This window comes from Pseudopodoces humilis, chromosome 1 (assembly GCF_049639895.1).
Source record: "Pseudopodoces humilis isolate 2021_Gansu_Grassland_sample_001 chromosome 1, ASM4963989v1, whole genome shotgun sequence".
Classification (NCBI taxonomy): Eukaryota; Metazoa; Chordata; class Aves; order Passeriformes; family Paridae; genus Pseudopodoces; species Pseudopodoces humilis.
The window spans coordinates 113,704,885-113,921,641 of record NC_142200.1 but is presented as its reverse complement, the minus strand read 5'-3'; the positions used below and the strand labels follow the sequence as shown (position 1 = coordinate 113,921,641).

The window sequence follows — 216,757 nt, the reverse complement described above, 5'->3', positions numbered from 1 at the left end:
AGGATAAAACACTAAAGAATAAAACTGAAAAAAAAAATACTGTTTGGTTAAGACAAGCCTTTGGATTTAAGAGAGGTAGAGAAAAAACATGATAGGAGGGGCGAAGATCTGGTTTTTTTCCAGCTTCATTTCCTACTTTAGAGTGTGCACTCTTTTAGGAGATAAGCTTCTCCAGGAAATGGTGTATCTACTGGTATTTTTTAAAAACATGCACCAAAAAAAGTTGAACAAAATTATGACTGCCAGCTGTCAGCACTGGAAAAAATAACAGCACAAAAATGCTAAAAATTTTTTTTTTTTTTTTCCTTTTTCCTTTTTTGTGGCATGTTTTCTCTGGTGCCTTGTTTGCACATGGCTTTCCTTGCTGCCACAAAGTCTGAGTCCCTGTGAATAGTGCTACAAGGCACAGGGGTTCCAGGGCCTGGGAGGTCCTTGGAAAGAGCTCTTTTCAGCTCTTGCTGAATTGCTCTGGATGGGCCACAAGCAATTCTTCCCTGTTTGGCTGCAAGAGCCTTACCACAGCAAATGGTGGGGGCAGGAAAGACATTTCCCAGCAAAAACATGATTCTGTTCCCCACTGTCCCAAGCTCTGGGGATGGCAGCGTGAAGCTGTGCTTGGTGGTGGGAAATTTGCTGGGCTCTGAGTCCGCGGTGCAGGCCTGAGTGTGAGTGTGCCCACAGCAGCAGCCTGGCCCGTCCTCACTGCACCAGGAAATGGTGGATGTCACAAGGGAAACAGAGCTATGAGTGTTCCTGTGTGAAAGTGTAAATTGATGAGGGTGTGGGCAGCCAGAACCTCCTGTTCTGGCTCATGACCCAGGGGCCGTGCTGGGCGGGAGGGAATCCGCGTTTGCAGCTCAACCGCAGAGCGCTTTGATTACAGAAACAGTTCCTACAAGGAAGTAATTGGCACTTCCTCTTCTTTGATGAGTACAGCGAGCAGCTGCAAGAGCCTTCATCAGTGAATGCCGCCTTCTTTTTTCCCCCTTTTAATTTACTTTTTGTTTTATTTAAAGTGGAAGTTTGGAGTGGGGAGGGAGGAACATGCAGGTATGAGGAGAGCCTGGAGGCAGCCGGCCCTGGCAGCTGACTGAGCTGCAGTGGGCAGCTTGTGGAAAGCACTGTCCAGGCTGTGCTTGCTGGGCAGGAGAGCTGGTCAAGGACACGGCACATCAGCAGCGACACAGGAGCTGAGCAGGTGTGTGTGGAGGCCGAGAGGCTGCACATGCCTGGTTATTTGGAGCAAAAATACCCATTCACACCGACAAACCTTTCCTCCGCGCAGACACTGCTCTGCCACACCAGGTTCCTTCACAGAGCAGTTTATACCTGCTGTAAATGCACACCCTAATTGTTTGTGAATGCACAGCTTGCACAGACACGGGGCTGAGCTGGTCTGTCTCCTGCCTGGCCTGAATTCCCACGGCGGGATTTGCTCCCCTGCACTGCGCCCCAGGGCTGCCTTTGCCTCTGGCTGGAGGGGGATCCTCAGGGGATTACTTGTGAAATAACATGCTTAAAACTTGATGGAGGGGTTAATCCTCTCAAAGGGCCTTTCTATCTGCCCCCTGCCCCCCTCCCTCAGTTTAAGAAGGTTGTAACTCAAATTCCACACGGCATCGAGTGCCGCTTGTAAGATGGTACAAGGAAGGAAAACAACAATGTGGCAGCAGCCCACCTGGCCCAGGAGCTGCAGCTCAAAATGAAGCACATCTAGAGAGGCCTGCTGCTGGATTGCTGCTGTACAACAGCTCCTCTTCATCGTGTGTGGTGCTCCATAGGCCTCGTGCAGGCAGCCCTGGTTTAGCTGCAGTGGTAATGCTGTATAAAATGAGGCTGATGCTAGTGCTCTCTTGTATGCCACTTTGGCAGGTTCAGTTGCCAGCACACAGCTGAAGGTTGTCTCTGACCTAGGCTGGAGACTGACTTGGTTCTTGCCTAGTCCCAGAATATGAGAGGATCTTGAGGAGAACCTCAAGTATCCTTTGGTCCCCTTTTCTCTCTGCTCAGGCAGAAGCCCAAGGAGGCAACCAAGACCTGTGCACATCCTGATAGCAGACTTCTGTTTCTGCACAACATTTTGGATAGAGAAAACACATGGGTAGATGGTGGGCAACCTAACATGCACCTGGTTTCCCAGTGGCAGACGGCAAAAATTACTTAACAATTTAACAGTGTTGCACTTCCACGGTGTCTAAACTAGCACCCCTCAGGCTGGCTTGTGGTGCAGAGCTCAGTCAGTGCTGCATGAAGGATTTTTTTCTTTTCACCTTCTTATCCTTGCCCAATAGGAACCTCTCCAGCCTTGTCTCATGCTGCTTAACATGTGTGTGGCTTGGCAGCCCTATTTCCTACTGTGCAGTGTGCCTTTGCCCTCTGTGTGCCCATGCACAGGCTTCCCCTTGTTGAGAGTTTGACACGGGGCCAAACTGACCCCCTGCACACACACCTGCAGGGGCACATCTGTCCTGTTAGTGCCTTTATGAGAGTTATGAGCAAAACTGCCAGGTTAATGCATCACGAAATGAATGCTGGTTCTTATACTTCACAAGGAGAATTCAGTCATGTTTTCCATAATTTGTGGAATTCATGGAAAGCTGCCAGATGGAAAATGTCCTGGGGGCAGGGTGGTTGACAGCCATCTGAACACAAGACAGCAGTGTGCCCAGGTGGCCGAGAAGGCCAGTGGCATCCTGGCCTGTATCAGCAATGGTGTGGCCAGCAGGACCAGGGCAGTGACTGTCCCCCTGCACTGGTGAGGCCACACCTCAAATCCTGTGTTCAGTTTTGGGTCCCTCACTGCAAGAGGGACACTGAGATGCTGGAGTGGGTCCAGAGAATGACAATAAAGCTGGTGAAGGGTCTGGAGCACAAATCTGATGAAGAGAAACCTGGGGAGCTGGGTTTGCTCAGCCTGGAGGAAAGGAGGCTCAGGGGAGACCTTGTCACTCTCTGCAGATACCTGACAGGACGGTGTAGCCTAGTGGGGGTTGGTCTCTTCTCCCATGTAACAACAGGACAAGAGGAAATGGCCTCAAGTTGTGCCAGAGGAGGTTTAGATTGGATATTAGGAAAAATTTCTTCACTGAAAGGGTGTTCAGGCTGCCCAGGGAAGTGGTAGAATCATAATTTCTGAAAGTGTTCAAAAAACATGTCGATGTGACACCTGGGGACATGGTTTAGTGGTGGACTTGGCAGTGTTGGACTTGATGATCTTGGAGGTCTTTTCCAACACAAATGATTCTTTGAGTCTATAATTATTTACAATCATTTGCCCTGTGCCTCACAGAAGCTCTGTGCTACAATGCCAACATATCAGGAAGCCCAGTACTACCACTCAATGGCTGCTTGTTTTTAATACATCTGCATGCAGCAAATGCTGTGATAATCCTGGGCACAAAAGTACCATTTTTCATATGCTTCACCCGTGGAGAGGTCCTTCCATTGTTTTCTGAGGCAAAGTGGGGTGTCACTTCTTAACTTCACACATCACTTTTTAACTTCACCATAAAAAGGCCTTTCTTGGTAGCTAAATTCATGCGAGCTCTGCACAGGGCTGTTCTTGCACAGGATCCTCGCTTGAGCATAGGTGGGCTGAATTAAAGCACTGCTGCAAATAGCTAGGGGGATTGCCTGCCAGCAATACCAGGAATTAACTTACACCTGCAGCCAAAATTCCTTGGCATGAATGAGCAGGCTGTGGGCTCAGCCTTTGCTGCTTTGTAGGAGTCAGCCTCCCCTAGCTGCCCCAGGCACCACAGCTTCTGATCCACACTCAGACTGAAAATCTGGCTCTGAGAAACCTCCTAATGCACTGAAGCCAAGACAAGAGTGTGCCTCGTTTGGGGGGGTTGGAGGAGATGACAAACATGGGATGGGCCAGGATAATAAGGCTTGGTGACTGCATTCACAGCTAATAATTATTTTCAAATCATGGAGAAGGTCCCTATGTTTGCCTCTTCCCACCCGCCAGGTGTCTGCTGGTCTGTAACCAGGTCAGGATCTTTAAAAATAGTTCTGGGCCTGAAGAGCAAAGTGCTTGCTGGCTCTGATGTCCATACTGTGCTTGTCTGTGTGAGGAGGCTTTCCAGTTGTGGCTTGGCCTTCAAACAGGCTCAGCACAACCCCTGGATGGCAGCTGTGGTATTTGCTTTGCCCCTTCACCCATCTTAGCCCCCAAAATGGCCAGAAACAGTTACAACAGAGTTAATTTTGCCTTAATGCCACAAATTTCCTTGTTTAGCCCCATCACTTCATTAGAAATAAGAGAAATAAAACTGTAAGACCCTCAGAACCAGAACAGAGCTTTGTGTGCCTATTCACATACGTCTGCAGACATGCTTACATACCCTCACTGTCATGTTGTTACTGATCACAGAATCACAGAATCACAGAATCATAGAATGGTTTGGGTTGGAAGGCACCTTAAAGATCACCTCAATGCATGGGCAAAGATGCCTTTCACTAGAACAGGTTACTCAAAGCCCCATCCAACCTGGCCTTGTACACTTCTAGAGATGGAGCACCCACGACTTCCAGGGCTGGGACATCCTGTTCCAGTGCCTCACCACCCTCACAGTAAAGAATTTCTTCCTAACATTCAATCTAAACCTGCCCTCTTTCAACTTAAAGACATTAACCCTTGTCCTATCACAACACACCCTTGTGAAAAATCCCTCTCCAGCTCTCCTGTAGGCTCCCTCTAAGTACTGGAAGGCTGCTGTAAGGTCTCCCCAGAGTCTTCTCTTCCCCATCCCCAACTGTCTCAGCCTGTCTTCTCAGGAGAGGTGCTCTAGCCACCTTTGTGGCCCTCCTCTGGACTCACTTCAACAGGTTTATGTCTTGGATGTAGTACTCCAGCGGGGTTCTCATGAGTGCAGAGCAGAAGGAGAGAATCTCCTCCCTTGACCTGTTGGCCATGATGCTTTTGATGCAGCCCTGGTGCAGTGACTGCCTCTTGGCTCACAAACTGGCACAGTTTAGGCTCAGTAGCTAGTTCAGCCCAGTGACCCAACCACAGTACTTTGCACTGCACAAATCACCTGATGTCTGCCAGCTGCTGAGGTTTCCACAGAGGGGAGATCAGCTTCAGCCTCGTCCTGCTGGGGTGCAGCCATATTTCTGTGCCGGTTCTCTCCCAGCACAGCACGTGTGCATTCCTGCGTGCTCCTGAGGCTGGCTCAGGGACAGGAAGGTGCCCTCAGTCAGGAGTGTGCATCCCTTGGGAGCGTGCATCCCTCAGGACTGCGCATCCCCATCTGAGGCAGCAGCGTCAGTGCCTCAGAGCCTGCAGTGCTGCTCTGTCTGGCCAGCCTGGCAGTGGAAGAACCTGAATGAAGGCAACTGCATGGCTGTGGGTCATATTCCTGGTGTTACTGCAGCTATGGCTTCAAATGATAAACTGGCACGGTGAAGGCAAGGCCTAGAGAGGAGCAGCTTTAGTCCCTAGTCTGTCCTTTACTCCCTGTGTGCTCTTGGACACGTCGTGTTCCCTCGCTCTGCCTGAGCTTCCCCGGCTGCATAGCACAGTGCTTACCATGTCAGGATACCATGGCCTCCCATCCCATAATGATGGGACAGCTCTGACAGAAGCCTACATCTTTCCCAAAGTGCTGAGGAGCTGACATGCATTAGCAAGGGACCTTCCCGCCCTGAAACTTAAACATGCAGCTGCCAGGGGAGGCTTTGTCTTCTTTGGAGTGTCTTAAAATATACAAGATACAAGACACAAGAAAGAGCAAGACTCCAGGGGCTTGTTAATACAAGAGGACTTTATTGAAGTCTAAAAGGAGTGCCTTGAAGGAAAATGGTGTTTCTTATATTAATAAAGTTTAATAGCAATAAGAAGAGTATTTGAAATGGATTGCATAATTTCATTACATTTCCCTTAAACCTGGTGTTACAGTTTCAGACTAACCATATGTGTTCCTGCCTCCCTGGAATGAAGTGTGGACAGTATGTTTCCTTCACATTTCTCTTGATGCAGGTATGACCACAGCCTCCTCTGTGCTAAGAAGAGCTTTAATGTGAAGGTCTGTCTTAGTCTCTGTGTTCTGGCTTCAAATGGACAAATGTTTTCAGCACAAGCACTCCAGAGAGACCTGTATGCACTGAGCTGCTGGGGTCAATTCACAGTTCAAACCATATTTCAAGGTCTAAGTCATTTTGTTGCTACGAAAAACAAACCATTTGTGACATTAGAGAGTGGTGATAAGGTAAGCACTATTCAGCCCCCCAAAAAGGCAGGTTAATAAAGTATCATATTCCTCTGTTCCACTCACCTCTCCACCCAGCAGTATCCACCCTGTGTCTCCCCCAGAAAACACTGGGATGCAATGGCTGGCTGTGCCACCCCACTTTTGCACAAAGGCCAGCAGCTCTCTCAAAATCCTTCTTTACCAATCCCTTTAAACTGAGCTGCCAGATTTTGGTCCACTGCAGCCAGAGACCAGAGACAAGGCCCCTGAACCCTTCCATTCATGCCACCTTGCTGATCCAAAAGGTGTAACAATCACAGAATCATAGAATCATTAAGGCTGGAAAAGATCTTTAAGGTTAGAGGTTCAACCATTGACCTAACCCTGCCAGGTCCACCATTAAACCACGTCCCCAGGTGCCATATACACAGTTTTGTGAGCATATCTGGGATGCTGATTCTACCACTTCCCTGGGCTTTCTGGTCAAATGCCAGATCACACTTTCAGCAGAGGAATTTTTCCTAATATCCAGTCTAAACCTCCTCTGGTGCTACTTGAGGCCACGCCCTCTTGCTCTTGCAAGAAGAGTCTAATTCCCACCTGTCTACAACTTCCTTTCAGGCAACAAGGTCCCCCTCGAGCCTCTTTTCCCCCAGTGATGCTGCAAGAGGGGCTGTTCCCTCTGTAAGGGACTGGACTGGCCAGCTGAGAGCAGTCTTAAACCACAGAGTGAAATTTGTCAGCGCCTGCCCAAGCCCAAAGCCTTGACCTAACAGAAGCCACCTGCTTGGGGTGGAATCAGCTACTGCAAAGGGAAAAAATGCTGTCCTGCAGGAAGGGTCACCTCCTCATGCACAGCCTGAGCATGCAGGAGAAGAAATCTGTCCCCAGCCCAACACCATTGCAGACCCTTACTCTGAGCTCTTAGCTGGAAGGATCAAAGTGCAAGTTTGAAAGGGACAAAAAGAAGCACCCGAAGGAGAGAGAAGCGAAAAATCCAGTGGATAAAAGGCATTCCCTCAGCCTAGGAAGGTACTCCAGAAAACATCACTTCCTTACACATCATTTACAGCAGCATCCTTTTAGTTAATCTCATTTAAATACCTGAATTTTAACCTGTGGCTAGACCCTGAGCCGCAGTCCTGCCTGGCTGTGCTTCTTTCCCTAAAGGGAGCTGTGTTATTCCTCAGTATTTCTGGAAGGGGGCACTCTGTCTCCAGGATTGCAGCCCAGCACGCTGCTCTCTGCTGCTGGTTGTTGCTCAGCCCAAAAGGGACACTGTTAGGAAAAAATAAACAGTTCATATACAGCTTTGAGACAGAGACATTAGAAAGAGAGGGATAAACTGCTGCTCTAGGGACAAAGATAATGTAGAAGAGAATTTATTGAAATGTCAGGGAAAATGGGAATGACATAACCAAATAATCAAAAGGGGGAAAGAAAAGAAAGTATCTGAGATGATAAAAAATTAAAATGGCAAACACAGCATGACAAAGAGCAATTATCCTGGGCTGGAAGCAAAGAAAATGTACAGCACAGAGATATACAGAGAGTAGTGGTAGAGCGCAGCTCAAAATGAAAACAATAAAACAAAAATATAATTAAGAACAATTCAAGCCACCCAGATGCATTTGTAGTTCAGCTCAGATGCCAAATTCAGTTAATAACTGCTTCCAGCTGCTCAGCAATGCACAGCCATTTCTCACTGCAGCCTCTGCATCTGAGCTGGGCAGAGCATCAGCCCCACAAGCAGGCACAAGCCCTGGAACACAGCAAGGCAGCAGGAGGGAATTAGGGGACGGGAAGAGCCCCAAATCACTGCTGAGCATAACTGGGATGCAGTGTGGTCTACTGAACTCCTCTTGTGGGCATTTGGTGAGGGGAAGCGGGAGGTGTTGCAGCACTGGAGCTGGAGCATCAAAGTGATGTCTCTGTAGGGTCTCTGCCTTTGCCTGTGGTTCCTGCCCCACATCTCCCCTCTTGGCTACTGTTTTTCTGGTGAAAGATAGGGGCTGATGTTGAGTCCTGTTCTGTACAGGGCTGCTTGCTCTTAAGGATCACTCCCACATCTCTGCTTCCTCTGGGACCTGGAAATAATAATACCAGACACCTTTACCTTTTCTCCTTTTCAGTTACTGGTTTTGTTTTTTTTTAATTTTCCTTTTCCTGATTTGCTTTTTTTTTATTCCCAAACCCAGGAGGGCACACAAGTTAGCTTTCTCCTGTTTAAACACAGAGATTCCACCTGGCCAGCCACTGAGTGCTCCCGCGCACACATATACACACACACACACACACACACACAAATACAAACCCTCATGTGTGCACATGCACACACAAACACAGTTCCAGCACCTGGGATTTGATGGAGACCCTCAGCTGCAGGCATGCAGGCATGGACTTGCAGCATGAGCACCTCCTAAGTTTCCCAGGGGATGATGTTTTTGTTGTGCAAGACAAAACAGTCCTCATATAATCAAATAACCTTTAAATCACTTCTGGGAGACATGGAGACCGCCAGCAAAACTGAGAACAAAACAAAGAGGCACAAGGGGGAGCTGGAAAGCATTTTTTTCCCTCTCCATCCCCTTTTTTAATTACCATCAAGCCTAGTCTGTGGTGCTTGAAATGCCTGTGTTTGTTAATCACAGCTCATTTGGTTGTGTAGGAAGGTATAAATAGAGTTTCATGTGTGACTGATGGGAGCTGTGAGCCAGCCCCCTGGGTTGTTTGCACTGCTACCATGAATAGCAGCTCTTAATGTGTTTATATGCCAAGCCCCAACTCCAGAGGATTCTTCTGGAGTCTGCTGTGGTTGGGCTTCAGCTGAGAGAAAGGAATCCATCTCTGCTGTGCTTCTTCTCAGGTGCCATCTCCAGCAAAACCTCCTGTCCCTGCCAGATGAGGTAACATCAAGGTTTACGTTGTGTCTTCTACAGCTCACTTTGTTCCTGCTCTGCCACTTGCTGGCCAGGGAGCAGAGACCCCTGCTCTGATCTTCTAGCACCTCCAGCCACACAGATCCCCTCCTTTTCTGAGACCCCTCCTCACCTCTAGTAGCCAGCTGACAGGTGTGCATCCAGCTTCAGACTCCCTCCCACGTCCTGCTGCGTCCTGCCTGCCTTTTGGGGCTGCCTTCTTCAGTTCAGCTTGCCTGACTCAGGGCTGTTGGAGCTTCCCTGCTCTCACTGACACTTCCCCGCTTGTTGATGATCCTCTCCCCTTCCCCTCCTTAATGAAAGTGTTCCCTTGCAGCCTCTCCCACCCCACCACCCCATGACACCGTCAAGAATTGGCCACAAAGACGGCTTTGCACTGAGAGCCTGTTTTGTGCCTGGGAAGCCTAGGAGCGATCAATAGCATTTTATTAAAGACAGAGTGATCAAGAAGGAGAAAAGAATCAAGGGGTCATCTGCCATAAGACCAGAAAAATGGGTACCATGCACTGAACAGCATATGACTGACAGCTCAGTAATGCCAGAGACGCAGCTGTGTCAGCCACAGCTTTCAAGCTATTTAAGCTGTCAAACATTTGAAGTATTTTGGTTTCTCTACCTATTGACTCAACACCAGGCTACTGTACCAGAGATCTCAAAGATTATCTGTTCAGGTGGGAGGGCAAGAACCCAGCTCTGCTCCATTTAACTCCTGCCAAGACAGCAACTCTGAGCCATGGCAGGCTTTTAGAAAAAGGTTGTAAGTGCATTATCAGGACCAGTCTTGCATTTAAAATCTTCAGACTACATTGGTCTTTAGCTGTGAGGAAACCCAGGTCCTTTTCTTCCTTGTTTACTTATAACCCTGATTCAGCTTTGAGATGAACAGTAAGTGCATAGGTAAGTCTGTCCCTCAGACACTCTGTGTGTCCCTGCTAAACTACTTGCACCACTTTGCTGCTGGTGGTGAGTGAGCCACGATAATGGCATTTTCATCATCTCTCATCTAAAGATGGAGAAGGAACTGAATAGACCCTGGCTGTAAATTTCTATTTCTCTGTCTCTGTCATATCTGAGCCCACAAGAAAGATACTTGGCTGCTGTGGGAGAGTTGGGGAGCAGCCACTGAACGACGGACAGGTTATGAATTTAATGACACACAAGGCAGCCTTTGCTGAGAACTTTATTGGTTGCACCCTTCCCTTCTGGCATGGGATCTCCAGGCTGCACTGTTGTGTCCTTGTGGCTGCAGAAGCCTCCGTGGTCTCTTGGAGCCTGGCTGCTGCTGTGTGGCCAGGGGGACAGCATCCCACAGTGAGGAGTGTGAGCTGTTATCTACGGTCAAAAAGGGGGCTAGTTAAATTCAGCCTCATTGCATGATTGTAGATGAGTATAAGAAATCCACCAAGGGTTTGCAGCTTACGTGTTCTCCATCTGCACTTTGCTGATTGACAATATCTTACCCTAATCCTGTGCCTGACAGAGGCTTTACACCAACAGGAAGGATTTTTTTCCTCCATCATGCCAAAACTATTGTGGACTACCTCAGATATTTCAACGCCCTCAGTGATAAATGTCCAAGTCATGGAGATGCTCAGCTATTTAGCAATATGTGTATGTGGCAATAAAGTGGTACAAGGCTAAGAATTCCTGCCATGTGCTTTTCATCAGTGTAATATGAAGAATTATGTAGTCAATCAAGACTAATAGTGATTATGCATCTAATTTTTGTTCAGCCAAAACAACATCAAGGACAAGTTTTTCAAGAGCTCTTGACTATGGCAAAGAAGTGCCAGCTCCTTTTTTTTTTTTTTATTTTTGGCTGCTACTCTCATTAATTAACATGATTTGTGCTTGCATTGTGATGAGAAGCACTTCAGAAAGATGCCAAATATAAATATAAAAATTAACAGCAAAGTGAGATCAAACTAGAAGGCACTGGTTGAGGGAGACACAGCTAGGTTTCCCCACACCATTTTTTATTTAGTTGACCCTTCTCTAGAGTCATAAATCCCTCAGAGAAGAGTAAGCCTTACTGCTGAAGCTGCTATTGTGCATGAAGGTTGCTGAATTATCCCTCAGCCTCCTTCCTTATCTGCAGAATATGTAGAACACTTTGAGGGCTGGGGTAGACTATGAAAAACAGAAAATGCATCTGACAGTTTGGTTTTAAGCCTCTTCAAAGGTAATCTGTTTCTCTGAACTTTCTGAAACAACAGAACTGTGCAGGAATAATATTAAAACATGGTTCAAAAGTATCCAAATCCCTCTTCAGACTCCAAAGGCCTCTCCAGACTACTGCTTGCATGCCACATACCCCTGAAAACCACTACATAGCTGCACAGGATCACATGCCCCTTGGCATATCCTGCAGCTCATAGTTTGAACCTTTGGAGCTGTAGCTCATCCATGAAGCAGTCTTTTTTCTAAGCCTTCCTGGCAGCCCTTCTGTGTGGCACCCCTGAGTAATGTAAACAACCCTCATTATCTTTATCAAGAAATAATATATGTTAAAAAATTAACAAATTTTACTGATTTTATTAATTAAAATTTAATAATAAAATTTTAAAAATTAAAAATTAAAAATTAAATTTAGTTTAAATTTAAAGAATTAAAATATCTTGTTAATATCCTTTTCCTGTTCTCATTCTCTTCCCCCTCAGAAGCTCATATCTTCGTCTTTTCAGTCCAGCAGCCTTAGAATAGTTGTGTGTGTACATTTTTTCAGACCTTATTCATTGCTGCTAAAGAGCATATTTTGTATTTGATAATAAGAACATAACAAGGGTGCAAAAACTGTTGAGAATGTTGGTAATAATTAGCTGTGACTCCACGGAATCTTGAAATTATGCACTTCCACAATGTGGGCATTCATCCTCTTTCTCACTTTTTTCTCTCTGTCCCACATGGAGCCTTTTCTGTGGAATAAGCACCGAGCTTGTCTTTTGCCATAGTAAGGGGAACAGGACCTCTCCTTTAACCTGAGGCCTCTTATCCAGCACTCTTGAGATTTCAGTTCCTCGAGAAAACATCAAGAGTCAAAATTTACTGATGAGAGGGAAGGGTAAAATCAGTGGGGGTACATAAAAACAGAGAGAGAGAGAGAGAATGAAAGCATGTTTACAGGCATCTTAAGAAACTGGAATTTAAAGAAATAGTGTCGATATGTTTCCTTGTCCTTCTTCATTTATTCATGATGCCTCCATCATATTCCTGGTGTTTTCAGGGAATTAATTTTGCTGTCCCTTTCTGGACACTAGTAGAAATCAGAGAATGACTCTGGGCTGACACACACCCAATTCCCATCAACACTCCACCTGTCATATTTTTGCCTTCCACCATCTCCATGTGCTATGTCTCACATCAGGCATGAAGATGCCAGTCTCTTAAGGAGGCTAATCTTTTCCTGAGGTAAAACCTGTGACCACAATTTACCCAGGCTCCTGAATGTTTGAACAATAAACTTGTTCTTGGACTGAAATGGAGAGGTTATCCTTCCAGCACTCTCAGACTTCAATTACTGCAATGAGATCCTGAACCTACAACTCATAAGTATTTCTTCCTCAGTGTTAATTCATATCCATTAATGCAACGGCCAAAGAAATCACAGACAAAATATCAGTGGAATTTATGTTACATGACCTGTGGAAGAAAATACCAAGTGTAGCAGAGCAGGAGCAAGCTTTCTGTCCCAGATGGCTCACTTCCATGTCCTACCTGCCAGGAGGATACTGAGAAGGCAGAATTGGAGGGATTCAAGACACTTCTGTCTGCCACAGACATAAAAAAGTGAATGGAGAATGAGGACCAGGCTGTTCTTTGTCTGGAAACCAGCAGGTTTTTTACTTCATTGCTTTTGCTCCTCTGTCAGAACATTACTCCCACTTGCAAAATACCTGTTCTTGGCAGAAGGAAAGGTCTTGCCTGCCCTGGGATTCTTTTCACTCTGTTCAATTAATTTTATTAAGATCCTATAGACTCAGTCCTCAGGACTTCAGGTGAAAATGTTTCATCATTACAAGTGTTTCACAATAAGAGCCACACAAAACCTACCAGTGTTGTGTGTGTGTTACTATTAATTACGCTGTCAGAAAGCCTAGGAAGGCTTGATAAAATGAACTGCATTAAATCCAACATCCAGAGGCATTCATTCAAACAAGCAAAAGTGACTCAGGAATTGCCAGCAGTGTTGTATACAAAGGGTGACATTCAATGTGACATGTATGGAAGAGATCAGACTGTCCTGCACTGCTCTAAAAGGTGTAAATATGACTCTAATTATTGTGCTATTTCTATATCATCAGTGCTCTAGGAAGGCAGAGTTATGTTATTTCCTTTTTGCAATTTAGCTCAACACCTATGCCCGAGATCACACGGAGGATCCTGGGCTAAGGTGGTGGGAATGTACTTTGGATCTCCTGAGCTTCAGTTCCATCTTCATCAACCCCTTTCTTGTCTCAATGGTGAGCAGGGTCTTTACCCAAATGGCAACTATAGTGCACCACATAACCCAAGCCAGAAGTCAGAACAAGATGAGGGACAAGTGGCTAAGAGGTGACACAGGCTTTAGCCCTGAGTGTGCCTCCAGAAATGCAGGCAGAGAAGCTGGAGCTTTGGGAACAGACTTCACTTGGGCTGGTTGAGTCCCAGGAACTGAATGAGATGCACATGAAGAAATCCCTATCCAAGGAACCTCCCACTGAACTACACTTCTAGATTCCCATTTACAAACCATATATTTGAGACAGAACAAATATCCCTGTCCTCCCCCTTCAGCGCTCATTTTGTGACAAGCAGGTAAGCAGGGAAATGAGCAAGGTCAGCTTGGGAAGTGCAGTGCTGTGGGGAGAATACCTGATACAGGATGCAGTAATGAACATGTACTAAGCACACAATGTGCTGTAAGACCCAAGTGCTCAGCTGATGTTCAAAATCTTTGTGGTGTAGGACTCTAAATTTTCATAACTCTCTACTACTAAAAAGTACCAGAGAGATACCAAAAATGTCATGGGAAAAAATTCTCTATTTAATCTAGCAAACCTTGTGAAATCAGAGGGATAAATATGAAGAAGTAATTTCTGAAACCTGTTCACCATATAGTCTGGCAAGTTCCTTAGCTTAGAGTTTGGAGTAATTTAGATTAGCTTGAGCCCTGAAGATCCAAAGAAAACAACATAAAAACTCTATGAGCTTCTCAGAGCATTTCTGGAGTCCTCAGAGGGACAACTGCAGGCTTCATCCTACAGCCCCTGCCTAGAGACTGTCATTTTTCTCCTTGTTACATCTTGGCTGAGTAACAAGATTTCCAAGATGAGTCAGTAAAATACACAGAGCATTTTGAAGCAGGGCAATCAATCTGTTGAGAAGAATGTAACCAACATTTGTGTCACGAATACTGATGTTAGGCTGACAGGGAGATGCTGATACCATCAGTCCTGGAACAGATACCAACATGGTGATGATGGGATGCTCAATTTGTCCATCCTGGGTGTTCTCGTGCTGGCAACTGAATGCACACTGAGCCTCCTGGAAACAAGTTAGACATGCAAGGTATGATCCCAACAGCAGGCTTGGCTAATTGTCCTGCTTCAGGCTGTAGTGATAAAGGGCAGGTACCCATGGACAGCTGTGCTTACGTCATTATCATCTATTAGGCCTTTTCCCATGTTTCAATCCTCCTTTCTCCACCCTAGTCTCCTCCCAAATAAACAAGAAAACCCTAATTACTTTTTCCTTTTTAATCATAATCTGGCTGGATCCATATCCAAATTATGTACTTCTGATAATGATATGTAGATATTCTTAATCTTGCATGTCTCACCTTGAGTCATGTGTGCAGTTTTGGGCACTACAACATAAAAAAGATATTAAGCTAATAGGGAACATACAAAGTAGGGCCACAAAGATGGTGAAGGGCCTGGGGAGGAGGTCTTATGAGGAGTGGCTAAGGCCACTTGGTTTGTTCAGCCTGGAGGAGACTGAGGGGAGACCTCATTGTGGTTTTCAGCATCCTCATGAGGGGAAGTGGAGGGGCAGATACAGATCTCCTCACTCCCTGACAATGCCTGTCATGCCTGGCCTTTGCTCATGTCATGCCCAGTGGTTTCTGATGACCTGCTCAGTCACTTCAAAGGCAGGTAAGAGCAGAGTCATCTGCCTGCAGATTTAGAAAACACTACGTGGTTTTCAGGCAGCCCATGATGTCCACACCAGCTTGTGTGCTGCAAGAAACACGGACCAGTATGAAACAATCTGGACAGAATTGGACTGATATCACTCTGGACTTACAGAAGTTCTGACAGGAGACCAGGTGTGCTAGGACTCATAGCCAGGCTGTATTTCAAAGCAGAGGGACTTTAGGTTACAAATGGTTCCCCGCATCAATGTATTGGTATGTCTGTCACAAAAGCTATTGTTTGTGCTGCACAGGTGCACAAAAACACTCCCAGCTCAGTGAACTGACCATTTGATGGAGAAGGACATTCTGAATCATGGAGGTGCAAATGTTCTGCCCCACAGCTGCCATGGTCTGATTAAGCACCCAGACTTCTAGTCACAAATCACACCTTTGAGACAAGGGCAAAGTTGGGCTTTCCAAGCATCCACACTTCCCCTTCCTTTGCCTTTTCTGTAAAAGCAACAGACAAACTTTACCTGATGAAGAACACATAATTTCTGCAGTTGCAGTACTTTTACAGCAAGGATGGATCCAGGAAAGACATCAATAAAAGCAAGTCCAGAGGAGGGCCACCAAGATGATTATAGGTGTGGAGCATCTCTGCTGTGGGCATCATCTAAGTCTCCTTTGAAGCTCACAGAAAAAAAAAGATGTTTTCTTTACTTTATCACTAAAATCAGGGGAATTGCAACACTAGTCCTGAAATAGCCCTTTAAAAGTGCAGCACTGCAGTTGCTGGCTCATAAAAACAATTCTGAAACCTGTATTATTAGTCCAGCCTCTTCTCCTGGCCTAGACACCTATCTTGTCTTGACATCTCCAGGTTAAAATCCTTATTACTGACTTCTTTCCCACAAAAAAAGAAAACATGGGGAATATTGCTAGCATGTTCTAGAGCTGAAAACACTGTCATCATGACCAGTTCAGCAAGAACCACACTCATGGGAAAGATGGAGTGCAGGTGCTGTCTGAAGCCAAGGCTAGAGGCAAATCTGATCAGATCAGCACAGCTAGAAATGTGACAAGCTATCATTAGCATTAGGTGACCCCCTAGTTTCATTACTGATTTCTTTAACAGAACTTGAAATAAAAATGAAATTAAGGAGAATCCCACACCTCACACCCCAAGTGGGCTCTGTGTCCTTTTCTGCCCTGGGTTCAGACCAGCAGCCAAGCCCTGGTGCTGGAGCTGGAGCTGGAGTGCAGTTCCAGCAGCTCCAGGCTCACAGGGCTGTGTGCCTGGCAGCTGCTCGAGGCACGTGCTGATTTCACCATGGGTGCTCCCAGCCCGGTGTGTTCCCTTGCTCTCAGCACAGGGCAGCCCGGGACTTGATGCCATCCTTGGCTCCCAAAATGGAACTGGCCCAGAGGACCTTTGATTTAAAGGGCAATGAGGAAAGCCTGGGGGATGCTAGCTACTGCTGGTCAAACCACCAGTGGGTCATTAGCTGCCCACTGTGTCCCTCTTCTGTCTGCTCTTCAAAATGTCCCAAGCCTCACAACACTTTCTGATGTCCCAGGCTGCCCTTAGAGTCAGCAGAGTTAAGTGTGGGATGGGACTAACTGCTGTAAAACCTGATATACACAATCCAAGTGCAGGCTGTAGTTCTTTCCCCACACTTTTGCCAGCCATTTCAAGTGCCTTTTTGCTGCACGGTGGTCTGGCAGACTTGCTCTGACACATTCTGGAAGCCCCTGCAGACGTCCTTATGCTATTTTTAAAAAAACACAGACTTCACCGCTACAAATGGAAGCTGAAAATGTTATACCCAGAGCACTGGCATCTGTGGGAGCAGAACTATTTCTTCACATCCAGTAAACAAGTTTTTACACACCAGATTAATTCCTCACTCCAGAGCTGCTCTCTCGGTGCAAACCCAGCAGAGGTTTCCCCACGCGGGCGCCTGAACTGGAGAGATCGAAGGGATTCCATTTAAGGCACAGCAGGGATTTCACGCTTTCCCTCTGGCTCCTCACATACAGCTCCTGCCTTTGAAGGCAGCCCCTCTTCCCACAGGCCACGGGGGGAACAAACCCTGGAGGTGCTGCCACAGCACTCCCCAGGGACAGGAAGGCCGGTGTCAGGAATGTGCTCCCAGGGGTGCAGACAGAGGGAGCTGAGGGAGCTCAGCATCCCTCGGGAAGCTGCCAGCACCTCCTGTGGAAGGGGACCAGGAGCAGGAGCTGGCAGCCAGCCAGGAAATGCCTGTGGGAATCACCGTGAAACAAGAGCCCAAAACAGGTTTGCCATCTGGGACAGGCCAAGAAATTGTTTTGGCTCCAAGCAATAGGCCTGGCTTTATTTCCTGACGAAAATGGAAGGACTGGAGAATGATTCAAAATTGCAAAGGAATATGGGAACAGAGATAACATCTGAATGAGGAGACCTTTTCCAATAGGTAGTGCATCATGAAACACATTTGGCAATGCAGGAAGTCTTTTTCTACTTGAACTCTTTTGTATTACCCTTACCCAATCCTTCTGTAAAGGTTTTAATTAAGAATATATTTCTCATATATAAATACCTCTTCATCCAAGACTGCATTTAAAGGTAGCCTGATGCACTTAATTTTCAGCTTAATTTCACTAAGTAGCTTTCCTTCAATACTTGCCTCTTGAGAGATGGCAAGTGCACAATTCACATGCCTTTTGGAGCTGCTGGGTCTTCACTTTCAGGGACAATTATGTGCATTCACCGTGCTGCGATGATGAAGCACTTTTGACAACACCAGCAAGTGGCTCAGAAGTTTCTCCTGTTTAAAAATGTAAGGTGTGATAGATCATTATGCACTTAGGATGATTCAGGCCAACAAGGATCTGAACAGATTATGTCTGTGAAGGTGCCAGACAGAAACCTCCAGCTGTGTGTCACAGAGGTAACTTTCAATTAAGATTGAATAAACATTTACACTGACACTCTTAAGATCTATTAATCTGCCCTTCCAGTTGCCTCATCCTGGATATATCTTGGGAAAATACTGGAGTTACATTTCCTACAGTGCCCTTCTCTAGCCCTTCCAGTCCAATTGCCTGCCATTTACACAACTCTCCCATTGAAGCTGCTGTCTCTGAATGGTCCACGACACACCCACCAAGCGCATCCTGAGTTCAGGGATCTTTTGAACAGCAATGCCCAGTGCACATGTTTTTTGGTAACACACTGTAAATTGGTCTCTTTTCACTCCAAAGAAGTACCTCCCAGCTCTGACACTATTTTGTCCACACAAGAACCCTGCAGCACACACTTATAAATGAAAACAAGCCAAAAAAAAAAAAAAATAGAGTTTTGATCATATTTGCAATCTGTAAACAACTAGAGTGTTTGTTGGGAGCTTTCTAGAAAGGCTTGGATGGGCCAACATATAGTTACCAAATAATCTCTGTTTAAGCCATCCTCCAGAAAGGAACTGATGAATGTATTGCTGATTGAGATTTCCTCTAAACTACTGCAGTCTGAGAATTTTAGCTGCAGGCCACATCTGTTTTTCTAAATAGGTCTTCTGAATCTTTTACTTTGTAACAGCTGTTGATTACATAAATGCTAGTCGCACCACTGAACAATAGTTGTCTCTATTGAACTCCTCAGTAGATAATGAAAATAGACTGGAGATCTAAGAAACCCCATCTTCAAAATCTTCTGTTCTGCTAGGCATCTCCATTCAAAAGGTCTATCCTTTACTGACATTAATGTACCCTTTTTATGATAATAAGTGAAAATTGCTTCATGATTACTTCAAAAGCAGTAATTATGTTGTAGAAACAATGCCTAATTTCTACTTAGACTTGTTTACTTTTGTCTGGAGCCGTTTTCATTATGGAAACAGCATTGTCAGTCTCTGGCAGACCTCTGAAATAAAATGAGAAGGCTCATTTCTGTTACTATCAACCTTGGATTTCACATCCAAGTGTTTCACCATCTTCAGCAGTACATAGTGGAAATTCTCCAAGGAAAAAAGTTAGAATTTAATGAATAGCAACATTTTTAGGGCAGTAAAAAAGTTGTATTGCAATCAGAAGGACAAGTATATTGTGTAGAATTTTCAAATATAAATACAGGTTAATAAAAGGTACTTAACAAAACATGGGATGACAGAATCATAGAAGAATTTAGATTGCAAGGGACCTCTAAAGATCACCTAGTCCCACTCTCTGCTGTGGGCAGGGACATATTTCAAACTAGATAAGCCTCTCATGCATTGAGAAGGGAAACAGCAGTTATTTATGTGGACCCAGTCCTTGGAAGGGCTATATTCTATATTTTTTGTTTCTTCAGCTCAAAATCACTGCTGTTGTCTGCATAGCTTTTACAATGGTGTAAATTAATTTATTTTGTTTAACTTATTCTTGATTTACATAAAAAAGTTGGGATTCATTTTCCTTCTGTCAAGTTTCTGTGGGAACACATTTCATTAATCCAGTGTAAGGATCCCCCTTTGAAATACATGATGATACCATAAAGAGGGACAATCTCTTAAGTCTTCAATATGAAAAATGATGAGCAAATTAATTAATTAAAGCCTCTGCTTTAGCTCCTGATGTCACAGAAAGCCAAAACAGCATTTCAGTTTCTCTTCTTTCCCCTGCTCTCCTTTCTGTCCCCCTGCTCATTCTTCCTAACTCCTCCAAACTTGTACCAGCCTCCTCCTAAACACAAAAAGCCCCACAGGCTTGGGGAAGAAAAAGGTTCTGCTAATTGTTACAGAACAAGTGCCCAGCACAGTAAGGGTTTTATGATACCGTGCCATTACCTTCATCCATACACCTCCCAAACCTTCCACTGTTTTTTACCCCAACAATTGGGCATATCCCCCCCAAACAGTCAATACTTCCAGCTCAAGTGACTCTCTACTGTAAGCCGATTTTTTTTCTCTAAGAAGATGGTGCTATATTGTATCTGTATTCTGGAACTCAAGCTACACGCTGTTGTATATATATATATATATGTATATAAAACAGATGTATATATATGTATAGCACCTCCGTGGACTGTATGGAGTGCTTTTAAGTCAGAAACTTTCTTTTCCCAGCTGAGCAACGAGCTGGATCTGGAATGTCCTGTCCAATGTTAATCACCTGCTTTTGTTGCTCCCATGATCAAATTCTTTGGATTATGACTGGAATGAAAGCATTTCTGTGGATCTTTGGAACAGGAATTAGTAACACAGTCCTTTGTAGAAAAAGATACACAGATTTTTACTACTTTCGGTTATTCACCAGTTTAGTGTAAATAGGTAAGTAAAAGATAAATAAACCTTCTCATCTATTTATGGATGAAATTCAAAATAAGAAAATACATGCATTTATTACATAGATCAGAAACTGTTGTTTCTTCTACAAAACTTTCTTCTACAAAATTTATTATTAATGTTTTAGTATATGCTTGTCTAAGTTCAGGAAAAAGCTAGAATGCCACAGATATATCCTCATCACATGGCACTGTTTATATCTATATCTATATCAATATATCTGTATCAATATATCTATATCAATATATCTATATCTATATCTATATATCTGTATATATATACACACCCATTAACAACATTGATACTGTGAGTAATTCAGTAGTAACATGTATAATGTTATTTTATATAGATATATATGTATGTATGTATGTATGTATGTATGTATGTGGAGTGAAGAGAGAAACATAGACAACAAAATGTATATTTGCACTTCACTTTTTCTGGACTCCTCCATGGAATGTATATCTTTAAATTATCCATTCTGGATGCACACAGAAACCTGGATGCTGGAGGCACAGTGCAGTGCAACAAAGACCAAGAATATCAGTGACAATGCTCTGTGTCCACATTGGCATCATATGAGTTAAAGGAAATCCTACAGCCTAAAACTGCTGAAGCTGAAAGTTCTCCAATGACAGTTTGATGCACTGGATTTTTGTGGGACCCAGTGCCAGATTTGTATTATTTTAGCTGCAGGTGCAGACCAGCAATCACAACAATTGTCACTTGGTGGAGCCAGATTTCTCTGCAAAGGGAAAACACAAGTGGAAAAGCTCTCCAAGTCAGGATTTTTAAACAACAGATTGGAGAAAGAAAGATGGGAATCAGAGGACTTAAATGTTTTGAGAAGTCAAAATTGTTACAATTCTACTCTTAGTTACTCTGTCATAGCCTTGCCAGCTGAGGAAACAGTCACTACTACGCATTGAAATAGGACAGAAATGAAGTTGAGATACATTTGGGAATTTATGTGCAAACATGTAAGATGCAGCCAAAAGCTGTCACTTTTTGGTTTTGTACAGTTTAAACAAGTTCAGAATGTTGATGTTAAACTGTTGCTAAACTGATACTAAACTGATGAAATCCTGCTAGGTTTTTAAAATACATCTACGATTCTTTCCCATTTCTCTCTTAATTTCTCTTAATACAAGTAAGAAAGGACAGAAGGCATTTTTAGTATAACAGACAGAACAACCTAAGAGGAAAAAATGAGAGGATGCTAAACTATAAACATCTTCTCTACACTGTGCTCACATTAGCATGTTTCTTTTCTTGACCACATGTATGGGACATTTTAATTAAAGAGGTGTGATTAAGCAAAAGCTTCTCTGGCTTCTGATTTTCTGTTATATTTGTTGTAATTTCTGTAACAGAGCTCAGGGAACTTGCATTACTCTCTGCCATCTTGCTTTTCAATGATCAGGAGATCATTTTATGATCTTTACCAAAAATGGCCTGGGTTGAATGGGTCCTTAAAGATCCAACCCCCTTGCTGGGGGCAGAGACACCTTTCACTAGACCAGGTTGCTCAGAGCCCCATCCAACCTGGCCTTGAACACTTCCAAGGGTGGGGCAGCCACAATTTCTTTGGGTAAACTGTTCCAGAGTATATGTTCTCTCTAGCATGTTTGTATCTTCTCATTACATAATTTTTCTCTGTACTGAATTGCTCCAAACCAGTGAGATAAGGATAGATGACAGGTCTGCTTTTGTGGGCTTGTCCTGACTGGCACATAAACAAAGTCTTACCTGTTTTTCCATCCCTTTTTCAGACCTGTCAGATCCCACACATTGGGAACAGACTATCAGTTGGCTCCAGCCTGCTGGTTTTCTTCAAAATATATTAAAAATATATTGAAAGAATAAAATAGAGATCTTGGTAAGTGACCTTACCTGCCAGAAAAGGCTGGCTCAGTCTGCCCATGGGTGTATCTTACAAGCAGCACAGAGAAGAGAGGTCAGGGTCCCCCATCAGAGCACTGGGGACTGTGGTTTGGTGCTGACTTGGAAAGCCATCTGTTCCATGACACACTGGAGAAAATGATGGTCATGATTTTCAGACATTGGCCAGCCTGGCACACAGTCTGGTTGTAACAGGTGCTATTCTGTCCTACAAAAAGGTGAGAAAGAACAAGAATTGCTTGTGTTACAGATATTAAATTTCAAGTATACAAGCATACTGGACATTATTAAGTCCTACCTTTGCTTTCCTAGGTAGTTAATTTACTCAATTATTTCAAAATAAGTCCCACTCTTTCAAGCTGGATGAGCACGTGATCATAAAAACAAATTATATGTGATGAGAAATTTAATTTATTACTATGGGTAGCAACAGGACTTCTATGAAGAATTAAAAACTACTGTGTTGCCTTTGTCAAGGAAACCAAATAGAACAAGTGAAAGTTAAACAACACACCACATTTTATAGAAAAGCAGAATTGAGTTAGAGATGAAAATTAGCAAAGATCAAAAAATGTGACTATGTGAAATAAAGGTGTGACTTTTCCATGCACAGAAGGGCAGCATCGTCTCTCTTAATGCTGGAAGGTGGAGTAGAGTTAAGATGAAAATGGATCATTGGTTCTGCATACCTGAAATAGCTGGAAAGGTGCCCTGTGATGGCACAAGGTAGGAATTAGTATTTTCAACCAGCAAGCTGATGGTTTTACTCTCCCATCACGTGTGGCTGGAGCTGACAACAGGGTGGGGATCTGTGCCTTGGATAGGAGGAACAGTCCCACAATTGGCCATAGAGGCCAGGGAGCCTCACAGAGTCACCATTCAAGTTGGAGAGGTCTCCTATTTGTGCTAGGCCTGTTTGGGCTCCCCCACAATTTGGGGAATGTATTTCTGCCTTGGTGGCATTTTCAGAATTGAATTTGTTGAAGATGGAATTGATGAACAATATTCCTGTGTGGTCCCACGGAGCTGACCACGCCAGGATCTGGTGCAGGAACTCCAGATTGTCTCTGTCTCTTAGGTGCAGTGATGGAACGGGGTCAGTGGTGTCAGGTCATGCAGCACATTGAGTTTGGGCTTCAAGTGGGCTCATCTGTTGGACCTGATGATCTTGGAGGCCTTTTCCAACCTCAGAATTCTGTGATTCTATGTCACTCTCTTCTCCCAGCTAACAAGCAACAGGACAATAGGAGATGGCTTTGAGTTGCACCAGGGGAGGTTTGGACTGGACATTAGGTAAAATTCCTTCACTGAAGAGGTGGTCAGGCACTGGAACAAGCTGCCAAGGAAAGCAGTAGAATCACCATTCTTGTGGTCAAAAGACATGTAGAGATGGCATTTTGGGATGGGTTTAATGATGGCTTTGGCAGGGTTAACAGCTGGACTTGATGGTCTTAGAGGTCTTTTGCAACCTTAATGATTCTAAGATCCCAAGAGCTGGAGACCTAGGAATGGTTGTGTGTCCCAGCCTTCAACCTGGCTTTGGAAGGTTTCTAAAACCCAGAAAACAATGATGTGTGGCAGTCACTCCTTTCCCAACTCTCCTGCTGCTCCTGCTGCCCCTGCCCATTTCGGTCATCTTGACCAAGTTGGCCAAGTGCAAACATTCTTGGCCACGGGGAGGGGTCGAACGTGTTGCTCCTTTCAATGCCAGATCCTTGCCTGCAGGCTGTGCAAGAACATAGTAGGAGCCTTTGTTCCTGGAAACCAGAGCCCGCATGCTGAGCCTCAGCCAGCCTCCTGCTGTGTGGGGCTGGGTGAAGAGCTCAGGGCTGCCCACCACAAACCCCTCAGCTTGGCCTGAGGGATGAGCAGGGAGGAGGCAGCAAAGACCGAGGCTGTGACAGGTACTTGAAGTCTATTCCCATGTCTGGAGGGTCTGTTTAATATTCAGAATTCAGTAAATGGACATTTTCTGGCCTTTTGGGAACAATTTTGCCATTCCTTTTCAAGCTTTAGAGGTCATATGCAACTCAGTATTCCATGGAGTTCCTTAGCTTTTGAAGCCTTAAACACTTTTCCTAGGGTTTTTGCATAGTTACGTAATTTTAGATTTCTCCTCCCAAAGTGCAAAATAAGACTTTCAGCTGGACTACTTCTCCTCTTTTCTTTTTTTTAAATTTCTTTAAATGGATCTCACATTCTCCTTTCTGAACATTCATCATTCTTATTGCCCTCAAGTCAATATTTAGTGTTTTCCAATCAGTGAATCCTCTTTAAACTGAACATTCAGGATTCCTGTGGTGTAGAAGCTTCCTGTTTTTCACTTTAGGCTCTCCGGTACTTTTTGCTACTGGTTTGGGCAAAGCTCCTGTATTTAATCTACAATCTCCCTAGCAAAACTTGTGAAATAAAACGACTGAGGGGAGGAGGCAGAAAGGTAAATATAAGTCAGTAATTTGTGTAACCTGTTCATCAGTCTGGCAAGCTCCTTGACTGGAGGTTTGCTATAGTTTAGATTAGCTGGATTTTTCTTCTTTCTCTGACTTTTGCAGTTTTGGCAAAGCACTTTGAGAAAGAAAATTGTCGAAAGAGAAGCTTAATTTGGTCTGCCAAAGTTAATCAGGAATGGCAGAGATGCTTTCTGAAAGCACGTGCTATGGATTCTGTCTCTCCATTCTCCTGCAGGGGAGGGGTCTTCAGAGTTTGGAGCTCATTACACATTGGCATTGTGCATAGAGGCCAGGTGATAAGGAATGAGAGGCAGCCTGGCTAGGGAGATAAGCTTTAGAAGATCCTATGGCTACATTTCCAAAGGCAGGTTCGTTTTGTTCCAGCTGAAGGTGTTAGTTTCTGAGGTTTCACACCCATGCTGAAGTCCCAGGATGAACTGCAATCCTATATTTGAAGAATACCTGAACTGCAGAATCAATGAAGTTGATGGAAAGAAGAATGCTTTTACAAAACATCTAATTTAGTTGGAAAACCAGCTTTGTCTCTAAACCGGTTTGAAATGCAGTCTTCCAAACAGCCCAGTGTGCATTCACAAGTGAAGATCCAAAGGAAACAACCACCTGTGCTTTCAATGCACTTCTCTGCCCAGACTCCTCAAAGGGACGAGCTCAGCCTGTCTTCATGGACCGGTTACAAAAAGTGTAAATGATGCTGGTGTTGTGAATAGGATATGATTTTCAGGCAGAAGAATTTCCTCCCTCCCTCACGCATGTGCTCACCAGCTGTGTGCTGTAAGAACCATGGAGCAGCTCAAAGAAGAGTGTGCAGAATCAGACCAAAACCACCCTGGTGCTTACAAAGGCTCTGACAGCAATCCTGGTCCCTCCAGACTGACAGCCAGGGGATATTTCTCAGCAGAGACATTTTAGATGACAAACGGCTCCCTGAAACTATTCATCAGCTTGTCTGTCACACAAGCTACCACTTATTGTCTAGCTGCAAAATCAACATTGACAGCATAATGCACCACCTTTTCCATGTGGGAAGAGTCCTGACATTTTAAACAACAGAGGCACCAACACTCTGCCCTGCTTCACAGCTGGCAGGGTTTGACCAGGCACTCAGTGTGCTAGGCTGCTGTCACAAAATCAGGGCTCAGGAAAAAGCACTTTATTTTGTAGCTTCATTTGTGTATGTGCATTGAACCTATGGTTGGAATGTGGTGTTTCAAGCTGGGTTAGCTAGAAAGTTTGCTTTCCAACCAAATGAGATGCTTTGCAAAGCCCAGTTCCTTTGGGGTTTTCCCCCGTTACACAGGTTCTGAGCAGAGTAAAACTGGCAAAAAAAGCCAAAGTTCCCTCACTTTTTGTTAGAAAAGTGTACCACTTCTCAATGTCACTTTAGGGAAAAAAAAATAGATGTTTTATTCAGAAAGATTATTACTAAAATATATTTGGGGATCACTAACTTACATGCAGTATTTCTTTCTATATCCACTTGATCTCTGAACAGTTTTAACAGCTTTTGGGTCTGAAGCCAAACACATCATCATCAGTTAGCTCTTTAAATAAAACAAACCTTAAGCTATTCCTTCTCTCTCTGCTTGCTTGTAGTAGGCTACAGTTGTCATCTGTTGGTTACCCCATTTGCACTTAAAAATCATACTGATGCTCCAATGCAGAAGCAGTAGGAAATATTTCTGTATTGGACAAGGCATTTTACACAGAGATTTATACAGAGAAGAGAAATAGAGGGGTTTTCTTCAAGAAGTGGAATTTCAAAAGCAGCTTTAAGTCTTGGGTCTTATTAGTCATCAGTTTGCGTTGTGCAAAAATTATTCCATCCAGTGGGTCTGAAGTGACAGAGTGAAAAAAGAAGGGGAAAACTCGGTACAGACTAGTCAGCACCCATTTCAGGAACATGATGGATGCTTAGAGGGAAGGCAACAGATTTCTAAATACAATGATACTAGGCCAACTTCTAAAACAAGTGCCAAGTGAATTAAAGCTCAGAATATGTTCTTATGGTCAGCACTAGACCACTCCAAATATGGTCCAAGAATAATGCAGTCCTGAGCTATCTCACAGCTTGTAAAAGAACAGCAAGGTTTTCATAACTGACCCTTAACTCATGCAACAGGAAAAATCTGCACCCTCTCACAAAGAATATAAGCCTTTGCAGTACTTTTAGAGTGATGGCATTTCCAATCTACAGAGAGCACTGGCAGGCAGCCAGAGCAACTCTCCTTCTTACAAGCCCTTGGCATCTGACCTCTGATCCAAGGGCAGCAGCTACTACGGCACACGGGAAAGGAAAATGCCCAGGAGTCAGCGTGTGCACGTGGGTGACATGTAGGAACGACCATCAAATGGCCAGTGCAGACAAGTATTCCCTCTTGATCAACCTCTCTGCTTAAAATATACTTTGAATAGGAAGATAACTTCATCTGCAGCAGAGATAAATGTCAACAGCTGAGAGGGGCTCCTTTGACATTGAAAAAGTCAAGCATCTTGGCTCTGAGGAAGGCAAACATCTCCTAAGTCTCTTCTGGAGACTTCTGGAGGCCCAGAAGAAGGGAAATAAGCCTTACTTCCTTGTTGAAAATTAAAATCTTACTGGGGTCAATCTTCTGGAGCTGTGGATAGATAAAAGTGCAGCATCACAAGTTATACAAACGATTTTGAAGCCTGGCTTATTAGTCCAGCCTCTTCTCCTGGCCTAGACACCTATCTTGTCTTGACATCTCTTGTGTAAAATCTTTATAAACATTTTCCACCATTAAAAAGGAATGGATATTGCAAAGTTTATTTTGAAATTGAAAACACTGTCATCATGCCCAGTTAAGGAAGAAACTTGTGTGGTAATAATGGAGTGTAGGTGCATTCAACTGCCTGAAGCCAAGGCTAGAGGCAAATCTGATCAGATCAGCACAGCTAGAAATGTGACAAGCTATCATTAGCATTAGGTGACCCCCTAGTTTCATTACTGATTTCTTTAACAGAACTTGAAATAAAAATGAAATTAAGGAGAATCCCACACCTCACACCCCAAGTGGGCTCTGTGTCCTTTTCTGCCCTGGGTTCAGACCAGCAGCCAAGCCCTGGTGCTGGAGCTGGAGCTGGAGTGCAGTTCCAGCAGCTCCAGGCTCACAGGGCTGTGTGCCTGGCAGCTGCTCGAGGCACGTGCTGATTTCACCATGGGTGCTCCCAGCCCGGTGTGTTCCCTTGCTCTCAGCACAGGGCAGCCCGGGACTTGATGCCATCCTTGGCTCCCAAAATGGAACTGGCCCAGAGGACCTTTGATTTAAAGGGCAATGAGCACCTCCTTTTCAACACAGGGCTTTAGGGATATAGCTAGGAAATGGCTTGGCCTTGTTTTGCTTTTTAGCCCTGTGTTGAGTGCAAAGTTGAGCATATGCACAGAATCACAGTCTGCAGGGAGCTCAACCCCCTGTGTTTCTGGATGGAAGAACTTCCTTCCCTCATAATCTCAGTTTTCCCTTGGGCCCTGGCAGCAATGCAAACTTATAACTCCAGTGACAGGATACTTCTGATGGAAACAAACAAGTGAATATTGGGATTTTAGAACCAACAGATGCCTATTTTATCACTACAGAGTTCTGTCAAAGAGTACTCTGCTCCTGAGCTTTGCAACAGGCTTTGGAGGCCACAGATCTGTCCCTGTTGTCACCACCCATTTCCTCCAGGCAGACCTTTGTGACCATCACTCCATCTCTGTAGCTCAGTACCTGGTGAGTAGAAGTCTGTTCTGGTGTCATTCATCCCATGTCTGGTGTCTGCAGGACTTCCAGAGGCGTCTCATGCCTCTGGGGTACATTCCTTCTCCACACATGCTGCTCTGGAATGCTGGATGGATGCCAGGACCTGCCTTCACAGGCCATTAGTGGGAGCTCTGGGAGAGCTCTCTGCTCTCTCTGGAAGAGAATAGTGTCTAGGACTGAGGTGATCAACACATGATAGACAAAGCAGGCACTGACTGAATGGAAGAGTGCCTTGTTCACTGTCCAGGCAGTCACAAAGGCAGGCTTCACCTCCAAGGGTTCCAGCTGAGCCAGCTCAGAGCGTGCTCAGCTATTTCATTCCACGTGGGAGTCTCAGGGCTAGAGCCAGGATTGTGGGCACAGAGAGCAAGGAGCTCACTTTGGCAAGAGGGAGAGGTCAGCAGTTTTGGTGTGTGCTCTGGAATTCAGGAGAAAAACTTACCCTGCTTGCCCCACCATTTTTTGGGAAGTCTGAAAAATTTCCCACCACAGTCACAGAGCAGCCAGGCAAAGCCACCACACTTGTTCCCTAGGCAGGAGGGGAGCACAGCAGTGGGAGGGCAAGAAGACATCCAGGTTATCCCACCTCATCATGGAGTCTTTAAGGCACTGGTACCTAATGTCTGTCAGACCCCTCTGAGTCTGGATTTCCTGCCCAGAAGAAATAAAGGAACTCCTGGCAACACAGTCACATTGAGTTAGATGTTTCCAACTCCTCCCTGACTCAGTCCTCTGGAAGGTTCATGGTTATGCATCTTGCAGGCTCTCTGCTCCTCACAGTCATGGGTTCTGACCCACTTCACCAAGAAGGGCTGGTTTTAACGTGTGGGTTATGTTTCTGTCTCAGGTGCCAAACACTTTCTTGTGCCTTTTGTGAAAGCAACAGACAATACCTGTGAACCCTCCTTCACTTTACTAGAGCAAGGAACAACTTCACTAAACCACCGCCTGGATTTCACCTTCTGTCATTATCTGACTCCCTCCCTCCCTCCCTCCCTCCCTCCCTCCCTCTCTCCCTCCCTCCCTCCCTCCCTCCCTCCCTCCCTCCCTCCCTCCCTCCCTCCCTCCCTCCCTCCCTCCCTCCCTCCCTTCATTCCTTCCCCTCCCTCCCTCCCTCCCTCCCTCCCTCCCTCCCTCCCTCCCTCCCTCCCTCCCTCCCTCCCTCCCTCCCTCCCTCCCTTCATTCCTTCCCCTCCCTCCCTCCCTCCCTCTCTCTCTCTGAGATTTTACCTGGGACATGTTTTCAGCCCTAACCAACTCCTGTTGCAACTTTATATGCACACAAAGACATGACCCAGCTTTCCTTTCCATTTTAAACATTACATCAGGCAGTGAAGCTCTCTGCCTTTATGGTTATCCCAGCAAAGACTTCTTCCCCTTTTTGTTCCTATCTCTGAGCAAGGAAATACCAGAGACCTTGCAGCCACATATAACACATTTTTTCCCCTTTAAATATGGCTTGTGTTTGGATTTTGCAAAACTTCTTTTATTTCTTGTAACTAGAATATTTCTGTTCAGAGAAACACTGCTTGAAGCTACCCCCATACTCACTCAAACAGCCTTTTGCAAATTCAAATTCCAATGAAATTCAGAAAAGGACTCATTCTGGGTTTTCTTTTGATTTGCTGATGTCCTTCTCTACTTTTTTACACTGTGTTTTCCAAATACAATCCACTAAGGATTATCTTGTTTTCCCTGTAGGTTCTACTCCAGCTCTGCACAGCAGGGTACAGAGGTCAAACCACTTTTCCAAGTTTGTAATTTTTCAAGACACCACAAGGTCAGGATGACCCAGGAGACATTTCATTTCTCCCTTAGGGACCTCTGACTCAGAGACCCCACAAACCTTTCATTATTCCTTGACATTAGCAGTCTCAAAGCTCTCTCAAATGACACAAAGGAGCTTCCTCTGGTTTTTTTCTAGTTTTTCCAAGGGACATCAGGCATATCATTGTGCGTACTGAGGTAGCTTGTGGCAGCACCTGCAGGGTCAGTGCTTTCACCAGGCATAGGCATGAGGGGAGAGATGCTCTGTGATTCAGTCTGGAAAGGAGTTTTCTCTACCTGGTGAACAGTAAGGAGGGCTGCAATACGATAAAACAGAATGGAGGGACTTTTGTACATACCCTTTTACTTACTTCAAAGGCGATGTGTTTGCAGTCATTTTTAATATGCAAATTTTCATTTTGGAACTACTGATGCTACCACACAGCACACGTGACCATGAGTATGACACACATTTGTTTGTTGTTAGACTCCCAAGTTCACAGAGAAAATCCTTCAGACATGGCTCAGTTTTCAAAGACAGAAAACCCTCACGCACTGTCACCAAGTGGGCAAACAAACTGCACATGTGTTCACCAGCAGGCTCAAGGTGCAAGAGGCAGCCCACAGGGCAAAAACACACTCCTGCTTTAGCCAGAGCTCCAGGGGAAGAGCTACCATCTCTTGTGTTGTTCTCTGCAGTGATAAACAGTGATAAAGATGTACTGAAGCAAATTTGTGGCTCTCAGAATCCACAGATAACACACTACTTTTTGAAAAACAGATTTCACCACTACAAATGAAGCTGAAAATATTATACCCAGAGCACTGGCATCTGTGGGAGCAGAACTATTTCTTCACATCCAGTAAACAAGTTTTTACACACCAGATTAATTCCTCACTCCAGAGCTGCTCTCTCGGTGCAAACCCAGCAGAGGTTTCCCCACGCGGGCGCCTGAACTGGAGAGATCGAAGGGATTCCATTTAAGGCACAGCAGGGATTTCACGCTTTCCCTCTGGCTCCTCACATACAGCTCCTGCCTTTGAAGGCAGCCCCTCTTCCCACAGGCCACGGGGGGAACAAACCCTGGAGGTGCTGCCACAGCACTCCCCAGGGACAGGAAGGCCGGTGTCAGGAATGTGCTCCCAGGGGTGCAGACAGAGGGAGCTGAGGGAGCTCAGCATCCCTCGGGAAGCTGCCAGCACCTCCTGTGGAAGGGGACCAGGAGCAGGAGCTGGCAGCCAGCCAGGAAATGCCTGTGGGAATCACCGTGAAACAAGAGCCCAAAACAGGTTTGCCATCTGGGACAGGCCAAGAAATTGTTTTGGCTCCAGGCAATAGGTCTGTCTTCTTCCAGGAGGGAGTGAAAGAACTGGAGGAGAAATCAGAACTGCAATGGAAAGTAAGACTAGAGAAAATATCTGAATGAGATCTTCTCCAATAGGTAGGAGACCAAGGTACGGAAAGTATGAAAAGATGGGAAACTTATTGCTCCTGTCACACCATCCCTGTTTAGACTGGGAGTGGAGAAGGAAAGAAAGGGCGTTCCCTTAAAAAATATAATTGAGTGAGACATAAATCAAGAGTTGGTTCACTGGAGTAAATTAAGGTTGGCTGCTCTGAAGAGTGAGGAAGTGAAAACCTTTGGTTGGCTGCCCAAGGGAACGGAGGAGAGGAGATAAGATATGAGGCAGATGATGAAAGGGATGCAGAAGCACAGAAATGTGAACAGGTTAGAGCTGATAAAACATTGTGCTCTAGGTCTTACTTTTCCCATTCCAGTGGCTTGGAAGTGTGAGACAGAGCTGACAAAGGATCCTGCAACAAAGAGACAGAGACACCAGGACCACTTTTCAGTTATAAGCTTTTTCTTTTTTAGAATTCAAGCTTACACAGTTATCTATGCCCACTATATTCATAATTACATTTTAATATCTGCATACAAAAGCTATGTAAAAATTATTTTCTTCCCCAAATATACAAATTTTCTCTTTAGATAGTTTAAAACATTTGTGATCACAGATTTTTTTTTTTTAATATATTTTAGGCTGAAAAAATATTACCAATCTAGCATAACTCTTAACACTGTTTGCAAAAAAATACATCATCCAAGGTACTTTGTTTTTTACTGTACGGTGTAATGTTTGCCTTACCCTCAGGGCATGAAACTGATATAAAAAAAGAAAACAAATAAGCAAAACCCACAAACCTCACAGACAAAGTAGAAAGTCGTCCCAACCAATTTCATAAAAACAAATAAACAACCCAAACCACCCTCCTCTTTAAAAAAAATATGAATGACTAATTTGATGTATTTATGAGCAAACTGAAATTGTAGAGTGCTAAGGAAGTAGAAAAAGAGAAAAAGAAATTACAGTATGTCAGCTAGTTCATGCCCTGATACTATCTTTACCAACATTAAATGTGTAATTAAATAAAGTGTCTTTTAATGTTTTACATTGTGCTCAGTAATTTACATAAATTTAATCCACACCTGGGTGCTGATGTAGATTTACATTTGATTGTCTTGTGCATAAACAAGGTTAGCTTTTAAAGAAGGTAAACTGTGCAATGGACAGTCACAAACAACTTATTACCTGCACAATATTGCTTTTTGAAGGCGACATCAGTCAATGTGGATACACACAAATAATGCATACTCTTTGCATTTGCTAACATCTATACTAAAACTTTGTGATAAGGCCAAACCTTTTTTTGTTTTGTTTTTAATTTTAAAGCAAAAATATACCATAGTAAAAAAAAACAAAACCAAAAATGTTCTCACACCATTTTGAGTCTTAAGTGGAAAATAAATCTCTATCACACTAGAATAAAATTCTCTCTATAAAATTCAAATACAGATCACTTCATTACTATATCAAAAGGAAACGTCTGGCAATCATTTCCAGATGATCACAATAACAAGACACATTAAGAGGTTCTGTTGCCTCTTCCTTTGTGAAAAGATAAATGTTGAACACTTTCAATTGCTCTCACAGTGAGAGGAAAACCTTCCTTGGTTGTGGATTTTGATTCTGTCAATGAAAAAGGTTTAGCCTTAGGAATGCTGGCTACATCTCAAAACCATAAGACTGATTTTTAAAATTTATGATTCATGCAGCAAGAAGTCAATATGACACATACAGATTAGAGTTCCATAGCATAAAAATACATCACTAGCAATGACATGCTCTGCTTGTGATTAACAGCCCTCTCTTGGCAGATTTCTGATATAAATTGTCTTTCTGGACAGTTTTTTTCTCTTTCTAATACCTGCCTCTGAAGAAGCAAGCAGTCTGCTCAAGGATGATTTTGGACCTGGGAGGTCTAACTCTAATGTCTACATTTTGGCAGAATGTAAACAAAAATCATTAGCACGCACTATATATGTTATAATAAATATCACAACTTAACTGAGATTACACATGAAATGAGTATCTAAATGCACATGTTACTCAGGGCAATACCATGAATGGTGACAATCAGGTTTGACAGAAAAAACCTTCTGTGTAAGACCCACATGTGGACCACAAAGCAAACACAAAAGAGCCATGTGGCACCAGCAGAAACAAGACTCTGGACTGCACTGGAAAGCACAAGTTTGTTATTTCACTCAGGAGTTACTACAAAGGGTGCTGCCTGTGGCACTGGTGTCTGCCACTGAGGTGGTCCCTCAATGGCTTGAGACCACTGATATTTAGAAGTACATCTTTGCAGAGCTAAGGTCAGTTAGTTTTGCTCTCACGATCACATAACTCAGCAGTTCGTACTGAGGAAGTAAAGGAAGTGACACAAAGTAAGACTGGTAGGAGATCAGAGGCCATTAGATGTCAGTACATCAGATCTGTTCAACTACGAGCTTGGCCTTAATTTTCAGATAGGGAATACTACTAACTCAGTCTGTTAGTAACTACTAGACTCCAACTTAACCTGAAAAGCTAGAAAAACATATTGATGTATGTCCTTTCTGCTTAGAGCACTGCCAGAACTGTCTAAGTCGGTTGCCTGAATTTAGGCACTTCAGTCCATCTGCAATCACCTAAGGAAGGAGGCCTGATTTTCTGAACCCTGACTAAGCACAGCTCCAATCTGCATTGGTATTTTGGAACAAGAAGAGATGTGATGCTTCCTCTTCTGGGTCTCATCTGCAACACAGTCAAAAGCTTGAATGCCTACTCAAGCTCACATTAAGCAAACAGGTGAGGTACTTGCACTGGCTACAGAAGGAATTTCATGCTCAGATCCATGGCAGAACAGAGCTTCAAAAGACACACACATTTCTCTTTTCTTTGCAAGTCACTGTGGGCACAGGCACTGATGCCTAAGCTTTTCATATATTTGTCATAGATTTGTAGCTTTGTAGATTTCTAATACATGGCTGTAGCTCCCAGTACTTTTCCTGTCCCTTTTCCCCTACATTTTAGACCAATAAGATAACCTTCTAAGACATATTATGCTACATTCCTGAAATATTATTTAGTCTTGACTCTTTAGCCAAGGATTAAAAAGTATTAAGCCAAGGATTAAATGGAGTCTTATTTCCTTTTACCATGTATCCTAGACATAATAAATACGGGGCTAGAAACTCAGAGTGGCTCCAAACCACTTGGTTTGGTTGGGCAGAACCAAAAAGGGGGGATTACTTAAATAAATGCTCTTCGAATTGGACATTATTGTTAAAAATGCTAATTTGTTAAACTTACAAAAATTGTAGAATTTGTAAAACTTATAAAATTGTAGAAGTCCCATATCATGTGTACATGTTGCCATATTCACACCTGGAGGCCTCTAATTCTGCTTTTATATTCCTTGCTATATTAATATTGTCTCAAAAGTATGTTGTTTTGTTTCTAGATTGTGAAGACATCAGTGTAAGTACGGGATTGGCTGCTTTTCTGAGTTCTCTATTACATGCTTTAAGTCCTCCATCAAGTCACCCCAAATCACCTATCCAAAAAGCCAGTTTCTGACTCTTTGTCCCCAGGACAGTGCTCTACAAGGAATTTGAATAGAGATGTTGTTTAGACACATGCTTTAAGATGGAGCCAACACAGCCAATAAAAGAGGTTCTACACCAAATATTTAAGAATTAATCTCCAATGGTGTGTCTTCACAGCTAGCTGCAAAAGCACTCCTAAGCACCCCAATGTGTTTCATGTTCTGACAAAAAAACCCCTAAGTGATAACATTAGTGCTCATAGCACATCACAGGTGCATATGATATCAAACAACAGGGACAACAAGATTCCACATCCGTAAAAACATGCCCAGTATCACTCTAAATGCTTTATCAATGATGTAGAGAAAGAAGGGTAGAAAGAATTTAACTCCTGACACACATAAATCGTGTCCCATCTACAAGTTTTCCTGAGTATCCTGTTTTTATGAGGGGATAAACACATAAGATATGGGTTCAGATATGGGCCATGAGCTTTGAAAGCCAACACATCCAGTCTAACAATGCCCACAATTTGCCAGACAAATGGGTCAATAAATGGCAGAGAAAGAAACTGGTACAAATCAATGCACAACATGAAAGAATATAGGGTATGAGGCAGTGCAAAAAACATGAACTAAGTCTCTGGTGCCCAGGAAGAACAGAAAGATGTTTTAGATGTGTCATACAAATTCAGAGGATGGTTTAATATCAAGTGTATAAAACCCAGGGACAGCATCCCTGAATGGAGATGGTGACAGAGAGGAACCTCTACCTACAATGTCCTCATCACTGGCCTCCAAACATTTCAGGACTGTGAGAACTGGCTTGCAGACTTCGGCAGCAGGACATTTTGTCATTGCTCAGTTTGGTTCCTGCTAGTGCAGTTAGTGGAAATAAATTAAAAGAATCAAGAGAGCATCTAGCCTAATGAAACACATACAGACACACCTGTAGGAAGGGAGAACTCAGCTGATTCACGCACACACACACAGGGCAGAGTCAGAGAAAAAGAGAGAGAGAAAATAAAAATATGGAAATATGTTTAAGACATCTGCTGAAGATTTGTAATTATATATATATATAAAATTATATATATATGTGCATATAAACTTTATATATATATATATATATATATATATATATATATATATATATAAAACAAAGAATTACTGCTGAGCAACACTATCTGTATTACTGGGATAAAGCTCTACAGTCTTGAGTGTTGTTAATAACATAGTTGGTTTCTGTCCCATCTGAAGATCACCCTGTATGTTTCATTCTCCTTATCCTCTTTCTATAGGAGCCCTCATATCCCTGAATAACTCTGAGACACTGCCTGCTATCCTGATAGAGAGCCTTCTCCCTCAGAGTGATGGATTTTCCACACACCTCAGAAAAAACAGACCCCTCCACTATCAAGAGAAGCACCTCAGATCAGATTTCCTTCCTCACTCCAACAAACCTTCCAGTGAAGTTTACCTGGAGTCCAAATTTAGTAACTGAAGATGTTAATATCTTATACACATGGAAAAAAACCCACTCAGTCCCTTCTAACACTCTGCATTATTTTAAGTACTTGATTTATGGGGCACAGTTAAACTCATCTGCAACTGCATCAGAGAATGATGGGAACATGATGATGATGAAGATCCTAAATCATAGTGGTAATTGTTACAATAGAAACAATCACAAAGACCAGAAATTTCATATTATGATTTGGTCAGTTGTACCCTGCAAAAGGAGGTAATACAAGACAGAAATGTCAGTGTCAAATTAACAGCTGTTTTATCGTGAAGGCAAGTTTATTTTTCTGCCACTTCAATCTCTCTCCCCTGTTTTCCAGGCAATAATGGGTGTGAGCTGGTGACCACACAAATGCTGGTGAATGAGATTGGTCTGTTCCTATTTTCACTGTTAAGCTGTCAAAGCACTCACATCAAAAGACTGAAGAACAAATTGCAATAGTCACAAGTACCCGCATTAAAGGGATGTTTTCATCCATGTGTATACAATTGCCCCCCAGTAACCCCAAAAGAAACCCCAAACAAAACCCCAGCCCCGTCTCAAGAAACAGAAGACCACGAAAGAAGAAGAACAAACAGGTGAGAAGAGCTGGGCAACGGGATGAAATGACAGCCAGTAGTGCGACGGGGGTGTATAGAACCACTTCAGTCTCTCTAATCCTCAAACACTTCCAGGAACAACGGAGGGAACAGTTCTGTGGGGCACTCCACCTTCATGTGCAGGAAGCGGCTGGCATGGCAGGCTCCGATCATTCGCAGGTCTGTCACTTTCATCAGCAGTTTTGGCCAAAAGTGTGCAACATGGTGTTTTCTGTAATTAATGTAGTGTTCGAACGCCAGGAGGAAACCCTCTTGACACTTTTCTATTCTCTCGACACAAACAAGGCCTGGGCGATCTGTAGATACAAAGCAGCAGAATTATCATTTTTATTTGCTTTAGCAAATGCCTGATTATAAATCAGGAAAAATAGGATGATTCTGATGCTAGGAAAGAAAGGAGAGAGACAGGGGGCATTTGTGGCTCTGCCAAAAATTTCTTTCACCCCAGTCAACTCACTTGTTAGTTCAATCCCTGTTAAAAGAACAAGATAATCCTTCCTTTCTTCATCTTTTGCCTGCTTTCCTCACTTAGAGTGTAGCTGTTTGGGAAGTGTTTCCTTACAGTGACTAGAGCATCAGATCCCTGATTTCAGCTAAGGCTTCTATCTACGTTTTTCTGTAAAACAACTAATAAAGAAACAAAAAAATATTTCCTTGTCAGATATCTAAATTACAGTTACTTTCTATCTGTTTTCCTACAATCCGACCAATGGTTTGATCATGATTTGATGCCAGGTGAGCTGTTATGGAGCATCAAGGAACAACAAAGGCCAAAAATCTGGCTGTCTAAACTGGCACCCAGACAGGGACTGGGAAAGCCCCTTTCAAAAGCCACTTCTCAGGAGACACTTCTGGGAAAGCAGGTCCTTTTTGAACTGCCTTCTGAAAGCCCTGCTCCTGTATCACTGTGTAGGGACCTAAAAATAAATCAAAATATTTTGATGGGGAAGATGAAGTGCTGTGTTATGATTAATGTGGAAACCTGTTTATCTCAGATGCAGTTAATGTTGTAAATTACTGATAGCGTATTGTTATTCAGTGCCCAATGTTCAAAGCCATCTTAAAATAAAATCTTGCCAAATCTGCCACTGCCCAAGAATGGAATTTCCTCTTTGGGCTGGCACAATCACTGGAAGAATATTTAAAAACATACTCAAGTTGAGAAGGTTAGAAACTCTTTGGAAATCATAGGAAGTTGTCTGTGCTGCTTTTGTATCATGACCAGTTGCAAATGGTCCCATCACAGGGAAACAGCACAACTCGTAAATGCCCATTAGGAAGTAATGGTGCTGTTAAATCGGAAAACAAGAGGGCAAGTCAAACTAAACATATGAGACTGGTGGAAATGTGTATGAACGCTCAGTGCATGACATTACTCAGGGGAAGAGGGAACTTATCATAAGGACCAATGTTGCCAAATTATCCATTCCACATTTAAGGCAAACTGGCTCAGAATCAGAACTGATTTTTTTCTTGATGATCATCCCTGGCTCATTCCTAAGTACCAAATTAAGCAAGGTGTGTTACCAAAATCACTTTTATGTCCATCTCTCCGAACACCCTGAATTTTTTTCCTAGTATTCACCAAAATGAGGGGTTTTGAGAGAAAATTTCTCCCACATTACTCTAGTCAGCACTACAAGATTTAACCTACCTTATTTCTTCTACAAAAACACTTGTGACAAAGACCAAAGAGTTTCAAAATTGTTTGGATCTCAGTATATTTCTGTTCTCACCTGATGACATGAGCAGAACAGCCTGAAGAAGGGCAACCTCGGTGTCATCCAGGTTAAATGAAGAAAGAGACATGCCCAGGTCAAAAATGGCATCAGACACTACGCCAAGACCCCCATTTTTCAGCTGGCCCCTTGTCACTGCCATCTCCCCATTTAGTGTTAAAGTCTCACTCTCGGGGTCATAGCGAACTGCTGCTCGGAGGGACATGATCTCCATACAGCAGCCTTTCAGAAGGATGATCTGGTCTTCACATGGCAGCTGCAGAAATTATAAACAGCAAAGAAAAATGCATGTTTGTCAAACTGAGTGGCTTTTACAACTACAGTAAATCCACAAGCATGAAGTTGCAGTTCACAGCCCAGGACACTGCCCCACAAAGCACAGCTACCCTCCAAACATGCTGTTCTGCACAAACCACCAGGATCTTTGTTCCTGCCCTCAGGAACTACCAGCAGGTTAACATTCCCTGGTTAGCATCCCCACACACCCTTAGGAAATCTAGCAATAACACAGCTATTGGCTCCCTCAGCTTACAACTTACCACAGCAGAAAAAACTATAATTGGGGGTGGTGCAGACACAATGGTTGGTGCCATCCCAGTTAAGTTTACTACCAGCCATAGTTATTTCTTACCTGACCAGAGGAAAAGAAAAACTTTTGGGAGGGTCTTTAAGAATGGACTGTGTTTTAAATAAAAGGAATTAAATACAGGTTTATATCTAGAGGATATACCTAAATCAGTGAAGCAGTAATTCTCACTGCCCATTTTAACAACAGAGAATTTATTAATCCATTCATAATCTAGTAAGGCTGTTCTCCCTGAGCTCCCTACATTATTGCTGGACAGACAGAAAATCTGTGGTATAGCTACAGCTTTTATGCTGGTGTATAAGCTGTGATCTTCAGGACACGTGTCATTTCCATGCCATTTAACAAAGGCAAGCTGTCCAAATTGTTAGATGTAGGTTCTGTATTTACAGAGTATAACCAGGATGATGACACATGAGCAGAACGTGTTCTATAAAGCATGTCTTTATGTTTTCATAGGTTATTCAATGATAACAAAACACACCAAGACAATTTTGAGACTGTTCACATACATGAACAGCAAGGGTCCCACATATGAAAGGGTAACACAGTTCTGCTTGGCTTGAAAGGAGGCAAAAAGCCATTTAGTTTTGATTTATACAGAATTATTATACTTACCTGTTTTGCAATTCAAAATGAAAACCCCCATGAACTATAGGTTTACATGGCAACAGTGTACTTGCAAAGCAAGTGCATTGATTTGGTGGGAAATGATGCAGAGCTATTTATTCAGCACTCACATAAAGTGTGTGCACCTTTTCCGAGTTAAGTAACGGTGGCCCGTCCACCGTAGTCGCAAATCGGTAATTGCGCCAACTTAGGATAAGGATGTTACATGGACGCGATAGAACACGCCATGCGGCACCGGATGGCAAGAGACCCACAAGGGGGCGAGCATAGCTCTTCTCAAGCCCGGGACAACTGCACACTACCAGTGACGTGGCCCTGTACAGCACAAATGCGTCCCATTCCACCTCTGCTGGCGTACAGTCCCCCAGAGGCCTGGCTTTACCCAGGACACCACCTCAGCGACGCCCTCAGTGCATATGACTTGAAATGTGGCAGTCCTAGGATCACCGGTTATCTCCCATCCTACCAACTTTAGCATTGGATTAAGCGGTATGGTACACGGAATGGGGTTATGCCCTGCTGCACAGTTGTCTATAAAGCAAGAGCTGCTGGGATCAGTTCCTTGCCTACAAACTGGCCCTGCCCTGGTGGAACCACCCTAACCTGCCCAGTGTCACCACCACAGCTGGGAGGAAGGGCTTGGGGTTGACGGTATGACCAACGACTCCGACTGTGAAGATGTTTGCTCTTAGCCTGCAGACGAGGAATAACGTTACCACAAACGTTACCCTGTACATCGTGCGTGCAAGTGGAAAGCAGTTCCCTGTTAGAGAAGAGTTTTAAGCAGAAAGCTAGCCATGGTCAGGAAAATGAATTGAGTCACGCAGCTACTTTTCCAGCAATGCCAGCTTCAGGTGTGAATTGTTTAATACACAAGAAAATTGACTCATCCTGTTGAGGACAAATCAGTTTCCCTACAGACGACCCTCAGCTCAGCAGCAGTGTGGGGAAGACTGCACAGGCACAGCGGCAGTCTTGCTACCCAATGACAATTCCACTATTTGGCAGCAGAGACTGAAGCAGGGAAATAAACAGAGTTTTAAAAAAACTGAAACGAGAACAGATATGTGAGAGGAACCATGAAGAGATACTGGAATAAGCAATGGCAGTGAAAGAAAGGACATGAAAGAAAGGAAGTGAAAAGGGATAAGAAAAGAGAAATTAAAAAAACACAAAGCCTATAAATAGAAGGATAAATAGTAGAAAAGAAACAGATAATAGTAGAGAAGATATTTTGTGATGTTTCACCCGTTTTGCTAGTAAGCCACAAAACTAATGAGGATTTCTCTTTCTACTTGATCCTTCTTGAAACTTCTTTGTGGTAGTGGTGGTCTGACTATGCCTGTCCTTCACCTGCTTTTCTAATTCTGAAGGATGCATAGGACAACTGTTTCACAGATGCCAGGTCTCATGTCTTATCTGCCAGTAGCAGGAGTTACCAGAGACAGAAGGCTTGAACATCAGCTCTACTCCCAACTGTGCAGATTTTAATGCTACCTACACTCATTACTTGACTGTTGCTACCAGAGCATCTTCCAATAGCTGGATCAACAAATGTGACTGAAACTCTGCCCTGTGTTGTCCTTTCTTCTTTCTCTGCAGGGAGAAAAAGCACAAGGCAGGAATCTGAGGTGCTCACCCCTGCAGGACACATGTGCAGTGCAGCACCATGGAACTGAGCTGAGCTGAGTGACCTCACAGAGTATTTACACAGCTTCACTCACTGTGGGACCACTGATGTCTTGACATTTAAAACTCACATCAAACTTAATTACATTCTCCTCAATCTTCATCTTCTAAGTAGAAAGAAAAGCAGGAAGGAAACAACAGAGGAAATGCTGAAAAGCAAATGAAGTTTTCCTTATAGGTTGATTACTCTGGGATTGGATACTTGTTTTGAGGTAGGGGTCAGTGGGTGCACACACACTAAGCTGGGCACTCACAGTGCTTTGCTGGCTTCTACATGTGTCCAAAGATGTGAAAAAAAAAGGAAAAGTAGCCATGAAAATGTAAGTGACCATGGATGTTCCCTGTCATGTTTCTCTTTCATAGAGATTTACTTCCTTGTCAGACAGCTTCTGGAATTAGGAACTGAATTAATGCTCTGCAGGTCCTATGGAAAAAAGGAGTGTTTTTTTCTTGCAAAAAATCTACAGCCCACACAGCTTTGCATCTAAGAAAAAGATATGGGTTAAAAATCATAATGGAAACAAAGTCAACAGGAGGATGCCCCTTCAAAAAGGAGCAAACATTTGTCATTTTCTTCATGTTACAGCAAATGCTATATGACAATTCAGAGGACAGCTGTCCTATTCCTTTGTGTTCATGAGGAGTTGTCCCTCACCCTGCCATCAGATCTTGCTGTATATGGGCAGGTGTCAGATTTACACAGTGGCTCAGCTGCAAACAAAGCCTGTCCAGCTGAGCCACGTAACATACAGAGGTCATGCTCAATGATGCCTTGAATTCTTCATCCTTGATTCCTTCCTAGCTCTGACACAAGTGGGCCCATAGTAGTCAGGAGGGGTAGGAGATGTCAGATGGGCACTGAAGTCTGTGTGTGACTGGCAGAGCTTTCTAAATTAAAAAGACTACCTTGGTATGTCACTGCAATTTCTCACCAACAAATGCCAGATCAGAGGAGACAGATTCCCTCAGATGCTAAATGCTGCGGGGGCCTCATGATCTATGGACATATTCCTCATATTTTAAAATCTTCATGCTTGACTACTATTTCATGCTTCCTTGACTGATGGTGCCAATGCAGAGGCTGGCCAGGGTGAGATATTTACACACTGACAACTATTGATATTTACCTCTTCTCATTCTGTACTTGCCAGAGGACATATATAGCTCTCCCTGACTGACTTTAAAGAAAAGTTGCCAGCCACAGGAGAGTAAAATGTTATGGCTGCCACACCCTTCCTTCCTAGTAGGGTGTTGACCTCAAAGGGTGCAATGAAAGGTGCTCCTGCCAAGGGTAGGATGTTGGAACCAGATGATCTTTAAGTTCCCTTCCAACCCAAACCATTCTATGATTCTATGAAAATTATTTATATTATTAAGACTGAAATATTATTTCAGGCTGCAGTAGTGACACCATTTATTAAACTGGAGAAAAAAGAAAATCAGCCACTGCACCTGGTCTTTCAATGAAAATGATACCTTGGTACAAATGAGATCAGCATAAGGCCTCTGTATCCTATGTGCAACCAAGCCTTTGAGTCTATTTACTGTATATTTACATGTGATTATCTACCTGGAATGACAATCCGTTTTCATAGACTCTTTAATGCAAACATCCCCATTCAGAAAAACCAAGCCTAGGGAACCCAATGAGGTAAATGCCACTCCTGGACCAGGGGTACTTTCCTGAATTTGAAGAATTTCTTACTGCACAGACCCAACTTAACGATACTGTATCTGCCAAGGAACCAAAAGATACATAGGGAACCATGTGCTGGAAGATTTTATTAAACATATCAGCAATGCTTCTAAACAGTGTATTTTTGTTCACTTGCTTGGTTCAAGGCCACCTCCAAAGTCATATCTGAGTCTCTAATAAACCACAATGACTTCCAGATTAACAAACTCAGGGTTTCAGTAATCACAGGAAAAACAAAAGTCATGAAAATCCAGGTTATTCTAGTCCCATCGATTTTGAGTGTCTTTAACTTTTTAATTTTAGACACACTGAATTTTTAAGTTTCATGCCAGAGTATTTTGACTAGTTTTTAACAACGGGCATATAAATTGAGGAGTGCAAGAAAGTCTTCTTACCTCACAAAACATAGGCAACTTTTTGGCAAAATCCACCACTCTTGTAATCGCTGGTGTGATAATTTTTGTAAACTGGCTGAAGGCTTCTAAATCCACTTTCCCACCTTCTGGGGCATTAACTATTGGTGCCTGCCCAATATCTTCTGGCTAAGGATATAAACAAAGATATTTAAAGGAGCAGTCTGTCTTAGAGCAACTATTTTATACTCTAAAAAGTCTTGCTTGGTGATGGAAGATACACTAAAATAAAAAGCAACACTATTTGCTTTATAAGTTAAGTCCATTTACATCACAAAATGTGAATTTATTTGTAAGGCATTTGTGAAAGAGGTGACTGCACAGAGAAATGGGTGACTGGTATGCTTCTGCCCATTCTTCATGGACAGCTGGACTGTTGTGCACACAATTTCTTCCTTGTGTCTCTATTTTATGGATGCAGCATATGCATCTTTTGCTTAAAAAACACAGGCACATTTTTCCTTACAGGAGCTGAAAGCTTCCCTAAAAGCAAAGAGAATTGGAGAGACATGTTATCCCTGAGAAGATGCTGCAAGCTTTTCAGAATTAGGCTCTTTCACCTACTCAAAGCTTGGGAAGTCTCCCCAGAACAGATTGCCAGGTATTACAGGGCCCTCCCAGGTAATTGCCAAGGCCAATTTCCGAAAGGCTAAACCAACTTATGTGCAAAGCTAAAACAACTTATGAGCAAGAACAGGCTAACCTAAAGGTGTTGTGAATAATGCAAATAGAATTTGAACTCATCTGGGTAAAATTTTAATTGAAAATTGCCTGTTGGATGATTTCAGCTCAAGGGTTCTCCAAATGAGAAACAAATCATATTTTGAGGATTTCAATAGGGATATAAAATGAAATAGTTTGAAGCAGTATCTGTAATGAGTGGGTTTTTTTATTCCAACTGCACTTGAACTTGTTTACCTGGTTTTTATGCAGCTGGTCAATGTTACCATGTATTTTAAAAACAGGCACATCAAAGCTGTTTTGTTTGTTACGTGTGGCTTTGCAATTACAAAACACCTGCCAGACACCATAGAGAGTTTTCATTCTGTTCCCATTAAGGTCAAAAACTAGATAAAATCCAGAGAAGTAGACATTTAAGACCAATGGGCCCCACAACATTTATATAAGACACTTATACAGGGGAGGTGTGGAAAGTGCTGTCTGTAATGAGAACCTGTGTTCAACCACTTTTTTGAAGAAACATATCATAAAAGATCCTTCCACAGCTCTGTAACCAATCTGAATCCAAATCTAACTTCTTATAAGAAAAAACTCAGCAATGTGCTAATAAAGCAAGCACCAATTGTAAAGGAACAATGAAGAAGACTGGGCTCAATTATCTGATGGTTTCTACTAAAAAAAACTCAAATAAACTAATTCCTAGGCTTTCTCCCTCCCTGAATCTTGGGTAACTAAACCGCATTGTCTGTGTGCTCATGATAAACAACCTTCATCATCCAAGCAAAAAGACCAAATGCTTAAACCCACATGAACCATTGGTATGGAGAAAAAGAAAGAGCACAGCATTTTCTCAGGAAAGGCAAAGCCAGTCAGGAGAGCCAGCTAAAGCTAACACACTGGAGAGGAGCCCTTTCCACCTACCTCAACAGGAGAAGAGGTGTGGACCCCAATGAAGTCCCTGTTATCAAAGAACCAGCCCCAGCCACATAAGGACAAATACATAGCTCCTGGGGCACTGTCAGCTTCTCCTGCTCTTCAACAGCTCATGTGCAGCCCCAACCTTGAGCTCCCTAGGTTTTATCCCAAACCAGCTAACACCCAAAGAACAGCACTACTGTCTAAGCAACCAAAGTACTACTGCAGCTGCTTCTTGATCTGCTCACATCTTGCTCCGCAACACCCCTGGAAAGTGCTCTCTTGCTTCTTGCAGTGATGACTGGCTGTGGTTTCCTGACTGCAGAGTACTATGAATATGAGCCATTCATATAGAAATTAAGATGGTGTCACTAGAATTAAAAAAACCCCAACATTATAAAAGAGATCAGCTGATCTGAATACATATTTTCTTTTAGCACTTCAACAGTGAGTTGAAATTCCCATGGTGAATTACGCAGTAGGAGCCTAGGCTTGCAAAAAGATGAGTGTACTCTATCTGATTTGGTATACACTGACTGTTAAAGACCCTTGTGCATTTCTGAAATGCAAAATGCTGTACAAGCACTTTGCATTCTGCACTTATTTCCCTTAAAAATCAATGTAGAAAATTCAAGTAAATCCTTTTTTAAGGTTGAACATCACAAATTACCAGTTATTTTCTGACCCAGAGTTATGGGATGAAAATTTAAGTTGTTTTGTAGGCCGCAATCCCAGTGGTATAGTGTATGTATCATCCTGTTATCACTGAAATTAATTTTCTTTGCCTAATTTATTTTCATTAATGTATCCACCATTAACCAAAAGAGGCAAAATCCCTGAGTTATTAATAAAAAATACCAGCTTTTATCTAGAACTTTATATTGTTTTAACATTTAACTTTCAATATGTTTTATGATAGTCCCTAATAAAGACAGCTTTCCCTAGATAGAATATATTTAAAAATACAGTATGCATTATATACTGCTTCTGTTCTCCATCAGGAGTGAAACGATTTTTCTACTCTTTCTTATCATGGCACAATAAAAGTATCCAGCTGAGTAAGCCTTAACACAGCAACACACTGTTTATCTTTTGAAATACATGGTCTGATCAAACACTGAGGTTCAGGCACGAAAAATGAAGTAATAACTATGCAAAATCATCCTTTTTTCACAAACATCAGTAAACTGACAATAAAATCTCTTTGGGGTTGCAATGCTGGGTAGGAGCTGCTGGCTCTAAGAGCAGTGTACAAGGCTACAGCCCTTACCAGAAATTTCCTTTTCTGCTTCCAGTGGCTTCCTTGTGCATTGGTGGCCACATGGGCTTCAGTAACAATTTTGATGAGCTCCCATTCCTCATCTGTTGGCTCTGGTTTGTGCCCAATGGTTTTCTGCAGCTCTTCCCGACGTCTCTTCTCTCGATTTTCTTCTATCAGCTTCCTCTTTGCCAACCTCTTGCTGTCATCCAACACCACTAGCAGGGGAAAAAACATACAAAAATAGCAGGAAGCTCTTAAGACTGTCAGAACTTTGGTCTTTTCTGTGCCTGAGGTACCAGTTGCGTACAAACACCTTAACTAATCGGTAAGGAAGTACCTTGGCAAGATCCACAGCTGAGACAGTTCTCTTATTTCTCCCTTCAAACTTCTTTTTTTCAGAAGCCTGAATAGCAAGGAATGACTTATCCTCCTGGTAATGCTTTGTATACTGCCCTTGCCCTCAAGGGGTTATTCCATCAATAAAACTAATTTTTTTTTAATAAAAATAAAATTTATTAAAAATAAAATAAAATATGCAAAAGCTTTGTGAGGTGTCCAAGTGCTCCTACAATGGATTTGGAGTAATCCATATTGGGAAAGATGCACTTCTGTTTCCTTTAAAGTCTTATCAGCATGCTTACACTCACTGCTCTGAAGTGTAAAACATGTTATTGGGTGCTAGCAGAAGGTAACATGGACTGAAGAAAGGGAGCACTTATTCACAGAAGGCTCATCTACCTGAAGCATGACACAATCAGATCAACATGTCTTTCCTTAATCCCCACAAGTGGTATTCCTGCAGACCCACTACTTCCAGTGGCTCCAGATACAGAGGCCCCAGAGCTGCTCTGCTCACCACTTCACTGGTATCCAGCCCCTCTCCTGAAGTTATATCTGGCCACAGTGAAATAGTCTCCTTTATTCTATTTCCCTCTAGACAGAGGGCACTGTTAAACATTACATTAACAATGAAAATAGTAAGTTAGACTATTTTTCTGTTGTTTACTGGGCCTGTTTGCCTGTCAGTTCTTCTGCAAATGATTATAATGGCAACAACCATGAAGGCACAAAGGGGATTTATATGACTTCTGGGGGTTTTATGTGACTTCCTCCTATTTGTAGTAATTGAAGTTATTGGTGTAAATCCCTGTGGAATGGCAGGAAAAGAAGACCCCTAAGGGTTAATCTTACAGCCATATTTTCTACTTCTTTAGAATGAGAGTCGAAATCTTTGCAGCAGATAACTTCTTCAAGGCTAAAAATAAAACAAACAACTGCAGGATGACTCATACAATGACATTCAATTTCACATCCTCCAGAATTTTCTAAACAAGATGTTTTTATCTCAAGCAAAGTGTCCATCCAGATGCATTTCTCCCTCCTCTCCTCCAAAGAGTGAACATTCCTACTGTTATTCAGCTTGGTAAGGCCAGGAGAAGGTGCAGCCTGATGAAGGATAAACAAAAAATTACAGTCCTGTGAAAGTGTCTTAATGCAATGAGTGCAATTCCCTGGTACAAATTATTAAAACCAGAAAAGGGCTGGCAGCTCTACTTGACTTTAACAAGCTTCATCAATCAACATACGTTAAGCAAACACAGACATTGAAAAAAAAATAAAAATAAAGAAAACCAGGAAAATATACTTACAATCTGTTGCCATGCCAACAAAGATACATTTTTTGAAGCGACATTCCTGGCACTGATTTCTTGTTACTTTGTCTATCACACATTTTCCTTCATATTTACAGGAATAGGTTGGATGGAGGTTCTTCTGAATGGTTCTTCTAAAAAAACCCTAGGTTCAAGAAATAAATACATTGGAAAGCATTAGCACTGAGCAATTTTTAAAAATTGGGAGCTACTTGGTTTGTTAGGCATGTACCTAAGTATGCAAGATAACACACTTCATTCCCTGAAATTCTCAAAGCTTTCAATCCAGTTTTATAGTGTTTGGCATTTCTCTTGATTTTCTGTAATGATTAAAAACATAGAGACATTTTAGATAAATAAAAGTGCAAGTAATGCTATCTTGTGGCACAAATACAGATGTCCTTCTTGTGTACATGCCTTCTTGTAGTCTTATGCTTTACTATGCTAAATTTTTTTTGCATATGAAGTATTTAATTTTGAGCCTCTTATCACTCTGTAATAATTTTGAAGGATATTAAAAGGCATATACATAGTTTTAATTAAAAAGCAGCTTCTGCAAATAGTAACAATGGTGGTGTGTTTGTGCTATTAAAGGCTTGAGGGCAAATAGTTCCACTCATTTCTTTCCATAAAAGCCAAATAACCAACCAATGAACCAACCAAATCTGGGCAAGACAAAGATTTTGCAAATACACAAACTACACAAACCTTTGAGATTTGTTCTAAACTCAAAGGATCCCTAATTTATAAATTATTTGCATTCCTGAGAAGCAGATTTAATTTGTATTTACCACAGAATTTCAAAAGCCCCATCACCACCAAAGATTCATGTATGTATGTATGTATGTATATATGTATGTATCTATCTATCTATCTATCTATCTGTCTATCTATCATAATACCGATCTATATGGCGAATTTAAACAGATCCTAACACCATATGAACTAATGCAATCCCACTGAATTCACTCATTTAAATACCTCATAAAACCTCCCTGTAGGTAACGAAGTCAGATAAAATTTATCTCTGAACATTATGGACAAAATCCTGGTATTAATTTCAACACGATTTTTCTCACTGACTTTTGCAAGGGCTGGATAGACTCACCAAGACTGCAAGAAATGAATAAGACAGGCTGTAAAGCAGGAAATTTAGACTTCACTTTAATTTCAAGTTTCATTATTTGAGACTGTCTAAATTCAGCAATGCAGCTCAGGATTGACGCAGAGAGCACACTAACACCCTGGTCCTGTTTGACTGAGAATGGCTTTAGTTTTAGTCAAAACAATGGCAAAATTCAAGTGAGATTTTACCTTATGAATAGTCTCTTCAGCTTGGATTTTGTCTAATGAATAGTCTCTTCAGTAGGCAAAAGGTCTGTTTTTAAATCATGTTAAATAACACCCAGTAAAATCTTACAGCAGTGCACAATTTCTTTTAACACAGAATGTTGAATTAAAATGTACAGATAAGTCTGTCTTTCAGCTTGTACTAACTCCTGTGAAGACAATGAAGAGCCTTGTCCTCATTAGAGTTTTATCTTACAAGGTTCAGCTTGAGCTAAGAGTACAACTCTTCCTTCTTTAATTACTTTAAGACCTGAAATGTTAATTAAACTGAGTGGCACAAAGCTTGTGTGTGAGCCTTTGCAAGACTGGGATGAGTTGTGTTGAGATAAAATCCAGGAAATCACAGGCAAGATATCCTTATGTGGGGTTTGGAATAAGTCTCATACTCTCATCGTCTGAGCAACCGGTTTTGTTTCGTTCTCAACTCTGTGATGAATTCCTAGAGTCAGAATCTGCTCCTCCCCTTCCTGAGGACCTAAGACAGCTGTGGACAACCAGGGTGACAGGGTTATCAGTAGTTATGGCAAGAGATGGAAAATCTCTTCTGGATGGAAAATCTACTGAATCTCAGTGAGTGAGTTTCTGCTTTCCAAACCTTGCACGAGATTTAATGTAGCTGTAGCTTTACGATGGCAAGGGTCTCCATCACCTCTGTTGGGACAGCCCATCTCACCTTCTCATTTCTTTGCATTTCTCTGAAATATTTTGCAAAACCCTTCTTTGTTTATCTCTAGGTACATGTTAAGGAAGCTGCTCTCTCTATCTTCACCACAGAAGTGTTACTCTCATCAATAAAAGAAAGCACATTGTATTGTAGGCAGTAACTCTTCCTAAACTCCTTTACTATGTACCTATATAGCAGTATAAGCAAAGGATAAAGTCTGAAAAAACATTTTGGTGATGTCAGAACTCATTTTTATTTGTGTTTAAATTCTTCACAATTTACTCTTCAGAAATCAGGTGTGAGGATGAAAGCGTTGATTATGCTTGTTACAAAACTAAAGTGACTTTGAGTGGAAGCAACTAGTAAACCTCAAATTAATCGAAAATTGATTATGTATATATTGTGTATTGATAAAACATATAACTTAGTTGATATATCATACAACTTGAAATGTGTATGCAGATCCTCCAAGAATTTAATTACTTTTTGCAAATTGTTATCTCAGTTCCTTGTGTACATAAGCATTATTTTAAACTGTGCATCAGACAGAAGAACTGTATGTGAAGATAAAAGCAGATTTTTATGTTGTGTCTCTAAAATAGCTGGTAGGCATAAAAAGAACTACTTGAGTTGAAGTAACAAAAACCTTAGCAGGAAAGCTGGCAAGAGATACAGCTGTTCAGCTGGGAGCTAAGTATTCTTCATAGTGCCACAGTGCTGCTTACTTTGCATTATATCTAAATTAAGTTGCATCCACACATGTTATGTATTGTTATCATCTGGTATTCAGGATGCAAATGCGTAAGAATCACTTGCACAGCTCCACAGTTCTTTTTTAAAGATATATATAACTTTTTTCAGACATTGTATGTAAGTATATGTATAAAACCATTATATAGGTTACCATGAATCTGCTACACATAGGATATTTAGGTCTCTGTGCATTTCATAAATATAACATAGGGGAATGATGTACAACTAAAGGAACTACTTCAACACAACAAAAACACAAGAGTTATTGTGATGAGGAGCTCTAAAGCCAATCCAAACCCAAAATCTCAGATCCAAATGTTCCAGACTTTGCAGATGAACAGAATGAGACTTTCGTGGCTTAGACTCATGACACTAGTCCAAGACATGTGTGGTCCCATTTGTTTAGAAAAACAATATTTTTTTTTTTATTTTCTGCAAGAAAGAATAGCTTTCTTACAGAATCTCAAGCTATTCAGGCAAATTCATGGCAGGGAAATCATGTAAGATATGCCTTATTCTGTTACTCAATTTTTTTATTTACTTGCCCAAAGCAATCTCTTTTTAAATTTAATTTTGCATGTAGTCTTGGAGATGCATTTTAGGCCTGAAAGCATATTTCAATATGCTTAAGTTAAAGAAATCAAAATCTTTTTGAAACTATTTTAATTGTCAATGTTTCTCAAATTGATGTATGTTACTTTAGTATGAGCATGCGGAAAGGATTTTGATTTTTGCTTCTTCACCAGGATAGTGAGAGGCACTGGAACACTGTTAATCACTACAGACCCTTCATGGCCATAAGCAGAATCTCAGCTATTGCATAAACAGCTTCAGTGGAGTAGCTGGGAACATGCTGATGTACTCTGGCTGAGAACATGGCTACAGAAACATTAAAAAATGGAAATTCAAAAGCTAACTGTTTAACAGCAGCAATGACAATCTAAATTTCTTGTTTTCTTTTCAGAAGCTAACATGGCAAAAACCAACTATATTCCTTATGCATATAAAGAACAGCAGCATGGCCAGATAGGGCTTATCATCAGTACTGGATGTTCTTATTAGCTTCTAATCTGTCTTCATTTGATTTGACAGCACAGTTCAGGAAGTCTGTATAATGGAGGAGCTGGAGAGCTATTTCTGATTCCCACTTTCCCACCATGCCATTTACCTTGCAACCTTCGCAAGTGATGCAGCGATAATGATATCCGGTGGCTTTGTCCCCACATACTACACATAGCTCATCCTTGTCTAAGTAGCTGGGTATATACCCTGCAAAGAAAAAGAGGATGTGGCATGTAAACTCCATACAAAATTATATGATTTGATATAAAAAGATTGTATTAAAAACAACCACAGGTCTTGTCTACCAGTGCCATACTTCTGAACTCACTGAATTTCCTGGATAAAAGTTTGTACTATGTTACAGAGTATTCATACTGTCTATAATATTTTATATTATAATTACAATATAAATTACATTTATTTATATAAATAGAAATTATTATATAATGTATATATTTTAATAAATTTGTATTATAATTATAATATTTAATATTTACAGTCTGTAATATTTGCTGTTCTTCAGACTGATTCAGTGTCTACTGGTCAAGAGGGAAAAGTTGGAACATGATTTCTTCTGAGTGAAATACTGCTTCAGAAAATATTCATTACTTCAAAAGATTTGATGTAAAATAATAAAATAGCAGTGAAAGCATACAATATATTTCTGTTCTATATATCAGAAAAACCCCAGGTTTCAGTGTGCCTGGGGAACTTGGTAGTAAGAAATATTTACTGACAGATGGTTTGTTTCAAAGCAGTGAGGTACTGGCAATATATATTCCAAGCTGTATTGATCATGCCTGACCTGGACACGTTCCTCAGAGTAGTTAACATAGCCTGAATTTAAAGTAAAATACATGGACATTCAAATATGTGTGTGTGTGTGTGTACATGTATGCATTAGAATGAAATTTTCTCTTCTGAAGTGGTTCACCAGATCCAGCCAGTGAAAATATTCCCGCTGTGAAAAAAATTGGCAATGCTTGGTTCTTTTCCCACAATGACATTTGTTTTGAAAACACAAACATATTTTCAATTTGAGCAAAAACCCAAAACAATTCTGATGGCAAGCAAAAAGTAATCGTAACTACAACTTTTAAACAGGGTAAAATACAAACCTTTCAAATCAATGTTTCCATGACAAATAACTAAAGGAGTTAAGGTTCATAACTTTACCTTCTGAAAAATCTCGCTGTGAAGATAGAGATCTCAGATTTCCTTTGAGGAAAGTGCAACTATATGTATAACTGTGTAAGATTGTGGAGTGTAGTGGAGTGTAGTAAACAGAATCCCACAACGGCTGAGGTTGGAAGTCACTTTTGGAGGTCAGCTGCTCCAACACCCCTGCTCAACACAGGCCCACCTAAAGCCAGCTGTCCAGGCCCATGTCCAGACAGCTTTTGGGGATCTCCAGGAATACCCAAAATACTCTACAACCTTTCTGGGCAATCTGTGCAAGCGTTCTGCTTTGCCACCTAGTGAAAAGAAAATACTATTTTATTATTCTCAGAAGGAATTCCCTGTACTTCTATTTGTGCTCATTGCCTCTTGTTCTGTCTCTCGGAACAGCGAGGAGTCTGGCCCTGTCTTCTACAGTACGGGGGATCAGGTATTCACACACACTGATATGCCCTCTTGAGCCTTCTCTGCTCCAAACTGAAGAGTCCCAGCTTTCCCAGTTCCTCCTCGTAGAAGAGATGCTTCATCATCTCTGTGGCCCTTTGCTGGGCTTACTCCAGGATTTGTGTGCCTTTATTCTACTGGGGAACCCAGAACTGGACCCAACACTGCAGATGTGTTTCACTAGATTGGAACAGAAGGGAAAGATCACATCCCTCAAGCTGCTGGTGATGATTTTCCTAAAGCAGACCAGATGCCATTTACCTCCCTTGCTCCAAGGACACACTGCTGGCCTATATGCAACTTGCTGCCCACCAGGACCCCTCAAGTACTTCAGTGCAAAGCAGTTTCCTGCCAGCTGGGCCTGCAATGCTGCATTTATTTCTCCTTCCATGGTGCAGAATGTGGCCTTTCCCTTTGATGGACTTCAAGAGATTCCTGTCATCCCATTTTTCTAGCCTTTATGGAAGCTGGTGAGTAAATCAGGAGAAAATAAAGAAGGCATAAAGTATTTGTATGGCCTAGTTTGAGTATAATCATGAGAACCTCAAATGATAGAAGAACACATATCCCTCTTCTCTGAAACAAGGAAGCAGTAATGCTGTGAAGCCATTCCTGGATACAGGCATCTCAGGTCTACCAATATTCCTACTGACATCTGAAAGGGCAGTGGGGGAACAATCTGAAATCTTAATGTTGTATCAAGCCAGTCTACAAGACAGCAAAAGACCAGTTATACTCAGGCTCCATTTCTCCATGATGAACAAGTTATGCTTGGATAGACTAGTGGCCATGTGACATTGAGGGATGGGACACAGCAGGGTTTCAATTCTAATTACATCACTGACTCCTAATAGACACTATGCTAGCAAGGGATTAGCAGAGGCTATTATCTTTATCCTGCCCCCACTCTACTCACACCTGCCTCTGCAACACATACACAACAGAAAGCTGACAGAGTGGGCAGAAGATGCAGCAAAGGGATATAGAATTTTCCCCTAAATTTATCATGAAGATCAATGGCTTCTTGTTATTGCTGGTAACTGGTATTCATGAAATAAAGTCTTTGCATAACATAAATAACATCCTCAAAAATTCAGTATCCCTGGTTAGCTTCCTCAAGAATTGCTTCTGAATTAAATGTCTTGATGTTTGATTAGTTATACAAGCTAGTTAGTGCTGTTTATGTAATGGCAGCTTGTTCTACTGGAGGACCAGGATGCCACTTGTCTAAACCGCTTCCTTAAATATATACAGTAGGTCCTGCATGTGACCACTGCTGTCTACCTCCTTCCTGGAGTTTTGTGACTTTATCCAATACAATAAACAATTTCCAGTCTGGCAGAACACACAATCTCCTAGGGGCACTCCTAGTCAGAAATTAAAAATGGTGTCTTTACATTGACAATTTTATTGCATCAGATGCATTAAGTGCCACCCACCTAAACTACGTAAATATCATGTTCAGTACTTCTGCAGATCGAGTCCATGTCACAAGGGAAGTACACACATGGAACTCTTCTAGTGATTGAACAGGAAACATGAATAGAAAAATCTGATTCCAAGAAATCACTGGCAACAAAAGTGTGTAATACACATATCTTTTCTATTACAGTTTTCTATATTTTTAACACTTCCAACAGCTAATAGGGTCAGAAGCAGCTAGACTGGGAAGATTGGATCTTCAGTAGTATTTTTAGCAGATATAATTCAGACAGACATCGCTGCAAAAGGAGTAAGTGGATTTACATTCAGTTCTTACAAACACTAATGTCCATTCTAAGTAATTTCTAGTAGTTGCAAATATCCTGTATGACCTCTGTATAAATTCAATACAATTTCATTTGAAAGACGTGCAGCTAAACAGACTCAGTACATTTTTTCTGCTTCTCAGAGTTAGAAACAGCATTAGCAGGAAAAAATTCAACACTGTTTTTCTAAACATGGTACCAACATGGAAGAAATTAATAGTGCAGTGGAGATTCTTGGGGAAGCCACGGATGGCAGCAGAGTTCTCTGTTGGATGTTTTGAGGAGGGGAAGAACAACAGACTTGTCTCACTCTGAAGCAAAGATAAAAATGCCTGTGTGCAAAAGCAGATGCTCTCTGGACAGAGTAACCTTGCTGCTCTCTTACTAAAGAAGAATGTCTGGTAAATCTCAAGAGAACTTCAGGTAGGTACCTATTTCAGGTGGTCATAATTTATCTTTTATTTCTTGGTCAAAACCTTTTAAGTAAATAGCTAAGAGGAACTGTTCAAGAGCAACACCAACCTCACTGAATTGTACAAAAACCACCAATATTGTCCCTTGCTGTTTCAAGTCTGTCTGCTGTATTCAGCATCCTCATGGATTGTCATTTGTTGCATCCCACATGATCCTCCAAGTTAATTATCTGTCAAGAATGACCTAACATTGTTTATCCCAATGCCCACCTTGGATCTTTGTTCTGAGTGGAGAATAATGGTGAATGACTTTGATCCACCATGTCTGGTGTTTCCCCTGTAGCCTAAAGTAACTCCTATGGTCCCCAGACTCCCACCTGCTAGTCTGCCTAATCTTACTGTCTTGGCAAGGCTAAGCACACAGCAGGACCAGTTGCCCCTCTCTAGTATGCCATATAATCCATTATAGCCAGTCTTGAGAGCGATTTAAATCACAACTGTAGCTTTGTAGAGGCATGGCAGAAAACAATTCCCTTCAACAGGAAAATGAACAATGCGTCTGCCCCAAGCAGCCATAAGGACGGAAGGAGATCTGCTAACCTATGCAGTCATCTGAGGTACTCCTCCATTAATACTGTATGTATGCACTCTTGAATTACCATTTGCAGGAATGATGCCTTAGAGCACCATATATGACCCTCCACAGTGTAATGGGATGAAGAGAGACAAAGAAGACACTCAGTGGTTATTCCTCCATGCAACAAGGAAAAGAAAAACTATTTCAATTATAACAAACTCCAAAAAGTTATAGTGTTTCTTTTTCCTCTGTACCTGGTACACAGTAACAACAACAACAACTAAAAGCATATTTTGAGAAAAGCAAAAGAACCGATTTCAGTTTTGTTAAAGTATCATTGCACATACTTTATATCTCCAGGTCTGTACAGATAATGAGATATTTGCCTAGGGAATTAAACCACACATTAAAAAAATTGTAAAACCAAATGGTATTTGACTACCAAACAGGGATATGAGTAACACCGATGCAAACAAATTATGCCTGTCTGCCAGATGTTCATTATTAGCTTGCTCCTAATCCAACGCAGATTTATAGCTTGCAGGCAGAAAATGCCATTTTTTGCTATTGCAGGAGGACAGTTACATTTCAAGACCATTATTCAGTATTTTAATTTTCACTATACACTGTCAGAGTCATGTATTAAATATATTTCCTGAAATCTTGCTTTCCCCCATCTGGTAGGGTTTGCATGACTAGAGACCACTCACTAAAATGAGGAGCTAGGATTTATCAGTAGGCTGGTATTCACTTACTAGACACTGCAGTACGAAAATGAAAAAGATGAAATTAATTACTACCTTGAGAATCCTCAACTATATAAAAACTGAAATGTAAATTTGTACTGCTGTTCTACTGCTTTCATAGTCACATTGAACTCTTTACAAATTATAAAAAATTACAAGGACTAGCCATACATCATCCTTGACATACTTGTGCAGAAAAAGCTTAAATGGAGTGTTTGTTGGTGAAAGCATAGAGCCAACAGAAAAAAAGCATACTCCATTCTTATTTGTGCTATTATCAATATTGATCTGAAAGGCTGGGCAGATACACTGATCCTTGTTTCCCACTTTCTTTAAATTACTCCCACTGAGAAAAATGGCTTATTTCTCCTTTGAACTTGGAAGCACTGAGAATGTTGCTGAGCAGACTCACACTTTTCTTGTTAGCTAATTGGCTTGCATGTCCTCAATTTTAAACTTTGTTGACATTCTTCGATTTATGAAATTACTAAAATTTGGCAAAAGATTCTGCAAAGATCGAATCTAAAACATCTTATAGTCCCTTTTCTCTCAATGACTTTTCAGTTCATTTGCTGTGTTCCTTTGGCTGAGTCAGAAACCTCATCAACAACAGTGCTTTTGCAGAGAATGTGCTGAAAACATTTTATCCCAAACTATGTTGTCACTTAAACTTCTGCGATCAGTATTGTACCTGCAGCCATTACCAACTGCAGGTTGAGGTTGACTTTGAGGGTCAGATCATGCAATTTTCCCACCCCCCAAATTATTTAAATGTTTTTAGAGACAATATCTTAGTATCGCAAGAAAGTTACTTGTTTAGAAATCTAAGCTTCACTGAACAAAGCAAAGTATAACCTACTTCACTTTCTCATCCTTCATCTGGCTGTGGAAAGGTGATGAAAACACATTATTTCCATTGACTTTTGTTATGAAAGAAACGTTAACTCCAAATGCATAATGATTTATGCAATGGATTATGCAATTTTTTCTTAGTGCTGTTTCCTTAGATGGGTGGTCAAGAGCAAAATGAGTATTTTTAAGCCTCGAATAATCGTTAACATACTGGGAGCTGCTCTGCTGCAAAGGCCAGGATGACAAATTCTCAGCATTTCTGTAAATTGATTATATCCACACACACTCCCTGCATTGATGAGATGACATTTTGGCATAAGCTACACTTTACTTTTTCTTAGCTATTTAGAAAGTACCCTAATGTTCTCACACTGCTGAGAATTCAGTTTGAGCTAATTCAGTTGCATACTCTAGCACTCATACACTACATACTCCCAGCTGCACGTTAATTGCCTGAGAAAATATAAGGAGAAATAATTGTGGCAAATACAGTTATAAAAACAATAACAATAATAACAGCTTTCAAAGCCCCATTCTCCCACCATACCAAGAGCCCTTCAAAACATGGCATTAACCTCACTGGTATCTCACTGGTATCTCACTGTATCTCACTGGTATCTGGGAAGCAAGGTTAGCTGCAGGGATGAGAAGCCAGCTCTGTTACAGCCTAAACTCAAGAAATCCCCCCTGCAAACCCTTGGTTTGGAGGACAATCTGCCTACTGTTCTCTGCCCCACAGAATCTAAAGCTAAAGTCTAACCTCACAGACACCTGTGGACATTTTTCATTAATATCGTCCAAGAAATTACCATGCAAAAGGGAAGTGAAAGCCAACTCTCATCCCAGTTTTAAACTTGCAGACATTCCTCCCATGCTGTTCAAATGTCCAAAACACTGTGTAGACACCAAGTGTGGGGAGACTGAGGTTTCTGGACTTCTGTACATATTTCTTTTGTACCTTCCTAGCTGCATTATCTCTGCCCTGTCACTGGGTACTCCTCCTCACAGTATAGGTGGTGTGAAGAGATCCAGGGACATTTTTGCCTGTCTGCTCAGCCTCTGCATCGGGTCAGGGGGGTGCAGGCTCCCCCTGAGCATCACTCATCCAGCGGGCACTGCTGCAAGCTCACCAGGACTGGCAGCACTGTATGAGGGGAAAAATATTCCAGTTTAAGTTCTCTGCGACACAACTGAGAATAGCACCTCGTTCTCACGACGATGAGCCTGTTCTGCTTATCAGGTTTCACAGCATTATGCGGAAAACAAAGTGTATCTGGCTGCCTGTTTCCTAGGGCAGGATCAGGTCCGAAAGGGCTTCCTTAATAAAACAATAAGTTCTTGCACAAATGTTGTGCTGTCACCTTTTAACAGCGTACACCAGAGAACAAAAGGTAATGGAGCAACAAGTAGGTGAAAAGCTAAACCCACATCTCCACCTCTTGATTTTCTGGACTAGCATTCTTTTCTTTAAAAGTTAATTCTTTCATCAGCATTTCTGACAGATAGTCAGGAAAAAATAGTTTTTAATGTACTGTAATAACTGAAGCAGCTTTCTGGTATTTAGAATAACTGGCTATGCTTTATAAATGCTTATGTTTTTTTTGCTGGGGTCTTTGGTTGTTGTTTTTCAAGTTATTTTCTGAATTCTTTCAAAGTGACATAAAAATAGAGAAGTAATTAAATACCCTTTCACAAATTATAAGCTTTCCAACACATAAAATGTTGATTTTTTTCTTTCCAGAGGGAAAACAAGACTTTAACCATTTAGTAACTAGGAAAAGTTCTCATAGGAAACGAGTCCATGTGCTACTGTAAAGTACAATCTGATTTGAACAGCATATTATTGAGATTATGACAAATTTCAGGGGACTAACAAAAATACCAACTGCAACAATCAAGACTCCTCATGAACACCTGTTTAGGGACTTAATTTTGCTTTAATGGGCTATTACCAAGGCTTCTCTAACAAACTCACTCGCTCCCCCAATCAATTCTGGATCAATACAGACACACATGCCCTGTGAAAAGCCTTCTGTTCTTAGGACAGGATTAAAAGATTCATTAGTTTTACGATAGCTTGCTTAAAAGATAGAAATTGAAAAAAAAAAGAAAAGAAAAGAGAAGATGCACATGTTCCACACAGTTTAGATCTCTTCTGCTTAACAAACTCAACATTTGTGAAGGTTTGACAGAAGGGAAGCCACTTTTTATTGATTATCACAGTAATAAGGCTCTAAAGAATCCCAAAACACGTTGCTCAGTCTCTGTGAATGATCAATTAAAAGCCTGCTTGAGAGCCGGCATCCACGGAAATTCACCGCCATTTCTTAGGGAAACTGAGATGGTAGAAAACAAGGGCATACGAGCTGTTTTTAAAAACAACTCTGTAGTCTTTCAAACAAACAAGTTCAAAAACTTTACACAGGGTAGATGTCAGGTGTCTAAATACTGAAATAACTTAAAGCTCTGATCTAGGTGAACCAAGTATTATTCATAACCTTTAACATTATAAAGAATGTATTCCTTCAGTGACTTTGCAACAGCAAGTCTTTATTTTTTCTAAGTTAAGCCTGAGATAAACTTTTTCTTTACTCAAAAATAAGACATGGAAAAGTCTACAAAGGCTATGAATTCATTAATTAAAACGCAACAACAGATAAACAGCCTTAAAAAACATTTAAAATGTTGCACAACACAAAAAACATGCTTTATCCACAACTACATTTAGCCTACAATTTGATCATGCTGTTACAGCTTCCAAGAAGGATTTAAAAAATAATTTTCTTTGTTATGAAATACGATGCTGTCCAATGTATAAAATTAAGACATTTTTCCATCAATCATAGAGGTTTGTTGCATCAAGGGTTAGTGAATATTTTCTGCCTAAAGGAAAATACTTGAGTTTTCCATGCAGTTAATAAACAGTACACTTTTCACTACAAAGATACTTCAAAAGTAGTAAATGGTGTTTTCTTTATCTCTCTAGTTACATCAGATTCATCTGGATTTCAGAAAACTGCATACAGAAAATCTGGTCTGATCAGAAAAGGACATTATTTTGCCATAACATACAGTTTATTTTTCTTCTTTAATAAAGCGATTTTAAAGAAGCACAGAGAATGTATACTTTGTATGCGTCAGTTCGGTTGCTGAGTTCAAAACAAACAACACTGAAAACATTTCCAAGTGTTTGCTAGTATTTTGGGCTCTTTTTAAATCTCCTTTGATTACTTGAAAGCAAAAGAATAAATTCTAAAAACTGACAATGATTTAACCCCTAGGGAGCAGACACTGCACTTATCTCACAAACATATTGATTAGATCAACCTTTCAGATGCAAAGTCATCTTTCTTGCATAGATATATTCTTGAATTTTCAGTCTTTTTTGCTCTGCATAATCAGAAACTTGTGGTTTTCACTTAGAAGACAGTAACTCAAACACAATCATTTCCCGTACATATTTAGAGTCCTATTTTCAAAATCTTTCGCCTGAGTTGCTGAGCAAACAGAGTTCACATTTATTGAAAACACTGACTTACACGGTTTGTATGTAACCAGAAACATAGCTTTAAGATGCAGAATATATAATGACGACATTTCAGGAGAGAAACTTTCTTATCAAGCTCACTGGTGAATAGCAAAGGAACTTAATAGCCCAGGAAAGCAGAAAAAAAAAGCAATATACTTGCAAATGTCTCTTATAGATTAAGAAAAAGTGCTTGGAAATCCTCATCGCTCACTGAAAACCTTACAATCACCTAGCAACCTATGTTACTGCTGCTTTCAATTTTGAACAGGCAGCCTTCACATTCAAAGATGCATCTGAGCCAACTGATGCAACTGTAAGTTTAAAGCAAAACAAAAACAAAAACAGAGATTATTTTTTTTTTGTTATTTAAATAAAATGCCCCTACCTTTCTTCTGAGAGTACGATGGCGATTGCACTTGAGAAAAAGTAGGTTTTTCTTCTGTGAAAAATTCAGGTTGGTTGTACTGATTCAGGGCCATGTCCATGTCAGAGTACTCGCTTTTAAACACGTTTCCAGGGTAACTACAGGTATAAGGCTGATTCACCGCCCAGGCCTGTTCCATATATATGTTGTTACTGTGCAGGACCTGAGCATCACAACTGCTGTAACCCTGATTATCTTCGATATATGTGCAATAATCAGTGGACTGCATGTAGCAATTGCTACCAGCAGCTGGGTGCACTTCATATATTTCTTGCATACAGTAGTTCATTTTGTTAGCCTATCTCAGCTTCTACTTTACGTACACACACACATGCATACACACGCAGGCATGCATACACATGGATCGGGAGAGGAGCAATGAATATACACCAACAAAGTCGACTGCAAAACAGCCCGTTTTACTTCGGAGCAGCACCTGATGTGCTAAAATCCTATTTATATTGGGACGGCTTGTGAACTCCCCTGCCAGTCAAACATATTGGGAAGCAGATTTATGACAGTCAAAGGTCTTAATCTGTGACTGTAAGTTAATTCCAAGGGAAGATGGCAGTCAGGTAGCAATGACCACCAGACAAAGAAGCGACATCCTGACAACCCTCCTGTTCCCCCGTTTGTCTGGAATAATCATTTTATAAACCATTTCCAGCCTTTTCCAATATGATTAGAAAACGATTACTAAGGCGAGGACACAGTTATGTCACTGTAGTTGTCAACTTAAGTGTGAAGAATTATAAAGACTGCTTAAGAACTCCCAGAGGGGATACGCTGAAAATCCTAAAATCAATAATCCTGTTTTTCAGCATTAAACCATAGAAAATCCAATAGTGCTGTGCTGATGACCCAAACAGAAGTCTAGTTTTACAAAATTTAGCAACTTAATCTGTCATCAGCTTTATTGATTTTGTTTTACAGAATTACATGCATGAATCTCCCCAGCCTTCCACACATACACAATCTTCCCCACTGCCTGGTAATGAATTTACGGGAAAGAGGCTTTTCTAAACTTCAGTGATTGCAAGAAGTAATTTCTATTGAGTTCAACAGGTGGGAAACTTCAAAATAATATAATCAGCAAAAAGAACACTGCTTAAATATTATCAGTAAGCTAATTGCTTTGCTATTCTGCTTTGTTATCTTTTCTGTTTCAGTAATGACGTATTTTTAGAAGGGCATTTTTCTGATAATAGAGTGAGGAAAGGAAGAAATATTTTTTGCTCATTTTGGCTCACCTAGGAACTATGAACATGACAATGTCACTACAACAAAAACTGCATCATATTTTAATTGCTTAATGCACCCCAGAATTGTATGTTTAATACACCTTCTTTAATCAGTCATTCTTTTTTCATCTAAAAAAAATATTTTAACTTCTATTAACTGCTATTTTTTTTTTTTTAATTAGGAAAAACACGTTTTTCTTTACAGCACAGCAAGTAGGCAACAAACTATCCCTTTCTAATATCTGTTCTTATTATTAGCGAGCTGAGTTACTACTGATTTGATGAGAGCTTCCTTATTTCACTTATTTTAAACTAAAGGATTGCCAAAATGACCATGTAACTTGGCCCTTTTTCTTCTAGGATCTCAGTTATTCACCTAACAATCTTGATGAACATACTCTTAAATAGTCCTCAAAAGTTCAGTGCAATAGGTAAGAACTGGACATGACATGTTTGTATTTTTTTCCTATCTGATATTGCTAAATATTTCAGACTAATAAAACCAGCCAACAGAGAAACATGTACCTTCCAACATACACTGTATCTAACCTATCTAAATAAGCAGTTAGTGCCTAATTAACTACCAAATCCAGGACAAGTCCTTCCAATGATCAGAAAAGTTAAAATTCATACTTGGAGTTCTTCTTCCCCCCTCTAACTATAAAAGAAGCAGGAGTTCTTCTTCCCCCTCTAAAAGAAGCATCTTTAATGTGCATTTCTTATCAACTTGCTCATAAAATAATAATACATTTAGTAAGTCAAACTGAACTCTGTTGAGATCACTGCTATGGAAGTTAATGAAGTTGCCTCTAAAATGAACTTATTCTGCTAAAACTCTAATAATTTAAACACTTTATTTCATTAAGATCACAGTTATTGAAATTCAACAAATAAAACCCTAATGAACCCTCATTCATTTACCATTGTCTAACTCAACAAATACCACTCTAAAATACAGTGTGAAAAAGCACACAATAAAAGTTAATATTCATTTTAGTTCAGGCCCATCATCTAGATTTTACAAACAGTGAGTTTGTCTGTGGTAAAAAACATGTATCATGAGGGATCTGATTTTTCAATGATGGACGTTCAGCACTTGATAAAAAATGCCTGTTTCATTCAAGAAATTCTACAACAGTTGTTTATACCGAGACCCCCAAACCATTCCCACTAAGGTGATGGGTTGGTAATACTGTAGTGTGTGTAACACACAGAGCTTGGTGAGTTTACTTCTCCACACTCCCAATAAAACATTCCCAAGTACAGTGCCTGGTTATTCATTTACCATAGAAAGATCCCCGGTACCGCCAACAGGAATTTATGTAGAGCTCCCACAGAGGTGAGGCTGTGTTTTACAGGTTAGCAGAGCACAGTATCTCGATACTTTTACACCACTCAGAAAAGTTTTGGAGAGCTGGACTTTAAACTCTTAGTGAGAATTTTTACCATGTGGATTTGCTTTGTCAGCAAAGTCAAAATTCTCATTAATCTTTTCTTCTCTTGATTTTTTCCCCCCTCTGACTGGATTTATGTTTGTTTCTGAAAAACTAAACAGAACTGAAAATCCTTGTGTAGAGTGAGTTGTTCTAGCCAGGATGGCACCTGAGGAAATAGTATTTCAACATGGCACAGCCTGTGACTTACTTTCTGTTCCAAAATAAATCCTTCAAAAATTTCTTTTTTTCTATTGCTGTATCAATAATGCTTAGAAATGTGTCACATGTACTATTTTTGTCAAGAGTTCCTTTAATACCACAAGGAAATGAAATTACATGAAACTGTGAAGGATGAGGAAAAAATGAAAAATTAATGTAAGACTTTTCCAACAAACAAAACAACACAAAAAAACAAACAAACAAAAAAAAAAGATGAACACTGCCAGGGAATGTGGGTTCTTTACCTGTGATATGCCAATATTAAAGAGATTTATAGCTCTGCATATTGTTGTTCCCTTGGAAACCAATCAGTTCAAAGAATAGTGCAAAGATTTTAAAAACTGAAATATTCCTAAAATATTTTCATTTTAATCTTTTAGGGTCCAATCCTGTAAGTTCATTTCATGTACGCCTTTGAATTAAATTGTCTGATACAAGACAGTCAGACAGTGTCTTTATCAAAAGTCTGAAAGTGGAGTAGAATTATATTAACAGTTTTTCTTTCTTTTGTATTCCGATTTGAATATTTGTGTCTTTACATCATGTCATGTTGAGCTTTTATTGCCTCCAGCAATTTAATATCACATTTTGAATTTTATTAGTTCACACATGTCTGATTATGTGAATACATGGAGGCTAATCACCATCAGAATAAACCCTTCAAGCAAACAGGCTAACAGGGATAAAACAGAAATTTTGATACTGCAACAGCAGAGGATCCAAAGCGTGAACCTTTCACAGTCTAAGGTGTTAGTCCATTGCTCTAAAAAAGGAAGGTATTACTTTTTGAACATGTGTCTGGAATGCCCCAGAGGTTTTTATATACTCACCCTGGTGTAAATCAGAAATCTAGCGCAGTCAGTGATATTAACTAGGTAGGCAGGAATCAGGCCGAGAATGCCTGAAAGAGGGCTTCAGCAGAAGAGACTGCCTTACACTACACCATTCAGCCCTTCATTAACTCATGTTTTACAAATTATGACCAAGACTTTTAATTACAAACAATGAAATACGCCCATCAAGATGCACTTACTTCTCTAGTGACTTAGCTTGGTTATAAAACCCACCAAAATGAACCCACGGAAATGTTAAGGAAAGACAAAAATCCTGTGGATGACACTACAGCCTGGACACTACAGCCCAACCAACAGAGGTCCCTGAAAAAAAGAAGTCTCATGCAGTACAATTTAATCTGCTGTGGCATATTACCTGCAAGAGTCCTATTCTCCTGACTTTTTCCAAACTGTGCACCCCTGGTCTAGAGTCCTGGGTATCTCAGTGCTGCAGATAGGGCCCCTGCACGCCGTTCTAAAAGATTCGGCAGTGTCGGTACGTGGGAGGTATTGCAGAGCATTCAAATCAGTAAGGGCAGAGTGCCACTTCTGAAGGACCAAATGGAAGGATCTTACGTTGGTTGCTGTTCAGACACTTCATGGATAAAGATGAATTAAAATATAGTATTTAGTAAAAAAATTTTGCACATTCAAACATGTAGTTGCAAAGATTAAACAATCTGTTCTGAGCTCCTCACAGTTTTGTATGCCTGTATTATCAGTTCCTAGTTTTGTAAAACAAATTTTTACACATTACAAAATAACCGTTATATTTCCTATTTATAGATTTTATTGTTGCCTGAATTGTCTCAGCCACCTCTGATGGTTTTGGGAAAGAAAAATGAAATAGATCACTGCTTTTTGAGCAAACACAAATCTGCACTTTCATAACATGGGCTACATTCCAGACTGATCTTCCCATATCATAAGGAAAATACACTGAAAACTGCAAGAGCTTTTGAGCAAAACTACTAATATGGCTATTACAACACACGTAAATTGTCAAATACCACTATCTCAGTGCCCAAACAATGAGTTACCATCTCTCTTTAATATATGTGTTTGCACCACCTTATTCATTCACTTTGCACACTCTTACCAAAGATGCAAAATGGTTTCTCAGAAGTAAGGCTGTGCAAACTCACTGTTAGAGATTAAGCTAAGAAAACCTAAAACATCAGAATCCAAAATAAAAACAAGCATTTACAAAAACAGAAAATTAACTCCTCATGGTGTTTATCTTATTTTGAAAACTCTACTTGTGACTAAATCATAAGGTATGTAGGATTATGGAATTCTAGTGCTGAAAAGTCACAACAGCATTTGACAGTTCCTGGAGTATGTCTCAGTGGAAGATAATACATTACAAAAATCATCATTTTGTCTATGCTGCATTTATAGTAGCAGTCAAAGGAAAAAAAAGATAAATCTTTCTGAAATAAAATTATTTCCTTGGGTTTGCAACAGATGCAGGAAGATTCAAACCAGTGGTATAAACCACAGGAAAATCTTAGACAACAGCACACCTCTTTTCTCCACATGTACCAAGTTAGCTATTTCTCTAAAACTGTTCTTCTCACAAACCCCAGTGCACCTCGGTTACGACATGACACTAAATTTGTCTGTGACTCATAAAATGCCAGTATGATGTGCCTTTTATTGAAATACTTCAGACTCATTAGTCTGCTTGAATAACAAAGAATGTCATAGTTTATATTTAAATGTTCAGATTCACTACAATTCCAGTTATCCCTCAAAATATTTTCGACACCTTGAATAAATTTAGTAAAAAGAGAACGGAGCTTGCTCTTTTCTGATCAGGACTCCTCCAGGGTTTGTGCTTGCTTCTTCTCGCACTATTCCCGACATGGATAAGTAGCACCCAGTCTCGTCAGAAAGTGTTTGCTGGTTGAGACGTCGGCCAACAAACGGGCAAACAAAATTCTTGAATAGTTTTGACAACTTTTAAGATGGTCCCTGAACAAATATTACTAAGAGTAATTATAGACCTGTGACCCAGACAACCCAGTTTGTTAAGCCTCCTCATATATCATAATTGGAAGACTCTGTTAGCAGACATCAGTTAATTATAGAGCTTATCTCTTGAGAAAGTAATGGACAATACTTAAAACATGTACCTTTTCTGAGTCATTCCCTGCCTCAACTTCACAAGAAAACATCAAGTTAAGAAGTTTCATTTGCTCAGAAATAGAACCAAGCAGAAAACAGGTTAATTTAGCTTGGCATAACATAATTAGCAGGCTCCTGGATAGGACTGTCTGGGTTTGGTAGCCTCCTGATAGCCCTTAGTAAGACGTTAAAGCGATCAACACCTGACATCTGTTAGCAAAGAGGCATTCTGAGGTAAAGTACAACTAAATCTAAAGAAATCAGGTACTTAGACCAGTTTAACTTTTTCATGAGGTGATATCCTGCCTGACACTGTAATCTCTCTTCCTGGAGTGACGCAAAACTTAAGTAAAAGAAAACAACTTGTAATCCCCACCTCCCAATATAAAGTAATTATTTTTTAGGCAAAGAACAATGAAGTACTATTTATCCAAGTTTAAAGAGGAATAACTTAAGCACTTCATTTGTGTTAATACCTTAGTAACTGTGATTCTTAAAAGGAATTCCTTCAATGCTGTGCTGATGTGAACAAAACAACCTACCTCAGAGAAAATGGTTTATTCTCCTGAATAGTGAGGTAGAGAATATTCTTAACGAGAAGTCCCACTTGAGCTCTATACATGCACTTACTGAGGCTCTGGTTATGGTTAATAACAAGAAAGAAGGCAAACAACACAGTCACAGGTGAGAGCTGAACAGCCTAAAAGTAGAAAAGAATGCTTTCTTTTGTCTTTTCATTTTTAATATATCAAAGATATGCTGTATTAAAAAAGGCCAGGTTCAGAAAAGATTTTTGATCAGCTTATAAAGATCATAATGAGAGGAACAAATGCTTTTTAAAAGCTCAAAAATAAGAGATATTATTTTTTATTAGGTATCACACAGAAAAGCCCAGTAAGTACTAATTGCATTGTCATAAGGGCTCCTCACAAAGCTATTAAATTAAATAGAAAACTAAAAACCTCAATTACCACTGATGAAAAAAAAAATTAAAAAAGATTGGTAGCACGAAAACATCCCCACATAATAATGCTTTTACCAATGGCCAAACCCCTGACAGTAAACAAAGACATAACCTGGTTTTGCTTTGTCTTGTTTTTCTCTAAATACAGCATTTTCTGTGCTCTGCATGACAATGTCAGTTACCTTTACACTTTTTTTCTTCTTTTTGGTATTCCTGGGCACTTGACATGATTTGAAAGTTTGCTTTTGTATGGCCTGGCTGCAAAACTGTACTAGTCCAAGTTGAAGCATGTAGACACTGCGGAAGCTGCTGTCCATTCCTCTGGATATCATAATTTTTGAAGTGCCTTTTCCTACAGAAACGATTTTCTGTGCCCACTACATTCCATTTCTGATTTCTGTCAGGAAGGTGAATCAGTCTGTCCCACAACAGGAGGCCACGTCCTGGATGTTTGGCAAATGCTGCAGGGCTACGAACTGTAGGCTTTGCCAAAATCTTGCTCAGGTGTGGAGTTTTGGAATGCAAGTGGTTCCCCAGCTCTCTTGATGCTGTGGTATTCTCGCGCATCTCCACTGGACTGCACTGATACGATGCAGAACCTTTCAGCCATGCCCATTCAGCCACCATAGTTCCCCTTCGGTAAAAGTGAATATAAGATTTTCCTGTCTGAGAATCCTGAAAAAGCAGGCAGATCTATGTGGACAGGCTAACACTAGATGTAACTTTCACAACATCGCAACTACAACGTGGGCCCCAGGGCAAGTTACCACAATTTATTGCCTTGCTCATATGATCATTTGAGGTCTTGTAGGTCGAGGCTGGTCGTGAACAATTTTCAGATACTTAAAACACAAAACATCAAGGATTCAGCCTTGTTTGACTTTGCTCTTATCGTAGGCTGACCTGAGGGACACTCTGTTACCTAAGTGTGACATTCTTATGTGGGCATGCTTAGCAGTTCCGCTTTTGCTACCTACTGCCTTTCTCTGCCTGTGGTCACAGTGGAGTATCAGAGATGCTAATTTTATCACAGGAGCACGGACACTTGGCTCCAGTGTGGATAATGAACACTACCAAAGCTGCATGATTTTATCCAATTGGTCATTGCTTATTCTTTGGTATAGAAGAAACTGAGATACCATTATCTGACAAATTTGTAAAACTAATATAGCCCAATTTTTGTTTCTGGGCAGCAAAATTAAGTCAGTAGAAATTATCCATCAAAGATCATATTCTGTATTGAAAAAAATTATTTTATTTTGTATTATATGTAACAAAATTCAAATACAAAACAGCTGTTTAACTTCTATAAAGAAAATAGCAAATTCCAGACATTTGCTGAATGATATCCACAGTAGTTTTAATCATAGTAAGATTCTGCTGTTCTAATCAACCTAAGAGTTAATTTTACATACATTTCACTCAGTAAAGTAACATATTAGTAAGTAAGTGCATGTCAAGTCATTAATTTCCAGAAAAAAAGGATTCAAAGTAAATTGGGATTTCAGTTACCAGATCTATCATAATATTGCTGTTTCAGAATCCTTTGTCTTAGGATTTCTCTTAAGTGGAATATTGTTAGTACAGGACAAATTCAGAAAACTTAATCATGGTTAGTTTTAAATACTGTTATCCTATGTTAATTCCTGTATACATAACAGGATATATATATGTTATTTAATTTTAGATGTAAACACCTTTTTTCTGCTAGGAATACAAGCTCACCTGACATTTGAAGCTACAATTCCATTTCTTCTACTCTATTTCAGCTGGACATGAATAACAAAAATTTGAGAAAGTACCTGGCATCATGGACTTCAATGCAAAGGGCAGGTAAGTTACCTACGTAATTTGCCCTTATCTACTTCCTTCTAGTTTTATAGATCCGCTTTTAGTTCAGACTTGATTTTCTAAGCAAAATTAAAAACTAATTTTAAATGCAGGTAATATGGCAAGAGAATATCACCTGTAGGAGGATAATCAGTTTAAAATAGAATACTGAAAGCAACCCAGAAGTACTAGGCAATTTTAAAAAATATATAAAAGAACAGAATAAAAAACTTTTGTTCATAATTTGAACACTGATATTCTCTTGACTTCACAAATTTAAGCTCAGAGGGAGATAGGATTTCTTTGGTAAGACCCTCTGGGAACTGAGAATTTCCCTCTAGATCTGAACTTAGATAACTCATTTTTTGTGGCACGAAGGGGAACTATGCACTACAACCCACCCTTCCTCTAGACTTTGCACAGCCTCGAACAGCGTACCTGGTTCAGTACAATGCTACTCTCTCTTGATTTCCTTCACACCCTAATTATCTCCCTGCATGGACAATAATTCATCTTCACAAAATGCAAGTCAGGCATGTGAAATATATATATTAAAAATATATCCATTTCTATAATACACTCATAAATAGATCCATGCTTTATTAGCTCCTTGAGCAGGACAGTGATGCAACAAAATTCTTGATCTTGTTTAGAAAAGTCAGTTATATATCCTCAGTTACTCAGGTCTTGCTATGAGTCCTCAAGATCAGAGATTCATAATCCAGGCTGTTGAACCTCATCAGGCAAAAATATCTATATCTTTCCCCAAATTTATCTTTGCTATTAAGGGCCATCTTTGCTGTCTTTTAGCCTATGAGGATGTGTCTTACCTTTGATTTTAATTAAAACCCATACATTCATGACTATGGTAAAAATTCTGTTCTCCTAGGATTCAGAGAGGGTGTCACACAAGGCTTACAGATTTTCACCTTTAACACGGAATTTCAAAACCCTTCATAATTTAAAGAATAAAATCAAAACATATTTTCCAATTTCTTTGTTTGCAAAGCATCTGTGGGACGTTGAAATATGATTATACACACATTTAAACTATGAGGAGAAATTGATTCTATTACAGTTTCCATCATTTGGAATTTACCCAAGCAGAGTTTACCAAGGCTAGCCAAACATCAAGAAGCTATATCTCTCATTTCCCTTTAGTTCCCTCTGAAATTTGTCTCACTATTTTGTCTGCCATGTTAGCTACAGTTAATTTATTTTTACAAGTTTCCATTTTATTTCACAAATTCTCCTCAGTCACCAGGGGCTGAATTTCATATTCAAGTTTTGCTAGTCAAAGATTAAATTGCAAGGAACTACTACTGAGGGCTCGTATATTTTGTGTCCTTTTCTTGCACTTCATATACTGTGGCACAGCATATGTTTATGTCTTAAATTACCATTCATCTTATTATAATGTTAAATTAGTTTCATGACAGGACTACATTATTTATTCTACTCCATTGGTTTTAAGATATACTGCCTAAATTTCTCAAAGTATTTTTAAATTTTTTAAAAAAATGTATTTTTAAATTTTTTTAACGAAAAGCACAGTTGAAATCTCCTGCATCTGCTCTTGGTCTTGTCAACCCAAAATCTTTGATAAAGGATGGTAATGTAATTTTGTCTCCACTCCTTACTGTAGGAGAAGCATCTCTCTCTCCATCTAGCTACTGTTAAAATGTCTATAATCAAGGCAGGAAGCAGTACAGCCTACTGGGTTGAACCATGACTAAAACCACATGCCCCGTTTCAGAGTTAAGAGGGACTAACAAGCTGAGCCAGAGCTCTTCTCATCAAAGAATCATCAAGCAATTTCAAAATGCACATTGTAGAAATAACAGGCATCCCAGCAGTCAACAGGTCAAAAGATTTCCTCAAGCTCCCATCAGAAGGTTTTTTTAAAGGGAACTTTGTTTTTATAGAAGGAGAAAGGTTTTAGCAGATGAACTGCCCATTAAGCTTTAACTAAAAGGATAACCAGTATTCTTTTATTACAGGCCAAAGCAAATACTCCTTAATGGGTTGGCCTGTTCTCAGACATGCAGTGTTATCTGAACGTCAGTATATAAAGGACTATAAAAAAATATGGAACAATCCATTTTTCATCTCAATTATATGGGTTCTTTTCCAAATTCTCTACTAATATCTGCCTTCAGCGATCAAAAGAACAAGATATAAAAAGCTCTCCCATTTTTAGTACAACTCAAGTGGAGAGAGGCACTAAGTTGTTTCTCCAGAAAGATGGAAGTTGGTGGCCAGCCAGCCAGTAGGACAGTGCTTCCTGCTGGAATGAGCTGTATACTAACCCTGAACTCTAATCCTGATAAAACTCAGAGTGCACAAAATAGGACAAAAACCACCTGAAACAGTGCCTCTTCCCCATGTTCACAACAACCTTAGAGGCACTGCATTAAATTCCCACTGCCGTGCCCTGAGAGCAACACTAATTTTCCTTGCTTGGGATCTGCCCTGTTGCAATCAAGGCTGGATTTGCATTACCATTATTACTATTACTGCTTTATACCACAGTAGCTCTAGTTAACAGCTAGATCCATAGGTGATGAAAGCTGCTGTGACCACACGGGCAATCAGTCCCTACTCCTTAGAGACTGACCACAATTGCTCACACTTTTTGGGGGAGTGCAAACATTTATTTTTCACCCTCAGCAACAGGCTGTCACTTAGGCAAAAGGTAAATTAACAGTTCTGGGCTGTCAGAGGATTGCTGTTTTCCCAGTTACAACGAGACTTCCTCTAACAACAAAAAGTTATTTTACCTTCCAAAACTGCTCACAGCAGAATTGCCACTGAAATTTCTCTCTATACAGTATTTCAATTTGCAGCTGATCAAAATAGTGGCAAGTAGGAAAGCATCTTAAGAGATCTCTGAACTGTCATTTACTTACTTGATTGCAAAACGTACATAATAAAGTTTTGCTTTTTGGATATTTGAGGTTTACTGAAAAAAAAGAGCAGCAAAGACAAAAGCACTTTACTTGTTTGGGGTTTTTTTTGTTTTTCCATTGAAGTGTGCAAGCATATAAGGACACTGAAGTGGGTTGGCTTCAGAGAGATCAACTAAGGCAAATGTAATCAGGATTAGGACTGAGGGGTGCACAGTAAGTTGATGAAGCAGCCTAGCTTTGTATGGACCCAGTCAAATAACACTAGAGGATTTTTACTTGATGATTTGATGAGAGGAAAAAAGAAAAAAGCAACCAAGCTACAATTAAAGGACATGTCCCCAGTAAAGTTAACACCTGATTCATACTTTGTTCCAGCATTTTAAACCACACAAAGTAACTATAAGTAAAAGCACATAAAGTTTTCATGTGTGTTTGTGCTGGGAAAGACAAAACCACCTGTGCAAGACAAGGCTAAGGTTTCATTTCTTCTCATTAATCTTGCTGTCAGTTCACAGCATTTTATTTTTCTCTCATTTATTTTGCTTCTTCTCTCCTCTTCCTCTTTTCTCTCCCACCCCTCCATTTTCTCCCAAAAAAAAGCACAGCATTTTCTCCTTACGCTTCCTTAAAAAAGAGGCAAACACTTCACAATCGAGTTTCACAACTTTTAAACTAGGCTCATATGATCACTGAATAAGCAGAAGGATGGAGCCCAGCTCACACAGACTAGCCAGACTCTTCTTAAATATGCAAATTCTGCCTCTGTAAAGGTGCTAAATAAAACCTTTGAGAACGTGTGTTTTCTTTCCTAAATTTTTAAAATATAAAAATTACAGTGCCTATAAGAAAAATATTGTAGACTGAAAGGAACTGTAGCAGGTGGAACTAGCAATGTCTACTGAAACCATTAGGTGGTTTTCAATATTTCAGAAACATGTGCATATGTGTATGTTTGTGGAAGTAAACAGCCAGGGTTATTTAATCCAGGACTGTTGTCCTGCTACTTGCTTTAGCAGTGGCAATATTATAAAATATTTAAATATTACATTTAGAATATGGATTTCAAGATTAAGTTTCAATATTTCCAATCTTTTGGACAAGTGTTAAATCACCATGAAAGAAGAGCACACCGATAATTACAATAAACTTTGTAAACAGTTTCTAATGTGTAAGAAAAGGCAATATTAGGAAACTTGTAATAAACAGTGCAATAGCTTTATCCTTGTTCTTGATATATCTTAATGAGCTTCTCTGTGAATCAGTGCACTTTTTAAAAACACACTAAATGTCCATTAACTTTTAAAGTAATATTACACATATCAAGAGCTGGGGTTGATATTATGCTCAAATTTCTAAACAAGATAAAAATTAATCAGAGAAAAAGAACACCCAGAAGAACACAAAAGTTCTGTAAGTCTGTAAGTTAATCAGAGCCAGGTTCTGAGCACAGAAAAGCAAATGGTTCAGAGTTCAGGGTTTTGGTATGTAAAGAGCTCTCTGAAAATTCATCCTTTGAGAGATGAACAGGAATAGTATAGACCAATATAAAATCTTGTAGCAGCTACAGATAAAACAAACTCACCAAACGAAATGAATGAACAAAGCTATATAGGGAAAAGCAGCAAAATACCAGGACACATCATGGAACTAGAACGGTGGTGCTAACCAGTACAGCCACATAGATGCTAAATGCATTCATCCCTCTCATAGTTCTGCATGACACATGGGAAGGAGTTTTTCTGAGAAGAAGCTATACCTGAACCATAGGGCTCACCTGGCTGCTGTTCTCCAACAGGAGTCATAAGTGGATACCCAGGGAAGAGAAAGAAAAAAGCAAGCACATATGAGAGTTCTCACCAAGAGTATCTCAATACCCAGCTACTCCTCAGCCCCAGGGACTGCTGAGCCCTTGTGGCCTTTCTAAAATGTAGCAATACCCAACGGATCTCTCTTTGAACTACAGCCCAGTCTACTCTTGCGCACATTTCTTGTATTCACAACACTCTCTGGCAAGGAATCCCAGTCTCTGTCTCTTCATGTGCAGAACCGCCTCCCTCTGTTTGTTTTAAAACAACTTTGATTTAATTGAGAGCAATCCACCTCTCCAGGGCTCATTTTGCAGACTGCTGTTTGTGTGAATACGGGAATGTTAATGGATGTTTACTCTCTTCATGTTGTGTTAGATAGTTCTTGTAATGCCTGGGAACCTACTAAAATAAATGGGAGAAGACAAACACCATTTTCAGAATATGGCTCAAAATACATAAGCCAGATCTTTAAAAATGAGTAAGTTACAGTGAAACCATTTAGGAAATCACTCAGACTACTTCCTCAAATCACTTCAGATCACTGCCACCTTTTTCTAAAATCCTGATTTGAATATTATTTTCCTCATGAGATTTCAAATTAACTCACATAGTCTTCCTGTAACCTCCCATTAGACCTTCCACTTCTTCCCACCGGGGAGTGGACAGCATATTTGGCTGCTGCTTGCTAACAAAATATTGGGGATACATGCACATAATTGAAGCTCTTTCTTTTTTCAAAGTGGTGAAACAGTTTAAGTTATCTTGGTTCTAAAACAGCTTACAGAGATAGCCAGTATTTTGAAATAACACCTCCCAGTGAAGGACTGAGGTTTGAGTAATGGCCAGGTAAAACAAACAAAGGTACTAAGCTAGCAGTCTTTACAGATATGTAATTTGTTAAAGACAAAAAAAGGTAAACAAAGAAATTTTGCACAAACAATGCAGTCAAAGCTTCTTCAGAAAGAAAGACAAACTTGGATGTGAGGAGAGCATTATTTTAACTTCAAATAAATTCAAGCTCGGTACAGGTCTAAACCATTTTCAGAAACACAACAAAGCAATAGTGAAAGATGTTTGTGTACAGCAACATTTATACATTTCCTTAAATATTTGTCTTCTTTTACAATAAGCACTCTAGCAAATCTGATGCTTTTAAAGAACATAATGAGAAGTGCATTTAGTGAATGTATTATATATATATATAAAAGGTATTTTTATATGGAAATAACTGGAAAATGCCCAATTGGATTGATCCCACAGTTTACCCACAGCTTTACAAAAAATTTTTTTCACAAAAAAAATTACAGTCCTTTCTATAGAGCCTCTGTATAGGGATCAATAACAAGGACAAGCATTGTAAGCTCATTGCTCTGACATACAGTTATTAGAACTAAACAGCAGCTGTGGTCAGCTTTTGAAGATCATAAAATGGCAGACTGGAACTCCTATTGGCAAGCAGAGCCAAGAGCTTTATTTTATAGGTTATTGGAGAAGACTTAGGAAAAACAGAAGGACATTTTACTCCTTCTAAATAACTACTCTGAAAGCTTCTTGCCTGCAAAATGAACAAGTATGTTTTATATTGACAACACTTTGCAGTCCTCCTAACCTGATGTCAGTAGTGAAACACAGCTGCACAATCTGAGAATTACACTCAAAATTTCAAACACAACAGTCTGCTCCACCAGAAATAACTATCAGAAAAATGAGTTAACCACAGAAACAGGTCTGGTTTAAAACTACTATAGAAAGGGACTAAATATACTGTTAGATCATTAAAAACAAAATAGAAAAAAACATATCAGCATTAACATAATGAAATGTACTTAAAATTACTAGCAAATGCTACAAAACTAAAAAAATACTGCTACTACAAAAAAACCCACTTTTTCTGTCTGTTCTTTGTGAAACATAATCATATCCCCCCTTTTTTTTCTTTTTTCAGTGTGTCATCTTTTGTGAAAAAAACAGCAGGTATTCATAAGTTGGAAAGAAAACACAATATATTAAAGAATTGCATAAAATTCGAAACATTGGAAAAAGTCTCCTAGACTACTTTACTTTTGTATTTATATAGCACTTTTACAAAGCACTTTCAAAAATATTAAATTTTGAACAAAAAAACCAGGTAAAATTAACCCAGTGTCTGTAGCCTAGAACTTAGCAAGTGTGATATTTTTAACTGCATATTCAGAAATACGCTTCTAAGTAATAAGAGCCATCATGGAGTGATTCATAGCTTCATGCAAAAACATCCCACAATATAAATCTTGTTAACCTTTTGAAAATCCCCAAAAGATCATTACAAAGCTGCTGAATCCTGGCATAACAAAACCTTATATTAAAGTATTTACTGTCCTCCTAAAAAGTCCCATTACTTAAAAGAAATAATACACTTGAGTTAGTTGGATTTTATCATGGTCTGGCAGGCAAAGAAGTGTCAGACAGTGATGTATGTCAAATTAAATTATCCTAGGAAAATCATTATAGAAATTCAAGAGAAATAATTTCTCAGCTGATGTAAAACAATAAACTGTTCTCCACCTGAATTAATGTCAAGCTTACAGGGTAATGAGCATTACAGTGAAAAGATTCATGAAGAAAATGTGGTACCTTTCCTATTCTATTACTTTTCCCAGTTCTTGGAAACTACGTGCAACACCCTTGGAGACACTGGCTTTCAAATGGATTTGTTGCACGAAAGCTGATTAATTTTCTTCTCCAAATGAGGAACCTGTTTCAAGAAACGTTGCATATTAAATTCTACTTACTGAAAATATGCATTTATGACATTTAAATTATATTCCCCAATGTAAGCACTTAATTTTATTATAATTCCTATCTTGATCTAACTTTATAGTCATTACCAAATAGAACAGTGCGGATATTTGAGTAGGAGCACAATGGCTGAGTTGATTTTGAAGCTCCCAAGTAAAAGCAGAGTAAAACCCCAGCCTTACTGAAATCAGTGAAAGAACTGCTGCAGTTTTTACTGGAACCACTATTACACTCTTTACCTTCTCTCTTCATCTGCCATGAAGGAAAAAATTATGAGATTTACTGAATTCTACAAACACTATTTTCTAGATTTTAAAAACCATTCTTGAATTTCCTGTTCAGTTTTCACTCTAGTAAATAAAGTAGGATGAAAATATGACTCCAGGTTTGTCCTGCATTTTGGGAGCAAATATTCAGAAGGAAGCCTTCAGTGATAGCTATGGCCAAGTGAATAGTGATGCTAAACCAGAAGCTTAATTACAGTGTTAAAATAGAAAGAAACTTTTAAAATTATTTTACATATTTATTAATTTGGAAGTACTATTTTCTCAGTGAGAAAATATTACTATTCTATTGTGCAAATGTATGCACACAAAAGAACTTGCTTTATTGCTAAGATTGTGCTAATTTTATAATGCTGATGAAGTTTTTTTTTTCTCAAACATTACTCTGTGGACAGCAATTGTTGGTATCAACTGTAAAACTGCTGATGAACTGTTGTTGCAGCCCAGAAAACAAATCATACCATGGGCTGCATCCAAAGTAGTGTGGTCACCAGAGCAAGGAAGGAGATTCTGCCCCTCTATTCCCCTCTCATGAGATCCCACCTGGAGCATCCAGCTCTGGGGTCCTCAGAACAGGAAGGACATAGATCTGTAAGTCCAAAGGAAGGCCACTAAGATGAACACAGGGATCAAACACCTCTCCTATAACAAAAGCTTGAAAAAGTTGAAACTGTTCAGCCTTGAAGAGAGAAAGTTCTGGGAAGACTTTTTTGTGGCTTTTTAGTACCTGAAAGAGGACTATAAGAAAGATGGGGACAAATATTTAGCCTCTTGCAACAGGACAAGGCGTAATTTTTTTAAGCTGAAAGAGGGTCAATTTATGTTAGACATAAGGAAGAAGGTTTTCACAATGAAGGTGTTAAAACATTGCAACAAATTGCCCAGGGAAGGGGCACCCCAGCCCTGGTAACACTCACATCAGGCTGGATGGCCATCTGAGAAACCTCATCTAGTTGAAGATGTCAAGGCTCATTGCAGGGGGGATGGACAAGACCACTTTTAAAGGTTCTTTCTGACCCAAGCCATTCTGTGATTCTACAGAAGACAACCCACGTTTAATAAAAAAAATGTTTCAAAACAGAAAAGCTAAACTTGCAGATTTGCTTTGTTGCATTTAAGTGTTTGATGGCTCATCTGAAAACTATTTACTTTACCAAGGTTCAGTTAATGAGAACAGAATGCATCTATCTCAGACATAATACTCAAAGACATACTATGTCCACTTCTCCTGAAGCATCCCTTTATATCAATGTTTGGTCATCATCCATGCTAGTTGTAAAAAAAAAACTGGTTAGGTAAGTCTTGACACCTACAACTGGCAGAGTTGCAAAGGCAAACTGATAAATTTGTCTACAAAGCCTGCAGGTCCAGCTTTTCACTTGTCTGCTTCTTAGGACATCAAAAACCCAATATTAGTTTGTTCAGTAACTCTATCTGTATTGCTGGGTGAACTCTGACTGCATTCTCAGGAAAAGGAAGAGTAGCTTTGATTTCACTAATTTAATATTTGTGTTTCAGTCTAGCTTTTTTGCATGCAGATATTTTACCTCATACATTCACTCTGCTTTTGATTTTTAATTTTATTAACTTTTAAGTAAGGACTTCTATAATTCTGAAATCCTTCCATAATGCTCATAACTTCGAAATTTCCAAAATAATTTTGGCAAACTAGAACCTCTCTATTAAAACTCTATTAAAAGCTATAAGGACATAAAATAATGACATCAATATGTATTTTTAAAGATGAGATGTCAAAAGATTCAAAATATTTTTCTTATGGAAAATGCAAATGTACTAAAACCTGGCTTTACTGTCAAGGTCAAATTCTACAATTTCTCTAGATTGCACTAGAACCTGAAGGCTTTCAGGCAGTGCCTACAAGTGGAAAATACATACTGCAGTAGAAACATAACATATGGGGAGAGGAATTATCTATCAAAAATACAGAATAATACAGCCTGTTATTTTAGCCAGCTGGTTTGGTTTTGTATTAGATTCTGCTCCCGTATTCCAGTGACTCAGTAACAGAATCTAAACTTCCATTATAATTCATTAGAAAAGGACCCTTGTCTAGCTCTGGATCATGGTATTTATGAAGTTTTTATAGCATTTGAAAGCTTTTCACTGCATCCATGCTTGTCTTCACATTTACACTCATGTAGGCAATGTCATTCCTATAATCAGAAACAGAAAATATGAACTGCTCATAAAGAAAAGTGCTGGACATCTACAGCTGTACAAACAGTCATCTCCATCTCAACCTTTTTATTTTTTTTCCCTTGATGATAATTTTCTTTGCACATTTTGTTCTGACGACTTCTGTCAAAAGAAATGCAGAAAATATAGGTCCTTCCAATTAGGCTTTGTGTTTCTCTGAGCTTAGCAGAGCTGCCCTGCCAGGGTCAAGTCCAGGGAGACAGGACTGATTAGAGTGCTAGTGGAAAATCTCCGCAAACCCACCCTCCACAGGAAGCCACAACAGATAAGGTGAGGATAAAGTGGGTACACTGCGTTTCCTTCCTCATCTCTTGCCATCACACAGCAGAAGCTGTTAACTGCTCCCTCCAAAGCCACAGCAATGTCAAGCCCTGTAGTAAAATGCCATAAAACACAGTTTAGCATGAGACAAGGGAGAGCACAACAGAGAGCTAGAAGAGACAAAGCTGCATGCCAGTGCTTTAAATTCTTCCAAAACAGGTATTTGCCAAATGAAATCACCATGCTCAGAATGCCTGCAGGACAATGCAAAACTACTCTAGCAGGGCCTGCCAATGTAGCCTAAGGACAGTAACTCCTTCCCAATCCTCATGTGGCAGTGATGCTAAAAGCCTGGCACACCAAACAGGGATCAGTATTCCACTTCATTCCACAAAATGCCTCAACACTCTCTGCTTCCTTCTTATATTTGTCTCTGCGTCCATGGTTAGCAAAGAAACCATAAAAAGACATACCTTTTCATATTATCAAATAATACATTTTACTCTGAAAGCATGTATTTACATAATACTTAGTTTCTTCCCATGAATTTTACCCTCTACCTCTTATCTAGAAACCTAAAGTCAGAAGACCATCTTTTTGAATGCAGCTGTTACCCCTTGCTGGCCAGTACAAATGGATGGGAGCCTTCTAGGAAAAAGGAAAAGAAAATTCATCTGCATAGTCAAGTAAAAATAAAGTGTCCCTTGGGCAGAACACCAATACAGGAATACAGTCTTGTTAGTGATGATTTTTCCTATGTAGCACATGCTGTATTTTCCAGGTTTTTAAAAAGTCCTATTTATGCATTTGGCTCTTGATATACACATTGACAAACAGTATCAATAGAACATTTACTCAGGCAAATTGATGAATAATAAAACAAATTCTGGAAGTCTGAAATTCTTTGGCCTTCTACATCGCCTCCACATAATAAGCATGTCTTTCTAGACACTCTGTTCTGGGATTAGATACATGGGGGGTTCTGACACAGCTAATTTATATGTAACCTTCAGATGCTTTGCCACTGGCAGGGATAAGATGGTTAAGCAGGCTTAAAATGGTTAATGGTCATGTCAACTCTGGATCTTCAGCCCACTTGCAGACCTAGTCAGTAATTCTCTGAAGTGTACTTGGCAACCTATGTAAAATAAGTTTGACTGTCTCATTTGAAGCTCAGGGGTATGTCCATGTTACAAAATAACTTAGACCAGGAGCTGAAACTGTCCCTGTGCTGGCAGCCTCAATAGGAAGGCTGAAGTTGGAATGCGCATTCCAAACAAAACACACTAGGCAAACCTTTGGAAGGCAAACCAAAGACAATGAAAGTTTCAAAAGTGTTGGGGAAGATTCCTATGTGTCCCACGTCTCTGTGATCTGGGTGGAGAAAAGATTTCCATTCCCAGCACCAATGAACTCAGAAATTGTTAAATAAGCATTTTTCAATAAATATTTAGCAATAATCACTCCAGAAAGGCAAGAAATATTGCACAGATGTTCTTATTAAATATCATTACCTGACATACTGCTGGGAGTTATGGATATGTAATCATTCTTGTCCTTCTTCCGTCACCTATGTCACCTGCCAAAAAGAAGGAAAAAACCCGATGTAATATTTTCATAAATGCTTGTCTGCAGAATACCATTGACATTTAACCAAGACAGAACCTTCTGGATCTTGAATAGCATGGTCCATGTCTGATGGCTTAACACATTGAATTCAAAGCACTTTCCTTAGCTACATGAGATAACAAATGTAAATCAGGTCCAAAACATGGTGAACTGGAGGGGCTGTGGTTAAGAGGGACTTGGAAGCAATGTCTAAAGGCTTGTGCCTACTGATGCTGAAAAAAAAAAGCTTCTGCCCACTTCATGGAATACTTTCCATAATTTTTTTGCAGAAGTTCCTCTAAGTCTTGTGTGTGACTTTAGGAGGTAACTGGTTTCTACTTTACAGTTTCTAATGATATATGCCCATTACTCTCAGGTTCAGTAAAAACCGAGCACTCAAAGGAATTAGAAATTCTCTGTCACAGTTACACCGATTCTTACTCAGTCATTTGAAACCCAAAAGTCTACTGACTTTTACAAAGTCCTGAGATGTAAATAGCAATTTTACTCATATGGTAGAAAACTAATCTACATGTACTTAACACTTAACTTTTGAACAATGACGTCTTCTATTTTATTAACAAGACATCTGCAGCTGTGAAGAACTGAATCTTCACACACACAGATATACTAACTATACTCTTTTTCTGTTTGGTAGCAAAGATCAAAGCCCTGCAAGCTAATTTGGTGCCAGGAGAGAAAGCCATGGATACCAGTTATGACAACATCCTTCAGCTGTGTCAGTATTTATACCAGCACTCACGTTTTTCACACAGAGGCATCACAGGCAGCATGCCATTGTTCAGCCATCCCTGCCCAAAACACAGCGCCCAGCTGGATGATCCCAGCTCGCTCTCTAGTTTAAGCACCAACAATCCAGCCCAAGCAGAGACAATCCTAAAGGTATTACTCCAGAATAGCGACAAGATCTCATTAGAATTTTTAAGTAAGAAATCCCGGGTCTACAAGTGACCCCAATAATGCCTGTGGAAAACTAGTCTGAGAACAGTCATGCTCTCTAGAACATGGCCCTGTACTCAGCGCTGGTGAGGCCACACCTCAAACACTGTGTTCAGTTTTGGGTGAGTTTTACCTCACTTGAAAAAGAACATTGAGGTGCTGCAGCATGTCCAGAGAAGGGTAATAAGACTTGTGAAGAAAACATGTCCTAAGAGGAAGGGCTGAGGGAGCTGGGGTTGTTTAGCCTGGAGGAGGCTCAGGGGGAACCTCATCCCTCTCTACAACTCCCCAAAAGGAGAATGTAGTGAGGTGTGACTGCAGTGAGAGGACCAGAGGAGCCTTCAGCTGAGACAAGGGCGATTCAGATTAGATATTACATAAAATTTCGCATTGTTATTAGGGTGCTCAGGAATTGGAATAGGTTACCCAGAGAGGTTGTGGAGTCACCATCCCTGGAGGGGTTTAAGAGGCATCTGGATCTGGTGCTGGATGACGTGGTTTAGTGGTTACTGTGGTAGTTCTGGGTTGATGTTTGGACTGGATGATCTTAAAGGTCTCTTCCAACCTTGCCGATTCTATGAACAGAAAATACCGCTCTTTTAATGTTAGCGTGGAAGTGACATTTTAGAGAGGAAGTAGAACCTCTCTTAAATTGTCCTGATCATCATTTTATGGTAAGAAACTGGTCCTTGTTTAAAAAATTGTGTATTTTATTTCTCTCCATCCATTCAGTGCCACAGCCCTATCTCTGCTTCCTCTTGGCCCCCGTTTCCTCACACAGGGAGCCTTTCCCATGAAATCAATATCCTCCCCTAGCAGCAAGCTGAGCGTCGAGCGCATCTGCTGTGTTCAGGCAAGGGTCAGAAGGAGAGAGCAGGTGAGCCGCAGCACCGAGACTGATGGAGGTGGGATCACCTCAGCCCATCGGCCTCCGCCACGCCTCAGGCCCTGCTCACGTACACGCGGCGTGGGCGGGACGCCACTCGAGACGGGGTGTGAGGCAGGGCCGTGCTCCGCGCCTACCGCGGGCTGGCGGCGGCCCGGGAGACACAGGGGAAGTAAGGGGCACAGGGAAGTGGCACAGGGCATTGCGGCAGGGAAGGGGCACAGGGAATCGCGGCAGGGAACGGGCTCCGGGAGAAGCCGCGGCCTCCCCGCCCTCCCACAGGCAGAACCCGCCCGCGGCGCGGCAGCGCCCCCTGGCGGCCCCGCGGCAGCGCCATTCCCGGGCTTTTCCATTCACTCCGCGCCTCCTTGCTTAACCGGGCATATCTGCGTATAGCTTCAAATTAAATTAACTGCTACTCCAAAGGTCGTAATTCTTCATGATTAAAAAAAACCCAAACAAAAACAACAACAACAACAAAAACCCTCAAAAACTAAACCGAAAAATAAAGAACCAAAAGAAACTCCAGCGAACAGCAGCACAGAAAACATCCCCACAAGACACAAACACACATACACCCCCCCTCCCAAATAAAAAAGTAAGTAAAAACCCAAAGAAATCCATAATCATAGATCCAAATCAATCCAAATCCGGAGCTGGAAGGGAGCCTCCAGGATAGTCAAATTCCAGCTCCAGGCCAACTCCAGGAATGGGATCCTGATGGGTCCCTTCCAGCTCAGCAGGTTCTATGATTCTGTGATTCTGCGGATGGCACCACGTGCCCGAGAGCATTGCCTCGGGCTCCTGGAGCTCTGGCAGGCTTGGGAACGTGACCACTTCCCTGGGGAGACAATTTATTTTGTCCTTTCTAATTTCCTAGTAATCTGAAATGATTTCTCCCTCTAGTACATTATATTGAATGGAAAGTACTCACTTCAGGGTAATAACGTTCATTCTATTTGCAAAGTAAGCACAATGCAAAACTTTATTACTAAAGTTTTACAGAAGGAACTTCTTTATATGAGGGACGCAGAGCACTGGAACATGCTACCCTGGGAAGTCATGAAGTCTCCCCCCCTCTGGAGACATTTAAAATACTCCTGGACATGTTCCTGTGTCACCTGTAACCGGCTCTAGGTGACCCTGCCTTGGCAGGGGGGTTGGACTGGATGATCTCCAGACATCCCTTCCAACCCTAGCAAGTCTGTGAACTGGAAAAATATCCTCCAGCATATTGTGACAATGTGTTTTTTTTTACCTTGTCTTTTCTCCCAAGAAAGCCTCCTGAGACTTCACCTGGGCTCCTAAAAAAGATGTAATCTCTCTTTAATCTTATAAGGGAAGAGCAAATACTCTGCTTGCTATTTGCCATGTACAAACCACACAACCAGAAGGGACAATGCAAGGTCTTTCTTTTTGCTGCTGACATCTTGTGGAACTTCAAAATCCTTCACAGTTTGTCAATCCAAATTTGAGAGGATACAAAATTAGATCAGGCCTCCAATTAAAATCAGACTCTGACCCATCCCACCACGTCATGGGATGTCATGAATCTCAACAATAAGCCATTTCCCAGAATTTAATTGTGGTTTGGTGACTCAGTGACATACTTGAAGCAAACAATTGAGTGTTTTAAAGAAAAATTCTGCCCCTCCTGTAAATAATTACTTACTAAACCTAAAATTATTGGTTTTGCACCAACCTATTAAAAAGGACAATAAAAAAAAAAGGATAAATACGATGTTCTTCAATGAATTCTGTATAAAGAGAAAAATTCTAGTTATCCTGGGAGTTTTGCCATTTTCCCTGATGAGACTAGGATTTGGCATAAAAGCAGCTGTCACTTGTGTAAAAAAACTAATTACAAAATAACTGTAAGAAAAGCTGGTCTTTTGTTTTGAAGCATTACACTAACATATCTGGCTTTGGCAGTCTTTTTGTGTGCACCAGTTTAAAATGGAGAGTGCGCATCCTCTTTTTCCCCTCATACCTGCCTAGAGATAAAGTTTCTTGGAGCAGGTCTTGAAGCTGCTGTAAATGTACAGCATCTTGCCCATCTGGCATCTCCACTAGGTCAATTTAGCAACCGCCAAGAGATACACAGTACCTGAGCCCATTTGTAATAGCTGCTTTGTGATGATGATTTCAATTATCATTATGATGATTATTTAAACCATTAATTAAAATAATAATAAGTAATAATTAAAATCATAGTGATAATTAAAATATTTTATGATTTTAATAACCTTCCCAAATGTCTTGGGATCTTTTCTAAAGGATGCTTTTATACTGCATTTTCTATGCCAGAAGTAATTTCCTATTTTTCTTTCCAAGGAATGTGGCCCATAGATGGAAACACTGTGGAAATACAGAACTATTTATCCTTTCTGGCACATACATAGCACAGTCTTCTGAAGGCACAACACAGCTTCTGCTTCACATGAGGAAGAATATTAAATGGCGTCTACATTAATTGTAGCCAGCTCCTCTTGAAGGCATAATTGTGTAAGATGTGGAGGAAATTGAGTTCTTTTTAAGAGTCTACAGCTAAAAAGTCCATGAGCAGGCACAAATGGGAAGGATGCGAAAGAGTCACAGATGAGTCTCCACTTCATCAGGCCAGTAATGTCAGGGGGTCTTTATGGACACTGCAGAGTAAGATTCTTTCTTGCCAGAAGTGACACAGTTTTTACGGCTAAGCTTTGCTGACGTCACAGGGAGCAGGCTTTGTTAGATGATCTTTTGTGTGCTGAGCACTTACTTACTTGCCCACAAAAGAGCTACCCAAGGTCTCATGGTTCTGAGTCACAGTCCTTGAGCACGCAGCATCAATTCAGAGAGTGCTATCTCACATCCCGCATGACCTTCCTGCTAGAGTTGCAGCAGCAGACTGGGCACTGTGCTACTTCTCCATCACTGACGTTATACCCTACTTTTTCTTTTCTTTTATTTTTTTTTTTCCTTTTAGACAAGGTAGTCCTCATGATCATACTGGATATCTCAAATGAAAGCAGCAAAATGCATACTGCATCCTGATACGGAGTTTTGTTTCAGATCTACAGCCCTGCACCAGGAAAATAATATTCTTATACTGCCCCTAAATAAATTTTAAAAAAGAGACATCTTTGGAATCTTCAGCTCCTCCGGCCTGAATAGGTATTTGGAATTAATTCTCAGGCTCTGGTCTCCAATACAGAAGCACTGTCTAGCCATATTGCCAGTTGCTACACATCCTTACTTTTTCCATAATGAAAGGTAATTAACCAATTAGCATAATCAGTGTAGTTAGGTGTTTTCCCACTTTCACCAAGTGCCTCCTCCATCACATGAATGCATCAGATTAACCAATGACTATGTAACAGGAGTTTGCTGTCCAGGGGAAGAGGGTGTTTTTGACCGTATTCTGATGCTTCAGATTTAAATGGTGGCTGCCAGTCTTCTCTGGGCCAGGGCAATTTTGTGGTTTGAATCCTGGTTCCTGTCCATACCATGAACTGCATACTTTCTGGGAGGCCTCAGGCTTCCCTTCCCAGTCATCAAGCAGCTGCACAGGGTGGACAAGCACTGCTGCCTCCTGTCTCTTCTCAAGGCAAGAACAGGTGGGAAAAGCAATTTTGCACCTTTCAGAAGCACTGACAAGCTGCCCAGCTCCTTGCTGGACTGCTCTTTGACATGCCTTTTCAAAAGCCAGAGGAAGGGCCACGGGGCAAGCTGGCTCATTTGCCAGTCCCTCCTGTAACCCTACCTGCAATTCCCCATGTCCCTGGCTTATCCCTGGCACTTTTACACAGCCCTTGCCAGGAGCTGGGCTGCCTCCAGGGAGGGAAGAGGGATGGGCTGCTGACAGACCTGGGGACGGCAGGGAATGCCTGCCCAGGTCCTGGGAGCTGACGAGGGCACTGAGCAGGATAGCAGAGCATGTAGGTTTTGGAACCGGGCACAGGGGGAAAGCTCCATCACAGTCAGAGCAAGAGCCCCAGGACACCAGCCCCTCATGCCCTGCCATTCCACAAGTTATGGCACTTCTTTTTTTTTCTTGGGAGCTATCTTGGCTTGGGGGTGATGAATTATCTGAATATATTGTTCTGTAAACTCCGTGGAAGTTGCTCTCACTTTTAAATTCATCTTTAGTGAAAAATCCAGAGTAGCAACTCCACATCAGGAAAAAATACAAAGTAGCCCACAGGCTGTTTCGATGCCTAACTGAATTTTTAAATTTGTTTCAATATTGAATATTAAACAGCAAAGCAAAATTATTATTTTGGAACAAGTTATACAGAGGATTTTGCAAGTTATACATATTCAGTATATAACGTACCAGACCATTGCTTACGGTACATGATATATTTATCATGAGCAAGCAGTATTTCCTCCCTTGCAAAACATAATGAACAACTGTGCATTGCATGAGAAATAAAAATCTGTCTAGTTTCCCAAATATGCTTAATGAAAAGCACCCGTAAGAACTAACTTGTAGGCACAAGCTCAGAAGTGGGCTTTGACTCATGCATTTTATTGCTAGTATATCTCAACTCACGAGGACACAAAAACATGCAGTAAAGCATAAAATCAAAACCACAGTGCACTATCTGTATAAACATTTGCAGTCTATCCTGACACATAAGAACAAAAAGGCAAAGAGCTATTGGGCTTTTTAATAGGAATGTCCAGTAATTCTGTGTAATATCCTCCTCACACAGATTCAATTCATGCTCGGCTCTGTGCAGGCATCAGCAGATTTTTTTACAGCACAAAAGCCAGAAAATTACTACATGCAAACATTAAGTGTCATAAAAGATAATGGTAACTTCCATGTTTAACAAGTTTTTGAAATGTCTTGTGTTTCAATAAGCAGATCTGCAGGATAAACACTACTGAATTAGACAGACAAACTGATTCTTTCTATAGTCTCATTGTAGTAAGGCTTTGGATCTCACATACGGTTTGCAGGACAGCCTGAATGATAAAGTTGTTGATTTGAACATAGCTACAAAGAAAAAGAGGCTGGCACCGCAAAATAAAGTAATGCAAGATAGAAGTTGTTTTTATGATTTCATCAAAACTTAATGGCTTACTGTCCTGGGGTAAATATATCTTTATATAAGTGAAAAATATAATAATGAATTATTATGCATGGAAAATATAATAACACATTTCTTCACAGGCAAAAAGGAACAGAATTTTAGTGTGTCTGTTGGTCTCCCAGTAGCCTGAACAGATTAGAAAAGCAGTTTCATAAGTATCATTGAAAGAACACAGAGGGAGACTGTAATATTACCTTTAAACTACCTGGGCATCAAGCAGAAAATGGAATATGTAATTCTCCTCTTGCCCTGTACTTACAGAAATGAGTAATTTTATCTCGTTTCCAGGGTATCTCAAATCACTTTTTATCACAATCTGGAGCTGCTGACTGCCTCTAAGATGTAAAGGCTCTAAGAAATCTACTTACATTCAGCTTAACAGTAGGTCAGCATAATGGGCTGCAGCCTTCACTTTGCTTCCTCCCCTAGCAGAAATGCCAGCTCTCCAGCACTTTGCTTTGACCTACTACGTGTGTACACAGGAGGGCATGAGAGGAGCACAGAACTGGAGACAGCCCTGTTGAGCCACTGTTCCAGTAACCAGGGTCCTATTGCCTGCGAGTGATTTTCTTAACATGAAGTGTTACTGCCTGAGCTAGCCAGCTTTGCTAAAGAGCAGCTGATCTGTAACAGTGAATTATGTGATGTTTATATCATTAAAGATTTAAGCCTTAATTCACGAAGACCTCTACCAACTGAAATAAATACTCACTTGAGTGAGGATCCTGGAGGGCCGAGAATGATAGAAAAGCGAAGAGAGGGTTATACAAGAGATCTCTAATTTGAGTGATAATTTTGTGGTTTTGTGAGATACTTCATGGCTTTTGTGTTTTTTCTCCAGCACACAGGTGTTCCATTCAGACAACAGCTTTGACATAAAACTTTCCTTGTTTGTCTGTTTTGTTCTGTCAATTCAGGAAACATTAGCTCTCCCTGAAATTTCAACAAGGGACAGTTTATCTTTGATGCTAATTTCTCTTATTACTCACTTAGAAGTGTATATTAGATGAAGGCTGTCTTGAATTACCTACCTACTCTGCAACTGACTGATGTTAGTTAATCCCAAAGAAAATAAATTTCAAAGACTTTTCCTTGAAACTGGTGAATTTCCCCCCTTATGATGGAATATATAAGGAAAAGGAATATATTCTAAATGTCAAGAGGGGAGGTACCTGGACGAATTTCATTAACACGAATGCATTTTGTCAATGCATCTTATATATGCTGTGCCTAAAAAATCAGTGAAGCAGAAATTAGTATGTTCTAATCTACAAATGTCACTCTGAGTAGGGATAAGTATTACCCTAAAGATTGGTACTGGCATTTGTTTGAGCTATTTTCAGGGATTCAGATATGAACAGCAGAATTAATTCAGCTTTAGGCTTTCTGCTTTTCTTTAACCAGAGCTTCAGAAAGTCACCACTTAGATGAAAAAATAAATTCAACAATGAAAAAAAAATCTAAATGAAAAATTGTATTGCAGGCTTCGAGTTACAGTGTGCAAATATATAGAACTTCGCAGAAAACTTTGGAAAACAGAGCAAGAGATGCTTTTACAGCTATGGATTTAGCCTCACGGGTTTTGTCTATTGTGTGACTTGATGAGTTTCCAAATTTGATTCTATTTTTCCTAAAAACTGATAGCTGAATTGCCAAACCACTGATTTCTGAAATGTTAGACACAGATTCCAGACCTGAAATATATGGCTTAAACTCAATTATAATTGGAAAAAAATTTGAAGGGGTTGATTTTCAACAAAATCAAAGTAATAGACTAGAGCAAGAAATAAGTTGTTTTCTGAAGTCTATATCCCTAGCCAGCAAGAACTTTGGTGGGTGAATAAAGTCTAGCTAAGAATCTGTGCAAGATCCTTTCCATGAGTTAAACTGGCAGACCTGGAGCCTTTGCCTGTCACTGCAGAAGTGCCTCAAGGGAAAAGGGCGTCAGAGGGTTGCTGACACTGTGACACACACCAAAAGAGGACAGTGCATCCCTGGATGTGTAGGTTCAGGCTTTATAATCAAGCATTAAAGCAGAAAACATCCCTGAGGCACACTAAAAGCACACCAGAGACATAAAAAAGTATGACTAATAGAAAGGGAGGGACAAACATGTAAAGTTAAATGATTATGGGGCTGGACTGACAGATATCTGTTCAGAGTTAACTATGGCTTGGTGAAATGACGAGGAAGTGAACACAGGATAGCCATGCTCAAAAGAGAGCAAGGAATGATGGAAGAATGTGACTGCTATGGGAAATTTGGTCAAATTACACTAATGGTTACTGGTGGACATGTAATTAGGTTAGCAGGCAGCTATATTTAAAAAGAAAAAAATCATGCCTGGTTTTAATTGATATTTTGAAATGGAAAACTTCATATTGCTATTTCTGAGGTTCACCCAAAAGCTTATTTTTCAAAAGAAAAAATTCAATGACTTCAGTAAAAATTAGACTCAAATTGGAGAAAGCTTTCTGTAAACATTCTCTCTGAAATATCAAAATACAAACCATATGTTTCATAGATACATAAATACATTTATAATTATTATAAATAAATAAAGAGTTTCAAGTTACCTGGCAATAAGCTAGTGGTCATAAAATATTACTATATTAAACTATGTAAATGACCATTTGCTTCTGGTTTTGGGCAGACAAAAGTCATGGAGAGAAGGAATACTGCTTGTAAAAATGAAGCAGAAGCTCTTGTTTCACTTTTTTTTTAAACAGAAAATTGCTTGTACCCTCTGTAATGGCTTTGTCTGTATAAGCAGCACTGCATGTAGTTAACTGGATTTCAGCTGAGGATTTTCACAGCTCAGAAGTTACCGTATTCAAAGTCCTATTCCCTTTGAACTTTTTCTTTCTTTTTTATTATTTTCTTTTTTTCTTTTTGGTGAGCAAACACATTATGGCATATTCCCAACTAAATAATTCACTGATTTAATCCTTAAGGCAGGCAGAATTTCCTAAGAGGGGTGTTCTAATCTCTATCATGTCTTATACCCTTTTTCCAGACCTCACTGGGGGCCCAGTGCAGAATGGAGAGGACAACTACTTCTTCTCCAAAGAGGTATATATATTTACATTAAGTACAAACATCATAGATGTGTGCCTGCTTTTGTGTGCAGATTGGAAATAAATCACATAGCCTAAGTGTTAACAATGGCCTTTCAGTATGTCTGATAAAACAGAGATTTCTTCTTATTTTTTTAGCCCTCTCTTCTTGTTTGCTGCCTCATTTACAGCTAACAATAATAGAATTAGGCCCAGAAATTAAAAGAAAAAGTTTAATCGCTGATGATTTTGCTATCTCTCCCAAGCAAACAACAAAAGTCCACAACCTTTTAACCTTTTCCATCCTATTTGCTAATTACTTATTTTCTAATTAACCCATTATGCATCTGTCAGTGTGTTTTAAATTAAATCACTTTAATTGCTAGTAAGTAGGGTTTATTTAGTTCCTGGTATGGCTGTCCGGGGTCATGAGTGGGGAGCTGTTGAACCACTCTGAGTTACAGGTGGCTCTGCAAAACTGCTGAAGTTGCTGAAGATAAAGAGGAGTTAAGCTGCTTTCCTTAGGTGATCTGATTTTAATGTCTAGTGGCATATTTCTAATGGATGAAAGTTTACTGCAAATACAGGAGGGCATTTTTTATTCCTAGTATGTAGATCACATCGGGCATTAATTTGTTGCTTGAAATAATTTTTAATAAAGGAATAATTATGCTAATAGTTCTTGAAAATGCCAATACCACAATGCTTACTTTGCTGTATAGCACAACTCTTTGAAATGCAACACAACTATATCTTTACAACCAAATTTCAAAGTAAGAGAATAAAGAAGGCCTAATACATGGGATACAGGGAGTTTTGAGTATTAGGCTAACAGTCAACCCATTAAAAACCTTCATGCAAAACACTATAAAAACTGGTGATAGCTTTAAGGATAGACATAATGTTTAATTAGGACAGACATAAAAGATTTTGTTCTCAGTAGCACAGCCCCCTTCTACCCCTTGCGTGACCTGACTCGCTTCACTGACCCTGCAGAAAACACCCACTTTTTGCTGGGTTAGTTTTGTGCTGGGTTAGGGAGTTGAATTATCTCTGTGAGGTGGCTGGTGACCACCACAGCTGGCACCAAGTGGCAGGAGAGCACAGCTGCTCGGAGGCAAGGGGCGGGAAATGAGGTTCAACCCGCCTCAAAATGGCATGCCCGAGGAACACAGGATGGGTTGATGTTTTTTGTAATAAACTAGGGTATTTATAACTCCATGCATTGAAATTATTTTTTAATTGTTCAATTATTTCTGAAGCTTTCTGAAACACCTTTGAAGACTGTTAAGTCCTGCACTGTGAAAAGAAAACCCCTAAAGAAAATGTAATTCATTAGAAAACTTTCTGTGTTTAGATCCTTATACACAGAAGAAAGGCACTTTTTAAAAAGTGCTAGTTGTATGTTCTGGAGAACGACAGTATGAACTGGTAAGGTCAGTATTTCCTTCAGCACTCAGTAAAGCCATGAATCTAGTGCTACTGAGACACGAGAATAAATTTCCAGCAAGAACCCAAGTCCACATCATTGCTAAGTTACCTAAATGAAACAGTGGGTCAAATAAATAGTAAAGACCACACACAGGAAAGATTTATCTTACAGAGTTAGCGAGCTGAACTTGCCACACAAGCTTTGTTCTGAAAATTTGTGAACAACACCAAAATCCAAGGCCAGCCTAGACGTTAAATGTTTCCTTCAGTGTTTCTACCAGAAAAAAGTAAATGTATGAAATCAGGAATAAAATGAATAAAAGAATAGAATAAATAAAGTAGCTTATGGACACGCTTGAATAAGACCTACAGTAACCCATCCAAAAGACAATCTTTCTGAACAGTGAGGAAGCTGCAATTTACCTCTTCAGCTTGCCATGTCATCTATGTATTTCACCTTTGGCTACAGGCTACCAAGACATGGCTGGAAGATTCTGGTGCAGCATTTTGTTGCTGCCAGATTTCTACTACTGCATTGACCCTGATGCCCTGCTCGCTGATCTCAGTAGCTCCACACCTCCACAGGCAGCATGCCTGGGAAGCTCACCTTGCCAGCCCCCAGTCTTTGTGCCGCTCCTCAGCAGAATACCCCATCCCTGCACTTGCTGTGACAGCACTTCCACTGTGAGACAGCTCACAGGTGCAGAGGAGCAACATGAGGAGCTGCAGAATGATGTAAACAAAAACAGGAGACTTTTAATTTTTTAACAAGGAGCTTTTGGATGGCCTTCAGGGACAGCAAAGCCTGTCTGAAAGAAGCCAGGAAAAGCTCCACAAAATATCTGCTGTACAGAGAGTAAGGATACAATCAGAAAGCTTACATTTGCTTATAAAAGGTAAAGAATCAAAGATGCAGCAATAGAAGTGCAGTAAGACTCAGAAAGCTATTTCTAACGGCTGATTCTGAATATGCTTTAATATTATATGACCCATCACAAAATGATCCATATTGACCTGTCCTGAGGTGATGAGCCTTTGGGCAGGTTATTCTAGAAGTTTAGACTGACAGAGAAAGCCAAACCACTGAAAGAAATGACAGCTTTAAGGGTCACCTGCTTGTAGGTGCACAGAAGCATAGGCCCATGCTGGAGACAACACACAAGGAGTCTGAGCCTCTGGAAGGAAAGCATGGAAAAATCAAGCAGGGGAAATTCCATTGTAAGGCCCTGTTCAGCACCACCCGCTTCCCCTGAGCTGTGAGTTGCACATTTGAAGCTATTTTGCTTTCCCTGGTTTGTCAGTAGTTGGCTTAGATCTTCCAGTTTCACTATTGCCTGAATTCAACCCCTATTTATGACTTAGAGCATGTATTTATCAAAGCAGTAAAATTAGGGGTCTTGAAAGGGCAGAGGGAGGTCAGTATGGAAGCAGCATCCTCCCAGTGTTTGAAGCAAAACCCTCGTTTGAGCAGATGCACTTTCCCCAGAAAGCACACCAAAAATCACATGCAGAAATCTTATCCACCTCTTTTATTAAGTTCATGAAACTCTCAATACTACAGTGCTTCATGATGGCTCTGTGACTGATACACCAAGGTATCAACCCTGAGTTTCTTTGCTCTCCTGAGATAGTGGGATGAGCCAGGCTTTTCCTTGAATATATAATTCTCTCCTTTCTCCTCCTTTCCAATTTTCCAATTAATCTCCCCTTCTGTTCTAATTTCACATCTTGTTTGTGTAACTGTGCAACAGGAAAACGATGTTGCATTTCATTCCTGAGGGGCTCCACTACCAAATGCCAAAGCCATGGCCCTAATGACTCCATCTCTGTGCTGCTCCTGTGCATCTGCTGCCTGACAAACAAACAGATCTTGAAGAACATAGCTGCAAGCAGGGGAAATCACCATTCAAGGAAAACTTTGTTTTAAGACACCCAGCAGAGATGACTTCAAAGGCTAGCAGGAAGATGCTGAATCCCACCTGGTATGGAGTGCCAGGGGCAAGACCGTGATGAAGCAGGGAGTGCTCCCAGAGGTGCAGCACACTGAACATTTCCAAGGAACTGAAGAGTTTTCTGGTTAAAGCTCTACATAAACACACTGTAGTGGTAAGGGATGGAAGATCCAAAGGAGTGAGGATTACCCAATGAATTTTTGCTGCTTATCTCAGGAAAGATTTCCCTGAAAATAAAGACAATAAGGAAGCCAAAGAGAGTCAAGGGAGAAGCCACAAGCAAAATGAGTCCCAAACACAAGACAGATGCAAATCACTACTTTTTCAATAGATTTCAGTCCCCCATTTAGCACCATTTCTATTTAACTAATACACAGTTTGATTTTAGCCAGACACTCAGAGACAGTTTTTATGCCACTCACATCAATCAGGAGAAGCAGAATGGGAAATCATTCTTGTATTGCTGATACTGAGGCTTCCCATGATTTATCTTAGCAGCATCACACGGATATTAAAAAGGACAGTGAAAATACATGATCTTAGAAGTGATATTCCACATACTTCCCACCAGGCTTATCTGGAAACATGCTAAAATAAGCATCAGAGACATTGTTTTCCTGTTGCTTTCCATAGTGTCTCAAGCAGAAAAAAATTTATTGTGAAAAGCAACACACCAGTCTAAATTAAGGATGTGGGCATTTTCCCATCCAGTAATGGGAAGGAGCTATCCTATCACAGCAATTTTAGAATTAATAAGTTTCATAAGTATTAATAGATGGATCTAATCTACAGTCAATGTTATCCAAATTACCTTGTGCTGAAAGAACAAGTTCTGTATAATGAAGAGAAACAAACGAAGCTCACAGAAAAATAATTAAAGCTGGGGAGTTGCAACGGGAATTGGAGTCAGCACTGCCTCATGTTCCGTGTTGAAAATTTATTCTTACGGTTACCCAGCTTCCTCACCCATAAGGTGGAGATGATAATACTCGCCTCAGTTCCAACAGTATGCCAGTAAGATCTACAGATAAGCCATCAGAACTGCTATTATTAATATCATATATGCTTGGCATGCATTTTTTACTTCAAACATGCATTTCTAGTCTACTCTCAGTGTTTACTTTTTTAGACTTCAGGAAAGTTATTCTCAATTTATTTACAACACTTGGGCATATTTCTTGCCCTTGACTTTAATTCTGTTTTATGGGATTCTGTTCTCTGTACGATGTGAGAACACAGGAGCGGAATGATTCAACTAACATCAGTTTTACCAATCAGCCAGATTTAACAGGCTATTTCTTGTTGTATCCTATAAACACAGTGAGCAGCCAATCTGATAGTTAATGATGCAAACCATAAGCAGAGGTAGTGTTTTGTGCCAAGTTACAATATGTGGAGATTGCAAAAGCTCATAGTGAAATTTCTGTGGAAAAAAAACCCCAGCATGGATGATTCTGTTATTTTGTGCAATTCAAAACAGAGTATCTCTACTATGAAAACCAGATAGATTAATTCAAAAAACCCAAAGATATTGACAGAATGAGAGAACATGTTGTATTGTTCATGGAAGGTATCTGCAACCAGCTGTAGGAAAACTTTATCAGAACAGGATCTCCAGATTTATTTTCATGCTGTGCCATCCACTAAGAGACTTTGGTCTAAATGACAAAGCAGTTTGCGTATATGGGAAGCACAAAATGTACTAGCTTCTAGAGAGGGCTTATTTTTTAGTATCTGTGAAGTTGTTGGAGAATCTTACATAAGAAGTTATTTATAATGACTTAAAAATAGAATTTTCTTTGAGGTATCCTATCCAAATTATAGAAAAAAAAAAAAAACAACTTAAGAAACAGGATGAGATGTGTTTTTAAACCAGCCTTCTTTTTTTTAAAAAAAAAGAAACAAACATCTTTGTAGGTCTCTCAGAAGGGAGATGGGTATACTATCAGCATTTCCTGAACTGGCATAGACGCTACAGGGGATAGTGGACTATAAAATGCTGTCCTTGACTACATACAGACAATAAAATGAAAAAAAAAAAAGTCTTAAAAATTCAGAATGAAATAGCAGAGTTGGCAGTAATGACCTGATTCACAGTTCCTGAGTGCTGGAATTACACAGTACTGGATCATTAGAAATGCCTCAGTAACACAGACATTTCTCCTGAACAAACTGACATCGCTACAATCCATAAATTTGCTGGAATTTCATAACCTCACCGGGCTTTATTTCTCAGGTATTGTTGTCAACAGCTATAGCCAAAATATGTGTGTCTCTTCCAGTTATCTTTTTTTCAATCATATATCCTTTTTCACATTTTACAAGTATTTCTTCATTTTGATTTTATTCATCCTTACACTTTTTTATAAAATAATGGGCCATAATTCGTGAAAATTCTGCTCAGCTGTAGAAATAAGTATTCTGTTCGATCCTTTATGACAGATTTAAGATGTCATTGTCAGCTTTAGGATATCTGTCTCTATTAGTCATCCTGCCAGCATTAAGACAGTAAGAGAAAAGGGTCTGATGGAAAGCCCATGAAGCCAAGGGAGTCTTTCTACTGACATCAGCTATTTTGTACCATGTTCCTGTAGCAGGGGATTAGGAAACAAAGAAGACCTTCTCATGCCAAATTCTGTACTTCTTCATTTGCACTCATTTCCACTGAGCAGGCTCAATAAAGTCTACTGGGACTGTCATTCCTGCGCCCTTTATACAGGTTTCAATGATTTCACTGATGGGTGAAGGGGAGCTTGCCAAGAGATGGCCACAGACAGGGAAAGGGGAGGGCAGAGGACCTGCTGGGGCATACAGCCACACATGGCCATCAGGAACAACCCTGTCACCTGAGGCCAGGTTTACAGGGTTGAGATGGATGTGGAAAAAATGGGATCAAAGTGGGAAGAAAAGCAATTAAGGGTTGGTTGTTTATTGGGGAGGAGACTGGACTGGAGAAAAAGAGGTACAAGGGCAGCAAAGAAGGAGGGTCAAGAAATGGCAGAAGTAGTGACAGCAAACACAAATGACATTAACCAGGGCTGCTTGGGGGTAACAATGAAGTGGGGGTGCACTTGAGTACTGCAGCCTGTTGTCCCAAATTGGAACAACCAACCCAGCCTGTTGTCCTGAGCACATCATATGTGCCGACCTGCTGGCACACTTGGGAGGACTGAGTGGGATGGGCACAGGGGAACATCCAAGGAGGATGGATCGAGCATTCGGTGGTGTTGTGGTGGTGCATGTACCAAGCCTGAAAGCATCAGCCTCTTCCTGACCTTCTCCTCACATGCACACCAGCAGAAGGAAACCCTCTCCCACCAACACTGCGTCATCTCCCCGAAATGGCATCAGCTAAATTGATAAAGGCGCCGGCACTTTTCCATTGGCATAGCTTTGTATGTATTAGGGGCTTTGCCAGGATAATTTCACCAGCTAGGAGGGGAGGATTATTTTTAGATGTCTCTACACAACATATGCATGCTGGAAAAATCATCTGAAGTCATTTCACTGCTTGCCTAGTCCCAAAGAAGGAGTTAATGTCTTCAAATTCAGTAAGTGGAAGAGCAGGTAATGAAACTGAATTGCCCATTTCTTCACAAAAATGCTAGATGAAATTATTGAATTCTTACATTGAAAGCATTATTTTGGAGATAATAGGGACTTATCTAGAAAACTAGGCAAAAGTATCTTCCCTCCAAATTGTTTTTTCCCCTGGCACTTTTCTAAAATAGCCTTTAGATATTTTTTCAGTTTGTTTCATAGAGAAAACATTTTCCTATAAGTATTACTGCCTTTATATATGGCACAAATTATCCTTAAAAGGAGTATATAGTGTATTATCCTCACAGATAGCAAATCCAAATACCTCCATACAGAGTGTAAACTACTGATGTTGAAATAACTAAAGCTTAGTTTTCCAGCAGACAGATGCTCTGTCTTTGGGTGCCAGCTGTGCTTCTGAAGTTTAGTTCAAATTCTGAAGTGAGATGCCACAGAGCAAAAAGAAATCATATATGAGAGTCATTATCCTCAAAAACAAAAGGGAACTCTACAACTCTCAAAAAGAACTAAACAAAAAGAAGAAAAAGGGGCTTGCTCATTGAGGAAAAGATTTAATAAAATTCAGAGACCAGTCTGCAGAAAGAAATCTGATTTCCTCCACGCCATGACACCTACAGTAGAGATAAACCCAGAAATGTCACTAAATATATTAACTCTTATTAACAACAAGATTTTTTTTATTAAAATCTGTCCCATTTTTCAGAGACAGTGACTGAATGTCTACTGAATAACCACTGAAAATGTCCACTTGCATTCGTAACACATTCACAACTTAGCAAAAGCACTGTTCAATGCTACAAAATGCAAACAATTGCACAAAGATCAGCATAATACTGGAGAATCCAGGCACTCCTAGGAGGAATCAGATTTGGGATGTTAGTCATTGCCAGCATATTTCTTGCTTGGTTTAGCTACTAGAATATTTAACAGTACCATACATTTTTAATTAATGTTCTCTCAGGAAGACCAATATTTTATACATAATGTGTTTGTTAATAGGGAGAAGATTTTAAGCTGCTAAACAAAAAGTTTTATTCGTTAGGATTTGTTCATCACTGAAATAGCCAAGAGTTTGGAAATAGATCAACCTGCACGCAGTGTCAAAAATCACATTTACAAGGTAAGTAACAAAAGAAGCTGTATGCCTTTTTTGTTGTTACTGCACAGTGGAGAAAACTTCTGATGTGCAGTTAAAACTTTTTTTTTTCCTTAATTAAAAGCTATTGAAATTCCCAACAAATTGTAAAATAATTAAATCAGATGGAATGAACTTGCACCAATTTTATTTTTTAAAAAATTATGATGAATATATGGGCAGATGACTTTCTTAGGCAGTAGTAATCACAATTCTCCTGGTCTTTGGTGTAACACTCAGATTTTACTTGAGGCCCAGATACAACATTTGGCAGCTGTACACAAGAATGATCTCAAGTGAAACCCTTTTTACAATTATTGTCAGTTCCCTGTTTCAGGTGGTTGAATAAAGACGACATTCACCTGAAATACTTTGACTTTGCAAAAACCAAAAAAACAACAAGCAGTCTGATCCTGATCCTGTTCTCATTTCACTCGAGAGAATTTTTCTCTACCCACTGCTTATATTCTTTCATGGAAAAGCAGAGATAGCTCAAGGCAGCAGGCAAGGTAGGCAGCAGCCTGGAGCAGAAAGCTGCCTACACCACCCTGGAGAAGAGGAGCGCGGTGCTCATTTGCAATTCCACAGCCCTCACTGGTGCACTGTCTCACAACTCAGATGTGCTGCCTGAGATCAAGGCTTTCAGTATTTCACCAGTGTATGAGTACCCACTGTTCATAAGTATCAGCTGCTCTGGAGCTGGACAGCCGATTCCTGAACTATTCTTCTGTCTTACAAAATTAGTACTATCATGTAAATCATCTGAAGAAATCTATGTTTTTACATCCTCACCAAATGAACCCCCACTTGATGCTGGGCAGTGCTTGTTTCTCTCAGTACTTTTTCACAGCTGGTGGATGTTTTGTTTTGTTTTGTTTTCTAAATTCATGTAAAAGAACTCCAGACTGACTTCAGTTCCATGCTGCACAGACTTCTCCCAGAAAAGACTGATAATTTTCTTTCTGTGTTTTCAGGGAATATTTAAATATTTTATATAAAAAGAAAAACAGCTTCAGCAGAGAGACCCACACTTTGGCTAATTCTACTTACCTACCAAGGAAGCTCACAGAGATCAAATCAGACAAGATGAGAGACAGAAATAAGAAAGCCTCAGTGCTGCCAACCTGCTCTGCTTTATATCAGGCATTTCCTCCTGGTTTTGGGAGACAGGGAGGGATACAACTTGCCTGGCTCCAGAACTGTGCACTGCCAGCCCCAACTCACCAGCTTAGGGGTAAGACTTTTCTTCCATTCCTCTCCAAAGCATGTCTCATTAGGGGCAGCTGGAAGGGGTTTGTGTATAAGTACAATAAGGAACACCAAGAATTAAGCCTGAAATAACCTTCAAAATCTGAGAAACAGGTGTCACAAAGCAAAACCTTCATGTATTTACCTACACAGGAGGCCTGTACTGCTTTTTGATCTCAAATGAACTCTCTGGTCTCTCCAGTGTGCAGGTGCTCATCTCCTTGAAGGAAGGTAAGTTAAAGCACATACTCAGTTTGTTAGTCTTCTTTCATCCCACTTCATTCAGCCTCCTAACATTTAATCTTTCTGGTCTTCCTTAAGAGTCAGGAAATATAAGAAATCAGTGGGTGTTTTAAAGCACTTTAGATGCCAAATTATGAGTTGAATGCTTATAATATGTGATTCAATTCAAATGAGTCTCTTTGTGTCCTCACACTCTCAAGATTATCCAAAAGATTACACTTCCTTAGAGCTGTCTGTATCACAAAATCAGAAACTTTAGATGAAAATCAGGTATTTGCAAAGTATTAGTCAGAAAGTGTTCCAAGTGTCATTAGCTTTCCAAACTAAAGCATTTAAAAAACAATTTCACCATTACAGAGGAAAACTTAGCAGGAATCTATTGATTAGAAAACATCAGAATTAGTATTATTTAGTTCAGGGGGCTTGTGTGATAATGTTTTCTTGTTAAGATGAGGTAGATTGTTAAAGATCAGAAAATTACTGACAGGGACTTAAACAAGGACAAAATACCCTTTTATGTTGCCAAGTGAACAGGGAACAGTTTTGGAGGGGAGCATATTCTGATCTCTTTTCCTATATGGGAATATTTTCCCAAAACAAGGTCAATGGCAAATTCCCCCTTTAGGGCTTCAGTCTGATAACAGTGATCAGTCCCCAACCATTTGCACAAATCCTGATTTGCAAATAGAAACCTGAAGTTTTTTTCACATCTATTCCTGTGGCTGGTTGCACAGGATTTTCCTATCAGTACAAAGGTGCATTGCAGACTATGTGCTAATGCTCTCCCTCCTTCTCTATGCTGTTCTGACAAGGCAGTGTGCTGGTAAGGAAATCTGGGCTCATTAATCTTGCCAATACTCTGCACCATGTCATGCGCTGCTCATTAGGAGCTACAGGCACCCAGATTGTCTCAGCCCATCAGTTACAGAAGTTACAGGAGCCTTTCCCATCTTGCTGGTAATAAAGACATGAAGTCTGCCACTATCACAATTGTCTTCAGAAGAAGAAAAGCAGCAAGTGCTAATTAAAGGAGGTGCCACAGTAGGCAGTACATTAAACATCTTTCAGAATGAACACTGGAGTGTGAAGGATGGAAAGCTTGCTTCCTTTTTTCAAGACACATAGCTGAAAGTTAGACACCGAATGACCTCTCTGAAACAATCTGCATCTATTTTCCCAATTTCTGTACAGTAATGAAAAATCCTTAAGCCATGCATTAAGAAATTAATTGCAGCGTTCAACAGGCTTTTAGCATTTCAACAAGTTCAAAGTTTGTTCTTTCAATGCAGGATCAGCTCCAATCAAGCAGTGGAATTACTTGATCTGTCCATCTAAACTTGCTGTTGTAATTTGTGAGTAGGATTTGCTTAAGTGCAGGGTGAAATAGTGAAGGACAGTAACAATCTAAAGGGGTTTCTTCTTATAGGGGTTTATACAAATTTTGGTATACTAGAGGCTACTACTATAGCATGTCTCACCCGAGACAAAGTGAGCACTTCACCAGTTGTGACTAAATGAGATCTGCCAGTTGGTGTATCTATTCTGCAAACCCAGTCCCATTTATGCCAGCTTCAAACACCACACCTACCCCAGGAAACATCTTATATTGCTCATCTCTCCCTTTCTTTCAAGCGCTTTTCCCAGTACAGGCTCATCTTACTACAGACACAACTGTCAGTGTCCTGCTAGATCCACAAGCAATGCTGGCTCTCCTTCACAGCTAACTTCTGTCCATTTCACAAGAACTCTAATCATGATCTTCCCAATCACCTTTTCACAAAATTAAGCAACTGTGCTTTGCTAAAACCTTACTTAGAATGCAAGCTTCCCATGCCTTTGGAATTTGTTGATAGTCCTGTCTAGACTGTCTCCTGTTGCACATTCTCTCTCCTACAATACTAAACTGGAGCAGGTGCTCCACCTGGGACCTCAGCAGGTCAAAGTAATTATGCACATATTTTGCAGTCATTACTTAGGGCAATCTACACATTAACTACTCCAGCTTATTCTCCCTGAAGTAAGTCTGCTTTCAATTTATATTAAACTATGCAGCGACCATAATGGGAGAGAAATAAAAGCATCCATTCACGTAGCTCACCTGGAGTAGCTGCTCTGTCTCAAGTTTTGAAGTGATATTTTTCCAAACTATTATCATCAGCATACGCACACATGCAAATGTACACATTCCCCCATTTTAGACCTGATGTCTACATCCATTCTGCATGAGATTGTTAAACTTCCAACAGTTCTGCACTTTACTGAGAGCTACCAAAGACAGAAAATGTCAGTGAGCATTTCTGAAAACAAAACTTAGCTTTGTAAGATCATCTTTTTCAGCTATCTGGAAGCAATCTAGATTTATTTTATTTTTGTGATGGACATTTTTATTATTGTAATAGAGTAGATGTCATTCTTGTTCACCAAACAATATATTTAAATGAAATATTAAATGTTATTTTACGGGACTAATCAACACATCACAGCATCAATTTTCATTCACAGTGCAGAAAAGGTCAGTATGTAAATTGCAATATGCTAAAAATGGATCTGCTCTGCGTAATGCCCAATCAAGTTAGTGAAACTACATCCTGAAGACAAAGTTTGGCTTTTTGTTTTACCTCTGATATTTTGAATATGTTCTACAGACTAATGCGGGATTCAAAATGTCAGGGAGAAAAATGAGAAATTAAGCAATGTAGAAATAACATTTTCTGTCATTATGCAGAATCTATTTATACAGTAGAAATCTTTGCATTACTTTTTCTGTGAAAAAACACATTTGATTATCCATTGGGTTTTCTGCTTTTAATTTCAATATTTTTCTATTTAAATTTATGTAAATTGTAAAATTACTTATTACTTCTATATACATATTAGATGAACCTTAGAACAACATTAGCATCATGTTTTTCTTTTTTTAAATCAGGGAAGCAATGATAATAATCCTTTAAGCTGTTTAAATACACCTATATAATTCTGAAGAGTGGTGTGGTCAGTGTGATCTCAAGCTTTTTGTAGGTGACAAAAAATATTGTAAATTTTTTTTTTTGTCAGTAATTATGAAATTTTAACATCATATAAAGCCGTAAGTAAAATGATCCAAAGACCGATGACTTTCATGAATGCATGATTAGAATATTTTTCTCCTCTTTAATATATGAGATCTTCAGATGGTTGGGGAGGGAAAAGTAGAAATCATTACTTGCGGTATGCTTCCCATACTTCATGTGCAAGTTTGTAACCAAGAGAACAATTGAAATATATACAAAATATGTAGCAGTTATTGTACCTGGAAAGTACCTGGCAAACTGGTTAATTTTGCATATTTATGGCCACAATACTGGTGCTTAGTACCTAACAGGCATAATTTTGCTGGGTAAAATTGCTCTGGAATAAATGGAGGATTTGATAGGTACATCAGTTATATGTACATACATCTGAATCCACACCTTTAAAGAGTCCTTTGGGACTAACCCATTCTAGAATAAAACATTATGGAAGACAGGCATGTTACAGCAAAGTCCCCAGCAAAACTATCTTTATTAAGGAGGGCTTCTGTTCAACCTAAAGCTGTTTACATTTGTAATTTTTCCCAGCTTGGAATTTCATACAGGCTTCACTCCTTTTATTTTTCAGATATGGTCTTGGTGTTTTCCTTTCTTAATTACCAGTAGGAAACTCCTAGATGCTTCTGTCGAAGTGTGACAACGTTGGTAGGCATTAGTCTATCTTCACTTGTTTTTTATATTATAGGTCATATTTTATTCATATTATTATATTATATAGGTCATATATTATTAATATTATTCATATTTTTGATCACGTCAGAAAAACATGCACCTGAGGATGGAAAATACTGTGATGGCATACATGTTTTAATACTACACACATGAAAATCTGACAGGTCAGAACAAAGACCATGTTACTTGGATGCAGTCCTATGTGAGTGAAACATGGAGAATATGACATTTTTCTCTGTCCCCTTCCTAAAAATTCCCAATGTTTGCTTTTGACATATGGTGTGCATTCAGCTGTTACCTTTATAAAAATCTATTAGACACCAGCACTTTTTTCCTAAGTGGCCATAAGTCTCCTATGATTGCAATTCTTCTCCTTTTAAAGATAATAACATTTATTGTGATTGATTTCCTCTGCCATTGTATTGCTCAGTCACACTCAGTACTGCAAAATCCTTGTACAATTCTTCCCAGTTGACTCAAGCACCACCATCAGGCTTTATTAGTTCAATATTAACCCCTTTTTCCTTATGTTGGATTGATGCCTTACAGGATTCCCCCACTGTAAAACTTGATTATTTACTCCCTATTGTTTCTTAACTTTTAACCTGCTATTAATTCACTACAAGAGTTTCCCTTTAACAGCTTTTAGCAGCTTTAATTCTTTATAAGCTTTCAGGAAAGAACTTTATTAATAACTTCTGGAAATTCAAGTAGATTAAAACTGGATCATAATTTTTACCCAAAGCATTACCTCCCCTGAAGAATTGGGTAGACCTGTGAATTTTGACCTCTTCCTGTTAAGCCAGGCTGTTTAGTCTGCCTGACAAACAACACAATCCTAAATTACAGTTGACTCCCTGTTCCCATTCATTTCATGCTGGACGACTAAACCGTAGCTGTGGTTTGAAAGCACTCATCCTGACCAGCTCTCTATGCACATGTGACAGTCTGGCTGTCAGAAAATTATAAGTTCTGAATTGTGGAAATTTTTTTACAAGACTGTTATTAACCATATCCAATTTTTATTTTCTTTTATTTCTCCAATGCAACAAAAATGAATGAGGCTATGGAAAAGAGGAGAAAGCTCTTGAAAAGCAGAAGGTAGCTTTCCTAGAGTTCTTTGCTAAGGAAACCAAGAAGCCTAATACCAATGGAGTAGCCCAAATTGAGGGCTTCCTAGCTCAGAAGGGACCTCAAACTTTCAGGGGAGGGAGGAGAAAGACATCTCCAATGAAAGTCCCTTAGGAAACAGGTGATTTCGCTTGGTGCTCCAGCATCGTGATAAAGCAATTTTGTCACAGTGTACCTGACACTGGAGCAGTAGGTATGGGCTGATGATTTAATATTGAGCCTTTACTGCCATGTCTAGAGAACTCTGGCTGTCTGGTAAAGTGGACAGCAGACACAGGCCAAAGTACAGTTATTCACACCCAGTTTTATGGTTTGTTTTTTCTCATGTTGTGACACGAGACACAAATAGCACAAAGGTTTCTGTCTGCTTGAATTGACAAATGTAGGATTCCTAATACAGAAGAAAAAAGCCATGATGATAATTACCAAAAGTATTGCAGTGCTTGTATTTTGATATAACTATTCAAAATATATTCATAGATACAGGCATATGTACACACAGAAAAAGTGAGAAAACCCTTATGCTTCACTTCAGATAAAAATTACAATTAGTAAAATAGTGAAACAATAGTAAAATGGTGAAAATGGCTCACTTGCAACATCCTTTATGGAACTATGATATCCTTTTAAGTGATTACTTTGTTACAGATTCATATAAATAAATTATAAACAAATGTGCTAGTGCTGCTAGAAGGAGTATTTTTTTCCTGGTTTTGTAACTAACATTTTACAATATAATTCTTATGGCTCAGTCTTGGTAAAAACACTTGAAGGCAGGGATATAAAAGCCACCTTTCCTAAAGATGTTTTCCAAGCAAAATCCAGGCTCCTGTTCCCTGGATTATAACACTGGCAGGCAGTTACTTTTCCTGTAACAGGCTGAGCAAGATCCCAAATCTGAAAAAATAACAAGCTCTAAGGATATTCAGGTCTAGAAATGCATGTCCCATGAGAACTTCGAACTAAACTTCAACTGTACATACCTTTTTAAAGAAAGTAAAAGCAAGGTCTGAGCAAATCTAAGTCCAAAATTGGAAGCAGAGGGGGAAGGGAAAAGCTTCCACAAATTAAACTCTTATGCGCTACAGAATTTTGCAGACGCCACAAATAGGTAGCTTAGAAAACAAAAGAACATGAAAGAGTTGAAAAGTGAAACAAAATAGGTTTAAAGAGCCAAGATTAATCATCTTGCTTTCCTTTGAAAAAGAGCATTCCAAAACAGCATCACCAAAATGCAAGTAAGATGCCACAATAAAAAGACTTATTATGTGCCAACAAATACTTAGTGTTTGAAGAGACATCACAAAAACTGCATCACAGCCTTGAAATAGATATTTAATTCCACAGACAATCCTTAGTTTAAATGGGTACAACGAAAAGTGGTTTAGATGTCATTTTCTCTGTTTAATGCACAAAAATAGGCATTTAAATTTCTTTTTCTGTGGTAACAAATCTAGAAGAAATAGGGTTATGCTTTTCTTTGTACATCAATACATACCTTTGTTACACTGACCTGAAATAATTTTTTATCCTAGATCTTTGAGCTCCATACACAAATACCAGAAAGGCAAATATCACAGATAAAAATGAACCTGGTTTAGAAACAGAACTTCTGCCATGACGTGTCACAAAGGAGAGTTAACATTTTTGCTTTCCAAATAAAAAAAATTAAATACCGAAACATTCTTTGAAATGTTAATATATAATTCTTTAATAGCATCCTCAGAGACTTTCCAACTCTCACCTAATTTGAGGGTAATAGGTTACAGCAATTTTTATTGCTCCACTGGACATAATTCTTTTTTGGTGTGCTTTTATGTGATGCCAAAATTGCCTGAGTGCATATGAGTAAGTTTAGGTAGAGGGAGGGGGTTGGTTTGTTGGTTTGGTATTTTTTTTAAGAACATGTACACATTTGAAGGAATGCTTTTGCTTTCTGCTTTGGTTTTTAACAAGCAACATTTCTGACCATGCACCGTCTCACTATTGTTTCTCTCTGTACCCACTGCATCTGCTCTGCAGAACTTCCCAATTTTATTTTTTTCCTGTAAATCACATCGTATTTTGTACGCAAACCTTACAGAGAACAGAAAAGAATGTAATGAAATGTCCTCCACAGCCCATCACAGAGCTCTGATCTGCGTGTGAGAAGGTGGCAGTGATCTGACCCTGGCTGGGCTCTGCGTTTGCCTCTCCCTGCCCTGTTCTGGCAGAGGAGAGCCCAGAGGAAAACTGCTGGCTTCTTTCAAAAGACTCTCCAAGTGCCACATCTTGAAAAGCATAAAAAGGAAACTTACGCATTTAGAAACCCATTTACTGGCTGTAGCAGAGCCTGAAAAGCAGCAACAGAGAAAAAGCAAAGAGAGGACTCACCAAGATACATCCTGATGTAGGGGGAAGAGTTTTGGTAGCAACCGTCAGTAGTTTCTGCTTCTCTCCTCTTTTCCTTTCTCAGTCCCCCCCACTCCTAATTTCCCCATTTAAGGGAGAAAATAACAAGGAAGAAGCCAAGAGACTTTCATGACATAAACAATAAGGCCTTCCTGTGCCAATATTTCCTTTAAAAACACTTGCCAATAAAGCTCCTGGAGGCCAGCAAGAGAAAGAAACGCTGAAACAGCCATGACATGAACTTGGCATATTTTCTGACTCACTCACTTCCCTTGAGACAATTCTTCCAAGAGAATGTTGAAGGATAATGGGAAAAGAAAATTTCTTCCAGCGAAAAGGACTTCAGCTGCCCGTGCATACAAGAAAACTGCCAATTAACTTTATTTCTGTTTACCTACAGCCTTGCTCACACAGCCACCTCCACTGACATGTTTCCTGACTCACACACTCATGTTTGTACGTTCATCTTGTGAGTCTGGTGTCTGAGACAGACAAGGAGATTTAAAAAAAATTAAAAATCTGAGAATCCTTGACTCCAAACAATTTCTGAAGAGCAGAGAGAATGATCAATAAATGATAGAGGGTAGCCAAATACTTGGCTGCTTCACATATTAAATCCATATTTCCCTTTTCTTTATCCCTGCTATTTATACTTCTTTTATAATTTCTCAGGGCCAGACACACTAGTCTATAAAACATTAAGAATGCTCATATTCAGATATCTATAATGAAAGATTGTCAAGACTATTGTGTCTCATCAACCTATCTTATTTTGAGTAATACCATGTTTTCAAAAATATTGCATGTTAACATGCCATTGCATGTTAAGAACCAGAAATTAAAATCTCCTTGGAAATCAGCATCTTACATGCACACACATTCACTCACTCACTCACTCACTCCTGGGGTGCAGCTGGCCCCCCACGTGTGTCCTGTGGGCAGGACAGGCTTTGGCTGTCTCCTCTCGTGCCCTCATCTTCACTTCCAGCGCAGGGGACCTTCCCCAGGAGGCTGGAGCGCAGCTCCTCAGGGGGAGCACAGGCAGGAGGCAGACCAGCCCTGTACTGATTGCAGGGGGCAATGTGGATTCTCCTCCAGCACGGCATCACAGTGGCTCCCACTCTTCCAAGGGCAGGGGAAGGCTGGCAAAACATGTCTCTGGCCCGGCTCTGCTCCAGGGCTGCCACCCCTCTAATGCCAGACCAGGCAGAAAACCCCCACCTCAAGCCAGACCAAGCAGAAATTGTTGTTGCTTTGAGGGGGAGCTGTTTGATTACCAGCCCCAGTATTGCGAAGTGGGGACACCACCTCTTCCTTCCACATGTGCCTGACTCAGAGGACCATGCAGGGACCCATCTGTCCATGCCTCTCTGGGAACCTTGCACCCTGTCACTGCATGAGCTTGTGCTCCCTCTCTGTTTCTAGGAAGGCAGAGGGAAGTGCCAAGTGCTCAGCTAAGGGCTCTCATTGTTGCTGGGGTTTCTTTGGTTTCGCATTCAACTCCTTAGATTAGCATCAGAGTATCACATATCAAAATAACCACTAGTGAGGATTTGCTGGCCTGCTCAGAAGAGAGGGTTCACCATGCCTACAGCTGCATAATTTTACTGTAATATAGTCTGATATCATACACTCCTGGTTTCTACTCTCTAATAACCTGCTTGCAGCTTTAGCACAAGCACTTATGCCACACTCACTAAGTCCTCAGACTCTCCTCTAAGAGCCCTCCGACCCCTGAAGATGCTCAGCAATCACAGCTAAACCAGTGCCACCATACTGATTATATGTGGATTTTTTTTTCTCATTTTAGTCATTTTTGGGGCATTCCTAGCTAGTATGATTCTGCTAATAAAATATATAAATGGTATAGGATGATATAATGGATACAATCTACATTAGGAGTTACCCACTGGCTTACCTTTACTCCACCATGACTGCTGGGCACCCTGTCAAGTCACACACAGACACACACCCCATATGATTCTTTTTTTCTTAAGCATCTTTTTCTGCTCACTTACAAAGCTAACACTGGTTTGTTTTTAGGTTTGTTTTCAGCAAAACCTGAGAATATATGTATTTTTTTTTGTAACACCACCGGGGCAAGCCATCTGTGGTTGGCTGGCAAACTCTGAAATTCAGGGCTGGGGCAGAAATATTTAGGAGTCAAAAAAAGCTGACTTGCTCAAGAAATTAAAGCCCTTCTGACAATCTTCCAGAGAGCCCCTGAGGAAAAGGGAGGGAACCAGAGAGAGACTCAAGGAAAATGGATGGGAGCCCAGCATTGAGATTCACGCCAGAATGGTTCCTGGCCAAGAAGGAAGGTTGGCAAGTAGACAAATACAGGCTTTCATAGGCAGCATTGTAAACAAGACATTAAAAATATTAATCCATTTAGATTTCAAGCACTGAGATGAGATTTACTTGAGATGCCGGTAATGGCTCCTCAAACATTTCAGCCGAATGTCAAAATTTTTGCTCAGCTGTATCAAGTGAAAATACAAGGAGCTGTTGACACTACAATATTCAAACATTCAGTCGTACGGCTGGGCTGGAAAAACACAGAGAAAAGCAAAGGAATGCAGAAACTCAAGCCCTCTCAAGGAAGCTGCATCCACAAATTATTTTTACCTTCATTTCTACATAAAAATAATAAATTGAAGGGGTGAAATGTGTTTTTTAAAACCAAACTCCCTTTCAGAAATCTTTTCAAATCAAACATAAATTACTTCTACCAAAATACTTTGCTTCCAGGTAGACATAATCATGTAGAACAGAATGTCTTTCGTGTGAAAGAAAGTTTAAGTAAACTTTGAACATCTAGACTTCAAAAAGTTTCTTCTCTCCTGCAGGAATCAGCATGTCTCCCCTTTTCCCTTTAGAAAACACACACTTGTTCTAAATTATCAACTATTTGAATTTGCTTTTTAAATGTACTGGATAAATCATTTCTCACCAAAGCAAACAGGTGCTCAGGAAAACTGAAGTAGAGAAATAAATGCTTTTTTGGTGGACGTGGGAAGTGTCATGTCACCTTAAGCCTGTCACCACCAGAAGATTCACAAATCTTCTTTCACTGACTGGTGAGCAGGGGAGTGCATGTCAGGAGAGGCCCACAGGAAAGATCAAGTGCCTTAAACAATGAGAAAAATATAAGCTGCAGTTACTGTATGGGATTCAGTAATTCAGTCAAGCATCAGAAGATTCCCATATTGGGTTAAAGACTAATATTTGTTGAATTAATGAGGTTGATCCTGCACACAAGTCCATGTGCACTGCCTGTGCTCAAGAGAGGTCTTTTTCCCTCTCTCAGTAGCACCAACAATCATTGTAAAATGCCAGACACAGAGGTACTGAGGTATCTACATTCAAAGTATTAAGAGTTCAAAATCCCCATTACCTTTGGTCACTTAAAAAAACACCCACGTTAACTTAGTGAAAAGGACAGGAAGGAAAGCATCCCATCTCTTGCAACCTAGGATATACCATACATCTCCCAGAATTATATTTCTTATAAGGATTTTTAAAAAAAGAAAAAAAGAAAAGTAAAAAGAAGAACAAAACAAATAAACCCAAACAATCCCACAAAAAAACAAAAAAAAAAAAAACCAACCCACAAACAAAACAAACAAACAAAAAACACCACAGAAACAACAAGCAAAAAACCCCCACTAAGCTCTTTCAAAATTATCTTAAGCTCTCCACACTATCTGAAATGGAAGATCTGAGCAAAGAAAAACCTCAAAATAGAGTTCAACAAGGAACAATTTCATTCTGCTTAAGAATGAAAAAAAATATATTAAAGTTTAAGGAATCTTCAATTTTATAACAGTTTAAACATTTAAATGCAAATTAAAGTAGCAACACATGAATTACAGAAATTCTGTAGCACTCCTATATTATGAATCATACTATGAAATTTGCTTTCTGCACTCTCAATGGAAACAGAATGAAATACTGGCATCTCAGGGATTTTGAAATGATATACTAGCAGCACATTCAATAGCATCAATTTTAATAAGTTAGCATCCTATCTCAGATGCATATTCCAAAATGTTCTAGCTGAAGGTATTCTTATGCAAGCTATTTGCCTATTACATACCACAACTGGTGTAACTTCACCATCCAGGGAGGCATTTTCATCCCATGGAAGGAGAAGCCATTAGGGAAACGCTGCTTGGCAAACAGTAGCTCACACACTGAAGCTGCAACATTATCCTGGCTTTCCTACATATTAAGCATAGGACTATGTTCAAAGTAAACATGTGGTCATAATTAAATAATAATTATGACTAACATTTGTGTAACACCATTCATCCAAATAGTTTAAAGCATTAGGTAAATCTGTAAACAAAAGGTCTAATCCTGCACCCTTTACTCACATAATGCCATGCATCAAATGGGCTATGTAGATCTTGTCTATGCACAGACCTAATTGTTCTCAATTAACTCCATGTGTCAACACTTATTCCAGTGCGTCGTGTTCCTGTTTAGCTTAATTCTCTCACTGCTTACTACAGGTGAATGTACTGTTTCTACACTCTCACTGATTTAATATCACTTCTACAGACACTTTCCTACATGGATCCCACAGGGCTTTTAAAATATTAATGCATCTTCACTTCTCCTACACACTTCTAACAGGACAAATACTCTTTTATAGATGAAGAAGGTCACTTTTTGCTACTACACTTCAGGGACTGACCGTCACATGACTTGCAACTGTAAACCCAAGACCTACAGTTGCTATTCTCCTGCCTTAATCACACAAATAGCCTTCTTCATCCATCATGCTCTAGAGTAAAACCACAGGAAGTGGTAAGAACAGGGGAAAAATTTTCAGTTTCTAAAAAAAAAATATATTCACAAGCAGACATGCTCAAACCACTTTCATGCATCTGTAGACAAATGTTGTCTGTCACAGAGAACCAAAGTTTCTAACTGCAAAAAAAAAAAAAAAGAATAACCTGCTGACAATTTTGTGTCAGTCTGCCTTGACAATCAAGCAACTGGAGAACAAGGAGAGAGATCAGGAATACCTGAGTCAGATTTAATTTTGGCCCTGCTATGGACAGTTAGTTAAGTTCTTTGCTTCGGCAGCAGTGTCTGCAAGTCAAGCCAAATCATCTCTTTCATTTATGGATCTTTTGAAATTCATGAAAATCCCTATGGCTCTTTGAAGACAAATACTGTTTAGCAGCACCAGCTGTCAGTTAGCTTTTAGCATTTTTCATCTTTTATCTTAAATTTTGCATAGAAGAAAGTCACTGCCACAACCCACTCACATCACAATTTAGTGTATTTTCCTTCCAATTTTAATTCTCCTTTGCAAGACATATAATCAATTTTAGCTCTTATATGTATTCCATGTAACTTAGGCATAAATCTGATTCTTTTTTTTTTAGCACCAAACAAAAGCACTGTAAAACATCATTGACTGCTGAACTGTCAATAGAGCTCACACCAGCATGGCAGTAAAGTAGGGTGTGTTTTTCCTTTTGTAATTTTCAGATGAGTTTAGACATTTCTTCAATGTGTTCATTCAAAAAAAATCCAACAAAACAATAATTGTCTCATCTAAGCATAATGTGGTTGAACCTGAAAAGAATCTAGTGTCACAACAGCAGTCCCAACTAGAATACACAGTCCTGAATTGCAGAAGGATTTCTCATTAATTCAGAAAATGCTGCACAGTAGTTAGCTAGTAGAGACACAGTTCTACAGCTATGCAATCTTAGTTCCATATACAGATAACGTTTGTGGACCCCATATGAGTGAAAATGTGAATATTAATGGTTTAATCCACAATATGTTAACAACTCTGTTTTAATAAGCAGTGAAAAGGACATGTTTATATTAAACTGCATTGTCTTCATGTGCAAGGGAGGGGATGGAAAGGTTTGCTTCTCCCATCAGTTGTACACGCAGCATCTGTCAGCAGCACAAATGAGCAGCAGGCAGGTGAGTTCTCTCAACCTGTCCAGCCAAGAAAGCAGTAGAGGTGCTATGCTCTCTCTTGCCAGGACACCCAGGGCAGTGCTTCTGCTCAACAGCACTTCCTCATCTACTTCTGCAGTGCCTAGGACAGGACTGCAGCAGTGTGAGCCAAGCAGTCTCTCTCCCTTCCCATGGATCAGATCTCGACAGCTGTGCAGAGACCATGCTTAGCATTGAGCCAAAGCAGAGAAACCAAGAGCAACTCCATTCAAAACTGGGCTGTAGCTTCCTCTATTCCTTATCTGCTGCCCTTCTTCTGGGGTCAAGCCAAAATGAGCCCATAACCCTGCTGGCAAGAGCACCTCTGGCACTACTCCACATCTTCACTTACAACAGGGGTGGACAGCACAGAGCCCAGACAGGGAAAGGATCCTGAGGGAAAATGAGTGTCATGCTGCTGGGCACCACGGGGCTGCCTATAAATACAGAGGCTCCCTATGCTACCTCTTAGCAAATCTGTAATCCTGGAGAATTTGTTCACAGTAAGCTGAAAACCACGCCACACAGGATACAATTCACTGATGCACCACTAAGCACAGCACTGGAACAATTAGAGCAAGGCTTTGATAGGGGCTTCTTGTGGCACTGAATTTCAGCCAAGAGGGCTAAGAAACTATCTGAAGTGAAAATGAGCAGTACATTAAAGGAAAGCACACAGGACAAACAGGCTTGGTAGTTTGAATTTCCAGAGCTGCTTATGTGTGAAAACCAATTATCAGATTTGACACAATGGCAGGCTAGCCCATGCTTTCGATTCCCTTGCAGTGGTAACTGCCATTTGCTTGGAAAGCTCTTATGTTTAATGCTAGAAATGCAAAATCAACTCTGCCTGAGATACAGGGTATGACAGTTAAAACAGACAAAAAAGTTGTAGTTAACAATATGGTACGTTATAAACTGCAGTATCTCAGGACTGTTGCTGTTAGGAAAAGCAGCAGCTCCAGAGGATAATAACCATCTCAGGCATCTTAGCTGAATGCCTATGAGTCACTATTGGCTATAAGTGCATGCAGAGAAGATAATAAAAAATGTTCAGGGACAGAAAGCAAGTCAAAACATTTTCTGAACCTAATTAGGACAAATGAAAGTACAAACTTTTATTTCCCCTTAGTTTTTAAAACAGTCACTTCTTGTCCCTGTAATTGACTCTCACTATCAATTCCATCATTTATTTATCACATGACTCACAAACACACACTAGTACTATCCAGGTTTATCATACCACTGATTTTAAAATTTCATTCACTGCTATTTTGGGGCTCTTGCATCCCAGAAGACGTAATACTCCAAATGTTTGCAAGCACAACATGAACATCCCCATGGTAGGTCTTCCTGAGATGGAAGTAAATACAACAAACAGTAAATATGCAACTAATACCAAAACAGTTCTTCAGACCTGACCAAAGCACTGCTTGCACTCAACACCAAACAGGCAGAAGCCATTCTTTTAAGAGACATGACATTTCTGAGTGTAAAACACTGAACAGCTACCGTGGAGATCCTTTTCTTCGTCTAATTTCACTGGCTCTGATAGATTTTCTCTGGGCCAAGTGGAAAATGACTATGGCGATTTCTTCAGGTCGCACATCTGAGCATAGCACGTTCTATACTCTTCTCAAAGTAAACTTTGAAGAAGAATTTTATTCTGGGGTGTAGCAATCAAGAAAAAAATCCACCGGCATCCTCAGGAAATTCCTACATCATTAGGGTGCAGCAGAGGCCATTATCCATAAAGGAGTGGCAATTCTTGGCTATTTGTCTTTGAAATGCTGCTTACCATGACACCTCAAACCTTCACACTGAAAACTTTCATGAAGGACAATCTCATCAGTCCTTTTCACTGGATGAGTATACTTCAATTTGAAGCTGATAATAAGCTTACTTTCCATTGAGATACCCCTTTCTTTACAAAAATGTATGTAATTTAAAAAGGAAGCCTGAAAATTAGCCTAAATTTTAAAATAAAGTATAAAATGTGATTTCCTACCTTATACCTTCATCACCTTCTAATAAATGCCATGCAGCTGTGGGAGGGCATTTTCAGAAGGGAGGAAAGTCCTAGGAAACAAAATGCTTTTAGTAGAATTCTGAATGGTTTCATTGAGTATTTTTAGCTTGGCCTCTTCAAAAGCTCTGCAAACATTTGCAAAACTCTAAAACAGAGCCAGGCTTATGTCACTGTCTTTGGTACAAATAATTTGTTAGGAACTATTTTGTTCTGGCACAAGGACATATCAAAAGAGGATGCGAGAACTGGCTTGTTTTCTTTTGGATTAATGTTGTTTGTCAACTGAAGGTGTCTTTATGTGGAAAGAGCAAGGTGCCAAGAAGTACATTTCACCATGCCAAAATTAAAGGGAGGGGCTCAGAAACAGCCTTTTATTACCTAATTAGTTTTATCAAATGACACAGATCAACTAACAGGAGATAACTAATAGGAAGAAGGGGTCTAATGAAAAAGTAAGTTATCAGCTGGATGCTCTCCAGAAAACAATTATCTCCCCTAGGTAAACAAGTACTACTGTTGGGAGGTCAGACACAAAACACAGGGAATGGAGGTCTTCTCAGGATACCAACCCTTGGTGGAGTTGAAATGGGCGAAAGAAGTAGTGGGATAAACTAGACTGAGAAGAAGGGATGGTTTGTTATTAAAGAAGCGAGTATCTTCAGATAAAATTATTCCTATCTGGCCTACACATAGCCCACCAGTTGTTTTTTGTTGGTTTTTTTTTAAACACAAATCAAGTACAGCCTGCCAAATTAATATCCTTATTCAAAATGAAAATTAGGACTACAATAAGAACAGCCACGTTCACCTACTCATGAGCAAATTACCAGAATAAGTTTTTTACAGCTTACAGGGAAAATGGCAGTTCATAGATCTTATTTTTATCTTGATTACCCCTTAAAACTGGAAAGGATTATCACAAAAAGAAATATGCAGTTTTAGATGATATTCTGCTTTATCCACAACAACCAAATGTACCACACATACTTATATTTCCTCTCCATTATTTTCCCAATTGCATGAACTAAACTAGCCAAGCAATTCAAACTCATGTGGCTCCCATTCAGATTACATCAACTTTAAATTCCTAATTTGAACCATACTTCCATTTTTCCCATTATTATTTACTTATCTAGTGTATACCTAAAATATGAAAAATTTATCTGATTATTTTAGCTGGAAAAGTAACACCAGACACATATAACAGCACAAAGACATTTAAGAAACCTTGTTAAAAAAAAATAAAACTCTAAAAATGAGAATTTAATTGATTAAAGACTTGTGCCCCCCAGCAGCTTGAAGAGAAGCAACATCAATTTTTTTGAACGTTTTAAGTGATGCAATGGGGGAGTTTTATTATGCTATTCTTTCTTTTCCTCTTCCCCCTCATCCATCACCAGTTAATTTGAAAACAGACAGGGCAAGGAATTTATGGGAAAATGCTCTGTCTCTTGGGATCTCCAGTTCTACCTTTATTGCAGAGCAGTGGGAACCGCAGGAGAGTTTCATATATACTTACTGTATGCTTCAGCAAGGACTGCTAGATGCAGAACTATGAAAGGAACCTAAAAGTCAGTCCCTCTAACTGGAAATACCAACCACTGCCATCCCAGAACTACGTCAAGAGTGGGCAAAAGATGTTTAATGAGGACTTGGCACATCCTGGACAGGGCTGAGCAGCACTGCTGGGAAAGAGCAGTCCTGTTAGCACGCCTTTCCCTGCCTGGAAACGCGGAGTTACAGAACAAGTCCCAGCTCACATAAACCACCCTGATGACCCCACTTGCAACTGAGAGCACCTGCAGGGACAGAGGCTTCAGCCTGGACTTGTATCACTGATCCAGACTGTCATGACCCTTTCTAAGGTCATCCCCATCAGCCTGCTCACGGAACGGGTATCCCCATTCCTCTGTGTCTCAATGGACTTAGTAGGGTATTGGATTGTGGGGACCCTACAGTAAGATAGCCCAAAAAAATAAAAGAGCATATTACAGGAATGCAAATCAGTGAGCTCATGCAGGTATAAATAGAAAACAGATTTAGTTGAGGAATAAAATAACCAGCAAATGAACTTATTTCATCTGCCATCCAGCTTTAAAGCCCTGCAAAGAAAAGACTCTAAGATTCATAGCCTTCACAAGATTCCAAGTGACTCCACAAAGAGTGGGGATTCTCTGCCAAAACCAGCCAGTCTTCACTTTCCTCCAGAGTCAGTCCTTGGCTGACAAGCTCTAACCACTGTGATATCCAGGCTTGCATATGGATGAGGTCACTGACCATGATCAGCACATGAGCATGTGTGTGGCAGATCTCCATACATATGAGAGCCAGCTTTTCCCCTAATGTGTGATCCTTCATTCCCACAGAACTGGGCAGTACCATTGTAATCTCTTTTTTTCTCTCCCTGCCCCACTACTGCCACCTTCTTCTTACTATTTCCATTATTTCCATTTACTCTGGAACAGACTCCAAGGCATGGTGCCATTGTAAAATCCTCCTCAGCTCTGCCCACCTTGAAAAGAGTGACAGAGGAGGAAAAACTGGCCAAGCCATGACAGTGAGCAGAACCAAAAAAGTAACCACTGCCACTCTTACCATTAGCACCTGGAGATTCATTCAGCCACCTTCTTCTGAAAGAACCTGCCTGAACAACAAATTACTATTTTAACTGCACATTTTTTCTCTCACAAAAGGTTTCTAGCAGACTTTGGTCATATGTCCTGTGCAAAGATACTGGATTTCTGAATTCTTTGCTTACTTTTTTTATTCTAACCCTTTCCCTCCTGTGTGCCCTAAGCAACAAGTATCTACTCCACCTACCAGAAAAATAAGTAGCAGAGATTCCCAGACTCAAACTCCTAGGTCTTTTTACTGCTGGCCAGTGATTTTCTGGTTCAGTTAGGCCACTTAAATTTATGCAGTTCTACCAACAACACTGTGAGAAGACTCCTCCCACAAATGGGTGTATATCCCAGGGTACAGCCAGTGCAACCTCCTGAGATCACCATTCCTCCACGCCTACAGCATTCCTGCAGATGGCTTCTCTGAAAATTATAAGCTTTAAGTTAATGTTCTCTGCACACCACCTTCCTTCTCCATATCTTCCTGGCAAGTTTCAGCCTTCCTGCCCAAGCATCCCTTACATCAGACTTGTTCTGGTGGCACAATGTGAACCCATCAAAACAAACAAGCTGAAGGAAAGGTGTCCATGCTTGCTGCTGTTTTTCCATAGCACATTGGCATTTTCCATCTGGTCCTAGGAGTACTCAGCCTAGATGCACTGCATCGCCAGCCTGCAGTCACAGTAAATACCAAGACTCCTCAACACACACAGAGTTGGTTTGGGAGGCATACTTGAATATAGGAAAAAAATTATTATAAGGAATGTGGGCAAGACAGGCCATCCAAACAAGAAAGCTTCACTTGACCAGATCACTGACCTTGCCTAGGAATGCAGATACTGCATACAGGAAGAGTTTTCTGTGCTACTCAAGCTGCAGTTAACACCCAGATTCATAAGCTGTCTTCCACAAGAAGCTGTGTGTAAGGTCAGAAGGCAATAAATCATGCTGCATTATGGATCAGCTTATTGTTTAGGACACACACATGCAGAAATATCAAAGGCCTTTTGAAATTAACAGTGAGTAATTATGTGAGGCAAATGTAATGAAAACACAACAGAGTTTCCTAGCTAGGGGTAGAGAATATTCAGCCAAAGGCTTCCTCTGACTCCCACTGCAAACAACGCAGTATGGAAATAAACAAAATTATGTATTAGGAGAATGAAGACTCAAGGCTTTGCACTAACTAATTGTTTTCCTGAACCATTAAATTGCTAGACAGCTTTCTGTGTCACAATAGCATTTCAATTACTGAGCGCTTACATTATAAATTTGCTGTATGTTTTTTAGGACGGACAAAAATTTTATAATAATTAAAACATGTCTAACAGGAACAATTATAATGGATAACTGAGCATTTGGTCCTCCATTTGCTGTCATAAAATGCAATCTATGCAAACAGATGATAAGCAATTAACAGGCTTAACACCACATGCGATTAGCTGCAGTCATATTTAGATAGAGTGATTCTTATGCATGTTAAGTGGATTATTTATTTAAGTGATATGCATTTCAGCAAAATACACTGGATGAGAGTGTGTGCAAGTTCTATGCATGTTGAAAAGAAAGTGGTCTTGTGAATTCAATACACACAGGTAGGAGCTGTGACACAGACGGTTACTAAGGATTATCCAATGTATCTTATAAATCTGATTTTCACTTGCTTATAATTTTTCCAGACTAATTGTTTGGGCTGCAACTTTCCATACTGGATGCATGGTTCAGGTTATTTTTTTCTTACACATTAACCAAAATGGTTCAATTATTTCCAAGACAGAAGCCAGGAAAAAGAAAAAGGCACTGTTTTGCAATGAGAAAATATTATCTTCAAGTATTCAAATATCCCTCTTGTTTTAAATAGAAGAGAGTACATTTTACTGGGAAGTGGCTCTTGCCAGGCCAGTTAAAATCATTTCAAAACGTGATGACAAGCCAAATGTCTGCAAACTTGTGAGAGGTGCTAGATACTGTGTTTAATGCTGGCTTCCAGTGGTGAGCATTATCCTCATGTGAAGAAAGGAAGGTGAGATGCCTTTGCTGCCTGTGCCACAGCCCAGATGGAGGTCAGGAGTACAGAGAGTGGGACCAGGCTGACTCAAACTCCAGCAGAGAAAAACTGCTGCAAAGAGGAAAAATAAGGGATATCTGGCCCATACAGACCACTTAGGCAGAAGAGAGTAGGATCCCCTGAAGAAGAGACTAAAAAGAAGAGGATTGAGCTGACTGATAATGAGTTTATGATGAAAGGAAATAGGCAGGGTCATGGGTGGGGTACAGCACTTGACTTTGTAAACTCTGTTTGGTGTGTGTGTGTGTGTGTGCAGAACTTAAGCAAGAATAAAATGCACTTAAAAGGATATAATAACTTCTAAAGTCAGAAACATACAACTCAAAGCTAATGTTCTCAGATATTGACTAAAACATACTTCTCCTAAATATTTAGGTAACTCTACGCAGGTATCCTGTGATTGAAACATCCCCAAAACTGCAGTCAGAAACAAACCTCTGTTTATCAGGAAAAGATCCCTCTTTTTAACACGAATATAAAAATGCACCCCCTGTTTCCATGATTAGAAATGTACATATAAAAATGAGAAACATGGTCTGAGGTACCTCTTACAGCAATCAGGTAGATAACTTCACAGAGTTTTTTAAGGAAACATGCCTTTGAAAGTCTTCCCTGTTTCCTTACAAATCCAGCTACGTACAACTTCATTTCATCAGTCCTGTGGAGAGGACGCTGGAGCTGCTCATCACAACACAGAACAAAACCCTATGGAAGGTCAAACTGCGCGTTAATTTTGTAGCTACTGTGTAGCCTGGCCCACACCGCCTTTTCCCCAGCCGTAGTAGCAGCAGAGAATCCGTGTGGGCAAAACCCCTGTGCCTTCAGAGCAGCCACAGCTCACACCCTGCCCTGGTGAGTTTGCTCCACCACAGCTGCACCACGCCAGCACACCCAGGGTCAGAAGGCAGCCCTGAACTGCTGTCCTCTGTGGGCAGAGAGTGGGATGGGTAATCTGGGAGAACTTGCGATGGTTTTCACTGATTTCTGCTGTGATTTTTGATCAGTAGCCAAGTGTTGGCTAATTATTGACCTTTCTTGTGTTGGTTGCTCAACAGAGAGATGGTATTGCGTGTACAACTACACCACAGTCTGGAGCTGAAACTGAACAAAGTAAGGCAGAAAACTTCTGTGACTGGGGGTTCAAGGTTGTACCCAGTGATTAGCCTTTGAAAGATACACAGATTTTTTTTTCTTTCAATTTTCAGCTCATTCTCTATCTCACTCACCTGTTCTCCTTTCAACAGTGAATTCGACATTGCACAACTAGCTGGTTATGTGATGAATTAGTCCTAAAGGCAGCAGATGGAGAAGAACACTGGCTGCTCATTTGCACCCTGCTTTTCTTCCTACCCCCTACAGTATTATTTATTCCCACAGATAGAAACTTTAATATCCATTTGTGACAACACTATTTTCATGGATTATATCCTTATCAATGCCAACTTTCCTTCAGCAAGGAAAATCACCTTCTTCCAGGAGAGACGATTTGCAATTTCATAGTAAGTGTGGCATCTCTTAAGTAGTAGTTCTAATTTTAACAGGACAAAGTACATCTTGTTTTACAAGGACAGTGGAGCCATTACACAGCACACCATTACAATCTTTTCAGAATGCAAGCATTTCCTTAGGAGAAAAACAGATCTCATTCTCTGTGAATTATTATTTTCTTATTATTTAAGAACCGAGACATATTAGAACTTGCCATACTATGCATTTAAGAAGACAAATTCATAAAAGCAAGAGATTCTGAAAAGTTAGAACCTTGAATTACTTCCTTCCATCATTTTAATATAAACTATTAGATAACATTTGAAGAATTTTAATGGCAAAAAGGAGCACAACTGAAAATTCACAAGACAGGTATTTGTCAAAGACAGATCATCAACTCTCCAGTCCTGTTTCTCCATTGCATAAGCCTATTTCCTTTTGTGCTGGCTGATGTGGAATATGCTCCCAACAACACAGCAGAAAAATGGCCTTGGTGGACACATAACTTCTCCTCCCCTTCAGTTCTGTATGTATTCAGTCTTAATACTTGTCTCTGTGATTATCCCTTCCCTACAAAATTAACTCTAGACATGACAGAGGAATAAAAATAGAAATTATGCAGCAACTTCTTGATTTATATATTTGATCTAATTGCTAAACAGCCTGCTAGAAACTTGCTAGATCTGGTCCCAAAATTACCATCAACAAACTATGACAAAATGAGTATTGCTGCACATAAAAAGAAAAGAATTGCCTCAGAAAAGCAACACAAAGCACCAAGTGAATTGGAAAGAGTCTGTGAAAAGCAGAGGGCATGCACTGTAGCTCTTTCATGCTCTGGTTGGTTTTTGTGAACTTGATTTATGTATAATTAACCATTTTTTCCCCTGCAAACAATTTCATTTGAAGCTGTGCTATCATTTTTACCCCCCATTCTCCTGCCACAGCCACATAAAACAGTCCAGTTTAACATGATGACAACTGAAACACGCTGCCACAGCAAGAGTCCAAACTTGTGTGTTTGCATAAAACCCCACTCTCATCTCCCTCCTGCTCATCCTATCATCACAAGAATGAAAGAAATTCATAAACTGTAACTCTCATCTCTAATAGAGCCTTGGCCAAAATTCAAGCTTGATAATTAATTACATTGTGTCTCTCCAAATTCCCACACTAGGCTGACTAAGAGAAATAACTCTTCCCCGCCTAGACAACAACGTTTTATATGGCTAATGGACAGAACATTTCACCTCCAAGAGAGCTGGGAAGTTAACTAGAGAAAAACAAGAGACACTTATAACACTTGGATACGATGACGGCAGTAAATTAAAGTACCGTCCTAAGTTTTTAGTGTATGTCAAACCAAAAGCAGTCATTGTTCTCTAATTACACTTTCTGTCAGAGAATAAAAGCACAGATGATCATACAAGACAGGCAGCTGTGAGGAAGGTGTCTGAGTGACTATAACACAAGCTGAATGATTTGGGATAGGAGAGTATTTGAAACAATTCAGATACAGTTATGAAAAACTGATAAATAAGTAAGGTAAAATACATTTATGTATAGCACATGACCTCAATAAAATACAGAAGGCATCTAAACCATTTCATTCTGAAGAATATGAAGCATTAACACTACACCATGATCTTAGACAGCCATAAAACAAATCACTAGCTCATGCCACTATTCAGTAAATTACCAATACATCAAGAGAAGAAAACTATTATGATACCTGTACTGCACACATAACATAAACCACTCATTGCCTGGGGATTGTAATTGGACTTTTCTTCTGAGCTTGACATATGAACACTGTAACCTTAAGCAGCACTCTTACAAGATTTTATTTATTGCGTATTTCACATGTATTTGTAAAGGACTTAATTAAGTTCTTTCCCTTCTGGTACAAAAGGGTGTGCATCATGATTGAAAAAAATCCCAAGGCAAGACTGGCATGAACAGTCTTGCTAGTATTGTGTGTACTTCACACTGACAAAAAGCAGTGCAATTCTTTCTGTGTACTGGAGGTATCAATAAAAGCTGCATCGTCCTTCCTTAGTCTGGTCTGCCTCATATTTGCTCTCCATCTCCATTCACTGTTTTAAATAATATGATAATAAGATAATATGTAACTTTGAGGCTGTATCCATGCAAGAACAAGACATTAATAGATGACATAAACTACTTCTGTATTGCTCATATCACTATGGAGAATATATGCAGTGGATGAGACAAAAGCATAGGACTGTTCTCCAGCTACCTGATGATAAATCCAGACCCTGTTTCTGTTTAATTAGGGTTCCTAAAAACTTTTCTACTTCTAAACCAGAAGCAGAGTAATTTCAATCCAGTTACACTTGAAAGCTGGTGTTGGAATAAGTATTCCACTCATATTCAATATTCATAAACCCTCCAATATTCTTATACAGATAAGGTCCAAGACACTACAAGCATAACAACCATAACATACACTCATGTTCTGATGCACCCTGTGCATCCTCTTGAGATGAAGAGGCTCATGAGGGGAAGAGGAGGGGCAGGCACTGTTCTCTTCTCTCTGGTGACCAGTGACAGGACCTGAGGGAATGGCCTGAAGCTGTGACAGTGGAGATTTAGGTTGGATATCAGGAAAAAGTTCCTCACCCAGAGGGTGGCTGGGCACTGGAACAGGCTGCCAGGGAAGTGGTCACAGCACCAAGCCTGATAGAGTTCAAGAAGCATTTGGACAATGCTCTCAAACACATGGTGTGACTCTTGGAGATGGTCCTGCACAGGGCCAAGAGTTGGACCTTGTGGGTCTCTTCCAACTCAGCATATTCTGTGATTTTATGAGATTTACTGCAAGCAGTTCAGGCACCTAAGCCTTGGAACCCTACCCCCACGCCACCATCAATGTACTGGTCAGAGACAGAAGAAAACAGCTCAGGCAGAATAATTAATGTCATCAATTTTGCACAACAAATCAATCCTGTCCACCAGCAGAAATGCTGGGTCATTACATATTGGCTGACTGAGGCAATGAAACCTCAAATCTTTTTGAGCACAGAAATGGTAAGCAGAATGTTTGTGTGTGTTTCATTTATTTTTATTTCATGTGTTGACTTGGCAGTAAGTATAGAATTTAACATTAATTCTTAAAAAAAAATAAAAATCAATAGCTGCATATCTTAAGCTTACACACACACACAGAGAAAAAAAAAAAAAAAAGAACCCAAACCAAGAACATATACACAAATATACACAAACTTGTACATCACTTTTTAGAATGGATTATCACACAACACTCTTATAAGCATGGTCATCAATGTTATGGTTTTCTTGCTCTCTCCATATTACTTTCATCTAAGGGAGATTTGCAGCACACAGTACAAGAGCTCCAATACTGATTTCAGTGTCAAAACTAATGGAAAGCATCCCAAATCTTAACACTGTAAATCACACTTCCTTCCTCCTCTTGGTCACAAAATGTAATTACAGCTGAATCCAAGCACAACACACAAATTGTTCTCACAGTGTTTTGCATGGACGTCAAACCTTTCATCTACACATCCTCTCTTACGTATTTGAATTTAGGTCTGAAGCCTCCCCATAATACTCAGCTAAGAGAAATAGATTAACTATCATTGCATCAGGGGACTTAAAAGAAGTTCTTTACCACTTCTTTACCAGTTTGAAGAGGATTCATATAACTGCTTTTTCAGACAATGTACTGAACAGCTCCCTCACTGGCAGCTCAGAGACATCCTAAAGGGAATTTGTGCTCCTAAACTCATGATGATGAAAGTAGCTTCAAAATAAAGTGCAAAAGCTGTTAATTCACCAAGCTACCCTTAGCTCTAGCTGGATACCCTGAGCAGGAGGAAGGGAGGCAACAGGAGCAATATATGCACTTCCCTAACAAAGGCTTTTAGGATAAGTCTTCTCAGGATCAGACCTATTCTCAGAGCTTATGCAAAGAAAAAAACACCTTAAAAAGGGGAAAAGAGCCTGTTACAATCCCACTTATCAGCTCTCATCCAGGTGGCCTCTTAAGAATGCTGGATTTTAACAAAGCATTTAAAGGAATGAGGGATTGGACTATCATTTCGTAAGTTATGGAAATCACATCCCTTAAATAATCAACTCATACACAGATCCTGAATGTACAGATACAATATAGATATACTTTATAGGTACATTATACCACATAGATACTCATCTACTAATCCTGACTGATTGATCCTCAGCTTCAGCATGCATCCCAGATCACTGCAGAATCAGGACTTTATTTAGCAGTTCTCCCTGCATCTCTGAAATCTTTGGTCAAAGGTCCTAGTTCTTCCCAGAGCTGGAAGCAACCCTTGAAATCTGTCACACACTTGAGGAACAAAGACCAAACTGCAGCATATCCTCTGGGTATTAGAAGAACTTTTGCTAACCAGTAAATGCAATATAACTGTTTCCTTGCAATGTTTCCTTTGTTTCATTCAGTAGCAGTAATCATGGAGGTTATAGCCTTTGAGCTTAATGTTTTCAGCTGTTTATGAGCTTTACAAAACATTGAAGATCCTCTACCTTTCTCGGAAGGTCTTGGGACTCCACATAAATATGGTGATAATTAGGTCAATACATTAATCTGAAATAAGGACTGAGACTTCAAAACTTTGGAAGGAAATGCATAAAAAGAGCCCAAAACATCACAATGATAATAATGAAATTCATTACAGTAAAATGGCCAGTCTGCTTTTCTAAGATTTCCAGACCATCTGAGATATTGCTGAATCTTAGCAACTTAGCTAGCAACAGTCTGATGTAAGTGATACAAGCAGGATTAAAAAGCTTTTTTGGTTTCAAAGAATAGACTGGAACATCACCTGGAAAAGCAACTCTTTGGTAATACAAACCTACTGGTGATTTTCATTTACTACATATATTTTTAATGTGTATGATTCAGTTCTCCATTTCCTCATTAATTTTATATCCTTTGTCATGGACTGGCTGGTACCACTGTAAAGCAAAAAGAGAATCAGTTTTTCAGATTTTAACTGAAAGGCACCTAGTAATAAAATAAAATATATGAACATCTGGATCAAGAACATCTTGAACAGGAATTTAAAAATGGCTCACACAATGGAGCCATTAAATTACAGAATTACTGAACATTACACACATTACAGAAATGTTGCTTATATTTTGCTTTACTGACATGGTAAATTACCAGCCTTGTTCACTGTAACACACACTTTTCAATTATCTGTTCAGATTTATCAGCATAACTGGATTTATTACATACATGTAGACACCTGTTTTATAAAACCAACCAACTGTGCCAAAACGACCATGCTGGAATCCTCTGGATCTCATCCAAGAGGAAACACTTTGAAAGTGTCGCTGAACTGCCCTAAGAACCCTTCAGTTTTATAATGAGGATATCAGCAGCCAAAACAGAAAATAATTTATGATTCGCTAATCTCTGCATCAAAAAGACTAAAGAAAAAATACTATATTTTTATCTATCATTTGGCCATTATTACACATCATGAAGACCAAGACTAACAATTCTTTCCTTGTGAGAAGTGGTTTGTATCTTTGCTGTCAATCTAGTCCTCTTCTACAGGAACACTTAAGTTTTATTTATAACAGAGGAAAAAGTAAAACGCAAAAGGCTGAAAATGGAAAAAATCTCAAATTCTCATACAAATCCAAATAACACAAGGCTCTCCTGACAGAAAGGCTTTCTTTTCAACTGCCTGTTTCTAAGTACCATCCCAACATTACGAGGTATCTCCCACAGAGATACCCTTCCTTCGAGGGCCACTGCTGGAGGCCAAGGGGGACACCCTCTGTGACATCTCAAGTATCACTGGGCATCAGCGTGTTGGCAGCTGAACCGAGGCATTAATTACATCCCCAGACAAGAGGCTACAATCAATCAAAGGCACACTTCATGATTCACATTTGGTGTTGAAAAACCTTCTCTGTCAGGACTCTCGTGGGAGTAGTCAATGACAATAACCCCTGGGGGATTCCACACATGCCACACCACCAGATTAAAGGATGCTTCCAAAAGGTTTCTGTGACTCTGCCTACTAAGATATTTGTCTTGATCATTCCCTGCTTTGGTGCTGTTGTAAATGGGCTGGCCAGGATCCTTCCAAGTGCAACAGTCCAACAAAATTAAACAAAGTTCAAAAACTGAATTAAATTTGCTTTTACTTGTTCTTAAACCCTTCTGACAGATAAAGTTTTGATCTAGGTCATCTCTGTGAACAGATGACAATCCATCAGATAAATTTCAGGTCTTTTCCAGCTTTGAAGTTCAGTTACTCCAGGTCTACAGCCAAGCTCTCACACTAACCCAGAAATTCCTTAAGAAATTTTCAGTGATTAAGAAGGGTGTGCACATGCAGAGGAGTTAATATCATTGTCTCCTGGACAAACTATTAAAACAGCCCCTCTTCACATTTTAACTTTAAATACTTTACTCCTATGGTACCATCACCTGTTCCAAGTCAGAATTGTTCAGATAGAGGAAAAGAGGGAAATGCAGCCTCATTATGGTGTGGTGCACTGGCCTTTACCACATATTCCAAATTCTTCCGGTAATGTCAAAAAAGGATGCTAAGAATCCAGAAATTGTGTCAACAATGTTGTTACACTGAAGACTGAGCAAATGGATTTCTCTGTAGAAGTTCACGAGCATGGAAATATATTTCCATTCCTATTAAATACGAAGATGCTTTGTTTACTTAGTGCTGAACTGAACAATGAACCAATTCAGTCTCGGGGCAAGACTGATTTCCAGAGGTCTTGAAAAAAAACACTTCAGTGGACAAGTATTTTGAGGTCTCTGTGTATGGGTAGAGTAACCCCAAGCCCAGGAGAAGTTCAGAAGGAAGTGAAGACACCCCTGTGGTATAGTTATTGCAGACTGAGAAAAAAATGAGAGAAGTGGAAAAGATGATTTTGGATAAAATATTGTTGAAAGCAGGTGTAAGAAATCTCCTCTAAACAGTCCTAAAACAGGTTTAATGGTAGAGCTTTTTTTTTTTTAATTCCACCACATTAAGAAAATAAATCTCTCCTCCTCCTCTTTACTCAACATTTGTGAAGATTGTAAAGAGCAAATTTTGATACAAATAAACTGACCACTATAAAGAATGATTGTTACATATTAACCACTGAATAATCCACAGATAACAGTGACATATATCTAAAAATGATATGCTTCAACCTTAGGCAAATAAATTCAAACTTCCTTTTTTTCTTTTTTTTTACAGTGCTCAAAGAGGAAATCATTACCGATCTAGGTAAATATTTCAAAGTCCAGTTCAGTTAAGAACTTTACTTCAATTTTAGACTTCAATTTGCTTTTAGGCTAATTTATCTTATTTCCCTCCATTCTCTTCCCTAGCAAGCCTGTATATTAAAAGTTCATGTCCTTTTTTATACAATAATTAACTGAAAAATAGAAAAGAAAAAGAAAAAGAAAAAAAGAAAAAGAAAGAGAAAAAGAAAAAGTGAAAAAGGAGACCAATATGATGGTAAAAGAGAAAATATGAGCAGGCTGCTTCTCACTACAGAGATTGCTTTGGAAAGCTACCATACAAGAATGAAAGAGTACCATTATTAATAAATTTAGCAATGAATAATCACAGGTCTAAGAATTATCATTATCTGCTTGTGCTTGAGCTAATAAGTAGGAGTACAAAACATATCATTTTTGAATGGCACTGTCAAACAATTTAAAAATATTTTCACGTGACTCTTAAGAGTTTTGTGGAAACTGGAAATGGTAGGATTTTCTTGTCAAGATTTTTCCTCTGTTGTGTACACGGAGTAACTACACTTCAGTAGTTCTGCTGAATAATTTCAAACCTGGTGTTTGCTATAAAACTTTAACTGCAAATCTGTGAACTTCTGAAAACATAAGAAGAAATAAGAAAACTGAAATCAGATACTTAGCAACTCCAAGGAGACCTTTTCCTATCCCAACAACTGCACCTTACATGTCATCATAGTCACAATATAATTATTGTTCATTTTGCACTTTTACACATGGGGACTATGTCAGAAGCCAATAGCCCTCACTCCCAACCTGTTTTCTGACATTCATAATCCTTATAATGTAAGCTCCTAGGACTTCCTCAAGCATAGCATAGCAAAAATTACATTAATACCTATTAAACTAGGTAACTAAGTTCTGGTCACAACAAAGATTTTATACATTTTCATAGAAATTTATATATTTTCATAGAAAACAATTTTTATAAAACTGTCAAAAGTTCACTGACAACAGAATTCTGCAGTTTATTTTTTTTTCTTTTCATTAAGAAAATAATCTTTTGCAGTAAATAACAAGATAACACTGTATTAATCTGCGTTACTCAGTTTATTTACTAAGGGCTATTCAGCTGTTTGTTGTGAGATGAATCTGCATCCTCATGGCTATCCAAGACTCATGCAAAACCTTGACACCTAGGAATGGTAAATCCTAGAAAAAAGAAAACTGGAAAAAGCAGCAAGACATTGCCACATTTCCAACACCATCAGGGAAAGTTAACGTAATCATAGCAAGGTCAAATATGCTCATGGTTCAAGCCTAAATCAAACCTGCAATTTAAGCAGCCCTGATCTAGATGCGTGGAAAGGGTAATAAGTGAACACTGCTCCCTTTAACTGCTTAGAGCAAAAAGTATTATTGCATTCCCATTTTATCTCATTTGTAAATAAATCAGTCTCAAAAAAATTATCTCCATTTCAGCAAACTCAATTTGATTATCTTCCCAATACCAGTGAAAGCATTTTTGTCAGCTGCAACTGAAACGACTAAAATCCAAATACTAAAAACTTCAGTAAAAATTCAGGTTTTATATTCAATTACCTGGCAAGTATCTCAAGAGCAATAGTAGTCTATTTCTTGCTACAGGATGCAGAAAATGTACATCTACATAACACTATACAAAATCACACGTGCATAATTATTACTATATCTATCACAAAGCGCCTTTCAGATCACTGTAAATTTTTAATGAGGTAATGAAATTGCTTGTAGAAGTACCAACAGATGACATAATATACCATTACCCTACTGATGTATAATTTGAATGCTGTGCAACCAAAAGAGGTCTGTCATAACAATCCCACACAATACAGAATAGTCAAATGCTTTATTCTTCTTGTCAAACAATTAACTCCTTCTATTTTATTTCTGAAAATGAGCAAATAAATGTTTTTGCAAACTTGCAACAAAATGACCTGGAATTCAAATTTATACTGGACAAATTCATAGTTAACATCCATAACAATCCAAACAACTTCTGCTGTAGAATATAATAATTAATTTTGGGGGAAATTAATTATTAATTAATTTTAATTAATTTTGAGAAAAAATTAAAAATCACATGCCCAAATAGAAGATAGAGTCCCTGTAATGCTTGCATTGTATTTATTTTAGTCTTGTTTCCCTTGCATGAAACAGCTCAGTTTCAAAAGAAAACACCAGGAAACTTCTGAGCTTCAAGGACAAAAGCTGGAATCAGACGTAAAATCTAAAGCAGCATTTTAGTTTCAGAGCTTTTCAAGAACTGACTTTGCTCTGTGTTTTCCTTACAAGCTGCTAACCATGGGAAACACGGTTATTTTCAACTCTACTACTGCAGCAAACACCTCTGGTGATTCCCTCTGAGGTGCTGCTGCCACACTGGGATGGTGTCTCCATTTTCCCAAAAGTCATCCCCGACTCACCATCATCATCTTCCCAGGGGTGGCAGAGGTTGCCCCCTCTCAGCGCAGCCACCAGAGCTGCCTGTGGGCTCTGTGGGATTCCTCAAGAGCAGGAGGATTCCAGCAGCCCCTGCTCCCCAGCCCTCCTCACCAGGGATGAACTTCCCAGCTGCTCTGTGCACCAGGCACAGGAAGATCACAAAAGGATGCTCCACTTGCGGGAAAGACCTGGAGCACATCTCACCTTGGTTTCAGCCTGACCACCCAGGTGTACAGGAGACAAATCCAAGCCATATTCTAGCACCTAAGTCAAAAACACCCAGGTCGTGGTTCCACCACAAAGTGTAATCACATTGCTGCGGGAGGTAATCACCTCTTAACATAGGGACCCCATAAAAGTTATATAATGGGGACAAGAATCGTTTCATGAAAAAATTAAGAATAAGGGGGAATTTAAAATTAACCTGACTGAACACTAAAGAAATGCTGTGCTTTTATTCTTCCTTTCCTTAAACAAAATGGCTGTGGACATAAGGACCAGCACTATCAAGAAAAAACACCTCTTACATGATCGTGAGCAACAAAACTCTCTTGGCAGTATTTAACCAGTTCTAATCAGAAGATAAGAGTTTTAAAAAACCCACAAAATCAAAAACGAACTCGCTAAAAATGAAATTAAAAACCTACCTCAGGACCAACAGGAAGTAGTACCATCCCAGTGAAGTTCATGGTTACAGCTTTTAACTCAACTATGAACTTTCCCAATTATTTCCAGCACTGAGTAACATCCTGAACTTAGCAGCACTGATTTTCACTACTGGTTCCCTGCTGCAATGCTGTTTTCTAGCAGAGAAGGAATCTTCAAATCGGAAGTATAGCACATACACAGTGCAGACTTCAAACAAAGGACCATTGTCACAATGAGGAGCCTGTCATGAATAATCTTGTTATTGCAGTCATGAATGATCTGACTCATGGAGTGTCTGTAGCGATGTTTCAGGCTACAATCACTTGCTTTTACACAAAGCACACCTGGCTATTTCACACCCCTCCAGCAAAGAGATGCTTAGTAATGCTATTTGGTTTTATAAAAAGCCTCGAGACAGTACATCCAGAGTTAAGAGGAAATTATTTCTTCTATCATTATGTGTTTCTCTTCCCCTTCTTTGGGAAAGGGGGAGACATACCCCGCATGTTTTGCTTTACACATTAGGATAAAACACTTCAGATACTTCAGAATACAATCAGTGAAACCTCACACAGCCCTAAGCACCTGATACTCAACTCTGGATACTCAACCCAGCTGGGTGGGCAGCACACACGGGTCACCTCCATCGCCCAGGTACCCAGCAGAGCACCTGCCATGGCCATCCCTGTGACACTGTGGGCACTGAAACTCCTGCCTGTCCCAGCAAGGCACTGGGACACAGCCACTCACACAGGGGGAGGGAGGCTGCCCCGTGCCAAGGGATCTCACAGGCCCTCGGAACAATCCTGCTTAAAAAAACATGCTGGTGACACAGCGCTGCACAGGAACGAAGCTGGATGAGCCCTGCTGAGGTAACGTCAGGTTTTCAGGGTCCTACCAGCTTTGGAGGGAAAGTCATCATTCTCAAGGATTAATACTGGAAAGTAAACATCCAGTTACATAAATATTCACAGAAGGGGGAGAAAAAAAAATGGTGCAAGGAAGTCAAGCTACATCCTTTATAAACAAAAATTAATTGCAGAATTCAACTTACCAAACCTTTGCCAGCCCCAGGCAGCCTGGGCAGGCAGGAGTCCAAAATGTGATAAAATTATTATTAAAAAAAAATAAAAAAATTGAAACTTATGAGAATACACAAGTGTTTCTTAATAAGGCAAATTAAGTTTCTTTATGAGGATATTCCCAAGATGAACACACATTGTAACTTGGAATAGAGGGAATGTTTTGTTAAAGCATTATGTAGATGTGAAAGCTGATTTTACACAACTCAGTTTATCAGAGAAACATGTTGTATCTTGCTGTTAAAATATTATAGAGATAAAAGGATAATAATTGGAATATTTGCATATGATGTAGTACAAAGAAATAATGTATGTGAACAGACTATTTGTTGTCATATTAGCTTCAAGCAAATAAGGAAATAAGGGTTGATTTATTACTGTGTGTCTGGGGTTGTAGGATGGTAAAATTCTACTGAATGTAGTTTAAATAAAGGTCTAGAAAAGTAATGGAAAAAATCCTATCAATAATTCAGGACAAATTAATGGTACAACATGAGGTCTTTAAGTTTATTGATATAACAAATTTACTTTGTTTATTCATAGTATTTAAAGGACTGACTTCTAACTGGAATTTCTTACATCTTCACTTTAAAGAACTGTTGACATGTTGAGGGTTGCATACGGTACCCTTCATAAATAACAAACTAATTGAATCAGTTGTTCTGCAAATTTTGGCAGCACCTCTGCCTCAGGAGCCTGGCGCCCAGCCTGGGGTCCTGCTGCTTCACCCAGCCACATCTCCTGGTGCTTTTCAGTTTGACTTTTGACCCCACTGTTATCACTGTGACCCCTACCAGAATCTGACAACTCTGATTGTTATCTCCCAACCTCTACACTTCAATGAACTGAAGATGATTAGGCTCTCCCATTGCAATGCTGGCCCTCCTCAACTAAAACAATTTTCTTCCTGGTCTGGTGCCTCACTGCAGCAGGCAAGGTGAGCAAAGAGGAGAGGAGGAGGAAGGGGAAAATAAACTTTAGCATGCACAAACACATATGTGTACACACATATGCATAATTTGGTATATAAACACATACTTAAGTATATACGGTATACCTAAAATAAGGCTTACAAATATGGGATGCAAATATAACCAGAAAATAAAGGTGGAGCCCTGAATCCAGAGTCTCATCACTGCTTTAGCTAATGACTCCAATTTTTGCTCCCTTTTTGTTGAAGCTCACTGGTAAATCAAATTCAACAGCTTTGGTTTGATTCAGGAGGTTGGTTGCACCCAAAAGAAAGTCTGGTGACAATTCTCTCCGTAGCACCCGATGCCCACCAAGGGCAGCAGGAAAGGGTGTGCCCACTGCTGGGGTCAGTGCCAGGCAGCAAATGAAATGATACAGAAAAAAATATCATATATCCTTAGGTATATGCATAGTAGGATCATATCTAAGAGCACTTAAGAGATTCAAGAAATCACTTTTAAAATAATTTCAGCGGTTTTTTTTTTTTTTCAGAGATGGCAAGTAGATCAAAAGAGTGTTTATTTCAAGTGCTATAGCTAAGGCTCTACAATTCCATGTATAGATATCCCCTAGGGAAAGAATTCCCTTCCATAATTGAAACCAATCTACTGTAAACAGATCAGATTAAAACCAAAATGAGACATTCTCAATGAAGTATTAGACTGTCAGCATATTCCTTCATAATTCCATAGGTATTTTGGAATGACCATCCACAGATAAATAAAAGAAAAAGCAAACCTCAACTATGCATTCGTAACTATTTTCTCAATCCCTCCCAATAATAAAGCAATCTTCCATAAATGCCATGGAATTACAGCATTTTAGACCTCTCAAAAATAATGGGAATGTTTCTGGGAAATAATAATATTTGTGGATAATATTGGCAGGCTATTGCTGTTCATGTTTAACTTCAAAATGAAAAATTTCAAATTTTAAAACTTGTAGAAGCTTTGGTCTAAAGTTTCTTAATGTCATGCTACCAAGAAAAAACCTGTACACTCCAAAAAAAAATTGCTGACATAGTCTTAAATCCCAAAAAAGCAGCGAAAAATCCTGACCCTAAACTAAATAATAAATTTTCTAAAAATAAAATTATGATGAGATTTCCTAACTTAAGTCATTATTGGTGCTAAGATTTGCAGTGTATTATGATTATTAAGCAGAACACAATTTTATCTGAGTGTAAAAGTTTGGGACTTTCCTCATATGACCTTCCTGGCATACTGCCAAGGCTCAGCTCTTGATGACATTTAATCCGAACATAATCCCTGAAATCTCTGCGCCATTACTGGGTTGCATGGGAATGATTCCCCGACAACATACACAGAATTGTGCCGTAAATTTTATTTTCAGCTCATGGCTGCTCCCCTTCCTTACCAGCTGTTGCAAATTATTTGTTTGAATAAAACTAAATAAACGATACCTTTTATTTGCCATAGAACCACATGATACCTAACATAGAAAACAAGTCCAGCACTTCTCATTTCAGTTGGTTTTCTACTGATGACTGCCATATTTTTAAGGGAGTAAACTCCAAAAAACAAATGATGCTCAGCAGCTGATGAAAAGCCTGGGTAATGAGCTGCAGTGGCCCGAACAACCCCGTTGACTGCAAACAGGAGCAAGACCACACTGCAGCAGCGGGTTCCAGCTGAGGGTACTCACACTTGACTGCGGTCTGAACGAGCAACTGCCTTTACAAAGGAAGAATACACTTAAAAGAGCTTTTTTCATATTCCAAGATGCCTCTGATCTCTGAAGCCAACTGTCTTTTTGTCATGAATGCTGTGAAAAATCACAGTGTCCAAGATTTCCACATCTGTGATTTTTGGCACTTGCGCAAGGGTAGGAACTGAATAACTGATGTCTGAACAACACCAACAAAAATGAGGCAGCACAGAAATTTGTCCCACAGGAAAAGTGTAGAAAAGCCTCAAAATCACTGCAGCAAGGCAAGCATGGATCTCCCCTTTGTTTCCTGCGTGCTCGGGATTTCACAAGTATTTTTCTCCTGCATTCCCTGCAGGAAGGAGCTAGGCAGGCAAAGCAGCACTGACTTTAATCTTACTAATGCAGGTCCTAAAAGCAGTGAATCATACAGCAGTAAGAGCTCCAGTATGGGATGCAGAGACCTACCCATTGACCTGCATACTTAGTTCAGCAACAATCTAAGTGTCATTACAGTTCATGGGAGCTAACACCAGCCTGCCTACATTTGCTGTGGTCCAATTGCTGCCTTAAGCAATGATTGGCTCTTATTGAGATTTCTTGTTTACTGAGTGATCCCCAAATTCTCCCTTTCCTATGAAAAGTAAGTAAATAAGATGAACAAGAAAAATAATTATTCCCTGAAAAAAAAAGCGCATCAAATTATAACTGATAAAGCAGTTTTATGTTTTTTTAAACTCATTTTTCAGCAGAAAGCTTGTTTTGTTCAGTGGGTTTTTTTAACCTGTACATGAACCCCTTCTTAGAAACATCTTTCCTACACAGAGTTGACCAAGTTACCAAGGACCACAATTCTGCTGGAAAAGAGAAAGTCCTCTAAAGCACACATAAAAGTTTATTTCATTACTTCTAAGTTACTTTTAATGCTAACCTCTTTATACATGTAAACAAGTATCCTATTTCAAAGGTATTCCTTGAGGATGGGGTGCAGAGGATCTTTCAGTTCTCCTCTTTAAGAAAGCTAAACTCCAAGGAAAAATAGGAACTAGTCCTCCAGTCCTTTGATTCCTGAAACAGAGTAGGCTTGATCCAACCAAGAGCCACTTAAATCAATGGGGAGCTGTTAATGTTTGGTTCAGGCCATGTAAGAGTGAGAAATTGAGAAACATGTTTTCACCTGGCCTTCATCCAGGCACAATGCCACCACTAATGAACGGCTGCTATAACGAGACCTTTTGAAAGGGTCATATGTGAGATGAATTAACGAACACAATGCAAAGCTCATGTCCATCTCAAAGAGGGGCACAAAAATCACTGCAGTTTACCATAAATATGTTTAGGTGTTCTGCCTACTGCCAAAGGAATCCAACGACAGGGAAGGGCAAGATCTGTTTGCAGTGCAGTCCTCCCCTGGGAGATGCATTTCACGGCTTCCAGCCAAAGCCTCCAAAACGCCTCCAGGGTAGCAGTTGGGCTGGAGCTGCCCCATCACGCCCTTCCACTGCAGCCGGATTTGCCTATTTTTGCAGCTGGCACCACCAAAGGCTACAGAAACTTGTAGTCAGCACAATCTCTTCCAGACTGACTTTTCAGTCTCTTCAGCTAATGAATACGGAGAGGAGTGCACAGACTGGCAACAACAGTTAACAGAGTTTACACAGGAGACCCTGCACCTCTCGCGGCCTTTCTTTTTCCTAACAATTTCTGTGACTGTCACCATCATGGCTCTCACTAGCCTCAAACCTGCCCACCACACCAGTTTGTAAAAGCACCATTTCACCCAGCACTACCCCAACAAAATCCCTTTTGCTCAGTGTTTCTAATCCCCTTGATAACAGCGCTGTACACAGATTCTTACGATGAAGAAACCTACACTGGTTAGTCCAGTGACTCAGCAGTGGTTTCTTCCTTTGCTGCTCCAGTGGCACCAACAACAGGCTCAAGAGCTTAAATCTTGATGATAGATACAGGCTCACTATGCAGCTAATCCTGTCATTTTCAAGACAAAAACCCAAGTCTGTGCAGCCTGTAGCTGCTGTTGATGTATGTCCTACAAACATCACACCATGTACTACCTAAATGAAAAAATATTTGCAACAGTGGGTAAGAGGAAGACTATGGTTTTAATAATATCTCCATTTGCAACTGAAAATTCAGGCACTAAAAATGTAGTCAGAAGGAGAGCAATTAAGGTTTATAAAGAATATTTCATATAGAGGTGCACCTTATATAGACAATTTTTGGAAAAACACATTCAGCCAAAGCATCAGCAATGCTCTGAAATTCAATGATCCCTTACACAACAAAAAATTGCAGAGGGCTTCACAAACTAGAAATCCCACAGGGGAAAGTAAACATTCCCTATTTTCATGTAAAGTGCAACAAACAAAGCCTGAAGAGTGAATTATAGGTGTGAAATTAAAAAAAATCCGTGTGTGCGAGCAAATGTACAATCTGTATGTGCAATCATCATGACCCTGTGTGATAAGCAAATACATACATACCAGAACAGCAATTACTTATCTAACTTGCTGCTGTGGGCCTGTGACAACACTGGCTAAGTGAGCTACTGCTGTACCTGTGTGTGCAAATACGCTGCACGATGGAAGACCACTCTCTGGAAAGCTCACTCGGGTTCAGAGGGACTGGTTTTGTTGTGAACTGGCTTGACATAAAACTTGAGTTGTGCCCCTAACCTGACTCGTATTCAAAGACAAAAGATCTTATCACTATGGAAGTGTTGCTGTAAGCCTGAGCAGATGGCCCACAGGGAGAAGGAGGAGGTGGCTTGGTGTTTTTGTGGATAATAGCACCTAGCGATGCAATGAGAAAGCAAAAGTTTGTATTTCAGTATCTTTTGCAAATGCTAAGAGCGAGAGAGACTGGTCCTAGTGCATAAAATATATCAGAATCCAGAGGCTTGGGGAGAAAGGCAAAGCAAGTTCCAATCCACACCTTTACACCGTTTTCCCCTGCAAAACATGGTTACCTCTTCAATAATGCCTGTTGAGAACAGTCTCTCTCCCACGCCATCCTGCCACAGCTGTCATCTGGGAGTGTGCTAGTTGGCACGGACCAAAATCATGTCATGGAATGTGCTAGAAATTAAACAATATGGACAATCATAAGATACAAGTCCTGGCCCTGATTAATTTACCCATGCAGACAAAGAAGTGGTGAAGTAAAGTGGAAGTGGAGTTTTTTAAGCCCATGGCTGAAGTTAAAATACAAACATCAGAAACAGGGTGGCACAGCAGGACCAAAGATTAAGACTCCACAGTTTATCCCCGTAGCCACAACATGATCGTGTTAGCACCATAAGAAAGCAGGAAGCACAAATAACTTCTAAACACAAAGTCAAACTTTTCTCTGAAAATAAAGAGGCCAGAAGATGAGTGCTGCAATAGATATCAGGGTGCTGGCAAAGGCAAAGTGTGAAATGGATCCTTTCCAGTATTCAGTTTAGGAAGACAAACATTGTTTCACAAATTCACTGTAGCCCTGCTTATTTTCCAAGCTCCTTAACTCATGCCAAAGGGCCTGGACTTTCCGAACATCCTGTTCTGTTTCCTCCACTGCTAGTCTTAGTCCTCAGTACTAAATGTCTTTACTTCAGAGCCCCCTTTTCTATCATTTTATTCCAAACTCCTCCCTCTGTAGCTTTTGTGTTTTACCTCTGGGTAAGAGTAAAGACAAGCAAATTAATGAGAAATCTGAACAGCCCATTAAATTATACCTATTTTAAGAGTCCTTCTCAATAGGCATCTCAAGGAGCTGCATAAAAATAAAATTACATCAATCGCTTTTAAAACTAACAAGAAGCTTGCAGATGCTGGCATGCCTCAAAGCATAAAGATTGATGGTTAAATGAGTCCAGGATTCCCCAGAGTCTCAGAGTCCCATGAACACAGACCATTTTATCTGCCATTTGCTGGATGCAACAGCAGTCTGCTTGGATGTAAAGTTAAGGAATCTTCATGATGGCCTACTGGCAGGAAAAAATATTTCTGCCTGATGAGGGCAGGAAAACAGTTTTAGTTCATGAGTAGTAGCTGGCCATTTTGGGGATTTCCTATCTGACAAGCAGCAATGCCTCCTCCACCTCTCAAAGATGACAGAACACATTTCTGCTCCTGTCTTTGCTCCTCCAGAGCTGCAAGAAGTCCAAGGTACAGGTGGTCTCATGGCAATGACTACAGCAGCACAGGCTGGGGCAGAGACAGGAACATCACCTGTCACTCCATCTCATCACATCAGCTCCCAGACCTGCTGCTCTTGGGACCCCACTAACACCACAAGGAAGGGTACCAAGCACCTTGACATGTCTGAGGTACATCCTGGGCCCAGCTCATCTGCCCCTACAGACACAGCTCCTGGTTGCTGGAAAATGACGCAGGAGAAGCGTTTCTCTTGGTACAGAGCCACTGCTGCCTCAGAAGTGCCAGGAAACCTTTTGCTACTGGTGATGTGCGCACAAAACTTGTCCACTTGTCCTACCTGTTTCCAACTTCTTTGCCATAAGAATTCCTATCTTGCTTCCTTCCTGTTCCTTCCCACAGCAGTGTTTCAGGCTGAGACCAAAGCATGCAGGCAGAGTTACAAGAAATCAACTGATTTCCCTTAAATAACTGCATTTCTACACTTCATCTGTCATTTTGAGCAGTATACAGATAATCAGCAGGTCCTTACAGACACACACTACCCTTCCTTGAGACACTTCAGGACAAAAGAACCATGTGATGCCCTTGCAGCCTCTTCAAACAAGTAGTGTTGGAAGACAACTGTGGCCTGCAACCCCTAACAAACAGTAATGCGGCTTACACTACATTCAACCCTACCTTAAATTATGTATCTATTAACACACAAAAAGGGGGAGAAGGATCTAATAGCACAAATTAAAACTGCACAGGAAGCTGCAGTTTCAACACTGAAGTCAAAGCTGAGTGCCACCAAAACTTAAAGCTATTCCAATTACTTTGTGTGCAGCTGAGGTGATCAACAACACATCAGTATTGTAAAACTAATTAAATTAGAAAAAAAAAAATTGTTACGGGCTGCCAACATAGTGACTTTTGTGAAGAGTATGACTTTAGTAAGTTAGCAAAACCAGAGCTACCATCTTATGAGGGGGACATAGAATAACATCAAAGAAGAACAGGAGGTCCTGAAGGATACTGGAATCACATTTTGAAACCAGATAAAGAATATGTACACAAACTCAATCAAACAGACAAAGCTGATGCCATCAGTGAAGAAGGTCTGAACAGACAAGACCTTCAGCCTCACACTGCTCAAGTAAGGAACACTTTCCTTACTATCTGGCTTAGAAATCACTTGGATTCCACAGTGGCCATATAATGGCCAACAGGAAAGCAGGGAAACTATTTTAAGTAAGCATCACTAAAAATAAAATGGGAGATGCAATGGAAGCGGAAAAAAACAGGGGTCAGTGATAAATACAGCATAGAGATTTTTCTGTTTACAGTATTAAAGCTATTTATATTTGAAAGTTTTCATTTAGAGACATGGAGGGCTTCCACATTCATCAGTCTGGCATATATTAAACTACACAGTATTTATAGAAATACGTAAAGGCCAACAAAAATAATAAGAAAGACATTAAAATTACCTTCTTTCACAAGCTGGGGTTGTCAATTCACATTCACATGGAGTCACACACAAACAAAACATTTCCCAATATTACACTAACATGCATTTTGAATGGTCTACATGAAATCCTGCTCCAGCAAGAGGGCAAACCAAGAAAAAAATAGTGCAACAGTTTGACACAGTGTGACACAACACTCCCCAGAGACAAGCTCCTTCAGGTGAACTTGCTGTGTGGCCATGATTTCCTACGAAGCTGAACCAGGAAAGCAGCACAGCACCTGTGATGGAGACCATGGAGAACATATACAACATCAACTCTCAACAATCTAAAGGGCAGAACTGGAGAAGGCTTTGGGGACACCTCAGATCACCTTCCAGCACTTAAAGGGGTCCTACAAGAGATCTGGAGAAGGATTTTTTACAATGACATGCAGTATAAGGAGAAGGGTTTTAAACTGAAAGAAGGTAGGTGTAGTTTAGGAAGAAATCCTTTACTGTGAGGCTGGTGAGACACTGGAACAGGTTTCCCAGAGAAGCTATGGATGCCCCATCCCTGGAACTGTTCAAGGACATTTTGGATGAGGTTTTGAGCAACCTGGTCTAGTGAAAGACCCAACCCAAATCACTCTATGATTCTACAATTCTGTAACTGAAGAGGAAAGGATTCATGAGTATAGGATGACCACTGAAAGACTGATGATACGCTGGAGGAGAACTGCCAAATACCCTGCACAGTCCTTTCCAAAAATGTTGCATTTGGCTCTTCAGAAGCTAAGGCATTCAAAAGGAAAGTGCAAATCCTCCTGATCATCTCTGAAGCTCCTCACAAAACTGATGTTGTGCCTGGTTAAGAACAGGTCACGTTCACGAACCCATTTAGAAAGTGTGAGCTGAGATGAATGCTGCTTCTATAAACATGAATGATCTAACTTTAGTTTCAGAGTCAATTGACGGCTTTCTGCTAAAATTGATATCTGTTACTAACTTTGTTCATGTGTCACCACTGTTTAGTTTTATTAACCAGCTTTCCTCTGTACCAGCCCCTTCCTTATTGTATTTATCAAGGAACTATCTTATCACTCTCTGGGTGTCACTTTGCTAGCCTGTTCTGCTAAGATAAAGGCTCTCAGCAATGCTTTTCTTGCTGTTCCTGTTTTAGTTTAAATCATTCCTGAATTCAAAATCCAGAACAACACATGAAATTTCATTTTGCACATTTTTCTACACTAACTGCAAAGTTTCCATGTCTCCATCACCTTTACATTACACCCATTCCATAGATCTATAGATTCTAGATCTATAGATTCTAGATCCATATTTATCTTACCTGTTTAGGTCTGGAGATTTGTCTTGTTTTTACACATGTTTAAAGAACTTTAAAAAATATTTTCTCTACTTTTAAATTTTTGGGTTTCTTAGTCCAGCTCAAACCTTACCAACCACACAACCTTGTTTCCTTAATTTCACAGCCTGCCCTTCTGTGAGTTGGAGTGTTATTTATGACCCATGTTTGCTTATGCTTGTAGAATATTTAAATGGAAATAAGTAAATGCATGCTTATTACAAACTTACTTTGTATCACCAACTCTTGTACAATGTCATCCTACTCTGTGAAAACAAAATCCGATGGCACATCAACATCACAGTTCAGCAACATTTTAAAGAAGAAATCATATTCGCTGCCTGTCACAGCTTGCATCAAATATTGCCGATGTCCTAAGTTTCTAAGGGATTGCATCTACTGAGCCATTTACAGCTCTATTTCTACAAGCAAAATAAACATGTCCAAGAATGTTGAGGCCAACTGGCACAGAAAGGTGCCATGCTAATAAAGTCTATCACCCTCCAAAACAGGGTGGTTGCTTTCAAACTGCCTACTGGGAACAATCCCAAGATAACTTTCAAACCTTACCTGGGAATAGTTCAGGTGAGTTCCCGTAAGTATGCACCAAACTAGGCCAGAGACAGTCAACAGTAGATACATTTAATTTCCAGGTCCAGGGACTGCTTCTAGTCTCATTTAATTTACTAGTACAGACATGTCCATTGCATGAAGATTTTTTCATGCCTGCGTGACCCTGAGTTCCTCATGCCTCTTGGTACATCCTCATTAGCTTGTCATTCGCCCACCTTCCTTCTCGGAGACCAAGGTAATTCTACTAAAACCACACCAGCCACAGATTTTAGGAGAGTTTTCTCTGGCTGGATATATTAATCTTTGTTTTGTTCCAAAAGGGATTCTGACATCTTTGTCTCTAGTTTCTTCTCCAGGACTGTTTTTAGTTTTATCTTTCCATAGTGTTTCTTTGGTCTTGGAAAACAAAACACTGCTCTTTCCCCAGATAAACTCTGCTGACAGATGTGCCTTTCCACCTAAAGAAAATGAGTCTTCAGGCTCACACACTTGCATCTTTCTCATGCCACTAGGAAACCCCATTTTCATGGGGTTTGGGGTTTTTTTACTTCATTCCCTGGTGTTGCCCTACTACCTTACATTTGCTGTCCTCAGTTCTTTAATCACATCCTTCTTCCTTCTCAGCCTCAAATCTCTACTTATCTCCATCTTATCCTCCTTTTTTTTCTGGTGTCACTCTTCTTTCAGTCATCTGTTTCTCACTTTTTCCTGAGTTCTCCATCATAACACATCAGTCTTTCACTGGATTTCTCCACTGCCAATTAGTGCCAGCTTCTATGCTGTGATTACAGCAACACGCAAACACGTGGTCAGCTTCCTCAAAGACCTCTCCCCTTCCAACTGCTATTTTTATATACAGCTGTGCATTCAGATCACCTCAACTGCCTCTTCTACTCCCTCGTGGCTTTTGCTCCCTGCCTCTAGCTGCATCTAAACTACTTGGATATTCTCTCTCATGACTTCTGTCAGGTGACATTTCTATATAAAAATAGATCTATCAGGTAACACTGAAGAAAGTAAATCTCCTTCTGTTCCTGCATCCAGTCTTGGTGTCTCCTCTGCTATCCTTCATTCAGTCCTGCATCACTGCACATCCTTCCTTATCTCTGCCTTCAAGGAAAAATAAATAGCGCAGACAAAACGCATCCAGACTCTAAATTTTCATTAAATGCTGGCTTCCTCTGGCCACTGACTGAAAGGCAGTTACTTGCCTGAACTAAGCTCTCTTAGGTGCAACTAGTTGTGGTCAAAGACAGGAAATCTCCCCCATCTTCTTCAGCTATAAGTTTAATCCACTGAAAACTGCAAATTGGTCTTGCAAACACCAGGGGAAAAAAAAAAAGAAAAAAAAAAGAAAGAGTAATTACAATGTAGGGCAGGGATTCTTGTACATGAAGCTTTACTAGAACTTGAAGAAAAATGGATGCCTACCTAAGTGAAAGAAAATTAAAGAAGTAGTGAGAGGAATTTCATGTCAGAGATCACAAATGCAGTTTGAATAATCTTATTTTTCTGACACAAGGCTAGATACTAACAAATGGCTCCTCATGCTTATGAAACAGAAAAAAGAAGTTTACATGGACCTCATACAGAACATAGTATTTTGAACATAATACTCTGCAAAACTGGAAATGATTACAGAAGCATGTGGCTCAAAAGAAAATACAGTTCAAGGATTTAACAAGGATATCTTTCTGCTAATCAAAGTACAGACTCCAACCCAACTGATTATTCCCATCAAAGTATGAAATAACATTAAGGGCTCACACATCCTAAAACGCACTTTATTGTTTCTTCCCCTTTAAAGAACACAGATTTAATAGGACAAATATTAAGGAGAGAGCTTCAAAGAGCATGTGGATGTGTAGGAACAGAGTACCAAGAGAAGTGCCATCTCAAATCTTTTACTATATAAAAAAAACCAGCACTTTGTTTTCAGAATTGGAAGCTTATCAGTCTCACTTTCAGTTCAAGACTTTCCTGCATACCCAGGCATGCAAGAGAGGACAAGCAATGAACAGCAGGTAAGCCCTGTGCCCTTAATGCTTTGGTTTATCTCCAGAACTTAAAATCCAGCAATGCTACTAAATAAATAAGGCACACTGAGACACAAACAAAGAGCATGCCAAGTGTTTTCATCTGAACAAGTAACAAGGCATCAAATTTAATTGTCAATAAGTGGGAGGATTTTCAAAGATGCAAATGGACAGTAAATGCAGAGTTCAAAAGGTATTCAGGGTTGGCCTAAATGATCTAATTGCTGCTGTAAATCTACAGTTCCTGAAAACTATGAAGTCTCCTGCACTGTTGTTCAAGATTTTGGAACATGTATCCACTATAAACACTATACTAATTACAATTAATTACATTAATTTTCACCTATAATTTACACAAAGGTTCTCCTAAAATGAAGCAGGCCAAGAACACATCCAAACAAGTATTTCCTCTGCTAGGGCATAAAAGCATGCTGTGGTACCTGGCCTCTTGATTCTGGATCTTGCATAAAACCTGTTAAAACCTTTCTGTCAGATCACAGTTATCTGTGGCCTCTGTTACAAAGTACAATGCAGAGTCTGATCCATAGACCCTGTGAAAATAAAAAACAAACAAACAAACCACCCCAAACCAACCAACCAACCAAACAAACCACCACGCCACCCCTGAAATATTTTAGCTGGCTTTAAATTAGGGTAATTTTTACATTAATGATGCAGGCAAAGGTGCAGTCTCTGACCAGTGCTGCCACAAATATTTTTTAGAAAGATATATTAGAGTAAAACAAACAAGATGCATCAGAGCAAAAGCCTACAACATTAATTCCATACTTGACATAAAATGTATGGAGCTAAAACATAGCACAAGCCTTTCACAGTTCCTTCTAAAACTTCAGAAATCTTCCTCCAAATTCCCAGTGTTACTTTGACTTGCTTTGAAGACTAAATCTTTGCCAGAGGTGCTGTATAATTGTTTATGTCTCATCTAACCTGAAGTGGAAGCTGAGATTCAACAAATAAATATGCAAATATCTCCTAGTGATTTGTACTTGCTAAATATAATCCAAATGTTTATTGAGATCCTATTTAACAATTTCCCAATGGATGCATTTCTTGCAACAGATTAAATGACAATAGGATCAGAAAGCTAACAGTACAGGGCTAAGAAACAAAGTCATTCTGTTATGAAAAATATTGGAAATAGTGTGCTTAGCACAGAAATGTGACTGACTGGCTCAGTATTCAACTACTTGTCACGCATTTACATCAAGGAAAAACATTTTTCCCACCAGTGGAAGAGTTTAATTACATGGAGTGCGGGAAAAAGAAAAGAAAAATCTGCTGTGAAAGTCCTCTTTCACTGCTTTAGAGCAGTTATCTTAGAATATGTCAGCTGGACAAACCAAAAATACAAAAATAAGATTAAAGATAGTGTATCTTCACCTAGCAATTGGTAACTATGTGTTCCAGCCAGAGAAAACACTGGGAAAGCTACTGGAGGAGTTTTCCTTTGGCTCAGGGAACAGATGAGCAAGAGTTCTCCTAAGGCATTACTTACAAAGCCAAAAGCTGTTAAACTCAGTGGCGGCTAAAGCAAGTTACAACACAGTCTGCTCCAGACTGTGTGGACAGAGCCAAGCTGCAGTATAATAACATTTAGGGGAAAAAGGGAGCAAGCAGAGAAAACATACCTTATGGTTATATCCCAAGTCTGAACCAGATTCATGGAGCTCTCTCAAGCAAGTCAGAATATGGATGTAGAAATAGGCTTTTTGCTTGAAGAGTGCCCACCTACAGAAGCACAGGTTCTACACTGCTATTTTCTAGTCTTTATGCAACCAAGTTTTCAGTTCCCAACCAAGAGAGACACCTTATGCGGAAGACTATGCCACTTGCCATTGTCAAGGAAGACTTCTCCAGTCCAATAAATCACATCTTTCCTGACATGCATTCTCTCTCAATTAATCAAAATTTTTCTCTATGTCACTTTACCATCCCAAACATTTTGATAAAACCATTCTTACAGAACTGCTTTCTCTATGCCCCATTCCAATGTGAAATCTCTCACTTCATCTGTCCTTCCACATTTCTCCATGTCCATGGTTCATTTTCCTTTAGTTTCTCAGAATTTCTGTTAAACCACATAAAACGGTGCATAAAGACTAGAGGGAAGTTTACAAAGCCACTGAAGTGAAAAACAGGCTGGAATTCTGAATTAAGGACTGGTTTTTGGTCAGCTGCGCAGTTCTAGCTCATTACATAAGAATGAGTGTAAAATCATTCTGCAGCTTCAAATAACTCCTATTTGTGCAATTTCCACTTCATTTAAGAATTAGTTGGAGCATCTGTACTGGCAATTTAAGGAAGGCAGAAGAAGTTAAGAGGCTCTAAAAGGTTTTGATACAATGACTGCAATATTATCAGAACCAGCATTTAGGAACCTGGATAGGATTATTTTCTGTGAGGGTGGTGGGGCACTGGAACAGGTTGCCCAGAGAAGCTGTGGGTGTTCAAACCCTGGAAGTGCTCAAGGCCAGGCTGGTTGGGGTCTTGAGCCACCTGGTCAAGTGGAAGGTGTCCTTACTTAGGCAGGGGGTTTGGAACTAGATAACCTCTAAGGTCCCTTCCAACCCAAGCCATTCTATGATTTTATGATCCCATAAGAACAAGAAATTACCTTTTTCTCTTCTGTTATTATTTTATGTTCCTTTAATTATTTTATTTCAAGGAAGCAAGGAAAAATAAAATTTAAACATAATTATGAATTCTAGTACATTTTTACAGCAGTCCCGTGTTTAACCTCTGTCTCTTTCCATATGTGAAAGCTGCAACTACAACCAGCTTTTGGAAACAAAGTACATCAAATCCTCCCACGCAGAGCTGGAGCACACCAGGGTCAGCCTGCCATTTTCCCACTGAAGACAGGACTGGCAGAAAGAAGTGAGCACTCCCTGTCATTTTCACTTAGCTTTTGCTGCCAGCAAAGCAGGAGCTCCTCCTATAAATCGAAGTATTTTCCAATCAATTTGTTTTCAGAAATTGAATTTCGAGCCAGAAAAAGCACAAAATCCTGTATCTCAAGAAAATCAGAGCTGGTGAACATCTGCACTGGGGTTATTTACCTGGAAAACTTCATGGATTAGTACTGTCAATTTATTTTAAACCAGCTCTACACTGAAAATTTTACTGTCCTGTATGTCTTAACATTTTGCAAACTCACTCTGTATCTGGAAACTTAAGGCTCTCTGAATCAACCCCAAGCAGGGGGTGAGACTAATAGTGTCTACGGTTAGCATCTTAATATAAAGAAAACCAGAAATGTCAAAACTTGTCATAACTGCTCAATAGTATTCTCTCTCTGTTCTATACATCTACTACAACTGAAGGACTGTGACAAATTTTAACCTGACATCCTCAGAGTCAGCAAAAATTCAGTACTACTTTTCCTTTGTGACAGTCAGACATGGAAGGGAATACTTTCCTTAATTTCTGGGTGAACATTAGAGAAACCTACTTCTTTTCTGTGAGGTGAACATGCATTCAAGTTTCACTTCAGAACACACAATTTCCCTTCTGAAATTGTATTATTTTACCTTTACCTCTGTTTGTTCTTTTCTGTGATTATTAAATCAAAAAAGGATGATTGGTTTTTAAATTAATTTGTGAAAGGACAATGAAAGATGCTGATGCTAGAAGGATGGGAATGAGTTTCTAACAGATCAAAAGAGAGAGAGCACTAACGAGCAGATGTGTCCTGGAAGATTTTCTTAAATGCAAGCATGATGACTGTCTCAAGACTGATCCATTGCAAACAGGTCTGCCCATCATGGTACCAGAGAAGAGCTCTTACTGACTCTGAGCAGAAAGGGAAAACAGTAGTAAGGGAAAACAGCAGTAGGAGCTTCATTCAGTGGTTCACATTTGAAGAAAAAAATAAAGTGGGCTCCATTTAGTCCTTGTTCCCTCTGCAGATATAGGAGGAGCACAAAATTCAAGTGTTTGCCTCCCATTCTCCTGTCTGACAAGGACCATGAGAGCTTTCGTAGGAAGCCCACAGAGAACTCATGTCCTCCAAGGGTCAAACTCTGCTACCGCGCTTGACAGAGCAGCTGTCAAGATAAGAAATATTCCCTGCACACAATATTCTTTTGTACTACAAAGTGAAGCCCCAGTGGATGACATAAGATCATGGAATTAGAAACTAACCAGTAAGTGCAAGTCTATGGAGTCACTAGACTGTTCCCTTCAGTCCCTGAGTTGGGCTGGCATGGTTGAGACAGCTTTGTGACTGTAAACAAAGCATGTCAGGCTGCCTTTCTTCCTTTTTTTTCGCTTTTTTTCAATGTAATTGTAACTGATGTAGTTCACCGTACAACTCAAACCAATCAAACACAGATTCTTTTTGGGTTCTTTTCCTTTTTTGGGGATAAGGGCGTTTTAACTTTGAGATAAAGTGTTCTCAGTCGGGAGCAAAATCAGCCATCAATCCTGGCTGGCTGGATCTAAAATCCATAAAAAAAATCTCTCAGATATACATGCATTTTACTTTGGACTTCCTGCTAGATTCCATTTGCACTTACTTGAGTAAAAAGTTGGAACTTCTCTCCCTGCCTGAGGGAACCAAAAATATTAGCATGGATTAAATATTTATTTTGTAGCAACATGAAATCTATCATGCTACAAAAAATTGTTTTGAATGATACCTCTTGAGCAAGACTGCAACTTATAGCTTTTCTTTTTACTAAGCTAAACATTAAAAAAAAACAAAACAGCTGGTCCAAGAAAATTCTGCTTTGCTTTGGCAAAGCATCAGACAGCACCTTCTGGTTTGCCAACAAAGGCAGAATCTTATCTAACTGTGGGATGTGCTTGGATTTACTACCTATTAGCAAAACTCTTAAGAAGCACTGAAAGGTTCCAGCCCCTTTTACGTATTCTCAGTCAAATCTCATTAGCTTCATGCTCTCAGTTTGCACACAAAAATATAGCAGTCTTTTCCCACCTCTTAGGGAAAAAAAATAATAGGAGAGTGTTAAATCTCATGTTACAAGGACTTCATTACTTTTACAAGCTATGCTAAATAATTAAACGCGCTTGTCAAATAACTGATTAGAGAACATTTTGTGCTTCGGTGTATGTTTTTACTGCCTGTTTACCTCAGCTGGCAAAATAAAATCATTCATAGGGTCTCCTGCACAACAATTGAGACCTTAAGCTTAGAGCGGAGAAGAGCTGTGGGACCATTCTACATAGGATGCGATTAAAGAAAGAGAACTGGATTAAAGCCACAGATGGGGAAACTGAAACAACAGAACCAAAGCTTGGTCTGAGGATGGTGCTGAATGAGAATAACCTAGAAGCAAATCTAGCTAACGCCATCTAGATCTCTAGCAGCTTCTAGACATGTTTAATCCTTGAAGTGAGGAAAAAAGGCAGGGAATACATATTGCCTAGAGAGATTAGGACTAACATTATTCAGCCAACATTGACTTTTCCAACCTTTATTCTCTTATCCATATTTTCACAGTAATATATCATGGGGGTGGAGAGGCTTTGACTAGTGCAATTAGCAGGGTACAGCCATCTGAAATATTCTGTAGTTAACTCATCTGTTCTGTAGATGGAGGATCCCTCAGGTCTGAAATAGGGGGGCAATGCAAAAAAGGGCAAAGGTCAAACAATTGTTTGACACAAACAACCTACCCCTCCACCACATCCATAAGGCAAGGCCATTTCTGGAATGTCAAAGACAAAGAGAATTTCTGACACAGTGCACGTTGTCCTACCTGCCTCTCTTCTCCACAGGCAGGTCTCTGGAGCCCATTCCATCCACTAAGATGATCCACACAGTCAAATGAAGCAGATGCAGTCAAATGAGCAGCTGTCTCTCCCACTGATGGGAATTAATCTGTTTGGCCATCCTGGCAATTTTTCAGATGCACTCCTCTAAAGGTTACTGAAAACCAAAAATTGTATGGCTGCAAATCCCTTCTGGTAGCAGCCAGACATATGCTGAACCAGCCTGCTGCTACCAGAGCCTCATCCAGTCTCCCAGGGCTGCAGCAAACAGCAGGATCTGCTGTCCTGACCATCACTGGGACGTTCAAGTGGGACTTGCTCAATGAGTGCATACACGCAATCTGCTATTTTTTAAAAGTACTAGTCACCAAAAGCCACATTTCCATTAAGCGGGAGAGAACATTCCTGATGCTCCCGTTCTCTCACGGCAGCAGAATCTCCCTGAACTGACACTTTCTGCAGAGCTCTGTAACACTGAGCACAGCACGCCTGACTCCCATCTGAGCAGACACTGTGAGCACAGCGTAAGCACCAGGTACTCCTTTACACACCAACTTCTGCTCCAACCTAGCTAGCAAGGGCATTTAAAAAATTTTTAAAAGAGTATATTTTTCTCTTGGAAGAGAGCAGCAAGCTACCCAGGCAAAATCATGGATTCTTGTATAGGGGCTATTAAGTAAGCAGAGTGCAGGAAACAAGACTGAATAGGTTTCAAGTGCAGTAAAACTGAGCTTTTAAAGCAAGTGCAGTTCTTAGATACAAACAATGGATTTGGGACTAGCAGTGCACTGGAGATGTGCCACAGGAACTCCCCAGACCTCAACACAACTGCTCTTTTCTGTCTTCTGGATTGCTTTTACAGCATTAATTGCCTGAACAGAAAGAAATGCCACGGAAACCCTCAGTGATAACCAAGGTCAATTTTGCAGACTTGTGTGCCACTGTCCAGTAGAGGCTCTTCTTCTGTGGTAGAAAAGACTGTTTTCTTTTACATCAAATGACTTAGCCATGAGCTTTCACATGGAAGGAAATAGCAGCAATATGATGTCTCAAATACATTATTAATGGAGAGGGCAATTTTCTTCCATGGCACTGCCTCCTCCACTCCTTTTCAGAACTGAAGTATCCATTAAGAGTGACTCACTGGTTGCAAAAACATGTGAAAAAGAGACATCCTGAAGTTTGTTTTTAAATACTCTCCACAGTCAGTATTATGGCTATCAGGAATTTGTGAAAACCATAGGCATGTAACATATTTTCAAGAGACGTGGTGCAGAAGAGAAACCTCATGCTAAAAAATCACAACTATTATTGCATAGCAACCAAGCAAACACGTTTGATTCCTGACTAACCAAAGTCTTCTCTCCTTTCACCACAGCCATGAATCCCTAACCTACTAGCAAGGGTAATTAACCATTTTTTATCTTTTTCCAGCATCTTGTCCTCTTCTTCCTTTCTCTCTTTCTTGGATGTCCATGAAAGCCGGTAGAGACTCCACGTGGAGGGACACAAACTTACTTACCTCAACCACCTTACTTTGGTTTATCAAACACAATACTATCTCTCTTCTCTGCTTTAGTTCTATTATTGTTTTAGTCCAATATTTTTTTTCCAATTCATGTCTAGGCTGCCACATGTAAACCATAAGTAGATGTTGGTCCAGGGAGGGAGAGCAGTAGGGATGGTCAGGTACGAAGTGCAAACTACCTGCTGTTAGGCTGGGTATCAGGTATTCTGGGGGAAAAAATATCCTCTAATATTTCTAGTCTCACTCTTGAATTTACCCTGGATAATTTTATAGAAAAGCCTTTTCATAGATCTTTCTACAGAGCCAGAATTACATGAAAACTTTCCTGACTAATTTTTTATCCCCACATATGGCCAGGAAAACTCTTAGCTGTTCTTCCTGTCATGCTGCTGTGGAATTACACTGAACATTTCTGTAACAAAAGCTATGCAACCTAAGTACTGTAGGGTGACATAATTCTGAGCTCAAGTTGATGGATTTTTCCATTTGCAAGATTTTGCACAGTAGTTCCTGATTAATTCTGAATGGTGAAATTAATGAGCTTATCAAAGTAACAAGAGGGAGCCAGGGCTATTCTTGTTCACCACAGTGTTTTGTGTTTCTTCTAGTATAAAATTACTTTTTGATCTATTTTAATCTCTTTTCTATTAAAAGGATTTGCTGCCTCTTACCCAGTAAGACAAGAATACACCTCCCTGTAGGTGAAAAGAACTGAAAGACGAGTGTCCTCCACTCTCAGTATTCCATGGAGGTCCCAGAGCAAACACACAAGTTACTACTTTTTCAGTTTTGGGGAAAGCAGATTATTTTACCCTAGGAATTCTACATAATCTGCTAAAAACGTCCCCTGCCCTTTTACTCATAGGGATATTAAGAGTGGCTATAGAAGATCTTGTGTTAAAGACAATGGAATTATGCTCACTGAGTAACTGAAGAAAATGCTGAACTCATTCAGGACTTTACTTGTATCATAGAAGGGATGCAATAAGCATCATAGAAAAATTATTGTTTTTCACTGAACTCAATAAAAAAATGCAAACCACTAAATAAATCAGGTAAAATATTAGAAGATTATGCAGAAAGATGTGTTTGTGGGCTGATCAGACAAGGGCAGGAACTGGCTTAGTATTGTTCCATGGGCACACAAAAAAAAAAGCTCAGCAGTACTGAGTACCCACCACATCTCTGCAAGGATCTGCTCAAAGACTTTTCAACCTTTCACCACTGAAACAAGAGTGACCTGCTCCACCTCAGATTTTGGAAATTCTGTGGCAGCCTGTACCACATAAGAGCCTTTGTTGGTGGAGATGTGGATTTAAAAGGCCTGGAGGAACTCTTATGGTAATCTGGTCTGACTTCCTGCCTGGCACAGCCTGTAATACCTCATGCAGCAATTTCTTTACAAAGCACAAGAACTTGTAACTCTACTAGAAGATATTTCAGAAGCAGATCTAATCTTGATTTAATTACTCCAAGTGATCTACCACATTCCTTTCTAAGCGTTTCCAATGGTTAATTACACCCACGGTATCGTAATTCCACTGTGAACTCCTCTTCCTTATCTTGCCATGTTTTTGTCCGTTGGAGCCCTATCCCATCTCTCTACATCCCTTGATATTTTTAGATACTAACCACATCACACCTCAAAATTCTCTTACCTGAGATAAATAGTTTGCCTGCTTGGCAAACCAAAACAGGGATTCCTGAGTCAATCGCACAGCATCTGTGGTGGTGTACTAGAGATAGCTTCTGACTAAAGAGACTAAAAGAGAAAAGTCAATTCAAATGTGAGGGGAAGGCACCGAACATTTTTAACAAGCTTTTCCAGCTTCTGTAGCACCCATTTGTATGACCTGGAAATCTGGGATGAACAGCACTGTGACCTGCATAGCTTCATTTTCAGCCTAACTGATAAATTTTAGCTCAAACTGGATCAGTAGTTACTAAACACTTCAGTTAACTTAGAAAGAAAAAGACGGCTGATGGCAGGTGGTTTTCTACTGCCCATATGTCAAATCACATAAAAATGACCTGGTACTTCTGCAGGCACTGCCAAGGCAGAAATCCAGGAGTGAGCAATGTACACCCTAAAATACTTCCAGCTGTGACTCTGGTAAACAAAATAAGTAATTTTCCACTACTGCTGTCATGCGATATTACTTAGGCGTATTACTTAGGTATTTGTATTACTGTAGCATTCAGAGGCTCCACATAAGGCTCCCTTGTGTTAGGTGATCAACTACAGACACAGCAAGTTTAATTCATTTTTGCAACGTTTGCCCAGTGCTTGTATGGCTGAATCCTGGTAAAGAGACAGAAGGAGGACTTGTGTTCTTCCTGGATCATGGATGATGACGAGATCAGTGTACAAAGACTGCTCAGAACTGGAATTTCTTCTGGCATTTACTAAATCCCTGCACTACCCATGTGGTTCTCAACACACTATAAAGTTCCTTAGCTTCATTAGCCCTATTCCAGAAGGGTTTTCAGTCCTTCTCACTGATTGGATGAAAAACAGCAGCATCTTGCTGTCTCAGAGATGTATTATATAAGCACACACCTTTGTAGCTGCAAATAGATGCACATACTCTCCATGTACCAATACAAAGTAAGAATTGCAAAGATAGTCTACTATTTACACCACCATTTGTTATGACACCTCATTACTTTTTCACAACACTACTGTTTTTTCCATTAATACTTCACATTTCTACTCACTTGTGGTTTCTAGCAGTTTATATTTTGCATAGCTTAAATGCTTTTTTTTTTTCAAGCTTCCCTCTTCCCTATTCCATGAATGCCCCTCTGCAAACTGGGAACACAGTTTATGCAGACATATCAACTTTTACTGATGTCAACAGCTTTTAAAAAAATTTATTTTGAACACTCTTCCATTTGGAAGCCATTTGACTTGAAACAGGAGTATGAAATCCAGCTAACAACTCTGCAAAATTTTACTTTAAGCACTGATACAAAAATCCAAACCAGGCAAATATGGGAGGAAAAAGCAATAACCAACAACACTTCCCTTCCTTGGAATCCTGAGAATGAAATATTAACTGTGACAGAAAAGTAACTATATATTTTTGTAATGCTCTGAACAGGTTCATACTTCAGCTGCCTGTCAGAATATCTTGCTATTGTACACCTGGCTTTGCTATTTGACATAGATGCTTCATTTTCTAAGTGACACACCACATGAATGTCAGCATCCTCACTAGCAATGGAAGAAATGGAAAGATAAAACCACTTTTTTAAACATCCCTTGCAGTTGGTAGTATATTGAAACACCTTCTTCTGCCTTTTGCCCATCTAGCAGATGATACACAATCCATCTGTGAAATGCAGCTGAATTATGTTATATGTAAGGAGAAATACTCACTCTTGGAAGAGTTCACCCCTCCTTTACTTATTTAACTAAATAACTCATAAACTCCCACTACCATATCTCAAAAAAACAAAAACCTGTGACCAAACTACTTATTTTATCAGTATATCCTCTAGTATTTCATTTTCAAACTGGAAGAAAATGAAGATTTCCTTATCTGCATAGTGAAACCTATAGCATCTGCTGAAAAACATTTACCTGTAAATTCCTTAAGGCAAAAAGAAGTTTCCAAATCTATGAAGGCATCTTATTTTGACTGAAAACCAAACAGTGGTACAGTAACAACAACAAAAAGTTAAATGTTGTTAGACTCATTCTGCAATACTGTACTCTTTTGTGCTTTGACATACTGACCCAAACCGGCAACTACTAGCGAAATGCTGAAATCTACTGGTCCAGAATCTAGCCTAAAATACTGAGTATACTTGTTAAAATTATCTCAAATTAACTTGAATATCTTACTAAAGTGGAATAATTAAAAAAAATAAAAAAATCTTACCTTATTAGAGCTTCATTTCCTGTTCTTTCACTGAAAAGAGTAAAGAAATCTGTATTAAAGATCCATTTGGTAAAAAGAACCTTCTGATGTAACTATTTCAGTTTCACTCCAGTTAACACCAAAACTAAAAGGTTCTTTTTACGTAACTGTAGTAAGTCTGTTATTTTGCAGAGTTAATCATTCTCAGCACTCTGGAGTAGAGGTCTTTATTTATTTGCCATCTTAATTAGCTATTCTGAACAAACATTTTAAATACTTTGGAAATAGCAATACATACAACTGATCTCATCAATCCGCCACCTAAACTACAGGCTGATTAGACACATTCAGTAGGTTTATTTTCAATTCATACTGCTCATCTCATGAACAGTATTTGTGTTTGTGTTTTCATTATTTTTATTGGAAACTTGATATTATATACCAAATATATATCTTGATATATTAATATAATATAATATTATATATATTTATATTTATATCTCATAACACATTATAAGATGGGTTTGCATTGCAGTATGCCCATTCAAAGAGTTTCTCAGCCTGGAAGTTTTTTATAAAAGTAGCTATTTTCTGCTCAACTCCCCAAACAGGTAGGGTCAGTGGTAGTTTAGAATAATGAAAGGACAGAGCCATTTCAATAAACACCTACTTCAACTCAGCCGCTCTCTATGACACATTTGTCAACAATTTACCAACCCACATCACAAAGTCAAAAAACAGAAAAGCTTTAAGAGTATTCTGGGAAAGTCCAGGCATAACTCAGAACAATCAATTAATGTTGAGGCCTTCAAAATTATTAATTAACCTTTCATTCCTTCATGAACGAAATTCCTTTTTTTCAGTCCTTTACAACCAGGGAGAACTATCTGCAAGCATAAGCATTTTAACTGGGAATGGGATTCCGGAAACTCTGAAGTAAACGGGAATTTTTTGTCACCAATGTAAGCAAGAACAAAATCACACTTTTTCTTATTCCATTTTCTCAATTAGCATAATATACAGCATGAAATAGAAAACAAAAAGGCAAGTCTAATAAAATCTGTCAATTATTAGCACTATTTGTTGAAAAGCAGAGAAAATCATGCTGAGTCACAGGCAAAGCATCTCAACCTCTAGCACATTCTGTACACTTCATTAGCTATCAGTCAGTATGGTTAGAGATGAAGAGAAAACAAGGAGAGACCTTGTTCATCTTTGCCAAGGACAAATTTGAAGCTTGACCTCAAAGCATGCAATCAATGCAATGGTTGAAGAGATGAATTCTTTTCTCTACTGTGAAAATACTGTGATTTGGGGGACAGCAGGGTTAAAACAGTCTTCTAGGAATGAATCTGTCAATCTGAGGGAAACAAAGCTTAGGAGAATGGCAGAAGTGCCTCTTCCCTTCATTTAGGGTATGGTCACCTGGTATTTTTGAGAGTCCTAAAAAATGAGACTATTTCACAAATGGAACAGGTAAACTTAAAGAGAAATATTCCTGGAGTGCAGTAAATCATTGGATTAACCACCCATTTTGAGAAAAGCCATGAGATCCTATTTTTATGAGTCAGCTCATGAGAGCTGACATTTACAAAGTCTGATATCCTACAACAGAGTACATGCACATGTGTACCTTTAAAGGAAAAAGAATAACTGTAAGGTCATTTAATTACTTAGTCAAACATAAAATCCTCATAGGTTTCATTTTTCTACAGCTCCCCCTGATAATCAGCTATTAAAAACATGTATCAGTACCAGATTAGTTCACATTTACCTGTCAGGCTTCAGGTGTGGGTCACCCACAAAAGGTAATTTAAGAAAAATTCTGCATGCAGGAATCAAGAGACAGAACCAGTAAGTATTTTATCACTGGATGCTATGCAGGGCTTCAATAGGATTGAGTGGGATTTATTACAGCACGAGCCAAATCCTTCTTACTTTTCTCATGCAAAACAGCCATTGAAGCTAGCCAGAGTGCAACTGAGGACATATTGGATCCCTGATTCTCTATTACTCACCTGTCACAATACTACTGCAGTCCCCAGCACAAAGTTTCTGGGACCAGAATGGTTCTTTCTGGGAAGGGATAGGAATATCTTACAGGCCAGCCTGTTTTAACCATAAAGCAGGTACAGAAGCAAGTCTGAAGAAGACTAAAAGTCATCCTGGACTTGTGACAAGATCCACAGTTTTAAAGTAAAGTATTTCTATGCTAGAAACACTCACAGCACAAGCTGCTTTGAAGCATATTTAACGCATCCTACATACTTTTAAAAGAAGAATGAAAGCTTACTTTGGCAGGGTTTATGACTCCCAGAAAAAAAAAAAAAAACACCCTAGCATGCTTAAAAAAAAAATTTGCATAAATTTTCCTTATCTGATCTAGCTGTTGATAACAGGACAAGCTACAATGAGGTTCCATGAGCATCTCCTGTCACAGGTTCTCATGGGCCCTGCTGCCTGTCCAGCCCAAAGGTCTCAGCAGACATTTGCTCAAGAGGACCCATTACTATCTCCATAGTAGGGAGCAGGAAGCTTCTAGAAGATCTCAGGAGATCTGGCTTTTATCCAAGTGGAGATAACCTCCACTCCAGTGTGCCCAAAACAACACTGGATAAGTGAGGTGAGGTTCAAGCATTCAGTGGTCCCTGCAGAAGACTTATCAGGCTTCCTGCCTTATCTGCCTCAGATACCTGGGCAAAGAATTTAAAATTAAAATATATCTCCTGTTAACTGCTTGCACTGCCTTCATGCTTAATGCCTACTTCATACTTAGATGGAGGGGGAGAGTGCTACAGGAAAAAAAAAAAAAAAAAGCAAAAAAAAAGTAAAAAAAAAAAGTAAAAAAGTGAGGACATTTACATTGCAATATTCAGATGTGTCATTTTGCTAAGCATATGCCTCTTTACAGTAAAAACTATACTTGTTGCTAGTCACCAAATGTGTTAACTTTGGACAGACTTTAGGAGGATTCTACCAGACTGCCTCAAAGGCACATCAGTTAAGTTAAACTAAGTAGACAACTGTCCACACTCAGTGACAAGAGGCTCTGTAAATTCAACAGTGTATTTACAATTATCCTTTCAATCCAGGTGCCCAAAAAAAAAAAAAAAAAAAGAAAAAAAATCATACATCTTTTTTCAAGTTCCATCTTTTTCAGAACAACTTAAGAACCTTCCCAGATTCATTATATATTTTTATATTACAATATATATTATTTATATATTATTATCTATTATAATTAATTAACACTAAAAAACCTACTGATAGAGATTGTTAAAACAATGTACTGTGCTACTGAAGCTTTTCATGATTTTTCTTAAGGAAGACTCACCACGGACTTGTACCACAGCAAATCAATACTGCTAAAATGATCAGACAGCAGAATAGATGTAGATGAAAATTTCCTAGTTTAACACACAGAAAATTCCTGACTGCATGGAGTTGTACAAATAAAAATATTCCTTTCTGTTTCAGTCATTACTATTTCACCTTTTTCATTGCATGCTGTTTAGCAGAAACTGGAAAACTGAAGGTAACTAAAATATTGGTTTAATCCCTAAAAGGAATACACCAAATTAGCTAAAACAACTCATTTCCATATGATCCAACACTTATCCAGTACATACTAGGAGAAAAGACATCCAGGAGCTCTTCAGAAAATTTAGATATAAAGTATATATTCTGCCTAAGTCTTTGAACAGATATCAGATTAAGGATGAGAGCAGTACTTTTCTTCTTATACTTTTCTTCTTATCCATCAAATCCCATTCATCCTATTAAAACTTACTTTCAAGCTCCTCACACCCATCACACACATCTTCATTTAGAAAAAAACAAAGTTACCAAAAGATGGAAATCTATTCAGTCCTCTAGACAGATTCACGACAGGATTTTTTTCAATTTACTTTTCTAGTCCCTGCAGGATGCTCTGGTGTTCAGAGGGCCACAAAGAGACTGATTGAACAACGTAACTACAATTTCCTTTTTCACAAAAGATCCCAGAAAGCCAAGCAGGCCTGAAAAAGCCAGAGAATTCTTATTCCATCAGAGCCAAGGAAGGAAAAACAAAGGGGTGGGGGATGAGCAATCCTGACCAGGAGATAAATTAATTCTTAAAGCTGCTTCAGTAAGTTTGGCTTTCAGTTCAGTTTAGCAGTTCCCAGTCAGAATTAAAAGCATGTCAGTGGAGGTGGAGTAAAAAAAGCATAGAGGGGAAAAAAAGACAGCAGGGAAAAATCTCACTGACCTCCCTCAGCAAAGCTCTTCCTCAAGATGCAAGGAACTCTGCTGGCACAGAAAGTTAATTTAATTCTTCCTGCCCCACCAGTCTTGACTCAAGGCCATTTGATTTCACAGTTCCAGTATCTGCAGTAGTTAGCAAGTCGTGCCATGCACTCTGCAGAGCGAAAAGCCACGACTGCAGCATGCCAAAGTCTAATCTGTGACAGGCATTCCCAGTTCTAGAGCTCTACACAGCATGCCTTGGATCGCTTGGTGCTGCGAGGCAGGAAAGAGGTCTGTGTGCACTCTGGGACCTAGGGATGCACCCTGAGAATGTTTACTACCAGTACAATGCTAAGTGTAATCAGCATGCAGGTATAGGTTCTCTGCAGGATGAAAGGGCAGAAGCAAGCCTGTGTTTAGATTGGACAGCAAGAACAAGATCATAGCTGGGAGGCAGAAAACTCATAAAATAGCTCCATTTAAAGCATACATACAGATTAAAAATTAACCACTGTTGCCAAAAGACTGCACGTAACCCCACCCACACCTATACCTGCCTATGTAGGGACTGCCAAATGCAAGTGGAATATGTGCTCTGCTGCCCCACCAGCATGACCAGCCGAGAGCCACCATCTCACATCTGTCCTGATGTTTTCCCCAAGAAAGTGCCCAAGAAAGAGTCACCATTTATTATTGCTCTTGATGACTGGCTGTCATAGAAATCAGGGACTTCAGTGATGTTTTTGGAAGCTAGTCGTCCTCCTGAGTCAAAGAAGTCAGCAAGGTAGCTTGACCCAACTCTTCAGAGATGAAATAATGTGGAAACAAAAATTACCATTGCTAGTGCTGTATGCTTGTTGAGACCATACTAAAGAGCTCAAAGCTGCTCTACAGAAAATGCAACAAAAATGCTGTCCAGAAGCTATTATCCTCTCCAGTAAATGGTGAGTCCACAGACAGTACTGTCTGCTGTTTTGCCAGCATTTCCATTACAATTCTCTGCTTTAATGAAGAATTAACAAGATTAAATACACTTTGGTTAGTAGACCTTCGAGTTCTATTACAGTATATTGTATATACATTAGAAATATTAATGTCACAATTCTTCTTGACTTTGAAAAGTACAATAAATTAATTCACCTTTAAAACAAAAACTGTACCAAAAATAATTCTTTAAAATCTTCAAACTTATTCTACTACTTTTTTTATAGAGAAATGACATTATTTATGCCATTAAAAAGTAAAGCTAATTCATTTTTGTAATGTAAGAATTAATTTAATTCAAGAGAACTAAGCAGATCCCAGAAAAGGGCAGCTATTCTCTCTGTACATAACATAATCATATGCCCTAAATCCAATTATTTTCTTCCTCTGAAACATATTTAAGGATGTCATCTCCATAGGGTCTGGTCCAGTGCCACAAAGCACAACGAAGCACGCTGTCGCTGACGAGAAGCCTTGCATTCCCCTTAGGCTTGAAAACCTTGTGTAGGACCAAAGCCACAAGCATTAAAACCATCAGGATGTTGAAAATAAGCCTTCGCAGATATTTTTTAATTATTTATATTCGTCAAAACCTAAAAAATACCCAACCAGCTAATAGTCAAATCTAAGGGGAGCCTTCAAGCTTTATATGCAACATATGATGATGGTGATATAGGAAGTTTTGTGAATTCAGGGATATTCATCCCACGTGTGTTTAACCATATACTGCAACTATCGGTGGAAGGCACCTCTCCTGAGACTGATGGTACAAACAGCACCCTGGAATTTTCTCCCCTCCTCTGCCAACTTACTGAAGAGGAACCCAGGGAGCAGAATAGCTGAGACAGCCGAAACAAGGTTTCTTCAGCCATTCAATCATCCTTAGGCTCAGACTGCTTTACACCAGATGCCTGATTTTAGTCATTGTCCATATGTCTGAGTAAGCATAAAGAATGTACTGCAGAGACAAAACTTGGACCTTCACACTTTTTCTCACAAAGCATATACTTTTCTGTGTATAATCATCCCACTGACGAGTGAATGATTATTATTTTCTTAATTGTCCCTGGTTTATCTTCTGTGAGATGGCCTAATTAAATAAGCTAGTATCTTGAAGGACAAATGTACAATAAGTATTGCTGCATAATATCCCCAGCCAGTAAAGTTCATTATTGAGCCTAGAATAAAACACGACAGACTTTGTTATGTTATCTTTTCCAGGGTGTCACTACCAACCCAACACATCCTAGAACTTAATAAAGCCTGGCAGCCTCCAACTCATGATACATCCAGAACACGTATTTTTCCCCCCACTGCTTTTTTTAATAACTGGTGCTGTTCTGTTCTTCTTGGGATGGTGGATAACAATCATCACACCTGCACACTGCCATGCAGCTGTCAGGGTAATTCCATCCAAATTAAGGCAAGTCCCATGAAAGCAAAGGTTTAATACATGAGGGGGAAATATGGTGAACTGGTCTGTAGCACACTAACAGCTCTGAGTTTAGGATCTTTTTATGGTTACATTTCTTTTTTTTACTTTTTTTCTACCTGTATGGCACGTGCCCTCATTTAAGTCCTATGTATAGCATGTGTCCCAGTAAATTGTCCCAGTGCAGTTCAGAACTGTGGCACAGACTGCACAATTTGAGCAAGAAATGGCCTTAAGCCCTGCATGCTGCATACTGAGAGCTATGAAAAGGACACAAAGAATAAATAAAATGGAAATCTGACATTTGAAACTCACTGAAAGCAAGCTTAAAGAGAAGAGTTATTTCTTCTTATTTATGGTTCTCTAAAGATTTTAAGGTGTATTGTACAACAGTGCTGTAAGATCATCAGGCCCACAGTTCTGCTGGGAAGAGTTTTTCAAATTGGCGGTTTTGGTTGCCAATATAAGAAGCAGACAAAGAAACAAAAACAGGTATTTCTAAAAAAGAGCTTTGGAAAATGTCTCCCTGTGCCCAATATATAGAGCAAATATAAATTTTCCCATAAACTGAGTTATATTTCATTAGTGTCTGCAGCTGCCTAACTTTTCTTCATCTGTGGAGAGGGAGTGGAAAACATTGCTAGTGACAATGACATCATCTGCTAGTGATAACCAACTATGAATACATTCAAAATCTTGTTGAATCAAGGTTTTCTGGCTAAGCTAACAGGATAAAAGCCCTAAGAAACTATATTTGCTTTATTTTCTAGAGCTAAGGTCAAGTATGCTGAAGCTTCAGTGGTTTTTTTTTGAAAGGGGCATTAGGGCTAAACTCCAATTAAGAGACAAACTGACTGAGATATTTGTTTAGGAGCTATGTAGTAATGTATCAAAGCCAATCCATTGGAATTGCCTTTGTGTTTATTTCTACCAAAGGAAAACAGAACAAAAAAAATCTATCAAGGTATTCAAATTCAAAACTGGATTCATGCACGTTGAAAACTTCTGAATGCACAACTAGCAGGCAAGGGGAAAGTGGAATTTCCCTCACTTTGGATGCTCCATAAAAAAGGCTTAACTTAGACTTCTACATTTTCAGAAAGATGGTGGTATTTGCTTGTTTCTTCCAGTATATCACAGATAATACTCAGCTGTTGGGTTTATGAGGTACTTACAATTGTAACTCAACAGATAAATCCTTTGTTTTAAAGAGAGAACAAATAATGGGGATTTACAAAGCTGTAATTATACTGAGAGGGTTTATGCTTAAGGATGTATTAAAAGAAATACTATACACAAAATAACTTTTTTTAAAAGAAATCCTCTGAGCATTATCACCGCTTATAGTAAGGGCTCTTTTGCCATAAAAGGGATTTTAAATGTGTTTCGTGCTAAAGGATGCCCGCAGAATCAGCCAAGCTCCCCTACGTAGGCTGAAGTTGGTAGCATATACCTGTTTTACGGTTAGCAAATGATGATGAATGAGCAGAGCAAACCTTGAGCCCAAAACAAACCACACTAAAGGCAGATGATGCACTCCAGCAACCAGCCAAAGCACGTCAGCTGCTGCAAGCCTTGGCAGTGAGCGGGGAGCAGAGCCCAAGAGGTGGAGCGTGCCGTGCCCAGCAGCCGCGCTCTCGGTTGCGCGACAGGCACGAGCAGGGCGAGGAGCACACCCCAGCTACACATCAGCCCCCTGAAAGGACAGCAGCACGAGTGATAACACCCCTTAAGTAACACACCACCAAGGACAAGACCACGCCTTTACACTGGTCTGCTTGGTCATGAAAGGCACTTGGACACCCAGGAGCGCGATGCCCTAAAGCACGGGGGATGTAGCCAGTATTTTGGACCTCCTGTTTCACCAGCAGCTTCCTGAGGACAGGTGTTCCCAGTGCACCAGAGACCTGTGGCTGGTTGCACAGCATTCCACAGGAGACCCACTCCAGTTACAGCCGTGCCCTGAGGACGCTTTGAAGCTGGCTGCCAGCCAGCTTGTCCCAACAGTGAGAAAACACAAAAGCAAAGATGACTTCAAGCATCACTGTCTGAATTAAAGATAACGTTAGGTTTCGCTTCAATATATTCCATGATCAGAACGTAGCTGAGTAGTTATTTTACTATATGATGAACATTTTTTTTTTTTTATTTAGTAATGGTCACCAGTTTCCACTCTTGTTAAGTCACAATGATTTCTACATCTCCTCACAGTAAAACATGGAACTGGGAATCACAAAGCCAAAACACCTTGTATAAATTTATTCTGAGATTGTTTTGACCGTACCAGCTTATTGGTAAACTAAAATGGGAGAATCTGACCGTTATTCAAGAAAATCCAGCAAATAAAATTGGAATTACTTTCCCAAACCTCTTCTCTAAGATCAGTGATTTATTTTCCTAGTTTTGATTTTTTAAAATAACTGATTATTGGTATCAGTAACATGCAATTCTGCATTAGATTTTTAAGGTTACACCTGAACACATTAGAACAGTTGCTAGTGCAATGTATGACCAAAAAATATCCACTACTTCATTATTAATTGCTTCTATAGAGACAGGCACTATGATTAATTACATGGACAAGAGAATTCCAGATCCATGCAAAAGACACCAGTTGCACTAGCAATATGTTTCCCAAGTATAACCTTTTCTTTTTAATATACTAATTACAGTGCTTTGACTTCTGGCATGGATCCCTGAACCAGTCAGGGCTGCAGGAAGGCAGTGCAACAGGAATGCACAGGGAGGAATAAAGTGGTAGGAGGCACTTGGAGCAAACCCAAGGCTCAAGGGAGCTGAGTGGTCTCAATTTGACTGGAGGAAGGAATGGGCAGCATCGCCTTTACTATCCCTCCACATCAGCATAGAGCTGGTGGTGATAGGAGGTGCTCAAAGCCTGCTACAGAGGAGACAGACAGGGAAAACAGGGGACAGAGGTTCATAGTCTGATCCCTCTGGTGCATGATTCCATGTCCATGGGCAATATTAAAGCACAAAATAATCTACTTTCTCTCTTTTCCATTTCATTCAGAAAAAGTTTTTGTAATTGTTTAGTTTCCTGTTTAAAAGGAAGGGGTTCAAGAAGTGTTTGGACAATGGTTTCAGGCACATGGTGTGATTCCTGGGACAGTCCTGTACAGGGCAAGGAATTGGAGGCCACAATCCTTGTGAGTCCATTCCAGCTCAGGATATTCTGTGATTCTATGACAAAGCAAGTGAATTTAACAGCTAAGCTACAATGGATTAGAAAGCCACATTTCGAATTTTACAAACCAAAAGAGCTTTTGCTACACATAATATTTCAACTTTGGTGTTTGACCCTGAAATCTGAAAAAAAAAAAAACAAACAACAATCTGTGATTTTCGTATTTGGGATCAGTCATATGGACTACGTAATGGAAAAGCTCTATAATTTATCTGAATCATTATTTTATTTTGTTCTCTCATGGTTCCAATTGTTCATTGTTAATTAGATCCAGCCACAACAACTCATTGTGCAAAAGGCATACTCTGTTTTAATCAAAATCTTGGACAACATTTTGGATGGCATCCTTAAAAACTTGGACAGAACACTCTGTGGTTTCCTCACCGATGAAGAATCAAAATTATTAACTACGAACACATCTTCCACCGGATGCTGACACTTATTATCAGATTATTTGATGAGCAGCTCTTTGTTTCATGGAACTATTTTAGACTTCCTTCTGTTTGGTCTCTGCTTTCTTCACTCAGAACAATAACAAACTGAAAACCTGACCCATAGGACACATCCGTGATGAACTCTTAAATAATTTTTTAATTTCCATTTTATGCCATGCTGAAAATGGTGCTGTAAACATAAAATATGACTGTGACAGTCTCATCTATTTGAAATCAGATCTTTTCACCTATAATCTTCAACTTACTTTCCCAATTGTTTTAGCATTTAAGAGAAATGGCCAGTGTTTGGGAATGAAACACACCAAAATTATTAGACATTATGGACTGTCTTCATAGATGTATTGTGGGGACAATGTACAGGTTTAGATTATCCTCACAGGTAGTTACTGGTGACAAAAATCTGAACAATGTTTCCTTGGCAGAAATTAACACAGCATACCACTTTTCTCTATCAATATATAAATTGTCATTTGATGAAACTTGGTTTTGGTGCTGCTGTTTTAAGAACCTTTGCTAGGTTTTACATTTTGCTCCGTAAGATTTAGTTTTTTCTTTTGTGTCAGGCTGCTTTTCAACCTCCCATTGAAGAGTGAGTCCAGAGGAGGCCAAGAAGGCAATAAGAGGGCTGGAGAACCTCTCTGATGAAGACAGGCTGAGAGAGTTGAGGTTGTTCAGTCTGAAGAGGAGAAGGCTCTGGGGTGACCTTGGAGCACCTTCCAGCACCTAAAGGGAGCCTACAAGAGAGCTGGAGAGGGACTTTTAACAAGGACATGCAGAGACAGGATAATGAAAAATGGCTTGAAATAGAGTAGGCTTAGATAAGATATTAGGAGGAAATTCCTTACTATGAGGATGGTGAGACACTGGAACGGGTTTTCCAGAGAAGTTCTGGATGCCCCAAGCCCGGACATATTCAAGGCAAGGCTGGATAAACCTTTGAGCAACCTGATCAAGTGGAAGGCATCTCTGCCTATGGCAGCGCCCTTCCAACCTAAACCATTCTATGATTCTGTGATTCCTTGAAACAGCCACAAAATCAGTGTTTTAAGGGCTGTAAAGAGAAAATTACAGAGGACTCTATACTGCAGTATACAAAATAGCAGAACCTAACACGCTGTCTAGCCATCAGATATGCCTGTTTGCTTTTCCCTTACATTAATACAGGCAATAATAACACAATTGTTTTATAATAAATAGCATTCTATCATAAATGATACTATCATCACACTGTATTGCAAAATTACAGGTAGATGTAAAAATCTGTTTGATTTTAGTCTTCTAACTTTTTCAAACTATTTAAAGCTTTCAAACACAGTCTGGAAGGAAATCTAGTAAGCTCAGTTTGCAGAGACAAGCGGTGATTTTGGATGCCTGGGCACTTTTCTGACCAACTGAAATGTCTTTAATGAAATCTTGTTTCCAGTAAGAACTGAATACCATCTTTCAGATGTTTTAGGTTACGCACTCTAAAATGGCCTTATGCCAAATCATGAGTCACTTTTGAAAATTTAAGATCCTGTATCTAGTATCAAAATCCAGCAAAAAATAAATTCCTTAACTATTATCAGAGTAGCACCATAGTCTGGAGAAAATGAAAGACCACTTTTACTAGTTTCCTTCCTAAAGCAAAATAAAACACAACAGCCGAGGTTTTTAACTGGACAGTTAAAAACAAACGAACAAGCACAAAAATAAGCCTCTTATTTTTAATTATTATTTTATTATTTTATTTCTTATTTTATTTCTTATTCTTATTTTATTATTTCTTAGATGGAGGAAAAAATATTTCAGATTGTTTAAAAAAATTAAACAACTTCTGCCTGTGTTTCAGAAGAAAAATCATAATAGCAATAACAAAAACTTGTCTCCTTTTTTTGACATGGTACGTAATGCTACATCAGCCCATTTTAAGCACTGGGCCCCAAAAATTTTAAACTAAACATATCATATTTCTACCACTGAATATAAATGCTAAGGATCAAAATTCCCCAAAATTTACCTAGTAAAATTAGCATAAGTAGCAGTTTGCCTGTATAACACTTGAAGAATTAACATTCCAAAACTCTTAAAACTCTGCTTTGCCCTGAGAAAGGACACTGAAAAGCAGAGATTGATGAAAGAGCAGCCTGCTTCCTTGTCACACAACTTTTATATCTGTAATTCCAAGCAAGTTCTGCGAAGTGACTGACAGACATAGAGTTTCAGGAGGAAAAAAAAAACCAACCTAGCTGAAATTGTGTTGGTTGAATGCTACGGCACAGCAGACAGCAGCTCTATATGCCAGCACAGCAGGAAAAAAACTTCAATTGCTTTTAATAGACAGGCAGTTAGTGCAACTAGTATAATCTGGAGTGACATTTTCCCCTGACTATTATGTAAGCTGAAAGCTAAACTTGTGCTTTTTTACAGTATATTGCTTATCTTCAACACACTGCCTTATCAGGTTTCTCTCAATTTTAAAGGTATTTTAGTAGCAAAGAAGGGAGGACTTATCACATCTTTGAGATTCCTTCTTAATATCCTATTTTATTCCATTCTGCGTTCATGCTGCCACACAGACAGGCTTCAACAGGAACTGTTCTTTGTTCAGTTAGCATGGTACATATTCTATATCTAAAAACCTCTCTGAGAATTTTAACTCTCTACAGAAAATAATACAAAAGGTAACGAAAAACCCAGCAAATTCAAAGAAAAGAATAAATCAAAAGATGAAACAAAGAAAAGATGGAATTAAAAAACTCAAGGGTAGTCAATCCATTTTACCAGCACTATTCCCTAACACCTCTTTTTCAAAATTTCAAGAAAAGAAGAGAAAAAGCAAGGAAATGGGTAGTTAGAGACATCACCATTTTTAAATCCCAGGCATCTTCCAGAATGTGTGAACGTCTACCTTCGCAACAGCAATTATTCTTGACAAGATTTTCAAAATGGCACTCAGCAGCAGCCTTAGGGAGATCAGAACTTCCCACAGAAGGAGCAAAACAGATAAGACAGACTTGTTCTGCTAAAGCAGGAGTTTATGACTCCAAGATACTTAAATTAATAATTATTTTCCAATCTTTCTGTCCATCTAACTACTGTTACTCACCTCTGTGCTGCCCCTGGATAAAGCTGATAACTTAATCAGTAGCCCTTTCAAGACAGCCAGTTCTGATAGACTGACTTGTCTTTACTGTATTTTGATAGACAAATAAATCTGTCTAAGTGCCAAGGACTCTGCATATTTAAGATTCAGTTCTCAAAGAAGCGAGTGATTAAAATCTAGTGATTTTGCAAGACAAGTTCATAAGGGCTATAAATACAACACATAAGCATCAAAAGGCCTCACCAGCCAGACATCTGAATACCAGAAAGAGACACAAGGCATTAAAGAAATCAAACCTTCAAAAACAGCGTACCAAATTGATTAGGCAACAATGGAAGAATAAGTCTTACAGGAGACACTTTATTGTGTATATGTGGCAAACACATTTATGATTTCTCTTAAAAGACTTATCTTGCATTATCCTGGTAGTAATTCAGGAGTTCATGTCCCACCTGCCTTCCCTGTGTATCCCACAATAACAACACTGCCTCCATTAGAAGAATGTCCAGTCCAGGTGCATATCACCTCCTGAAAAGGTACTAAAAATATCCTACTGTGATGCTTTCAGAGCTGCATCATGAGCAGCAATCCCTGACTCTCACAACCTGAAGCAGGAGCACTCAGCATATATGCACAGAAAACACTGCAGAGCTTGTTGGACCACCTATGGGTGCAAGAGAGGTGCTGACCACTCACCCAGCTCTACAGACCATGATGCAGTCTGCAAATCTCCCTCTCAGTCAGAACTGCAGGTCTGCTGAACCATCCCACTGATCTGCCCCGTGCATCTGACAGAAAGCCTGCTCCATGTGAAGCCTTCTGCCGGGAGCACAGAGGGGGATGTGCTCCCGCATGGCACCTGCCATGCCCAGGAAGTACCAATACCCAGCTCTCCCCTGACACAAAACCCTCCCATAGACAGAGCAGAGCCCATGAGCACCCCTGTGAGCCAACCAGACACAGGATCAGAAAAAAAAGTTTGGAAAAGCCTTACAGGAGGACAGAAATCCATGAAACTGCTAACAGATTCCTCATGCAGGAAGCAGTGACTGGAATTTCAAATATTAAATATATCATCTACCCTATACCAGACAATGCTCTATGTTTTCTATTGAAATTTAGTACAGGGGCTAACAAGACTTCCTATGCCCACTAGCTGGAGAGGGCTGTGAAATCAGCAATGGCTCATGGTCTTCCCCTTTTCAGAAAGTAGATTCTGAATGAGACAAGCAATGGGAAAACAACAACCTTAAGCTCAACAGAAAGGGATTTTTTCCTCACTACAGCAGCACAAAAACCAGATGGAAGGGGCATATTTCCATTTCGCTTTCTTTGCATTGGTTCTTCTTTTATACCAGGTGCCAAGCTGGTGAGGCTGACAGCCATCTTCATTTACCTGGTAGAAACCAGCTGCAGGTAGGGTTTTCACATTATGACAGTCCTGCTAGCATTTTCCCTCTAATTATTTTTGTTCAGTATTCTATTCTCCAGGCCCAAAAGGAAGGAAGAGCTTCAAACTCTTGGAAGAGGTGCCTGCCCCTAAAGAGAATTATCCAGAAAAACTGCAATTCAGAATTGAAAAAGCCTAATGTCTTTTCTACAGAGGTTTTTTTTGAGTCCTACATGCAGAGGAGAGATTTTCATTTATTAGGCAGCAGAAAGGGAAGGGCTTTCTACCAGGGGATTTTGAAATTCTTGGTCAAAGGTTAACTTGGTTTTTAACTTCAAAGCACAGAAAAACAGGGAGGTTGAAAGAATACAGTAAAACTTCAGAGGGATATAACCAACCTGAAGCCAGGCAATGAAGGCACGTAAAGCTGCCTTCTGTGCTACTCCTTTCCTTGCTCTTGGCTTCACAGGCAGTTCCTAAGAAGGGAGAAGGCAAAGTCCGTTTGGGAAAGTTTAAAATATAATCAGATTTTTCTGGCTGGCGGCACCAAAGGTGGAAAGGCAGTTTCACTAATTAAGGTCTGAACTTCTGCTTCGACTTCAGTTTTTCATAATGCTACTAGATATTTTAAAATATGGTACTCATTCATTGCAGGGTGCAGCACCCGCAGGGCAGTGAGTAATGGTTTTACTCTTGCTTCAGTACTGGCAGCAGCATGTTGGACTGGAAAATGAACCTCTATTTCCTATCTATTTTTATAATCAGTTTATCTACCATCTCCTTAATTCTTACCCCCATATGCACACTAGAAACAAAACATTTAAATCTCAGTACTATGCTGAAATACATTCACAACGCTGCCATTGACAGCTCACCGGCGACACTGACTTGTAACTGAGGACAGCGTTTGGCCCCAACCAGTACATCTGTAGTCTGTATGAAAAATTCATGAGCTAAATCTTTTCACTTCTTTTATAAATAGGAGACAAAACGAGAGAGTCATCACTTAGTCAGCCAGGGAATGATTCAAAATCTAAACCTAGGATATAATGTTAAGGAAAGGAACTGGTAATAGATACAAAGTATATTTTCTACCCACAGCAGGAAAAAGGACAAGACTGAGTTGTTCTATTTTATGCTGGCTTTTTTGCTTCCATTAATTGGAAATGTATACAATACTTACTAAACATAGCACTAAGAGACCAGACACAAAACACAAATCTGTAGTATTATATGCCCCAATATATTTTGCTGCAGCCCTGAAGTCATACATATTACTGAGTTCTGGTTTATTTGCAAGCTTCCCTATTTCTCAAAACACAAACATTACTTCTGTATTTTGTGACTAGCTCTATATTATGAGGTGATACTAGCTGAGGATGTGACAGCTGGCAGGAACTTTTGAATCGAAGGGTCTCTTTCTAACTGATACACACAGAGCTCTGTATTAGCTCTCACAAGATGCACTGTTTACTAAAGATGATTACCCACGAGTAAATAATGAGTCATGATATCCTCCAAAAAGCAAACACACAGAGTTAAAGAATAATTTCTAACATGGGTAACCAAACAGCACTGAAAATTGAATCACTTAGGTGCATTTGTCCTAATTAAGTGTTAAAAACCAGAAAAGCTATAGAAAATAGCCATAATCACATAAAAATATGTTGGAAGATCTTGAAAAGACTGTATCTCTTTTCATACGACTGTAAAGCACCATTTACAAATGGGTGACATACAAATAGCTAAATGCAGTCTTAAATATATGCAGGTACAAACAGAAAAGGGATTTTTTTATTTGGACAACAAACACAAACAAACCGTGGCAATTTTGTCATTCTTGATGGATTACTACTCTGTCCTTACAAACAATTCAGACCAAACATATTGGAATTTAGGCAAGAAAGCAGCACAAGTTTAACACCATAATTATAACAGAGATGCAAACTGCTCATTTTTATTATGTGTTATCAAATTACTTCCTAGCACTTTGGGAATTTAACATCAGGAAATTCACTTCCAGATGATCACCAACAGTGGTGAAATAGTCTCTCCTTCATTATTGCTATTTCCATATGCATCTTATTTCTAATGCTACGTTCTACATTTCTAAAACCACCACTAGGCTCTAGAAGTTCCTCAAGGGAATATGATGACAGAATGAAGATTATGGAAAATAGGCTTACATCCACTATTCGCCTGTAAGGATTTTGCCGAAAACAGTTTGCTCCCAGCCACTCTGCAGAGCCACCCAGACACCTGTGAAGCTCATCAGCAGTTTTAGAAGACAAATTAAATCTAGTGATCCTTCTGACTTTGCAGCAGCTAAGAGTGGTGGCTCTGGAGTAACAACAGGAGTTAAAGACCATAAACATACTCTACTGGAACTGTGACTTCTCATTTAATCTTCTGAAATGTTTCCTCATAAGAACTATACTGTAATCAGCTGGATTCTTAAAAATATATTTTAAAAAAATTAAAAATTTAAAAATTAAGAGCAATAAAGATTATGAATATAGGAATACCAGTTATGAATATAGGAAAAACCAAGCACCAAAATTGCTTTCTTTGTGAACATCACCGTATTAGAAAGAGATCCAGTTGAAATGGGCATTGTCCAAACATTAAGACTAATGCTCTTTACCTGACATATAACGTTTTGAAATTAAGGATGTCAGGATATATTTGAAAATTTCATGAGGATGAAAGAGTCCCATTAGATTTCTTTACACTGCTCTGCCATGACACCCCTGTTCAAACCCAGGTATGACCACCCCATTTTGGGGAGTGCTGCCCAGCTGGGGTACCAAGCAACTAGAGGAACAAAAAGCGGTAATTCTGACATAGAGACAGGGGTGCTTTTCCCCTTCTTCCCTGTGTACTTCTCCTAACTCTTGAATTTTTTGACCAACCTACAATCTTCACATACTTAGTTGGATTTTCTGAGATTATGTGATTTTAAATCGAAGTTTCACGAAAGCTGTTGTAATATTTTAAACACCATATGTATTTTTTTTGAGAAGAACCAGACAGCCAATGAGATGGCCACCCACAGCATGGATCTCATAACCTGCCCTGCAAGTTTTATAAATTACAGACACACTTTTGAATTAGGGTCGCATAAAACCTGCAATTCTGCAAGGTCATCCTCCTTTTCTGGCTGACTGGTGATTGTTAAGATCACCGAAAAGGCACCAAGTAGCTTTAACTGCCAATGTTCCCAATAAGAGAGATGGCACTTTTCCCCTGACAATCCACAAACCTCAAAATACTACCAAAAAGAAAAGGAAAAGGAAGAAAAGATCAGTGCAATCAGAGCACTTCAACTAGAATAAAGACTCCTTTAGGGCACTTTAACTTCCAGTCTGAAGCTTAAAGGGAAAATTAAATAAAATCTAAAATGTCACACAGCGCTTACAAGATTGCATATGCTTACTTTAGGCAAATACCACTGAATCCTATTTTTTCTGCATCTTGTTTTATATTATTGCACGTGTTTAACTAAAGAAAAATATCACACTTAGATAAATAAATTCTTTAATGTATTTTCCTTTCTCCTTTCCATGATGTAAATGCCCCATACTCTCAATGTTGTTACACTAGAGTTAAATTAGGTCAAAGGCATTTAGTGTTCAAAACCAGGACATGTCACTAATACCAAAAATGATCATACAACATAGGACTTCAGTAGCTGCCTACCCCTCATTTTACTAAAGTTTTATAGTTCTATAAAACACAGCTGCTGGTGCTTTACACAGCTTAATTCCTGTCAACCACTTCCAAGGTGTAATACCATCACACATGGACCAAAGTACAGTATGTAAATCCCCTAGATAAATTTTAAAAACTCTCACATTCTACAGTAACCTTCTACCAATGCTTTCAGTCAATACAGACAAGGTCACTAACAGATGTATGCAGACACTTTGCATCACACAGTCTTTTCTAGTTTAATTCCCAGTCTCTATTATTTTTCCAAATCCTGCCCGAATTCTTTCCCATTTAATCTCTTCTGGTTAGGAAAGAAAGAATAAGTAAGGAGCAGTACCCAAAAGGGAATGTGGTGTTCTGGGACTGGGCTTGTATGAGCTACATGAAAACAGCAGAAAACTGAGAAGAGCTGGGATAGCTGTAGCATGATGCCATGACCTCTGTCTATGGTCACAAATTACATCAGCAAAGTGACAGTGTTCTGTGTGACCCTGCATTGCCTAATTTTCTCTTTTTTATCATTACTGTGCTTGTCTTCACTTTACCGATCGTAGTTACTTCCTCCAGTTTGATAACGGTCTAACCAAACACATACTTCTACACGTCCAAGCAGAAGACCCAATTTTACTGTCAACACAGCCAGATCAAAGCAGCTAACCTGTTATGGAAACAGCAAGGCCAACACCCTAATAATGCCCCAATTTCTTCTGTTAACCAAAGAGATTAAATTATTCTTAATTAACAATGTGTAATTCAGCAGAAACATAACTTGAACATAAGTGCTGAAAGAAAGTGAAATACATTAACGCAAAAATACAATGCATTTACTCCCAGAAATTCAGCTACTGATCTACAAAATGTTCAGAAGATACACAAATACGTGCTATGCTGCACATCCAGAGAAAACAGAACAGTACGGTATCTTAATTCAGTAGGTTTTGCTCTATTTGTTGAATTACATAATGTTGATTAGAGGACATTAGCTTGGATTACAAAGGGAAGAGCATTAATTGCATTTAGTATCAATACCACTAGCTAACTGACATATAGGAGTATAAGAAGCCTTGAGTTTTCACAAACTTCCACCAAGTTTTGAGTGAAGATATCAGTAAATAAGAAATGCAACAATATTCAACAATGAGATTCCACATTATGACAGGAAAAAAAAACAAAAACAAAACCTAAGGTAAGGGTCTGAAGAAAAATACATAAAAGCATAGTATAAATTTAATCCCTAAATCAACATATTAGACTTGCCATATACACAGATGCAGATGGCTGGGTAAACTGATTCTAAATTTAGCACTGTAGATAAAATTACTTCCATCTTAAAAACACCCTGTAAGCAGATCATTTTGCTCACAAAACTGTTGAGCTTTGGAAAACAGCAAGCTTGTATCACCTACCTTTATTTTCGCTTTTCTCAATTCTCCAGCCATAATAGCCACTGAAGACAATCCCATTAAGTTTCATTTTGGAGTCCTGACCCCGACTTCAAACATTGCAGGAAGACATGCATTTATTGAACATATGTAATGTTGACCAAATTTCAAAAATCATTGTTGGGATCATGGCTTTTTTTTTTTTTTCCTGACATATCACTTCTGGGAAACTACTCAAGGTCATAATCTGCCTGTAATACTCACTGAGACTTTTTCACACAGAAATAAGGCAGTAATCCCACCTCTTTGATATTATTAAAAAGGTAGCTTGTTCACCACTATGAACATCATTGCAGAAAACACGTCCAAGTAAACTATAGTACCACAAAGACTGCTGGCATCTGCTGGCTGTAACTTAGTAGCTCAGATTACTATGCTGAGACAGAATATAAAAGGTATGACACCAGACATCATTTTTTCTGACTCAAAATGCATCGACCAAAAAAATGCAAAAAGCATGCGACAAACACAAATCCCTGAAGATTATCCTCAATACAGTTAAGCTCAGCAAAAGTTAAGCGATTAAACTCTAACTTCTGATCTGTCCATCTGCTTTCCCCACTTTGTCCTGCTCTCCATATGGGAAAACAGGTGAGGTCTTGAATTACTCATATGTAGCTCTGTAGTTTTGCCCACACCCTTCTTCCTGTTACACCATCGCCCAAGTGTTGTGAAATCTGGAGCTCCTAACAGAGATTGCAGATCTTCACACAGCAATAGGTAAAGCTCAGTCCTATCCTATCACATGCCTTGCAACATCTGCCAGGTTGAATCTCTCAAATTCTTCCTGCCTAATGCTCTTTCTGGGTTTAAATATTTCTTCTCTTAAAGAAGAAAAAAAAAACAAACTGATATTGAGGTTTCCACAATCCTAATTTGCAAATTGTTTCAAGCTCTTTTAGATTAGATTACCTTCCAAAGAAACTACTCTCATGTCCCAAACACAGACTGTGTAGGGCTCACAATGCCTTTGCTTCTTTCAGCTGCCCATGTTCACACAAATGGCTTTCACTCTCTCCAGGAGGTCTTTGAAAAAGTACAGGATGTTCCACTCATCCAGAGCTATTTAAAGGAGCAAGACCTAAAGAAATGTTGACAAGATTAGGCATGATGTATAAGGAAACACTTAGCAAGAAAACATTAGAGAAGAAAATCAGACCATAGATTTGATCTTGTAGATCTGTGCTTCAGTGGTAAAGGTCTCCCTTTACATATCTTCCTTGCACCATCAAATAATTAATTCAGCAGCAGACTTGTGCTCATCAAAACGGACTACAGCTATATTTATAGATAGACACATTTTGAAGAGGCTGAGGTCAAGTTAATTTGGCTTGGAGTTGAACTTCACAAAGAGGAGTCCGAGCTTTTTGTCTTATTGCGCACTATGTTTGCGCAGCCAGCAAGCAATATCCTGCCAGCAATCCAATTCCCTTTTCCTTCTATCTTGATCATAAATTGCTGATAAGCTTTCCTGCTAGTCCTAGACTAAGAAAATAAAGTACATTAAAAATATTGAGAAATTAATTTTTTTCAGAAAAAAGGCAGCCTGCAGTGTTGTTGTAAAACACAGGTCAAACTGATGTGAACTTATATTATAGGCATGAATTTCTTAGCTGCCATTTGTGGAGGAGCTCTATCTATGAGCAAAGGTAAAGAGATGTCTGGTACACACCTGGCTGCCAGCCAGTGTCCACACTGGTCCCCACAGGGCTGCCTCATGAGTAGGTGTAGCAGTAATGGGAGAGGGAAGAATGCTTGAGTTCAGGTTTTGTGGCTGCAATTCTGCCACTTGCTTTCAGAATTTGGTTTTCTTACTAGAGAGACAAGTAACCCTAGAAAGAGACTTCTGAAAAAGCACAGGGAGCCAAACTGGACAGAAAAGGTCTAGGGAGAAGGAAGGGCAAAGGTTCACAGAGTAGTCTGCTTATGTAAATTTGGTCCTTTACATTTACATTCCTATGAGCAAAGTATAATCAGAAAATTACTACTAAACAGCAGGCAAGTCCTGGCTCCTTTTTAAGCCTATGATTCTTTCTATGGGATCAAAGGCAATGATCCTGAGAATTTGCCTCTTATGTGCAAAGGTGAGAGCATGAATTCTCAGATTTCTAAGTTTTAAGCAAGCTCATAGCTCTGATCTGTGCATGGAAATGGTGTTTAGAGCACCTTTTAAAGTTACAGAGACGCTTCAGTTGTTTGTGTAGAGAGAAGCAATATAATTTGTTCTGTTAATTTGGTATAAATTCATCATTTTTTTTTACTCTCCTGAATGTATTATGGGAAAGCCTGGCAGACCAGCTTACTTTGAAAGCGTGCTCTACACTTTCCATTGAATGAATCTACCTTAAATTATTTTGTATTTCGCTCAGCTCTATCAAAGTGAACTGCAATTCTCTTTGAAAACCTTTTCAGAAAGTTTCGGTCAAGGAATGCCTGAGGATGGAGAGGACCTCTGCAGACTGTCCAGTACACCACCCTGTTCAATCAAGCAGGTTCACCTGGAGCAGGTTGCCCTTGACCATGTCCATGTGTTCTTTTAGTATCTCCAAGGACAGAGATGTCACAATGTCTCTGGGCAACCAGTACCACGAGTCCTGCTATTTCTGCAGAAGTAGCAAAGGAAATGTTTGAGGTTGGGCTTTTTTCTGTATGCAAAACTTTAAATTCTTTTTCTTTCAACTACTTGAATTCTATTCCTTGGAAGAGAACCCAAAACTTGGCATAAAATGAAGAAATTAAAAGGATGAATCCTGCTGTACCTGTTAAAATAAAAATCTATTCAAAAAGGGAAAATGGGGGAGAGGGTCTTGCCTAAGTTTATTTGTGCTTCACAAACATTTCTTGTAGTACTTGAAAAAAAACACATTTCATCCAGATCCTCGAATTTACAAGCTATCAGGTATTTCAGAAGACATGAAGACATCTGAAAACAGAAGGAAGCACACTCTATATACATATGGTTTTCCATATACATGGTTCCATGCAAGGAAAGTGGCACCGAATAGAAGCCACTGCAGAGCAAAAGCAAGGAGACTTGTCCATGTCACTGCAAGTAGGATGGAGAGATGAGGATGGCTAGCTCAGGGAACTGCTCTATAGAGACAGCATGACCAGAGCCCTTCCTCCATCGGGAATTATAGAACCCAGCACTTTCCCCAGGTCATGCTATTCCCACTCATGCCTAACCTCCAAGCAAGGAAAGCCCTTCCCAAAACTAAAAGAGTGCTTTGATATGAGGTTTCTTGAAGAGATAACAGTAGAAGATCCTTCTGCCTTGCAAAACACACTCCCACCATCCACCCACTGGAAAGTCATGGCCAGAATGGCTGCAAGCACATTCCCTGCATCCTACCGTGAGAGTGGCAGCGGGTGAGATTCATCTTCCCTGGGCACAGGATGAAAGCAAACAGGCTTCCTAGGAGGCCTGACTATGAGAGCAGTCTCTGGGTTCTCCCAGAGTTCAATGCAAATGAAAACAGCTGCCATCAAGATGGTATCTTGTGCAACAACCTACTCTGCAAGAAAGGAGGCTTCGTGCATTTTGGAGGCTACAGAGGCTATCACTATTTCTGTCCAAGTCTCACAGCACGTATCAGTGCTCACATACACAGCCAGCAGAACTGCCAGGTAGGGGTGCAGGGAGGGAGATACCAAATGGCAGTGGGACTGGGGACAAAAAACCCCCAAAGAACTCAATACTCAGAAATGCAAAAAGTCAAGAAGGCAAAAGCACAGTTCTGGGCAACACAATAGCAAGTGGGGCTCCTGTCATTATTTCATCCCTTCTGATGGCAAGACGACCCTGTAAAAAAGAACCAAGTGCATGGCAGCTGCCTTCAACATCAGCTAGATTCAGAACTGAAGCAACTGACAGGACGTTCCAAGGGGAAAGAAGGTCAAGGATGCTATCTCCATGCATAAGACTTCAGAAAAATGAAATGTCTCTAGCATCCCTCTCCCATTTCTGGCAAAGGAGAAAAGTGTGAGGTGTCTGAGGCATGGGAGTGGGGGCAGGGGAAACAGGACAAGCAGGAGAAATAAAGAGAGCTAAACAGTTTGCAACAATTAAATACAATGTTGGGTAAACAGGTTAGATACCTTCATGGCGGCAGATGTGATTTTGAGCTCAAAATTCACAGCCAGTGAAAAATTACTGTTACACATGTATAACGCACAGGCAAGGACCACATGCTCACAATATTCTACATAACCAACTGCATTCCCTGTGATCTGATCCCAAGCTTCCTGGTTTCAAAAAAAGTTAAGAGAAGGTACAGTTTTCAAGGATGACAATTATTACATAGGGCTAAACACCCTGAAAAGTGAAGCAATCCCATCCATGCACTCTAAACCTCAGTTTACCTACATATAATCAAAGACACCTGAATTAAGGCTGCATATAAAACCCTAATTCTGGTATTTCTTCTCCTTTCTTTAACCTTAATAGTCAGCAACTTCTGCAGTAAAATTGTTGATCCAAGTTCTCTGGCCCAAGCTGTTTTATTCTGGTCACATAGAGAATTTCAATAAACTAAATCACTTCAGGAAGTCACATCAGTGAATCAGGCACAACACAAAATATATGCAGTTCAGCACCACATAGGAAGTACTTACTCTGTGTTCCAGACACAATTTTCTCTGTATTTTTAGAAATAAAATTATACTGTAATATCTAATTGAAGCAATTATTTTGCTTTAAAAATTAAATTTGTCACAAATACTTTGCAGGGGAATATTCTTTTAGTGCATATGTGCGTGGTCATGTATATTCTGGAATCACATGGCTACAACTCTGTACAGATTCTTTTCCTGTTTATCTAACTGGATAATGCATTTCACCTTATCTTTTTTGAAAGAGAAAAAAAGCAGTATGGAAAGACACCTAACTTAAAAAAGAAGACTCAAGATAAACCCTTCAATTTCCTGAAGGGAGGAACACAGTTATTTTAAGCCTTATAGATAAATGCTACAGGTCATAATTATACATTGAAGCATTTTGCATACAAACATGCCACATTTTAAAAAAAGACGTATGAAATATTAAAACAGAGCCAGGGACAAGTTAATAAATCATGGGAATAAAACTATTTTAATATAAAGCTAGAAAACAGTATAAAGTCATATGAAAGCAAACCTACCTGTCAAAAGTTGCAAGAAGCTAGGCAAATGGACCAGGAATGATTTTGTGCTAAAGGTCAGAGGAAAAAACAATGCTAAAGAAGAAATAGCTTCAATTTATTAGTGCTCATTCTTTCCAGTGGTAGGAAACCAAGCAGCAGCACTCCATACCTGCCAAAGTACAGCTGGGCTGGAGCACATGGCAAGGAACTGGCATAGCAGAATCAAGAAAAAAAATGTTAAGTCATGAGTGGGAGGTGTGGAGATAATAGGACACTAACAGGGGCCAAGGCGCAAGACCAAGTCAGTGGAAGAAAGATGTGAAGGTCTACAAATGAAAACATAAGAAAGGAAAAGGCCCACAGTTCAAGAACCTTGTATAGATGTAGATAATGACAGCAAATGTGACACATGACTCAAGGAAGCCAACTTGCAATGCTGATGAAAACAGCTCTTCTTACCCACAGAAATATATTTTTCTTGTGAATGTTTTGAAAATGGTTCATCCATATGCATTTCACTAAGATATCAGTTAGTGAGCAATTGTTCAAGGATCCAACTACTTATGTAGTTGACAGATATTTCTAATTTTCTTCGAAGAGCTCCTTTATTTTCCTACACCACAGCTGTTGCAAAGCACATCTTACTGTCAAGCAGCACTAGTGCTGTACCTGTGGCATGCAGTTCATGCCAATCAACTCCCATAAAGTATTCAAGAAGATACTCAAACATCAGCATCAAAATAGGCAAAAAAATTAGCAGGTGAGCAGAATGAACTTCCACCCAAAATAAATCATCATTGTGTATGCAAATATCCAAGTGATTTGGTTCTACATGTACCAACTTCACTCCACCCAGTAGAAGAAAGACTTACATTTGGTTTGACTCTAAATTGATGAGACATTGATCCTCTTGCTCTGTTTTCTACCTTACTGTTAGGCAGCTTGACAATCAGTCCTTTTATTTGTTCCAATGGAAAAACAGAACCCTAATTTATTGGGTTAGGTTCACCAGAGGACACAGAACAGTTCTGTAGTCTAGAATGATCACACTGCTTTCATGCGTATAATCTAATTATAACATAAGAGTATTTGCCCTTTTAGTTCATCGGTAAAAATTATTACAGCTTCTCTATATTAAAGACACTTCAGGATATAAAGTATTTTTTAAACTGTGGTTTAATCCTTTATTCTTTCACTAGTTCACTAGTTTCACAGGATATTTAATTTCTAATAAGCTAAAATGGGTTAGAATAAAATGAGATTTTTTTATGACCAAAAGCATTTAAAATGGAATATTCAAGTTAACTTTTGTATTTAAAAAAAACACCATATTATTGCTTTCAATTTACTCCTCACTAGTTGCAGGCTTACATGCACTTTGGCATTGTGACCATACACTGAAAAGGTTAACAGCAGAAACAACTTTTCCAACCAGTCTCTTTACTTGCATTGTCCCCCTACCATGACCATATTTAAATTAAGTAGCTGTGATGAATAATGGAAACAATCTCATTCACGTGTTGTGAATTAAATGAGAGAAACAACTTATGCAAGACTCAATTACTTTATTCAAAATGTCCTCTTGGACCACATACAGCTGATGGAATAACACAGAATTAAAGGAATACAATTCTTTAATCTTCACACAGGAATTTATAGTCTGCCCTTGATTTTAAAGACAAAGGTTCTCATAACACATGCATTGTTTGTTTAGTTATCCCTGTACAATATATAAAATCCTAGCTCATCCCTAAGAAGTGAGATTATTTCTCCACTGCACCATTACTGAAACATTTAAAAAATGTCAGCAGCACTGCTGCCACACTAGTGGCCATGTGAATTATTCCACTAACCTTTTTTATGGGATAAATTAAGCCAAGGAGTTCCCTGGACTAAGACTTCCTCACCCACCCACAGGCATTCCTTCACTTAAGCAGACAGAAGGAAAGTGCCTTGGTGACTTGGCAGAATTCTGCTGTCATACACCTGAAGAGCTACCGAACAGCTTTTATTTATTTACTTAAAGGGGGCCATGCAGGAGAGAATCTAGGACTACATACATAGCCATTTCTGATATCTGGAAAGAAGGGAGAAAAGACAAACTGTGGAAATATTAGGAAAAACCTTCCTGATTGATCCTCTGACCCTTTCCGACAGAGAATTCACATATTTAGATCCTGGCCATAATCTCTACAAAGCCAAGGCATGGATGTGGTGCCTCAGTCCCTGCAGTTAGGTGGAGAGTGCCCCAGCAGTATCTCCACCTTTCCTCCAGAGGCCAGATTCTCATGTTTTGGAAATGCCACAGTAAAAAGGACAAGATGGAGAAAAGATGCTCCATGCTTTCTGCCATGACAGCTGTCTCTCATTTAAGAGCAAATTAGTTTGGCTGAGAAAATTAGCACTTTCCAAGTCCTAGAAGGAAACCCAAGGCATGAGGGCTCACAGTAATTGTGCTTCTCCTGCCTTCCCTCATCTCAGCCTATTTATCTGAGCTTCTTTCACATGCATGCCTCTTTTGCCTTCTTCAACTTTCAGTAACACGCAAACTCCAAATCAGTAAACCAGAATTTGATGGTGGAGAGATAATGAGCTCCAGAGTTTCCTCTTCCAAGGAGCCAAAATTCCTGGTCTCACCCTTCCGGTGGCAAATGAGATTCTTGCTGGAGGACGTCCTCCCTCAAATCAGGTGGATATTTTTGAGGTTTTGTCCCTTGACTCCCTTCCAAATGGAATCAAATTTCAAGACAGGCTACACTAGACAATAAGCTCTGACAAACTTCCATGATTTAAGTTTAGCAGTCCTTCTCCTCCCTACTTTCTCTTGGCTGGGTTTTTACATATAGCCAAGAGGAAAAATCCTGCTCACCACCAACAACAGGGAAGCCAGGAGAGGATATATGCCTACCACAGGTATGTGTTATTCTGCAAGGTTCTTCACAGAACACCAGTATCTGTTACCACTAACAACTTTCTCCCCTTCATATCCGAAAGGAAAAAAAAAAACCAAACCAAAAACAAAAGGCAGCAAACAACCATATACTGGACAAGGGAAGTACAACATGGACATCAGAGAAAGCATGTCTTACGACTTCAGATGTCCCACTACTACTGCAAGCTCTTTGAAAAATACCTGAAGAAACCTGTCTTCAATGTAAAAACCTGTCTTCAACAAAAGCACTTTCGCTTTTTCCAAAATCACCTCACATATGTCATCCTCACATAACAGGAAATGATCAGATAATAAAATTAATGCCGTAGCATATAGGAGAGTATAAAAACACCACCACCTTCTATTAAGCAAAAGAAGATTCTAAGAAAGAGACAGCACACAAAAAAATTGACTTTACATAATGACTTGGATATGCAAAGAATTTCAAAAGGACTGAACAATTTGGAGTAGCCATGATATGCTCAACACCAGTTCATACAAGAGTTTATCCAAAACCAGTAAAAATCAATGGCAGAATTTACGTCAACTCTAATAGACTTTGGTTTGAGCCCTTTCAGTTCTGGAAATCAGACTCCACAGAGTTAAAAGCAGATAAAAACCACAGTTAAATCCTGCCTTTTCCAACATGGAGCCATAACACATTTGAATTTCCATCCAGCAGCAGTGCCCTTGGTTTCACAACTGGTACGTCAGGACTAGATTATTCCATCATTAGCAAGTAACAATGGAACACACCAGCTCATCCAAAGGTCACCAATTCAAATAAACTGGAAGAAGGCTGAGACTAATTTAAGGGTCCTGGGACTAATATGAAGGGTGATTTCATGCCAGTTAGTGGAAAAGAAAAAAAAGCCTTGTCAGGAAGGAAGTAGGCATACACAGTTTCATGTAACTTTTGTTGCTATTGTGCCTTAAACAGCTGTTATATGAGAAAGTGAAGGGCTATACTTTCCAGTGATTTACTCCAGCTTCTTCTCTTTAAAAATGCCCATACATTCATATAGCTGTTTTATTCAGAGTTCAAAGTAAGGGAGAGAACTCAAGACTCTCTGTGAGAGAATGCAACTAACCAATGCAACTGCATTGATTATGGTAAAGTCTCCTGGAAATTACCTTGTTATTACAGAAATTTCTTATTAAAGAGCAAACTCTTAGCTCTGTTGTTTTGGTTTTTCTTCTCAAATGTTTATTCAGAAGGGAAAACAGGAACCAGAAAATCTAGAAAATTGTTTCAACACACTAGTACTGAACTATAAAAGGAAAACAAGCCATTTTTTATAAAAATATCCAGTCTATCAATTATGCAAACATATATTTATGACAGACTAAGTTTTGCAAATAAACCCTAAATATGTTACTATAACTAGCAGATGGCTCAGTTCAAATGCACGAATTTTGTGTTAAGTTAAAATACTAAAGCGAACACGGCTTATACTGTAGAAAAAAAAAAATGTCCCGTTTGCCTTCCTGGTCAGACCTGATATTTATTACAGCATTTTTAACCTGTGTTTCGCCTTCCTCCATCCGGATCACACGGGGGAAAACGAGGTTTCGGGGGACCACGGGGATGTGGGGCTCCTACCACTCACCAGAACAGGTGCGATCCTTCCTTCCTACCGGCACCTGGCTTCGTGGGGCTGATAATTCTGCCTTTTCCTTTTTACTCGCGCGCTGCCTGATCAATCCACCCACTACTGCTTCCAAGCCTTCCTCGTCTATATTTAGTTAACAATTAACACATTTGGCTCTTTAACTTCGCGAATTTCTGTTTTGTTGCTGTTGTCGCCGCCGCTTTAGAAAGTCAAATAGAAAACTTCAACGGATAAACTCTTAACGGGGAAATACCACCTATGCTGCAAACATAAATAAATCAGGAAGCGCCGGCAGCCGCCGCTCCCCCCGCCCGGCCCCGCCGCCCCCCGCGGTGATGAATACCGGCGCTGCCGCGGCTCCGTCCCTGCCCTCCCCGCCGGGCCGCGCCGCCGCTCGCCCCCCGCCGCCCCCGGGTGCTGCTGCGGGCGGGCGGCGCCCCGACGGGCCGGCGGAGCTCTGTCCCCGACAGCGTTTGCGCGCCGCTGCCGCCGCTCTCTCTCCCCGCCGCTGACGGCTAAATATAGTGAGCGGCCGCGGAGCGCGGCTCGGCTCCCCCGCGCTCGCCCCGCAGCTCCCCGGGGGCGCTCCGGGACGCCAACCTGCGGAGCCGGCACCCCCTGCTCGCCCACGCCCGCGGTCGGGCGCGCTGCCCGCCGAGCGGCAGCCCGGCTGGCTCGGGGGACTTACCGGCGGAGCGCCTGCCCCGCGCCGCTCGCCGCCCGCCCGGGCGCGGTGCGGTGCGGTGCCTCTCGCCGTGTCCCTCCCGCCAGCCGCCGTCTGGCTGCGGACGTGACCTGGATTCCCCCCCGCCTGCGCCGCCGCCTCCCGCGGGGCCGCGCACACGCCGCGCCGCGCTGCGCCCCCCCGGCCCGGCCCCGCCCGCCCCGCCGCCACCGCTCACCTCCGGCCGCGGCCACCCGACCCGCCTCGCCTCGCCGCGCCTCCCCGAGCGACGCGCGGCGGAGCGGAGCCCGGCGCCGCGTTACGCAACGCGCCCCGCGGCCCCTCCGCGCCGCGGAGAGGGTCCCCGGGAGGCGGGCGCGGGGCGGAGGGAAACGGCGGCGGAGCCGGGGCCAAAACCACCCCCGGCGGCCACTTGTGGCGCCGCTGGGGCCGGGATCCCCCCAGCCGCGCTGCGGCCCCGCAGGCGGTGCCCGGCAGGGCGGGCCCCGGGGCGCCGGCAGCCACCGCTTCGCCCCGGGGGCTCGGGAGGAGAGGTGCGGGCGCGGCGAGCGGCTGCGGGCGGCGGGACAGCCGCTGAGCCGCGACCGCGGCGCTTTCCGCCTAGGATATTAAAATGCCGTGGCCGCGGGTCCTGTCGGAGGGACACGGGCACGGCAAAGGAGGAGGATTCCCCGTGGTCTGAGGCCGAGGGCAGCGGCACCCGCTAACAACTGTGCCGCGCCTCAGCCTCTGGAGTCGGCAGCCAGGGCAGCCGCGGCTCTGTGCAAACACAAAGTTAAAGGGCTTGTTGATGGCACGTCCTGCATCCGGCTGGATTGTCCCGCTGTTGACTCGCGTGCTTTTCCCATGGGCTTTGACAGGCACACCCTGCTGCGAGGCCTCTGTCCCAAGGGTGCGGGCAGCCTCGGTGGCTGCTCGTGGCTGGCAGTCTCCTCTCTTCAGGGATGCCCTGTGAGGGCTCTCCCCTTGCCCACACATCTCTGAGCTTGGGGAGCCCTGCTGACAGCTGATCCATGCAGGAGTCAGCAGGAATGAGGTGGCTGTAACCAGCACACCGGCTCTGACAGGAAAATGAAGACTGATGGGCCTCTGGACTACTAAACCGGGGTAAATTGGGTCTCAGAAACATGATCACCCCACCTCAGCCCAGCACAAATGCTGCTCCTTGCTCTCAGCAAGGCAAGCAGGTCTGGGAGCCTGTATGTTTCCTGGCCTTCAGTCATGCTGAGAAGAATGTTCTCAGAAAAAGATGACAGTACATCCCCACCACCCATCTCTAATTCATGAGGCAGGGAAAGCAAGGAAGAAGTACCCTGAGTCTCATTAGCAGCTATCAGCTTGAGCAAGTAAGATGGCGTCTGAAGTAACAGGCGTGAAAGCAATAGCTACTTGAAAGAATAAGATCAGTTTGTTTTTCCTTAAGGAATTACAGGAATATTAAAGCCTTCTTGCAGTTATAAATCATTTAATGCAAATCATTTAATCCAAACAGAATTTTTACAGGCTCATGAGGCTCACTCATTTTGCCAAGAGTGAGTCATGTACAAATAAAATGAAACCAACAAAGAAAAGAGCTCTCATACCATGTGTATGTGGGTGATCCTTTGAAAAACTTGTAATTATTTTTTTAACTCTACCACAGCCAGGAAGACAGGTTTGTAAAGCAAGAGCAGACCTTGATAGCTGTAGCCTATCCACATGTACTTTTTCCTTCACTCAGAAAGTAACACAACAGGTCCCTTGTCAGGTTAACAGTAATACCTGTCTAATGTATCAGCAGTCCCTCAAACGCCGTGATTTCAAACCCAGTTGTGTGCTGACATACTAAGGCAGTGAAAGACTTTTCAAAAATATGAAAATAATGTTAAGTGATTAATACTCAGTAAAGATTGCAGTACGCAGTTAATCCCTCGCTTACAGGTTAGTTAAGGACTTGAGTTAGACTTCATTCTTCACTCCCCGTGTCATAAATATGTGCTGCTAAACACAGAGCACAGCATGAGCCAGTGGGGTGGTGATGCACTGCTCTGAAATGACTAAAATGCAGGGACACAAAGCCATGTGATGGTGAGAATGGGAGCCTTAAAATGTGTCATCATCCCCATAGAATGAAACTGACACTGAATGCCATTCACTGATGGCAACAGCAAATATTTGTGGATACCGGAGAGGTACCGCTTCCTCCTATATTCTGATGCCAATTCCCTGCATCTTTTGGAATAGATATGTCAAAGTATCTCAAAGTGTTTCTCTAGCCACCTACTTTGCATGACAGATGCTCCTGGCTCCTCACATGACCACAGTTTCCCTTCCATCTTCTTAGGCAGAAGATGATACTTGCATATGATCTGTAAGTCCCCAGATTTGGGAAATCCAGACCCTAAGCCCTCAGTAACTTTCAATATCAATGCCGTCCCCCAGTGCCTAAAACACCACTCCTATCTGGCAAAAAGAAAGGTCCTGTTCTCTTTGAGTTTCAGGAATGTGCTGTGACTACCATGCATTCACAGAAATGCTTTTCTTAGCAGCCATGAAATGAGGTTTCAGTACAACTGCAGGACATGTCAAAGAGCCTCTGAAACCCTGCAGTATCTGTGCTGCCTGACCTGGCAGTAAACAGGGAGGGAGGAGCAGAGGGAGGCAGCACGTATTTTGTACCAGGACAGAAACGACAGCATTTTCCCTCTCTGAGAAGCAAAGTTCAGGTCATGTACAGGCACAATTTCCCACTGCATCAGTAACGCACAGCCTGTGATTTTGTTCACAAATGCAGGAGTCAGAAACCTCCCTTCAACCAAAAAGCAACCTAACACTGACCTCATCAAATGCCTGACAGCTGGATCAGGAGTGCCTAGGATGTAATCCAGCTCTGAGATGAGCTGGAAGAGAATCTGTACACTTTTCAGGGCATAGTCAATGAAACCATATTCTTTCTTTCGCATTTTAACACAACAACTTAACTTGGTACCTTGGTGGATTTCAGCCTTTATCCTTTATTGCTCTCAATTTACTTTTCCTCTTAAGTAATTCTTGTCTGGCTTTCACACCTCAGGGCTGGGCAGGCAGGGAAGAGCTTTGGTTTCTTTGGGCTCTCTGATGGTAACAGACATGGTACATCTGACATCAGCTGCCAGATTTCCTTGTCACTGATTGGTTTGTTTTGCTCTACAGATCTTTGATTTTAGGGTGGTTGTTTGGCACTTCAACTCTGATAGAAATGACTTAATGTTTTTCTCAGAAGTACTACACACCTCACCTGTTCCATTTTTAATTTGTTTGTACACAAGTAGGCAGAAAGCACAGGCAATGAAACATGAGCTAAGCTGAATCACTTGACCACCTAGCACACATTATCTGGTGGACAGGGGACCCTCTAATCACTTTCTGAAGGATGATCTTACAAGACATACAGGTTTTCTTTGCAATTTCCCAGGTCTCTTACTTCCTGAGTACTATGGTGCATGAGGACACGGTGATTAAAGATGAAAATAATCATGGTAAAGCAGCAGTTTAAAAATTACTCCAGTCTGCTGATTAAATGAAAACTTCACCTTTTGGCAGACAAAGAGAGTCCAAGACATTTTGTTTCCAAAGTGTTAAAATGAATGTGAAAATCAAGAAGCATACATGCCCCTTTCATTTTTAGACTACCAGGAGTGAGTCAGCACAGCAGGAAAGCATCCTGTGTGAGTCCCTCTTTAAATGATGGATAAGCCATGCTTATACACACAACAAAACTGATGGACAGTACGTGACTACAATGACTTTAGATTAATTTCCATTTATTATTAATGCTAGCTGAGGCCAGTCTTCTCTAAGTGCCATGAAACACTTCAAAACATTTTGGTGTTAACTGAAGGTATTTGGCCAACATCCTCTAGTCTTTGTCTGGGGCAAATATCCATTTCCTGAAAAAAAAAAAAAAAAGAAAGGAAAATAAACCAGTAGTACTATATACTGTTTCTTTTCCACTTTGTTTTCCATTTTCCAATACAGTGTAATATATGTCTGTTCCAAGATTTCTGGGGCATATAAAAATAACCTCATGTAATAGTACTTTGCTTTTGTGCGTAGATCCAGTTCCATCCTACCACCAGAATTCAAGGGGAACCAGACCGGATGTGTGAGAAGAGAAATTAATGAAAATTGAGACAAATAGGAAAGAAAAATAAATAACAAGAATGAAAGAAAAAGAGAGAGAAACTAATCTGGAGGCACACTCTAACCTCCAGCACACAGTTCATATCCATTTTTGATCTGTCATGAAAAAACACAGCAGGGTTTTTTTTTCAAGTTATGCAGGGTTGCACATGGCACAGGAAATTAGTGCTCAGTCCACACAACCAAATGAACACAGGCAAAAATATCAAAACTGAAAGAAAACAGTAAGATTAAATTATTATCAAGAAACTATTTTTAATATCTATATTTCTAAATTGCAGCAAGAAAGTATGGGGAAAAACAAGTCTCAGCTCTCCTAGACAGAAGCCAGCTTCCAGACTAAACAGGAATTTGTGTATGTTCTCCTTTTATTGCAAAAGCTGTTTTACTAAAAAAAGGCTATTTGGACTGTTATCAAAGGATGATGTGGAGGTTCAAGAAAGTTCAAAGCAGATCAGACAATTTATGGTCGACAAGTCCATCAATGGCCAATAAACATGATGATGCAATCCAGTGAAATTTCTGGTTTAGGAAATTCCTGTATCTTCTGACTGCCAGAAGTTAAGAAATCCTACACTTGTTCTATTTCTTCCAGTCTTTCTGCAAGCTAGATAGGCTACTGGAGTAAACAAAACCAGTAGTTCATTCTTCTTATTCTCTAAACAGATCATCAAGAACATTCTCATCCTAGTGCCATCTGTGATGACTTTTTTAATGAGTCATGGCTCCAAATTTCATGATAGTGGACCTAGTTTGGATTTTCCAAAATTTCATACCAGAAGTAACTTCACATTAGCAAATTAATATTAATGCAAAAAGTAGATTACAAATGACTGGCTTCAGTAGCTCAGATATGTAGCTTTTCCTTCATACCAAATGGAATGATCAAGGAGCACACTAGTAAGGACAGCCCATCAGACAAGAAGAAACAGCATTTAACTGGCCTGCAGAAAAGCCTCTAGTTTGAAGTGGTTGTGGCAGCACCAAAGGCTTGCCACACAGTTCCCTCTCAGCAGTGGACAAGAGATACCTCTTTTGAGAAGACGCAAATGAAGGGTGAACACAGCTGGGAGAGAAGGTGGAGTGGGAAGATGTGTAGAGGTCCTATTGAAACCAGATCCCTTGTTCCAAGCCGCAGAGGTTTCAGTTAAAAGATTAGGGCTTGGAAAGGCTCCTTCAGCTGGAATAATTATAACTTGGTTACTCTGAGGCAAAGCTAAAACACACTGGGGAGAGTCTTGATTTTGGAGACCTGACAGAAGCAAGAGTTTTGCAAGTTCTCTCATTCCTAATCCAAGACCATATGGAGCTCAACTACCAGGTGGGTGGGTGTATTAATTGAGGGATCGTGCAGCTTGTCCTATTCTAAATCAACTTGTTCCTCATAAGCAATCATTACTATGGAAAAGAGAGCAAGAAACATAGACATGCTGGGAAACAACCTCCACCTTAAAGCAAAAATAACAAAATCTAGGAATTGAGATTGCACCTTTCTACTAAGTTCAGAGCAGAAGGTAGAACCCTGCTATCTCTGCTCTGGAGGAGATGAGTTCATCTACTCATTTCAGTAAGTAAAAACATGTAAAATAATGCTCTATAATCTTCCCATTCATCCTCCACTCTAGCTTTAGCAGTATTTTGCTAAACTTTATTTTAGCAGGCCTAACACATGCAACAAATGAGATCACTTTACCATCTTCATCCTGAATCCATTCATAGCTGAATTTCTGGAAGATTTTGGAGATATGTACAGTGTTTTCATGGAAGTATTTTGGTTCCTAAATTCTCCTAAGAGAACTGGAACACAAATATTACCCTGGTGCTAGCAGTAATGCTGTAATAAATAGTGCTATAATTCTATTAGTTTAGAATGGGTTGCCATTTTTTGCCCCAAGTGTAGCACATAGTGTAGTATATATACCTGCTCAGTGTAATATGTAGATTTTCAACAGTCATATTTCAGTAAATGCCAAATTAAACTCAATTTTCCTGACATACAAGAGGAAAGTATCCTCTGAGTGTGATTATGGGCTTCATGTTGTGGTATTTATGCTAATAGTGTCTGTAAAAGAAGCAGCTCCTTCTCCTAGAAAAGCTGATCTGTCAGGAATCCTAGAAGATACTTTGGAGGCCAGCTTGAAAAATTTCTCTGTAGGAAGGAAGAAGGAGGAAAGAAGAGTCCTACTTCAGTCAAAACTCTGGCTTTTCAAGTGACCTTCAAGCACTGCAGCAGAGTGCAAGTGTTACCTGGTGTGCATAAAGCTTTGCAGAGGGAAGTGGCTCAGTAGAAGCTCTTGCCTGACTGCTAAAGAGTAAGTATAGCAGCTCATGGCACAGCTATGCACAGCATAGCTACACTTTTTTTTAGATACCCGGTCAGCTGAAACCCAGTAACACTGAGATTAAAAACTTACTTATAAGAATAAGAATAATAAGAAGTAGTATGGAAACACCTACAGGTCCTTCCTGATGTGCTCAGACCCAGGGCTATGAACTCCTGGATCAAATTAGAAACTGGCACTACCATAATAGCTGGGTACCTCATTTCTTTAGGATACATCTGAATGAGCAAAACATGAACAAACAAGCAATGGATGAGACAGATAAGTTGCTAATTCCAACATGCAGGAACCTCCTGCTTGTTAGCTTATCCACCCTAGTCAGTCCTCTGACTGCAGAAAAAAACAACCCTCCAAATCTATACTTGTGTACCAGGGAAATAAACAAATTATAAATGCACAGAGACAGGCTGAACCACTTGCATGTTGTTTTTAAATTATCTTTATGAAAATGAGAACCTGGGGAGGAGCTGGGATGATTAGAAACTGATGATGGCATACACTACCAGCTTTTCCTTCCTCCAAACACATAATTTCTTTAAACTCACTAGGTCTTCAGACACACCAAGAGCAGTTACTTGCTCTTATTCTTATTCCTATTCTTATTCTTATTCTTATTCTTATTCTTATTCTTATTCTTATTCTTATTCTTATTCTTATTCTTATTCTTATTCTTATTCTTATTTCTTTGCTACTTATTCTTTCTAAAGACTTTCGGAAAGCTGCTACTTAAACTTCAAGCACTGTGAAAAAGAAATAAACATTTCAGGAAATCTTATCTGTTTTAACCATTTTTTAAGAGTCTAATGATTTTTCAAAAACAACAATTCGAATTTTGCCAAAAATATCACTACAAACCAGAATTAAAGTGTTTCCCCACCCTGATTATAGAATTCCTGAAATAACATAATGATAACCTGAAGGGAGGAAATTATTTTTTAAAAATGTGCATTTACTGTTCACTATAGCAATTTTTTCATCATTCAACATTGAAAGTGTTCATTAATAAAGTAGAATTCATTGGTTCTATAACAATTCTGGTGCAAAATCTTCTTTTTGAAACTCTAATTGATCCTCCAAATGAGCTTTATTAATCATTGATTGAAAATTGGCAAAATCCACCCATGTACTTGGGCAACCTTTCAAAATGTCCAATTAGGTCAAATCAAGAAAGTCCTAGAAACCAATTACAGCAGCACTTCTATGCCAAAAAATCTCATTGTACTCTGAAACAACTGCAACATTATAGAAAAAAAAAATCAACCAAAACAAAAAGCAAAACCCCTCAGTGTTTTTCTGGTTATGCATCTGAATTACCACCTCCATAGAAATGTGCCAAACAGCCACTCCTTGAACTACATCAATTAATGATATTTGCTCACAAATTTTATTTATCAGCGCCATAAATGTCACCAAGCAGTTCACCACAAGGAACAGTGCCAGCCAGCTCCTTAATCTGTCAAGCAAACATTTGCTCCCCTTCAGCATTTTTATGTACATCTCATCTCCAGTGCTCTAATTGCACGTGCATACAACGTCTCCACCTTTTTTATGAGTTTCATGTGTTCTGTATCTCACCTGCGTGTTTGTACATTAACAACTGTGTTGACAATGTGATAAAAATAATCTTGGCGGCAAGAACAATAGCGACCTTTATCTAACTTCTCAAGAATGTGATCTTTGCTTCGGCAGAACTTCTGCACGTACAGCCCTATGGTGCTGGTGGGCTGTTTGAGGTGTGTTCTGCTGCCAATCCTAATCCCACCACCCACAGTTAAGAATTAATTAGGACTTGAAGATGCCAGAGGGAGGCAAAACAAACAAAAATAGCATTTTAATTAACTGCAAACAATAATTAGGATTTTGCATTATGTTTAGCATCTGTATATTTCTGTACTTGCTGCAGTGACTCTGAACCTAATGAGATCATCCATCTAAATCCCAGAGGACTGGACAGATCTCAGATCCTAAGTACATCTCCTACAATATCTCAAAACAGTAAATAACTCGTTCATCCTTGCTGTGAAGACCAGTAATTAAAAATTTTTTAAAAATCACTGTAATTGAAGTTAAATCTATATAACCTGGCCAGACTAAAGGAGAACAAAATGTTCTCACATACAGTAAGTAGAGCCTGAGTTTCCATTTCTAGATGTATGCCTGTCCTGCGATTTCATAATACGGTGTTCCCTACTTTACCATACTTAGCTACTTTGTTGGTTATTTATTTATTTGTTTACTTACTTACTTATTTGCAGTCCTCTTTTACTTGTGTTCCCTGCTTTACCATACTTAGTTGATTAATTATTTATTAATTATTTATTTATTTACTTATTTGCAGTCCTCTTTTACTTTTTTATTAGTTTGTCATTATCCCAACAAAATTAGGAAGCTGGTGTTATATGACATATTTTTGCCAAAGTCATAAAAGTTATTTGCAACATTTTCCACTCCAATGCTCTTTAATTGCAATGTTGAGACCCAGAACCCTCTAAAAGACCTCCTATGTATTTTAGTTACTCACTTTTCTTTGTCATTTGATCTTGAGCTGGCTAGTTTACAAGCAGGGTCCCAGCAGTTGATCTCAACACCAAGTATTACATTCCCTTGACTGGTGCCTGATGCAGTTGGCTGTCATTCAGAAATCAAACTTTTTAACAAAAATCTCCTTACCTTCACCAGGAGGGCAGGTAAAGTTCCTGCAGTTTTACTTTACCATGTTTTTGATAAAGGTTAACCACCAGGACCTATTCATACAGAAGAGAGTCAAGGGCTTCTCTTGCGCCTGTCTCTAGAAACCTAAAGGAAAACACCTCTCTGAAGTAACCACATGGTTTTTGTGTTTTTTGTGTTCTGTTGTTTTCCAAAAGCAGCTAGACCAAACCTCTTAACGTATATTAACTGTGGCTAAAACCTTAATTCATCAAGGTAGAGGACAGAACTCATAGTACCATTTATATAATGCAGCCCCAATATCTCATTTGAATTATAGCCACTATATATCAGGCAAGTGCAACCTTTTAGCTAATATGTTGAAAGCTTCATGTGGATCCTTTTCTTCCTCCCATTATTGGTTTATTAATTCATTAATATAAAAACCAGGAAATATTTGGTAGATCCTGCATATCTCTATCTGTCTTTCAGCTTAAGTTTCATAGGTTCCATGCGTTCTCCCTTACATTTTGCTAAACTTGTAGGGACAGAACTGATGAGGAATAGTATTGTTTTCCTCTCCATAGCACATTTTTTGAATTGCAAATGAAATAATTGTAACAGAAGTATTAAGAACTTAATAAAAACAGTAAAAACCAACTGGTCCATATTCAGGAAGCCAAGGTCAGACCCAAGTGTAAAGTTTATGTCAGGATGTATCCTAATGTAAGATATCTTTTGTTAGAATGACTGACATTATGACTGATTGCAAATGCGGCTGAATTGCTTTGTTGACCTGGAAAGGTCAGGAATTTTACTGTTTTTCCTCTAATTTTATTTATGTAATGCCTTTTCTTTAGCTGTCTATATTCTTGGAACTACACCACGTTGTTACACTTGTCCTCCTACAAAAGCTTTCCTTCCTTTTTATTCACGGTTTGTTTTGGTTTTTGTTGTTTCTTTTTTTCTGTCACGGTGTCAAACACCCCATTAAAAATGCTACATTTCCTTTGGGTAGATAAAGAAATCAGTTGCCCCCTTTCTTTACATTAAATGCTGGTCTGTCATGGCCCAGAAAGCCCAGCTTGGTACAGGATAGCTATTAGGCTGTTCCTGCTCTGCAAGATATCCTGTAGCACAACATACCTCATAGTTTTGTACGTGCTGCTGTACAAGAGTGGCTGAACCTCAGCCCTTATCACAGTTGCCCCTTCTAGTTGGTAATACTTTCCAGGAAATCACCTCACACTCTTTTGTCTTTCTTCCAGGTATATATAAAATCTGTATTTTCTGTCAGTACCTTTGGTTTCCAATGCCTCATAAGGGAGTTTCAGATCTTCCTCCTTAACTTTCTTGGCCTTGCTTCTGACATGCCCCTGTCATGGCAGATACATCATCCTGTATCAGCTGTTTTCCTGCTTAGTCCTTTTTCTGGAAGTGCAACCCATAATACATTCAAGAATTTCTCGGGTTTCTCCAGAGTATCTTCATGTGCCAAGAAAAGAAAAGAGTAATTCTCAGGGTCTGGGGTTCTAGCTTTAGCTGCCATCCATGTAGCAAAATGAGCTCCCAATTCCTTAGGACAGCAGTGTGGCATCTTCACCTCACATATAAGTCTGCAGAAACACCTCTAGCAGTTCAGCTATCTACTTATGCTCTGTTTCCCAATCTCTATTCCTAATCCTTTTCTACAATTTTTCTGCAAGCTACCTCTCTTTTTGTGTCTGACTTGGGTTGATCTCCAGATTGTGACAATTTGTCTGATGAAAATTAATGTAATTTATCTCCTGCTTTTCAGCCTCTTTCTGAGTAATTCTATCCCATGTCCTTTTTATTTCTCTTAAACTAGTCAACTTACTCCAATATTACTTTCTGAAAATGTTTGTGTTACCTGGAGCAAGCACTTCAATTTCTATTTAATAGGATATTTCCATCATTATCAAAGACATTTCTTTTGATTTAACTTTTATTTTTCCTGTCTTTTTTTTTTTTAAATGCTAAAATTCATTGCTGCTTTTTCCATGAAAACAAAGTATTGTTGTATTAGCAGGTTCTTTCTTTCTTTCTTTCTTTCTTTCTTTCTTTCTTTCTTTCTTTCTTTCTTTCTTTCTTTCTTTCTTTCTTTCTTTCTTCTAGGCCTCATTTTTAAGAGATTACTTTTTAAATCTGAGACAATACATTTTTCTTAATTTCACTAATAAATCCTGATACCATTTCCCAAGCCTTTTTTCCTTTTTGAACTTTTTTCCTTTTTTCCTGGCCTTCTCATTTATTCTGTTCAAGTTTTATCTCAAGTGCTCAGTATAAATTTATATTAGAATCTGTCTATTTTCAGTTTATGTTTATTGATTCAATGAGAGAGGCCAAGACCTTAAACTTTTGTAGCCAAGCATGCTGTTGTGCTTTCAATTCTTAAGCAAGTCTTACCCCTTTTGGCAACTTTGCCGGCATAGATTGAGTCTACAAACTTTTTTTTTTTTTTAATGATACACAGTATCTCTCTGTTTTCCTTTGCCACTGGTTTAGTGCCTCAATACCCTGCAGTATTTTCTCTCAGGTATACTTTCTGAGGGGAAAGAAAAATCTTTAACGTGGGGAAGAACTGTGATTTGATTATCACGCATGTTCTGCAAGTGCTTGCATTTTGCTGAGGCTCTTTCTGCTTTTCGCTGTCTCCTGATTGCCCCAGGGCACGGCTGTGCCATGCTGCAGGACCCAGGGAAGTGTCCTCCTGCCAGGCAGCGCTCACCTCGCCACGTGTTCTGCCACTGTTTTGGTGAGACAAAGCCCTACCCCTAAAGGACGAAGATTGTGCTGTGGCAGAGATGCAAGACAGAGAGCCAGGACATGCACTTTCCCCTCAGCTCTGCCACCTGTTGCTGCAGGACTTAAGCCACTCCTTATTCAATTTTCCACATGATATTGTTAGTTTGTTTACATCACTCTCGCAGAAGCATCCCACAGAGCACCCCATGAAACTTAATGTTTTTTTCCATGAGGGGTATTGACTTCCCTCGAGCAGGAGCACAGTAGCACCCACAAAAAAAAAAGAAAAAAAATTTAAAATCTGGTTCAAGATCCTCTGTAGTCACAAGTACGATTAACAAACAGCCTTACTACATTCGCAGAGAGGTTCTTACAACTTGTCTCAATTTGTCAGCGGGTCACAGAGTGCAGTCTGGAATGATAACACACGGCCGCTGCCATCTGTGACCCGAACTCCCCAGGGTTTCCCAGCCTTCTCCCATCCCAGCTGAGCTCAGCGCTCCCACACGCGCCGCGCAGGGAAAGCGCCTCAATTCCCGAGGGAGCAGCACGGCCCCTCCTGCGAGGTCTGAGCAGTTCCCAGGGGTGGAATGAACTCTGCAGAAGCAGCAAACACGACGTAGCCCTTCCTGGAGCCTATTTTCTTCCCTTGTAGCCAGTAAATACGTCTGGCAAAACGCAGGGCCGGGGGACACTCGGCAGCTGACGCTGCCCTCGCCGCTCCAGCCCGGTCCTCGCCGGCGCGGGGAGCCCGGGGCCGGGAGGGGAGCCCCGGCAGCCTGGGAAGGGGAGGGAGCGGCGTAGCCCGGGCGGCGGCACACCGGGGCCTCCCCGCCCCGGCGGCAGGCCGGGCCGGGCTGGGGGGGCGGCCGGCGCCCCCCCCCCCCCCCGGCGCCTCTCCATCCCCGCCGGTGCTCGGCCGCCCCAGCCCAGCGCCGGCACCGGAGCGCGGCCCGGCCCCCGGCCCGGCCCGCCTGCCGAACCCCCGCTCGGGCTTCCCGCCCCACACGCCGGCCCGGGGGAGCTCTCCCCGGCCCCGTCCCCTCGGCCGGCCGGGAGAGCGGGCGGGGGGGGCCCCCGGGGAGCGGGGGGGGCGCGGCGAGTCTCACCTGCCACAGGCGAGCGCCGAGCGGGAGGCGCCGGGGCGGCTGCGGCGCTTCCTGCGGCGGGAGGCGGGCGCTGCCCCCGGGTGACCCCGCGGGGGGGCGGCTGCGGGACGCGGGGCCGGGGGGGCCGGGGAGGCCGGGCAGGCGGCTCTCCCTGCGGAGGGAGGCGGCAGGGAGAGCAGAGCAGAGCAGAGCAGAGGAGCGGGGCCGAGCGGCGCCGCGGGCGAGGAGCGCTGCGGAGCTGTGCGCCGAGATGGCGCGGAGCGCTGGGCACGGCGGCGGGGACAGCGCACGGTCCCGGAGCTCCTCACGCCTCTCCCGAGCGCTTCCGCCGGCTTGGCCGGGGACGGGACCTGCGGCGTCCCTGTCTCTCGGCGGAGAGAGGCCCCGCCGCACCAGCTCTCGGCGGGAATGCAACCTTTCTGCAGCGCCAGAAGTGCTGGCGAACGAGTTGTGTTAATTCCGGCGGGCTGGAGCGGGGCGGGCGGCTCTGCGGTTAGCAGCCACACGCCGAGGCAGCGCTCAGGGCTATCGCCGCTCGGCGCCGAGCCCCGCTCCGCAGAGCCGCTCAGCAGGGCAGCAGAGGGTTGCGTAAGAGCGGCCGCTGCCCCAGGCTCGTTGGACGTGGTTTTGCAAACACCTCGTGGGCACTGGCTGTCTTACAGATAGCAAAAAAGCTTGTTTGTTGTGGGTTTGTTTTTATTATTATTATTATTTTGTATTTGTTTTTATTTTTGTTTTCCTTCGCATCACTGTTCACCGGTGGTCAGGTGTGGAGGCTGACCTACGGAGTTGCTTAAATAAAAGTCCATTTAGCCTATAGGTTTTCAATGTCTTGCTTCTTTCTGTTTTTCACTCCTCTGCCGGCAATTTTTACACGTGATAAGGTATAAAAGGAAAGAAAAAGACACAAGGACGTAGTTTAGGTATCACAGTGCTGCCTGCATTAGAAATGCAGGAATAAGAGAAAGCACCTACATGACTCCTATTAGGGAATGCAGTTAATTTGACTAGACAGCCTCATAATATCACAGCTGAGAGAGGAGAGCGGTTCAAAGGCATTAAAAGGATTACAGCTCCATCCCAGTCAGTATTTAAGCTTCTAGAACACTATTACCCTATAACGTGATTCTGCCCTGAAAATGGGATAGCACGTGCTGACTGTGTCTCAGTGCTTTCTGCATCACGTTTCCACTCAGCTTTTATGTAAAGATGTTGCCAGTGAATTACAATCCTGCAAAGCCAGTTGGTATTTTCTTTTCAAGTAATAGAATAACTATTTAAGTTCAGTGTGCTGAAATACATTAAAATATAACTTCTATACACAGTTCAGTATCTTCAAGTCTTCACTAAAGAGGAACTGTACTTTTTACTCAAAAGAGTGTAAATCGTCATAATCCAGGTGAAATGTGCTATGTATTTAAACAAACATGGATTTGGTCCTGACTCCTGGCAGCGTACTGCTAGAGGGTCTACCCATATCGTGTTTGTGGATCTATCAAATTCAGAATCCACTGTTACAATCAGCTGTCTAGAAAAGTTTCAATGTATTCTAGAGACCTAAAGAAGGACCATTCTTACTGTAGAGAGAAAAAAAAGAATATATTTTAAAATATCTAGGGCTGATGAACTGAATTACCTTTATTCATTTTTATAGGAACTTAGAGATTTTCAGCTAGCAAAGATACATGTCCTGTAAGTCCAGTTGTTCTGTATAGAAGGAGGTCTATAGACTAGGACTGTAATAAGCCAGCAAAAGATACTGCTGCATGTTTTGTAAATGAGAAAAGGCAAGGGGAGTGATGACAATAAAATCAAAAGATCAATGACAAAGGAGCAAAGTGAAGGCAAGTAAGGACATAAATTTCACCTTAACATAGCAGGTCAAGGGAATCAAGCTGGATGTTTGATAGTGGTATGTAGACAGGAGCACAAGGAGGGACAGTGACCATCAGGAAAGAAGAGTGTCTTCAAGACCTTTCCTGAGATACATTTTAAGTTCCTGGGGTTTGTTGTTGTTGTTGTTGTTTTGTTTTGTTTTGTTTTGTTTTGTTTTTGTGGAACCTCTATGATTCTATCCAGCAGCAAAAGAATGGATCTAAACTATACAGGGTTTTACTATTGATGTGGTTTTATTTTTCTCTTTGCTAAAGGACCAGATAGGATGACACAACTGGCTGGAGCTGAGAAGAACTGGGAAGCATGTTAGAGTAGACAAGGCTCAGTGTAATGAACAACAGTGTCTGGAGCAGGATCTGCGATTTCGCTATTCATGCCTTTTTTTTTTCTTTCTTTCCCAGAGCAATGGAAAGAAAAAAAAAATAGTAATTGAAATAAATTGTAAGGCTTTGATGCCTTAGGATTTAAAATCCAAAACCAGCTCAGTTACATGTGGCAAATCATTTTTGGTTTATGAGGGGCTATGGATTACAATAAAGTTATGTGACTAGACTGTCACACTATTTTCTATAATGAGGATTTTTTTGAAGTATACAAACAAAAATTACTAGAATTGTCTTTCTGTACTTGCTTACAAGAAAAGGGATATCTTCTCCTGCAGATTTTGCCCTTAAAATTTTGAGAAGGGTGAGTCTACTGGAAAAACTCCTAAGCAGACAATGCAGCCAGATGAAGCAGCTGCTTGATGCACGCAGGCATTATTTGAATTTATTTGAGCCATTACAGTGCTTTTACCCTTCCAGCACACAGTAGCACCTACTTTGCTGCGTCATATGAACTTGAAGGAATTCACAAATACCCTTAGTTTTCAAGACCTGAATTTCATAGAAGCCCATGTAAAAGGCAGTCATTTACTTTCTGAGATGGTGGCTGTTGCTCAGTTTGGAAGCAACCACCCAGAGCTTCCCCCTGCTCTGGGAGCCCTTGCTGTGGGAGGGAGGCCAGAGGGGGTTGGCCAGAGCTGTACTTGGTGGGGGCCACCAGGAGCCAGGTGGGCTCCACACACAGCAACTTTTATGATCTTCATGGTGGGGAGTCCTTCAGAATGTTCAGCAGAAGGTGTCCTTTTAACTCTCCCTTTTTTCTTGCACTTCTGTATGTACTTTTACCCAGTGCATTCTCCATGTTTATTACCAACAAGTGCCACAGATAAAGCTTTTTTTTTTTTTTTTTGTTAATATCTGCTAACACATACTGTTAAATTTTGGAAAATTTGTTAGAAAATCACTTATTTTAAAAATTACTATTTTCCTAAGTTTAAGTTCTCTGAGTGTTTTATCAGACTTCTTAGATGACTGCCTATACTTCTGGTAGATTTCCAGCTTTCCCATCCATCTGTTCAGTTGAAAATAACATGAATTGAATATTCAGCTTGTTCTTTAAGTTGTAGATTTTCAAGGACTGAATCTCCTTTAAGCAGATAAATGCAGCTGCTGCCTTGCCAATTTGTGACATGATTTCATTCTGGATATCCCCACTGTTTCGCATATTGCTGCCAAGGTATTGGGACTGACTCATCTCTTGCACTCTTATGCATTCTAAAGCAAGGCTTGAATTTGAGGTTTCTCGTTGGAATTACTTTTTGCATATTATTGTTGTTAGCCCTATGTTTACTATCATGCTCAGTAGTCTTTAAGCTCACCTTTCCAGATGGTTTTGCATGTCTGAGTGGGCAGTGAAGATCTAAGTCTCTAGCTGAACAAAATTTCAGCATATTGCTCTTGAGCCATTTAGCGTCTATTAGTCTGGCTGCCAAAACTTTTCTGTGAATCAGTAGTAACCCCAAAGCATTTAATACTTTGCACTGTCATTTTTGTTTATGCACATTCTTATAAAAATCTCTGGCATCTCTGTTCAATACAGCCTTGTTCAATGTTAATCATCAAACAGAGTATTTTATCTCATTTCACTTATGCTTTATCTATGCATGTTGCACCTGGATATAAAGCTGATAATAATTTCCTTCCTTGATATAAAACATTTTATCAAGCTACAACAAAATAGAGCAGAGAATATCAAATCCTTCTGTAAAATGTGTGTGGTTTATATCAGTATTTTTTTGCTATTCAGTTTTCCTCTGATGATCGTTTTTAGAGCGTGCTGATACACATTCTGGAAAGTTAAAGTAACAACAAATAATAGAAAAATTATGCATGGCAGAAAAAAATATGAATGAACAAGGGCAAGTGCCCTTTTCTACACTAGCAAAAAAATTAAGCCAGTGTTTATATGGAAAAAGATGAACTCTGTCTTGCTAAGGTCATATGCTGACCAGTCACAGGTGAGATCACCACACAGTGTATACTGGAGCTAGGAGTAAACTAGCTATCTCTAAGCCAGCAATGATCCTGTGAGGGAAATATCTCATAAAGTTCACCTGGACCAAAGTTTCTGCCATGAGCTTTGCCTCAGCCAACTCGCCATATGAAAAGACTTATCCACCAAGAAGAAATAAAGGAGCAGACAAATTTTATGTGGGTCACTTAATGGACTTTTCTGGTATTGTTACTGAAGGAATATAGGCTTAAGGGTTGAAAACATTTGGAAGGGGAAAAGACCTCAGCTGTGCAGTGGCTCTCATCCAGAAAGCATGGGGGCTGCCTGGACAGCTCCTGTCCTCACACAGCTCTGCCTTGGCCATTGCTTCGGTCTTCAGCCTAACAACCCCCCCTTTCACCTCTCTAGTTACCTCTTTCTCTTCATATGATCCCCAATGAAATCTGCAAGAGGTGATATTAAGAGACTAAATAAACCCCTAAGTGATCTGGCTTTTTGCACCTGCAGGAAAGCACAGCTGTTCATCTGTCAAAATACGGACTTCAGATAGTAAAGAAATGTGGGTTTGTGACGCTTCCAGTAGGAATGTATAAAGCAATTTCATTACTTCTTTCTGATCCAAAGCACACTGAAATTTCCATTGCTATCCTTCTGTGGTTTGAAATCAATATTAGGCATGTGGTGGTTGAAATGGCAATTTTATTCAAGAGTTCTTCTGTAGTAATATGCTGTCATACATGTTCTGAGTGCCCACATGGCAGAAGTCCATATGGCATCCCCTTTTAAGCACATTAAATATTATTATATAAGCAATTATATATAGATACACTTCTTCTTATAAAACCCTGCAGGAACAGTAAGGAGGAAAGCCTTTCAGCAGAAACTAATTCTAGGCTCCACTGTTTTGCTGGTGGGTAAGGAATCAGATTCCCTTAAGAGAAGACTTTATTTATTCATTCACACTGGGACCCAGTAGGGAGCAGAGTCCTCTGTAATGGGAAGACAGAGGCAAAAAAAAGAAAAAATCAGCCACTCCTTGTGTTTGATTCTATTTTCTGTCCACGTTAAATGACCCACGTAATGAGAAAAGAATTGTTTAAATCAAGTAGTACACAAGCAGGTTAGGTCAATAACTATTGATAGCTGGCAGTCTGAACTGGTGATGAACAAAATCGGTGCTGTCATTTCATAACTTTTTTAAAACCATTGCAGCCACAAAAACACTTCCTAGAATAGATCAATTCCTTTGATATCTGATGATTAACACTTTAAAGATCCAGAGAGCCTTAGTGTGGTTTTTAAGAGCCCAAATGCCTCTTGGGTTGGCCAATGGAGAATTGACAACAAATATAAGATTTTAGCAGTAGTACTTCAAGATTATTTAAAAAAAACAAAACTAAACTAAAAATCAACAACAAACTATTGAGGCTTCTTGAGATGTACTTTTGACCAAATTAATTATACATGAGTGTATTCTTTTGTCCTGCCTCCCCTACTTACTGCATTGATTTGCTGTGAGCTTTTACATTACCTTGCAGATTCCACAGGGTGAGAGCTATGATTGGGTTTGCATCACACATAGCCTAGAAGCATGAACTTAGGCTTGGAAAATGGCATTTTTACAGAGCGAAAAACAATTATTAAAAAAAAAAAAAACAGTGAGAAATGTGCCTTGTCAACTCTTTCAAACTATGATACAGAATGGATGGCAGTCCTGACTTCTGGTTGCAGTCACAGTCTAGCAGCCCCTGTATTTTGAAAGATGTCTTGTAAGCAAACATCAAAGGACATGGTGACACTACTCTGATTCAATGGGAATGAGGTCTCTTCAGGTATGACATCAAGGTGGTCTGTGTGCAAGAGAGGATCAAGAGAAGAAAAGCTTTGCTATATAGCACACCATGCCTTTCTGTCTTTTCAGAATCTTCTGTTTCAGGTCATGTCTCACAAAGTGTTATTTCTTGACAAATCTTACCTTTTTTTGTTACTATTTTTACAGGCTCCACGGACAATTAGTAAATGTTTCCATGGCAATCATCGACAGCTTCTCATGGATGAAGACAGATTTTAGTATTCATAGACAAAGACTCCATTCTTCCTTTCTGGTTTTAAAGTATTTTTAAGGCTAACCAAAGAGGATCATGTAGGAGTGTGCTCTGTTATGGTAACAATACCACTGTGAGGATATTTAGGGAGGTCCAAGTTAAAAGTAGTCTATTAATATCTTAAGCAGCCATGCTAAAACCACATTCAGATGAGATCAGAGTGTATGCAAATCACTGGGTTTTCTGCTGTAGAAATGTCTTATGTTCTTCTTTCCTCAACTGAAGCTGCAATCAGAATAAAGTTAAGACTCCCCTGCCCTTGCAGAGCACCCAATTCTCACTGGCCCCTGATGTCTCCTGGAACCCAATAATAACTGTGACAAAGTAACCTAATAAGGGGCCAAAAGTGAACCAGAAAATTATCTTAGGGTCAGAGACTCTGTGAAACTATAAATTCAATTAGCTCAGTTGTTTCAGAAAAAATCCTTTGAACTGTTCATATTCTAGGATAGGAAGGCTGACTCTGGTCCGACAAGAAAAACTGACACCTCACAGGTAGAATTTTTGGTCTGTGCCAAGATCAGTGCTCTACTAGGATGGATATCTGGGATGTGGATAAAACCCCACCTCTGCCCTCCAAAATAGGGTTAAATGTTGGAACTTCAAAGAGGACTAAGAGTGTGAACCCTGGTATGGTTATGGATGGACTCAATTAGTGTAAGAGTCAGTAATTTCATTTATTCATTTCATTTCAGACAAACAACATGCAGTGAGACACTGCGCAGATATACTTAGTTCTCACTTTTGAAGTGCACTTGAACAATCCACAGGATATGTCCTGGAAATGAGGGCTGCAGAAACAAACAAACAAAGGAAAAGCATGTCAGGTTCCTTGACAAGTGTCAAAAATAAAAAGCCTGGTCATTCCTCTTCCACAGCAAAATCACTTGATAATAGCATCCCTTTGTGAGGAGGAGAAAAGGACAAATTGCTGACACTCACTGCAAAGTGAAATTCTGACTGCCTGACCATAGTAAGCCACCCCAAACTCAGAATTTTGACTGAAGTATTGATCATATTCATAAATTATTTGACTATTTATGTCTAAAAGTATAAGGTTTCTCTATCAACTTACCTTTCTAACCATCTTATTAACTAAGCTTTCTTTTTTTTCATTTCATGTAAATAAGAGATAACTTTTTGCAAGTACTGCATATTATAAATAGTCCTCCTTGACTGCCCTGCCAACATTCAGCACACAATCAGAAGGGAAACATGAATTATTTCTGAACCCATGGTATGGCGTGTTTTCCAGAACTACTGCATTTTTTATGATTCAGCCGGCTCTGCAAACACGCAGGAGAGTTATTTTGTCTCCCATGTCATGGGTGAGTTAAACCTTTACGTAAGATCAATTCATACTGGTTCTTTAGGCCCCAGTGTTTGCTGTTCAGGAAAGCTGAAGTGCAGCAGTTTGTTGTACTTTACCAGCAGTGACATGGCAGAGACTGGTGCGCTGAAAACACAAATTTTGTTTGTTCTTAAAAGTAACTTAAACACAGATGAACCATGCCATGCTTTTTTAAAAATGGGATTTTTTTTCCCTGTGATAGAATGACTTTTTTTTAAGGTTGCAAAACTGGTGAAACCACTTCTTCTTACAGGAACTGCTGCAGTGCACAGACTGCTGTGTAATCACAAGCACCCACCTGAAGCTTACCAACAAAAAACTGAAGAGTCTTAAATTTGGCTGCACAGGTTGTTTGACTTCTTAGACCAATTTGTTTCCTTACTCAGAGCTGAGTATTAGAACTCTTTATATACATGAATGTATATTTATATTCATTTGAAAAGGCACGTAAAACTCTCTAAAATATACTAAATATATACATGCATATAGATATAGATATAGATATAGATATAGATATAGATATAGATAGATATAGATATAGATATAGATATAGATATAGATATAGATATAGATATAGATATAGATATAGATGTATTTCATGAAAAGCAAATGTGTTTCATCTTCTTCCCAGAGCAGTTTACACAGGTGGACCTCTATATTGAGAGGGACTTAATATCCTAGAAATATAAATGAATAGATGTTGTAGGAAATTTACTGTGGAACAGAATATTAGCCCTCTACCAGAATGTTATAGCAAAACTGTGCCTCTACTGTTCAGCATCCTCCCATGTGTGTACTGGAAAGTTTGCCTCAAAAGATAAGTATTCAAACCTGCATCACTTCCAGCCCAGTTTACAGTAGGAGGTACCTGTGGTTCTCTTGAGGTGATGCCAAGTGGCAACACAGTGAAGGCCAGTGGCATGAGACTGAGCACCAAAGGATTGAAGAAATATTGGTAGGACTGCCTTCCTCTGTGTCCTTGCACAGGCTTTTAATTCACTCTGTTTCTTGTTTTCCCTGAGAAAGAAAGGGAAACTGTGTAAAAGCAACGTACAGAACCAAATAAATACTACCAATTTAATAAATGTAGGTGCATTTTCAGTCTGGTGCCAGAATCTAATATGTAGATAAATCACTGAATTAAAAGAGCAATCAAATGCACCACAGTATTTGCACAGCAAAGACAATTGAAACCATTTGAATTTTTGGAAGTTGACCCTACTTATAATACTACATAGCGGTGAGGAACCAAGGTAAAGTCAGCTCTGGCATCTATTACCTTACTAGACAATAAACAAACAAAGCCTTGTAAACAATCTTATAAACACTTTAAAACAAAATACACAGGAACAGTCATAGAACATCTGAACAGGGTGGAAACAAAAGAATTACGTAATAATTTCAACACATAATTCTCAAATTAGGTCTGCATGACATGCTACTGTGGTTTTTTCACAGTAATAAACAAAGGTTAATACTGACAGCAAATGCTTTTCCTCCATACTCAAATTAGTATTGCAATATACTGTTGCTGCATTTCCAAATTATTAAGAGTATTTATTACTAAGGAGACTGCTACAGAACAAAGTGAAAAAAGACCAAAGGAATAATATTATTTCTGTGCTATGCCCTTTTGGAGGCAGATTTTATAATTGTGACTAAGGATACAAACAATTTAGCAGTTTCCACCATTCAATTCCCTCAACTGATGTTTATTCTAAATAAATAATTCTTCAGTGTCTGTGTGTGTTTTCTTCTCAAGTGTGGGCTAAACAGAGGCGTAGTTAAAAAAATAGCTCCCACATTGATTGCAACAGGCTTGAATTTCACCCAAGTGATCTTAACCCAAGTGTGCATCTCTCTGTCTGTAGAAGCACTGCTGAAATTCCAGTTCCTTCATTTAATATTACAAGCAGAAATGTAGATAGCGGGTTAAATTTCAACCCCACTGAAGTTAGCAGCAAGCCTCCTGCTAGCTTCGCTTACATGTACAAAACACAAACATATGGCTGAATTAGGAACAGAGGAAAGCAAGGAGGAACAGAGGAAATTCTGTCAGTGACTGAAAGCAGAGTGGGTGGGCAGCACCCAACCCTGTCCACACAGGTTTCCATTGTAGTTTTCTGATGGACTGGAAGAGTTATTCCTTCTTCCACCAAAAGCACTGGTTTGTGTCTAACAGAGCAATTACTAGCTGCCAACATATCAAGAGAACAAGGAGCTGGAACAGCTGAAGGATACTCCAGCATATACTGAAGGCTGTGAGAAGCCTTCAGTAAGAAGGTGAGGTGGAGAAAAGCAGTGGGGTTCCTGCCTGGAATGAGACAAGTTCAGAGTGACAAAGCTCAGCTGATTTCCATGTTGCTGTATCTGCCCACTGCAGCAATGGCGTTATCCCTAAACCTGCCCACAGCTTTTGACAGTTATGAGAGAAGAAGCCTCTTCTTCTTCTGCAGGCTTGTAAGACACACAAATATGCTATAAGAAGTCCAGTTAGAGAAATGGATAGATAGATTTTTAATACTGCTGGTTTTAGATTATGTAAGAGCTAGGGCTTCTTGGGACTCTCTTATTTTAAACAAATGGTAGATTACTTTTTTCTCTTGCATGCATAAAGCTGTGTCATGACAGAAAAATAAACACATGGTTGAGAGATTTCTTGAACTCCTGTATGGTGGTTAATTTTTCAACAGTTCTTTTAATGGCTTTGAGAGCATAATACAGCAGAATCCACGAAGAGTCAACTCTCACTGTTAGTTCTTCATCACACTATTGAAGAAAATCACATCTAACTTCCAATATTTTAATTTTTAGCTATGTTATTTCCCCATCTCTCTCTGGTCAGCTTTTGATGAATTGCAACTCTTGAATCTGTTTTTTAAAACCGTCTACAAAAGCATGTCTTTTTATGCCATGTTTGCATAACTCTCCATCTGACTAACCTGCTAAATTCCTTGTCCCAAAAGACATACAGAAATGACCCATTTTCAGTGGTGTGCCAACTGTATACTTAAGGACTGCATAAATTTGCCTAACAAACCACAAACAAATCCTGAACAACCTCTTGATAACCCCTGGATTTTTTTATTGGGTTGGAGTGAAGCTTTTTTTTTCTTTCTCTCCCAGAGCAATGGAAAAAAAAAATAGTAATTGAAATAAATTGGAAGGCTTGATGTCTTAGGATTTAAAATTCAAAAACAGCTCAGTTACATGTGGCAAATCATTTTTGGTTTATGATGGGCTATGGATAACAATAAAGTTTTCATACTGTTCCCAGTGGCCAGCTATTCATATCCCAGACCCAGCAGTGTATCTGAATCACTAGCATGCTTTTTGGCAACCAGGGAAGAAAGATTGCAGGCTGAATGGGTGCCAAGATGGATGTATAATGTGGGCCAGTTCTCCAGGAAAAGTCTGCTCCAACCTCACTGAGTGGACCAGACATTCAGCAGTGCAATTTGAGGAGCTGCAAGGGGGTGAGGGGGAGACTGCCTGTGCCTTAGGCCGAGCTTCCCATTGCTTTCAAAGGCGGGGCAGCTTCCTATAGGATCCTGCAAAAGTTTGGCCATTGTTGCTGCGGCCTTGGTCCATGTGTGTTCATGTTATTTGTTTGCCTGGAGGCTTGGCAGTTTATTTTGACTCCTGCTAGCTCTGCACAGACCAGAGGAAGTGAAATGGTTTCTGTTATTTCTCTTGTACTGTGTCAGAATCCATTGTATGTGTGCGAAGCTACTGAAGACGATCTGATTGCCAAGTGTTTCTGGTGGCAGAACTGCTCATTGCAACACACTGGAAAAACAAGAGAAAGAATCCAAAATGACATTCAGCTCCTTAGCAAGTAGATAGAGCCAAGCATTGGCAAGTTAATACATTAGGACTGAAAAGGGAGATAGCTTTCCTTTCCACTTGTAAATTTGATATGTTTTGTCTGGAACAAATTAGAACAATATAAAAATATAACTGGATTGTATCAGTTTTCTAGCATCACTTTTTGGAAAATAGATTTGTAATTTAAGGTGCTTTGTAGTGTCTGGGAGCACCAGGAGCTTGCCAGTTCACCATAGTTCACCACTGGGTTGCTTCGCCACAACTGAAAGCTGAGGAATACAAAGTCTTGTTGATCGGGTTACCTTTTGAAGCTTTATTTATTAATCTCATTATGCAGACTTGTGAGAACATGGTGGGAGAAGATTTAGATGGGGAGGAAGCTTTTATCTGTGTAGTAAATACAAATAAGAAGATAACATTAAGCCTCTCAATGGGTCCTGCTGGGCGGGAGGGATGCTACACCACCCCTCAATAACAGTGCAGGCTATGGTTGTTCTTGTGAATAGAAGCTTTGTGTTCAAAGGAAAACTGTATTTAAAACCAACTCATCAGACCCAAACAAATTATTTTACTAAACAGAGTTGTTTTGTCCTTTGTATTCTGAGGGAAATGGATCCACAGTGACTGGTTTTCATAAAACCGTTTCTCAATGAATATAAAAAGTGTAATTCCAAAAATGTTATGATTTCATCATCTTCCCTGCTAGAGTGCTCTTCTGGACACTGGATACTTCAGTCTGCCAGAAGATCAGTGAGCTGGACAAAGTACTGGACAATGACCCAAAGGAGAAATTTAACTGAGTTAATAAAGACAGTGACTGAGAAGTTCTGGCAATAATTCATCTAGCAAGAATAAATTAATGGAAATACAAACTACACCATCAAGGTCTCCTGACACTAGTTTTTCAATGAGAAGCCATCAGAATGATAACAGATGGAAAGCAAACAAAAAGTAAATTAAAACTTCAGAACTTTAAATTTCTTTGAAACTAGTATTTCCTACAGAGATTAAGTCTCTCGTGTTTAATGAATTTAACAGTGAAGAAAGAGGGTCACTCTTTTAATGAATTTTAAAGCATAACAAAGTCAGGACCAGAACATGCAAGGCTAGTTATTATAATAGGAAACATCAGAGGACATTTTGTAGCAGGACGAAATTTACTGGTCAAAATCAAACTTGCAAAAACCCCCACACAAAACCCAAGTCAGTTTCTGTTCCATAATGGGAATACGACAAAAGAGATGAAATTCTACAATGTCTTGCATGTCCTTCTTCAAAGCTGTTGGGCATCCAGTACTGGGTGTCTTGGAAAAAATACTTCATTGCCTGTTAAATGTCTTAGGAGGGCTTTTCAGTGTTTTACTTTTTCATTTGTAGGAGGTTTTGGGGTTTCTTTCTGCTGCTCTAAAAGCTTTGGAAAGTTGGGGGGTGGACTGGAACATTCCCTACAGGAGCAGACTGACAGCTGCTCACAGTGGCCATAACCTCTACTGATTTCAGCAGCCTGACAGCCAGGACAACTACTAAATTCTGTTTCTGTGTGTATCAGACAGCACAGGGAAGGGATGAAAGATTGCCTGGTAGCTTGATGTCATCTCTTTAGCAGATTAACTGGCATGGTGCCATTGCATCAGGACTGTGGGCAGTTCCACGCTTATCCTTGGAACACAGACCTGTCTGGTCCACACAGAGACAGCACGGGCACAGAGCTTCCAGCAGGGGTGTGCATAAGAGCACTGCCTCCAGAGAGATGGTTCTAAAATAAGGCACCACTTAAACTCAGCAAAAGTAGCAGATGATGGACTTTGTCCCTTCCCTCAATAATTCAGGGCAGGTTTGGCCAGCATATTCTGTGTGACATGTACAGAGCTCTCACACGCTTGAATTACAGTGTGGCTGAAGAATTAGACACTTGGTACCACCAAAGGGCTGAACACTTCCAGAACTCCCCAATTATTTGCGGGAGAAGGTGTCAAAATTGGATTAGAGTCAGGCTGTGTTCCTCACTTCCATCTGAAGCTTTGCTGTACAAGTGATTCCTGCAATGGGCTTTATCTCCTAAAAAACAGTACAAATAGGATTTGCCTCTGTCTTTTTCAGAGCGAGTACTAAATTTTTTAATTAAGAGAAGTACAATGGTAAGTGCTGACAATTCTTTTTATTTGGTTACACTGTTTATATTTGCTCAGTCATATATTTATTTATGTTTTACACATCAGAGCAGATGAAAAGAAAGCCGATGAATGAGCTAACAATCAAAAGAACTGCAGGAAAATATTTCAAAACATGCTTTTTTTTTCTTTGTAAATTTTACAAAATTAATCTGTCCTAAGCTTAAGCGTCTCAATGTTTTTTACATTATTTTATCCTTCCTGCTTCTGAAGCAAGAAATTTTTGTGACACTCTGCAGTGAGTCTGTGCCTAGGGACACAGAGAATGACTTGGAAACTATCCAAAACAGGACCTCGTTGCACAAGAGATGGGTCACCATTAATTATAAATTTCATTTCTCGTACAATGACTTAGTGAGGGCTATGATAGTTATTATCTGTCATGCTGCATTTGTGTTATTCCTACCTTTTGTAACAGGACAGGTTGCAGAAATCATGTGCTGAAATTCATTAAACAGCAGACTTTCATTCTGATATTTTTCTGCATTTACAGCTATGAGTCTTTAAATCCCCAAGAACATCTAATTCCCCAGAAACATGATTCATTTGACAGAGCTAATAACCCAGAAGTGTAAGATTTCACCAGACTTGTAATTTTGTTTGTAGGACTTGGCAGGGAAGCTTCATGTACTGAACTTGGTGAGTATTGGTTATTAATAATTTTTAATTTTATATATTAAATAATTAAATCCTAATATGGCAGAGGAGAAAAAAAAAGTTTCAGGGAAAAAGCACGAGTCAAGGCATTAACCAAGGAAGACCCTGGTGGATTTGCCAGGGAGTTTATAGCCTTCTTTGTACTGGCCCACACAAAAATCCATCTTGGATTGTTTACAGAGGGACCAGCCTCCACAGCTTCCCTATGCACTGGATTGCAGCCAGTCTTTACCAAAATCTC

The 216,757-nt window shown here is 40.1% G+C and overlaps 1 protein-coding gene across 12 annotated transcripts; it reads right to left on the bottom strand.

The window, feature by feature from the left end:
- Positions 1 to 32,342: 32,342 nt before the first annotated feature.
- THRB (thyroid hormone receptor beta) lies at positions 32,343 to 189,436 on the bottom strand. Of its 12 annotated transcripts, none has more exons than XM_014248394.2 (10): positions 189,148 to 189,235; positions 158,885 to 158,914; positions 141,141 to 141,249; positions 82,946 to 83,010; positions 52,716 to 52,816; positions 48,778 to 48,925; positions 47,138 to 47,343; positions 44,254 to 44,400; positions 39,255 to 39,513; positions 32,343 to 37,814 (listed from the first exon to the last, which is right to left on the bottom strand). In XM_014248394.2, exons 4-10 carry the CDS (start codon positions 82,950 to 82,952, stop codon positions 37,573 to 37,575), a joined length of 1,110 nt encoding a protein of 369 aa, XP_014103869.1. In that variant the 5' UTR covers positions 82,953 to 83,010; positions 141,141 to 141,249; positions 158,885 to 158,914; positions 189,148 to 189,235; the 3' UTR covers positions 32,343 to 37,572. The 12 variants fall into 12 exon arrangements, with proteins under 12 accessions (XP_014103869.1, XP_014103871.1, XP_087910363.1 ...); XM_014248396.2 differs by lacking the exon at positions 141,141 to 141,249 and adding an exon at positions 117,839 to 117,909 and having other exon boundaries at positions 189,148 to 189,223; XM_088054237.1 differs by lacking the exons at positions 141,141 to 141,249; positions 189,148 to 189,235 and adding an exon at positions 189,362 to 189,436.
- Between the last annotated feature and the right edge of the window lie 27,321 nt (positions 189,437 to 216,757).

Excerpts from the sequence above, each read along its gene's own strand:
- THRB (XM_088054226.1), bottom strand. The coding sequence starts at position 69,971 with ATGGTGGCTGAATGGGCATGGCTGAAAGGTTCTGCATCGTATCAGTGC. Across the intron at positions 44,401-47,137 it reads AGCAGAAAAGGAAATTTCTG|CCAGAAGATATTGGGCAGGC; the intron begins GTAAGGGCTGTA and ends TTATATCCTTAG. Across the intron at positions 37,815-39,254 it reads TGTTCTGCTCATGTCATCAG|ATCGCCCAGGCCTTGTTTGT; the intron begins GTGAGAACAGAA and ends TTGTATCTACAG.